The sequence below is a fragment of the Scyliorhinus canicula genome, chromosome 1 (genome assembly GCF_902713615.1).
Source record: "Scyliorhinus canicula chromosome 1, sScyCan1.1, whole genome shotgun sequence".
In the NCBI taxonomy this organism is placed as follows: domain Eukaryota; kingdom Metazoa; phylum Chordata; class Chondrichthyes; order Carcharhiniformes; family Scyliorhinidae; genus Scyliorhinus; species Scyliorhinus canicula.
The window spans coordinates 276,472,591-276,729,463 of NC_052146.1; the positions used below are offsets into that span (position 1 = coordinate 276,472,591).

At 45.6% G+C, this 256,873-nt stretch overlaps 2 protein-coding genes across 3 annotated transcripts; one reads left to right on the forward strand and one right to left on the reverse strand.

Annotated features, from left to right (window-relative positions):
* The first annotated feature begins 16,747 nt into the window (after nucleotides 1-16,747).
* Nucleotides 16,748-38,514, forward strand: msh6 (mutS homolog 6 (E. coli)). Its single transcript, XM_038813718.1, has 10 exons — nucleotides 16,748-17,040; nucleotides 17,857-18,059; nucleotides 23,330-23,499; nucleotides 24,129-26,685; nucleotides 33,995-34,272; nucleotides 34,628-34,745; nucleotides 35,412-35,501; nucleotides 37,345-37,499; nucleotides 37,725-37,924; nucleotides 38,357-38,514. Exons 1-10 carry the CDS (start codon nucleotides 16,760-16,762, stop codon nucleotides 38,436-38,438), a joined length of 4,134 nt encoding a protein of 1,377 aa, XP_038669646.1. The 5' UTR covers nucleotides 16,748-16,759; the 3' UTR covers nucleotides 38,439-38,514.
* A 16-nt stretch (nucleotides 38,515-38,530) lies between these two features.
* Nucleotides 38,531-233,386, reverse strand: LOC119974653 (F-box only protein 11). Of its 2 annotated transcripts, XM_038813727.1 has the most exons (23): nucleotides 232,838-233,386; nucleotides 174,441-174,568; nucleotides 152,369-152,450; nucleotides 136,946-137,090; nucleotides 116,186-116,315; nucleotides 100,977-101,060; nucleotides 100,756-100,888; nucleotides 97,180-97,286; nucleotides 96,967-97,078; nucleotides 94,557-94,663; nucleotides 94,337-94,474; nucleotides 85,348-85,565; nucleotides 85,176-85,261; nucleotides 84,993-85,087; nucleotides 84,143-84,265; nucleotides 83,968-84,053; nucleotides 81,872-81,948; nucleotides 81,616-81,759; nucleotides 48,800-48,910; nucleotides 46,871-46,978; nucleotides 41,482-41,590; nucleotides 41,278-41,376; nucleotides 38,531-39,790 (listed from the first exon to the last, which is right to left on the reverse strand). In XM_038813727.1, the coding sequence occupies exons 1-23, from the start codon at nucleotides 232,917-232,919 to the stop codon at nucleotides 39,661-39,663; spliced, it is 2,634 nt and encodes an 877-aa protein (XP_038669655.1). In that variant the 5' UTR covers nucleotides 232,920-233,386; the 3' UTR covers nucleotides 38,531-39,660. The 2 variants fall into 2 exon arrangements, with proteins under 2 accessions (XP_038669655.1, XP_038669664.1); XM_038813736.1 differs by lacking the exons at nucleotides 94,337-94,474; nucleotides 232,838-233,386.
* Nucleotides 233,387-256,873: the final 23,487 nt, after the last annotated feature.

The following is a 256,873-nucleotide window of genomic DNA, read 5'->3' on the forward strand; positions in this document are numbered from 1 at the left end:
AGCACGCAAAGGGATTTCTGTCATAACCCCCACACGGACCACGGGGAAGCCTTCATTGATCTCCCAAGGGACCCGTGGACTATGGGCTCCCCAGGTAAATGGAGGAGGCCTACCACCAAGGGCTTGTTATGAGCAAAGGTGAAAAGTAGACCCAGATCAGGACCTGTTGAGATAGGTCCTCCCAACTAGGACTGAACTGGGAGTGTGATGCTGCGTTATGCAGACCCTTGTAAATACATTTATATTACATTAACATGGCCTTCTCTGCGTCATTATAATTTCCATCCACCTTTGTTGGTGTTAATGTTGTATTCTTGTCACAATGATGTACACGCTCCAGTTGCAAGTGAGAGCAGCTGTGATGACTAGGGGAAAGGTTAGGGCATTATTCTTAAGTGTATATAAGAAGTGGTTTCCACCGATGTGAGGAAGGAAAAGGGAACCCGTGCCTGTGATTTCTGGGTTTTGTGAGTGAACGTAAGTGAAGAAAAGACTAGCTCCAGATTCCCCCTTTTACTCGCTGAATCGGCACAGTCGGTTCAAAATGTTACGCCGCATCGGTAATTAGCAAAACCTCAAGAAAGTCTTTCTTCGTAACCTGAATTCAGAGGGAAATGCTAGTATGCCAGATCTGCAGCACACGAGAGAAATGTTCAGAGCAACTCCATTCACTTGAAACAACAACTGGCTTGTTTTGGGGGGTACTCCAGAACACACCAGCCCTGTTGTGCAGTCATGTCTCCAAATGTATGTCAGAAAAATGTTCAGCACTTTACCCCAAAAGGTTGGGCATGCCTACACCACAGTCAAACTCAATTCTACATCGCCCTGCCCCTCAGTAAATTGAGAATTCTGTAAAACACAGCACTAAGCCAGGAATCGACGTCCTGAGCGGCATTCACCCTTGGGGAGGCTCCGTTCTCCCATTGATTCCTGGTAAAACCGGCCTTACTCTGTCACTATTGAATCACGGCACGGTCCTTGTAATCTAAGAGAGCTGCTGAATATAGTTGTAGCAATACCGGTGCAGGCTTTCAGAGATTTGCTGATGAATCTCCGAGCGAACTGAACTCGTAAACGCATTTCTTATTGGAAAATGTCACAAACTATGATAAGTCTTACAACACCAGGTTAAAGTCCAACAGGTTTGTTTCAAACACGAGCTTTCGGAGCACGGCTCCTTCTTCAGGTGAATGGAAAGGCTTGTTCCAGAAATGTTTATATAGACACAGTCAGAGATGCCCCGGAATGCGAGCACCTGCAGGCAATCAAATCATCAAAGATGCAGAGAGAGAGGTAACTCCAGGTTAAAGAGGTGTGAATTGTCCCAAGCCAGTTCAGTCGGTAGGCCTCTGCAAGTCCAGGCTTGTTGGTGGGGGCCGAATGTAATGCGACATGAATCCCAGATCCCGGTTGAGTCCGCATTCATGCGTGCGGAACTTAGCTATAAGTTTTTGCTCAGCAATTTTGCGTTGTCGCGTCTCCTGAAGGCCTCCTTGTAGAATGCTGACCCGGAGATCAGAGGCTGAATGTCCTTGACTGCTGAAGTGTTCCCCAACTGGAAGGGAACAGTCCTGCCTGTTGATAGTCGCACGATGCCCGTTTATTCGTTGTCGCAGTGTCTGCATGGTCTCGCCAATGTACCACGCTTCGGGACATCCTTTCCTGCAGCGTATGAGGTAGACTACATTGGTCGAGTCGCACGAGTATGCGCCGCGTACCTGGTGGGTGGTGTTTCCACGTGTAATGGTGGTGTCCATGTCGATGATCTGGCATGTCTTGCAGAGATTACCCTGGCAGGGTTTTGTGGTGTTGTGGTTGCTGTTCTGAAGGCTGGGTAATTTGCTGCAAACAATGGTTTGTTTGAGGTTGCGCGGTTGTTTGAAGGCCAGTAGTGGGGGTGTGGGGATGACCTTGGCAAGATGTCCATCCTCGCTGATGATGTGTTGGAGGCTGCGAAGAAGATGTCGTAGTTTCTCCGCCCCAGGACACGGGACACCACTGACAGAGTACCCTTCGTCGTCCAGTACTTTCCTGGGGCGGAGAAACTACGACATCTTCTTCGCAGCCTCCAATAGTACGTTAGAGCTTGGGAGGGGGGGGGGACGGGTCACCTTTGGGGGCCTTGGAGATCGGGACAGCATTTAAAAATGGCAACCCAATCTCTTGCTACACTGAGGAGTTACAACCAGCGGAGCTTCTCGGTGTACAGAACAGGGCTGTGTTTGAGGCCCCTTATCAATCTCCAGTCGTGCTTTATAGCCTTCTGTTTCTCGCCTCTTCCAGCGCTGGGAAAACGCAACTAAACGTGAGTGAGAGCACAGCGAGGCCGGTGAATAGCGGGAGAGGCCAAAAATGGGAACCGCGCCAGGCACCAAACTGTTTGCAATGCAATCAGCCAGCTCCCGTAGGCGAAATCAGGAACCTGCCGTGGGTCATCACTTAGCTGTATTTCCGTACAATTAGCGAGAGCCACCTCATATCGAACGGCCTCCCATCATTCAGCAGCCTCCCCAGCGAGTGCTCACGCTGGCGCCGATTACTATTCCTTTTGAAAAAGGTGAACGTGGTGGAAGAGAATCATAGATCACTACAGTGCATCGACCCTTTGAAAGAGCACCCCACCTACACTCTGTCCCTCTCCCCGTAACCCAGTAGTCCCACCAAACATTTTGGACACTAAGGGGCAGTTTATCATGGCCAATCCACCAAACCTGCACATCTTTGGACTGTGGGAGGAAAGCGAAGCACCCGGAGGAAACCCACGCAGACACAGGGAGAAAATGCAAACTCCGCACAGACAGTCACCCGAGGCCGGAATTGAACCCGGATCCCTGGCGCTGTGAGGCAGCAGTGCTAGCCACTGTGGAAGGGCTGCTGCAGGGACCCGAGGAGGTGAATGGCCATCACAGGTAATGAGCCCGGGGGCAGTGGGTTTACTGGTTCTGTGCTTGGAGGGGGTGAGGGTGGGGTGGTAACCAGGGGGGTGCAGCCCCGGTTGGAGTGGGCTGCCATGGAGGCTGGGGTATTGCTGGGAGGGGAAATGGGGCAGGGCAACCATGCGCTGCGGGTCCTCCATGCCAACCCCTGGATCGTGTGTTCCAGTTCCGGGGACAACCCTAGTCCCTGCCTGCCTGCCCGCACCGACCACCCATAACTCCTACTGACTTTGGAAGTCTCTGGCCGTGCAGCTGAAGGCTATTGCTAATAGGGAATTGGCAACCATGGTTAAGTGAGCATTTCACACACCCCAAGTGGATTCCTGTGGATGGGCGGGACATGTAGCATGTGGGGCTCATTGCCCAACATCCCAATCACACCCTGGTGCATGGACACTGTGCCAGAACACCGAGGGAGGCAACACCACACACACAGTGACCAGCATCCGAACACCCAGGGGATGGGCCCCAGTCCTGGGCACATGTCCGCGGCTGGGGTTTGCCGACGTTCTGTTCGGGTGTCTGGGGTGCAGGATGTGCAGTCCAGTGAGCAGGACCCCCCCCCCCTCCCCCACCGCTGGGTGTGCATGGGCAGGGCGTGTCGGGTGGGGCTATCACCCCATATCGGGGGGGCGTATGTGGCACAGGATTGGTGTTCGGGCCACATCGTGGAACAAAGAGCCAGAGGATTCATATTGGCTGTGGTGAGGGTATTTTAATGTTTATCGTGCAAGTGTTCACCACTGCTCCACTCTCCCGATTATGCCGCCCCACTATCCCCTCCCTCCCCCTAACCCCCCCCCCCACTGCCCCTCCCCAACCCCCTCCCCCACACCACGCGCACACCCCTCCTTACCCTCGCGGCTCCCCAGTGTCCGCACCATGGTGTTGACGCCCTCGGCAATGCTCCTCAGTGATTAGACCATGCTCCGCAGTGCCTCAGCAATGCCCACCTGCACCTGGGAACATGTCCCACAGCACCTCATCAAGGTCAGCTTGTCACTGGGTCACGTTCCCCAGCAAGGCAGGCAGTCTACCGAAGCCCTCAGCCATGGTTGTCACCGACTACACCACGTCTTGGACACCTTCACTAATGCTGCTAACGTCATGCACCAGGCTTTCCACTGCGGTCGCCACCCTAGCAGTGTTAGCGCATGCATTGTCAGTGACTATCTCCAGTGCCCGTAGTCTCTGGGACTCCTCCAATCGGCTATGGACCTGCTGCTGACATCTCCCTCTGGATGTCCCGGCCTCTCCCTAACGTCTCCATCAGATCCGGGATAGCCTGGTCCAGGAGATTCATCATCTGACTGGGACCCAGTTGGGTCCTGCATCCAGCAGACCTCCGACTGCTGTCTCGCCTGAAGGCTACTGCGAGGTGCGTGTCTCTGCGCTGGTGGAGAGTGGGGATATCAGTTGTGACGCATCGATGTTTGCATCTTCAGAGCTCCCCTTCGAGGTGTTCTCCTGGGGCGGGGGGGAGGGGGGGGGAACAACCGTGGATGAGCCGGCGCCGTCGGCTTGAGGCCCTGTGGGAGAATGGACATGTGGTCAGTGGGAGGGATGGGTCAGTCAGTGTGGCATTTGACAGATCATGCGGGTGGGGCCCCATGGATGCTCATCTCTGCGCCTTACGCCAACCTCGGCATTGGTGACCACACTGTCCTCGGCCACAACAGTCACCTCCAGGGCACGTTCCTTGAGGATTCTTATGTACTGCACCCCGCCACGAGTCTGGGCCCTCTCCTGGTGATTGTGGGAGAGCTTCTCATGCGGAGACATAGCGAGGGCATTGTTAGTCACACGCGTGGTTCACAGTGGTGGTGGGGGGGGAGAGTTTGTGAAGGAGAGGTTAGAGGGATGAAGGGAGGGGGATGAAGGGAGAAGGAGTGAAGGGAGGATTGGGGGAGGCTAATAGAGGGTTGGGGGGGCTGTTCACGTGGGTGGGAAGGTGTCGGTGGGGGGTGGGGGGGTGTCAACTCATCCGTGCTGCCCGGTGTAGGTCATTGACCTTCTTGCGGCACTGGAGGCCATTCCTCCTGGTCACACCGCCTGAGCTAACGGCCACTCCACCTTGTCCCAGGCAGCACTGCCTCGGGCCCTCGGGGGAACAGGAATCCCTCCTGGCCTCCACCGCATCTAGGAGTCTCCCCAGGTCCGCGTCTCCAAATCTGGGGGCTGGTAGTCTCTAGGCCATGGCTGCGAGCTGAGTGGGGTTTGTCATAATATCCACTCATGTATATTAGGAGATGCAGACAGGCAGTGATTGACACACAGGATAACCAATGGACACACACGATACAGACCAACCAATCACCAGACAGGACACCACCACTATAAAGCCCACAGGGCATTAAGGCTCTCCCTCTCTCACAGGACATGGCTCGGGAGATAGTCGCAGTGCACAGGCCAATGAACATCATCACCATGTGATAGAGAGCTAGTCTGGTCAAGCCAGTAGGAGGTTATCAGTTAGGTAAATAGAGTGTCAACCCACAGCAGATTATGTACAGCAATCAGCAAGTTCAATAAAGCAGTGTTGGACCATCTCCTGTGTTGGAAGCCTGTTTCTTGTTTTACTGCATCCAGTTGCAGTCGATGTTAGACCAGCACAGATAACACATCAGGGTTGGCTGTGCAAGAGCTGTTTAAGTGCTGCTCAGCCTTGTGAGAGAGGGGCAGGCAAGCGCAGTCCCGGAAAATCAGCTGACAAGTCTTAATTTGCGGCCAGAAGCCCGTGGGGCCTCGTTAAGTGGGCCAATTAATGTTGTATTGCGTTGCCGGCCTTACCGGGCCGAGGACGGGAAGCTGGTGGCAGTTCCCGCTCGCTACCACACTTCCCAACCCTTTCCGGAGAATCGGGCCCACAGTTCCAGAAGTCTGCCTGCTAGCGGACAAAATAGGAAATGCTGATGAATGAGCTGAAAAAATAATTCTGAACAATTACAGCAGGGAAAGGAGTGAAGTCTCTTGTGAGTCACTCACCTATGATTGCTACAACATCCTGCTGGTGAACAGAGAGCAATTTCCTGAGCCATAGCACCCTCTACAGAAATCTATTAGTAAAGTCAACTCCACTAACAAGAGCATGGCTTTCTTACTTACAAGACAATAATTAGCAATCTGACTTTTGGGGGGTTTTCACAGCCAATTGAATGCTGACTGTGCTTGATTTTGGAAAGGTTAGTGAGATGGTGTATCATTTTAATATCTGAAGTAGCTGCTGTACATGTGTAGCTACACTTCCTCCTTTTATACTCCATCCCCTGATCACTTGCTCTAGCTGCATGTTAACTTTTTGATTCATGTACAGGGTCTCCCAGATCCCTCTGTGATGCAGAATTCTGCAGTCTCTCTACATTTAAATAATATTTTACTTCTCTATTCCTCCGACCGAAGTGGAATCCCATTTTCCTACTTCATACTCCATCTGACAACTTTGTGCCAACGCACTTAACTTATCTCTATCACTTGGGCCTGATTTTCCCACCGCATTGCACCCGGCGCCAATCCCATTACGTTGAGTACATAGTGGGAGGGGCCGAGAATGGGTTTCATGCTGCGTGTCGAAATGCGCGCGATGCACCCGACACGCTACGCCTGATGCATTCTGGATCATGCCCTCACAAGGGCGTGATCCAGGTCAACACATTTAACTGGGTCATTTAAATATGTGCAGCCCATTCGAGGCCGCAGTCTCCCGGCTCCCGATATTCACCGGTCCCGCTGACAAGCCCTCACGCCGGCGCAAATTAGCCCTGGACTCCAAAAATGGAAAACAGATGTGGTGCCCTGACCAGGGGGCCCGGAGGCCATTGGAGCCCCTGGGTGGTCAGGGATAGGGTGGGTGGGACAGTGCCCTGGCAGTGTCAACCTGGCACCCTAGAAGTGCCAAAATGACACCCGGGCAGTGCCAACCTAGCACTGTGGGGATGCCAGATTGGCACTGCCCATGTGCCCAGGGCAAGACCAGGTTGTCACTGCCAGACTGCCAAAGGACTCTGCCAAGGGGCAGGATCTGAGGGGGCCATATCCATGAAATAGAGGGGGAGGGATGGGGATGAGAAGCTGGGCCTGAAAGGGGGGGGGGGGGGTGCCCTCAGTGATGCCACATATGCTCACTTGTACAGAGTGTGAGGCCAGCTTGGACTCAGGTAACATGGACCTTTAGTGCTCGGGAGGAGGTTGCTCCTCTGGGGTTGAGGGTTGGGGGTGTCTGCAGGCAGTCGCAATGTCCATGGATGGGGGTGTGGAGGACCCTCAACCTAACTTTGAGATCTGGGCACCCTTCAAAAATGGCACCCCCGAGGAGCCGGTCTTGCCAGTGGCTTTAGTTCCCCACCCCAGAAATAAATTCTACGGGCGCGATCTAACCAAATGGGAACAGAGTCACATAGCGAGCACGTTAAGCCACATGTTTCCAGTTGCTCACAGTGCTGACAGATAGCCTGCTGTCTAACGCCCATCAGCTAGATACGCGGCCCATATCACCCAATGTCGGAATGGAACCCAGGTCCCACAGTGCTAACCACTGTTTCCCCCCCTCACAAATGCTATTGAACAGCACTTATATAGCAATAGTCTGTACACTGATGCTCCGTTTGTGTTCTGCCAGGGCCACTCAACTGCTGACCTCATTACAGCCTTCGTCCAAACATAGTCAGACAACTGAACTCACAAGGTGAGGGGAGAGTGACTGCCCTTGACATCAAGGCAACGTTTGACCAAATGTGGCATCAAGGCCCCCGAGCAAAACTGGAATCAATGGGAATCGGAGAAAATTCTCCACTAATTGGAGTTGCACCTAGCATTAAGGAAAATGGTTGTGGATTTTGGAGGTCAGTTTTCTCAGACCCTGGGCTGATGACTGCATAATGTTCAGCACCATTCCCAACTCCGCAGCTATTGAAGCAGTCTGTGTCCGTATGCACCAAGACCTGACAACATTTAGGCTTGGGCTAATAAGTGGCAAATAACAATCGTGCCACACAAGTGCTGGGCAATGACTATGTCCAACAAGAGAGAATCTAACTATCACCTTTTGAAGTTCAATGGCATCACCATCGCTGAATCTCCCACCATCAACATCCCAGGGGCCACCATTGATCAGAAACTGAACAGTACTACCCATATAAATATTGTGGCTGCCAGAGCATTTCTGCAGCGAGTAACGCACCTCCTGACTCCCAAAGTCCTGTCCATCATTTACAAAGCGCAAGTCAGGAGTGTGATGGAATACTCTCCTCTTGCCTGGATGAGCGCAGATCCAACAATGCTCAAGAGGTTCAATACCATCTAGGGCAAAGCAACCCGCTTGATTGATACCCGATCTCCCAACTTAAACATTCACTCCCTCCACCATCGATGCACAATGACAGTAGCTTGTGTTCTACATACAAGATGAACTGCAGTAACTCACCAAAACTCCCTCAACAGCACCTTCCAAACCTGCGACCTCTACCACCCAGAAGGACAAGGGCAACAATCACACGGGAACACCACTACCTGGAAGTTCATCCCCAAGTCACACACCAACCTGATTTGAAACTATATCACACGTTTATTTACGGTCACTAGATCACCCCCCCCCCCCCCCCCCCCTTGCACCCACACCCCTCCACTCTACACCCCTTCCCCCTCACCTCCAAAAAGCACAAGAAGCTCATTGAATTAATTGACTTCTCCCCACTCCCACCAAGCCAACCCTGCACTGACATCCCCAACTTAGCACTCGACTTGCATCTCACTCTGGTCTCACTTCCGTCTCCCCCGTGGCTTTACCATCACCAAGCTTATCCCACTCATGAGACCCACCTTCTATTCTCTCAACCCTAGTCCTCCTAAACTGCTGACCATCCAACTTGCTGTCCTGGCCTTGTGCTTGATGACATTGTAAGTGGTTCAGGCAGCTTGTAAAGCACAAGAGCATTGAGCTGACAAATATTAAAGCAAAGGGCATCAATGCAACAAAGCAGGTACAACAGAGGAAGTTGCAATTATAGCAAGGAGGCCTTGTGAATTCCATTAAACTGGGCAGCTGGCTGAGCAGCCAGACAGCATTGTAACTCCCTCAGCTGGGATAGTACTTATGACTCGGCTGGCGTGGAAAATATACACAACACATGTGGTGGAGGTGGGAACACTCACAAAATTTAAGAAGCATATAGATACTTGAAACACCATAGCTTACAAGGCTACAGACCAAATGCTGGAAAATGGGATTAGAATAGATAGGTGCTTGATGGCTGGTACAGATATGATGGGCCTAAGGACCACTTTTTGTGCTCTACTCAAATTCAAATGAAGTGAACATATACAATCACACTTCACACACAAAGCATGTGAACACAAATGTTTCAGACAGTTACAACATGCTCAAATTTCCTGGGTGGCAAACTGCAATAGCTTTGGCAAGGCATACAAATCAAATAAGGAAGCACATAACCAACTCTCCACCACTCAAAGTCACTCCTCGAAGTTATATATGGCAGATCGTTCCTCTCTTCAAGTTCATGCAGGTGTATTCCATTAGGAGATAAATACCAGCATTCCACCACACAAAATACTTCCAATTTGTAGCTGAGCAATGCTGGGTATGTTCCTGGCACCTGATCTCTGTTTCAGCCACTCTCTGAACCTGCAATTCTCTGCATTAAGAAATTGCTTTTAACCTCTCCCCCCACTTTCTTTGTACTTGATGACAATTTAACATTGATAACCCCTCACCACCGATTGCCCAAGCATAGGGAATTACATTTCCCTATTCACCACATCAAAACTTTTTACAAATCCTATTAGCTTTCACTTCTCCAGTGGAAATAGTTCCAGTTTTCCTGCAGCTCCAATAACTGAAATTTCCCATCCGTGATGTAACACTGGTGAATCAACACTTTATATTCCAGGTGGCTTTAATTTCCCTTCTGTGATGTGGCATCCAAAACAGCACAGTATTGGACCTGGGACCTAACCATTGCTTTCTACAAAATTATGATTAACTCTTTAACCTTATGTGCATATTTATATACCTCCAAGGTGGATTTGCACTCGCCCGCTTCTATCCTTACCTATTCAATCATAGCCAGAAAATCACTGACATTGACTTCTCTTCCAGCTCCTAGATTGTTATCTCTAGTGTCCATCAAAAATGTATCTTTGGTCCCTTACTAGTTCTCATCTACGTGCAGCCCATCAGAGACATCATATGAAAACACAATGTGAGTTTCCATCGTGTACATTGACGACACCCATCTCTACCTCACCCCTACTTCTCTGCATCCTTCCAATATCCTGAAATTGACAGATATCCAATGCTGTATTAGAAGAACGGTCTCTCCAATGTTTAGTTAGAGGAAATATCTTCATTCTCTTCAGTCTCCGCCATTAGTTCCATTCCCTATCTCCAGATCACATTCCTCTCCCTGACAACAGTCTGAGGCTTAGCTAGACTGATCACAACCTTGACACCGAGATAAGCTTCGGGCCCCAAGTCTGCACCATTGTTAAGACTGTATACCCCCACTTGTGTAACATTGTTTGACTCCACCCTGCCTCAGCTCATTTGCTGTGGAAATAGCTCTCCAACTTTCAGAGTCTTCAATAGTAGTTCCCATCTTTAAAAAAAATATATTTTAAAATAAATTTAGAGAACCAATTCATTTTTTCCAATTAAGGGGCAATTTAGCGTGTCCAATCCACCTACCCTGCATATCTTTGTGTTGTGGGGGCGAAACCCACGGAAACACGGGGAGAATGCGCAAACTCCACACAGACAGTGACCCAAAGCCGGGATCGAACATGCGACCTCGGCGCCGCGAGACTGCAGTGCTTATTTATTTATTTATTTAGTTAGTTATTTATTTATTTATTTTTTGAGACTGTAGAGCTAACTGTTGGGTTATGTACTCTGGGATTACACAGACTGCAACTCGATGCAGCTTTGACCAAAAGATACTCCAGACTTTGAAGTAAGTTCAATGTGATTTATTGAACCATTAGCACAGTTCTCTATGAGTTCGACTCTCCTGCTAATCTTGCTATAATAACTCAGTCTAACTAACGGGTCTGCTCTAAGGCACGTGGTGGGTGTGATGCTTCTAATCTGTCCCTGTCCTACTCTCTAAGTGTTGCCTGTGGAAAGGGACAGAGCATGTGTCCTTACATATGGGTTGTGTAATGCCCCCTTGTGTTGTGTCACCTCTGGGTGTCTTGACTGCCCATTGGTCGTGTCCTATTCTATGTGTTCATTAGCTGTATGTCTGCATGTCATGGCGTCACTGGTGCTTCCTCTAGTGTTTACTTAGTCATAGTGTATTTACATTAACCCCTTGTGTATTTACAGTGATGCATATCACCACACTAACCACTGCGCCACCATGCTGCCCGAATAGTAGTTAGCATCTTTTTAAAAAACAAATTTAGTGTACCGAATTCATTTATTTCCAATTAAGGGGCAGTTTAGCATGGCCAATCCACCTACCCTGCACATCTTTGGGTTGTGGGGGCGAAACCCACGCAGACACGGGGAGAATGTGCAAACTCCACACGGACAGTGACCCAGAGCCGGGATCGAACCTGGGTCCTCGGCGCCGTGAGGCAGCAGGGCTAACCCACTGCGCCACCGTGCTGCCCCCGTAGTTAGCATCTTGGTGTTGTTCTCAAATCCTGTACCTGGTCTCCTCCCTAAGGTGTTGATATATTTCCTCCTTTGTCACCCTCGTTCTCTGATATCCTCAGTTTTACCAGTAACTTTCAGGTGTTTCCTGGTTTCTCTTTCCAAAGTACATGGCCAAGCAATTGTTATTGTCTCTTGGTGATCATTTCTTCTTGTGTGGCTGCTTCAGCAAAGCTTCCTCATTAATTGTATATTGCCCTACTAATTCTCGATGTGGAGATGCCGGCGTTGGACTGGGGTGGGCACAGTAAGAAGCCTTACAACACCAGGTTAAAATCCAACAGGTTTATTTGGAATCACTAGCTTTCGGAACGTGGCTCCTTCATCGGCTGAGTGAAGAGGTAGGTTACACAAATACAGTATATGTAGACAAAGTCAATGATGTAAGATGATACTTTGAATGTGAGTCTTTGCAGGTAATTAAGTCTTTACAGGTCCAGATGGTGCGGCTGGAGAGAGGGTTATCAGGTTAAAGAGGTGTGAATTGTCTCAAACCAGGACCGTCGGTAGGATTTCGCACGCCCAGGCCAGATGGTGGGGAGTTAAATGTAATGAGACATGAATCCAAGGTCCCGGTTGAGGCCGTACTAATCATCATCATCTATCTCAGAAACTCAGGAACCATCTCTGTTCCCTTTCATTTATCTTCCATTATCTTCTTATATTTCAACTTTCACATTATTTTGTAATGCTGACCAGAAGTAGCATTTTAGTCATCTGTCTCCATGTAAAATGGCCCCCTGCAAAGGACCATGGGAATTGTGGTCAATTTGGGACACAGGGGTACACAGCCTCTGTGTATTGTGCAAAGAAACCAGACTTGGCTGAAACTTGAATCCATTAAGAGTCGATCACCATTTTCCCCAGGGACATAGAATTTCAATCAAGAAGTTGCAACAGTAGCAGACTAACCGGCGCCATAGAGATACAAATCTTGTGTTCTTAATAAACTGAGGGCGGAATTCCCCCCCCCCCCCCCCCCCCCCCCACCCCCACGCCGGGGTGGAGAATCGCGGTCGCAAAAGGTAGGTTTGGGGCCTGTGGGGGGCAGAGAGGGGATCGAGCACCACGGCCGTGCTCGGGAGGGGACTGGTCCGCGATCGGTGCCCACTGATCGTCGGGCCGCCATCGCTAAGAGACACACTCTTTCCCCTCCGCCGCCCCGCAAGATCAAGCCACCACGTCTTGCGGGGCAGCGTAGGGGAAGACGGCAACCGCGCATGCGCGGGTTGGAGCCGGCCAACCTGCGCATGCGCGGCTGACGTCACTTAGACGCTGCCGGCGGCCGAGTTCCCCGCAACGCCGCTCCTAGCCCCCCGGGGGGGGGGGGGTGGGGGGGGGGGGGAGAATAGGGGGCGAGGAGCGGCCTCCGACGCCATCGTGAAACACTCCGGGTTTCACGCCGGCGTCAGCCGTTGCGGAGAATCGCGCCCTTGGTCTCCCGATGGGAGAATTGTGCCCTGGGTTTTTGAGCTAACCTACTGGTTGTGGTCATTTGGGTCAATATAAGAAACAGCTTGTGGTTCACATAAAGGGTAAGAAAAGGCAACACATCTCATTTTGCTTTCCAAAGAGATGCTCTTAATTCTAAAGATGTCTGACATTTAAGTGAAGGTTTGTTATGCAGTCGTATGTGTCTTCTGATGTCTCGATCACTTTTGCCATCAGATGTTGTTCGGCTACCCAGATAAGAAAAATAAATATGACATGTTTTATTTCTTTCGATTCCGCTGTTATTTTACATCTAGCAATCAATTTCTTTGGCATTACAATGAGTACTGTTTTGCAGCAGTTTTATGATAATCCATATCGTTTAGTGTTTGCTTCAATTTTGTTGCATATTCTTTGTAGTTTCCTCTGTGTCTGCCATTATTGCAATGTTACCTCTAGACTTGATTATTCGAACACACTCCTGACTCATGTTCTACCTTCTGTACACTTAAAATCATCCAAAACTCTGCTGCCTTTGTCTTGGCTCACACCAAGTCTTGTTCACGTATCAGCCCTGTGTATGTTGAGCAACCTCAACATACATGTAGGGAGACCTCGCCTCTCCCTAGTTCTGCTGTCTCCTCAAGCCCCACAGTCATAGAATCATAGAATCCCTACAGTGCTGAAGGAGACCATTCGGCCCATCGAGTCCACACCGACCCTTCGAAAGAGCACTCTACCCATGTCCACTCACCCATCCACCCAGCTTTATCCCCATAACCTAACCTGCACAACCCTGGATACTTAGGGGCAACTTAGCATGGCTAATCCACCTAACCCGTACATCTTTGGACTGTGGGAGGAAACCGGAGCACGCGGAGGAAGCCCACGCAGACACGGGGAGAACGTGCACAGTCACCCACGGCTGGAATTGAACCAAGGTCCCTGGAGCTTTTAGCAGCTGTGCTAACCACTGTGCCACCCCAAGTCCTCCAAGATATGTGCATTCTTTCAATTCTGCCCTCTTAAGCATCCTTAATTTTAATCGCTTCACCATTGGTGGCCATGTCTTCAGTTGCCAATGCCCTAAGTTCTGGAATTCTCTGCCTAAACCTCTCCATCTCACTTTTCTCCTTTAAGACACAATATAAAACCTACCACTTTACCAAGCTTTTGGTCAACTGATCCAATAAGCTGCTTTGTGGCTTGGTGTCAAAGCTACCATCGTGCCTGCACAATCAGGCTGGGGTGGCTGTTGGTGGGCATGCGGGGGAACAGGGACCCTCCCATAATTCGTTCGGGCTGGGGGGGGGAGGTCAGTGATCTCTTCAGGGGCATCGTAGATCAAAAGAAAACAGGGCGGCATAGTGGTTAGCACTGCTGCTTCACAGCTCGAGGGTCCTGGGTTCGATTCCTAGCTTGGGTCACTGTCTGTGCGGAGTCTATACGTTCTCCTCGTGTCTGTGTGGGTTTCCTCCGGGTGCTCCGCTTTCCTCCCGCAGACCAAAGACGTGCAGGTTAGGTGATTTGACCATGATAAATTGCCCTTAGTGTTCAAAAAAACAAATGTTTAATGGGGTTATGAGGATAGGGTGGATGTGAGGGCTTGAGTAGGGTGCTCTTTGCAAGGGCTGGTGCAGACTCGATGGGCCGCATGGCCTCCTTCTGCACTGTAAATTCAATGAATGTCCAATAGTCCTCTGAAACACCTCGGCTGTTTTAGAGTATTTTAGATGCTCTTTAAATACAAATTGTTGCTGTTCTTTAACTTAATGAACAATGGAATCCTTTATTTCTTTCTTTGCACTTTCAAAGAATTAATTAATTACACCTTATCTATATTCTTCAGTATTTCCATTAAGTGTATTCTATCATTTCTTCCTTCCAAACTATGCCACTCCATAATTATCCACATTAAATTGGATCTGCCACCTCTCAGCTCTTGTCTATCACAGCCGGCCCCATTGTTTGACAAACCTTCTACTGTTGGGCAACCAGCTCCTCGCAGCCAAGTCCAAATCAACTATACCTTCCGCAATCTGTATGTACCACAAGGAATAGTGTACAGATACTTGTAATGATGTTATTGTGTTGCATAAGGTTCCTTTGGGTTTGTTGAGTTTGGATGTGGCTGTTTGTTTTAAGCACCTTTCACTTGAATTAGACAGCATGCCACATTGAATTTGTATTCTCCCTCAAAAGGGATAGCAGGGTAGCATGGTGGTTAGCATAAATGCTTCACAGCTCCAGGGTCCAGGTTCGATTCCCGGCTGGGTCACTGTCTGTGTGGAGTCTGCACGTCCTCCCCCTGTGTGCGTGGGTTTCCTCCGGGTGCTCCGGTTTCCTCCCACAGTCCAAAGATGTGCGGGTTAGGTGGATTGGCCATGCTAAATTGCCCGTAGTGTCCTAATAAAAGTAAGGTTAAGGGGGGGTTGTTGGGTTACGGGTATAGGGTGGATACGTGGGTTTGAGTAGGGTGATCATGGCTCGGCACAACATTGAGGGCCGAAGGGCCTGTTCTGTGCTGTACTGTTCTATGTTCTATGTTTACAAGTGGTGCTGATTGAGTCAGATGATGCTGGTCAACCCAGTGGCTCAAACTGGTCAAATTAAAATGGGGGAAATCATGGAAGGCATGTCTGGATTCCAACTTCCCTGTGTCAGTGCTTTCAGGAAAGATTATAGCCCCCAGAAATTATATATATATGTTATGAAATGAAATGGCATATGTGCTCTGCCTGGTTCCTGGCTCATTGCCTGGAAATATGTCATCCTCAGCCATTTCCGAAGCAGTTTCTTTGTCTTTGCTGTTTTGCCAGTCTTCCACTCTCAGGAGCAGGTGGGGTGGGCTGACCAACAGTCTCTATTGTATGGCATTGTCCTGTCTCAGAGTCCATTGTCCCATGTCCTAGGCCGCACGGTGCTGCACAATACCAGCTCTCCTCCTGTTTACATGCTCTAACAACCCTGACAGTCATAATGATAATAATCTTTATTAGTGTCACAAGTAGGGTTACAATAACACTGCAGTGAAGTTACTGTGAAAATCCCCTAGTCGCCACACTCCGGCACCTGTTCATCCCTCCATCCCCCATATGGACCCCCATGGCAGCCTTTCCCTTCATTTTCTGGGACAGATGGTCACTCTGGAGTGGGGAGGCAGTTGAACCTGGGCTGTTGGTGTCATTCTGAACCGCATGGTAGCTATCTGGCCAAATGAGTTAACCGCCCCCCCCCCCCCCCCCCCATCCATCCCATATATATCTATATCAAGGCAGCACGTTAGCACATTGGTTAGCACTGCTTCCTCACGGTGCCGAGGTCCCGGTTCGATCCCGGCTCTGGGTCGCTGTTCGTGTGGAGTTTGCACAGTCTCCCCGTGTTTGCGTGGGTTTCGCCCCCAAAGATGTGCAGGGTAGGTGGATTGGCTATGCTAAATTGTCCCCTAATTGGAAAAAACGAATTGGGTACGCTAAATTTATATTTAAAAAATAATATCTGTATGACATATACAACATATAGAATGTATGCAGCTTTGTTCCAGTTTCCAAGTTGTTCCACGGCACAATGACTGCAGCCAATCAGGCTGGACTTTAGCATTAGGCACTGTTACCTTCCTTGGGATTGGAGGAGCGCCCAGGGGCGGGGCCAGGCCCTGGCGGGAATGTGGAGCTGAGCGGCTATTGGCTGAGGCAACATTAGGGATTCCTTCCTGTGGATGCCCAGGTTCCATTTTCCCGCCAGCGCCAAAGCCGGGCCGGCGGGAGGCAGCATGTCCCGGCAGAGAACCCTCTTCACCAAGTCGCCGCCGCTCAGCGCCTCCAAGGCCAAGGCCGGCACTGAAGCCGATGTGCCGCCTGCTAAAAAGGAGAAAGCTTCCCCCCGGGAGAACGAGAGCGGGGCCCGGCCGCCCAAGAGGCCCCAATCTGCCGCCCGTAGCCCGTTCTCCAGCGCGGGGGAGGGGAAGGTGGGCAAGGCCGGGAGGAGCCCCGCGCTGAGGTGAGGGCCGGGGTTAACCGGCTCAGTGTTAATCCCGGGGAGAGGGAGGGAGGGAGGCAGTGGGTGGTTTACACTCTCACCTGGGTCTGAGCTTCCCCTTCACCCACATTCCCAAAAACTCTCTTGGTGCTAGTCCCAATGCCCGGCAACTGGTGAGGGAAAAATAACTGGGGTCAACTTCCCTCCTTTTGTTGGGAGAGTTTTAGTTCGGCATTTTGGGGGAGGAAGCAAAAAAACCCTTTAAAAAAAGTGGTGTGAGGGCAGCACGGTGGCCTAGTGGTTAGCACAACCGCCTCACGGCACTGAGGTCCCAGGTTCGATCCCGGCTCTGGGTCACTGTCCGTGTGGAGTTTGCACATTCTCCCCGTGTCTGCGTGGGTTTCGCCCCCACAACCCAAAAATGTGCAGAGTAGGTGGATTGGCCACGCTAAATTGCCCCTTAATAGAAAAAATAATTGGGTAATCTAAATTTATTTTTAAAAAAAGTGGCGTGGGGGTGATACCTTGTGGATCTTTCCAGAAAATTTTGCACAGCTTAACTGAGCAGTTTGAAATATTGTCTACTTTGGGAGTGTTCAGACTGTTTCCCTCCCCCCCCCCCCTCCCCCCCCCCCTCCCCCCCCCAAACCTGTCTGGTGTGTGAAATTATATTTGGAGATCATTGCAGATGCTGTAGCTTCAGGCAATCATGAGTTTGTTCAAAAGAGCCTTGTGAAAGCCTGCAGGGTGAAAGCATTGGTAACAGCAAACCCTCTGCTAAAGAGTTTGAAATGCTGAGGTAATTGTCTCCTGTTCCGCCATTCTGTTTCCCTACAGTCCGACTTGCGACTTTACTCCGGGAGATGTAGTGTGGGCCAAACTGGAAGGATATCCGTGGTGGCCCAGCCTGGTTTATAATCACCCCACTGCTGATGAGTACCTCCGGGGGAAAGGGAAGTCACTTCGCATGCATGTCCAGTTCTTTGATGATCCTCCGACAAGAGGCTGGGTAAATGTGAAGTACATCAAGATGTACAATGGTAAGGGGTCAGAATATTAAATTCAAATTCCTGTACTAGCTTTAACTTGTACCTAAATGTGATTGACCAGGTCACTGCATAGAGAAAATAACTAGTAACTCACCTGGCTCAGTATAGCACCAACGACAGCAAGAGATGGTCCGTGGAAATTAGTAGCTCAGCCTTTTGTGTATTTGCTATCTCCTCCCTTAGCCACCCCAGATTTTTATTGAATTTTAAGTCTGTGGTACTTGGACTGGCTACAAACTTATGTCAAAACTCTGAAATCATTTCCAAGTTCACATTTCCACTACTGATCTTTGAGTAGCTTCAGCTATCAGGTTTTGACTAGTTCTGAAGTTCATGCCCAGAATAATTTGAAGTTTTTTTACTTGTACAAGCCTATCTCCAAGGGAATTTGCTGCCTGCATCCTACAAACGGGTTGAGTCAGGCTCTTTATTTGAAGGTCAGCAATGCCTTTCTGCAGTTCACATCCTGTAGAACTTTCCCAATATTGGGGAAATCTCTGGCCTGAAAGATGAGTGACTGGTAACTGTACAGATTTGCTTGCAAACTTGGTCCTTTTACCGGCCCCCAGTATTCACCTTCTATCTGGCCCCTCCCACTGGCCTCTTACATGCTCCTGATGTATTCATTAAGATTTGTCAGCATTGGCTGTCTTAATTTCTCTGCTCCTGTCATCCACTCCAACTTGTCTCCTGAACTTGCTGCACTCCGATGGAACCCTGACTTTGTTATCAAACCTGCTGACAAGGATGGGGTTGCTGTTGTGCAGCGTAGTGACCCCTATACTTTGCAGAGGCTGAACACCAACCATCAGTCACTTCTACCTCCCCCGGACCACGAGCAAGCCATTGTTTCCATGACTGTCACTAATCTTGTCTCTTCTGCAGCTTCCAACCTCAGACTCCCTCCATGATACCCTGGTCCGCTCTTCCATCAACCCCAATTCCATGAAATCACAGAAGGTGCAACACCTGTCCCTTTACCTCGCTGTCCAAGGCTCCAAACATTAGGGTGAAGCGGCGTTTCACTTACACCTCCTTCAACTCAATCAACTGTATTCGCTGCTCTCAGTGTGATCTCTACACTGGGGAGACCAAACACAGCCTGGTAACCGCTTTTTGGAATGACATTGCTCGGTGTGGAAGCAATCTTCCTGTCACTTAAAATTTCAATTCACCATCTTGCTCTCGTGCCTACATTCTGTCCTTGGCCTGCTGCAAAGTTCCATTCAAACCCAATGCAAACTGGAGGAACAGTAGCTCATCTCCCAATTAGGCACTTTACAGCCTTCTGGACTTAACCTTGAGTGCAACAACTACAGCATGAACTCTTCCCCATTTCGATCTTTTATCAGGGCCATCTGTAACTTATTTTATGCTTTGCTTTCAGAAGGCTGCCCCTTGTTCTGTTATTCATTCTGCTATCTTACCATCCCGCCATGTCATTAATCTAGGTCTCCACACTCGGAGGTCTCGCATCTTTCCACTGCAGCAAGATCCTCCGCTGAGCTACTAGGGACGCAAAGGCCAAGACATCGGCCTCTTTCGCCTCCTGCACTCCCGGCTCCACCCCAACCCCAAATATCGCAAGTCCCCAACCTGGCTTGACCCTGGATCCCACCACCCTCGACACCGTCCCCGCCACCCCCTTCCACTTCTTTAATCTTTAACACGACCATTAACACACCCGTTGTCCGTGTCACCTTTGGCCAAACCTCTCCTGAGCTCCCACCTATCCCTGACCCAGTTTTGCTCCACCCTGTCCAACGTTACAAAATCCATCACATCTCTAACACTCTTTAGCTCATGATTGTTTCCCACTGTTTGCATTCTCCGTGTGTCTGGGTGGGTTTCACCCCCACAACCCAAAGATGTGCAGGTTAGGTGGATTGGCCACGCTAAATTAGGTGGATTGGCCACGCTAAATTGCCCCTTAATTGGAAAAAAATAAATAATTGGGTACACTCAATTTATCCAAAATACCCACTTGTTTCCACTGCTCCCATTTCCACAGTATTGATGGGTGTTTGTACTTGAACACAGGAATCTGGCTCTTCGTGATACTCGTAAAACATAGTTTATTATGTCTGTTCTCGTTCTGTTTCCTACGGTGTGAAGTTGATGGTATTTAAGGTGACCCCCATGTGTGCTGAAAAGACCACGTGTTCTTGTCCTGCACCGTCCCTTTACAGTCAGTCTCGGGGTGTGGCTAGGTTGCTTTTATTATCTGAGCCTAATTGCCCTGAGATGGTGGTGGGCAATTAGGGACAGATAACCGATAGTAACCAATTGGGTTACTAGATACTTCAACCTCAAGTGAGATTCTACAACTGTTCTCTTTCTCCCTGCCTATATGATCAGGTCATACGGGCGGCATGATAACACAGTGGTTAAGTTTGATTCCCGGCTTGTGTCACCGTCTGTGCAGAGTCTGCACGTTCTCCCCGTGTCTGCGTGGGCTTCCTCCGGGTGCTCCGGTTTCCTCCCACAAGTCCTGAAAGACGTGCTTGTTAGGTGAATTGGACATTCTGAATTCTCCCTCAGTAAACCCGAACAGGTTACTAGGGGCTTTTCACAGTAACTTCATTGCAGTGTTAATGTAAGCCTACTTGTGACTATAATAAAGATTATTATTAAATGAGCCGGAACTGCTTATAGCTCAGCGCTCACAAAGACCAGAAGCCAAAGAAAGCATGCTGTTTGATTTAGTCGCTGATCCTATTCCCACCAAACATAATTTCTGCTGGTGCTGCAAATTCCCCACCCAATCTACTTTCACATCTGGCATTACCACCTCTGCCCTTTGCTGCATACTTTTAAAAAAAAAAAAACTTTTTTATTCTAGTTTTTCACATTTTCTCCCAAATTTGCACCCAACAATAATCAGTAACGAAAGTAATGTCAATCCCCATATCAATAACACGATCCCATCCTCCCTCCCACCAAACCCCAAACATTGGCCCGCATGTTAGCATAAACAAATGACAAAAAGGAATCATCCATAGTCACCATTAACACACACCGTCCCCCAACCACCCCTAATGTTCGATGTGATCCAGTTCTCGAAAGTGCATAATGAATAACGCCCATGAATTGTAGAACCCCTCCATCCTTCCCCTCAGTTCAAATTTGACCTTTTCAAGTGTCAAGAATTCCAGCAGGTCCCCCCGCCAGGGCACAGGGTGGAGAGGTTGATCTCCACCCTAACGGGATCCGCCTTCGGGCGGCCAATAAGGCGAAGGCTACAATATCTCCCTCCACGACCGTTTCCAACCCCGGCTGAACGACACCCCGAAGGCCTGGGTCCAGTTTCACGTGCACCACTTTAGAGGTTACCCTAAAAACCTCCTTCTAGTAATCCTCCAGCTTGGACAGGACCAAAACATACGAACATGGTTCTCCCCCCCCCCCCCCCCCCCCCACACACACACACACACACACACACAACGTTCATACACATCTTTTGCCCCCTCAAAGAGCCGGCTCATCCTCGCCCTTGTAAGGTGCGCTCTATACACCACCTTCAGCTGTATCAGCCCCAACCTCGCACGTGAGGTGGAGGCGTTCACCCTCCGGAGCCCCTCACACCAGAACCCCTCCTCCATACCCTCTCCCTACTCTTCCACTTTGCCTTGATCCCTTCTAGCAGCGCCTTCTCCTCCTCCAAAATAGCCCCGTAAACCGCCAATACTACCCCCTTCTCCAGTGCCCCTGTCATCAGCACCTCCTCCAGCAATGTGGTAGCCGGCTCGACTGGGAAGCTCTGTATCTCCTTTCAGGCAAAGTCTCGAAATATTTCCCCCTGCTCCAGCCCATACTTTGCTCCCAGCTCCTTCAATCCCGTAAAACGGCCCCCAAGAAATAAATATTTTACTGTCCTAATTCCTTTCTCTTCCCCCCCCCCCCCCCATCTGAAAATTTCCATCCCACTTCCCTGGCTCAAATCTATGGTTTCCCCCGAATCGGCATTTCCTTTGCTGCATACTCTGACTCGGGTCCACTCCTCATACCTCATCCCGTTCACCTACCTCTCCAAATTTGCGTTCCTCTGATTACTCCCCAACCTTTTGTACATTGAGTTTCAAATGTTTATCTTCGGATTAGAGATATAATCTCAGTAGAGACCAGTTTCATGTTTATTTTTTAAAATTTGAAAACCCAGCTATTAACCTGGCTTTACCTGAAGCCACAAGGTTCATGGCTTAAAACAAAATAATTTTACTGCACCAATATCAAAGTACATGAATGCTAATAGCTACGTTCTATCTTTAATAGTCAGTTTTGTTAAACCCATTAGCAGTGCAATGAAAAGTAATATACTTGCATCAAATATCTTAACTCAAATTGTTTGTACTCCCATTGACATACCACATCTCTTTTCTCTTCCCCCCCCCCCCCCCCCCCCCCCAAAAAAAAACCAACCCAGATACCTCAAAGGTTGAAAGATTACCACTTGAACGGAGTTACGGTATCCAGGTTGAGATTTACCTGTGTACTTATAAGGTTGTCCCATTAAATGTACAGCCACCCCACGATTGTAGACTCCCCATTATTGGGCATAGCCATGTCGACTCAGATCTCTCCTCGTTTTTGTATTCTTCCGGAGTCTTGCACCTAAAACTGCCTCTGTCCCTCGGCTATCCTTGAAGTTCAATTCATTGTTGGGAGCCCTTCAGTTAATGAGTTTTTAGACTTTCACAGCACATGCTCAATTTCAGCTGAAGTCTAACCAGCTTGTGCTGAGCTTAACCCAAACTGCTTGTGCACAGAACTGCTCCCAGGGACCAGCAATTAACTTTTGGTTGATCCTTTTTCCTGCTGTTTATCTCCCAGGCAGCTTGGTCACATGATCATTAGTGCGAGCAAGGTGTTTTTTTCCAAGATTTCCTTCGGAGAAACTCTGCTCCTAAAGGAACCATCACCCAAACATAAAATACATCACTTTTCCCTCCCAAAAGCAGATGTCATCACATCATTCATGACTTGCTGCTGCTACCTGCCCCCCCACCCCCCCACTGTATACCAGCCTGAACACTCTGCTTTTCCAACTGATTTACTGTGCGTTGCCTCTCTTCTCACATTTATCATACCGAAGTTTCTCTTATTGCTACATCTCTTCCTACTTTTCAAAACCTCCTTAACGCTTGGCTCCTTGACATTCTTCACTCTTCCTTCTTAAACAGCTGTGACTCTGGCAGATGTTACTCCTTTAAAAGCTTGGGGATAAATGCACGTTGTAAGCAGGTGACCATTTAATTTTGTAGGTTCGGAGTGCAAAGAAGCCCAGCGAGGTGGTGTGTACTTCAGTGGGAAGCCTGAAATCCGTAGGGCAATGGAGCTGGCAGATAATGCCATCCCGAAATCAAGAGAAAGGCGTTTGGAATTGGCAGTGTGCTGCGAACCTTCAGAGCCGGAGGAGGAGGAAGAAATGGAGGTAATAGTTTTGATCAAAGTATTTATCAGAATTAAAGTTCCCCAGTCATACAAATGAGGGACAGTCCCAGATTTGATCTCTTTTTCTCTTCTCTCCCCCCCCCCCCCCCCCCCCCCCCCCCCCCCCCCAAAAAATCTACTGCAATAAGTTGATCTGAGCTAGATGTCAGGACCTCAGAACTATAGGTCAGGAGTCCTGTGTCTGCTTGTTAATGTCCTTTGAGATGGACCCCTCCCCAATGTATTTCTCCCCATCTCCAGTAACATGAGTCAGTCACAGATCCTGAAGTTAATGGACCTGTTTAATTGTAGTCCTCTTTGGGGGCTACTTGGGAATATGTAATGTGACTTTAACCCCCTCCATTCCCATGGAACTGTCCTTTTCATCCCTCTGCCTTTGGGGCTGCCAGGTTGTGGAGAATTCTGGCCTGCTTGGGTAACTAAGGATACAGACCCGTTGCTGTCCAGACTCCCTTCATTTTGAGACCCATCCTCCCAGCTGACAGCTTCTATCCCATCAGTCAGGGTTGGTTTTGGGTGTCGGTTTCGGCTACCTCGTTGCAGCGACCTGTTGGGTTGCTGTGAAGGGGAAATGTGAGAATTGAGTGAACTAAAGGTTTTGCTTTGCAGGTGGGTGACCAATCGACAGTGAGCGAGGAAGATAAAGAAAACAACAGCGAGGATGAGAAAGTGAAGAAGGGAGCGTCGAGGGCAACGCGTTCAGCCAGTACCAAGGCCAAAAGGAGGCGGATTGTGGTGGAGTCTGACAGTGACATTGAAAGCTCGGAGGATGAGTTTAAACCTGACCAGGAGGGGAGCAGTGACGAATGCAGCAGTGGCATTGACGAGCAAGATCTCAGCGAGCCCGATACGGAGACTGACCCTGACAGTCCAGTGAAGACACCATTCAAGCGCAAGCGTGGGGTGACTGTTGGCCCAGCTAAAGCAAAGAGTGCTTCCTCTTCCCCTTCGGAAACCCCAAAGAGACCCACAGCGGCAATGTCATCGAGCACAAAGTCCCGACTGTCTGCCTTTTCTGCACCAGAGACCTTTGAGAGCCAGTCTAACGGAGGTGCCTCGGGCAGTGCTTCACCCGTGGCCACGTGGGACCATGAGAAGCTCGAGTGGTTAAAGCCTGGCACGAGGAAGGATGCAAAGAGACGGAAGGAAGGCGACCCTGACTACGACTGTGCCACACTTTATGTGCCCGATGATTTCCTGTACAAGTGTACCCCGGGCATGCGGCGATGGTGGGACCTCAAAACGCAGATGCTTGACACTGTGATTTTCTATAAAGTTGGCAAATTTTACGAGCTTTACCACATGGATGCCGTCACCGCTGTCAATGAGCTGGGACTGTCGTTTATGAGAGGCTGCTGGGCTCACTCTGGTTTCCCCGAGATTGCTTTTGGTCGTTTCTCCGACGTCCTGGTTCAAAAGGGATACAAGGTGGCGAGGGTGGAGCAGACAGAGACCCCCGAGATGATGGAAGCGCGCTGCAAGTCCCTCCCGCACCCCACAAAGTATGACCGGGTTGTCCGCCGCGAGGTCTGTCGCATAATTACAAAGGGCACGCAGACATATAGTGTCTTGAACGGCAGTTCTTTGGAAAGCTGCAACAAGTACCTCCTGTGCGTGAAGGAGAAGGCGAGCACTGATTCTTCGGGCCAGGGTCACTCGTACGGAGTCTGCTTCGTCGACACGTCTGTTGGCAAGTTTTACGTGGGCCAGTTTGCGGATGACCGGCACTGCTCTCGTCTCCGAACTCTGGTGGCACATTATCCGCCGGTGCAGGTGCTGTTCGAAAGAGGCAACCCATCCGGCGAGACTCGGAAGCTGCTGAAGGGCTGCCTCGTCTCTGCCATGCAAGAGGGGCTGCAGGCAGCCTCCCAGTTCTGGGATGCATCCAAAACACTAAAGGTTCTCGCCGAGGACGGCTACTTCAACGAAACAAAGGATGAAGATCTGGGCGTTCCCTTGCCTCCTGTTCTCCAACGAATGGTATCTGAGACGGACTCACTGGGGCTCACCCCTGGCGAGGGCCATGAACTCGCCCTGTCAGCACTTGGGGCCTGTGTGTTTTACCTAAAGAGATGCCTTGTCGACCAAGAGCTCTTGTCCATGGCAAACTTTGAAGAGTACGTTCCTGTGGACATTGACGTTGAGCAAACCAAGGAGTCCAGCGGCTGCTTTGCCCGGAGTCGGCAGCGCCTGGTACTGGATGCCATTACCCTGACCAATCTGGAGATCCTGCGAAATAGCACTAACGGCACAGCTGAGGGCACCCTGCTTGAGCAACTGGACAACTGCTGCACCTACTTTGGCAAGCGCTTACTAAAGCAGTGGCTGTGCGCTCCCCTCTGTAACCCCCTGGCCATTGAGGATCGATTAAACAGCATTGAGGACCTGATGGCCGTTCCTGACAAGGTCACCGAGGTGGTTGAACTGTTGAAGAAAGTTCCAGACCTGGAGCGGCTGCTGAGCCGGATCCACAGCATTGGATCCCCCCTGAAGAGTAAAGACCACCCGGATAGCCGGGCTGTGCTGTACGAGGAGAGCACCTACAGCAAAAAGAAAATCGCCGACTTCCTTTCTGCACTGGAAGGTTTCAAAGTCTTCCAGGAGGTTCTCCAGGTTATTGAGCCTTCGGTCGGTGGCTTTAAGTCCAGGTTACTGAGGGAAGTTCTAAGTTTGAAGGGCAGTACCACGGAAGGCCTATTTCCGGATTTGTCTGCAGAGTTGAAGAGATGGGACAAGGCCTTTGACCATCAGAAAGCCAAAAACACTGGAGTCATTACTCCCAAAGCGGGCTTTGACCCAGATTACGACCAGGCGCTGGCTGACATCAAGGACACTGAACGCAGCCTCCAGGAGTACCTGGAAAGCCAACGCAAAAGGCTGGGCTGCAGGAGTGTGGTTTACTGGGGCTCGGCTCGAAACCGCTACCAACTGGAGATTCCAGAAAGTATCGCCGATCGGCATGTGCCGGAGGAATACGATCTGAAATCGACCAAAAAGGGCTTTAAACGTTACTGGACAAAGTCGATTGAAAGGCTCTTGGATACAATGAACAATGCTGAGGAGAGACGGGATGTGGCTCTTCAAGACTGCATGAGGAGGCTTTTCTACAACTTTGACAAGAACTACAAGAACTGGCAGGCAGCAGTGGATTGCATCGCTGTCCTCGGTAAGTGGTGCGTTGTCTCGATCCCCTGTACTGCCTGGTCCAAGCACATTCTTCAGTTGAATATGGGAGGTTATGGTAATTTATTTTGAATGGATGTAGGCGAGTGTACATTGGGTGTGAATGTTCTCCCCCACCTCACTGCTTGAGCAATAAGTGCTGCAGTTTTCAATTCTGGAATGAAGGAGTTATGTTCCCTAATTTGGTGCCTGTCAATGCAGTTGGTCTGATTGTTACCCTTGAACAAAGCTATCATTGCTATTGAAGCAGGGTTGGCTGCTGCCCTGCTCCACAGGCAGGCAGATTGCAATGTATCTGCACGTTCCTGCCAACCCACTCCTCTCTGGACTGTATCTGGTTCTGGGCACAATACCTGAGGCAGGATATGACAGCATTGGAGAGAGAACAGAGACGAGCAATTCCAGCTGTGAGGGTCGGGTCTGTTTCCCTTAAGAAAAGGCTGGGAGGAGACTTGATGAGAATTATTCAAGATGCTGAGGACTATGGACAGGGTAAAGGGTGAGAAACTTCCCACTTGCGGGTGGTGAGTCTGTGCAACTCTTTGCAGCAGAAGGCTGTGGAGGCCAAATCACAGGAGTGACTTTAAGACGGGTGTAGATAGGTTCTTGATTAGTAAGGGGATCGGGTTATGGGGAGAAGGCAGGAGAATGGAAATGAGAAAAATATCAGCCCTGATTGAATGGTGGAGCAGACTCGATGGGCCGAGCGGCCTAATTCTGCTTCTATGCCTTATGGTCTTGAGCATCTGGAACTAGAGGGAACGGATTGAAAATAATTTGCAGAGTGATGTGAGCAGGAAAAACAATTTCAGCCGGAGTCTGGAACAAACTCCCTGAGAGGCTGGTAGATTCCAGTGTGGCCATTTGTGGGTGGCACAGTAGCACAAGTGGATAGCATTGTGGCTTCACAGTGCCAGGGTCCCAGGTTCGATTCCCGGCTTGGGTCACTGTCTGTGCGGAGTCTGCACGTTCTCCCCATGTCTGCGTGGGTTTCCTCCGGGTGCTCCGGTTTCCTCCCACAGTCCAAAGACGTGCAGGTTAGGTGGATTGGCCATGCTAAATTGCCCTTCGTGACAAAAAAGGTTAGGAGTGGTTATTGGGTTCCAGGGATAGGGTGGAGGTGAGGGCTTAAGTGGGTCGGTGCAGACCCAATGGGCCGAATGGCCTTCTGCACTGTACTACACATTCCTGCTATAGCAGGCGCACTATCCCATAAAGAATGTGGAAGAATTGTGGGGATAAGGCAGGCGGGTGGGACTGGGTAGAATCTCAGTGCCAGTGTAGACTGGATGTCCTGCATTGTAAAGATTCTGTGTAGAAGAAGCTACTTTAAGGGTCTTGTGGTTGGTGACTATGATGGCAGTTTGTGTGGCAGCTGCCCCACCAAATGTGATTCCCCACTGGCCGTGTTTAACATTGGAGCAGCTTTTTTTAACGGCACGTTGTGTAAACCTTCATTTTAATAAATAATCCCGTGAGGGGGCAGAACAATAGGAAAGGAGCACGCAGGCCATGGAGCTGAACCTTTTTGAGCAGCTGACCTCTGTGACTGGTAAGTCTGCGATCACTGCAGCAAGGGCTGTTGGAGGGGGGGGGGGTTTAGCACAACAACATCTCCCCGCTGGTGGATACCCGGTGCTTTCCGAAGACTAAAGATAATTCCCTAAACTGACCACACTTGGGCGATGTTGAGATTCTGTCCGAAGTGAATAATACATTTTAATGTTTGAGACCTGTCAAAAATGTCTCTTAACCATTCAATAATCCGTTGCTCACTAAATGATTAATACAATTAAACTAACTGCAAGAGCTCTGAATAACACGTTCTGTAATTCTGACAAGTGGAGTTAAACATTGTGCTGCTTTCTCATTCAATCATCAAATATCCTCATGAACTGCATCAGTGACTCGATTCTTCCTCTGCTCTGTATTGTGCCCACTTCTCTTCTGGCTGCCAGCCTTGCTCTTGCTGGGCATGGGCATCTACGACAGAGCGGCCAATTAACTATCTTTTGTAAACTATTATAAAATTGCAGATTTCAGCACAGGCCATTTGGTCCATCTTTTTCGTGCTGGCCGACCAGTAGCCATCTTGTCTAATCCCACTGTCCAGCTCTTGGGCGTTCCTGGTACTTTTATTTATTTATTTTTTAATTTTGTGGGTTTCTGCCTCACCACATTCTCAGGCAGGATGTTCCAGATCTCCATTGCCCCTCTGGGTGAAGAAGATTCCGCTTTGATCCCCTCTAACTCCCCCACCCAAAATCTATACTGCCTCCTCCCTGGTTATAGACCCCCTCGACCAGTGGAACCTATCCAGGTTCCTCAACTCTGGAACACTTGCAATAGAGAATTCAAAGAAAACAATCCTAGCCCATCTTCCCAATTAAAATTCTCTCGTCCAGGCAACATCCTTGTAAATCCTTTTCCCCTTTTCAGTACAGTCGCATCTTTCCTAAAGAGTAGTTATAGGCGGCACGGTTACGGGTGCCGGAGTGTGGCAATTAGGGGATTTTCACAATAACTTCCTGGCCGTGTTAATGTAAGCCTACTTGTGACACTAATGAAGATTATTATTAGTTACCAGACCCACATTCAATATGCCAATTGTGGCTTAATTTGTGTGATGTACAGTTTTAGCATACCTCTCTGCGCTTGTAACCTTTGCCTCGGCTAATAAAAGCAAGTTTCCCCTGCCCGTCTTTAACTATCTGTCCGGCTACCTTCAGCAATCAGTGGACATGCACTCCAAGGTCCCTCTCAGTAATTTTCCATTTATTGTTATTCCCTTGGCCATGTTCGCTTCCCCAAATGCCTTCGCTCACTTTCTCCAGGTCCAACTCCATTAACCATTGTCTGCCCTCCCGACTAGTCCATTGATATCTTCCTGCAGTGTGTACAGATTTCTTCATTATCAATGACACAGACAATGTTTCCATCGTCGGCAAGCCCCTTACGCTCACGATCAAAGAAGGCACCTAGCACTGAGTCGCTGGGAACTGCCTTCCAGCTACAAGCCCCCATTGAATGTTATTCCTGCCTCTTGAGCCTCAGTCACATCCAGTTGCCCCCGAGTTTCCTACCTCCGCATGGGTCACGAGTTAAAAGCAGGAAGTGCTGGAAAAACCCAGCTCTGGCTGCATCTGCAGAGAGAGAAACTGAGTTAATGTTTCAAGTCTGTGACTCTTCTGAGTTGAAGAGCGGCAGGAATGTGATGGATTACAGACTGTGAGAGGCGGAGCAAAAGAGAAATTCAGGGATAGGTGGGGACTCAGGAGAGATTTGACAAATGTGTCATGGACACAAGTTAGAGGGAGTGTTAATGGCAGTGGTGAAGACTAAAGAAGGTACTAATAGTGGCATAAAGGTAACATACCAGAACACGTTAATAGCAGAATGAGGGTCAGCGTTCTGTGAAAGCAAAACCGAAGTTACAGGTGGCCCTGTGGGGTTTAAAGGAACACAATGGAGGATAGAGTTCATCGTTGTTGAACTCTACATTCAGCCCAGAAAACTGGAACGCCTCATCGGGAGGTGAGGTGCTGCTCTTCCACGTTTACGTTGGGCTTCACTGGAACGCTGCAGCGGGCCGGAAATGTGGGCCTGAGCAAGATGATGAGTTGAAACGGTGAAAGGCAAGTACGGGATAAGGAGGGCAATACGGTCATAGACCCAGAGGGGGTGAACAAAGTTTTCAGGGCGTTCTACGGTAAGTTGTATAAGTCAGAGCCCCCGTTTTGGGGGGGGGGGGGGGGGGGGGGGGGGGGGGGTGGATGAAGCAATTCGTGGACCAACTGAGGTTTCCAAAGGTGGAAGAGGATCCGATGGAGGGACTGGGGGCCCCGATGGAGGGACTGGGGGCCCCGATAGAGCTGGAGGAGATGTTAAAGAGGCTGGGGAACATGCAGTCGGGCAAGACTCTGGGGCCGGATGGCTACCCTGTAGAATTCTGCAAGAAATTTTCGGAACTACTGTGCCCACTCCCGCTAAGGACCTTTAATGAGGCCAAAGTGAGAGGAACCTTCCTCCCAACAATGTCACAGGTTTCAATTTCACTCCCTCAAACGAGAGAAAGACCCGCTACAAATCCTACAAACTGATATCGCTCCTGAACGTAGACGCCAAATTACTGGCCAAGATCTTGGCTGCTAGAATTGAGGACTGCGTCCCTGGGATGATAGGGGAGGATCAGACAGGCTTTGTCAAGGGCAGGCAATTGAACTCTAATGTAGGGAGGCTCCTAAACATCATCATGATGCCCTCAGAGGGAAGGGAGGCAGAAGTAGTGACGGCGATGGACGCAGAGAAAGCCTTTGACCGGGTGGAATGGGGGTACCTGTGGGAAGCGCTAAGAAGGTTCGGATTCGGTGAGGGGTTCATAGGTTGGGTCCAGCTACTCTACCAGGCCCCCGTGGCAAGTGTGTGCACGAGCTGGTTAAGGTCGGAATACTTTAGGCTCCACCGGGGGACAAGGCAGGGGTGCCCCATCTCCCCGTTATTATTTGCCCTTGCGATAGAGCCGATGGCTATAGCGCTGCAGACTTCAAAGAACTGGCGGGGGCTGGTGCGGGGGGGGGGGGAGAGAGAGAGGAGGAGCACTGGGTCTCGCTCTACGCTGATGATCTGCCCCTGTACATCTCGGACCCTTTTAAAGGGGTGGGGGGGTCTTGCAGATTCTGAGGGACTTTGGCAATTTCTCGGCATACAAACTGAACGAGAAGAAAAGTGAGATGTTTGTGATCCAAGCAAAGGGGCAGGAGAAGGGACTGGGAGAGTTTCCGCTGAAACTGGTCGAGAAGAGCTTTCGGTACCTAGGGATACAGGTGGCTCGAAAGTGGGATGCCCTCCACAAGCTTAATCTATCTGGGCTGGTAGAGCAGATGGAGGGGGACTTCAGAAGGTGGGACATGCTCCCGCTATCTCTGGCGGAGAGAGTGCTGACCCAGATTTCTGTTCGTCTCCCAGTGCCTTCCCATCTTCATCCCCGTCCTTCTTTAAGCGGGTGAACAAGATCATCTCAGGATTCGTATGGGCAAATAAGACCCCGCGAGTAAAGAGACTGTACCTGGAGCGCAGTCCGGGGGGGGGGGGTGCAGGCACTGCCGAACCTTTGCAGCTACTATTGGGCGGCTAACAGCCATGATTAGGAAATGGGTATTGTGGGAGCGGTTAGAGGCGGCCTCATGTAAAGGTACCAGCCCAGGGGCACTTGCAAGGGCACCTCTGCCGTTCTTGCCGGCCCGCTACTCCTCCAGTCCGGTGGTGGCGGCGGCATTAAAGATCGGGGGTCAGTGGAGAAGGCACAGGGGGGGTGGAGGAAGCCTCAGTCGGGACCCCAATACGCAACAATCACAGATTTGTCACGGGCAGGATAGACGGAGGGTTTCAAAGCTGGCATAGGGCAGGCATCAAAAGGATGGGGAACCTGTTTATAGACGGGACCGTTCCCAGCCTGAAAGCGCTGGAGGAGAAATTCAGTTTGCCCCCTGGAAATGCTTTCAGATACCTTCAGGTACGCGCCTTTCTGAAAAAGCAGATGGTATCATTTCTGCTGCTACCCCCACGCAGGATACAGGATAGGATGGTCTCCTCTGGCACCTGGGTAGGGGAGGGGAAGGTGTCGGACATTTACCGGGAACTTCAGGAGGCGGAGGAAACCCCAGTGGAGGAACTTGAGGGCAAATGGGTGGAGGAGCTAGGTGGGGAGCTGGATGCGGGCCTGTGGGCGGACGCCCTAAACAGGGTCAATTCCTCATCGTCATGTGCCAGGCTTAGCTTAATCCAGTTTATGGCGGTCCACCGGGTGCACAGTACGGCAACCATGATGAGCAAGCTCATGTGTTCAGGGCATGCCCGGTTCTTAAGCGATTCTGGAAGGGTTTTGCTGAGGCAATGTCCAAGATCATGGACATGGATGGCGCCAGGTCCAGAGATAGCGATCTTCGGTGTGTCAGACGATCCAGGAGTTCAGGAAGCTAAAGATTCCGACGTATTGGCCTTTGCCTCCCTGGGAGCCCAGAGATGGATCCTTTTAATGTGGAGGGACTTGAAGCCCCCAGAGTGTAGAGACCTGGGTTAGTGACATGGCTGGGTTTCTCAGCCTCGAAAATAAAGTTTGCCTTGAGAGGGTCCATGGCCTTGAGAGGGTCCATGGCGGGGTTCTCTCGGAGGTGGCAGCCGTCCCTCGACTTTCTAGGAGAGCAGTGAAGGTCAGCAGGAGCAGCGTCCTGGGGTGGGAGAGAATCTTTGCGTTGTAGGGGGTGGGGGAATCGTTACGTTGAAGTGTTCCTTTCTTTGTATATATGGTTAACATTTATATTATGTTAATGCTGGCGCACGGTTATGCAAAAGTTGTTTTTGACAAAAATTTTGAATAAAAATAATTTATAAAAAAAAAGAAACTCTGAAAGGCAGCAAGATTTGTGTACTGAGTGAAGGTGTTTCCCAAAGCGGTCGCCCAGTCTGGAGTTAGTCTGTCCAATGTACAGGAGAGCGCACTGTGAGCAGCGAAAACAGTAGATTCAATCGAAGGAGGTTCAAGTGAATTGCTGTTTTGTGAGAGGGACCTTGGACAGGGAGGAAATAAAGGAGCAGGTGTTCTACCTCCTGTGAATACATGGGGAGGTGGCATGGGAAGAAGATGTGGTATTGTGGGTGATGGAGGAGTGCACCAGGGCATCAATGAGGGAACAATCCCTGTGGAAGGCTGACGGGGAGGTGAGGGGAAGATGTGTTTGGTGGTGGTGGTGTTGTGCTGGAGTTGGCAGAAATGGTGGAGGATGATGCTTTGAATGTGGCATCTGGTGGGGTGAAAAGTAAAGACAAGGGGGACCCTATCATGGCTCTGGGAAGGAGGGGAAGAACTGAAGTGTGGGAGAAAGGTGGAACACAGTTGACGGCCCTGTCAACGATATTTGGGGGGGGGGGGGGATTGATATTGGCTCAGGGGAAAAAAAGGAAGACCTGTCACAAGCAAGATACAGGAGTCACTCCTCTTTTGTGTAGCATTCACTGCTTGCAAATGTTAGGATCAAGTGAGGCAGAGAGATTTGATCTCAGGCACTGGCTACACGGTGCTGTGCTTATTGCTCCTTAAGTTGATTCTCCATGTGTTCTTCAAATCATTAGTTCAAACGTCTTCCACCAGCAGCACTTGGGAGGTCAAATAGTCTCTGGAATAATTTAAAGTTTGGGCTCCTCCAAATTTCATTGGACTGACAGGTGCTTATATACAGTTCTTCAAACAATGTGCCCATTAAAAAGTTTTGATCTTAATGGTTTTCCTCTTGCAGATGTTTTGGTGAGTCTAACACACTACAGTCAGAGTGGAGAGGGAGCAATGTGCAGACCTGTTGTCATGCTTGATGAGGGCACCCAGCCCTTCCTGGAGCTACGAAGCTCACGCCACCCGTGTGTTTTGAAGACTTTCTTTGGGGATTTCATCCCTAATGATGTGTTCATTGGCTGCCAGGATGTTGAAGATTTGGAAGATGGTGAGAGGAGTAACCAGGCTTCCTGCCTGCTTGTGACGGGCCCAAATATGGGTGGCAAATCGACACTCATGAGACAGGTGGGAGTGGCACTGTTATCTACCGTGGTTCTGTATATGTTTGATGCAAAGTACTTCTGTTTATGTAGGGGATTAGTGAGCCAATTTGCACAGCAAGCTTCCACGAATAACAACGTGACAAGATCATTGTTCTAGTGTTAGTTGAGGGACAAATATTGGCCACACGAGGGAAAATTCCCCTGCTGTTCTTCAAAAATTGTATTGGATGATAATTGATCACAGATCTAGCTCAATTCATCAGGATAAGTTTTTTGAGTTGATGTTCTGTAGTAGATGTGCGTGAAGTAGTGTTTTCTAGTCTGTACAACAGGAACCTGAATTCTTCTTTCTCTTATACACCCTCCCCCCGGACTAGGTTGGCCTACTAGTCATCCTGGCGCAACTGGGATGCTACGTGCCTGCGGAGAGCTGCAAATTTAACCCAGTGGACAGAGTTTTCACACGTCTAGGAGCATCTGATAGAATCATGTCAGGTATGAAGAGATTTTGAGATCAACTTTGTTCCCTTTAAAAAGGTTTTTTTTTAATGTTCTCCCAAATTGCCACCAAACGCTTGCTGTTCTTCCCGAACTTGTTAAAATGCACAGAAGGTGGTTGTAGCCTGAATTTTAACATGCGTTTACCTTGGCAGAAGCCAAGGACTGGAAAAGATTTTTGCACTTCAATGTATTGGTGACATTAAGGAATAGAAAGTAGAGTTAAAAACTACTTTCAGCAACCTAGACACATCTGCGCTTGGCTACCTAGAGGACATAAATGGACAACATAATAAAAACTCTGTATTCCAATTGTAGGTGTAACCGGGTTATTTCTATGAATTTTCAGCTGCTTGGTAAACTTGTCAATTTACAAGCCGTCAGTGGGGCCAAATGGAATGATGGTGTCCATACAGATCCTAAGCAGGTTACTTGTGCTCAATAACATGAGTAAAAACGACTGCATTTGCATCTGTTAGCTTATTGGTGCAAATAGCTGCTGAGAGGAAGCTGATGAACCAACTTCAGTCCCAAATACATAAGCTGCTGACAAAACTCGTAATTTATTCCTTCCACACCAAGTGAAGTGGCAGCAATCCTATCGGCTGGAATGTGGGTGGTTTGCAATAATGTTTAAAATACTATAACATGTCATTCTTGTAGGTGAAAGCACTTTCTTTGTGGAACTCAGCGAGACGTCCAGTATCTTGCAACATGCAACGCCACATTCCCTGGTGCTTTTGGATGAATTAGGTAATGTTTGAATCCACTTGAAGTACCACACTAGGTTTAAATAGTGTTCTAGCATACTCGAGGTGCACTTTTTGTAGCTGTTTACATGGCATTTCAAACGTTGATTTCCCATTTGCCTCTTGGGGCTGCATGTTACTCAGCAGAGAAATTAAGCAGGTAACCTCAAAAGTGTCACTAGGCATCGTGAAGTTTGTTGAAGGGCATTTGGGGTGGCTGAAATTGGGGAAATGGCTGAGAAACAAACAAAAATGCGTTGAACATCAAGGTTTTCATTTTGTGGTCACTTGTACACATTGATCACCATTCAAACCAAGCTGTCTATGGAAGTTGTTTGGTCATTGAGACTTGTTGCATGAAATCTTGTTTGCTATTATACTGTCCTGAGAGGAAAACACTTCTGATCCACATTTTCTTGTAATTTTTTGTGGGTGGCATTCCTATTGGAATGAGAAAATTATGCTCTTGCCCTGTGATCTATAATCTGCCATTTACCCAACCCAATATTGAAACTCTTTAATCGGTAACTAGCACTGGAACAAAAAATTTGCCCAGCTATTGGGGAGTCGAGCAAATGGATACGTGTTCAGAGAAATCTAGATGCTGGTTGCAAACTTGTCCAAGCTGAAGACTGGCACACGTAACCTGGTGTGTACAAATTGGCTGAGCTGTGTTTTGAGGTGTACTGTCATTATCAAAGGCCATGTTCTTTCCATTGTGTTTTCGATGGTAGTTACGCTAAGATTTGCATTGACTAGTATTGATGGCCATAGGAAATTGTTGTCCATTATTCACTTGCCAGTCTAGACCAGGTTGCAGCTCCTTAAACCATCAGTCAGTGCACGCTACAAAATATCAGCTGTCCTCAATTACAATAGTAAAACATTTTTTTTTAAGAGACAGTTAACTCAAAGAATAAGGTAACACTATTTTTCTGTGGGAATCCAATTTCATGGTTTCAAATGATTTTAATGAAAAATAGCATCGAGCTTGAAATAAAACTAGTCATACTCTTGTACAGTTTGTACTTTAGACAGAATTCTTAAGGCCTCTTCAGTCTGATCCTTGTCTTGGTGGCAGGGGGTGGGGAAGAGAAGGACTGCATACATCCAACTGATCCTCAAGAGGAGATGGGGACCACTGGAAATTGGACCCTTGAACTGCTTCCCCCCCAACCCAAATTTCCATTTGGTAAGAGTAGAAAAACAGCATATTAAATTTGAAAGATTTCAGAATTAGAAGGTCTTGGTACATGAGTTAATGTGCAGATACAGATTTAGAAAAGGAGAATGGAACATGTTTTGCTACAGCTGCACTTTTTGGTTGTCTTATTTAGAAAGGCATTAGAAGCAATGCAGAGAAGGTACACAATAGCTAGGGTGGGGGCATTGTCTGATGAGGAGAGGCTGGACCTGTAACAATTGGAGTTTAGAAAAATGTGGAAGGGACACAATTTTTAAAAAACAGGTTTCCCATTTAAGACCAGAAATTGAGGGTAGTGAGTCGAACTCCAGAGAACAGTGGATGTAGAGTCAACGAATATTTTTAAGGGGGGGTACATTTTTGACCTGTCAATAAGGTTAAATGCTAATTCATTTGGTATCTTACTCCAATTCAATAGGTTGTGGGAAGGTACCATTAGTGTCCTTGTGATCTCCGCTGCTGAGCCTTCTTGCTCTAATGACAACTTCTGATGTTCTAAAATTACCTGAGTGAAATCAAATCACAGTCTTCATCTCATGTATGCACTTCAGGTTGACTTAGTTGAAAGGTAAAGCTGTTTAGTTAAGCAAACCTTTTGCTTTCTGATTTAACTTTCAGTATTGCATTTGAATTATTATTCCAGGCCGTGGTACAGCAACATACGATGGCACAGCAATAGCGAGTGCAGTGGTGAAAGAGCTTGCTGAAAATATCAAATGCCGCACTCTGTTTTCTACACACTACCATTCCCTTGTGGAAGATTTCTCTCACTCCGCTGCAGTCCATTTAGGACATATGGTAAGTGCTTAGCATTCAATAGTTTAAATAACTCCCTTGTAGCAATTTCATACAAGTATGTGCACCTGGTTAGCATCAGTCGATAAGTTTTTTAAAATGCATGCGGAGAAGCGTTCCTGGATGTGGAAGGCACAACAACGTGCTTGCCTAGTACTTTCTCCACGCGTAAGTGATGCTGGGTTAGCAGTTAAGCACATCTTCATAATATCTTCTGTTGTTTTGCAGGCTTGTATGGTTGAGAATGAATGTGAAGATCCAAGCCAGGAAACAATCACATTCCTATATAAATTTATCAAAGGAGCCTGTCCAAAAAGTTATGGATTTAATGCAGCAAGACTTGCAAACATTCCTGAAGAAATTATTCAAAAAGGTCACAAGAAAGCTAAAGAATTTGAGAAGACTACTATTTCCTTTAGACTTTTCAAGTAAGTTGAGAAGACTTATTTGCGAGCCAGGAAAGAAATTGACTTTCAGACTCGATTTATTTTTCCTAATGGTTAATGCAAGCTAGTTATCTCGATCAGTGTTCCAGTTATTTTTCATTGGGGGCAGAAGGTGATGGAATTCAAATTGAGGCAAAATATAGGTTTATTTAAAAGTTAATTGATTCCACACAATCAGCATAACCTGCTAAAGAATAGTTGAAAGGAAGGTAATATTAATAACCTGCAGGGGACATTAGTCCTATCATTTTAAGGAAAGTGGGACATGGTAAGAATCTTTTGAGCAGGGTTATCCCACCAGCTTTGGCACTGAGAAGCAGAAAATTTGCTTGCATGCCATGGGGTGGATAGTAATGTAGGGCATTGGAAATTGTAGTGCGCTATATAGATTACCTTTTTTTTTTGCTTCCGCAGGGAGATGTGCTTTTTGGTTGAAGACCCAAATATTAACTTCCTCAGACTACAGCCAGTACTGCAGAAGATTGCCAAAATCTGAAGAGTATCAAGTGTATGATTTAATTCAGAGACATGATTTTTGAAATTATGTTCTAATAAAGTTTATTTTAAAATGATAAGACTCTCTTCCTAGGAAATTAAACCCTTTTTTATTGTTACCTATCATCTACATAATGGTTATTGAATACTCCACAATATATTAAGTCTAGGATGTTATGGTACATGCATACACTTTCAAGCTGTTGATTTTACCCACTGTCACCAATACGCATTAATGAAAGCTAAAGCTATTAAAGGGAGACTGAGTATATATGTACATATATACTAGCTGCTTCATTACAGGGAGAGAAGCATTACCAAAATGGCACTGTCCAGAAGTTACTTTTGTAACAATATGGTTTAATGAGGTGGCATGTAACTTTTTAAAAACTGGGCAAAATACTGGTACCACTTCAGACGTTTACTTTCCCTTAATCCCTGTACAGTCTCATGGAAAGCACTTATGTTGACTTCTGGAAATAACTTTAAAAAGAACATCTATTATCCATGTTCTGTAATTGAAATCAATAGTTGTGGGGATACAATTGATTAGTGTTATCTTTTCTCTTTCATAGAAAGAATTTAAGATACTGGGACATGAGTATAGTTACAGCAAGTCTCTAGTTCTGCTAACAAAACAGGACACATTCAAGTACAATAAGGTTTTGCTTGAAATTACAAAAAAAAGCTACATGAGAAAAAGCATTAAAATCAGTTGTCTCAGTTGAATAAATGTTTTTTTAAAAATCAAAAATGCAGAAGTGCTAGATCACATTTTCATACATACACTAACCCAATCAGTACCCATTGTCCATAGGTGCTACAGAACACCCCTGTGATGCTGTATCCAACAGCAGAACAGTCCTCCTGCAAGCACCATGTTGCAATGCTACTTGTCCAAAGAAAAATACAGCTTCGCAAGCTGGCATTTGGGGTACAGAACCAGTGTCAGCTTTTTGTCCCTTGTATAAGTCCACTGCTGGCAGCTTAGTCGGTTGTAATGCTATTTATGCCCAGCCTTCTCTTTATCCTGAGTTAGCAGATTACTCCTTTCCTTCACTGTCACAACACCAGAGTTTGGCTCTAGTGTCATCCACGCATGCACAACAGCTGTACAAATTCTGACATCCTTCCTGAAGATTTGGGCAAATTATATTTTTCGCCTAGTTTTTTTTTATACAAATGGAGTTACTGTTGATTAGAATGGCAGGATATACTGAAACTCAATTGTGTTGCAACGTATTGGACTCTATTGGTGGTGCAGAGTCATACAAAGTGTCTGTATCATGCGTGGGTTCTCCAGCTAATGTGCAAGGATTTGAAAGAGTTCCAGCACCACAGTCACAGAAAAATCTGTAATGAAAGGGGAAAAAAGGTAAGTATTATACTTTATATTGTATATTGTAGTGTCCCATTTTGAATACATGACCATGAAAAGGTGCTGCAGAACACACCTGTGTTAAAATGTGCAAGTTCAAATTTGACTTTAAAAAAAATATAATCTTGAGTATTTGTACAACCAACATCCTTACAGATAGTGTTGCCACAACCCAAATGAGTGACAAATTACAGATTGAAACAAAGGACTGCCCCTCAGTGATGAAAACATTAGTTCCCAAACAGAAGTTGCTGAATGAAGAAAATGTAATCAACATGCCCTGAAACATTGGTATGGCTAATAATGGGCATGTGTCGAGTTGATCAGTTTGCACATGTACCAGGGATCACAAGACATAACTTCAAGGTGATCCCAGGGGTGGAAATCAATTACAGAAGATATGGGAACTATTTCCACTGGAGGATTTAAAAAACAAAGGTTGGGTACAGAGTCAATTATGTATGACTGCAGAGTTAGTGACAAGGTCAATTTGAAATTGCCAGAGAGAATGTGGAAAAATAGTTGATCAAAGGCTTTAGGGGCAGCATAGTGGTTAGCACAGTTGCTTCACGGTCCCAGGTTTGATTCCCGGCTTGGGTCACTGCGGAGTCTGCACGTTCTCTTATCTGTGTGGGTTACCTTCCACAGTCCAAAGATGTGCAGGTTAGGTGGTTGTCCATGATAAATTGCCATTAGTGTCCAAAAAAGGTTAGGTGGGGTTACGGGGATAGGGTGGGGGTGCTCTTTTCACGGGCTGGTGCAGACTTGATGTGCCAAATGGTTCAGGCAGAGACCAATGGGGCCAACGATAAATATTTGAAGTTAATGCCAGTGACAAATAGAGGCAAGGTGCATATATGATGAGAAAAAATTGTGTCCTCTACTAAAGCTTGCATGTGCTTTGAGACTAGAGGGTCAATAGGATATGTGTATTGGATATTAATGTAGGATTACCAATATGGTTACACTGCAACTGCTTTGGGGTAATTTAATCCGACTTTCTTACATTAAAGTTGACAAAAGAAAAGTTCCCTCTTCCCACACCTTACAATGGGGGTGAGGTTCAAGCAACCAGCTCTCCACACAGAACAAATTAGAATTAGCTTGGAACAATTAAATGTTTGGTGATGCATAAAGTATAACTTGCCCTCATTGACAATGAAATGCTATCCTTCTGCATCCATTTCTATTCAAATGTAATGTTAGCTTCCCTTCCAAAAGAAAAAACTGGCTCGCAGAACAGGAGTTTCCAACATGTGGGTAACTGTACTAACTTGCAAAAGTCATGTAAACTACTTAAAGGAAAACAACATTGTTGTGACAGAAATTTTCATTTATTGTTTATATATAGAGCAAGATACATAAATCATAACTTGGGAGGACCTCGGAAATCCCAGTTGGAAAATTACGGCTACTAACATTCACCTCTAATTATCCACAATATTTCCTATACAGTACTGACCTATCATGTCTAATGAATTCCACATCATGTCCTTGATGGCACTTCTTAATGCAGTTTACACAGATTGCATTACGATCTGTTGTGTTGCAGGTATGACACCTAGTGATCGGGGAAAAAAAACAAATTGACATTAAAAGTTAATCAAAATAAAGCTGTTTTCCAAGTTTGTTAGAAAAATAGTTGTGCAAGAATCATGAAATTTACCTGTAAAAATCATGCATTGGATAGCTGGTGTAACTTGATATCTTGTATAGGCACTGGCCCCTATTAACAGCCTTTTCAATTGCATCTTGATTGTTCATTATTTTGTTGTCTTAAAGGAAGAAGAAAAATTGCCATCATATGCCAAGTGTCGTGGCAACAAAATAATTCTCGTGACAATATTAGCTCTCCCCGCACAGATGACCTCATCTTGGATCAGAAAGAATTGCCGTTTTTATTTTCTCTTACAACATGTCATGACATTAACTTCAAATCACCATTTAGTTTAGAAACTTCAGAATTGTGCTTCCACCACTGTTCCCAGTTGGATGTCACAGATCACCAACCCTTTTTCCCTACCTCTGACCTTATTCTTTTAATAGTCACAAATTGAAGCCCTCCATTTATTTCCCACTGGTTGATGATCCTTAGTTGGCTGTAGAAATGCAAGTAGGCAAAGGGGTTGGAAAATTGTCAAATAAAATCAGAGCAGAAAACAAGTGAACTAAAAGACTCAGTCAACAATGACAACTAATTAAACAGTGATGACCTGTTTTTATATGGTACCTTCTGCAAATTGCATTATTAACAAAATATGACCAGCGGTTTAGAAAAGGAGATGTTAAGCATCAAGGTAGCAAGTGAGATAAAGGGGTGTAGGGAGAGAATTCCAGAGCTTGGAGCTGAAACAACTGAAGGCACAGCCACCAATGACTGTAATTAAAATCAGGGATGTTTAAGAGGCCAGAATTAGGTAAGCATAGACATTGGACATAGGAAAAGGTGAGGCCACAGGGGAAGGCAGAGAGTAAGATTTAAAAACCAGTATGGGCATTTTAAAATCACTGCTTGACGGGGAGCCAATGTAGGTCAGAGTATCAAGGTGATAAGGGAATTAAACTTGATAAGTGTTTAAAAATGGACAACAAGAGTTTTGGATGACGTCAAGTTTTTTGATGGGTAGAATGTGGGGAAAAAAGCCAGGAGTGCATTGGCATAGTCGAGCTGAGATGGCAAGGGCATGAGTGGGAGTTTCAGCTGAGACAGTCGAAGCCGGAGAAAACCCACGGAGACATGGGGAGAAAGTGCAAACTCCACAGTCACCCAAAGCTGGATTTGAACCGGAATCCCTGAAGCTGTGAGACAGCAGAGCTAACCGTTGTGCCATCATGCTATTGCTGTATGAATAGAGTAGAGGAGTTTAAGATGATGGTTTGTCAATCTTAAGATAATTGGGCAAATATTTGCAGTAGTTTTTTTTTAAATCGACAAACTTTTGTTATTAATTCAAAGCTTTCACCATGTTTATTTAGCTATACGGTGTTTAGATGGCCCACAGACCATTATACCATTTCCAAAGTGATTTTGTTTTAATAATTTTTTTATGGCTATACTCACACTCCACAAACATTTCTGGCATGTACTATTTTGAAACATTAGATGGCAACAGGTTTGTTAAATTGATTTTTGAAGGATGATTTAAATTCCTTTTGGTTCTGCTTAAAACCACAAATTACACATGTTCATCTCCAAATACAGCCACATGTCTGTCCTTGGCCTGCTGCAATGCTTCAGTGATACCCAACACAAACTGGAGGAACAATATTTCCAAAGATGTCCAGGTTAGGTGGATTGGCCATGATAAATAAATACTGGGGCTGTTTAGCTCACTGGGCTAATCGCTGGCTTTGAAGGCAGACCAAGGCAAGCTAGCAGCACGGTTCGATTCCCGTAACAGCCTCCCCGAACAGGCGCTGGAATGTGGAGACTAGGGACATTTCACAGTAACTTCATTTGAAGCCTACTCGTGACAATAAGCGATTGTCATTTCATTTCAATTACCCCTTAGTGTCCAAAAGGTTAGGTGGGATTACGAGGATAGGGGCTCTTTTGGAGAGTCGGTGCAGACTTGATGGGCCGAATGGCCTCCTGCACTTAGGGATTCTATTCTATGAACACCTCATCTTCCATTTTGCCATGTTACATCCTGACTCAACAGGAGTTTAAACTTTCTCCCCATTTTTTCTTTCCTCTATTTGTCCCAATGTAAACAACGAGCTTTTATCCAAATCCAGCCTGATGGACAGGAACTAATCAAAATGATCACAAAGTAGCTGGCTGTGTTGACTCATCAAAATAGTGGGATATATATATATATATATATATTTATGATCTATATATATGCTGTTTAGTCTTTCACCATACTGAACTCTAATCCAAATCATGTTTATTGGTCAAAGATCAGCCAGATACAGGTGGGTATTTTCCACCCAGGACCAAACATGGTGGACATTTAGCATGCTACTTCCAATGTGAAGGGTAAAGGACATTTACTCTTTGTATCAATTTACGGGCACTTATTTTGATCAAAATGCTATTTTCATTCTCACTTTTAAACTTGCAATTGATCTGTAGAAAGTGATCTGCAGAAAGTTGGATGTTTACAATCCATACTTACAGAAATTTCCCTAATATTCTCATTCGAGTCAAGATGGCAAATATACTTGGCGTATATAATTGATAGTGCAGCTTGATAATTTCAGATTCTCGTTTTTATTTTATTGTTCATTAAACCATCAAATGATTACTAAAAGTATAAGAATGCATTTTCATGCATTTATGAATGCATTTCTGAAACAATCAGCTGACGAGAGTTAATGGGGACAATGGAGAAGGATCAGGTTGAGACAGTGTCTTCCCAAGGGCGCGCACACCATTCACCCCAAAGTGACACATTTAAATTTAGAGTACCCAATTCATTTTTTCCAATTAAGGGGCAATTTAGTGTGTTCAATCCACCTACTTGCACATCTTTGGGTTGTGGGGGAAAAACCCACGCAAACACGGGGGGAATGTGCAAACTCCACACGGACAGTGACCCAGAGCCAGGATCGAGCCTGGGACCTCAGACTGCAGTGCTACCACTGCGCCACCCCACTGCCCCTCAAAAGTGACACATTAACCACCCAGACTAGATTGCAAATATGCAGGTTTACAGAGCCAAAGCATGGAGATCCATCCAAATATTCAGTAAATAACTATACTCAAAAACCTTGCAGTTTATCACATTTGTGGTTGGTTTTATCTATCTGTTCACAAAAGACGGTGGAGAGGATTTTGAACACCTCCATCAAATCTTGAGGGGTCTGGACACAGAAGGCAGGGAGAAACTTCCTATTGGTCGAAGGGTCAAAATCCAGAATAAACTGCTTTAAAGTGATTGAAAATGAACCATAAGTAATACGAGGGAAAAATCTTTCTTGCACATTGAGCGGTCAGGATCTGACCACTCAGAATGTGCTGCACACAGATTCAGCCTTGGCTCTCAAAAGCAGGTTGGTTAATTACCTGAAGATTAAAAAATTGTAGGGCAACAGGGAATAATTGGGGGAAACAATACTGAGTTGCTTCTGTAGAGAACCCACATGGACATGGTGGGCGGAATGGCCTCCTTCTGTGCAGTAGCCATTTTGTAATTACGTGTGGCCAATGCCAACAAGGATACATTTGCCTGTTCCTTGTTGCCTTCTTGAAGTAATTTCACACAACAGCCTGGCCTATCAGAACACTGTCAGGAGGCAACGAGTCAATTACAGAGAAAATGGGAGTAACATGTCGGTCAGATCAGAAGAGCTGCAGATTGTCTTCAGGATTAGAATTACTATCAGAGTTTCCAGTCCAGGACCATAATTCACCATGTTGCTAATCTGTAGTTAGTCCCACTAAGGGGCCCCGACCCTTCCGTTGGTTGCAGGATTCTCTGGAGACAAATTAAAAAATTTCTAGCTGACTAGATTAGACCATCTCTCATGCAGTAGTGAATCGGGCTAGCTAACTGCAGACTCGCTTGGTTCATTTATCCAGAGATGCCCCAATAAATCTTTGGCATTCACCAAGCATCTTCAAAATTGTCATTACCAACACACACATCCTGGATCAGCATTTTTCTTTCTCTTTATGACCCTGACTAATAGCGACCTCTAGCAGCTTGCCCAAATAGTCATTCAATTTCAACAAGATATTTGATTGTAGAGGGATAATAGCTGACTGACCACAAATCAATCTTCACCTAAAAGGTCACAAAAACTTGCCAGTCCAGGTCACTGGATAGTTTATCTCAAATATTCTTTCTATCAACCCTCCTCATCCCACCACCGTGAACTATATCAATTGAGTTTAAGGATATACTGGTGGAGGACACGATTGGATGGTTACTTGAGCACATCTAAGGAGATACCTACTGACATGGGGTGCGAGTCAAGCCAGGAGGTATATACTTGCAATTATTTGCTCTGTGGTTTGTTCCTTCACAACTGGCTATCACAAGTATAATACCCCACCTCCATCTCTCTAGCTCAGGGGCACTAAGACTATGCGTAACATGCTCATTCCTGTCCTTGCTGGGATGGGGTAATTCAGCACAGACTAGAGATTAAATTTAGCTTCTCCTGGTCTGGACCAACAAAGTTATTTTAAATGCTGTTGATTCATTGGCTGAAATATCGGAAATCAGAACACCCACTTCCATTAGTATCAGCAACCTGATGGGTAGAAATTATTTGTTTAAAAGTACTGGTTACTCTGTAGTCAATTTTACAACACTCGTGTATTCTGCTGTTGTGTGACCTAAATGCAACACATAATAGCTCCATTCAAGAAAGCACTTATAGTTCTAAACACTGAACATATGGAACACTGCATAAAGCAGAAAACATTTAGCTTTTAGATACCACTGTGCTTGAAGTGGAACTGTGTAGCAACATAACTAAGCATCAGAAAGGCATGTATGGTATCTCATTCAGCCATGTGCTTTCTGCTTCAAAGATTATCTAAAGGCAGTCTGGGGTCAATAAAGTTGTGTAGACTTGCCTTGACTACAATGAAGAAAGTTCAGTGAATTGACATTGTAAACAGGGCTCTCAGCAGGCTATGGGATACTCTGTTCAGCTTGAGGAGTGGAACTAAGTTGCTACAAGTTGTCTACATAAGTGGTTGGTTTCTGGGGTACCTTTAATGATTTACCTTAAGGGTAAAACATGGGACAAAGAATAGGAAGCACTAAATGTATCAATATCTCTCTTTACAATATTCAGAATCAGTGATTCAAATAGCTACATGAGTATGACGAGCAGATAGTGAGACTTTTGAGGGAGTGGATAATTAAGGGGCATTCATGTCGAAGACCAGCAAACATGATTGATCGACTGCATACTCTCCTTCAGTTATGTACTTAGAAATTCAGGCCTTTCTTTCCCTCCGTTTATACGATTTTCCAATACGGAAAATCAGACGTGGATAATAAATATCTAGCCATTTATAGTAGATCCCATTACTCCATCAGTAAGAATATACCATTTTTCCACTAGTAAAGTTGAATAATATGTTTTTATACCTTTCATTGAAACATTCACACCAGATGCCAGAAACAACCCTCCAAACCGGTTGTTGAATATCTGATTGTTTTCTAGAGTAGCTGTAGCATGATTTGTTATCTCAATGCCTATGAAAGAAGGATACAAATTATATAGATTGTAAAGTTAAAAAATCTACTTTGGACCTTTTAGGCCCCCATTTAAACAAGTTCAGGACCTACCATTTTAAACATAAATTCCTTGATCCATCTCCACTTCCATTAGCCATACAGGAGTTAGAGCCTGACCCCATTAGAGTATGAAGGGTCAGATAATTAGCATAAATCAGGAGATCAGATCCCCAAGATAGTATGAGTGCATCTTGATGATGAAAAGGAAATCAGACAAGGAGGAAAATTCAGCACTCAAAAGCCATTTGAAAGAACTTGTGGTTAACTGAAAATGCTAACCATGGAAATGGGTCCCTTCATAAAAGGATCAATTTCACCGCTGACTGCAGTCTTCAGGCATGTTTCAGGCCAGGGCTTCTGTATGCAAATGATCTGGACATAGGCATCCCAGTCAGTCAGGTTAAGGAGGCATAAGAAGTAGGCATTCTAACCATCCAGCTGGCCTGGTTTCATTCTTGACATCTGGCTGCCCATTAGGGAAAATCCAAACTTCTGCCAAGCGCCGCCTCACAAAGGGAAATGTTACATATTGTTTTTTGGGATGCAGACCCAGTGTTTTCTGGCCCGACCCAATTTCCCACATTTGTCAGCCCTCTCCCACCATTTTGTACAAGAATCTTCAGAGGTTCCCACACATTCAGGGCCATAGTATTCAATAAAACAAGCTTTCCACACAAACTCAAGGCTGCAAAACAATCTGGATGCTTACTTTTTCCCCACCCCCATATAAATTCAATTTTAACAATTTTATTCATCACACAGATATCGTGTGTTTAAATTAGGTCAGGGATTCACCACTGAATTCGGCTGGTCCTACATCCAATCAATGATGGGCATGCAATGGTATCTATTACTACATCATATGTTGCCAAGAGAAATAGATATCAATGTGAATACGGTGATGTTGAAGCTATTTGTTTCTGGCATCAATAAAATGCCTTCCTGCTGGAATAACTCAACTCTTTAAAAAAAAGCCAGTTGTAAAAGCAGTACCATTTGATGAGTCCCAAATTAAATTACAAACACTTTACGGTCACTCTCATGTTGACTGTTACAGGTGCCTGTTATCATGAATTGTTGCTTGCACATCAACCCAAATTACTGCTTGTCCAAAGTATATTCTCATTGCTTCTAATCTGCAACAATTACAAGCTAAAGTCTAAATGGACACAAAAATGTCAGAAGTTGATCCATCAGAGCCATACCTTCATTTTTAACTTTATATTTTTGGCATTTAAATATTTATGGAAAAGGTGGTATAGAATGGATAGTACTCTAATGAGAAAGTATTAAAAGATATAATAAAGGTGTGTATAAAACTGGATAAAAACACTAGGTGGAAGACAAGGTAGGCAGATATTTAAAATTTGTAATTAAGTTGTGCACATTTCAACAGATTAGGGTTATTGATGTAAATTTGTTCCCGATATTAGAGTTATCTTACGGCAGTGACACTAAAGTTAGTTCCACATCACAAGTACTTTTCATCAGAACCATACTTCTGACAGTCAGCTGTTGAACAGCTTCTTCATCCCATAAGACTGCCTTGCACTCAAAAGGGGAGCAAATTTCAATATTATGTCTGCAATCAGCAGAGACCAGACATGGTTTTATCAAAATCACTTGTAGTCTTGTACAGAAACCACTTGTATTCCATTTAAGGATAACCATTCAAATACAGTTACATTATGTAATATCATTCAACAGTTGGGAGAAGTTGTTCATGAAAGTTTGATTTTCACAATACTTGCACACAACCTTTGATTAAAGGTTACAGACCTGCTGCAAACCCATCAAATATCCTGTTCTTCCGCAATACTGGATGGCTGTTGGTGCTAATAAGAACACCAGCTTGGGCATTCCTGAAGATATCATTTTCTTCAAGGAGTCCTACAATAAAGAATGAAAAAGAGAATGGCATACAACATATTACAATAGAAAACACCCTAACCAGCAATAAATCTTGTAACAATTCAGCAATATACAATCCCATCTATAAAAGAGAGTTTTCTTCTCAAACATGCAATACAATCAAAATAAATCTTCATACAGGAAGGAAAAAAAGCCCAAGTGATTTAAATGAGCAGTATCATTATTGGAAGTGTATTTTCAATGTCATGTACACGCCCATAAAGTTAACTTGAAAAATATATACCTCCTCCTGATGGGAGGCTTCGACACTTACACAAATTGAAAAACACATAAAATTACGCATTTTAGTTTTGGATCTTTCTTAAATGCAATCGATCAGCATTGACACAGCTCCTTCAAGAAATTAAATGGATGGGATACAATACAGAAAATTCTGCACAAAGTAAACGATAAATTGTGTACAGGAGGGGCAGGATTGACAGGCTAATGAATATTTCTCTTTCCATGCTTTTGGTTTGATTGCAGTTTCAAATTCCAAGCCAAATCTTGCCATTCTGTGGAGCAATTTATTCATATTGGTCAGAAAGCCCACCTATCACACACTCAAGACACCGGTATGTACCCCACAGTGTGCAATAAGTCTACACCTATTTCAGAGAACTGAGGCGTAGCTTCATTCCCATGAGGGAATGTTTTAAAGCAACTTAACTAATCAAAACCCACTCCTTCCAAAAGCATGTACACCCCAACCGCCCAGTTAGATCAGATAAAATTCCAAGTTCTGTCCTCAAGATGTATCTTCATAAATGACCTGATCTAGTGGTCACAAGCATAGTGGCTACATTTGAAGATCACACAAAACTAATGAAACTGGTAGACTGCAAATAAATTCTGAATATACTTGGGAATTGGACACACTTGTGTATGAAATTCAAGATAGAGAGATGCTAAATGAGTGATCCTCAATGTCCTGATTGACAAATTGAAGCTGTTGCAACAATGCCCCGTGGCAGTAGATAAAGTAAATGTTTGGAGGGATTACTGGATCACTATTCAGTCAAAAGAGTGGGGTAATCCTGCCACTTTACAAATAATTGGTGAAAACTTAATCAGACGTTTGCACAGTACAAGGATATTGCAGCTATTGAGTGCATACAGGAGAGGACCCAGAATGATTTAAGTAGATGGGACATTCACATTACAAGCACGTAGGTCATATAAACAATGACAATTGTTCCATTTTTTCCAGATCATCAGGACCAGAGGGCACAACCTGCAACTGAGGGGTGAATTAAAAACTGCTCAAAATATTGGTTGAGAATCTGTTGCCAAAATAACAATGAGTTTAATGGAGTTTGACTTTAATGATGTGTAAATCATCCAGTGACTTGTAGCAAGGAAGAGGTACTACATGAATTGCAAATCTTCATAAGTTTTTGGACGATTTGGGCCACTTCACAGTCAAACTTCAGACACTGCGATGCATCAGGGAGGGGAATGCTTTCCAGGCACATTGTTCAATGAGGTAGTGACACCCCTTAGGTTACGTACTTAAGATTTGGTCCATGGTCAGGGAGAGGAGGGCATGACTACAAGTGAGACAGGTATGAACATCCAGAAGGTAGCATTAACGGAGTCTCAGCCTTGCACTTGTCCAACAGGTACGGGGTTCTTGCAATCTGTGTGGATGAGAGCAAGGAGATGAGCACAGTGACCACAGCACCATATACAGGGGCCATTCAATTTGGGGGGCATAAAAAGGACTGTATTCATTGTAGGGACCATAGAATTAGGGGGAGAAATACAGTTCCCCGCAACTGGGAGCAAGAATCCCAAAGTCGATATTGCCTGCCCAGTGCCAGGGCATCTCTCTTGAGGCCAGAGAGAGATATGGAGTGGAACGGGAAAGATCCTATGGCCATGATCTACATAGATACCAATGACATCGGTAGGGCTAACAAGTTCAGCTGCAAAATGAATGTGCAACTAGAGGTCAAATGTAAAAACAGAACCCCAAAGATAACAACCTTTGTTTACTACCTGAGCCACAGGGATATTAGCATGGAGTCAACAGGATGAGAGAGTTGAATGCATGGCTCAAATATTAGTGTGGCAGAAATGGGTTTCAATTCACGGGGCATTGTCACCAGTACTCGGGAAAGAGCTGTTTTGTAGGGGCAGGCTTCGTTGGGACCCATGTCCCAGCAATGGGGGGAACACGACGAAAGAGTGACAGCAGAGATTTAAAACAAGGAAGAATGTGTCAAAGATAAAAGACAAAATAATAGGGCAGGGTAACAATATGGGTAATCATTACCAGAGTGCAACAAGAAGGGACAGATCGTACAAATAAGGTCAAACCTGGTCTAAAATTAGAAAAAGACACATTAAAGGCTCTTGGCCTAAATGCACAGAGCATTTCTAACAAGACAATGAATCAATGGCATTTCAGAGGTATGGTTGCAGGGTAGCCAATGCTGGAAATGAAATATTCAGGAGTACTTGACATTGGAAGAAGCAGAAAGGAAAGGAGATGCGGGTAGCTCTGCTCATAAAGCATGAGATCATTTTAGCAGTGAGAAATGATCTTTGCTCAGAAGAATAAGGTGCAAAATCAGTTTGGTTGAAAATAATAAATAACAGAGGAAAGAAGTCACTGTTGATAATAGTTGATATGCCCCTGCTAAGCTATACTGTGGGACAGAGCTGAAATCAAGAAATACTGAAGCATGTGAGAAAGGTACTGCAATAAGGGCAGCACGGTAGCACAGTGGCTTCACAGCTCCAGGGACCCAGGTTCGATTCCGACTTGGGTCACTGTGCGGAATCGGCACGTTCTCCCCATCTGCATGGGTTTCCTCCGGGTGCTCCGGTTTCCTCCCACAGTCCAAAGATGTGGTTAGGTGGATTGGCCATGCTAAATTGCCCTTGGTGTCCAAAAAGGTTAGATGGGGTTACTGGGTTATGGGGATAGGGTGGAAGCGTGGGGCTCAGGTAAGGTGCTCTTACCAATGGCTGGTGCAGACTCTATGAGTCAAATGGCTTCATTCTGCACTGTAAATTCTATGAATTATGAATGAGTTTAAGTTGCATATTGATTGACCAATATTGACCAAGCCTTGAATTCATAGAGTTTACGTGGGACTGTTTCTTAGAACAATCTGTTGTAGAACAAAACAGGGAACAGGCTATTTTAAATCTGGGCAATGTGTAATGAGATAGAATTAATTGACAAACTTATAGTAAAAAGATCCTCTCAGGAACAGTTATCATAACATGAATTCCATATTCATTTTGAAGGCGAGACATTTGGGTCATCAGTCATTATAGCACAAGAGGAGGCCACTTGGCCCATCGAATCCATGCTAGTTTACTGAAGAGCAATCCAGTCAGGCCCATTCCCTGCATGATTATTTCTCTAAAGTAGCCATCCAATTTCCTTTTGAAACCACTGATCATTTCCACTTCCATAACCCTCCGACAGTGTTCCTGATCATTACTACTCACTGCATAGAATTAATCTGAAGCTCGTGTCTTAAACTTAAATAAAGACAATTTGAAAGGTAGGAACACAGTCGGCTAACAGACTGGGAAAATAGATTATGACACTAAAATAGGTGGTATTGTAGACAGTGAGGAAGGTTATCATAAATTGCGGCAGGATCTTGATCTGGGAAAGTGAGCCAAGAAATGGCAAATGGAGTTCAATACAGCTAAGTGAGGTGTTGCACTTTGCAAAGTCAAAACAAGATATGACTTTGAAGTTCAGGTGCACTGTTCTCCAAGAGTATTGGGAGTACACACCTGGAACAGTGTTCAGTTTTGGTCACCTTGCTGTAGGAAAGATGTTATTAAACTGGAGAAGGTGCAGAAGAGATTTACAAGGATGTTGCCAGGACTGAGTTATAGGGAGAGGTTGGACTGGCTAGGACTTTTTTCTTTGGAGCGCAGGAGACTGAGGGGTGATGTTATAGAGGTGCATAAGATCATAGGATAAATGCAGTCAGCTTTCTTCCCAGGGTTGGGAAATCGAGAACTAGACGGCATAGGTTTAAATCAAGAAGGGTAAGAATTAATGGGAACCTGAGGAACAACTTGTTTTACACAGGGGGTGGTACGTATGTGGAATGAGCTGCCGGAGGAAGTGGTTGAGGCAGGGACATTGACAACATTTGAAAGGCATTTGGACAGATATCTGGATAGGAAAGGTTTAGAGCAGGGGTGGGCAAACTACGGCCCGCGGGCCGCATGCGGCCCGCCAAAGGTATTTCTGCGGCCCACCAAGTCATTAAAAAAAAAAAAAAAAAAAAAACATTTTTTAAATTTTTTTTTTTTTAAATTTTTTTTTAAGGTTAATGGGGGGGGGGGGGGGGGGGCTGTTGGGTTACTTACTGGTATAGGGTGGATACGTTGACTCGAGTAGGGTGATCATTGCTCGGCACAACGTCGAGGGCCGAAGGGCCTGTTCTGTGCTGTACTGTTCTATATGAGGCGCCCAGAATCATAACCGGGTGAAGTAATTATTTTACTTTTTTTTTTATAAATTTAGAATACCCAATTCATTTTTCCAATTAAGGGGCAATTTAGTGAGGCCAATCCACCTACTCTGCACATCTTTGGGTTGTGGGGGTGAAACCCACGCAAACACGGGGAGAATGTGCAAACTCCACACAGACAGTGACCCAGAGCCGGGATTCGAACCTGGGACCTCGGCGCCGTGAGGCAACAGGGGTAATTATTTTACTTAATATACTATGCGGCCCTTTGTGAATTGTGAATTTCTGAATGTGGCCCTTGCACGGAAAAGTTTGCCCACCCCTGGTTTAGAGGGATACGGACCAAATGCAGGTAAATGGGGTTAGCTTAGATGGGTTTTTGGGTTGGCATGGACCAGTTTGGGTTGAAGGGCCTGTCTCCGTGCCGTAGATTCTATGATTAAAAAGTTAAGATAGTAGATAAGCAAGGCAGATATTTAACTGGTATTGCATAATTTTCAAAAATACATTCCACTGGGAAGGAAAGACGCTACAAGGAGGATGAACCATCCATGGCTAACTAAACTAGTTAACAACAGTATCAAACTGAAAAAGATGGTAAGACCAGAAGATTTGAAAAATTTCATAAACTAAAGGATAACTAGATAAAATATTTTCTGAGAGTAAATAACAAGACAGTGAGAGCATCTGTAAGTATATTTTAAACATTGTAATAACATTTTCATAAAGCGGAAAAAATGTTTTAACACATTTATCTTTGAGGATGCAACAAGCAGAGTTGGTAAAGGGGAACAAGTAGGTCTAGTGTATTTGGGTTTCCAAAAGGGATTGAATAAGATGCCACATAAAAAGTTACCACACCAGATAAGTTGGTGATGGGTGTTATTAGCATGGATAGAGGATTGGCTAACTAACAGAAATCAGGGATAAAATAATTTTAACAGCCAACAAGTTTAATGACTGGTGTGCCACAGGGATCAGTGCTTGGATCTCAACTATTTAAAATCTATATTATTGGCTTGGATGAAACAACCAAAAGTATTCTGGCTCAATTTGGAGACATTACAAAGATAGGTGAGAAAGTAAGTTGTGAGGAGGACACGCAATGTGCAAAACGTGATAGAGGTAGGTTAAGTGAGTGAACAGAAAATTGACGAATGGGAGTATATTGTGGAAAAATGTGAAGTTATCCACTTTGGCAAGAACTGAAAAGAAATAAATGGAAACATCAGAGAATGCTACAGTAAACAGGGAATCTTGATGTTCCAGTACATGAAACACAAGGTTAGCATGCAGGTAATTAGGAAGGCAATCAAATGTCGGTCTGTAATGCACACAGGAGGGGTGCACGGAAGATAAAAATAGGGAAGTCTTGCTGTAGCTGCATATGGTTTGGTGAAACCATATCTCAAGTACCGCATACAGTTTAGTGCTCATTTAATACATTAGAAGTAATTCAGAAAGGTTACTAGATTGATTCCTGGATTTAAGGGGTTGCTTTATGAGTAAATGTTGAGCAGGTTGGCCTGATATTCATTAGAGTTCTGATCTTAATGGAACGTGTAAAATTCTGACAGGGTAGATACGGAGAGGATATTTCCCCTCATTGGGGCATCTAGAACTCGGGTGCACAGTTTCAAAATACATGGTCAGCTAATTAAGACAGGGATGAGGAGGAATTTCTTCCGTGTATCATCAATCTTGGATTTCACTACCTCAGCTGTCGAGACTGTCACTGAATAAATTCAAGGCCGAGTCAGATAGATTCTTGAACTGTGCAGGAGTCGAGAGTTTTGGGGAGCAGGCAGGAAAGTGGAGCTGAGGCTGACCAGCCATGATCTTTCAGAATGGCCATGATGTGGAGATGCCGGCGTTGGACTGGGGTGAGCATAGTAAGAAGTCTTACAATACCAAGTTAAAGCCCAACAGGTTTGTTCCAAATCACTAGCTTTCGGAGCACTGCTCCTGTTGGACCTCCATCTGGTGTTGTAAGACTTCTTTCGGAATGGCAGCTTATTCTTTTCACAAGCTGCAGCTCATACTCAACCTCACCGTGTTTTTCATGAAGTTGCTGCATTTGTGCATTAACTGACAATAGCATTCATTGTCGATAGTTAGAGCTATTACCTAATCGTTCAAATACATTTTTAATGAAATTCATTTTTCCAATCAACTGCTCTAGCCAGGAGAATTTATTTTCCGGACTTTTCCTTTGTCTCTTTTTATCTCTCTCTATCCAATCTTTCTTTTCCTCTCTTTCTTTTCCTCCTGTGCCTGATTTGATCTCAAATTGACCCCCCTTCCTTGATGATTCAACCTGCTCAGTCCTTAAATCTCATGGGTAGTGAGGTACACCGACAATCCCATAATTCACGATGGACCCAAATGTCTGTTCTTGCACTTGCAGAGCAAAAAATACTGAATGATCAGGGGGAAAAAAAATAACTAATGGACATATTCCATCAAACTGAAATCCAATATTCTGGGTGCAAGTGGCAAATGTATAGAACAGACATCTTAGGGAGACAGTCGAAATGGAAGTGTTGATTCCTTCAAATGCAAATTATTTTAGAAATTAATATATTGATGGACAATTTAGGATTCATTTAAAACATAGAAAATAGCGCACACTTGGGAGGAACAAGTGACTTTGGACCCATGGTTCTGAAAGCACTCCACCACTGGTCTTTTTCGTCACTTCATGTCTGATCTGTTGTAAGATGAATCGAGATGGAGTGCCATTAGTCAACAAACCCATCGCCAACAATTCCTTATTATTGTATCATCTAACTGCCTATACAGTATAGATGAAAGAGATAGACCTTAGGAATCGGTAAACAAACATAAAAAAATAACACGAGTTATCTCCAAATCTAATCACCATTTTTCAAATAAGATTTGCATGACTCTGACAGCTTCAGGAATCATAACCCACAAAGAATTCAATTACAATCCCCACCATGTAGCAATGGGCACATTCACAAATACAATTTGCCGCCTGCTACATGCAATGGTTAATTATGTGCTACAATATTCTTGGTTACAAAATGAAATTAGAAGAGTGAGGCAGTCATTAAAGCCGGAACCAGCTGATGTGGGAGCCATGGGAATGGAATTAGAGTACAATGAAATGGATACGGTGTGAACGGCTAATGAATACTTAGAACTACAATATTATATTTCAACTGGAGTCTAATCAATGCAATACAATCTAGAGAGTATCTCCGCTTGCAAAGCAATCCTTAAATTGAAGAAGCCTAGCTCACTACCCGAATTTTGAAATCCCGTCTTTAAAATAGCACCTTTGTATTTCATAGACGGAGAGTGTATATATAAATTCTGTCGGCACTCCAAGCTAAGCTCCAGTCTTGCTGCCTCCTTGTTTTCAGTCCTGTTTCTAGGACTATCACACTAGTAACATTCTGTCTTACCGACAAATTATCTTAAATTCCAAATTCAATTCAACATTGAACGAGGAAGTGCAGGAAGCCTCTCCTATTTAATCAATTAACCATAATTTTAAAAGAGAGCAATTGAATATGGTTTAATAAGAAATTAATAGTGCAGATATGAATGAATGCTTTGAAGCATACAACAGTGGCCCTCCAAGCCGTCGCCGACCATGCGGCCCATCTAACCTAAAACCTTCTTTAATTCCGGGGTCCTCGTGGTAGCACAAGGTAAGCACTGTTGCTTCACAGCGCCAGGTACCCAGGTTCGATTCCCAGCTTGGGCCACTGTCTGTGCGGAGTCTGGGCTTTCTCCCCGTGTCTGCATGGGTTTCAAAGGACAATACAGCACAGGAACAGGCCCTTCGGCCCTCCAAGCCTGTAACAATCATGATACCACCCGTAGCCAAAACCCTCAGCAGTTGAGAGTCCGTATCCCTCTATACTCATCCTATTCTTATATTTGTCAAGGTGCCTTCTGAACGCCATTAATGTATCTGCTTCCACAACCTACCCTGGCAACTCGTTATAGGCACTCAACACTGTAAAAAAAAACCTGCCTCGCACACCTCCTCTAATCTTTGCGCCACAGACCTTAAACCTATCCTGGTGACTGACCCCTCCACCCTGGGAAACAGTACCTGCCCATCTACTCTATCCATGCCCCTCAATCTTGTAGACCTCTTATCAGGTCACCCTCAACCTCCGTTGTTCTAATTCAGCCTCTCCACATAGCTAACACCCACCAGACCAGGCAACATCCTGGTAAACCGCCTCTGCACCCTCTCCAAAGCTTCCACATCCTTCTGGTCATGTGGCGACCAGAATTGTGGGCAATATTCCAAGTGCGGCCGTACCAAGGTTCTATATAATTGTAGCATGACTTGCCAGTTTTTATACTCAATGCCCTGTCCAATGAAGGCAAGCATTCGGTATTCTTTCTTGACTATCTTGTCCACTTGAGTGGCCACTTTCAAAGATCTGTGGACCTGCACGCCCAGATCTCCGAATTTCTATATTCCTAAGAGTTTTGCCATTTACGGTAAATTTCCCATCTATGTTAGATCTACCAAAATGCATTACCTCACACTTGTCTGGATTAAATTCCATTTGTCATTTCTCTACCCAAGACTCCAACCTACTTATATCCTGCACTATCTGCCACTCCACCAACTTTGTGTCATCCGCGAGCTTACTAATCAGACCAGCTACATTTTCCTCCAAATCGTTTCTGTGCACTACAAACAACAGAGGCCCCAGCACAGATCCCTGAGGAACACTAGTCACAATCTTCCATTCAGGAAAACACCTTTCTACTGCTATCCTTTGCCTTCTGTGACTGGGCCAGTTCTGTATCCATCTTGCTTCTCCTCTGATTCCATGTGACTTCACCTTTGGAAAGTCTGCCATGAGGCACCTTGTCAAAGGCTTTACCGAAGTCCATGTAAAAATCCAATGACCTCCCCATATCAAACAATGGAGATGCCAGCGTTGGACTGGGTTGAGCACAGTAAGATGTCTTACAACACCAGGCTAAAGTCCAACAGGTTTGTTTCAAACACTAGCTTTCGGAGCACTGCTCCTTCCTCAGAAGAAAGAAGAGGTATGTTCCCTCTTGATCATGCAAATCTAATTTGAAAAGTGGTGATTAGTTTTGGAATTATCTAGTGTTATTTTTTTGTTTGTTTACCGATTCCTACGGTCTAGCTCGTTCATCTATAAGAGGTACCTCTTCATTCACCTGAGGAAGGAGCAGTGTTCCAAAAGCTAGTGTTTGAAACAAACCTGTTGGACTTTATCCTGGTGTTGTAAGACTTCTGACTGTGCTCCCCATATCAATCAACTTTGTCATCTCCTCAAAAACTCGATCAAGTTAGTGAGCACGACGTCCCCTTCAAAATACCATGCTGTGTATCGCTAATGAGTCCATTTGTTTCCAAATGGATATAAATCCTGTCTCTGAGAATTCTCTCCAATAATTTACCTACTACCGACGTGAGGCTCACCGGCCTAGTTTCCAGGATTATCCCTGCTACCTTTCTTACCCAGCGGTACCACATTAGCTATTTTCCTGTCCTCTGGGATCTCATTTATAGCCAATGAGGATACAAAGATGTCAGTCAAGGCCCCAGCAATTTCCTCCCTTGCTTCCCTCAGTATTCTGGGGTAAATCCCATCCTCCCAGGAGACGTATCTATTATGTCTTTAAAAGATCCAATACCACCTCCTTTTTGATATCAACATGACCTAGGGTCCACACACCCTACCCAAGAATCATCTTCCAGAAAGTCCTTTTCTTTGTTGAACACTGATGCAAAGTACTCATTTAATACCTCGCCATTTCCTCTGGCTCAACATAAGTGGTCCAATCCTTTCCTTGGCCACCCTCTTGCTTTTTACATATGAATGAAAAGCTTTGGGATTCACCTTATTCCTACTTACCAAGGACTTTTCATCATCCCTCCTAATTTTCCGCTTAAGTACCTTCTTACTTTCTTTATACTCAAGAGTTTTGACTGTCCCCATCCTTCTAGACCGTACAAAAGCCTCCCTTTTCTTTTTGACGAGGTTCACAATATCCCTTGATATCCAAGGCTCCCTAAACTTGGCATACTTATCCTTTGTTCTCTCAGGAACGTGACTTTCCTGAATCCTAATCAACTGTCGCTTGAAAGACTCCCAAATTTCTGATGTTAATTTACCCTCCAACCGCCGCACCCAATCCAAATTCTTCAATTCCTGCCTAATGTTATTGTAATTTGCCTTTCCTAAATTTAGCACCTTAATCCTTATCCAAAAGTACCCTAAAACATACAGAATTGTGATCACTTCTCCCAAAATGTTCCCCTACTGATACCTCAACCATTTGTCCCGACTCATTCCCCAACACCAGTTCCAGTACTGCCCCTTCCCTAGTTGGACTATCTACATATTGCCTCAAGAAGCCTTTCTGGAAACACCTTACAAACTCTACCCCATCCAAGCCCCTAGCACTAAGTGAGTCCCGGTCAACATAGGGGAAGTTAAGGTCCCCTACCATAACAACCCTGCTACTTTTGCACCTATCTAAAATCTCTCTACCTATCTGCCCCTCAATCTCTCGCTAGCAGTTGGGGGGGGGAACTGCAATTAAACCCCCAACATTGTGATTGCTCCCTTCCTGTTCCTGAGTATTACCAAGATTGGCTCTTTGTATGAGCCCTCCGAGGTGTCTCCCGCAGTATGGCTACAATATTCTCCTTAACCAATAATGCTATTCCCCCAGCTCTTTTACATCCCCCGCTATCTCTCCTGAAGCATCTATATCCTCCCAACATTTAGCTGACAATCCTGTCTTCCTTTAACCACGTTTCAATAATAGCCACAACATCATAGTCTCTAGTTTCCCTCAGGTGCTCCGGTTTCCTCCCACATGTGCAGGTTAAGTGGATTGGCCATGCTAAATTGTCCCTTTGTGTCCAAAAGTTTAGGTGGGGTTACTGGATTATGGGGATGGAGGTGTGGGCTTAAATAGGGTGCGCTTTCTATGGGCCGGTGCAAACTCGATGGTCCAAATGGTTTCCTTCTGCACTGTAAATTCTATGGTTTCCTTCTGCACTGTAAATTCTATGGTTTCCTTCTGCACTGTAAATTCTATGGTTTCCTTCTGCACTGTAAATTCTATGGTTTCCTTCTGCACTGTAAATTCTATGGTTTCCTTCTGCACTGTAAATTCTATGATTCTATGGTAAATGTCACTCTCGTACCTGCTTCCATCACCTCTTCTGGCAGCCAGATCCAGGCACTCACTACCCTCTGTGTAAAACAATTTCCCTCGCACATCTCCTTTAAACTTTGCCCCTCTCACCGTAAACCTATGTTCCTAGTAATTGACACCTCCAACCTGGGAAAAAGCTACTGACTATGCATTCTGTCCATGTACCTCAATTTTGTAGACCTCTATCAGGTTGCCCCTCAACCTCCGTTGTTCCAATGAAAACAAACCAAATTTATCCAACTTCTCCTCATGGTTAATGCCCTCCATACCAGACATCCTGGTAAACCTCTTCTGTACCCTCTCCAAAGCCTCCACATCCTTCTGATATTGTGGCGACCAGAATTGAACACTATATTCCAAGTATGACAACATGACAACAAAGTTTTGAAGTGGGGCATTGAACTGTGAGAATGAGTTTCCAACAGCTTTCAACTGCAGGAAGCAGTGCAACAACTTCTGAATATTTTCATATTGCCATCGTGACTCTACCTGGTAGGTTACTTGGATCTCTGATCCTCAGCAAAACAAGACCGTGGGCAGCACGGTAGCATGGTGGTTAGCATAAATGCTTCACAGCTCCAGGGTCCCAGGTTCGATTCCCGGCTGGGTCACTGTCTGTGTGGAGTCTGCACGTCCTCCCCGTGTGTGCGTGGGTTTCCTCCGGGTGCTCCGGTTTCCTCCCACAGTCCAAAGATGTGCGGGTTAGGTGGATTGGCCATGCTAAATTGCCCGTAGTGTCCTAATAGTAAGGGGGGGGGAGGAGTTGTTGGGTTACGGGTATAGGGTGGATACGTGGGTTTGAGTAGGGTGATCATTGCTCGGCACAACATCGAGGGCCGAAGGGCCTGTTCTGTGCTGTACTGTTCTATAAGAGCCAAGGCTGCAGAGCATGACTAAGCATTCATCCAAATTCCTATACCAGACAAGACCGGCTCACCGGTGAATGTTACCAAGCCATGGACTAAATTAAATAACCTGAGCACTCAAAAAATCAGAGGAAACATTGCCACCAAAATACCAAGAAAAACATGCTGGAAATACAAATCAATTGCTGCCGCTGACTATGATGACATGACAAAGAGGCCATACCCTGACCAGAAACCCTGAGGTAAGTCAACAGCAAGTTTGCTGAGTATCACACATGAAGTGAAACATGACTTCAGACCATATATCCGCTCCCTCACCAAAGGCTGCTACTTCCACCTCTGTAACATCACCCAAATTCACCTCTGGCTCAACAATCTGCTGTTGAAATCCTTATCTTTGTTTCCTACAGACTTAACTACTCTAATGCTCTCCTGGCCAGCTCCATTAACTGAAATTCATCTGAAATGATAGCCCATATCTTCCAAGCTCAAGGTGTTGTCTGGGGGGTACCCCAAAGATGTGCTGGGGACCCCGTGCCAGAAGTACCCAGGTAAGGATTACACAACAATTACTCTGGGAATCATCTAAAAGTAGAATATAAATCTCAAATTTCAGATGGTGTTACAGTACCCAAGAAATCACTATAGCACTGGCTAACTATAGTACAGACCCCCTGCCCACAGTGTTGGTCGGGAAAGAAGCGGCTTCACTTCGAGGTAACCAAGTAGAAGCAGAGTAGCAATCCAACTCTTAACGCCACTCCACGGATGTTATTGACCCATGTCTGTATCCTAATTGAAACAAAGTCCCATTCATCCATCACCCCCGTACTCACTGACCTACATTGGCTCCTGGTACAGCAATGCCTCCATTTTTAAATTCTCATCCTTCTTTTCAAATCTATCCAAGGTCTCTTCCAGCCCTACAATTCTCCAAGATTTCTACACTTCTCTAATTCTGGGCTCTCGAATATCCAATATTTTAAATATATATTTATTAAAACTTTTCCATATTAAACAAAACCTTCCAAAACAATTAACCAACATTATACAGTAGAAGAAAGACAATGAAACAAAAACACTTATTAACTTAACCCAAAAAACTAAACCCCCAAACAGCCGACAGTGACTAGCTCCTTACAAAAGGAAATGAATGGCTGCCATCTTAGGCAGAACCCTTCTACCGACCCTCTAATGGTGTACTTAAACTTTTCCAAATGTAGGAAAACATGAGATCACCCAACCAAGGTGAGGAACTAGGCAGAGGCAAGGACATCCACCTTCACCCCCGCTGATTCTGAGCCCCAAAATTGGGCACAAGCAGACATGAATCCAAATTAACATCGAGCATCTGAGAAATGGCGTTGAAGAAAGAGGCCCAGAAGCGTACCAACTTGGGACAAGACCAGAACATCTGTGGTTAGCTGTCCCCCCAAGAGCAGCACTCACACTTGTCCTCCACCCAGAGAAAAATCCACTCATCCTCGCTTTAGTCAGATGCGCCCTATGTACCACCTTGACTTGAATCAAACTTAGCTGGAGCACAAGACGACACAATGTTGACCCTGCCAAGGGCCTCACTCCAGACCTCACCATCCAGATTGGGTCCCAATTCACCCTCCCATTTCGCTCTCAATTTAGCCGACTCTTCTGAGAGGATATGGCCATATATGCCCAAAATAGTCCGCGCATCAGACCCGACCAAAGATAAAATTTTCTTCAACGGAGAAGAGGGTTTTGCCAAGGGAAAGGAGGGGAAAGTCTTGCGTGAAAAATCGCGAATCTGAAAGTACTTGAAAAGACTGGAACCAGGCAGTTGGAATTTCTCCACCAGCTCCTTAAAACTGGCAAACCTCCCTCCTCCACAAACAGGTCCCCAAATACTTCCACCTCCCATGACTTAAATGTCAAGTTCAAACACAGTGGTAGAAAAAGGTGGATAATGCAGATGGGGGCTAGCGAAGACAGGGGACAGATCATGGATGCTGCCTGAACGGCTTCCAAATTCTCAGGATGGAGACCACCACTAGATTCAGGGAAAATCTCACCAGAAAGACAACGCTACAGTGACTTTTGCGCCAAGGCTAGAAACAGTGCAGGACCTCACTTCCATTTGTCCCCATTTGGAGCCCTGATCGCTGAACCACAATAATATCTTCTGAATATTGGCTGCCCAATAGTAAAACGATAAGTTGGGTAGAGCCAAACCTCCCCGATTGTCTACCTCTTTGGGGCAAAGCCCCATGGGTCCTCGGAGTCATACCCGCCCATATAAAGGACAACATTAATTTGCTGACTTTGACAAAAAAGGACTTAGGGAGAAAAATTGGGAGAGATTGTAAGGGAAATAAAAAATTTATAGTTTGAACCCTGCATGCCAAGGACAGATGTAGGTTATCCCGCCTCTGCAAATCTGAATTGACACGATCAACCAGGTTTGGTGTAACTTAGTTTATGAAGCGAGACACAATTGTGGGCCACCCGGACCCCCCCGATAACAAAAGCTAGTCTTGGTATGGCGAAAAGATAACATTCCCAGTTAGGCCCTCCTCCCTGAGCGGGGTTGACTGGGAAACATTCACTTGTCCAAGTTAAACTTGTAACTAGAGAAGGAGCCAATAATCCTAAGGAGCTTCATTATCTCGTCCACAGAGGATACTGGACATCAGACAGAGAGTAGTTTCATCCATGTAAAGGGACATCCAATGCTCCACTCCTCCCCAATTTAGCCCATCCCATCTAATAGAAGACCTCAGCGAGCTTTTCTAGTGCAAAAGCAAACAGAATTGGAGACAATGAGCTCCACACGTCTCATGCTCCTATTCAATGGAAAGTAACTAGTGTTCAGGGCATTCATGCAAACACTAGCAGAGCACTACACTAGTCAAATCCAGAAGATAAACTCGTGTCCAAAGCCAAACAGCCCAACAATCTTAGATAGATATTCCCACTCCATATTATCAAATGCCTTTTCAGCATCAGGGAAATAATCATCTCTGGTTCGGGCAGAGGGGAAAAGAACAGCGTTCAGCAGGCGATGAATATTGGCCGACAATTGCCGACCTTTAACGAAGCCCGGCTGATTCTCCGAGATCACCTCTGGCAGGCAGGGTCCAGCCACAGCATTTTGACAAGTAACTTAACATCCTCATTTAAGAGTGAGTTGGGTCGATACGACCCACACGGTTCTGTCTTTCTTGAGAATCACAGGGATAGAGGCCAGTGTGAGGTGTGAGGTCCAGAATTAAAGGCACCAACTTCTCTGCAAACTTCTTCTAAAATTCAAGGTGGGAGCCATCTGGGTCAGGTGCTTTCCCAATGCATTTCATAATTTCCTCTGGGCCCCAACGGGGATTCCTCCTCTCCACCTCTGGGATGGATAATCTGACCAAAACGCCAGTCATGACTGATCCCTCAGCTAGAGGCTCCGATATACAAACACCTCAATAGAACAATTCAAAAGCTGCAATAACCTGAGGAGAGTGGAAACCAGGCTGCCGTTCGAGTCGTGTACCTGTACTATCTCCCGCGAAGCCGCCTGCCCCTTAGGCTGGTGAGCTGAACTGCCATTAGCCTTCTCCCTATATTCATAAAACCTGACTTTTCTGGGCATTTTAATCATATAGAATCCTTATTCCATTAATTCTGTGGGTTTTCAAAAGAAAATACCCCCGAAACAGAGTAAAAAGGCAAAAACGTGCAGTACTGTAGCGGGAGACACCTCGCGTTGGCCTTCCCCCTTTATTCCTCCACCGGAAGTCTCAAATATCCAATTCTAATTCCTCTGTCACTGGTGGCCATGCCTTCAGCTGCCTTGGCCTAAAGATCTGCAATACCCTTCCTCAACTTCAATACCTCCCTTTCCTCCTTGAAGATGCTCCATGAAAATACTTCTTTAATTAAGCTTTTGTTCATTTGTCTTTGGATTTCCTTGTGTATCTGCATGTCAAATTGTATTATTAATGCTCCTGTGAAGTACTTTTGAATGTTTTACAACTTCATTTTGTTGAAATGTGTTACAAAATTACCTCAATATCGGTCTAAGGAATGTCAGATAAACATGATAAATGCAAATGAAGGGGAAAAGTGTTCAGTCTCTCAAAATGAACATTACTGCTTCACTGAAGAATTAAAACATACTGGAAAAAACACTTCCAAGATTTATGTTCCAATTGCTCCGTTTTATATTGTATTCATTGCATGCAATGCGAGTAAGCAAAGCTGTTTCTTCCCAAAGCAAAGAAGCATTGAAGATACTAACAATAACCAGCAGCTTTGAAATTAATGGCAATGCAAACGGTTAATGAATACAGACTTTTGGTCAATATTACAGAATGCTTTTTTTAAAGCTGGATGTTTTCACTAGCGTGGATTACCCTTCTATGTCTGCTTTAGTGCTCAATTCTCTTCCGAACAATCATGAAATTATGCTTCATTATCTTAATTAAAAACTATTTGCCATTTATACAGCACCTACCAACACCTCAGGACATCTCAAAGTGCAGCACAAATTTCTTACTTTTGAAGTGTAACAATCACCCATTTGTAGGCAAATAGAGCAGCCAATATACATAGAGAGCATGGTCCCACAAATAGCAAAACAAAATAAATTAATGGAGAGATAATACCTTCTGGTGATGTTAAGGACAGAACTCCCTGCTTTTTGAAATGCATGCAATTTTTTACATCTACTTCACAGAATCAGAATAATACAGCATAGAAGAGGCCCTTCGGCCCATCCAGTCTGCACCAACGCATGAAAAATACCCAACTGCCACCTGAAAATTATGAAAATCGCTTATTGTCACGAGTAGGCTTCAAATTAAATTACTGTGAAAAGCCCCTAGTCGCCACATTCCAGCGCCTGTTCGGGGAGGCTGTTACGGGAATCGAACCGTGCTGTTGGCTTGCTTTCAAAGCCAGCGATTTAGCCCCTATCCATTTGCCAGCACTTTGCCCATAGTCTTGAATGATTGGCATGCAAAATGCTCATCCAGGTATTTTTTTTTCAAGGCTGTGATGCATGCGGCCTCTACTACCCTCCCAGGTAGTACATTTCTACACTTGAGAAATAAGAGGATGATCAGTGAGTAAGGCCGATCAGGGATAGTGGAGGGAACTTGTGCCTAGAGTCTGAGGAGATAGGGGAGGCCCGAAATGAATATTTTGCTTCAGTATTCACGAGAGAGAAGGACCATGTTGCTCATGAGAACAGCGTGAACCAGGTTAATAGACTCAAACAGGTTGATATTAAGGAGGAGGATGTGCTGGAAATTTTGAAAAGCAAGGATAGATAAGTCCCCTGGGCCTGACGGGATATACCGACGGTTACTACGGGAAGTGAGGAAGGAGGAGATTGCTGCGCCATTGGCGATGATCTTTGTGTCCTCACTCTCCACTGGAGTAGTGCCAGATGATTGGAGGATGGCGAATGTTGTTCCCCTGTTCAAGAAAGGGAACAGGGAAATCCCTGGGAATTACAGACCAGTCAGTTTTACGTCTGTGGTGAGCAAAATATTGGAAAGGATTCGGAGAGATAGAATTTATGATTATTTAGAAAAACATAGTTTGGTTAAAGAAGTCAGCGTGGCTTTGTGAGGGAGAAGTCACGCCTCACAAGCCTCATTGAATTATTTGAGGATGTGACGAGATACATAGATGAAGGCCGGGCAGTGGATGTGGTGTATATGGATTTCAGTAAGGCATTTTAGAAGGTTCCCCATGGTAGGCTCATTCAGAAAGTTAGGGGACATGGGATACTGGGAAATTTGGCTGTCTGGATACAGAATTGGCTGGCCAAAAGGAAAGAGCGACAGACAGGTAGTGGATGGAAAGTATTCCGCTAGGTCGTCGGTGACCAGTGGTCTCCCGCAGAGGTCTGTTCTGGGACCTCTGCTTTTTGTGGTTTCTATAAATGTTTTGGATGAAGAAGTGGAAGGGTGGGTTAGTAAGATTGCCGATCACACAAAGGTTGGTGGAGTTGTAGATAGTGTTGAGAGTTGTTGCAGGTTACAACAGGACATTGACAGGATGCAGAGTTGGGCTGAGAAGTGGCAGATGGAGTTCAACCTAGATAAATGTGAAGTGATTCATTTTGGAAGGTTGAATTTGAATGCTGAATGAAAGGTTAAAGACAAGATTCTTGGAAGTGTGGAGGAACAGAGGGATCTTGGGGTCAACGTACATAGATCCCTCAAAGTTGCCACCCAGGTTGATAGGGTTGTTAAGAAGGCGTATTTTGTGTTGGCTTTCATTAACAGGGGGATTGCGTTTAAGAGCCGTGAGGTTTTGCTGCAGCTTTATAAAACCCTGGTTAGACCATACTTGGAACATTGTGTCCCGTTCTGGTCGCCTCATTATAGGAAGGATGTGGCTGCTTTGGAGAGGGTGCAGAGGAGATTTACCAGGATGCTGCCTGGACTGGAGGGCATGTCTTATTACAAAAGATTGAAGGAGCGAGGGCTTTTCTAACCGGAGCGAAGAAGGAAGATAGGTGACTTGATAGAGGTGTACAAGGTGATGTGAGGCATGGGCAGAGTGGCTAGCCAGAGACTTCCCCCCAGGGCAGAAATAGCTGTCACGAGGGGACATAATTTTAAGGTGACTGGAGGAAGGTATAGGGGAGATGTCAGAGGTAGGTTCTTTACACTGAGTGGTGGGTGCGTGGAATGCACTGTCAGCAGAGGTGGTGGAGTCAGACTGATAAGGGACATTTAAGCGACTCTTGGACAGGCACATGGACAGCAGTAAATTGAAGGGGTGTAGGTTAGGTTGATCTTAGATTAAGATAAATGGTCGGCACAACTTATTGTGGGCCGAAGGGCCTGTACTGTGCTATACTGTTCTATGTTCTACTTCAGACTGTCAGCACCCTCTAGGTAAAAAGATTTTTCCTCAAATCCCCCTTAAACCTCCTGGCCCTCAGCTTGAACTCGTGTCCCCTCATAAATGACCCTTCAACTAAGGGGAACAGTTGCTCCCTATCCACGCCCCTCAATCTTGTACACCTCGCTCAGGTTACCCCTCAATCTTCTCTGCTCCAGCAAAAACAACTTAAGCCTATCCAACGTATCTTCATAACTTCATGTTCCATCCCAGGCAACACCCTGGTGAATCGCCTCTGCAACCCCTCCAGTGCAATCACATCCTTCCTATAATATGGTGACCAAAATTTCTCTCAGTACTCCAGCTGTGGCCTCACCAAAGTTCTACGCAACTCCAACATGACCTCCCTGCTTTTGCAACCTATGCCTCGATTGATAAATACAAGTGTCCTATATGCCTTTTTCACCGCCCCATTAACCTGTCCTTCTGCCTTCAGAGATCTATGGACAAAAAGGCCAAAGTCCCTTTGTTCCTTGAAACTTCCCGGTGTCATGCCATTCATTCAAATATTTCCACGTCACTTTACTCCTTCTAAAGTAGGAAGTCTTACAACACCAGGTTAAAGTCCAACAGGTTTGTTTCAAACACGAGCTTTCAGAGCACTGCTCCTTCCTCAGGTGAGGAAGGAGCAGTGCTCCGAAAGCTCGTGTTTGAAACAAACCTGTTGGACTTTAACCTGGTGTTGTAAGACTTCTTACTGTGCTCACCCCAGTGCAACGCCGGCATTTCCACATCAGTCCTTCCAAAGTGTATCACCTCACTTTTCAGGTTAAATTCCATTTCTGTCGATTGGACCATCCCGTTTATATCTTCCTGAAACCCACGGCACCTGTTGGGTGAATTGGGTAATCTGAATTCTCCCTCATGTACCTGAACAGGCGCCGGAGTGTGGTGACTAGGGAATTTTCATAGTAACTTCACTGCAGTGTTAATGTAAGCCGACATATGACAATAATAATCAACCTCACTGTTAGGGGTGGTACGGTAGTGCAGTGGTTAACACTGGTCCCAGGTTCGATCCCAGCACTGGGTCACTGTCCGTGTGGAGTTTGCACATTCTCCCCGTGTCTACATGGATTTCGCCCCCACAAACTAAAAATGTGCAGTGTGGATGGATTGTCCGTGCTAAATTGTCCCTTAATTGGAAAAATATAAAAACCTGTCAACCACCCGGCCAATCTTTGTGTCATCCGCAAACTTACTGAAGCTACCCCACCCCCCCAAAAAAATAGTCATCTATGTCATTTGTATAAATGAGAAACAATAGGGGACCCAGTCCAGATCCCTGTGTTACACCACTGGACACTGGCTTCCAGTCACTAAAGTTGCCGTCTGTCATCAACCCCGGTCTCCTACAGCTACAACTATTTTGAATCCACCGTATTAAGTTACCCTGTATCCCATGTGCATTTGCCTTCTTTATATGCCTCCCATGTGGGACGCTATCAAAGGCTTTGCTGAAATCTATGTAAACTACATCAACTGCACAACCCTCATTATACACACCTGGTCACATGCTCAAAAATGCAATCCAATTTGTTAGACATGACCTCCCTCTGACAAAACCATCATGCGAACTATTCCTGATCAAACCTTGCCTCTCCAAGTGGAGAAAGATTACCTCCTTCAGAATTTCCTCCAATAGCTTCCCGACCACTGCCGGGAGACTTGATCAGGCAGCTCAAAAGATTACCATCTCATCTAACATCAGCTCACAAAGCTAGGGTTTGAAAGAACGGAAAAAATCCTGATCCAAGCAGTTACTGGCAAATACTTATTTATTTGCAAGCATCAAGTGGAGCCGCTATTTTTCTTTGTAACTTTCTCTCCATTTTTGAAGATGCTGATTCTTGTTGACTGGTACAATTTGATTTTTCTTCATTCATATTCACAGCAAACCACAATTTCTACAAATGATCTACATATCCTACATGGTCCAAAAGTTACACTTAAAGCTCGAGGTGAACTTGTATAGCTAACCACAGTATTAGTGTGGAAATAAATGGAACTCATAGGTGGCAATTCTTAAGAAATCACCCCCTCCCCCCGGGATAGCATGGTGGTTAGCACTGCTGCCTGACGGCACCAAGGACTCTGGTTCAATCCCAGCCCCGACTGTGTGGAGTTTACACATTCTCCATGTCTGCGTGGGTCTCACACCCACAACCCAAAAATGTTCAGAGCAGGTGAATTAGCCATGTTAAATTGTCCCTTAATTGGGGAAAAAAGAATCGGGTACTCTAAATTTTAAAAAAGTCATCTGCCTCCAAGCGATCAGTAAAGCCTTCACAGTTAACAGCTTTTGTCCATTTGCAAACTTGCATAAATTCAGCATTTCAAAGCCAGTATCTGTGAAGTAAGTTACACATACCAACACCAGGAAATTGGCCGAGTCTGAAAACTCCTAGGGAATTTATATAAATCTAGGTCGTACTTAGACACGGTGTTAATTCAGGCTTCAATACCGCATTCCTTTCAGAATGCAACTAAAATGGTTTTATTCCAAACTCATAACACTAGCTAAAAGTATATGAAAAGCTATAATTCAGAAATGTTATCCCATACTGCAGGTTACAAGTCTACTTCTCCCAGTGATGTATGGCTTTATGCTTGCCAACAATCCTTAGGTCCTCACCAAATGGCCAATGCTGAAAGAAACTAGACAGTGTCAGCAAAGACCTCAACTATGAAGTTTTCAAATTTAAACTCAATCTTGCCCTCATCTGGGGAATGAATAATGGGAAGGAGATAACGGATGAATTGAACAGGTATTTTGCATCATACTTCACTATAGAGGATACAAGTAACATCCTAGAAATACTGTAAATTGGGAAACGGAAGGGAGGAAGGAACCTGGAAATTACAATCACCAGAGAAGTGGTATTGAATAGATTTTGGAGTCTGCGGACTGACAAATCCCCGGGTCCGGATGGAGTTCACCACAAGGCCTTGAATAAAGTGGCTATTGAGATACTTGATGCATCGGTTTTAATTTCCCCAAATTCCCTAGATTCGGGGAAGGCTCCCTTAGATTGGAAAATAGCAACTGTAAACACCTTCTTTCAAAAAGCGAAGTGAAGCAGGAAATTACAGGCCAGTCAGCTTAACATCCGGCATAGGAAAAATGTTAGAAGGTATTATTAAAGATGCAATAGCACGGTACTTAGAAACGTTTAGGGCAATCAGGCAGTCAACATGATTTTGTGGAAGGGAAATCATGTTTAACCAATGCATTGCGGATAAAGGCAAGCCAGTGGACGTACTGTACTTGGCTTTCCAGAAGGTATTTGATAAGGTGCTACAAAGGTTATGCGAAAAGTAAACATTCATGGTGTACAGGCAGCATGTTGGTATGTAGAGTAGATTGTAATTGAAAATATGGAAAGATGTGTCATTTGAAACATGGAAGTCTGGTAATATCCGGTCTGAGAGAAACACGAGAGGATACAGGGAATGGTCCCACGAGGGGTTAACAGCAGCTGCAAATAGCAGGATTATAAAATGCAGATTCCTTCTCCCAAACAGGCTTAGCAAAACAAACAGGATTTTTGTATGAAGCTAAAAACAACGGCTCACACCTTCATTGAAATTTACCATCTTAGCAAGCATCTGGAAAAGCATGGATGAGGGTTTCAGTTGAGTTAGGTGATAAATGTAAACTTTTCAAGTTATAACAAGTGGAATTTTAGCATTATGCAAAAAGCAATGATTCACACCTTCATTGAAATAAAATCAGCAGATAGAAAAGAATGACTAGGGGGACAAATATGTAGATGTGAAGCTCTGCTGACATCAGGTAAATTAAAAAACATTGGAGACTATCAGTCTATGAGAAACATAATTTAAAGCCAAAATCAAAGTCAAGGTTATGAGCTGGGGACACAATTGGAAAATAAAACTATAGAAATGACAGGGATCAAAATTCACAAGTCTATTGAAATCAAAGCATTTTTGAACATCACAGAAGACACAATATGAACAGACCTGAGAGGCGAGGTCAACTCAAAATGAATACTCAGTTGTATTAGAATGTTGAGATCAAAGATACTTTTTATAATCCAAGTGAAATAAAGATTACTTTATGATAAAGCCATAAAAACTAAATAACTGTTAGAAAGAGAATATAAACCCAGAGACCAGAGCAGGAACTACCAGAACTCAGAGAGAGAATCTTCCTCGGTGATGGGACAAGCAGCATCTGAAGGCCGAGCAGCCCAGAGAAGCGAGCAGAAGACCAAAAGTTAAAGAAAACTGATTATCAAGAGAGACTTGAAAGTCTGCAACTGGTCCGAACAAGAAAAAATCTTTTTACCTTTCTGTAAAAGTAGTTATTCTCTTTAACTTTAAAATAAAGTCAAGTTCAAATTGATAATCTGAAAAAGTGGTTATTATTTTCTTTAGAAAATTAACTTTACTTAGGAAGCCAGACCCGTGTGTAAACTACGAAGTGGTAAGGAAATAAAATTCTTCTATGACGATACGGGTTATGCCGGGGCATCACTTGAAACATTAGTTTGACCCGAATAGCGCCCGCTTAAGTCTGCATAGGAGTCAGGGAGTTCAAATCCCTGCTCGCCTGTTAGAATATATTGACCCTTTTCTGGTATAGGGGGAAATTCTAAGAGCAGTGGTGAGATAAAAATTACAAGATGGAGTAGCTAACAGGAAAGCGGGGTCTATTTCTGGTTGGTGGGATATAATGACTGGTGTACCACAGGTGCCAACTTTTCACAATTTACATAAATGACTTGGATGAAGGGACAGATGGCATGGTTGCTTACTGTGCCGGCGACACAAAGATAGAGAGGAAAATAACTTGAAAGAGGATGCAAAGAGACTACAAAAGGATATATTTAGGTTAAATGAGTGGGCAAAGGTCTAGCAAATTGAAAATAATGTGAGAAAATGTGAAAATGTTCATTTTGGCAGGAGGAATAAAAGAAAGATTATCCAAATGGTGAAAGATTGGTAAGCTTAGATGGAAATGGGTCTGGGTGTCCTGGTGCATGAATCGCTAAAGTTAGTGTGTAGGCACAGCAAGTAATTAGGAAAGCTAACAATGTTATTGTTCGTGAGGGAAATTAATTACAAAACTAGGGAAGCTATGCTTCAGTCTACAGTGCACTGGTGAGACCACATTTGAAGTACTGTTGTCAGGATTGGTCTTATTTAAGGAAAAAGATTTGAATGCATCAACAATTCGAAGGTCATTTACTGGACCAATACCAGGAATGGGCGGGTTGTCTTAGGAGGAAAGATTGAAGGTTAGACTTGGATCCTCAAGAGTTTAGAAGAGCAAGATGTGACTTGTTTGAAGCCTTTAAGATCCTGAGGTGTCTCAGCAGAGTGGGTGTGGAGAGGATGTTTCCCTCGTGGAGAATGTGGAACTAGGCGTAACGATTAAAAATAATAATAATCTGAAATAATAATCTTTATTGTCACAAGTAGGCTTACGTTAACACTGCAATGAAGTTACTGTGAAAATCCCCTAGTCCCCACCTTTGCGGGTACAGAGGGAGAATTCAGAATGTCCAATTCACCTAACAAATACGCCTTTCAGGACTTGTGGGGAGGAAACCGGAGCACCCGGAGGAAACCCACACAAACACAGGGAGAATGTGCAGGCTCTGCACAGACACAATCGAACCTGGGACCCTGGCGCTGTGAAGCAAGTGCTAACCACTGGGTCGTGGAGGTCACATGATGAGTGCGCAGCAGTGGCTGTTGCTCCACAAGCTCTGGCTCCATTAGTCTTTCTGGTTATTTTATCCTAGTGTACATACAATATTTGCCACTTTTTGGGATATATGTGTTGCACTATGTCTCTGCTTGATCCTGACTGGAGCTTTGCAATGAGGAGCAGAGTTAAATGGTCGAGAATACCCATTTGACCATGGTGGTCAAGAGTGGACTGGAGTGGGGCCCAGCTTGCAGTGGCATTGTTGGTGACTGGGCCTTTGCCTAGGCGGAGCTATGTGCATCGGGATAATGGCAATCAACAACAACAATGTTCTGGATGAGGATCTCGGCTCAGTGGTGCAGGTCTTTAGAGTTCACTGAGGAATTGTGAGGTATCCGTGGGAAGAGTGATGGAGGAGGAGAGAATCCTTATATCCAATAGAGCACTTTCCCTGGTGAGGGACCACCTTAGATTCATTGAGATCCTGCTGAATGGCATAGTCCCACCTGACGGGCTCGGGAGATCAGCGTCGGACAAGGGGAGCGTCCACGAACCCGATCCCTGGTGAGAAGTGGGAGACTGTGCAGGCGACACAAAGATAGAGAGGAAAATAACTTGAAGAGGATGCAAAGAGACTACAAAAGGATACGTTTAGGTTAAGTGAGTGGGCAAATGTCAGCGAGTTCCCCGATTGAGTTTGAAAATTGGTTACCATGCTTTATCTGGTGGTTGGGTGTATCAGGTTTGACAGAGTATCCAGTCTTCGAGGACTGGCATCGGTTGGACCCCCTGACCACTGGCCCTATTATCCAGTTCTCTATGCTGTCAGTGGGGTTGGAGATGGTTGATCGTGTCAAGTCATTCCCCCTAGGGCCCAGGCTGATCATCGCTTGGGTGTTGGAATGGTGGAAGTGAAGGTGCTTGTTTGATAGAGATCCTCGAGAGATCCTGAGTGTTCAATGATCCTCTCAAGGCTTTTCCAGCAATATAGATGATTATTATCCGGCAATTCTTCAATAATCCTGGACGTTACTCTCTTGCGATTTTGTTTATTATCTGTTGGGTGTGTAATGTGTGAACACGAGGGCGAGAGTCGCCCGTTATCCTGTTCTAGCAAAAATCATATTGAGAAGATGTGAAATGTATTATTTCTTCTTTTTTAAAAAAAAAATAGATCACCCAATTTTTTTCCAATTAAGGAGCAATTTAGCCTGGCCAATCCACCTACCCTGCACGTCTTTGGGCTGTGACAGTGAGACCTATGCAGACATGGGGAGAATAAGCAAACTCCACACTGACAGTGATCTGAGGCCAGTGAAATGTATTATTTATTTTATTTTTTTAAATTCATATTTAAATAAAAAAACAGGATGTGGACTTCGCTGGCTGGGCCAGCATTTGATGCCCATCTTTAATTGCCCTTGAGGTGGTGGTGGTGAGCTTCCTTCTTGAACTGCTGCAGTCCATGTGGCATAGATGCATCTACTGTGCTATTAGGGAGGGAGTTCCAGGATTTTGACCTAGCGACAGTGTAGGAACGACAATACATTTTCAAGTCAGGGTGGTGAGTGTCTTGAAGGGGAACCTCCAGGTGGAGTGTCCATGTATCTACTGCCCTTCTCCTTCTAGATGGTAGTAGTCGTGGATTTGAAAGGTGCTGCCGAAGGATTCTTGCTAAGTTCCAGCAGTGCAACTTGAAGAGGGCACACACGGCTACCACTGTTCGTCATTGATGGAGGGAGTGAACGCTTATAGAAGGAGCATCAATCAAGCGGGCTGCTTTGTCCTGGATGGCGCAGAGTTTCTTGAGTGTTATTGGAGCTGAACTCATCTAGGGAAGTGGAGAGTATTCCAATACACTCCTGACTTGTGATTTATAGGTGGCGGACAGACTTCGGGGGAACAGGAGGGGAGCACTCGCCATAGGATTTCCAACGTCTGACCTGCTCTTGGTAAACCCAGTAATAGTTTGTGGTCAATGGTAACTCCTCCAGGATATCGATAGTGGGGGGATTCAGTGATGGCAATGAAATTGAATGTCATGGAGCGATAGTTTGATTTTCTCTTATTGGAGATGGTCATTGCTTGACATTTGTTTGGCACAAATTTTACTTGCTACTTGCTAGCTCACACTTGGATATTGTCCAAGTCTTGCTGCATTTTCACATGGACTGCTTCAGTATCTGAAGAGATGCGAATGGTGAACATTGCATTCAGTGAATATCAACATTTCTGACCTTATATTGGATGGAATGACATTGATGAAGCAGCTGAAGATAGTTGGGCCGAAGACACTACCCTGAGTGACTTCTGCAGTGATGTCCCGGGATTGAGTGACTGACCTCCAACCACCACAACCACTTTCTTTGTACTAAGTATGACTCCAACCAGCGGGGAGGTTTCCTTCCGATTCTCATAGACTCCAATTTTGCTCAGGGTCCTTGATGCCATACACCGAATGCTGCATTGAAGTCAAATACAGTCACTCCTACCTCACCACTGGAGTTCAGCTCTTTTGTCCATGTTGAATCAAGGCTGTAATGAGGTCAGGAGCTGAATGACCCTGACAAAACCCAAAACGGAGCGTTAGGGAGCAGATTATTGGTAAAAGTGCCACTTAGTAGCACTGTTGATGACTCCTTCCATCACTTTATTGACGATTGAGAGTAGACCGATGGGGCAGTAGTTGGCTGGGTTGGATTGGTCCTTTTTGTGTACAGGACATGTCTGAGCAATTTTCCACATTGCCAGGTAGAAGCCAGTATTGTAGCTGTATAGCTTGGCTAGGTGCTCGGCAAGTTGGGAACACAAATCTTCAGTACTATATTGTCAGGGTCCATAGCCTTTGCAGTATCCAGTGCCTTCAGCCCTTTATTGATATCATATGGGGCCAATCGAATTGGCTGAAGATTGGCAACTGTAATTTTGGAAAACTCTGGAGGAGGTCAAGGTGGATCATCCACTCAGCACTTCTGGTTGAAGAATATTGCAAATACTTCAGTCCTATCTTTTGCACTGACGTGCTGGGCTTCTCCATCATTGAGGAAGGGGATATTTGTGGACCTCCTCCTCCAGTGAGTTGTTTAATTGTCCAGCACTATTTACAACTGGATGCGGCAGGACTGGGATTACAGGCCAATGGTAGAATCCTGATCCTTTATTATCCACTGATCCATTGGTTGTGGGATCGCTTAGCTCTGTCTATCACTTGTTGCTTATGTTGTTTGGCATGAAAGCAGTCCCGTGTTGTAGCTTCAGCAGGTTGACGCCTCATTTTTCAGAATGACTTGCACTGCTCATGGCATGCCCTCCTGCACTCTTCAATTAACTAGAGTCGATCCCCTGGCTTGGTGAACATACCCAGGTGATAGAGGGATCTAGGACATTGTCTGTAAGGTATGATTCCGTGAGCATGACTATGTCAGGCTGTTACTCGACTAGTCTGCTAGACAGCGCTCCCAATTTTGACACAAACCCCCATATGTTAGTAAGGAAGACCCTGCAGGGTTGACAGGGCTGGATTTGCCGTTGTAATTTCCATGCCTTGGTCGAAGCTGGCTGGGCCGTCTAGCTTCTTTCCCTTTTATCGACTTTGTAGCAGTTTGATATAACTGAGGCGCTTGCTAGGCCATTTCAGAGTCAACCACATTGCTCTGGATTTGGAGTCACATCAACCAAAGTTGAAGACTCCAGATTTCCTTCCCGAAAATTATATTCCTGAACCAGCTGGGAATTTTTTTTAACGACAATTGTGACGATTGGAAGATGTTAGGAAAATTGGATTCTAAATGTAGGAGCCAATTTAAGGGTTAAAAGCCTGAAGTTAGAATGTGTTTAAAAAGTATTTTGTTTTGCTTCACGGAAACAACAGCAGAAAGTGGCAGGGAATGTGTTCATCAGTCTGGGCTAATGTATAGTGGTTTGCCTGGGAAGTCCCTGGGGGCTAATGATAATGTAGTCTTGGGGAGCTTGCTGTCATTGTTGGGTGAAGCTCAGAAAGGCAGCGAGTGCGTTTGGAGAAGCTTAGAGAGAGAGAGAGAGAGAGAGAGAGAGAGAGAGAGAGAGAGAGAGAGGCGGGGAGTGGAGTTTTGATCTGCCTGACTTGGAGTCCACAATTCTATTTGGAAGCTTAAAAGTGTTGTCCGAAGACACGGAAAAGTTGAAACAACCCAGTACATGCAACTATTTGAAGATATTCAGCCAGAGTATGAATGGCTTCTAACCAGAGGCATTACTCCATGCCCTACTAATTTTTAGATTCAGAGATGTATATTTATTTTTTGTTGTTTAATAGGAAATTGGTTAGTAGTATTAAGTAGTAAGCTGTTCTTTTTGGGTACCAAGTTTAATGCTGTATTGACAATAAAGTTCAGTTTTAGAAATACCATAAGCCCTATTTTTTTTTTCATGCAAATCACTCCTGGAGTGAATCATTCTTTCCGCACTGTCTTAAAATAAACTTAAATATTGGGGTTCCATTCCAGTCTCCTAGCCACTGTTAGGGTTTGGGCTGGTACTGTAATTCGACAATAGTTTTTGTGGTCATCACTGGACTTCTTAATTCCAGATATGATGTGTTGTAATCCTTGTGGTTATGGGAAAGAAGTGTTTTTTTTAAAGACACCCCTCAACTCATTTACAATGGGCCGATTTAGTTCAGTGGGCGAGACAGCTGATTTGTAATGCAGAACAAGGCCAGCTGCATGGGTTCAATTCCTGTACCGGCTTACCCGAACAGGCGCCGGAATGTGGTGATTAGGGGCTTTTCACAGTAACTTCATACTTGTGACAATAAAAGATTATTGTTATTATAATTACTGCAATGAGGATGAATTGCGTGGTTGATTAATGTTGAGTTTTTTTTTGTTCGTCCATGGGATATGAGCATCGCTAGCTAGGCCAACATTTATTGCCCATCCCGGAGGGCATTTAAGAGTCAACCACATTGCTGTGGGTCTGGAGTCACACATAGGCCAAACCAGGTAAGGATGACAGATTTCCTTCCCTAAAGGACATTGGAGAACCAGATGGGTTTTAATGACAATCGGCAATGGTTTCATGATCACTGTTTAGACTTTTAATTCCTGTCTTTTCTTTATTGAATTCACCATCTGCCATGGCGGGATTTGAATCCCGATTCCCAGAGCATGACTCTGGGTCTCTGAATTACTAGTTGAGTGCTGGGCTTAGTCAAATCCTTACAGATCGAGGATAGCCTCCCAGTTAGTCAAATCCTTACAGATTGAGGATAACCTCCAAGCTAAGAATCCGTGCTTGTTGCCGTTGATGGTCCAGACAGAATATGTATCCTGGGGAGGACTGGGTTCCTTCTGAATTTTGAGGTTGTAGTGTTTTCTGGGTCTCTTTTTTTGAGCTACTGGAATAGGAGGAATGGGGTGGCGGCACGCTGAGGTGGGCTGGGCCCATCTTTGACAGATTTATTGGAGGGAGAGAGAGCAAGAGTGTTCGCCATGCCTCTACATTGTTGGAGACCTTCTCTCAAGGTTAGATAGGCCCCTTCTCCAAGTGGTCTTATATGGTGGTTTCCTGAATGTCCTACTTATTGTGGTTGGGATTTATTGGGTGCGTTGGAAATTCTTCTCTTTGGTGGGGTGGGGGTCTCATTGGCTGGGGTTGGCGTACAAAAATGTTTTTGGTGTAGATAGGAGTGGTGCGGTATCCATGGTACGATTAGTGAGTGCAGGATCAGCTGGGGTTTGGTTTTGGGGTGTTCTAGAAGTTCTGGGGTACTGATTCTTGTGTGTCAGAAAGTGATGGGCTAGGCCAGGTCCCGTGCTGTAGTTGTTATCCTGTGGTGCCCTGGAGCTTGGGATGTCCCTTCTTGGGGTTATTATTAGGAATATCCTGAGCGGCTGGGGTTTGCTTCCCCTGTGCGCAGGGGCTTGGGCTTGAGTCATGTCCTTACTTTGGTTGATATCCTGTTGCGCCCCCTAATGGTCAGGATGTTTTCTTGTTTGAATGAGCATTGTTCTCTTCGCCATTAACGGGCAATCTGTGCACCAGGGGATTACGGGCCAATGGTGGGATCCTGATCCTTTAATATCCTGTGATCCACTCTTGGTAGTTCTAGTTCTCCTTCTTGTTTTCTTGGGAGGTGTTGACAGCACTGATGATAATCTGTTCATGTTGTTGCTGGTCCTCTCTGAATAAATGTGTGATGATGTTCTGCACTGGGTCTGAGATTGGGGTTATGTTGACTTGCGTGATATACATGTAACACCCTTTTAGAGCTGAGGTTCTTGTGTTTGTTTGTTAGCTTTTTTCTAAAAAAAAAGGGTGGGTATAAAGAATCCAGGACTGATTCCTGCATGGGTGCAAATCGGTCTGGTATCCGAGGAAAGGTTGCGGTGCGTCATTGGTGCCTCTGATGCTAGAGTAGAGGGACATATATATTGGTACGTGTCTGAACATGACATGAAAATTTTATCCTGAACTCTCGTAGCAATCACGTGCGAAGGTGTGCACCATTTTACCATCTTTTCATTATCTTAGCCTGTTTCTCCCTTCATCTCCAGTTGGTCTTATAGAGGTATCAAGTTGTGTCTAATGATTGAATAGAGCCAGTTATAAGACTAAAAGATATAGGAGCAGAATTAGGCCATTCAGCTCATAATCTGCTCCACCATTCGATCATGCTGATACATTTCTCATCCCCATTCTCCTGCCTTCTCCTCGATAAGACCATAAGATATACTGCTGTTCTCCTGTCCCCCTCTGTATTCATATACGTGGAGTTTTTTTGCTGGCTGTGCTGTATCCTTGTGGTTTTGTTGCATTGTTTGTTAAAACTTTGGCAAAAACCTCAATAAATATATATATAGTTTTTTAAAAGGGCTCGCTCATTTAATACACAGAAGAGGAGAATATTTTTGAGCGTCATGAATCTTTGAAACTCTCTACCTCAAAAGGTAGTAGCTGCATGTCTTTGAATATATTTAAGGCAGAGCTAGATTAGATTCTTTTTTAAAAAATAAATTCAGAGTACCCAATTATTTTTTTCCAATTAAGGGGCAATTTCGCGTAGCCAATTCACCTAACCTGCACATATTTGGGTTGTGGGGGTGTGACCCACAGACACTGGGAGAACGTGCAAACTCCACACAGACAGTGACCCGGGGCCAGGATCGAACCTGGGCGCTCGGTGTTGTGAGGCAGTAGTGCTAACCACTGCGCCACTCCCGAGCTAGATTAGATTCTTGAAGGTTATCAGGAGTAGACAAAAATGTGGGGGTTGAGGTGACAATCAGATTAGCTATGATCTTATTGAGTGGTGGAGCAGTATTGAAGCATCGAGTGGGCCTACTCCTGCTTCGTAGGTTTGTATGAATCCGAAGTACACATACATAAAGTTTACCGACAAGAATCTGATTCCCCCCCCCCCCCTCCTTCTCTGTTTCAAAGCAATAAATGTTGCACCTTTTTATTTGATCAGCTGGCACCACCAGCCAGGGATCAAACCAGGATCATGGTCCTTTTAGTTTCGTACCATACAGACTGTCCAATTCCCCATTTAGCCTTTGGGAAGCTAAACTGTACAAGTTATTTTAATCTTAAGCTATAAATCCTTACCCCTGCCTCCGTTAAATATGCAGATACCCCCGTCTCGGCCATCATGGATTTTGTTCCGTCTGAGTGTGGGATTACTGTCTGTTTTAATCCAAACACCGGCCATTGCATTGTCAAATATTTCATTATCTTCTATAAACCCAAGACCTGTATTAATTGACATCAAGAAATAATTTCACTTGGATCTGAAATTGAGGAAAAAATAAAACAGAACAGAAAAACAATAATGAAAAGACCTGCAGCCACAGTGGACACTTACCAGAATTGTAAACAAGAATTCCACCATTCTGCCCTCCCCATATTTTATTGCGCCGAATCTTAGGGTTGCTTCCAGTTCTGTGGATCACAAATTTTAAACTAGCCTAAGATTAATGTCTTACAATAGTAACAAGTACGTCAGAGAAATAAACTCCCAAATAGTGCTCATTTTCTGATTATTATGCAGGACTTGAATCAATATTAACTTCTCAGCACAAATGAAAAAAAATACAAAGCACTTCAGTGATTTGAAAAATTCAAGTATCAAAGCTTTAGTACAATTTGTACACCATGTAGAGATTGGACACCAACACAGTTTTAATACAGAACCTAAAGAAAAAGCACACCTTTGTTCCTAGCCTGAAAAGCTTGTGGCTTCTCATTCAGTATTTTTGCCATGACACAAAATATAGAAAGACTTTCATCTCTCCGTGAAGCATTGCAACTTGAATTGAGCTACCAGTGTTGCAGAATGTGGAACAAAACTCTGGAAGGTAAACTACGAAAAAATAAAATTTTGTTTTCAACCAATAAGATATTATAAAGTTAAGTAAAGTACATCTCAAACACAGGGGTAGAGTTCATACAAAAGACTAATTGCTTTTACTTGCAAATTACTCTGACTGATCAGCAATGTATGTGAAACTTAAGCAAAATGACGCCAGTCCAAAGTAGCAGTCTACAACGTTTCTTTAATATACAACACTCATTGTTGAACATGGCCTTCAAATCCTCATAAAAATGGCTGAATGATCAATAAAATCAGAAATGTTCTTCCACAAAAACATAACCAGGTCTCTGCCTTGCGATGTTAAAACCAAGACCCCATCTACCCACTCAGTTAGATGCAAAAGATTCTATATACCAATATCCGAAAAGCAGCAGGGAAATTCCTCCAGCATCCTGGCCGATGCGCTACTGTTCTGTCCATTTGCACGGTTTGTCCAACGAGTTTTGTAATTTCGAACATGCCTCCTTCAAATCCCTAAGTTTGGTTTCACCACAATTATTCCCATTTGAATTAAGTTTTGAATCCAAGCCTATGACACAAATTAAATATGGCCCCTCCCACCAATCCTGCAGCATCTCACTTAGAACCTTCCCACTTCAACAATATTACAACATACCTGGAACAGGTATGCAGTTCAATTAATAAAAGTCGACTCAGCAGCAAATGTTGTCCAACAGCTGTGCTGTTCTGAATAGGCCTTCAGCAAATGTGCAAAGCATCCCAAGGATAGTGTCCTGCCCCTCTCTTGCAAGGGATGCATATGAGCCTTCATTCAATATTCTTTCTCCCCATCTCACTTCAATCTTGTTCCTTCTCTAACCTGACTTGATGCTTTCCGTAAAGAAACAGGAAATGCTAGCATCTGAGGAAACATCTTCACCAGTTTAGTTTTCAATAGTGTCCATGTGTACCAGCTACAAGAATTTTTTTTTTTTTTTTAAATTGCAAGGAGAAATTAGGTTAATTTGTAACTGCAAATGGATAATAAAATATCATACATATTGATCCTAAAAGTTTCCTTCTATTCCTTTCATCTCTATTCAACCTGTAGACATTTTACACCTTTAAGAATATTTTATAAATTAATGCACCTTAAATGTGACTGCATTAATCTTAATCCAGCTCATATTTCATTAATTTATTTGACATTCCAGATGACATGAGAAAAAAGAAATTGCAGTTACATTGCAGATGACCAATTCCCAGAACGTTTCAAAGCTCTTCACACAATATTTTTTGAGCGGAGTTGGCAATGGCCTGTAGAAATACTGTGGCCATTAGTAACACATTAAACAACTAAGTATGGATATTACATTGATATTTATCTATTTGTTAGTTTATATAAAAAAGAACCTGTGTTCTTAAGTGTCAAGACTTAATGGCAGATATGTAATCTGCCTCAGTCAACCACATCTGCACGCCAGAAGTAACTCTGAGTAAAGCATTGAGATTTTAAGACTTTGTGATAAGAAATATTTTAATGTAACTAATGCCTGCATTTTATTCTCAACTGCGGCAACAATTTAAGACAGCACCAAGACAAAATCAGATAGCAGTGCCCCAATGAAGGCAAACGTAAAGCTTACCTAATCTGAACCCCTGAATACATATGATTGTAGATATCATTGTCTTCAAGCACTCCATGGCCATTGTCATAGAAGTAAACACCCACCTTGTAAAACAAACACTCTGTCATAAATACTGTTAACACTGCTGGACTATCAGATTTGCTAAAACACTTCTAAATGAATTCATATGTACCTGTTTGCCACTATGTATTCGGTTTCGCCGTAACACTGGTGTACTTCCTGTTGTTACCCAGACACCTGCCAGGGTATTACTGTATACTTCATTTTCTTCAATTACACCTTGCCCCTTTTCGTGCTTAACAATAAACGTTAAAAACATTTAGCATTTTGAATGTAGCTCAACATGGTGCATTTCCTACCATTTTTAACCCTGCAAATATTAAGGTAGGATTTCTCCTCAGTGCTAAAGATAACCTATTTCAACTTGTACAGAATTCTATAAATCTCTTTCTCGTCTTTCTCCTCTAGAAATTTTAGTTTCCCCAAGTGTAATTCTTTGTTGGCTTTTCAGTTTTCATACTCTCTCAACACAACAGCAACAAGCTACTCATTATTTTGTGGTAACGGTGGTTGCAATTACAGAAAAAAACAATACAGTTACGATAATTATTTGGTTGTTTGAAAGACAATGTTACAAGATAATCCAATAATTATATGCAGCTTTTATGGATTGGAAATAAAGAAAAATCCTGAAAATGCACAGATCAGTAAGAATTGGTTCACTGGTTTTACATTGCCAACATTTGGTATTTTTATTTCAGGTTTCTAACTGAGTTTTTCTTTAACTTTCAACAACTTGTATTTCTATATAGTAATATACACGTGTTTTATTTAGCTAAAGAACTCAGGCTAGTTAAGCATTTCTAAATGTAGCTTCCACATTCACCAGAGCCTTTTAAACCAACCAAACAAAATAATGACATCCGTTTCATTTTCTTTCCAAACTTAATACAGCCTTATTTCTCTAACCTCCCTCACCCCAACATACCATACCAAACAGAAAACACAAGCTATAGACTTACCACATAAATACCTCCATGTTGACCATCATGAATTTTGTTATGGCGTACAATTGGACAACTATTTGTTCGAATCTGTATTCCTGCTAATGCATTTCCTAGGGTACAGGATTTTAAAATAATCATGAACATACAAGATTCAAAAAGTAAACGCTTGAATTTAAATGGATACATTCCTTAACCTACCATAAATGTCATTTCCCTCTATAAGGCCCCTGCCATCTCCAAAGATGTAAACGCCACCCTGATTACCATTAAAAATGGCATTCCCCCTAAGGAGGATAACAAAAAAAACTCATTAAATTACCTAGGAGATATATATTTATCTTGATGACTAGAATGATGCCCAAAAGCTTACCTAATTGTTGGATCACTATTTGATGTAATCCACACACCAGCAAAATTGTTTGCATAGATTTTGTTCTCTATGAACTGGCCTCGTCCTTTCTCATGTACATAAATCCCTCCCGTCTGCCCATGGTGAATTTCACATCTCACTACTGTAGGATTCGCATAGGCTTTCACTTCAAAACCAGCTATTCGATTACGATGAATGTTACAGCTTTCAAAGTAACCCTGAAACAAATAAATATCAAAATTCCATGATTATTCATGGCGAATGTTCGAATTTAAAAGTCCATCAAATGGAAATATAATAGCGAACATCCGAAGGTTGTGCTGTGCACATTATAGATGAGAGCAGTATCAAAAAGTTTGAATCACAAAATGTTTTATTTTCTCCCCTTACCTCCAAGAACATTTTAAATTTTCAATTTGGAGGAAACCGCAGAGATTAAACTTTCCATTCCTCCCTCCCATAATGTAAAATGGGTATTTAGAAATCCCCCTCATCCTCCCCACAATGTACTGCACCTATACAATTTGCATAATTCCATTTCCAATTTAAATCTCAAGGAGGTCCATTAAAAGTCCACCAAATGCATCCAACTGGGCCAAGTTTGGGCACTCAAATCCTAGTTGTCTCAGACACAAAGCTTTAGCTTAATCATAATTCAAGCTCGAGGATTACCTCATTCAACTTCAATTTGCATTGTTGCCTGAAGAATTAACTAATTTGATTCAAAACCATCAATACACAATTACACTTGTACTGCAGCATTACCATTAAAATCGCTTCCCAACTGTACATGGAATCAAAGTTTGGAATACAGTTCAGCTTGCATTAGATTTGCTCTCTATTTATGCTAATTCTTACCTAGCATGTAGATATAACTTCAAAGCATTTTCCTTTTCTTCTTGGTTAATTGAACAAATTTTATGGAAGAGGGGCCAACAGAGCCATATTTAAACTATAATCAAATTAAAACTAATTATATTTCACTTATAGAAGTGCCAAAGTCAGTCAACTCAAGTTTGTCAATACAAACTTAATAAATGCAACAAAAAAAGTTACATCAACTCTGCAGTAGGTTAAGAAATCAAAGACTTAGCACTGCTGCCTCACAACGCCGAGGACCCGGGTTCGATCCCGGATCACTGTCAGTGTGGAGTTTGCACATTCTCCCAGTGTCTGCATGGGTCTCGCCTCCACAACCCAAGAGGTAGATGGATTGGCCACACTAAATTGCCCCTTAATTGGAAAAAAAATAAAATAGGCACTTTAAATTCATAAAAGCAATTTAGATCGCTCCTCTATAATTAAACATCTCCTTCAACGTTCCTCCTTAGCCCCCTCTCTCCCCAAATGACACAAGTATTATGCCCCAATGGACTTCATCAAAACTGGATTATTCACTTGTCTGCCTCAGCTTTTCCCTTCAAAGTCCCCCAACATAATCTCTTGCAGCACATCTTTCCATAGCCAACTCCTACCTTCCCAACTGAGACTTAATTCCATCCGAAGACCCAACACTTGTTCTCATGTCCATCTCCTCACCACTCCTCCCACCTTTCCTTGATCCAATACTCATCAACTGCTGACTTGTCGAAGGAATTGTTCACTTCCCTTCTTGAAAGCCTTTACCCATTGCCTTTCAAAAGTTCACCCTTGAATACAACTATCACTCCATGCATTTGTGCACAAAATATAGGTTGACACTTTAGTACAGTACTGAGGGAATGTTGCACTGTCAGGAGTGCCTTTCATAAGAGATATTAAAAGAGGACCCAGTGGGCATCAAACATCAGAAGACACAATTTCAAAGAGAAAGGGAGTCCTGTCCAGTGGCCTGACCAATATTTACCTGTCAACCAAGATCACCAGAACAGATTATTTGGTCATAGGGCGGTGCACGGTGGCACGGCTGCCTCACGGCGCCGAGGACCCGGGTTCGATCCCAACCCCGGGTCAGTGTGTGGAGTTTGCACATTCTCCCCGTGTCTGCGTGGGTCGCACCCTCACAACCCAAAGATGTGCAGGGTAAGTGGATTGGCCACACTAAATTGCACCTTAATTTGAAAAAAGTATTGGGGACTCTAAATTTATTTAAAAAAAACATTTGGCCATTATTGCATTGTTTGTAGGAGCTTGCTGTTCTCATTTCCTACACTGCAAAAGTACACCTGAAGAGTACTTATAATTTAGAGTACCCAATTCATTTTTTCCAATTAAGGAGCAATTTAGCGTGGCCAATCTACCTAGCCTGCACATCTTTGGGTTGTGGGGGTGCGACCCCGCAAACACGGGGAGAATGTGCAAACTCCACACGGACAGTTACCCAGAGCAGGGATCGAACCTAGGAGCTCGGCGCCGTGAGGCAGCAGGGAGAATCCACTGCGCCACCGTGCTGCCCTGAAGAGTACTTAATTATACATCCTACCTGGCTGTATCACAGCTTGGTATGACAACTGCTCAGCCCAAGACAGCAAGAAACGATAGTGTCGAAAACACAGCCCAGTCCATGACACGAACCTGCCTCCCATCCATTGACTCTGTCTACACCCCCTGCTGCCTTGAGAAAGCAAGCAGCATAATCAAAGAGCCCTCCCACCCTGATTATTCTCTCTTCCACCAGGCAGGAGATACAAAAGTCTGAGAACACGCACCAATAGATTCAAAAAAAAGCTTCTTCCCCTGTTACCAGACTCCTGAATGACCCTCTTATGCACCGAACTGATCTCTCGATGCATCTTCTCTACTGAGTAGCACTACACTCCGTATGCTTCATCCGATGTCTATGTCTATGTATTTACATTGTGTATCTATCGTATGTTCTGTTTTTCATGTATCGTATGTCCTGTTTTTCATGTATGGAACTCTGTCTGGACTGTACGCCGAACAATACTTTCCACTATACCTCGGTACACATGACAATAAATCCAAATCGGTTGAGAAGCACTTTGACATCTCCTGAGGTCCAGAAAAATACCATAACATTACAAGTTTATTTTTTTCTTCTCTAACCAACAGCCCATGCTGTAATTTTTATTCGACGGTCAGCGTATCCTATTTTTCACAGTTTGAATGCCTTCCATCCAAGATTTCATAGAATCCCCGACAGTGCAGAAGGATGTCATTTGGTCGGAGTCTGCACTGACCCTCTGAAGGAGCACCCCACCTAGGCCTACGCTCCCCACCCTAACCCATAACTCCAACTAACCTTTTGGCCACTAAGGGGTACATTTAGCATGGCCAATCCACCCAAGCTGCACATCTTCAGATTGTGGGAGGAAACCAGAGCAGCCAGAGGAAACTCACGCAGACACGGGGAGATGGTGCAAACTCCACACAGTCACCCAAGGCTGGAACTGAACCCAGGAGTAGGCCACTTCATCATGTCCACACCAACCCTCCGAAAGAGCATCCCACAAACGCCTACTCCCCCACCTCATACCTAACAACCCCACTCAACCTGTACATCCCTGGACACAAAGGAGTAATTTGATGGGCCAATCCATCTAACCTGCACATTTCTGGGCTGTGGGAATACCCCCATGCATGCACGGGGATAAAATGCAAACTCCAGTCAGTCACCCATGGCCGGAACTGAAATAGGGTATCCGACGCTGTGAGGCACCAGTGCTAACCACTGTGCCACCCTATCCTCAGAAGTGCAGCACAAGAATATTGATGCAACAGCAAATCATTATCTGCTATCCCTCTTCAACATCCCTATAGTCCTCAAGGTGATCGACCACTCCCATCAGATTTCAATTCTTTTATTCCTGATTCCAGTTCAATATACCACAATGTAACTTATATCACCTGTAAAGTTATATCCTACTGTGCCTGTACAATATCACAGTGAACTCCAAGGTTCCATTCCTGACACTGTCCTTGTATTAATCCACAGATTGCTTCCCAGCATCATTATCCTAAAGCATAGGTTCATATTTCTTAGGTTAGCTGGCTCCACCATCATCCTCAATTTCATGATTGCTACTGTGCTGGCCAACCAATTAACACAAGGTATGAATGAGCCAAAAAACTCTTCACCTGGACACTAGCAGGAATAAAACCATCTTAGCCCCCAATTCCATCATTTTTCTCAGCAACTCACCAGACTGAACCAGTTAACTGTGCAATTTTAGTTTCCTGGTCAATCTAGAGTTAACTCCATATTAGCTTCCTTCCCAGAATTATTCATTTTCACATCCATCAGGTCACCACCACTCCTGAAGGTCCTCATCACATTCAGCCTAAATTTCTCCAATGCCACCTCTCTTGTTATATCGAAAATACATCAAAGAAATAAGTTATGTGGCACACTCGGCCTATGTCAATGTTTGAGTCTCTCCAGTTCGCTTTACCCGAGCTCCAGCCTCATTCAGAATCTCCGTTTCTGATCATGACCCCTAGTTTCCATGCCCCCAAAATAATGACTTAAAATTCCAGCCCTTGTCCACAAATCCCAAGAAAACTCTGGCACAACACATTCACCATAATCTACATTACATTTAGTGCACTGCACCATATTTCTCCAATGGCAGTAGAATCTTCCACCATCTAGCTTTTAAACTTAAATTTCCTCCAAAAATATATCTGCCTTCCTACATATTATTCAATTTCAAGAATTTCTCTGAAAAAAACATTCCTGCAATCACATAATAATAATAATCTTTATTATTGTCACAAGTAGGCTTACATTAACACTGCAATGAAGTTACTGTGAAAACCCCCTAGTTGCCACACTCTGGCACCTGTTCAGGTACACAAGAGGGGGAATTCAGAATGTCCAATTCACCTAACAGCACGTCTTTCAGGATGTTGGACATCCTCTCTTGCTATGATGTCATTTTCGATGATAAGAGCATTGTAATCTGGTACTGTAAAAGTCAGCAGCAGCCAAGAAGCACAGGTATCCCCTCTGCCTGCCTGTTTCTCTTAATAATAAAACAAAGTCAGTTTTTAAGTCCACTTACCTGTAATGTGGTTGCTGTACCAAACTGTTTAAATCTGGGGGAATAAAAAGTACAAAAAAGTTTTTTAAAAAGGTGCATGCACAGTTTTTTAAAAAACTTTTTTCCATACTTTTCATTTACCCAGATTTAACTTGATAGGAGCTATGGTCCCTATAACCCAGATTTAAGTCTGCTTCAGTTGTGGCAGAGGGGGCAGAATGGATGTGGCAATCAGGCTTGCTGTGGTTTTGTGGCCACTCTTCTTTACATTCTCTATTGGGGAACTGGCTTGGGCTACAAACATGGGCTTTTACTAACATGAAACAGAAATGACAAGCAACTGGTTTCAGAAGCAAAAAGTACACCATAAATACATAAGGATAAAATTTGATAACTTTAAGCTGATTCATCGGCATAATCACTTGGAGAAGTTATGTACACTTGAGCATTCTTGATTAACCATGGTATTAACTAACGATAATTTGGTTTCTGATATATCAAAAATAGTGAATTACCCTAGCCAGAATTTGGATATCAATAATGGATCTCTCCTCGATATAATTTTAAAAACGGAAACACCTAAAAGTAAGTCATACTAATGTTGAAGTTAATAGTATTCTTTGTAATTGGGATGCGGAATGATATCAAGACTCCTTTGAACAGTAATAAGTCTGTAGGTTGCACTTCTACACACAGAGAAAAAGTGCCCCCATTAAGAGAAAGACAACTTTTTCTCACTTGAACGTATAGCTAACCATTTTTAAAATTCCACGGATGCAAAATCGGTCATCGCAGGAGGAAACGACAATCTGGATAAAATTAACATGACGGTTCCCAAGATTACCATGTTTTGTGCTCATATAGCTCATCACTGAATTCCAGTTAGATTCAACATGTGGCACAGTATTCAACTGCAGCAGAACGAATATTGCCCCATACTGCATGATTTAACGTTACAAAAACACATTAGTTAAGAGCGACATAGGTGAAAACTAAGAGGCAAATGTGCATTTGTTGGGGTCAAGTACTAAAAAGTAGAGAATTAAACAAATTCTTGAAAAACAACTAAGTGTTGCACAAAATAACGAGTAAAAGTTATCAGTCTCTGTTATCAGCATTTTTGCCAGTGTAAATAAATCACAAAGGTAGATCATGAACACAGGAAAAGTACCCAAACAAAATATATCCTAGGAGAGGTAAAGTTGCCATAGTCCCAGATGACCACAGGCATCATTCTCCTTTGAGGAGGAGAGCTGACTGGTGGTGATTTAACCTGAGGATCACCACATCTCAGGCGAGGGGCAAAGTTGAGAAGGTGGGCCTTCGTGAATAGCCTCAGCCGGTACGGGAATTGAACCAATGCCGCTGGTCTCGCTCTGCATCACCAGCCAGCTATTTAGCCAACTGAGTAGGTCCCCACATATCCTGACATCCTAGGTACCATGATGACGATGGGACAGTACATGACAGTGAAATACAGGCAACATTTGTTTCTTGCTTCCATTATCAGGACTTCATGACTGTTGAAGAATGCTAATGAAGCAATTACATGGGCCATAAAAGTGGATGATAAGCCTTCAGAGTGAATTGGTTAATAAACAGATTCATGGGTTCGGATCCCGGCCTTGGGTCACTGTCGGTGAGGAGTTTGCACATTCTCCCCATGTCTGCGTGGGTTTCGCCCCCACAACCCAAAGATGTGCAGGTTAGGTGGATTGGCCACGTTAAATTGCCCCTTAATTGGAAAAAATAATTGGGTACTCTAAATTTATTTTTAAAAATAAACAGATTCAAACTTTTGGCTGTTTACCTCAAGGGCAATGAAGGGTGGGCAATAAATGCTAGTCTTGCCAATGACACCCATATCCCATGAACAAGTAAATAAAATATTAGGATAATGCAAAGAATTGAAAATTCAATCATGAAGTACAATTACAAATTCTGAATAGCCAACTAAACGGGTTAACTCCTTAAAGATGACGCGGAAACTAAATGAACAGCATTTCTTGATCCATGTATTCCGAGCAAAGCTTGCTAGAAAATACTGCCAGTGCTTACACAAGATGTGTTTGCTAAATTGAACGCATCCAGTATATTTCAGCAAAGGCAATTGTATCTTGGAAACTCATACCCGTGTACCTCAATGCATACTTTCCATACCATTCTTTATTCAATGTTTAAACATATAGTTGCAGCTGATACAGCCACAGACAACATTACTGTTTAGGAATCTATTCAGCAGGAACATACCAGACTTGAGCACATGCTAACAGACAAAGAAAGACTTGCATTTCCATGCTGTCTTACCACATCCAAACGAATTCTCAAAAGGTTGCTTATGAAATGCAGTCACTAAAGCAAATCTATGCTGTGAATTCATTCACTTCAGGAGACTACTGGAATCTAACAAGGATATGAAGTCATTTTTAAGCATGTACAATCATTAAGAGGGAAAAGAAAGCTTTAATATAATGGAAAAGTAAATTGTTGAGGTAGGTACATGCCAATCTTCCAGGTCAGTAGCTCAAGAAAGCTATGGTTCCATGGGCAGGAAAAGAATATTGGACATGTTGAAAGGTTAATGTTTATAATAATAATATTTATTAGTGTCACAAGTAGGCCTATATTTACACTGCAATGAAGTTACTGTGAAAATCCCCTAGTCGCCACACTACGGCGCCTGTTCAGAGTACACAGAGGAGAATTCAGAATGTCCACATTACCTAACAGCACACCTTTCGGGACTTGTGGGAGGAAACCGGGGCACCCGGAGGAAACCCACACAGACACAGGGAGAACGTGCAGACTCCGCACAGACAGTGACCCAAGCCGGGAATCGAACCTGGGTCCCTGGCACTGTGAAGCAACAGTGCCAACCAGTGTTATGAATGAAATATTAAAAATATACTTTTTAAGGATATGAAAAATCCTAGACTTTGGGGGATCATAAAGAACTATAAGGGAAAGCACAAACTTATGCTATAATAGGCTAGGTGCTACAGTGCTCCACCAAGGACGGGAAAACAACATCCTATACAGCTGGCTCAAATAATTCACATAACACACATGCCTGGAAAATAGCCAAAACTACTTAAAAGCCACAAAAATAGATAGTTCCAATGAAGAAAATAAAAATATTTCCTGTCAAGCATGGTAGTAACACAACCACTGCCGCAAAGAGAAACTTAGCACGTATGATAGGGGATTTGAAATGACAAATATGAAAATTCTCCAAGGGACTACACAAAATAAATAGCAAACAAAGACTTGAAGGAAGTTTTAAACTGCAATAATTAGCAGTTGAATTCTCAGCCAACAAGTATTAGCTTTCAACACTCAGATTCTACACAACTGATTGTTAAAGAAAATTCACACAGAACATATTAGAATAGAAAACCAGGAAGCTTGAAGCAACACAAACGGAATAAAAGCTTTCTAGTAAAATCTTCATTTACCACCAACAATATGATCAGACCAACCTTAATTCAATTACAAGATCATAACAGAAAGTTGCTTCAGAACTTTAAAACTAAATTAAGCATTTTTGACAGCTGCAGACTATTATTCTAATTATAATGACGCCGATCCTGTTTGACATAATAATCGCTTATTGTCACAAGTAGGCTTCAATGAAGTTACTGTGAAAAGTCCCTAGTCGCCACATTCCGGAAGTCAGTTTTTCAAGCAATTATGTTTTTACTCTCTACAAATGGTGCACCAGAAGGAGACTCCAGAGATTGTAGATATCTGTTCTGGTGGCAAGGAATTTTAAGTCTGCAGAAGAATGGAATTCTGAAGTGTACTATTTCGAACTAGTATACAAAAATCAAACTGTCGCATACAGGAAACGATAGCACAGCATCGCGAGGAAACTTAGCGACAGTGGTAAACATCCCATGCTAACATACCCTGAGGAGAACAGTTCTTCTAGTTAAAGATCTGATGAATTGTCACATCCCAGCCCGAACACTGTATTAAACCATAATGCAGCAATTACCCGCCCATTCATTAACTACCAAATTCTTATTGAAAGTAGTAAGAGTTACCATGCCATGATCAAATGTGAAGACCCCAACATCACGCCCATGGTGAATTTGATTTCTCCTGATGATAGGATTTCCATGGTTTTTTACCCAGATTCCAGCAAGAGCATTGTTTGAAATCTCATTGTCCTCATAAATTCCCTATGAAATAAAAAGATTATACTAAGCTATGGGCAAAAAATAAAATTGTTAAAAGAGTGACTTGAATATTGGATTATCATACCTGTGCATGATCTGTTATATATAACCCAACATTTTCACAATCACTAATGTTGCAGTGTTTGATAGTAGGGGATGCTCCCTGGCCACTGACACACACAGCAGAGCCAACTGTAACAAAGAATTGTACAATAAATCAATTTATACTATTTCAAAAGGAGTGAATGATTTTTGGAACCAATAGAGGCATTAACTTCCGGTACCATATAAAAGTTAAATCCATTCCTTTTTGGTTTTCTGAAAATACATATGTGCTTCATATTCAACAAAGTGCATAGTGCCTTCAACATACAAAAACATCCCAAGATACTTCACAGGGGGTTAAATCAAAACAATGAGCTAAAGGAGGAGATTTTAGATGGGGTAATCAAAAGTTCCAAAAAGATAAATTTTAATGAGGGTTACAAGGAGGAATGAGAGAAATTCTGCAGATAGGGCTTATGCGGGCGAAGGCATGGCGACTAATGGTTTGGAGGTGGGGGGGGGGGTGGAGACAGGGAAGACACAATAGACTAGTCAGAGGATGAAGCCTTGGTAAAGTTGAGACAAGAAGAATATTAGGGTTTAAATTCATAATTAAAATTTTTTAATCTGAGACACTGGGGTCCTGAAGCAAATGTAGGTTAGGTTTGACAGAGGAGAATAGAATACAGGCAGCAGAGTTTTGTGTGAACTTTTAGGGAGGACGAGATTTGGACAAAGCTCGAGGGCATTGGAACACTCAAGTTCATAGTTCAGGGTTTAAATGGGTTGAGTTTAAATGGGGGAAGACGATGAACCGTCTGGATTATCAAATGGGTTCTGTGAAGAAGCCAGCAGATCTGGATTTCCTGAGTACAATACATCAAATTTTAATTAAAATAAAGTCAGCACTAACTTGCAAGAGATAGGCACACTTTCTGAAGTATAGTAACAAAAGAACAAGCTGCAGTGATATCCATGATAGTGTACTCAAAACTAGTGGCCTGGTGAAACAGAGCTTTGATTTAGTCCCCCCCCCCCCTCCCCTCCCACCCAAACGTTACTTTCTTTAAGTAATAAATAGTTAGTAGCTTACAACAGCCCAAACTACAGAATCGCAAATTCTTTGATCTTCACTGCGCCATTAAGGAAAGGCAATAATAAACAGGTCGGTCGGGTGTTTGTTCAGAATGATGGGAAAGGAACAAAAACTCAGGATAGATCACTCAGACCCATCCCCCCCCCCCCCCCCCCCCCCCCCCCCCCCATAAAACATCTTCATGGCACCTATTGCATCCTATTAACTGTGGCTAATCAAGTCTATGCTGAAGGGAGATTTGGCCTGGGGGGGGGGGGGGGCGCAGAGAATGGGAGCATGAGGGAGAGACGGGGGGGGGGGGGGAGGGGGGGAAGGGGGAGAGAACAGAATGAGAGAGGAAATGAAATTATAAAGATAACTATTTCAATTAAATCACCAAACTTCCAAATATTTTGCAGAGCAGGCAATTTAAAAAAAAAAAATAATTTAGGGTACCCAATTATTTTTTTCCAATTAAGGGGCAATTTAGAGTTGCCAATCCACCTATCCTGCACATCTTTTTGGGTTGTAGGGGCGAAACCCACGCAGACACAGGGAGAATGTGCAAACTCCACACGGACAGTCACCCAGGGCCAAGATTCGAACCCGGGTCGTCAGTGCCGTAGGCAACACTGCTAACCACTGTGCCACCGTGCTAGAGCAGGCAATTTAATAGCTCTTCAGATAGCAGAGACCTGAAAGCTTGCCCAGAGAGAATCTGTGAGGAGAGGTGATCACAGAATCACAGGCAACTTCAGACAACTCCATAGTTTCATTAATGTCTTCTTTTCAGAGTCACGGATGCTTGAATTAAAACAGAGGGGAAAAAATGTCTGCCCATTTTTCCTTAGCTAGGATTCTTTCCCTAGCAGAAGACGAAAACAACAATGAATTACATAATAGAGGGGGATAGGAGCCCAAACTTTCCCTGTTCATGCCCCAAGAACACAAAACAGCTAGTTCAGGCTATTTCTCTTCTCCATCACGCCAAACACCATCATCCACCTGAATGAAATGAAAAACAAACAGCAAAACAGGTGCAGGTAATGCAAATTATGCAGAGAAGGGGTAGACACAAAATCAGAATAGGGCAGCAGGAGCATAAAGATGTAAAACAGGCAAGAACCACATCACATCCTCCAGTTTACCATGTGTTATCACATTAAAATTAAAACCAATACGCATCAGTTCAACCATTTTACAACAGTGTGCATTTATTAATAGCATCTTTAACATAGTAAAATGTCCCAAGGTATTTCACATGGGCTAGTCACTAACAAACCAATATAACTTCACACAAAATACCAAGGCTACAATAACTTATCAAGCACGTAGCCTCAGTAGGTTAAACCATGTTACCAAAGGCGACACTTACCTGTGCACGTACTACGAATGATACAATGATCTATTATTGGACTGCAATTTACTGTGATCTCTAAACAGTGGTGTGCATTATGGTGCTGGGCTGATTTATCATCAGGGTTAAACTAGAAGGAAGAAACACAAAAGATATTGCTTACAGATTTCACAGGTTGTTAAAAATAGCTTTGCCAAATGATTGTAAGCTCAAAATGCTAAGAGAACTTACCCGAATTGTCATATATCCAACATAGGCATCCTCAGAACCTTCCATAAATACAAAGGTAGAATCCCTAGTGTTTTCAATGATGACCTTATCTGCAACTTTTCCTGGTGCTGTAAGTGTACATTAAAAATATTTTAAGCAAACCAACTTAGCTCAACATTTCTGATCAATTGTCTTTTAAGTACATAATATGAAGACTTATTTTCCAAATCAAATCATTTCATAAATTATAGTCTCAGTAGAGACCAGTAACATTTTTTTCTGAACACCCAGCTAGTTACCAAAACAATAAATCTGCATGGTTCAAAATTATAAAACTTTCCTCTGTGAAAATCAAAGGACATAACTCTCTCTCCGGCAGTCACTCGCTAACGATTTTGACTATCCACCAAAGAAACTCTGTTACTGGTCATGGGTTCTGGCATGGCTGATGAGCTCGATCCTAGAGCTGCATCTTCGACCGCATATCTGCAGGTGTTTCCGGGAGGTGGGAGCGGTCCTTGAACTCTATAATCGCTTGTATTCCTTTCTCAAGCTCCTTATCCAGGCCTTCTCTTGACATTGGGTATCCTCGAAGAAACGTGCCCCTTCAATCAGGAGGTTCCTCCAATTAGGCCTCCTCTGAGGAAGGATCTCCCAGGCAGACGTCCATGTTGCATTTCTTGAGATAAGCCTTCAGGGTGTCTTTAAAGCCTCCTGTTATTCAGAAGCCTTCCTTGAGCTGGGCAGCCAGGACTCTGACAAGGTAACCCCAGTGGAGTTGGTTTTGGATGATCATGGCCTCGATGCTGGTACTCTTGGCTTCTTCAAGGACACGGATGTTAGTATGCCTGTCCTCCCAGCTGATGCAAAGAATCCCTCTCAAGACAGCGATGTCAGTGACGTTTTCGTCTTGGATTTCAACCAGTTGTATTGAAACGTTTTCAATTTCAACTGGTTGGGGTTGAAAGGCTTTCCATCCATCTTGCAGACTATGTCCACTCCACTGGAAAGCTTGCTCTTCACAAGGTGAAGGACAGTGACGATGACGGGTGGAAGCAGTGACGTATACCCCTGCTTGGTTCCCGTCTTGATCTTGAAGGCGTATGTCTTATTTCCGGTGAGGACTGTCGCTGGCATCTTGTCGTGGAGTCCGAGGATGTTGACAAATTTCTCTGGATAGCCGCCCTTTGACAACGTCCTCCATAGTACTTCCAAATTGACTGAGTTAAAAGCTTTGGTGAGAACAATGAAGGCCATGTAGAGTGGTTGATGTTGCTCCTGGCATTTCTCTTGTTATGAGCATTGAAAATCATGTCTGCTGTTCCAGTTTGGTCGGAAGCCACACTGGCTTTCTGGAAGGACTTCTTCAGAGACTGGACAGCTAACGAGGATTCGGGTGATGATCTTCCCAGCCATGGAGAGTAGGGAGATTCCTTGGTAGTTCCCAGAGTCCGCTTTGTCTCCTTTCTTGATGATGGTGGGAATGACGGTATCTTCTCTGCCCCAGATTGTCAGCAACAGCTGATGGCGATGTCAGCAACAACTGATGGAGATGATAGGTGATCTTCTCCTCCAAGTTTGAACATCTCCACTGGGGTCCTATCTACTCCTGCGGACTTTTCCATTCTTCATGTGTTTAATGGCGGATTCGACTCCATCCACACTTGGTGGGAGTCCACGATCATCACGGTTTAAGAGTTCTTTGAAGTTTTATCACCATCGAAGGCTCATGTTTTCTTGCCACACAAGAGGGTTAAGTCCTCAGGCCCACAGATTTGAGGTCTAAGGATTGGCTCCATATATTGGCATGGTAGCACTGAAGCAACCCACTGTGCCATACTAGTCAGCAAGGAGCTGTAGCTCCTTTGGTTTGTCAGTCCACCATTGGTTCTTGATTTCCTCAGTTCTTTTTCTACCTTTGCCTTGGCTAGGTGATTAACTCTCCTCTTTGTCTTGCTGGTTATGCCGTTTTGCCAGACGTGGCGAGCTTTCATCTTCTTGTCGATGACATCTTGGATGGTGTGGTCGTTCTAGTCAAACCAGTCTTGGTGTTTCCTGGTTTTGCAGCCGGTTTCTTTGCAGCTTGGGATGATAGCTGTCTTCAGCTTTGCCCTGTTTATCTCCACTCCATCAGACTGAACAGTGAAGATTTCGGAGATCTTGTTGAAAATACACTAACATATTTGGCTCTTGAAAACTCTCAATGTTGATCTTTTTCGGAGCTGTTTCTTCATCTGCCACTGCTTCTGGCGAAGTTTGATGAACATGGAAGAATGAATGAGCCGGTGGTCTATCCAGCAGCCACCGGTCACCGCTTTGGTGATGGGAGTGATGTCTTACAGCATTAATTATCCAAAATTAATACGGTTGTATCATGTTAAACTGGATATTGTATGCGGGATCTGTGCACAGTTTCTTTATCCTTTTCGATCCTGGGATGTGGGGGTAGGGGAGAGATGAGCAGAGACAGTAGTGGAGGGTGTGAGTGATAAAGTCAGTTTTGCCCTCGCTATACATATGTTCGATGAAGGTCCCCCTCTAGTCAGATCTAATACTTTTGGTTGTGCTCATTCTTCTTCGGGCTCAGGCGAACTATGTTGAGGACAGTGGTTTATCTTTTTTAGTGCGGAGTTGGTCAGTTGTCCCGAACTGAGTTGTTCTGCTGTCAGAACTTTTATGGAGAGGTTGGGCTTAGAATCCTTGGTTTTTGGTGGTAGGTGATGTGTCTTGTGGGGCTGTCCCTCTTGGGAGGGATGCTTTAGATGCCATGTTTTGCATGGAACTGGATAGGCCTAGCCTCGGGGGAGGGGAATATCCTTTGTGGGCCTTGGTGACACGGACAAAGAGATATCAACTCTGGGGTGGCCAAATATTTTCTTGGTTTTGATAGTTTTAGTGGTCAACGGTCAATAGGGCAGATGTGCTGGGAATTCTTACCCCTAGCTAGAGAGTCTACAACAAGGGTCATAACCCAAGAAAAGGGTCAGTTATGGAGGAATGAGAGGAGGAGGAATTTCTTTACTCAGAGGGTTATGAATCTCTGGAATTCTCTACCCCCAGGGGACTGTAGATGCACAGAGTCTATCTAAGGTTGAGATCAATAGATTTTGAGCCTAAATGGCATCAACAGATGTGAAACAAAGTTGGAAAGCGGACTTGGAGAAGTTAGCCATAATCTTATTCAATGGTAAAGCAGCCTCTATGAACGATAACATCCCTGTATCTGACTCGAGCACAGAAGACTGGAAACAGTTCACCAGCATAACCTCACGACAGAGCTTGACATGCAATAGCTTTCAGGGCGGGAAAAGGAAGGAAATATGAGAACAAGACCAAAAATTAAAACCAGAGAACAAAATCATAATTTCCTCCATAACTTTACTGAGTGGAAGTTCAAAAGTGTTTGTGCATTGAATTACATTGCATGAAACTAATTTATCATATAGTACGGAACGGGGGATTTCAGAAGAGGAATTAACAAAAAATCCTAAATCCTGTAACTCCATAGAATGCTATTTTGCAGGGTTAATGCTCTGCATCGCCAATAGCATGGTTACAAAATTAAATCACAATTTCTTTATTTCAATTTATATTTACCTGCACCAATCATTGTAATAGGGGATTCAATATAAATCCACTCATCAGTGTATGTACCAGAGTGTACAAAGATAAGGCCGTCAAAGTGAGCTTCCTGAACACCTCCCAAGGCATCTTCAATTGTGTCATAATACTGTAGAGAAAATTAGCACAATTTAGTTAACCAAAGATTACAGCACACAATTGTGTAGATTGAATAAAAAGCAAAAGAGAATCCTTACCAACATATTTTCTCTTCCTTTATATCTTGCAGGGCTACTATAAAAGTGTTCTGCAAATCCAGGTTTTACATGTGCTCCTTTGTACTAAAATTGCAAGATAACAGGAAAAAAGTGAAATAATATATGGAAGCATTTCATTTTCTTTTTAAAAAAAAAAACAAACTTGATGAAATCAAATGCTTCAATTTAGTGGAATGTTATCATTGTGAATCACCGATGTGACAATCCTGGCAAAAAGAAGTGCACAACTGAAGGTTTTTAAATATTCAATATTTTGCCTCACAGTGCCGAGGTCCCAGGTTCGATCCTGACACTGGGTCACAGTCTGTGTGGAGTTTGCACATTCTCCCCGTTTTTGCGTGGGTTTCGTTCACACAACCCAAAGGTGTGCAGGGTGAGTGGATTGGCCAGGATAAATTGGTATATTTAAAAAAAAAGAAATAAAGCTGTTCAGTATGTCACTGACCAGCAGAGTTTCTTGGAGATTGGTTTTGATTTTCCTTCTGTGCTTACTATTCATAGAATCATAGCAGAGTACAAGACGACCATTCAGCCCACTCGCTCCTTTAAAAGAGCCAGTCAGTCAACTTCTGGTGGTGACCACGGAGTGAGCGGTCGCACATTTGGTGGCTTCAGCTCAAGGTGGATTTTTTTGGTCTTTTCACCGTTTGAGGGGCTAAACATTTGAAAGCAAGAGGAAGGTTTTGCTCCTCTGGTGTGGCTGGTGGATGGATCCATGGACCAGGAGTAGTGCAAGAAGAAAAGTGCTGATGGAGCAGGAGAGTCTGAAATTCGACCGAGAGCACAGGGCACTGATGATGAGGCCGCAGGCGGGTAAGCCACCGAGGGCAATGATGGTGCACCGCTTTCTGGAGAAGAAGATCCTTCGATGGGTGAGGCAGACCAGGAAATGTACCTGGGAAGGGAAAGAGCTGCGGGTGTACCAGGAATTGGGCAAAGAGGAGGGCCGGGTTTAACCGGGTCAAGGCTGCCCTTTTTAAAAAGGGGGTGAATTTTGAAGTAGAGTACCCGGCCTGTGGGTGACTTTCCAGAAGCGAGTATTATTCAGGCATTCTAGAGGTAGGCATTCCAGAGGAGGAGATGGGTTTGTGAGGGACAACGGACTCGGGAGGAGAGTGAGGTCTTTGGAGCTTTGTGTGTTCTTTATGGTGTGTTTTTTGGAGGGCAGGTTTTGTCATGAGGAAACAACGATGGTGAGTGCATCTTTTGTTACTCTTTAAGGATTCATGGTCAGGTGAAGGGGAAACTGGGACAGGTAGGGCGGTTAGAGGCCTTGAGCAGAGGTGAAGTGGGGTTGCCAAGAGGCAGGTGCACAGGGGAAGATGGTTCTTTGCTTGAGGGTGAGAGTCGGTGACGCGGGTGTGGTTCATGTGGCGCAGTTGGAAGGGGATTTAGGATGATGGACATCAGAGGGCAGGCCTAGAGGGTACGTATATTACGGTTACAGTACCGAGCTTGGACCGATCAAGTCCCAAGTCAGCAGCGGCTAAGGAGCTGAAGGGGTTTATGGAACACGGAAGGGGGGGTGGGGGTGTTTATGGAGGACACGGCGGGGGTGACCCGTGGACGTTTGGGAGACTGGGGGCAAAGGAGTTTTAACACTTCTCCCCTGTGCTCCGGGTGTACTACCAGACTGATCTTTTTTTCTGGTAAATAAGAGGCTCCAGCTGGAGTTTGGGCTAGTGCCTACGGGGAAGGCTATGGGGGAGTTACTGAGGGCCAGATGGGCAGTATACGAGTACAGGAAGAAGGTGAGCAGGATATTGGCCCATTAGTTGAGGAAGCAAGAGGCGGTGAGGGAAATTGGCCGAGTGAGGGATGATAAGAGTATGGTGGTGATGGACCAAGAGGAGGTGAATGGCATGTTTGAGACGTTTTAGAGAAGACTACATGAGTCTGAGCCCTGGCCAGGGGGGTCGGTATGGACGGGCTGGAGTTTCCCCACAGTAGGGGAGGAGCTTGATCAGGGACTGGGGTCCGAATTGGGCTGAGGGGCCGGGGCCAGACGGGTTCCCAGAGGAGTTTTATAAAAGGTTGGGGTTGGGCCTAGGGCCACTGCTGTTGAGGGTGCATAATGAAACAAGGATGCTGGCCCCTGCAAAATCAAGGACTGTGACCTGGGGATGATAGGCGAAGATCAAATGGGTTTTGTGAAGGGGAGGCAGTTGATGGTGAACGTGACGCGACTGTTTGATGTAATCCTCATACCTTTGGAGGGGCAGGAGGTGGAGGTAGTGGTGGCGATGGATGTGGAGAAGACGTTCGATCAGGTGGAATGGAAGGACCTGCTGGAGCAGTTCAGTTTGGGCAGGATTTATAAATTGGGCCCGGTTGCTGTACGAAGTGCCGGTTGCGAGTGAGCAGCAGAGCCGTGTGAGGTCTGGGTACTTCGGGCAACGAGGCTCTCCCCGTTGCTCTTCACCTTGGCGTAGTCGCTGAGAATGGCTCTTAGGGCATCGAGGGACTGAAGAGGGATTGAGCGGTGCGGGGGGCATCGGGCACAGGGTCTCTGTTTCAGACGAAACGTTGCTGTATATTTCAGACCGATTGGGCGATATCGGAGGCATCATGGGAATTTGAGAGGAATTTGGCCGTTTTGTGGGATACAAGTTGAATATGAGTAAGAGCAAGGTGTTCCCGACTGAGACTAGAGGGCAAGAAGGGAGGTTAGGGGATTTCCCATTAAGGGTGGTGGGGGTGAGCTTTAGATACTTGGGTATCCAGGTGACGCAGAGCTAGGCGCAGCTGCGCAAGTTGAACCTGGCTCAGCTAATGGAGCAGCTGAAAATTTCAAGAAGTGAGATGTGCTGCCGTTGTCTGTTCGTGTTCCAGAACCTCCCAATCTTCATCCCCAAGTCGCTTTTTTTTTATAAAGATCAATGCGCTGATCTCTAGATTTGTGGGGAGGGGATACCCTGTCCGTAAGAGGGCTTTCCTGGAGGAGGGGCGGGAGTGCTGGCGCTGCCAAACATGACTTACTACTGGGTGGCAAATATTGCTATGTTTAGGAAATGGGCCATGGGGGAGGGGTACGATGGATATGGCATGGTGTAGGGGAGAATATGTCTGAGGGCTTTGTTCTCGCCGGCAAGTACTCTGATCCCTTGGTGGTGTCAGTGGGCGATATTCGGGGTGTTGGAATATCTAGGAGTCCAGGATATGAGAGAAGCTGAAGTCTTGGTCTTTGCCTTCCTGATAGCCCGGAGATGCAATTTGCTCGGGTGGTGGGACTCGGAGTCGCCGAAAGCGGGGATGTGGGTGAGAAACCTGGTGGAATTCCTGAGGCTGGAGAAAGTCAAGTTAGTCTTGAAGGGGTCAGTGGATGGGTTCACCCCAAGTTGGAAGCCCTTTTGATTTCTTTAAAGAGATTTCAGAGGTCAGGAATAGGGTTTGGGTGGATGGGGTGGGGGGGAAAGAGATGGGAAAGGCGGGAAGCGAGAAAGTGGTGCTATTAGGTGGTGTGGGGGTGGTTATAATGTTTGCTTGTTCTTCTGCTTTGGTTTGTTTCTATGAAAATGCCTTAAATAAAATATTTTAAAAAAAGAGCCAATTCAGTCACACTTCCCTGCTATTTTTTTCTCCTTAAAATATTTATCAAATTCTCTTTTTGAAGGCAACTTATTGAATCTGTTTCCACCACATTATCAGGCAACACATTCCAAATATTAACTGCTCATTTAAAATGATTTTCATGCCACCACTGGTTCGTCTGCCAATCACCTAAAAATTATGCCTTCTTATTTTTGACCCTTCAGCCACTGAAAGTAGCTTCTCTTTATTTAACCGAATTGTACATGATATTAAATACCTGCTAAAGCTTTTCTCGACCTCCTTTGCTGAAAACAACTCTAATGTCTCAATCAATGCATGTAACTCTAACCACTTGCACTGAAGCCAGTCTAATAAATCCTCTGTAACCCTCTGAAATTGGTCAGAGTTGGTCACAACACTCAAGCTGGGCCTAAACTGGTGTTGAATACAAGTTTAGCATAACTTCCTGGCTTTTGTACTCTATGCCTCTACTTATAAAGCCCAGGACACTTAACTGGTTTGGTAACCCATCCTGCAATCTCCAAAGATTTAAGCACCAACCCCTTTCGGTCTCTGTTCTTGCACTCACTATCACAATATGTTAGCATGCATGGTCTCTCTTGATTCTTCCCACTAAAATGTATCACCTCACACTTTTCTCAATTTCGTGTCAAGTGTCCGCCCAGTCCACCAAGCGATATCCTCTTGAAGTCCATTACCATCTTCCCGATTGTTTACTACACTTCCGAGTTTCAGATCATCTGCAAACTTTAAAATTGTACCCTGGGACTTCCGCTGGCAGGAATGTGCCGAGCAGTCACACATCAGGTGGCTCTCCTCCAGAATATAATAAAATAGGAACTTTTGGACGAATTTAGCCTGAAAATTCAGGCTCATTCTACCCATAAACAAGAAAGGAAGAGGAACGGTACAGTAGGCCAGCAAATGGAACCTCACGGGGCCGCAGGGAATGTAGAAGAGGGGAAAAGAGGCAGCAGAGAAGGTAGAAGAGGGGGAAAAGGACAGGAACAGCGAGCGAGTCAGCGGAGTCCCTGGCCACTCCCGACCTGGACGACAACAACAACACCCCCCCCCCCCCCAGGAAAATATTCCTGACTAAGGAATTTACCGCAATGAGGGAGGCAATCAAGTTAGAGATCCAGGTGGCGGTCAAAGTGGCGATGATGGAGGCACTGGTTACCATGCAGAAGGCGATTGGCTGAATGGGGAAGAAGCTGGAAGCTCAAGGCAAGACGATCAAGGAACTTGAAAAGGTTTCAATGGACCAGAGCGACAGGATTGTTTTCCTGGAGGGCAACACAGTGGCACATCACGAGGACACGGGTTCGATCCCGGCCCCAGGTCATTGTCCGTATGAAATTTGCAGATTCCCCCAGTGTCTACGTGGGTTTCACCCCCCACAAGATGTGTAGGGTAGGTGGATTGGTCACACTAAATTGGAAATAAAGAATTGGGTACTCTAAATTTATTTTAAAAAGGGCAAGATAGGGCAGCACGGTGGCCTAGTGGTTAGCACAACCGCCTCACGGCGCTGAGGTCCCAGGTTCAATCCCGGTTCTGGGTCACTGTCCGTGTGGAGTTTGCACGTTCTCCCCGTGTCTGCGTGGGTTTCGCCCCCACAACCCAAAAATGTGCAGAGTAGGTGGATTGGCCACGCTAAATTGCCCCTTAATTGGAAAAAATAATTGGCTAATCTAAAATTAAAAAAAAAAAAAGGGCAAGATCACCACTGAATGGAGCACGGCAGAAGTGGGAGGAAGAACTAGCAACAGAAGTAGTGTGGGGGCTCTTGAGCAAAGCACTTATAGGGGCAATGCCACCTCCTCCTGCGCAAGGCCAAGCCTCATGCAGTTAAGTGATGCACAGAGCACATCCGACAAGAACCCAAAAGAGCAGGTTCTTCCTGGAGATGGAGAACAAATGTGAATGGTGCCAGGGTGACCCGGCCAACATGCTCACAGGTTTTTTTTTTTTATAGAACAGTACAGCACAGAACAGGCCCTTCGGCCCTCGATGTTGTGCCGAGCAATGATCTCCCTACTCAAACCCACGTATCCACCCTATACCCGTAACCCAACAACCCCCCCCTTAACCTTACTTTTTAGGACACTACGGGCAATTTAGCATGGCCAATCCACCTAACCCGCACATCTTTGGACTGTGGGAGGAAACCGGAGCACCCGGAGGAAACCCACGCACACACGGGGAGGACGTGCAGACTCCACACAGACAGTGACCCAGCCGGGAATCGAACCTGGGACCCTGGAGCTGTGAAGCATTTATGCTAACCACCATGCTACCGTGCTGCCTTCTGGGCATGCGCCAGGTTTGTCAGGTTCTGAACAGCCTTCCTCAAGGCGATGTCCAAAGTTGCGGGAATGAGGGTAGAGCGTGCCCGAGAGTGGCAGTCTTTGGGGTAGCAGACCAGCCAGAACTACATTTGGGGAAGAGGGTTGACACCCCTTTGCCTTTCCTCCCTAATTACACGCCAAAGAATCCTGCTCGGCTGGCGATCAGCAGCACCACCCACATCTGCAGACTGGCTGGCAGACCTATTGGAATTTCTCCATCCAAGGGTCAGACAATGGGTTCCACAAAGCGCTGGGTGCAATTCATCAGCCTGTTCCAGGACCTGTTTGAAGCCAACAACTGATAGAAAGGGAGGAGGGGGAGGAGAGACGCATAGGAACCACGAGAGCCACAGAAAGCAGACAGGAAGGGGTGCGCAATGTGGGAGAGACCCAAGGAAACGTCAAGAGGGTACTCAGGAAGACACTGATGCGGGAGCAAAAGTGCCCCCAACAAAACTATAACAACAAAATGAGTGACAAATAAACAATCTTTGGTGGAGGAAAGGGCCTAAGACAGGGCCCGGAAATAGTAGAAAGGGGGAGGTTGCCAAAAAGGAACAGCATGTAAATTGTAAATAACAATTTCAATCATCTCCTGTACAATGTAAAATCATAAACATCAATAAAAACCCATCTGGTTCAAAAACAAATTGTACCCTATACATCCTAAATGAATCCAAATCATTACTCGGAGGAGGGAGTAGGGCCCATTTGGGACCAAAGGGGCAATCTGCGGGTGGAGCCAGAGGACATTGACAGGTTTTGAATAAATACTTCACATCTGTCTTGACTCACGAGAATGAGGAGGTCATTATGGAACTCGGGGAGAGAGCTCGAGGTTCTTGAGCAAATTGTCATAGGGAGTGACAAGGTATTGGAGGGCTTAAAAGTAGACAAACCTCCAGGTCCAGATGAAGTGTGTCGCAGGCTGCTGTGGTAGGGAAGGGAGAAGACTGCTGGGCCTCTGACCCAATTTTTTATTCCATTCTGGCCACAGGAGAGGGGCCAGAGGACTGGAGAACAGCTAATGTGGTCCCACTATTTAAGCAAGGTTGCAGAGACAAGCCAGGGAACTACAGACCAGCGAGTCTCACGTCAGTGGTTGGGAAACTACTGAAGATTCTGAAGGAGAGAATCCATCTCCACTTGGAGAGGTAAGATTTGATCAGGGATAGTCAGCATGGCTTTGTCAGAGGAAGTTCACGCCTAACAAATTTGATTGAACTTTTGGAGCATGTAACCAAGTGCATAAATGAGGGTAGTGCAGTTGATGTGGTGTACATGGATTTCAGCAAAGCCTTTGACAAGGTCCCACATGGGAGAATTATGAAGGTAACCGGACAAGGGATACAGGGTGATTTGATACAGTAGATTCATAATTGGCTTAGCGGTAGGAAACAGAGGGTGATGATAGACGGCTGCTTTAGTGACTGGAAGCCAGTGTCCAGTGGCATACCACAGGGATCTATGCTGGGCCTCCTATTGTTTGTCATTTATATAAATGACACAGATGACTGTGTGGGGGATCAGATCGATAGATTTTGGGGCTGACACAAAGATTAGCCAGGTTATTAACAGTGAGGTTGAGTGTCGTGGGTTACAGGAAGATACAGACGGGATGATCAAATGGGCGGATAAGTTGTAGAGTGAATTTCACCCTGAAAAGTGTGAGGCGATACATTTTGGAAGGAGTAATTTGACAAGGATGTTCACTATGAAAAGTCTGACACTGGGAAGTTCTGAAGAACAAAGGGATCTTGGTGCGTTTGTCCATAGATCTCTGAAGGTAGATGGGGAGATTAATAGGGTGATGAAAAAGGCAAATGGGACACTTGTGTTTATAAATCGGGGCATAGATTATAAAAACGGAGGTCATGGTGGAGCTGTATACAACTTTGGTGATGCTGATGCCACAGCTGGAATTCGGTGTACAATTCTGGTTGCCACATTATAGGAAGGATGTAATTGCACTGGAGAGGGTGCAGAAAAAATTCACCAGAATGTTGCCTGGGATGAAGGACGGCTCGGTAGCATAGTGGTTAGCACCGTTGCTTCACAGCGCCAGGGATACGGTTTCAATTCCCGGCTTGGGTCACTATCTGTCCAGAGTCTGCACGTTCTCCCCGTGTCTGTGTGGGTCTCCCCCGGGAGCTCCGGTTTCCTCCCGCAAGTCCCAAAAGACGTGCTGTTAGGTGAATTAGGCATTCTGAATTCTCCCTCAGTGTACCCGAACAGGCGCCAGAATGTGATGACTAGGGGCTTTTCACAGTAACTTCATTGCAGTGTTAATGTAAACCTACTTATGACGCTAATAAAGATTATTTAAGTTAGAAAGAGAGGTTGGATAGGCTTGGGTTGTTTTCTCTGGAGCAGAGAAGCCCAAGGGGTGACCTGATTGAGGTGTACAAGATTATCAGGGCCATGGAGAGGGTGGGTAGGGAGCAGCTGCTCCCCTTACTCGAAGGGTCAGTTACGAGGGGACATGTGTTCAAAGTAAGGCATGGGATTTGAAGAAAAACTTTTTTACCCTGAGAATGGTGACTGTCTGGAATGCACTGCCTGGGAGCGCGGGTATAGGTGGCATGCCTCACATCCTTTAATCCTTTAAAAAGTACCTGGATGAGTACTTGGCATGCCAGAACATTCAAGGCTATGGGCCAAATGCTGGCAAGTGGAATTAGGTGGATAGGTCAGGCCTTTCATGTGTCGGTGCAGACTCGCTGGGCCAAAGGGCCTCTTTCCTGCTGTAGTATTCTGTGAATTGGAGATCTGTACACAGGGTATTACAAATTCTATTAACAATGCCACGTCACAAATGTAATTAAAGGAAGTTGAAACAGAGATGCAGACCATTTTATCATGATGAACAAAAAAATGGCACAAGTCTTAATGTAGGTAATTAATTGACAATTGCTACTTTTGTTGCAAAATGTGCCATATGTATTCTGAAAAAGTGACACAGCACAAGGGAGGGGGAGAGCAGGGGGAAGCGGCAGCGAGAGAGCGAGAGGGGCAGCGACACGGGCAGGGGCGAGGGGGCAGACAGACAGACAGAGACAGACAGACAGACAGACAGACAGACAGACAGACAGACAGACAGACAGACAGACAGACAGACAGACAGACAGAGAGAGAGAGACACACAGAGACACACAGAGACACACAGAGACACACAGAGACACACAGAGACACACAGAGACACACAGAGACACACAGAGACACACAGAGACACACAGAGACACACAGAGACACACAGAGACACACAGAGACACACAGAGACACACAGAGACACACAGAGACACACAGAGACACACAGAGACAGCGAGAGAGAGCGAGAGAGAGCGAGAGAGAGCGAGAGAGAGCGAGAGAGAGCGAGAGAGAGCGAGAGAGAGCGAGAGAGAGCGAGAGAGAGCGAGAGAGAGCGAGAGAGAGCGAGAGAGAGCGAGAGCGAGCGAGAGCGAGCGAGAGAGAGCGAGAGAGAGCGAGAGAGAGCGAGAGAGAGCGAGAGAGAGCGAGAGAGAGCGAGAGAGAGCGAGAGAGAGCGAGAGCGAGCGAGAGAGAGCGAGAGAGAGCGAGAGAGAGCGAGAGCGAGCGAGAGAGAGCGAGAGAGAGCTAGAGAGAGCGAGAGAGAGCGAGAGCGAGCGAGAGCGAGCGAGAGCGAGCGAGAGAGAGCGAGAGAGAGCGAGAGAGAGAGAGCGAGAGAGAGCGAGAGAGAGCGAGAGAGAGCGAGAGAGAGCGACAGACAGACAGACAGAGAGACACAGAGAGAGAGAGACACAGAGAGAGAGAGACACAGAGAGAGAGAGACACAGAGAGAGAGAGAGAGAGACAGAGAGAGAGAGAGAGAGAGAGACACAGAGAGAGAGACAGACATACAGAGAGAGAGACAGACAGACATACAGAGAGAGAGAGAGACAGACATACAGAGAGAGAGAGAGACAGACAGACATACAGAGAGAGAGAGAGAGAGACAGACAGACATACAGAGAGAGAGACAGAGAGACAGACAGAGAGAGAGAGACAGACAGAGAGAGAGAGACAGACAGAGAGAGAGAGACAGAGAGACAGACAGAGAGAGAGAGACAGAGAGACAGACAGAGAGAGAGAGACAGAGAGACAGACAGAGAGAGAGAGACAGACAGACAGACAGAGCGGGAGAGACAGACAGAGAGAGCGGGAGAGACAGACAGAGAGAGCGGGAGAGACAGACAGAGAGAGCGGGAGAGACAGACAGACAGAGAGCGGGAGACAGACAGAGAGAGCGGGAGAGACAGACAGAGAGAGCGGAGAGACAGACAGAGAGAGCGGGAGAGACAGACAGAGAGAGCGGGAGATACAGACAGAGAGAGCGGGGAGACAGACAGAGAGAGCGGGAGAGACAGACAGAGAGAGCGGGAGAGAGAGACAGAGAGAGCGGAGAGACAGAGAGAGCGGGAGAGACAGACAGAGAGAGCGGGAGACAGAGACAGAGAGAGCGGGAGGCAGAGACAGAGAGAGCGGGAGAGACAGACAGAGAGAGCGGGAGAGACAGACAGAGAGAGCGGGAGAGACAGACAGAGAGAGCGGGAGAGACAGACAGAGAGAGCGGGAGAGACAGACAGAGAGAGCGGGAGAGACAGACAGAGAGAGCGGGAGAGACAGACAGAGAGAGCGGGAGAGACAGACAGAGAGAGCGGGAGAAGACAGACAGAGAGAGCGGGAGAGACAGACAGAGAGAGCGGGAGAGAGACAGACAGAGAGAGCGGGAGAGACCAGACAGAGAGAGCGGGAGAGACAGACAGAGAGAAGCGGGAGAGACAGACAGAGAGAGCGGGAGAGACGACAGAGAGCGGGAGATACAGACAGAGAGAGCGGGAGAGACAGACAGAGAAGAGCGGGAGAGACAGACAGAGAGACGGGAGAGACAGACAGAGAAGCGGGAGAGACAGACAGAGAGAGCGGGAGAGACAGACAGACAGGCGGAGACAGACAGAGAGACGGGAGAGACAGACAGAGAGAGCGGGAGAGACAGACAGAGAGAGCGTGAGAGACAGACAGAGAGAGCGGGCGAGACAGACAGAGAGAGCGGGAGAGACAGACAGAGAGAGCGGGTTAGAGAGAGACAGAGAGAGCGGGAGACAGACAGAGAGAGCGGAGAGACACAGAGAGAGCGGAGAGACAGACAGAGAGCGGGAGAGACAGACAGAGAGAGCGGGAGAGACAGACAGAGAGAGCGGGAGAGACAGACAGAGAGAGCGGGAGAGACGACAGAGTGCGCGAGAGACAGACAGAGTGCGCGGGAGAGCGACAGAGTGCGCGGGAGAGACAGACAGAGAGAGCGGAGAGACAGACAGAGAGAGCGGGAGACAGACAAGAGAGCGGAGAGACAGACAGAGAGAGCGGGAGAGACAGACAGAGAGCGGGAAAAAAAGAGGGTGAGGACAGACAGAGAGAGCGGGAGAGACAGACAGAGAAGAGCGGGAGAGACAGAGCAGACAGAGCAGGAGCGGAGAGGACAGAAGACAGGACAGAGAGGAGGGAGAGACAGACAGGACAGAGGAGGCGGAGAGACAGACAGACAGAGCGGGAGCGAACAGACAGACAGGGGAGCGGGAGAGGACAGACAGACAGAGACGGGAGAGGGACAGACGAACAGATCGGGAGAGAGCAGACAGCAAGAGCGGGAGGGAGACAGACAGGACGAAGCGGGAGAGAGACCGACAGACGGATGAGACAGACAGACAGAGCGGGAGAGACAGACAGGACAGAGCGGGGAGAGACAGACAGAACAGAGCGGGGAGAGACAGACAGGACAGACGGGAGAGACAGACAGACAGGAGCGGGATGAGACAGACAGACAGCGCGGGAGGAGACAGACAGACAGGCAGCGGGAGAGGCAGAACAGACAGCAGCGGGAGGAGACAGACAGACACAGGGGAGACAGACAGACACAGGGGAGAGACAGACAGACACAGCGGGAGAGACAGACAGACAGAGCGGGAGAGACAGACAGACAGAGCGGGAGAGACAGACAGACAGAGCGGGAGAGACAGACAGACAGAGCGGGAGAGGCAGACAGACAGAGCGGGAGAGACAGACAGACAGAGCGGGAGAGACAGACAGACAGAGCGGGAGAGACAGACAGACAGAGGGGCAGGCTGGCTGAGAGACAGACAGACAGAGGGGCAGGCTGGCTGAGAGACAGACAGACAGAGGGAGAGACAGACAGACAGAGGGAGAGACAGACAGACAGAGGGAGAGACAGGCAGACAGAGGGGGAGAGACAGGCAGACAGAGCGGGAGAGACAGGCAGACAGGGGGAGAGACAGGCAGACAGGGGGAGAGACAGGCAGACAGGGGGAGAGACAGGCAGACAGGGGGAGAGACAGGCAGACAGGGGGAGAGACAGGCAGACAGAGCGGGAGAGACAGGCAGACAGAGCGGGAGAGACAGACAGAGAGAGCGGGAGAGACAGACAGAGAGAGCGGGAGAGACAGACAGAGAGAGCGGGAGAGACAGACAGAGAGAGCGGGAGAGACAGACAGAGAGCGGGAGAGACAGACAGAGAGAGCGGGAGAGACAGACAGAGAGAGCGGGAGAGACAGACAGAGAGAGCGGGGAGAGACAGACAGAGAGAGCGGGAGAGACAGACAGAGAGAGCGGGAGAGACAGACAGAGAGAGCGGGAGAGACAGACAGAGAGAGCGGGAGAGACAGACAGAGAGAGCGGGAGAGACAGACGGAGAGAGCGGGAGAGACAGACAGAGAGAGCGGGAGAGACAGACAGAGAGAGCGGGAGAGACAGACAGAGAGAGCGGGAGAGACAGACAGAGAGAGCGGGAGAGACAGACAGAGAGAGCGGGAGAGACAGACAGAGAGAGCGGGAGAGACAGACAGAGAGAGCGGGAGAGACAGACAGAGAGAGCGGGAGAGACAGACAGAGAGAGCGGGAGAGACAGACAGAGAGAGCGGGAGAGACAGACAGAGAGAGCGGGAGAGACAGACAGAGAGAGCGGGAGAGACAGACAGAGAGAGCGGGAGAGACAGACAGAGAGAGCGGGAGAGACAGACAGAGAGAGCGGGAGAGACAGACAGAGAGAGCGGGAGAGACAGACAGAGAGAGCGGGAGAGACAGACAGAGAGAGCGGGAGAGACAGACAGAGAGAGCGGGAGAGACAGACAGAGAGAGCGGGAGAGACAGACAGAGAGAGCGGGAGAGACAGACAGACAGACAGAGCGGGAGAGACAGACAGACAGACAGAGCGGGAGAGACAGACAGACAGAGAGAGCGGGAGAGACAGACAGACAGAGCGGGAGAGACAGACAGACAGAGCGGGAGAGACAGACAGACAGAGCGGGAGAGACAGACAGACAGAGCGGGAGAGACAGACAGACAGAGCGGGGAGAGACAGACAGCAGAGCGGGAGAGGACAGACAGACAGAGCGGGAGAGACAGACAGACAGAACGGGAGAGACAGACAGACAGAGCGGGAGAGACAGACAGACACAGCGGGAGAGACAGACAGACAGAGCGGGAGAGACAGACAGACAGAGCGGGAGAGACAGACAGACAGAGCGGGAGAGACAGACAGACACAGCGGGAGAGACAGACAGACACAGCGGGAGAGACAGACAGACACAGCGGGAGAGACAGACAGACAGAGCGGGAGAGACAGACAGACAGAGCGGGAGAGACAGACAGACAGAGCGGGAGAGACAGACAGACAGAGCGGGAGAGGCAGACAGACAGAGCGGGAGAGGCAGACAGACAGAGCGGGAGAGACAGACAGACAGAGCGGGAGAGACAGACAGACAGAGCGGGAGAGACAGACAGACAGAGCGGGAGAGACAGACAGACAGAGCGGGAGAGACAGGCAGACAGAGCGGGAGAGACAGGCAGACAGAGCGGGAGAGACAGGCAGACAGAGCGGGAGAGACAGGCAGACAGAGCGGGAGAGACAGGCAGACAGAGCGGGAGAGACAGGCAGACAGAGCGGGAGAGACAGGCAGACAGAGCGGGAGAGACAGGCAGACAGAGCAGGAGAGACAGGCAGACAGAGCGGGAGAGACAGGCAGACAGAGCGGGAGAGACAGGCAGACAGAGCGGGAGAGACAGACAGACAGAGCGGGAGAGACAGACAGACAGAGCGGGAGAGACAGACAGACAGAGCGGGAGAGACAGACAGACAGAGCGGGAGAGACAGACAGACAGAGCGCGAGAGAGAGAGACAGACAGAGCGCGAGAGAGAGAGACAGACAGAGAGCGCGAGAGAGAGAGACAGACAGACAGAGCGGGAGAGACAGACTGACAGAGCGAGAGAGACAGACAGACAGAGCGAGAGAGACAGACAGACAGAGAGCGCGAGAGAGAGAGACGGACCAGCGCGAGAGAGAGAGACGGACCAGCGCGAGAGAGAGAGACGGACCAGCGCGAGAGAGAGAGACGGACCAGCGCGAGAGAGAGAGACGGACCAGCGCGAGAGAGAGAGACGGACCAGCGCGAGAGAGAGAGACGGACCAGCGCGAGAGAGAGAGACGGACCAGCGCGAGAGAGAGAGACGGACCAGCGCGAGAGAGAGAGACGGACCAGCGCGAGAGAGAGAGAATGACCAGCGCGAGAGAGAGAGACGGACCAGCGCGAGAGAGAGAGACGGACCAGCGCGAGAGAGAGAGACGGACCAGCGCGAGAGAGACGGACCAGCGCGAGAGAGAGAGACGGACCAGCGCGAGAGAGAGAGGCGGACCGGAGCGAGAGAGAGGGGCGGACCGGAGCGAGAGAGGCGGACCGGAGCGAGAGAGACAGACCGGAGCGAGAGAGACACAGACAGAGAGACAGGGACAGACATGGAAAACAGGGACAGACATGGAAAACAGGGACAGACATGGAGGGATAGAGAAACGCCTGCACTCTCACAGACACATGCAGAGAAAAGAGAGAGAGCACGAGCAAATGATCATATAGCTCAGTTGGCTGCACTGCTGATTCATGATGCAAAGGACATTGGTTAAATTCCCATTGTGGCTGTGGTTACTTATGAAGGGTCTGCCCTCTCAAACGTCCGAGGCGTGGTGACCCTCATGTTAAATCACCAGTTGCACACGTGCGCACCTCTGGGATTGTGGCCATGCTTGGGTCCTCTTTCTCCCCCACATTTCCAAGACACATGTCAAATAAGATTATGGAGCAATCACCTCAGTTTAGTTCTGCCCTTAATTCTCTTTGCCTTCCTCAAAGGAAAGAGCTTCACCTATCAATTAAAGACAGACTCTCATAATTAGATTGCAACAGCAATGTATAATGCCATACCAATTGTTGAAAGCTTTCTTTCCATGGATTTTGATGTTCACAGTCTTCTGGGTTAATCTGATAAAATTTGCCTGGCTCCGGATGCATCATTGGCCGAGTGTACTCAAACACTTCCATATACAATCGTTTCCTGGAAAAATATGTATTCTTCATTTTATATTTCAATTAAGATTCAATCAGCGATGCACTAACACATTACGGTACCAAAGCACACAAACATAATATGCACAGAATTCCAGCAAATTTAAAATTCCCAATTACCTTCATATCCTTTTTCGATAAAACCCAACTTACTTAATTTATCCAACAAACTGCCACTGCAGCCCCACACCTTGTCTCAGGCCTTAATATCGCTCATTTTAAAGAAGGACAAAGACCCGGAAAAGTGTGGATCATACGGGCCAATCTCGCTGTTGAATGTGAATGCAAAGCTGTTGGCGAAGGTGCTAACTACACGGATAAAGGAGTGTGTACCAGGTGTGATGCATGAGGACCGGATGCGGCTTGTGAAGGGGCAAATGTGCGGAGGCTGCTTAATGTTATTGTGACGCCCTCAGAGGACTGGAAAGTGGAGGTGGGAGTGGCAATACATGCGGAGAAGGCGTTTGATCGGGTCGAATTATCTATTAGAGGTGTTTGATTGATTTGGAAGGGGTTTGTGGATAGGGTTTGGCTGCTGTACAAGGCGCCTAAAGCGAACTTCCGGACCAACAAGATCAGCTTGGATTATTTTGGGCTGCACCGGGGGGAAACGCATAGGTGCCCGCTCTCTCTGCTGCTCTTTGCCCTAGCGATTGAGCCATTGGCAATGGCACTTACGGGGTTGAAGGGGTGGAGGAGTCGTCAGCCTGGAGGCGGATGAAGTTGGCCTCATGTAAGCAGACCAATTTGAAGGCATCGGCGCTCCATCCATTCTCGCCGGTTAATACTCCACACGTTCGTGGTGGTATCAGCACTGAGGGTTTGGAACCAGTGCCGGTAGCACTTTGGATTGGAAGGTGGGTTGCTGTGGGCGCCAATTTGTGATAATTACAGGTTTAATCCAGCGGGGTTGGATGGGAGGTTCCAGGGGTGGTGGTAGGTGCGGATAGAATGCCTTGGGGATTTGTTCGTGGGAGGGTCGTTTGCAGATCTGGAAGGGACATACCAGCTACGAAGGGGGGAATAGGTTCAGGTATCTGCAGGTTAGGGTCTTTATTCGGAAGGAGGTGCCTGTGTTTCCAACGCTGCCACCCCTGGTGCTGCAGGATAAGTTCCTGTCTGAGGATGAAATTGGGCAAGGCATGGTTGCAGACATGTATGGGGAGCTGACAAAGTCAGGCTCAAGTGGGTGAAGGAGTTGGGGGCTGAAGTGTGGAGGAAAGCTCTGCGGAGGGTGAATGTGCCCTCATCGTGTGCCAGGCTAAGTCTTATTCAATTTAAGGTGGTGCATGGAGCCCACATGACAGTGTCCAGGATGAGTCAGTTTCTTTCCAGGGGGTGGAGGATGGGTATTTGGGGGGGGGGGGGGGGGGGGGGGGGGGGGGGGGGTCGTCACGAATCATGTACATATATTTTGGGTGTGCCGGAGGTCGAGGGGGTGTTAGAAGGGATTTTCAGACGTGGTGTTAATGATCTGGAAGAAGGAACTGAAGGCACTGTTGCTAAGTTTGCAGATGATACAAAGATCTGTAGAGGGACAGGTAGTCCCTCTGAGGAAGCAAGGGGGCTGCAGAAGGACTTGGACAAGCTAGGAGAGTGGGCAATGAAGTACAATGTGGAAAAGTGAGAGGTTATGCACTTTGGAAGGAGGAATTTCAGCACAGACTATTTTCTAAATGGGGAAATGCTTTGGAAATCAGAACCACAAAGGGACTTGGGAGTCCTTCTTCACAATTCTCTTAAGGTTAATGTGCAGGTTCATTTGGCAGTAAAGGCGGCAAATGCAATGTTAGCATTCATGTCAAGGGGGCTAGAACACAAGACCAGGGAGGTAGGTACTTCTGAGGCTGTATAAGGCTCTGGTCAGATCCCATTTGGAGCATTGTGAGCAGTTTTGGGCCCCGTATCTAAGGAAGGATGTGCTGGCCTTGGAAATGGTCCAGAGGAGGTTCACAAGAACGCTCCCTGGAATGAAGAACTTGTCGTATGAGGAACGGTTGCAGATTCTGGGTCTGTACTCGGAGTTTAGAAGGATGAGAGGGGATCTTATAGAAACTTACAGGATATGGCGGGGTCTGGATAGAGTGGACGTGGACAGGATGTTTCCACTTGTAGGAAAAACTAGAACCAGAGGACACCATCTCAGACTAATGGGACGATCCTTTAAAACAGAGATGAGGAGGAATTTCTTAAGCCAGAGTTTGGTGAATCTGTGGAAGTCTTTGCTGCAGAAGGCTGTGGAGGCCAATTCACTTAGTGTCTTTAAGACAGACATAGATAGGTTCTTGATTAATAAGGGAATCAGGGGTTATGGGGAGAAGGCAGGAGAATGGGGGATAAGAAAATATCAGCCATGATTGAATGGCAGAGCAGACTCGATGGGCCGAGTGGCCTAATTCTGCTCCTAGGTCTTATGGTCGCAAAATTCGGAGTGTCTGAAGATCCGGGAGTACAGGTGGGTGGGTGGGTGGGTGTCGACGCCTTTGCCTTTGCCTCCCTGACATACTCAGGATGGATTTTGTTGCGTTGGCAGGATTCAGCACTGACGAAGGCAGGGGTATCGGTTAGTGATTTGCAGAGTTCCTGCATTTGGAAAAGATCAAGTTCGCCATTCGAGGGGCGAAGGAGGGGTTTAGCCTCGATGTGGAAGCTGTTTATGGAGTTCTTTGTGGGGTATTGAGTTGTCAGCTTCAGGTGGGGGTTGTTTTATCTTTAGTTTGGACTTGGTGGCGGGTTTGGAAAAAGGAGGTGGGTGTTGGATGGGAGTGAGCTAAGTCGGAGGTGTTGGTTGTGGGGAGGTGCAGGGAGGGTGGGGCTTTAACCGTTGCTGCATTTGGTTTTTGTATTTTCCTGTTTACGTACATATTTTAAAAAACTTCAATAAAATGTTTTGTTTTTTTTTTTTAAAAACCACTGCAGAAGATTGGAAGCTTATATTTGCGAAGTAATTATGCTGTAACCGAAGATCGGTCAAATGAAGTAATATCGATAAAAGCAAAATACTGTCAATGCTGGAAATCTGAAATAAAAGGGGCTGCAAAAACGCAGCAGATCTGGCAGCAACTGTGGAGAGAGAAACAGTTGCCATTTTGAGTCTAATATGACTCTTCTTTGCAAATAATCTCTGTATTAGATATGGTCACCAATACTTTTGTTTTATATTGCAATGTCATTTAATGGTAGGTGCAGCCACAAAACAAAAATAGGTAGGACTAGATTTTGCTGTTAGTACACCAGCAAAACTATCAGCATTAGCTTAATTACAACTGCAAAATAAAGAGCAACGCCTTGAGTCTACATGTGCAGTTAAAAGTTGAAAACTAGAAGTTACAACTGGTGATTCACTGTTCTTCCACAGAGCGCGCCATGAAGTCCGTGCAGATGGAAATATTCTGAAATCACTTTTCCATTCTGAACTAGCAGCTTTCTTAATCATAGATATCCTACAGTGCAGGAGGAGGCCATTTGGCCCATCGGGTCTGCACCAACCCTCCGAAAGTGCATCCTACCTGGGCCAAATCCCCAGCCTATCCTCTGTAACCCCTTAACCCCATCGAACCTTTGGACACTTGGGGGCAATTTAGTACGGCCAATCCACTTAGCTTGCAAATCTTTGGGTTGTGGGAGGAAACCCATGCAGACACAGAAAGAATGTGCAAAATTCACAGAGTCAGAGAGATCGGGGTCAAACACGGGTCCCCGGTACTGTGAGGCTCCAGTGCCAACCACTGCCACCATGCCACCCTTCCTGCGATCTGAAAGTTCAGTGGCAAGCACAGAGTGAAATCTGGGCCACCATAAGAGTTCCAGACATACTAGAACAAAGAAAAATTACAGCACTGGAACAGGCCCTTCGGCCCTCCAAGCTTGCGCCGATCCAGATCCTCTATCTAAAACGGTCGCCTATTTTCTAAGGATCTGTATCCCGCTGCTCCCTGCCCATTCATGTATCTGTCTAGATACATCTTCAATGACGTTATCGTCACTTCCGGTTGCGGTGATGCGGAGCTAAGCCGCACGTTCGGTAGCTCCCGCTATTTTTGGACTTTCGGACTCTTTTAAGGGACGCTGGTTCGACTTTTCCCCGGGGGGGGGGAACACAGCCACTGTGCTCAGCTGCCGGTGGATGGGCTTGGCCAGGAGCGGAGCGGTCAGAAAATCGACTTTGAAGCAGAGAAAGGTGCGAGGCAAGGAAAACAAGATGGCGGCGGGCGGGGAACCGGCAGCTTGGCAGCAGTGGGCGCGGGAGCAGCAGGAGCTGCTTCAGCGCTCCTTCAGGGAGCTGAAGGCTGAGATCCTGGAACTGTTTACGGCCTCGCTGGACAAGATCATGACGACTCAGGCTGCAGAGATCCGGCAGCTACAGCTAAAGACCTCGGAGAACGAGGACGAGCTCCTGGGCCTAGCAGTGAAGGTGGAGTCGCACGAGGCGCTTCACAAGAAATGGCTGGCAAGGATGGGGGAGTTGGAGAACCGCTCACATCGGAAGAACCTGCGGATTTTGGGCCTCCCGGAGGAGCTGGAAGGTTTGGATTTGGGGGCCTACGTGGTTGTGATGTTGAACTCGTTAATGAGCGCGGGGTCGTTCCAAGGACCCTTGGAGCTGGAGGGGGCCCACCGAGTGCTGTTGAGGAAGCCCAGGCCGAACGAGCCACCTAGGGCGATGCTGGTCCGCTTTCACCGCTTCGTTGACCGTGAGTGCGTGCTGAGATGGGCAAAGAAGGAAAGGAGCAGCAGGTGGGAGAATGCGGACATTAGGATCTATCAGGACTGGAGCGCGGAGGTGGCGAAGAGAAGGGCTGGCTTCAATCAGGCGAAGGGAGCGCTTCACAGGAAGTTGCTGAAGTTTGGCCCGTTACAGCCGGCTCACCTTTGGGTCACTTACAAGGACCGGCAGCTCCACTTTGACTCTCCGGAGGAGGTCTGGGCTTTTGTCCAGGCAGAGAAATTGGACTCTAACTAAGGAATGATGTACATTGTCCGGAGGGTTTGTCCTCCTTGGTATCCTTTCGTTTTTATTGGCTGTGTTCGATGTTGCTTTCTCGTTGCTGTGCTTTTTCGTTTTTTGGGGCTGTTATTTATTTACTGTGCTTTAGTATGGCGGGGGTAGCAGGAGTCGGCTGACTTACGGAAGTACAATGTTATGGGTTACGCAGCTAGGGGGGGCCCTAGCTTTGGGGGGGGGGGGGGGAAATAAAATTTTTTTTTTTTTTTTTTAAAAGAAATTCTAGTTTGAAAGGCAAGTCTACTTTGGGAGCCAGGGGTACAATTAAGTATTATAAAAGGGCTAAGGCTAATGGAATTTTGTTTTAATTAAGGAGATTTCCCTGTGACGTTAATTAGATTTCAGTTTGGCAAGATGATGTCATTACTGGGTGGAGGTAAGGTATCAGGCATTTTGTAGGAAAAGCAAGTCAGCACAGTTCTGGATGAAGCTATGACCGCAAATCAGATTTTGCTCTCTGCAGTTAGTTAAAAAGAGATTAACAGTCTTTAAAGCAGTGAAGTCTTGCCCGAGCACAAGGGGGAGATGAAACAAGCTGAGGTACAGCTTCGGAAGACATACAGTCAGCCCCTTCTGTATGGGTCTGACAGCAGTCAGATCTGGTCTTTAAAGCAGTGTCAAAACATCTCTATTTCGTAAAGAACATCTTTGTAAAGCAAGTATTCCTGTGTGCCATTGGCAGTTAGTGGATTGAGAGCAGAGATGTCTTTTTTTCTTGTTGTTTAAGTGGGAATAAAGATAGCAAATAAGGATATTGTATTCACTGTATTGAGTAGTACAGTAGTCCCCCATTATACCGCACTCTGCAATACCGCGGTTCGCGATATACGGCGGGGGGCTTATGGACCCCAACTTACTTGACTCATTTTAAATTCTTTTTGAAACAGCACCTTTTTTAGCCGCAATGATTAGCCGCGATGATTAGACCGATTAGCAGCGATGATTACTGTAGAACGATTAGCCGCGATGAGTAGCCGCGACCGATTAGCCCGATTACCCAGCCATAAAAGGGATACCTTTTCCAGTGCAGGTATCTTCGAGTTCAGTTACTGTCGTTCAAAATGTTTAAGCGCAAGTCTTACACAGTGAAGCAAAAGATACATTTGATAGACCGGCTTCGAAACGGGGAAACAAAGGCAAAATTATCCAGAGAGACTGGTGTACCAGAGTCAACCCTCCGTGGGTGGGTGAAAGATGAGCCCAATTTAAGAACATATGTTGGGACAGTTTCTCAGAGTGAAGGGCTTACCAGGAAAAAGGCAAGGAACGCTAGTGACATTAACTTGGAGAAGGCTGTGTTCACCTGGTTTGTCCAGGAACAGTCTGGTGGCACCCCCCTATCTGGACCTAGCATCAGGACTCAGGCTGAGAAGTTCCATCACCAGCTCCACCCCCAGAGGACAGCAATTTCGTAGCCAGCAAGGGTTGGCTCCATCGGTTCCAGAAAAGACATGGGATAGGTGCAGTTACCATCAGTGGTGAACAGAGATCCGCCAACTCAGGAGCAGCAGCAGCCTTTCCCGACATCCTCAAGAACTACATGGTGTAAGAGGAGCTGACCCCAGAGCAACTCTACAATGCAGATGAGTCAGGGCTCTACTGGAAGATGCTGCCTGACAAGACCCTAGCTGTCAAGGATGATGCCCACAAGACTCTGGGGTACAAGCAAGCCAAGAACAGGCTCACCATCCTGTTTGCCAGCAATGCCACGGGAACACACAAGCTGAAGCCATTGATTGTGGGCAAATTCAAGTCTCCTAGATGCTTTCACCACATCAACATGGAGAACCTACCCATTACCTACCGGAACTCTGGCAAAGCCTGGATGACAGCTTCCTTATTTGAGGAGTGGTTCTTCAAGTTCTTCGTACCCAGTGTCAGGGACCACCTTAGTGCCCGCAACTTACCGCAGAAGGCCACACTCCTACTGGACAACTGCTCAGCCCACCCTCAGGGAGATGTTCTCAAGACCAGGGATGGGCAGCCAAGTGCTCTATCTCCCAAAGAACACCACCAGCAAGATCCAGCCATGTGATGCTGGCATCATTCAGACCTTCAAGTCTGTATACAAAAAGGAACTGATCCTGGAAATGATAGACTCTCCTCTCACTGTCCCAGATTACCTGAAAGCCATCACCATCAAGGATGCCTGTTATCTGGCAGGGAAGGCCTGGGGAGAAGTGACGGAGAAGACCATCGCCAACTGCTGGAACAAGGCCCTAGGAGCAGCACTCCCACGACCCCAACATTACCCGGATGAAGAGGACTTCGTAGGCTTTACTGAAGCAGAGATCAGGGCAGCTGAGGAGAGGCTAGAGGACCACCTGGATGAGAACCTAACACTCCAGGATTGGGTGAACAGGTGGGCAGCAGCAGAGGACGACATGGCACCCGCAGAAACATTCACAGAGGAGGAGATCATCGACCAGGTCACCCAAGAGGAGGCAGAAGAAGAAGAACCCCAGCCCACAGTGGCAAAGAGCCACTCGGATGCCATCACGCACCTGAAGTGGCTCATAGCATACACAGAGCAACAGGACTTCGACCCAATATACATCCTACACCTGAAGAACCTCCAGAGGCAAGCACAAGTCAAGATGAGGAAGGGGATGTGCCAGAAGAAACTCAGACTTTTTAAAATGATTTTTAAAAATATGCTTGCAAGTACAATTTTAAGTATATTATTGTATGTATATATTTTAATAAATTTAAAACTTGATTTAAGACTTGAACGAACTTTGATGTTTTTTATTTAAAATGCCCTTCCATTCAGCAATGTTCAGCACAGTCAGCGATGTTTCCTCTCGTTCATTCATTTGGATATCCGCCATCTTGGATATCCGCGGCTCGGATAACGCCGGTGGCTGTCTTGGACCCGAACACCCGCGGTATAACGGGGGACTACTGTATTGTTCAAGGGATAATTGGAAGTTATTTTCTAGTGTAATATTAAAGATATTCCAATGCTGTGTTCATAATAAAGTTTGCTTTCATAACCATATCTCAATTTCTTTGTGCAATCACTCCTGAAGTGAGATATCCTTTCCTCTCAGTCTTACAAAATTAAAATAAAATATTGGGGTTTTTGACCAGTATCCTAGCCACTGCTGGGGCCTGGTCTGGGATCGCAATAGGACCACATTATTTACAATATATATTAAAGACATGGACAAGGGAAATTAATGTATTATTGCCAAGTTTACAGGTGACACAAAAAGGTGGGACGACAAGTGATGAGGAGGATAGTCTACAGAAGGACACAGACAGGTTGAGTGGGCAAAACCTTGCCACATAGAATATAATATAGGAAAATGTGAAGTTATGCACTTGGGGAGGAAAAATAAAGGGGTTGAATATTATTTAAACGGAGAAAGACTGCAGCAGAGAGGGATTTGGGGGTCCTTATGCATAAATCACAAAAAGCTAGCATGCAAGTTCAGCATAGAATAGGGCAAGCAAATTGAATGTTGACTTCAAAGGGAAGGAAGTGTAAAACTAGGGAAATCTTGCTAAAGCCATACACGGTACAAGTTAGACCGCATCTGGAATACTATAAAGAGTTTGGTCCCCTTTTCAAAGGAAATAAATATTGGTATCAGAGGCAGTCCAGTGAAGGTTCAGTAGGTTAAAATCATAGAAAAGTTACAGTTCAGAAGGAGGCCATTCAGCCTATCTTATCCATGCCAGCCCGAAGACTCCCAGGTGCCCTTTCTAATCCCACCCGTTCCATAACCCTGTAGCTTCGAGCTGCAGATCCTGGTACTTTTTAAAAAGAGGTTAGGGTCTCTGCCTCCATCACCAACTCAGCCAGCGAATTCCAGACTCCCACTACTCTCTGCGAGAAAAGTTTATACTCCTGTTCCTCTACACCTTCTGCCATTTGTCTTGAATCTATGCCCCTTGTTCTTGAATTCCCCACCAGCGGAAACACATTTATCCTGTCCACTCTATCTCTTCCACTCAATTAAGTCACCCCTCAGCCTTCTTGTGTTCCAAGGAAAATTACCCCAACCTACCCATTCTCTCCTCAAAACTACAAGTTTCTAACCTTGGCAACATTCTTGTCAACCTCCTCTGTGGTCAGTAACAACGTCCTTCCGGTTGCATGATGACCAGAACTGCACACTATAATCCAGTTGTGGCCTCACCAGTGTTTTACAAAATTCCAACATTATATCCTTACTTTTATATTCTATACTTCTGCCAACGAAGACAAGCATTCTGTATGCTTTCTCAACGACCTCATCTACAACTGTCTGACCTCCCTAAATGCATGACCTCACACTACTCAGTGTTACATTCCATCTGCCACTTGATCGTCCACTCCACCAATCCATCTGTATCATTTTGGAGATTATAGCTATCCTATGCACTGTCCACCACTCGGCCAATCTACGCATCGTCCGCAAACTTCCCAATCGTGCTCCCCTTGTTCACATCCAAATCGTTAATATATTACACAAACAGTAAGGGTCCCAACACCGAGCCCTGTGGATCACCACTTGGAGCAACTTTCCAATTGCAAGGGCAGCCATTAACCATTACCCTTTGTTTCCTCTTATTAAGCCAACTTTTTATCCTGTTTGCCATATTGCCCTGCGTCCCATATGCTTTCACTTTCTTGACCAATCTGCCATGTTGGACTTTGTCAAACACCTTGCTAAAATCCATGTATACCACATCCACTGCACTACCTTCATCAACCCTCCTTGTCACTTCCTCAAAGAATTCGATCAAATTTGTGATGCAAAACCTTCCTTTAACAAATCTATGCTGACTATCCACGACCAGTCCATGCCTTTCTAAGTGAGTTAACCCTATCTCTCAGGAATGAGTCTATTAATTTTCCCACCACTGACACATGACTAACTGGCCTAGAATTGTTTGGCATTTCCTTCAATCCTTTTTCAAACAAAGGAACCGCGTTTGCATTTCTCCAGTCCTCTGGTACCTCCTCTGTATCTAGCGAGGATTGGAAAACCATCCTCAGAGCATTTGCTATCCCCTCCCTAACCTGCTCCTTCAGTAGCCTCCCCAACTGACCCTCACGGCTTTCAAGGATTCCAATCCTTCAAGTACTTCCTCTCTCCCATCCAACATCTTTGTTCCTTCTGGACTACTATATCGGCATTATCCATTTCCTTTGTAAACATGGAGACAAAATATTCATTTAAAACCCTTCCCACTTCCTCTGCAAGTTCCGCTCTTCATCTGATAGGTCCCACTTTTTCCGAACTAGCCTTTTACCATTAATGTACATGTAAAACATCTTTGGGTTTTAAGAACAAAGAACAACACAGCACAGGAACAGGCCCATCGGCCCTCCACGTCTGTACCGTTCATGATACCACCCTTGGCCAAGCCCCTCAGGATTTCCTAGTGCCATATCTCTCGTTACCCATCCTATCCATGTACTGGTCGAGATGCCTTTTGAGTAACCAGTACAGTTGACAAGGGGGAGCCAGTCGATGTGGTATATTTGGACTTTCAGAAGGCGTTTGACAAAGTTCCGCATAAGAGATTATTGTGCAAAATTAAAGCACATGGGATTGGGGGAAATATTGAGGTGGATAGAAAACTGGTTGGCAGAAAGGAAACAAAGAACAGGGATTAATGGGTCCTTTTCAAATTGGCAGGCAGTAACCAGTGGGGTACCACAGGGATTGGTGAAGGGACCCCTGCTATTCACAATATATATTAATCATTTGGATGAAGGAACAAAATGTAACATCTCAAAGTTTGCAGATGATACCAAATTAGGTGGGAGGGTGAATTATGACAAGGATGCAGGGATCCTACAACAAGATTTGGACAGGTTGGGCGAGTGGGCAAATCAATGGCAGATGCAGTATAATTTGGATAAGTATGAGGTTATTCACTGTGAAAGCAAAAACAGGAAGGCAGATTACTACCTGAATGGTTGTAAATTGGGAGAGGGGAATGTGCAGCGGGACCTGGATGTGCTTGTGCACCATTCGCTAAAGGTAAGCATGCAGGTGCAGCAGGCGGTAAAGAAGGCGAATGGTATGTTGGCCTTCATTTCGAGAGGTTTCAAGTATAGAAGCAGGGATGTGTTGCTGCAATTGTACAGGGCCTTGCTGAGGCCACACTTGTGGAGTATTGTGTGTAGTTTTGGTCTCCTTCTCTGAGGAAGGATGTTCTTGCTCTCAAGGGAGTGCAGCGAAGGTTTACCAGACTGATTCAAGGGATGGCGGGACTGTCATACGAGGAGAGATTAACTAGGTTGAGATTGTTCTCGCTGGTGTTCAGAAGCATGAGGGGGGATCTCAGAAACTTATAAAATTCTAACAGGACTAGACAAGGTAGATGCAGGGAAGATATTACCAATGATGGGTGTGTGCAGATCCAGGGATCACAGTCTGAGGATTCAGGGTAAACCATTTCAGACAGAAATAAGGAGACATTTCTTCACACAAAGAGTGGTGAGCCTATGGAATTCATTATCATAGGAAGTAGTTGATGCTAAAACTTTGAATATATTCAAGAGGCGGCTGGATATAGCACTTGGGGAGAATGGGATCAAAGGCAATGGGGAGAAAGCAGGATTAGGCTATTGAGTCGCATGATCAGCCAGGATCGTGATGAATGGCGGAGAAGGCTCGAAGGGCCAAAAGGCCTCCTCCTGCTCCTATCTAAGTATCTTTGTATCTATGAACACCGTAATGTATCTGCTTGCACAACCACTCCTGGCAATGCATTCCAGGCACTCGCCGCCCTCCTTGTAAAAAAAACCTGCCTCGCACATCTCCTCTAACCTTTGCTCCACAAACCTTTAACCAGGGGGCATAAGTTTCTGATCTCTCCACCCCGGAGAGTGCCTGCCCATCCACTCTATCTTTAAATTTACTTGCTAAATCTTTTTTTCATGCCCTCTCTTTGGTTTCTTCATATCCTTTCTAACTTCATACTTGCACTTCCTATACTTGGCTAGGCTATCTGCAGTGTTACGTTCTTTGTGCCTATCGTACGCTTTCTTTTGCCGTTTGATCTTCCTCTAGATCACAGGTTGATCCTGGTTACGGAACAGTTTTCTTTTGAGGTTGAATAGATTGAGCCTGTACTCACTGGAATTTAAAAGAACAAAAAGCAATCTTATTGAGTAAAATAGGATTCTCAGGGGGCTTGAAGAATAGGTGTTGAGAGGTTGTTTCCTGTTATGCAAGAGTCGAGGATCAGAGGACATAATCTCAGATAAAGTGTCACCCATTTAAGACATAGATAAGGAGGCATTTCTTCTCTGTAGAATCCTTTACTGCAGAAGACTGTAGAGGCTGGGCCATGAAGTCTGTTCAAGGCCGAGCAAGACATTTTAAATCAATAAAGGAATCAAGGATTATGGGGATAAGGTGGGAAAGTGGAGTTGAGCATCATCATACAAGTACAGTATTCGAACAAAGAACAAAGGAAAGTACAGCAAGCCTGCGCCAACCATGCTGCCCGTCTAAACTAAAATATTCTACATTTTCGGGATCCATATCCCTCTATTCCCATCCTATTCATGTATTTGTCAAGATGCCCCTTAAACGTCACTATCGCCCCTGCTTCCACCACCTCATCCGGCAGCGTATTCCAGGCACCCACTACTGTCTGTGTAAAAAAACCCTGCCTCGCACATCTCCTCTAAACTCACCGGCCTGTAGTTCCCTGGATTATCATTGTTCCCCTTCTTAAACAAAGGAACAACATTGGCTATCCTCCAGTCCTCCGGGACATCACCTGAAGACAGTGAAGATCCAAAGATTTCTGTCAAGGCCTCAGCAATTTCCTCTCTAGCCTCCTTCCGTATTCTGGGGTAGATCACATCAGGCCCTGGGGACTTATCCAGCTTCATATTTTTCAAGACGCCTAATGCCTCATCTTTTTGGATCTCAATGTGACCCAGGTTATCTACACACCCTTCTCCAGACTCAACATCCACCAATTCCTTTTCTTTGGTGAATACTGATGCAAAGTATTCATTTAGTACCTCGTCCATTTTTTCTGGCTCCACATATAGATTCCCTCCCCTGTCATTCAGTGGTCAACCCTTTCCCTGGCTACCATCTTGCTTTTTATGTACATGTAAAAAGCCGTGGGATTTTCCTTAACCTTATTTGCCAATGATTTTTTGTGATCCCTTTTAGCCCTCCTGACTCCTTGCTTGCGTTCCTTCCTACTTTCCTTATAATCCACACAGGCTTCGTCTGTTCCCAGCCTTTTAGCCCCGACAAATGCCTCCTTTTTCTTTTTGACGAGACCTAGAATATGTCTCGTTATCCAAGATTCCTGAAATTTGCCGTATTTATCCTTCTTCTGCACAGGAACATGCCGGTCCTGAAATCCTTTCAACTGACACTTGAAAGCCTCCCACATGTCAGATATTGATTTACCCCCAAACATCCGCTCCCAATCTAGGTTCTTCAGTTCCCACCTAATATTGTTATAAATTAGCTTTTCCCCAATTTAGCACATTCACCCAAGGACCACTCTTATCCTTGTCCACCGTGTATTTTCTGTTTTTGTTTGAGCATTATCAAACCAGATGAGTCATGATCTCATTGAATGATGGGCTGAATGGCCTACTTCTACTCCTATGTCTTATGATCTAACCTTTTTGTTTATTTATCCAATCGACCACCAGCCCTTCCCTATGTAATTGGCATTAAGTTTTGTGTTTCAATTGGACTTTGTCACTTTCAAACAATTTGGAATCTAATTGCATTCTGATCACCATTTCTCATTGCATATTTTACTGACATTACTAATTAATCCTGCCTCATTACACAATACTAAATAGCTTTATCCCTAGTTGGCTCCACAACATAGTGCTCCAGTAAATGGTCATGAAAGCATTCTAACAAACTAATTTTCCAAACCATCTTGGTCAAGTCTATTTAAAGATCAAGTCCCCTACAACTAGTACATTGCCTTTGTCACAAGCTCCAATAATTTATTGTTTAATGCCCGTACCAGTATATTACTGTTATGGGGCCTAGAAACTATTCCCAGCATTGTCTGACCCTCACCATTCCCAATCTCCAGCGCCACAGATTTCATTTCCTGATTTACTGAGCAAAGATCCTTTCTCACCCATATCCTTATGTCATCCTTTATCATCAGGGTTACACCTCCTCCTTTTCCATTCTATCCGTTTTTTTGTAATGTTGTGTGCCCTGGAATATTTATTTCCCAATCTTAGTCACCTTGTAATCATGCCTCGATAATGGCAATTAGAGGGCAACAAGGTGGCACAGTGGCTAGCAGTGCCGCCTCACGGCGCCCGAGGTCCCAGGTTCAATCCCAGCTCTGGATCACTGTGTGGACTTTGTACATTCTCCCTGTGTTTGCATGGGTTTCGCCCCCTCAACCCAAAAGATGTGCAGGGTAGGTGGATTGGCCACGCTAAATTGCCCCTTAATTGGAAAAAATTAATTGGGTACTCTAAATTTAAAGAAAATAAATAAATAATGGCAATTAGATCTATACCATTTATCTTCATCATCAAATTTACAGTGCAGGAGGCCACTCGGCCCATCGAGTCTGCACCGGCTCTTGGAAAGAGCACCCTACCCGAGGTCAACACCTCCACCCTATCCCCATAACCCAGTAACCCCACCCAACACTAAGGGCAATTTTGGACACCGAGGGCAATTTATCATGGCCAATCCACCTAACGTGCACATCTTTGGACTGTGGGAGGAAACCGGAGCACCCAGAGGAAACCCACGCAGACACGGGGAGGATGTGCAGACTCCACACAGTGACCCAAGCCGGAATCGAACCTGGGACCTTGGAGCTGTGAAGCAATTATGCTATCCACAATGCTACCATGCTGCCCAAAGCGTCAGTAGTTCATGTATCTTTTATATGAATGGGCAGAGCATCCGCAAAGTGACCTCAAATTTTTTTTACTATTCCCTTGAATGGACTTTACTCTCTATTACCATTACCACTATGTCCCTTCCTGTTCACTCATTTTGTCTTTACCCACATTGATAAGTTACTAGAGAGGATTTGGAGGGAAAAGATATACAGACATTTGGAATGACAGGTTTCGATAAGGAGTCAGCACGGCTTTGTGCCCAGGAGATCATGCTTTACAAATTTGTTAAGAGTTCTTTGATGAAGTGACCAGGAAGGTTCATGGTGGCAGGGTAGTAGATGCAGTCTATTATGGACCTCAACAAGGCCTTTGATAAAGTTCCACATTCTAGGCTGCTCTGGAATGTTAGATCACATGGAATCCAGGGAGAGCTGGCAAATTGGATACAATTGGCTTGATGGTAGGAAGCAGAGGGTAATGGTGGGAGAGTGCTTGTCGGACTGGAGGCCTGTGACTAGTGGTGTACCTCGGGTCAGTGCTGGGCCCACTGCTGTTTGTTATCTATATCAATGATTTGGGTGAGAATGTACAAACACAGTGGGCTAAAACAGCTGGCTTGTAATGCAAAACAATGCCAGCAGCGCATATTGAATTCCTGTACCTGCCTCCATGAACAGGCGCCACAATGTGGCAATTAGGGGCTTTTCACAGAACTTCATTGAAGGCTACTTGTGACAATAAGCAATTATTATTATAAGTTTGCAGATGACACGAAAATAGGTGGTATTGTAGACAGCCAGGAAGTTTGTCAAAAATTGCAGCAGGATCATGATCAGCTGGGGAAGTGGGCCGAGAAATGGCAAATGGAGGTCAATACATACAAGTGTGAGGTGTTGCAAAGTCAAATTAAGTAGGCTTTCACGGTGAATGGTAGGAACTTAGAATCGTGGAACAGAGGGAGCTTGGGAGTTCAGGTGCACTGTTCTCTAAAAGGTGGAGTGACAGGTAGAGAGGGCAGTGAAGAAGGCTTTTGGTATGCTGGCCTTCATCAGTCAGGGCACTAAGTATAGAAGTTGGGGAAATATGTTGCAGTTGTACAATACGTTGGTGAAGACGCACCTGGAGTAGAGAGTTCAGTTTTGGTCACCTTGTTTTAGGAAAGATGTTATAAACTGGAGAAAGTGCAGAAGAGATTTACAAGGATGTTGCCAGGACTCAAGGGGCTGAGTTATAGGGAGAGATTGTACACGCTAGCACTTTTTTTCTTTGGCGCATAGGAGACTGGGGGGTGATTTTATAGAAGTGTATAAGATCATGAGAGGCATGGATAGGGTGAACGCACTCTGTCTTTTACCCAGGGTTGGGTAATCGCGAGCTAAAGGGCATAGGTTTAAGTTAAGAGGGGAAAGAATTAATGGGAACCAGAGGACAATTTATTTATTTATTTACACAGGGGCTGGTACGTATATGGAATGAACTGCCGAAGGAAGTGTTTGAAGCAAGGACATTTAAAAGGCATTTGGACAAGATACATGGATGAGAAAGGTTTAGAGGGATATAGGATAATGGGGGCGGCATAGTGGCTAGTACTGCTGACTCACAGCTCCCGGATTCAATTCCAGCCTTCGGTAACTGTCTGTGTGGAGTTTGCACTTTCTCCCAGTATCTGCACGAGTTTCCTCCGGGTGCTCCGGTTTCCTCCCCCAGTCCAAAAATGTGCAACTTGGGTGGATTGGCCATGCTAAATTGCCCCTTAGTGTCAGAAAGGTTAAATGAGGTTACTGGGTTTCAGGGCTAGGGTGGAGTCGTGGATTTAAGTAGGGTGCTCTTTCCAAGGGCCAGTGCAGACTCGATGGGCCAAATGCCGACTCGATGGGCCGAATGCCCTCCTTCTGCACTGTAAATTCTATCAAATACAGGCAAATGGGGTTAGCTTAGGGCTTCTTGCTTGGCATGGACCAGTTTGGGCCGAAGGGCCTGTCTTGGTCCCGGAGATTCTATGTTGAGTGTTTTTCTATTGCCTCAATGAAGTGGCCTAGTGGTATAGTAGTGACTAGTAAGCCAGAGAACCATGGTGTTGCTCTGGAGGCCTGGGTTCAAATCCCAACACAGCAGATGGTGGAATTTGAATTCAATACAAATCTGGAATTAAAAGCCCAATGATAACCACTGTTGTAAAACCCATCTGGTCCACTAATGTCCTTTAAGGAAGGAAATCAAATCTACGTCCTTACTTGGTCTGGCTTACATGCGACTACAGACCCACAGCAATGTGGTTGACTTTTAAATTCCCTCTGAAATGATCAAGCAAGCCACTCCGATGTATTCAACCGCTACAAAGTTTACAAAAAGGAAAGAATCTGGATGGACCACCGGGCATAAACATAGGCACGGGAAACGACAACAGCAAACCAAGGTGTTCGAACTTTCTGAATTCTGCCATCGTTACCCAGTCAGGCCTATTGTGACTTGAGATCCATGGCTGCCCTTTGAAATTATAGAATTGACATCCGGTGGCGACTATGCTGTGAACAGTCGCACGTTTAGCAGCTCCCGCTCTTGGTTTTTAAAAAAAAGATAAACGGCTTTTAAGCTGGATTTTCGCGGAAATTCTTTCTAACATAAGTGGATTAAAGTGAGAGGAGGAGAAGACGACCCCCCTATGCTATGGAACTACGCTCAAAAAGTAATCGCAAAAGAAGGAATCAAAAGCTGGTTGGAAGTGAGGATCTGAGCTTGGTGGTTGCAATGGCAGGCAAGCTAGGTCCAGCCCCTTCGGCTCATTGGTCGATGGATCAGTTGGTTACATACCGGAATGAAAAGTTTGCCCGGCACCGTGAGGAGTGTGCGGAGGACCCGACCAGTGTGGTCAATTAAGGAGGCTGTCGACCAGATGGAGGGGACAGTGACGGCCCAAGGACAGTCGATCCAAAAGCAACAGGAGCAATCAACGGAGCAAGAGGAGCAGTCCACTGGAATAGCACTGCAAATTGACATTTTATAGGATCGGCAAAAGTGGCTGCTGGAAAAGGTGGAAGACCTGGAGAATCCTTCCCGCAGGCAGAACATTCGGATCGTCGATCTGCCAGAGGGAAAGGATCGATCGGATGCTGGTGCGTATGAAAAATGAAAATCGCTTATTGTCACGAGTAGGCTTCAATGAAGTTACTGTGAAAAGCCCCTAGTCGCCACATTCCGGCACCTGTCCGGGGAGGCTGGTACGGGAATCGAACCGTGCTGCTGGCCTGCTTGGTCTGCTTTAAAAGCCAGCGATTTAGCTCGAGAAAATGATGTCCATGATATCCATGAGATATTTTAGGCAGGTTTGGGTTTGGGCAGGGATTTGTGGATTGGGTCCGGCTGTTATATCAGGCCCCGGTGGCAAATGTGACAACCAACCGAACCCGGTCAGAATATTTTAATCTCAGGAGAGGGATAAGGCAGGGATGCCTGCTCTCCTCATTACTGCTTGCCCTGGCCATAGAGCCTTTAGCAATGGCTCTTAGAACATCGAGTGCGTGGTGGGGGAATAGTGAGCCCCGGGGGGCGGCGGCAAAGCAGTCGACCAAATGAAAAGGGATTTCCATAGATGGGACATGCTCCGGCTGACATGAGCGGGAAGGGTCCAGACAGTGAAGATGACAGTCCTCCCAAGACTGCTTTTTTTCAATGCCGTCCCGATTTCTGTCCAAAAGGCTTTTTTTTTAATAAAAAAAAGAAAAATGCACGTGGCGATTACAGATAGTGTGTGGGTGGGGAAAACTCCGAGAGTAAAGAGGGCATTCCTGGAGCGGGGTCGTGGAGGGGAGATCCTGGTCCTCCCGAGCTTTATTATTACTGGGTGGCCAACATATCGATAGTCAGGAAGTGGGTGGTGGGGGAGGGGTCGGCCTGGGAGCAAGTGGAAATGGCATACTGCAAGGGTACGGGTTTGGAGGCTTTACTAACATTGCCCCTGCCGATCTCGCCGGCTCGGTACTCTACAAACCCAGTGGTGGTGGTAGTCCTAAGGATGTGGGGGCAGTGGAGGCAGCACATGGGATTGGATGGGGCGTCCGATTTGTAACAATCACCAGTTTGCCCCGGGGAGGCTGGATGGGGGCTTCAGGAAGTGACTGCAGGCAGGTATCGAGAGATTTGGGATTTATTTATCCAGGAGGGTTTTCCGATCTTGAAGGTACGAGAGGAGGATTTTGAGCTATCGGGTGGGAATGGGTTTTGATATCTTCAGGTCCAGGACTTCGTCCGGAGACAGGTTCCAAGCTCCCCTCGCCTCCCCCCCCCGAGGGGACTACAGGATATGTCAAAAACTGCGGTTGGAGAGGAGGATTTCAGAGATAAACAAGGCGTTGATGGAGTGGAAGGGGACGCCGATCAGGGGGGTGAAGCGGAAGTGGGAAGAGGAGCTGGGAAGAGAGCTGGAAATGGAAAAGGCCTTGGAGAGTCAATTCATCTTCGCCCTGTGCCAAACTTAGCCTGATCCAGTTCAAAGTGGTACACAGGGCCTACATGACGGTAGCCCAGGTGAGCAGGTTCTTTTGAGGAGGTGGAGGATAGATGTGGGTGGTGTGGGGTAGCCCTTCTAACCACGTGCATATGTTCTGGCATGTCCAACGTTGAGGGGATTCTGGCAGGGATTTTCAGACGTAATGTCAGAAGTCCTGTAAGGGAGGGTGTGGTCAGCGATATGGCAGGGTTTCTCAGTCTGGAAAAAAATCAAGTTCGCCTTGAGATGATCAACTCAGGGGTTCACCCAGAGATGGGAGCCGTACGTCGACTTCTTCAAAGAAAATTGAACGCCAGCAGTAGAATGGGAGGGTTTAGGTTTTTTGCGTGCGCCGACCCACACGGGTTTTTTTTCTTTTCAGAAATGTTAATGTGTTAAACTGTGAAAATTACAAATGCTTCAGTAAAATATTTTCTAAACAAAAAGAAATCATAGAATTTACAGTGCAGAAGGATTCGGCCCATCGAGTCTACACTGGTCCTGAATGGGCACCCTACCTAAGCCCACACCTCAACCCTATCCCAGAAACCCAACCCAACACTTGGACACTACAGGACAATTTAGCATGACCAATCCACCTAACCTGCAAAGCTTTGGACAGGGAGGAAACCGGAACACCCGGAGGAAACCCTCTCAGACATGGGGGGAGAACGCACACAGAGTGACCCAAGCCAGGAATCGAACCCGGGTCCCTGGTACTATGAAGTAACAGTACTAACCACTGTGCTGCCGTTCCGCCGCAATGGGCTAACAAGCCCATTTGTTTCAACAACTACAAGGTCAGTGACAAGAGTATGGCTTTCAGTTTCTGCCAATAAAAATAAGTCCTGTTCACAATCGGGGGAACCAATTCCATTCTCTCAATATATACAGACCTTAATATTAATCTTTCACAGTTCAGGTTGAATGATCACCAGTAAGTTCCAACAAAGTTAAAAAATTCCAAACATCGCATTTCTATGGATGCGAACAACAAACAAATTTTTTTTCCTTCGAGATAAGTTCAACAGAAAATTTTAACATGACAGAAGTCTGAAAATCGCCATATTTGCATGCCAACTTGCTTTTCTTTTAAAACTGGTACACTAGGCTTGGATTAGTTATCACGTAATATATTATCCATGAAAGACGGCATCATTTATGAGGTTTTACCTGCTAGAAAAATACAATAAATGTCCGAATTAATTTAAACTGGAAATGTAGATAGGATAGTTGTTTAAAAAGTTACAGACCGGGTTAATGGCAAATTGGAGAATGACTGCAAAAAGATTGAAGCTTACTTACCATAAAATTGGATCGTTAGCTAGTTCACTGAAGCGTTTACACACACAAGCTGCTCTGCAAAGATCCTGTTCAAGCAGATATGAAAAGATCTTCATAACTACCTCGTCTGGTAGTTTTACTTGAAGATATTGTTCTGCTGGTGATGCTATTAAAAGGTGAAATGCAGAAAACTTATTTGGATGACATTTTATATCTAAAGAACTTGTACCAGATCAGTAGCAGACTATTTTTTAATAATTTTTTTTATATAGATCATCTTCATTTTGCACAATTCTGATACTGGGATAACCAAGTCCAAATGTCTTGCCTACACAGTCAGCATTTTGCTATGGTGTTAAAAATTATTCCACAGATTATTCAAAAAGGACATTTATCAGGTGGATACTTAGTAGCCTTCAGTCCAAATACTTCCCCATTTCCTATCTTTGAACCATCTTTTTTAAAATCAACTAAATTTAACATAAGCAATTACAAAGTGAATGCAGAGTCACTAATTTATTAAATGCACTTATGCCACATTCTCTAAAATACTGTTAATCAAGTTAATTGTTGGAGAGCAAGGTTTGTGCAACAAATTCGGAATTAGTCCAATGCGAAAAGAAACCACCACCCCCTATCCAATTCTTCAATCCTACAGAATAAGAGGGACAGTTTCTCTCAATGGAACGATTCCAGCAGAAAAAGCAACCAGAATATTTTAGAGCAAGACCATAAGACATAGGAGTGGAAGTAAGGCCATTCGGCCCATCGAGTCCACTCCGCCATTCAATCATGGCTGATGGGCATTTCAACTCCACCTACCAGCATTCTCCCCGTAGCCCTTAATTCCTCGCGACATCAAGAATTTATCTATCTCTGCCTTGAAGCCATTTAGCGTCCCGGCCTCCACTGCACTCCGCGGCAATGAATTCCACAGGCCCACCACTCTCTGGCTGAAGAAATGTCTCCGCATTTCTGTTCTGAATTTACCCCCTCTAATTCTAAGGCTGTGCCCACGGGTCCTCGTCTCCTCGCCTAACGGAAACAGTTTCTTTGCGTCCACCCTTTCTAAGCCATGTATTATCTTGTAAGTTTCTATTAGATCTCCCCTTAACCTTCTAAACTCCAATGAATACAATCCCAGGATCCTCAGCCGTTCATCATATGTTAGACCCGCCATTCCAGGGATGATCCGTGTGAATCTCCGCTGGACACGCTCCAGTGCCAGTATGTCCTTCCTGAGATGTGGGGCCCAAAACTGGACACAGTACTCCAAATGGGGCCTAACCAGAGCCTTATAAAGGCTCAGTAGCACATCGCTGCTTTTATATTCCAACCCTCTTGAGATAAATGACAACATTGCATTCGCTTTCTTAATCACAGATTCAACCTGCATGTTTACCTTTAGGGAATCCTCGACTAGCACTCCCAGATCCCTTTGTACTTTGGCATTATGAATTTTCTCACCGTTTAGAAAGTAGTCTATGCTTGGATTCTTTTTTCCCAAAGTGCAAGACCTCACATTTTCTCACGTTGAATTGCATCAGGCATTTCCTGCACCACTCTCCCAAACTGTCTAGATCCTTCTGCAGCCTCCCCACTTCCTCAGCATTACCTGCCTGACCACCTAACTTTGTATCATCGGCAAACTTCGCTAGAATGCCCCCAGTCCCTTCATCCAGATCATTAATATATATGGTGAACAGCTGCGGCCCCAACACTGAACCCTGTGGGACACCGCTGGTCACCGGCTGCCATTCCGAAAAAGAACCTTTTATCCCAACTCTCTGCCTTCTGTCAGACAGCCAATCCTCAACCCATGCCAGTAGCTCACCTCGAACACCATGGGCCCTCACCTTACTCAGCAGCCTCCTGTGTGGCACCTTATCAAAGGCCTTTTGGAAATCCAGATAGACCACATCCACTGGGTTTCCCTGGTCTAACCTACTTGTCACCTCCTCAAAGAATTCTAACAGGTTCGTCAGGCACGACCTCCCCTTACTAAATCCATGTTGACTTGTTCTAATCCGACCCTGCTCTTCCAAGAATTTAGAAATCTCATCCTTAACGATCGATTCTAGAATTTTACCAACAACCGAGGTAGATAGAGCTGAACGTTGGCAGGAAAGGGCAAAAAGAATGAGAAATGTCAAGGCGTACAGCAGAGCAGTGATTTGGGTAGAAGTAAGCAGAGTGGATCAGGATGGGATACAGTGCTTTACGATAATAGGACATCAGGGAAAAGTAAGTTTAAGTTAAGGCACCATATCAGAATGTATGAAGCATTCAGAAAAGACAATAAATTAATGGCACAACAGAGATTAATGGAGTTGATCCACGCGTAATTCTCAAGATGCGATTGCAGAGTGAACCAGGTCAAGAATTAACTTTTAGAAGAGGCAAAATGGAAACGTGCCGTAGATGGAGAGGAGACAGCCATTCGCAGCTCATTCAACACATATCAGAAGAAGAGAGATTGTCCCGATAGGAACTTGGAAAATCAGATGTTTGAGTGAAGCTAAGAAATAAAATAGAACAGAAAACATTGGTTTAGGTAGTGGTTTATGGGCTCCATATAAATAGTTGTGTTGGGCAGTGTACAAATTAAATGTGCATGCAACAAGGGTGTTACAAATGTGAAGTTTTGGGGCTGTCTTGTTAATTTGGGGCAAGATGAAGGAATGAAGAGGGTCATGTGATTTAGAATTCTGTTGAAAAGCGAGCGTGGCTTGGTTAAATGGGGGCCAGGTTGTTTTACTTACTGGGAAGGTGGCAAGAGATAATCTCAGCTATAAAAAATGTTCAGGGCAGCTCACTGACATCAAATAAACGGCCAGCCTCCAAGTAACAGGGAGGCGTTAAGAATGTGAGCCTTGGTAAAATTTATTTTAGACTCTATTTAATTTCAAGGTAGACATGGATACAAGGCCTATGCACTTCATCGTTGTCATGGAGGTGAACGTCAAGAGGGGTAAAGGTCACACAAAATCATTGCAGTGTGACCTAGGGTGTTTGTTAAGATATCCTGAACCTCACAGGCATGTCAGTCTGCAAGAATCTGAGAGAAATAGAGTGGAGAGAAACATAAACAGCCGGTCTTGCACCTTAAGCAGAGAGAATACTGGCCCTGTCGGTTACCATATGAAACACAGATGCAAGCTCACGTGCAGATTGCAGAGACTGAGTTTGTGAAGATTTAAACGGGACAAAGATTTACTTAGCTTGGCTAGAGGGAAGCATCTCCAATTCATCCCTCACCGTAAAAGTCAGTTCTGGGATTAGGAGTCACCCAGCTAGCAAAGGAAAAGAAAGGACACAAGCCCTCTGGAACTGAGAATCACCTTTGTACTGGTTCCCGAAGAATGAAGAGTCCAATAAAGAGACAGAGTAAATAATAACTGTGGGAACTTTTTGGTTGCTTTAAAAGTTAATGGGAAGCCTTTCTGTAGTTTAGAGTAAAAGTTACCTCCAAAAATTGTGTTTGGCCAACATAGTTTTCAGTTCATTTGTTACAGTAAAAGTCTTGAAATGTGAATTCTTGCCACGTGATCTTTTCAGTCATTCACTGGGAGTTTGATTTTTTTTTTTTTTTAAACTGCAGGGATTGTAACACCGGTAATTTTGGGGGAGGAGAGATCTTAATCCTGAGGCTGGGAAACTCAAAGTTGTAGAAACAGTATGGAGGACTAATCTATGGAATGCATTCAAGGTATTTTCCAGATCATTACATCAAGGAACTAACTAGGGAACAGTCTATTTTGAATAATGGGACGGGCTTAATTAGTAACCTTGCAACAAAGGAGTCTCTGGGGGAAAGAGTGATCATTGTTTGATTAATTTTATATGGAGTTTGAGAATGATTTAGTCAAGCATGAAACTAGAGTTTTAAATCTCAACCAAACAAACCACGTAGATAAAACATTATGTTGGCTACAGTGGATTGGGAAATAGATTCAAAGATATAATGGTAGATGGCATAATTAAAAGAATTAATTTAGAACTTGCAACAAATATTTATGCCAGAAAAGCACAAAACCGCCAGGAAAAGTGGACCAACTGTGGCTAAAGAGAAGTTAAAGATAGTATTAGATTAAACAAAAGAGTGAAAAATGTTTTCAAAATAGCACACCTGAGGATTGGATGGATTTAAATATTCAGCAACAGATAACCAAGAAATAGGGAAAATAGAATACTAGGGCTACTAGTAACGAAAGAATAACATTTTCTAAAAGCTTGGTTGGATGTTCATTAATGTGAATTAATGGAATAGTATTGAAAGTAAATGTGGGTCCATTACAGGCAGCAGAAATTATAATCAAGAATAAAGGAAATAGGAGAGATTAAACAAATAAGTCATATCAGTCTTTGGGAACTGAAAATACGGTGAAAATGAGGGCCTCAAGGAAATGAGTGGTCGGAAATAGTACTGGAAATGTTAATGGGCCAAAAAGACAACAAATCTCATGGGCCTGATGGTCACCTGCCTAGAGTTTTTAAAATTAGTGGAAACAGTAAGTGTATTCCTTTGATTCTAGGATGGGCCTCGTGGATTGGAAGGTAGCAAAGCACTATTCAAGAATAGAGAGAAGGTCAGATAAAAGAGTTTGGAACATGGTAGCCAGGTACTCAGAAAATCATATGATTGAATGGGATAAACATGGATTTATGAAGGGGAATCCATCATGTTTTTTTAAGGACTAACTAATAGGGTAAATAAGGGGGAAACCAGTGGACGTAGTATATTTAGATATTAAGTATTCACTAATGTGTCACAAAAGAGGTTATTGCACAAAATTAGGGCTCAAGGGATGGGGGTGGGTGGAGTAATATCAAATAATAATATTTATAGTCGCAAGTCGGCTTACATTAACACTGCAATGAAGTTAAAGTGAAAAGCCCCTAGTCGCCACATTCCGGCACCTGTCACGGGGGAAGAATTCAGAATGTCCAAATAATCTAACAGCACGTCTTTCGGGACTTGTGGGGGGAAACCGGAACACCCAGAGGAAACCCATGCAGACACAGGGAGAACATGCAAACTCGCACTGACAGTGACCCAAGCCGGGAATCGAACCTGGGACTCTGGCGCTGTGAAGCAACAGCCACCCTAATAAGAAACAACATCAAAGGGTTCATCCAGGATTTGAAACTGGGACCTCTCACAGATTTGCAGAGTACAATCACCAAAGCGAGAATCTTACCACTAGACCAACAACCCAGTTATTAGTATATTAGCATGACATGAGAAATGGCTAACAGACAAAACTGCAGGGATAAATGGTTCATTCTTGGATTGGTAGCCTATAACTAATGGGGTACCGCAAGGATCAGTGATTGGGCCGTAGCTATTTACCATCTATGTCAATGACTTAGGAGGGGTCAGAGTACAATATACCCAGTTTCGTACCAAAGTTAGTGGGAATGTAAGCTGTGAGAAGGGCACAAAGAGGCTGCAAAAGGGTACAAGTGAGTGGGAAAGAATGCAGCAGTTTAATGTAACGTGGAGAAATGCAAAGCCACCTATTTTGGAAGGAAAAGTAAAAAAAACAAAGTATTTTTTAAATGGAGACCAAGAAATGCCTATGTTCAGGGAGACCTGGGAATGCATGTACTGTATAAATTCGATAACATGTAGACACAGCAAGCAATTAACAAAACAAATGGTATGTTCGCCTTTAATATAAAATATTTGGAGTACAAGAGTAAACTAGTCTTACTGCAATTGTATAGGGTCTTGGTGAGATCACACCTGGAGGATTGTGTAAGGTTTTGCTCGCTCTACCTAAGGAAGGATATACTTGCCTTAGATAGGGTGTAACAAATTTCAATTGACTGATGCTTGGGGTGAGGGGATTATCATAAGGAAAGATTGCATAGACTGGGCCTGCATTTCCTGGAGCTTAGAAGAATGAGAAGTGATCTAATTGAAACACGGAAAATTATTCAGGGACTTAACAGGGATTTGGGGAGAATTTTTTCCCTGCCCAGGGAATAGAACTAGTGTTAGGCCCACGGCAAGGGACCGGCCATTTAGATCAGGGTTGAGGGTGTGAATCTTAGCAATTCTCTATCCCAGAGAGCTGTGGATGCTTAGTCGTTGAGGGTATTCTAGTCAGACACAGATATGGGGATATTGCGGGTAGGTGTTGTGGAATTCGAAGACCAGCTAGGAGCCTACTCAATGGCACATGCTGTTGTTCTCCTGTTTTGTTATTTTCGAACTGAAGCAAATTCAGGGGATTCTGACCGTACATTCCAAATACATAATATCTTAGCAAAAGCCCAAAGCAATTGAAAATATTCAACCCATAGTTACTCATTAGTTCACAACAAATGGTTCACATGGATCCAATTTAGAATCAGAGTTCCTGGAAGGATCTCAGTGATATCTGTGCACAAAGTTTAGGTCCCAATTATAAGACATGACTAGTTTATGCCAATTTATGCCAAAAACTACTGCAGCTTGTAGTTTCACATTTTACAGTAGCGAATGGGGGTAACAGTTTGGCTGATTTTCAATCACTATTCTTCAGTACCAGCACAAGCATTTATAGAAAATGTAATGTTGGCCAAGTGCAATCAGTAAAACAGTACTTCCAATTGGCAACAGTAAAATACATTTTCAGCGTTCCATGGCTAACCCGTTTGGTTTATAGTTTTAATCAATAGTTATACCAAGCGGTTTTGTTGCATTACCCATCTTAACTCAACCCAGTTCCTTTTCAAGTGTCTATCTTTTCTGTCAGAGATCGAAATGACAGATTTACACCGTAGCACTATGTCCACCTGTGACAAGATGTCCTCCAATCAATCCTTTCAGATTTGGGAGAAATTAAGCAAAGATTGAGCCATCGAGATTCCAAAGCCAAATACTGGCAGAAGTGAATCAAAAGGCACAGTAACTCCAACAAGAGCCATCTAATGCAGTCATTTTCAAACTCAGGAGGGGGCATGAGGTCCTGCAGCAGGAGTTGAGGGAGCTAGGCAGAAAGCTAAAAGACAGGACCTCTAGGGTTGTAATCTCGGGATTACTCCCTGTGCCACGTGCCAGTGAGGCTAGAAATAGGAAGATAGAGCAGATAAACACGTGGCTAAACAGCTGGTGTAGGAGGGAGGGTTTCCGTTATCTGGACCACTAGGAGCTCTTCCGGGGCAGGTGTGACCTGTACAAGGAGGACAGGTTGCATCTATACAGTAATCCCGAGATTACAACCCTAGAGGTCCTGTCTTTTAACTTTCTGTCTAGCTCCCTCAACTCCTGCTGCAGGACCTCATGCCCCTTCCTGCTTATGTCGTTAGTACCAATATGTACAACGACCTCTGCCTTTTTGCCCTCCCCCTTCAGGATGCCCGCTACCAGTTCTGAGGCATTCTGGACCCTGGCACCAGGGAGGTAACATACCATCCTGGCCACGAGGTTTGCTAGTGTCACACGGGAGGGTTTCAACTAGTATGGCAGGGGGGTGGGTACCGGAGCAATAGGTCAGAAGGTGAAAGCATTGAGGGAGAACTAAGGAATAGGGCCAGTATGGGTCTGAGGAAGAGCAGACAGGGAGATGTTGCTGAAAACAGCAGGTCTGGTGGCCTGAAGTGCAAATGTTTCAATGCTACTATTACGGGTAAGGCAGATGAACTTAGAGCTTGGATTAGTACTTGGACCCATGATGTTGTTGCCATTAGAGGCCTGGTTGAGGTAAGGACAGGATTGGCAGCTGAATGTTCCAGGATTTAGATCTTTCAGGCAGGATAGAGGGGGATGTAAAAGGGGTGGCGGAGTTGCACTACTGGCTAGGGCGAATATCACAGCTGTACTACGGGAGGACACCTCAGAGGGCAGTGAGGCAATATGGGTGGAGATCAGGAATAAGAAGGGTGCAGTCACACTGTTGGGGGTTTACTACAGGCCTCCCAACAGCCAGCGGGAGATAGAGGAGCAGATAGGTAGACAGATTTTGGAAACTAGTAAAAACAACAGGGTTGTTCTGATGGGAGACTTCAACTTCCCCAATATTGACTGGGACTCACTTAGTGCTAGGGGCCTGGACGGGGCAGAGTTTGTCAGGAGCATTCAGGAGGGCTTCTTAAAACAATATGTAGACAGTTCAACTAGGGAAGGGGCTGTACTGGACTTGGTATTGGGGAATTAACCTGGCCAGGTGGTAGAAGTTTCAGTAGGGGAGCATTTTGGGAACAGTGACCACAATTCAGTAAGTTTTAAAGTGCTGGTGGGCAAGGATAAGAGTGGTCCGAGGATGAATGTGCTAAATTGGGGGAAGGCTAATTATAACAATATTAGGCGGGAACTGAAGAACCTAGATTGGAGGAGGATGTGAGGGTAAATCAACATCTGACATGTGGGAGGCTTTATCAGTTGAAAGGAATTCAGGACCAAGCATGTTCCTATGCAGAAGAAGGATAAATACGGCAAATTTCGGGAACCTTGGATAACGAGAGATATTGTAGGCCTCGCCAAAAAGAAAAAGGAGGCATTTGTCAGGGATGGAAGGCTGGGAACAGACGAAGCCTGTGTGAAATATAAGGAAAGTAGGAAGGAAGTAGGTAGGAAGGAATAGCAAGGAGTCAGGAGGGCTAGAAGAGGTCACGAATAGTCATTGGCAAATAGGGTTAAGGAAAATCCCAAGGCTTTTTACACGTACATAAAAAGCAAGAGGGTAGCCAGGGAAAGGGTTGGCCCACTGAAGGATAGGCAAGGGAATCTATGTGTGGAGCCAGAGGAAATGGGCGAGGTACTAAATGAATACTTTGGATCAGTATTCACCAAAGAAAAGGAATTGGTGGATGTTGAGTCTGGAGAAGGGTGTGCAGATAGCTCGGGTCACATTGAGATCCAAAAAGACGAGGTGTTGGGCGTCTTGAAAAATATTACGGTAGATAAGTCCCTAGGGCCGGATGGGATCTACCCCAGAATACTGAAGGAGGCTAGAGAGGAAATTGCTGAGGCCTTGACAGAAATCTTTGGATCCTCACTGTCTTCAGGTGATGTCCTGGAGGATTGGAGAATAGCCAATGTTGTTCCTTTGTTTAAGATGGGTAGCAAGGATAATCCAGGGAACGACAGGCTGGTGGGCCTTACGTCAGTGGTAGGGAAATTACTGGAGAGAATTCTTCGAGACAAGATCGACTCCCATTTGGAAGCAAATGGCCGTATTAGTGAGAGGCAGCATGGTTTTGTGAAGGGGAGGTCGTGTCTGACTAACTTGCTAGAGTTTTTCGAAGAGGTCACAAAGATGATTGATGCTGGTAGGGCAGTGGATGTTGTCTATATGGACTTCAGTAAGGCCTTTGATAAGGTCCCTCATGGTAGACTGGTACAAAAGGTGAAGTCACACGGGATCAGGGGTGAGCTGGCAAGGTGGATACAGAACTGGCTAGGTCATAGAACGCAGAGTAGCAAGGGAAGGGTGCTTTTCTAATTGGTGGGCTGTGACTAGTGGTGTTCCGCAGGGATCAGTGCTGGGACCTTTGCTGTTCGTAGCATATATAAATGATTTGGAGGAAAATGTAACTGGTCTGATTAGCAAGTTTGCAGATGACACAAAGGTAGGTGGAATTGGGGATAGCGATGAGGACTGTCAGAGGATTCAGCAAATGTGAGGTAATGCATTTTGGAAGGTCTAATGCAGGTAGGGAATATACAGTGAATGGTAGAACCCTCAATAATGTAAGTCAGAGAGATCTAGGTGTACAGGTCCACAGGTCACTGAAAGGGGCAACACAGGTGGAGAAGGTAGTCAAGAAGGCATACGGCATGCTTGCCTTCATTGGCCGGGGCATTGAGTATAAGAATTTGCAAATCATGTTGCAGCTCTATAGAACCTTAGTTAGGCCACACTTGGAGTATAGTGTTCAATTCTGGTCGCCACACTACCAGAAGGATGTGGAGGCTTTGGAGAGGGTGCAGAAGAGATTTACCAGGATGTTGCCTGGTATGGAGGGCATTAGCTACGAGGAGCGGTTGAATAAACTCGGTTTGTTCTCACTGGAACGACGGAGATTGAGGGGCGACCTGATAGAGATCTACTAAATTATATGGGGCATAGACAGAGTGTATAGTCAGAGGCTTTTCCCCATGGTAGAGGGGTCAATTACTAGGGGGCATAGGTTTACGGTGCGAGGGGCAAGGTTTAGAGGAGATGTAAGAGGCAAGTTTTTTTTACACAGAGGGTAGTGGGTGCCTGGAACTCACTGCCAGATGAGGTGGTGGAAGCAGGGATGATAGTGACATTTAAGGGGCATCTTGACAAATACATGAATAGGATGAGAATAGAGGGATACGGACCCAGGAACTGTAGAAGATTTTAGTTTAGACGGGCAGCTTGGACGGCACGGGCTTGGAGGGCCGAAGGATCTGTTCCTGTGCTGTACTTTTCTTTGTTCTTTGTATGGAGACAAAAGACTTCCAAAATTGGTGAATATGTGGGAAATGAGATTCAATATGGTAAAATAGTAGGTGGTTCAATCCGGTAGGGCAGGAAAACTACTCATTCCTTGAAAAGGTAAGAAACTAAATGACAGAAGAACAAAGAGATCTGGAAAGACCTACATAAATCAGTAAAGATAGCTACGCAAGTTGATTTGACCATTAATACCACTAATAACATACTGGATTTCTGGAGCAACTGCTTGCAAAAAAAAGTTGGCTTATAGTTAGACCACACCAGGACTCCAATCCTGGGGTGTAGTCTAACTACATTTAAACTCCCTGTTTTTACAATCAGTTGCTCCAGAACTGTATACTGTTCTGGTGTCTATACTTCAAAAAGGATGCTGAAGCAGTTGAGAAAATGCAGAAAAGATTTTCAATGGGCTGGATTTTGCAGTCAGCTTATTGAGCTGACAATAACTCCAACTCTCACTATTAGCCTGTAAAAATCCTTTATAAAGTTACACTGTGTTGAATAATAACTGTTTTTAAATGTCCAGTAAAGTTCATAATTACTGCAATGGAATTCGCCACAGAGCCAAAGAAAGCAGCCTACACAAAAATCTAGCAATCTATGGAGAAATTGTCCTTTTCAGATCCGAGTTTGAATCTGGCACAAAGTCAAGGAAATCTCAAAGTGTCCAGTGGCCAAGGTGGCAACAAGCAGGGAAAGTCACCAATCACACTGAAGTATTCTCACATACAGGAAACTAGGGAGTAAAAACCAAAGAATCTTTTCACTTAAAATTTTTAATTTTATAGTTAATTTTGTGAATAATTAAGACATGGGGATTAAGATAAAAGTTAAAGTGTCCAACATTAAAAGAAAATTAAATCTGTATTTTGCTTAAGCTTTCACGAGAGATCATGCAAGTGACACCCCAGGAGCAGCTATGAAGCAGGAAATGGAAGGGAGGGAGGAAAATTATAGTCAGAGAAGTGGCATCGAGTAAATTGAATTTCAGAAGGCATTTGACAAAGTGCCACATCAACATTTATTGTGGGAAATAAAAGCTCATCTTAGGCTGGTCAACATGAAGCAGAGTGTAGGAAATGTTTTTTTCCGGGTTGGCAAGATGTAACCAGTGGCATACTACAGGGATCAGTGCTCGAAACTCAACTGTTTGAAGGTGTGGTTGCCAAATTTGCTGATGACACAAAGTAGGGAAAGTAAGTTGTGAAGAGCACATAAGGAGCTATAAACAGAGAGAGAGGTTAAGCAAGTGGGCGAAGATCTGGCAAATAGAGTATAATGTGGGAAACTGTGAAAGTGTCCATTTTGGCAGGAAGAATAAAAAAGATTATCCAAACGGTGAGAGGGTTTTTCAGAGCTCTGAGGTGCATGGATTTGGGTGTCCTACTGCATTCACAGAAGGCCAGAATGCAGGTACAGCAATTAATTAAGAAAGCTAATGTTAACATTTATTGCAAGGGGAATGTAAGGGGAAAAGGGAGGTTATGCTTCAGTTGTACAGGGCACGTGAGAGACCGCATCTGGCATACTGTGTACAGTAGGTTATTCATAAAGGCCTGCCTTCACATCCTTGCCCCTTGCCCAAGGTGTGGTGATCCTCAGGTTAAATCACTACCTGTAGGTTCTACCCAAAGGGGAAAGTAGCCTATGGCAACTTTACCTTTACTGGTCACCTTATTTAAGGAAGGATATAAATGCATTGGAAGCAGCTTAGGGAAGGTTTACCAGATGAAAACCTGAAATGTGTGGGTTGCCTTGTGAAGGAAGGTTAGACAGGCTAGGCACATATTTGCTGTAGTTTAGAAGAGTAAGAGGTGAATCAATTGGAACAAATAAGATCCTGAGGGTTTCTTGACAGGGTGGATGGAGAGAGGGTGTTTCCTCTTGTGGGGGAAACTAGAACTAGGGATCATTGCTTAAAAATAAGAGGTCACCCATTTAAAATGGAGATGAGGCAACATTTTGTGAGGACTGCGAGTCGTTGGAATCTCTTCCTGAAAAGGTGGTGGAAGCTAGATCCTTGAATACTTTTAAAGGCAGAGGTGGATAAATTCTTTGTAAGCAAGGCAGTGATAGGTTATCGCAGGGATGCAGATTTGAGGTGACTATCAGATCAGCTATGATCTTATGAAATGATGAGCAGGCTCGAGGGGTTGGAAAGGCCTCTCCCTGCTCCTTGTTGGCATGTATGTTTGTTCATGTGTATGTTCGTAATTTCTTTTAACGGACTAATTTGTGATTCAACAAATATCAACTTACTCCTGTAATGTTCAACCATAATTACGAGCTTATAGCCGGTCAAAAGCCCGAGCATTTTTGGAGTGAAACCAGTCCTATAAGAGTGAAGGGTCTCATCAGTTCAATAATTTCTAATTAATTACATACTGAAGAGGGAAAAGGCTGGGGAGAACCCCATTCATTAGGCAAGTCTCTGCATAAGCAACAGCACTCTCAGACCAGAGTCCGGCGGCACAGTGGTTAGCACTATCGCTTCACAGCACCACAGACTTGGGGATTCAATTCCCGCCTTGGGTGTCTGTCTGTGTGAAGTTTGCAAGTTCTCCCAGTGTCTACTTGGGTTTCCTCCGGGTTCTCGGTTTCCTCCCACAGCCCAAAGGACGTGTGGGTTAGGTGGATTGACCATGCAAAATTACCCCTTAAGTGTCCAACAATGTGCAGATTGGTTGAGGTTGCAACAATGTGGGGGTGATGGTTGCAGGAATGGAGGGGGGGGTAAGCCTAGATAGGATGCTCCTTTGGAGTCTCATCCAATGAGTTCAATGGCCTCATTCTGCACTGTAGGGATTCTATGACAGTCAGCACAAAAGCTTTCATAATCAGCGTGCTGGGCTAACTGGAGCAAATGCTTGCTTAACAGCTAAATTTTCAATTCGCTGGTATGAATTTCAGGTGAATTGTAAACTTGACCCTTCCTTCACAGTCAGATGTAACATCAGTTTTGGGAAAATGGAAGGAGGCCATTTAGAACATAGAAAAATACAGCACAGAACAGGCCCTTCGGCCCACGATGTTGTGTCGAACTTTGGTCCTAGACTAAGAACAAATTAATCTACCGTAATCCATGTACCTATCCAATAGCCGCTTGAAGGTCCCTAATGTTTCCAGCTCAACTACTTCCACAGGCAGTGCATTCCATGCCCCCACTACTCTCTCGTAAAGAACCTACCTCTGACATCCCCCCTATATCTTCCACCATTCACCTTAAATTTATGTCCCCTTGTAATGGTTTGTTCCACCCGGGGAAAAAGTCTCTGACTGTCTACTCTATTACCCTGATCATCTAATAAACCTCGATCAAGTCGCCCCTCATCCTTCTCCGTTCTAATGAGAAAAAGCCGAGCACCCTCAACCTTTCCTTGTAAGACGTACTCGCCATTCCAGGCAACATCCTGGTAAATCTCCTTTGCACCTTTTCCAAAGCTTCCACATCCTTCCTAAAATGAGACGACCAGAACTGCACACAGTACTCCAAATGTGGTCTTACCAAGGTTTTGTACAGCTGCATCATCACCTCACGGCTCTTAAATTCAATCCCTCTGCTAATGAACACGAGCAGACCATAGACCTTTTTCACAGCTCTATCCACTTGAGTGGCAACTTTCAAAGATCTATGAACACTGATCCCTGCGGTACGCCACTGGTAACTGGGCTCCAGGCTGAATATTTGCCATCCACCACCACTCTCTGACTTCTCAGTTGGCCAGTTCGTTATCCAACAGGCCAAATTTCCCACTATCCCATGCCTCCTTACTTTCTGCATAAACCTTATCAAATGCCTTACTAAAATCCATGTACACTACATTCACTGCTTTACCTTCATCCATATGCTTGGTCACCTCCTCAAAGAATGCAATAAGACTTGTGAGGCAAGACCTACCCCTCACAAATCCGTGCTGACTATCCCTAATCAAGCATGTGTTTCCAGACGCTCATGGCATTGACCTGATGATCTGGGAGCACACCATAACACTGTACTTTTTACACAACTTTATAGAATGTACTGACATTGGAATAATGTAATATTGGTAGGCTCTTCAATTTAATCGACCTGTGAAACTGACCTCTGTTGAAAAACTATCACACAAAAATTCATAAATATTAAATTAGATAACCATTCCAACTTTCTACCCTAACTGCTCTAACAGGGACTACAATTCCATTGCCAATGTGACAACCCTCAAAAGTAACAATTTGAATCAGCCTACTTTTTCTTATCTTTGACTTTTATAATTGTTTGGGTTTTTCAGTTACTATGTCCTATTTGATTAAGTAAGAAGAAAGGAGATGACAAGCAGCATCACGCGAATCAATCCAGTCTTCCTGCAACTTTCCAGCAATGATAGCTGGACAACAACGCTGAATTTCCCCCCTAATTGCTCCCAATTCTGGCCAAGAGACAAAACCAAATAACCATAGTACCACTCCAGCACCAACAGTAATCAGCATAGTTTAGCAATTTAATCCTTAAGAATCTAGATGACCTCGAACAATACCACACAAAGCTTTATTATGCTTTTTCCTTCCCTCTAGTTTCTGCAGACCAAAGGGTCAAATTAACTTCGTGGTCACATAAAAGCTCACTCCAGGAATGGTAAAAAGGGCTAACATGACTCTCAAGGTTACATCAAGAACAAGAGGTCACAGATTCATTAATGGGCGAAAGGAGTAGAAGTGATGGGAGGAAAAATATTTTCACCCAGAAGGCGGTTGGTCTGGAATGAACTTCCTGGGATGGTGTTGGAGGCTAGTGCAATCGAGTTATTTAAAAGGGAATTCGATTGCTATCTGAAAAGAAACAAGGTGCAAGGTTATGGCTATAAGGCAGGGGAGTGGGATTAGGTAGAGTGATCTTTCAGAGAGCAAGTGTAGTTGACTCAATGGGCTGAATGGCCTCCTCCTTCTGCACTGTAAAGATTCTGTGAAAATAAAGGAACCATGCAAAATTTTTAAATTATTTTGTAAAATCTAAAAATACATATTTGCTCACAATACAAAATTTGCTTACCCGGAAGGTCTTGTAACTTTCCCGACACCCTTGCGCGCTTAGCTCTATGACCAAAATTTTCTGACGTTGAAGTGGAAGCACCCTAGGAGACAGCAAAAGGCAATAACTCAGTTAACAACAACAATTACATAACAACAATTACATAAAACTTAAGGACAATTTCCAATTTAAATATATTTTCGACTCCAAGAAGTGAGAATAGTATGCTGTGTTATTTTACAGTAAACCTGTTCTCCCTCCATTTTTACCTATAAAATTCTCCATGCTGCATTAGATTTTGTGGATGGAAGAGCTAGCAGATACTGGAAGATGTTTTGGTGTTTTTAACTTTCAACTTTTTCCATGATGTCAAGAGTTTTGCGAGTTTGGATGAGAAAAGAAAAAGCCACAAACTTCACTCAACTTGGTAAAAGAAAATCACTAATCCTTGCAGTAACTTGCAAAAGGAGATATGTAACTCAGTGGTACTAAAACAGGGGTCTTCAGAGACTTCCTGGAGGTCCGCAAAATAAACAGATATGGGACGTCCAAAGATATTGCATGGCGATTGGATGAAGAACGTGCCAGTCATGAGCATTGGGTTCATAGTCCAATGCTTTACTGCTGATCTTTTTTATTTTATTTTTTGTTATACAGAACAAAGGTAGTAATAAAAGTACATCAAAAACAATATACACATAGGTTGTCTTTTGTTATTTACACTGGTTGTTTTTCATTATTTACAATGGTTGCAGCTTCTTGTTTTGCGTTCGCCACTGGGCGCTAACTTCTAGCCGGGTCACCAACCAACCTCTCTCCACCTTTTCTTACTGACCCCCCTCCCAATCTAGTCATCTGGATTCCCGCTTCCCTCTTCAGATCTTGTATCTTGTTCCTGTTTAGTTGATGTGACGGCATGTATTTAGATATTTGCTGAGCATGGTCGGGTTCCATGCTTCTTTGAACCCTCTCCCTCCCCCGTTCATTTGAGTTTGTTTTTGCGCCTTGGCTTTCAACTCCCTCTGGCTTACTTGCTATTGGCTGCAAACAGGTCTTGGAACAACTGGCTGAATGGCTCCCACATTTTGTGGAAACCTTCTTCCAATCCCCGGAGGGCAAATTAAATTTTCTCCATCTGGAGAAAATCCGACAGGTCGAACAGCCAGTCTGCAGCTTTGGGTGGTGATCACCAGCCAAGCAGGTTTCTCCTTTGCAATTAGGGAGGTAACGGCAAGGGTGTTGGCCCTCCTCCCCATCAAGAGATCTGGCTGTTCTGATACCCCAAAGACCGCCATTCTCGGGCAAGGCTCCACCTCTCATCCCCACCACCTTGGACAATGTCTCAAAGCCAGCTGTCCAGAACCCGACAAATGTGACGTGGTTGGCTGGGCCTCCTTGGCATTAGCCCTCCACCTCCGGGAAGAACCTACTCATGCGGGTTCTAGTTAAGTGAGCTCGTGTACCATACTGTTGATAATCTCAGCGAAACAGTAACTTGCCCATCACACCCACAACTGCCTCCTCACTCCTTAATACTCACAACTTGCTAATAACTGATGTGATCCCTATCCACCTCCATGATATCTGTAAATAAAATTGTTTTATTAATTTACCGGTTGTTGTCTCAATGAGTATTTTAGTGTATTCTGAACTTCAATGGGGTGGTTCATGATTACTAATCTATTTATAAGACGGTCCTTCAACCAGATACGTTAGTGAACCACTGTTCTAAGTCGGGCATCGTTAAACTCAGGGGCGCAACCCGCAGGTGGGTGTCGGGAGGGTCTCAGAGCCGTCCGCCGCAGTGCTCCCGATCATGTAAATCCGTGCGCAACAGCTGCAGCAACCGGCTTTTAGCATGCCGACTGCAAGCGGCCTTCAAAATGGCCACGAAGATGTAAAACAATGTGGCCACACTACGGATGCTTGCCAGATCGGCACGCGTGTGCGGTGCGCCCGTTTTTTTTTTTCTTTTGAAACGGTTGCAGCTTTTTTTTACAAGTTCGGGGGGGTCCTACTCATTTTATTTTTATTTTTTTACAAGTTCGGGGGGATTTTAATTGATTAAATATTATCGGGGAAAAATGCAGAACTTTGGACAGATGGGGACTCCATATTTTCCGACACCGGAAGGCTTCACTTTCATCCAACAGGTTCCATTGGAGGAGTGTGTACGAGGGCCAAAGGAACCCAAAACCATTTCCTCCATTTTTTGTCAGCAGCAAACAAGGCAAGTGAAAATGGTGGGCCGCGTAGGCCGGCCGGCGTGGGCCGTGATGTTCGGCCGGCATGGGTCGTGAAGGCTGGCCGGTTGGTAAAAATGGACCGCGGAAAAAAGTTTGAAAAATACTGGTCTAACTGATGGCCCATCAGTATGTCTGCTCTACAGAGACAGCATGAAGTGACCTCAAAGTAACATTTCCACCTTGACAATATTTTGGCTCACCTCACTATTTTACAAAGATTAAAACCTTCACATCATATCTGAAGCATATGAAATTTAAGAAGCAAAGAGCAACAAGACATTTGATTAGTGTAATGTTGATGCTAGCCAGATTTGGCGTACCCACTTTTTCGATCTAGATTTATATCAGGATTTTATTGATAGTTAACCAAATTGGAATAGTTTTCTCTTTCAATAAATCATGCTTGACAGCAATCAAATATCTATCCTTACTTGTTCCATTATGTAAATGCATTTTCAAAGAAATTTTCAATTGAAAAGTGAAGATGACCAGATGATGCCTGTTGAACATATTGAAAACTTCACTAACAGCCTACACCAAGGATCAATTTACATAAAGGTTGAAAATCTACTAAGTTTGTCGTGAACACCTTCAAATTAACCAACTCACTAGAAGGAAGGATGCAGAGAAATGTCAAAACATTACATATGCAGCTTCAATCTGCACTGATCATCCCATAAACCATTTACAAAGACAAAGCTCAATGTGCAACCACTTTCCTCACAATGCATTCATATTAACCTTGTTTAATAAATGAATTGTTACTGCTCATTGATACGTCTCAGAGATTTAAATCGGAGGATCTGTTATTTCAGCAATTAGCCGATAAGGCGGTGATCACTTATTGCTGTGGTTATCTCCAGTACAAAGTTTTGATCGAGTCCAGTCCCTTGCTACACTGCAGAGGGAGATGATTAGTGTTGCAACTTAGAGCAGTATTATTAAGCTGGTAGGATTGATACAGAAGGTTCAGTCAAGAAAAATACAAGCAGAAGAGCTGAGGTAGTGAGAAATCAGAACACATGTAGAAAGGTCCGAAGATGTATAAAGGAAATGCTTCTACATACAAATGATGGTAGAATTTTTGGAACACTTATTAACTTTAAATCTGAAACTGATTGATTTTGATTAACCAGAGGCGATAAAAGAGTTATGAAGCAAAGACAGTTATATAGATAGAGCTACATCACTGTTAAGCCATGATCTCACAGAACACACTCAAGAGTTCAAATAGTCTCCTCCTGCGGTCCTATATCATCAAAAACTGAACAATTCTACCTCAGTTATTGCCCCGAGGTCGATTTATGATAAAACTCTGTACAACAGAAACAGAACATAAAAACAGAAGTAGGCCATTTGACCCCTCAAGCCTGCTCTGCCATTCGACAAGGCTGGTCTGACCTTCTCACGGTATAGGTCCAGCCTCCTCAAGCTATCCTTGTAAGACAATCCCTCTACCCCAGGAATCAATCTAATGAACCTTCCCTGAAAGGCCTCCACTGCGAGTATATCTCTCCATACGAATGGAGCCCAAAACCTATGTACTTCTCACCAATGCCATGAACAGTTGCAGCAAGATTTACCAATTTTTATTACTACTGGGGTCGAGATTGACTGGAAAACTACTAATCACTGAACAGTACAATATTAATGGACGATCTTTCCCATCCCAAGGTAGACAGGTTGGCATAAATGTAATAATTGTGGTCAAAGTGGGGTTTGCATTTCAGGATGCATGCAAAGAGGAGTTTGCGGGATTCTCCGTCCCGCTGCACGCGCCGGCAACGGGATTCTTCGTCTTGGCAGCCGGTCAATGGGGTTTCCCATTGTGGGCATCCCCACGCCGTCAGGAAATCCGTGAGTGCGCTGCCGGCGAAACAGAGGATCCCGCCAGTGGAGAATCCAGCTATGTTTCACAGCTAACAAGGAAAGAAATTTCACAATATAGTTCCAGAAAGTGAAGTGGGGCAAATGACTTTGTAGAACAAGTGGGAACCAGCAACCACAACATAGTTAGTTTCAATGTAAAAATGTAAGAGAGTGACGAAAGGACAAAAGACTAAGATAGGGCAGAAACTTGCACAAATTTACTACGTAGATCATTTAACAGGATGACAGACAGCATGTCTGGGACTGTGGCACAGTGCGTAGCACTGCTGCCTCACAGCTCCAGAGTCCCGGGTTAGGCCTTGGGTGACTTTGTAGAGTTTGCACTTTCTCCTGGTCAGCGTGGGTTTCCTCCGGGTGCTCCGGTTTCATCTCACAGTCCAAAGATGTGCAGGGTAGGTGGATTGGCCATGCCAAATTGGCCCTTAAGTGTCCAAAAGGTTAGATGGGGTTACTGGTTTACGGGGATAGGGTGGAGGCATGGGCTTAAGTGTGGTGCTCTTTCCAAGGGCCAGTGCAGACTCGGTGGGCTGAATGGCCTCCTTCTGCACTGTAAATTCTATGGTTCTATGTGGGGTGAGGGTTGTGAAATCTTCAAATAGTCCACACATAGTTACTGAATTAAGTAGATATCCATGAAATAAAAGCAAGACAAAAGATTTCTGAAAAGTTATGTTTAGCACTACAAAAGAAAATCATAAATACAGAATGTTCAATTTGTCAGTAATAAATGAGATTATTTAAAAGGCTGATAAGAGGAAGCAAAGAATTTTCACCTACACATCGAAAATATAAAGAGGGTAGTTGGAGCTGAGGGCTGAAGAGGGAAATGTTTGGAGGATGAACATGGTACAGTGGAGTTGTTATATAAATATTTTGCAACAGTTTTTACAAATGCGTGTGCCACACGTACCACCCAGCCTTTACAGATATTACAGACAGACCAAGAGCAGGAGTAGGCCACTTGGCCCCTCAAACCTGCTCCGTCATTCTATTCGACCATGGCTAATCTGACTGCAATCTCAACCTACCCAGATAATCTTTCAGCCCCTTCAAGAATCTAACTACCTCTGCATTAAAAACTTAGCTTCCAGTTGCCACATTTCTGCCCATTTTTTCAGATTTCTTTTGGTCCTCAGAATTAATTAAGATGTCTACAAATTTATACACTAATTCCTCTAGCCCAAAGGTGTCCAACCTTTTGATGGAAGGGGCCACAGTTCACATTTCAAAGTTTTTTCTCACTCATGGGGCTGGTGAGCAAATTTCAGAAACATAAGGCATGAGAAATTTATCTAGCTGTTAACCAAAACAAATGATGTTTTATGAAACCTCAAATAAGGAGATTATTACCTTATCTTCTGGTCATTATATTGATACTGATTTAGTGAGATTTCTGGCATTGAGTATTTGTGCAAGCACAAACAATGTCTGCCCACACACGATGTAGCAATGCAGAGTATTCTTAATAGATGCCCATCTGTCAGGAGTGATATTGATTTTTCATGTTTTTCATTCTTGAAAAAAGCTGCTCACAGCAATATGTGCTGGCAAACAGTCCAATGAATCGAAGGACATGTTTTGGTAGATTTGGAGGAGTCTCTCAGGGAACATATTGACTACAAATGCAAGCCTTGGTTTTGGTGGAAGTCAAAACAGTGCTCCCACGTTAGCTACAAGGGAAAAAATACTGCATCGACTACTGCTGATGGTTGTTCAGCAATTTTAGCGGCAACTTTTGAGTGAGCATCATGCGAGTTTAATTCCAAATGTATTTATAAAGAAGGCTTTTACAATCTCAATACGCCCAAACACTTGGAAGAAATCTCCCCTAATAAGAGAGCTGTGTTGATGGCTCCTACAATTAAATAACCTCCCAATCAATAAAACTAAAGAGCCTCTTGCATACCTCTGTCCAATTCTACCTTCCACAAGCCATCGCTCACAGTGGAGAGGTGGTAAGGGTAGACTCAAGAGAAATACAAATGAAAAGTAACATAAAATTAACCTTTAGTGCAGTGTAAAATTTTGTTTTACGCAATTTCCAAACTTACCTTTCATATTCAAGTACAATAAATACAAAATAGGACAAACCCTGCATTTGTTATACATATCTTATCTGAAAAAGGTACTTGCAAAAGGTTCCTTTTTCGTCAGGATGATGAAGCATTGACTGTGTAAAGTTGATTGTTAAACTTCAAGTGAAGGATATCGGTGATGAATTTGAAAGTGCAAGCTCCAGATTGCCTAACCCTCACCAGTCCCTTCTCAAGACTGTCAACTTGTATAGACTTGCACTCGCCTGACAAAGAACTACTTTCCTGTATTCTGGGGTGGGACAGCAACCTAAACAAAATTAACTCTTTTATCCTCACACACTTGCAGCCTTCAGATTTGAATATGCAGTGTTTGAAGAATTGCAAGATAGTTGCATTGGCACACCTGGCATCTTCTGTCAATATTTTTTTCCCCAGCAGATGTGGAACTCAAAAAACAGAATTTGTTGTCAGTGGTGTGTGCGTTACATACTGGATTCCAGCAACAGTACATCATGGAGTGTGGAGCCACAAAGCTTTTTCCTTTTATTTTGTTCTTCGTTCCTTCTTCCCTTTCACTCACTTTGTCCATCAAACCTTTATCAGATTTTGTTTGTGCACTGAACCTCCACTTGATGCAATCCTCCCTGTCTTGGTTCTCATTTCATTTCAAATTGGAGCGGTAGAGGTCTGCAAAAATACTTTTATGATATGTAACTAGATTTTACTGATAACATTTTAATTATACAACAGTAAATGTTAATGGACAGTGTATTACATAGCACACTACCCAATTTTTGTTATTGGGTTTACAATGTTATGGGGCTGACTACAGCAATGCTTTCCTAAATCCAGGATCCGCTCGCCTGGGAGGAGCTGCTTAATATCAAATTATACTTTCAACGCTGCCAGGAAGCTGATTTTCTAAGGATCTCAGCTGCTCCACCTGAGCCAGAGAAATTCAGGGCAAGGACCTCTAATTATCCACTGTATGAGTGGAGCATCACAGCATTTGGAAAAGCAGCAAATTAATTTAGAGTAAAAGGACTGAGATTGTTTGAACTGAATGAATGCTACATTAAGAATGTACTGTCATAGAATATCTTTCTTTTTCTATCCACTTTTTTTAAAACTAAGCCTTATTTGAATGTAGTTCAACTTCTAATAGGTAACGAATGGGCACTACTGCAAAATTACAGGGCCCTTTAAGTAGCAAATGATCATAGATTCATAGAAACCCTACAGTGCAGAAGGCCATCCTCAGTTCAGACAAATTACATGTCACATGAATGGCTTTGTGATGTAATCATAATTCCATTCCTGAGAAGGCAGCAACACCATGAAAAAGACGATGGACTAACATTTAAAGTTAGAGACATTAGAGGAAAAAAAACTTTACAGGGAAATTCAATTCAATTCAAAGAATTAAAGACATAACAAATGAGGTACAATTAATTCTCCTTTTATGATCAAGAGAGCCAAATGGCATGCTCCTAAAATTTCACGTTCAATTAGTTCATGTGCTAAGTAGCATTCCAGTGTCCAAATCTTTAAAAGATTGAAGGAAACATCTGTTTCCAGTCAACCAGTCGGAACTGTCAGAGCACTGAAGTTTCAAGACAATAACAATTATCCTGCTACTCGCAAGCTAATCTATTTCGCAAGATGGTTTAAAGTATGAGGAACGCTCAGATTGTGTCAAAATGACAAACCTTCATCTCCTGTCTCCTAAAGCAAGGTTCCCAAAATCCCGTCATAATCACCTAAACCAACACCGTTCTCTTGTTCACTCTGATCTCCCCTCATGCCTTCTCTAAGCTACAGAATCCTGCCCCCTCAATCCCATTTCCACAAAATAAAATCACCCACCTTTCCTCCTTGTCCTCATGCTAACTGACATTGTGAACTTCTCCCTCTCCTCAGACACTATATCACTCCTTTTCAAATTAATCACCATTACCCCCTTGCAAAAAAACTAACTTGGACGCTTGCTATCCTTGCAAAAAACCCCATTCCAATACAAAATCCCCAAATGTGTGAAATCCAAGCCCATTTTGTGGGATCTCCAGCCCTGCCACAATACTTAAAACGCCCCAAAATCTAAATAGCATCCTCATACCTCCTCACCTTTCTCCATCTCTTTGTAGCCTTTGTGCTGGTTGAACAGATCATCCTCCTCATACCCTCTCCTCCATTATCAAGTTGTATGACTGCCCTCGTCCTTTTCTATTCCTGCTTAACCAGTCATTGCTCAAGACTCTGCTTCCTGTCAACGCAGTTACTTCTGAATCCATCCTTTGCCATCTATTTCACAACTATTTGCAGTCCTTCTACAATGTCAGATTCCATACTGGCACCGTGGTACAGTAGTTAGCACTGTTGCTTCAAAGCACCAGGGTCCCAGATTCAATTCCTGGCTTGGGTCACTGTCTGTGCGGAGTCTGCACATTCTCCCAGTGCCTGCTGAGTTTCCACCGGGTGCTCCAGTTTCCTCCCGCAAGTCCCAAAAGACGTGCTTGTTAGGTGGATTGGACATTCTGCATTCTCCCTCAGTGTACCCGAACAGGCCAGAGTGTGGCGACTCAGGGATTTTCACAGTAATCTCATTGCAGTGTTAATGTAAGCCTACTTGTGACAAAAAACGGTTATTTAAGATGGCAACACCAAGCTCCATCTCTCTCAACAACTATTACCTGGGCTGGTTCACCCGGAGGTGGCAACCGTTCGTCGACTTCTTCGCAGAAAATTAATCGTCAGCAGAAGGGGGGGGGGGGGTTTAGCTTAGAGTAGGGGGTTAATAAAGGTGGGACCTGTAAGGGAGGGAGACGGCTTTTGCACTATGCTTATAGTTTCATGTACATTGTTTATTTTTTTGTTGTTATTATAACACCAAAAATGCCTCAATAAAATGTTTATTAAAAAAAACTATTATCTGGGCCGTCAAACCTTTTCTTCAACGTCCAACGCTGGATGAGCCATAAATTCCTCGAATAAAGATTGGATATACCAACGCCATTATTTGTTAACGATTCCCCCCTCCCAAAAGCAAGTTACGTTGGCTATCCACCCACCAATGCTTCAAAAACTTAAGTCATCCTTGTGTTCAATTCCTTCTACAGCCTCACCAGGTGCTCCACGGGACCGGTGTTAGACAAATGTGACACGGAGTTATATGGCATAGTAATAAAAACTCTTCTGCACTTGTCTAATGCTGTCCTCATGCACAGCTCCAATTTGCATCACTCCACTGGCTGTCATGCCTTTAACTGCCTTGGCTCTAAACTCTGCAATTCTGCCCTTTAATATCTTGGCCTCTCTATCTCTTTCTGCTCCTTTAAGACATTCGTCATTCAATCCTACATCTCAAGCCTCTTCTGACATTTCTTTGTGGCTTTTTGGCCAAATTTTTGGTCACCATTCCTGACATCTGTAACTAGCTCTGGAATTGTGTTTGGCAACACTACTGTCAAGTACTCCGGGGTGTTTATTACATTGAAGTAAAAAATTCAAGTTGTTGGTGTACAATTCAACATTGAAGAATAACAAGCACCAATCGTGGCTTTTGCTCAATGGACAAGGTTGCTGCAATGCATCTTTCTGAAGTGGGGAGTGGCACTGAGTGATGTACATGTCGACTGCAACAGTAACCTATAATGAAGTGAAATCTCTAGGACAGTGGTACACAAACAAAACAGAATACGGTTACAGTATGCATCGACCATTAGTCTTCTATTGAATAGAATGAAGGAGAAGCACGCTATTTTAGCAGCCTAAACTATGAAAGTTATAGAATAATAGGAGACCACTCGTCTCATGATGTCTGTGCTGGCGCTTTACAAGATCTATCCAATGAGGATCACTCCCCTGCTTCTTCCCCACAGCTTTGTAAACATTCCCCTTATTTATTCAGTTCCAGTTTTAAAATTATTAAATCTGATTCCACCTGCCTTACTGGCAGTGCATTTCAGCTAACAGCTCTGCTTTAACATGGTTTCCTCTTCACCTCTTGCTTCTTTCGCCAATCACTTTCATAGAATTCCTACAGTGCAGGAGGCCACTCAGCCCATCAAGTCTGCACTGACCCTTGGAAAGAGCAACCTACCTGGGTCCAAGCCCTCCAAGCCCCAACCCGATCCCCATAAGCTTTTAGGGCACTAAGAAGCAATTTAGCAGGGTCAACCCACCTAACCTGCACATCTTTGGATTGTGGGAAGAAACCGGAGCACCTGGAGGAAACCTACGCAGACAAGGGGATTCTATGATTCCATCAAACAGGATCTTCCGGTGGCGACATGTAGGTGGAGGTCACACTTTGGGTGTCTCCTGCTGGAGCTTTTCGCTTTTGGCCTTTTCACCAAGACTTGGGGGCAAAATTTCATATGATTGATCACCAGACAAGTTGTGGTAACTAAAGGATATCGAAATCCCAACAGAAAAATACAGGACGAAAAGAAGCAAGCGATAGTCCAGCTGAGAGCTTGAGTTTGGTCCAGAATTCTGTTGGTGGAAAAATGGCGGGAGCAAGCTCGCCGGATGGGACTGCACCCATTACGGTGGACACGCTGGCTGATGTGATGGCAGCGGAGCTGCAGTTCACCAAGCATTTTGAGCAGCATGGGAAGGAAATGATGACCTCGCTCAAACAGCTGGTGGACGATATACTGGCCCCGATAAAGGCAGCTCTTGGAAAGACGTCAACAGCGGTGCGGGAGTAAGGAGAGGCTTTGATGGGGGCGGAGGCGGCATTGTCGCGGTACAGTTCACATTGATAGAAGAGCTGAAGAGGGTGGAGGAAAACAACAACGGGCTGAGAACTCAAGTGGAGGACTTGGAGAACAGGTCATGGCGGCAGAATCTCCAGGTCGTGGGACTGCCCGAATGGCTGGTGGGCCAGAAGCCGACAGTATTTTTCAGGATGTTCACCAAGTTGTTGGGGATGGAGGAGGGTGACGCATCCCTCTTTGAGATGGATTGGGGTCACAAGTCACTCCAGCCGAAGCAAAAGGCAAATGAACCATCAAGAGCTGTGATAGTCTTTTCTTAGCTACTACATGAAGGTGCTGAAATGGGTGAAACAATCGAGAGGGGAGATGGAAAGCCAGTGGAATTCGTACATGCCAAGAACTCTCAGTGGGACTTCAGGTGGCGGCGATGTCCGAGTGAGTCGCACATTCGGCGGGCTCTCACTCCGGCGGGCGTTTAGGGGCTGATTCCCCACGATAGCGGGACCACGGACCTGAAGGAAGGCGGCAGCGAAAGTGCTGAGGAGCGGGCTGCGGCACATGGAACAGCGGGAGTCCAGGAGGCAGAAGAAAAGAGAGAAAAAGGGACAGAGGCAAGGACCTGAAGAAACTTACCTAGAACCTAAGATGGCGGACACACGGACCCCGGACTCAGCAATCCAGCAGGAGCTGGATAACAAGTCCAGTTTTGAAGCGCTGAAGCGGGACAGCTTGGCGCTAGAAGTTGACGGGCTGAAGGAGCGGCAGAGAAGACTGCTGGACAGAGTGGAAGGGCTGGAGAATAGAGCCCGCAGGAACAACCTGAGGATGGTCGGCCTCCCGGAGGGGGCTGAGGGAGCAGAGGCCGCAGCGTTTGTAGCAGACCTATTGATGCAGCTGATGGGGGCCAAAGCCTTTCCGCGACCGCCGGAGCTGGAGGGGGCATACAGAGTGCAGGCGAGGCAGGGGCGGGACCCCCCCCCCCCCCCCCCCCCCCCCCCCAGCCCAATGGTGATAAGGTTCCACAGGTTCGTGGACAAGGAGCGGGTGCTGCGGTGGGCAAAGAGCGCCAGGAGCAGCGCGTGGAACAACAGTGTCCGCTGCATTTACCAGGACCTAAGCCAGGAGGTGGCTCGGCGGCGAGCAGCCTTTAAAAATGTCAAGGGGGTGCTGTTCAAGAAGCACGTGAAGTTTGGTCTGCTGATCCCGGCTCGTCTATGGGTCACGCACCAGGGTCAACACCACTACTTCTCCGAGCCTGAAGAAGCGATGGACTTTGCGAGGGATCAGGGGCTGGTCCCGAAAAGAGGCCCCACGGACACGAATTAGACCCGAGGACTACCGTAGGAAGGTACGCCGAATGGGCCTGGACTGCTGTTCAACGGTTTGCTGGGTCAAAGATGCCAAGCGGAACATTTGGGACTCTTTCCTTTGTTCATGGACATTGGTTTGGGGGTTTTTTTTTATTGTTTGTTTTTTCTCTTATGTTTTTGTTTTTTCCTCTTTTTTCTGTTTTTTCCTTTTTGGGCGGATTTGTACTTTTTGTGCCGCTCACGGAGGACACTGGAGCCGGCACGGTAACGAAGGGGGGCCGGTCAGCAAGGGGGGCCAAGGACGTGGGTTTTGGGGGGGGGGGGGGTTTTTTGTTTTATTGATGTCCATGCCTTCCTGTGCCAGTGAGTTTGCTCCAGTGGGTTGGAGAGGGGGATAGGGCGCCAGGGAGTGGGGAGGAGGACCGGGAAACAATGGGAATGAGACAGGAAGGCGCCGGAGTGTTGAGTTACCGGGCTAGTAGCCAGTGGATGGCAGGGGTGGGGGTATCGGGGGATGTTGTTGGGGGGGGGGGGGCTGTTTTGCTGAGGGAGGGACTTGAAATAGGCACTGGAAAGGAGGTCATGGGTGGAAGCAGCCAACAGGCGGGCCAGGAATGGCGCGACGCATGGGCCAGGGGCCGGCCCAAGAAAGGCTATGGCTGACCAGCGTGGTGGGGGGGTGGGTTGTGCCCCCGACCAGGCTGATCACCTGGAACGTCAGGGGACTGAATGGGCCGGTTAAGAGGGTGCGAGTGTTCGCGCACTTGCGGGCTCTGAGGGCGGACATAATTATGTTGCAGGAGACACATCTGAAAGTGTCTGACCAGACCAGGCTAAGGAAGGGCTGGATTAGCCAGGTCTTCCACTCGGACTTGGACTCGAAGTCCAGGGGGGTGGCAATCATGATCAACAAGAGGGGGGGGGGGGGGGGGGGGGAGAGAGAGAGAACGACTTTAACATGGTCCTTGACCCGGCTTTGGATCGGCCGTGTCCCAGAAGGGGTAGACTCCCAGCAATGGCAAGGGAGCTGAAAGGGTTTATGGAGCAAATGGGAGCAGTGGACTCCTGGAGAGCCAGACAGCCGACAGGAAGGGGCTACTCGTTTTACTCACGTCCATAAAGTATATTCTAGGATACATTTCTTCGTACTAAGCAGGGATTGTATAGGGGAGGTAAAGAACACGGAATATTCGGCAATTACTATCTCAGACCATGCCCCGCACTGGGTAGACATGCAGATCGGAGGGGCGAGCTACCAACGCCTGCAATGGAGGCTAGATGTGGGACTGCTGTCGGAGGAGGGGATCTGTGAGAGGCTTCGGAGGTGTATGCGAAATTACCTGCAGGTGAATGACACGGGGGAGGTCTCAGCGGCGACCCTGTGGGAGGCGAAAAAGGCAGTAGTGCGGGGGGGAGCTGATTTCAATTGGGGCCCACAGAGCCATGGCAGACAGGGCAGAGATGGATAGATTGGTCAGGGAAATGGGTCAGATAGATGTAGAGCATGCGGAGTCCCCGGGGGAGGTTTTACTCAGGGAGAGGCAGAGACTACAGGCGGAACTGGGGGCACTATCCACGAGTAGGGCCGTGGAACAGCTTAGGAAGGTGAGGGGCGTGGTGTACGAGCATGGGGAAAAGGCTAGCAGACTGTTAGCGCAGCAACTCAGGAGGAGGGAGGCGGCCAGGGAAATAGGTAGAGTGATGGATGAGGAGGGGCGCAAAGCGGAGGACCCGGCAGGATTGAATAAGGTATTCCGGGACTTCTATCGCAAGCTGTATACTTCGGAGCCGCCGGAAGAACCGGAGGAGATGAAAAGGTTTCTGGACGGGTTAACATTCCCAACAGTAGGTGGGGGATGAGTGGATGAGCTGGGGGCCCCGTTTAGAGTGGAGGAGGTATTGGGGGGCCTAAAGGCCATGCAGTCGGGGAAAGCCCCGGGGCCGGATGGATACCCAGTAGAGTACTATAGGAAGTTTTCTGAGCTGGTGGGCCGGGTCTTGGCAAGGGTTTTCAATGAGGCAAGGGACAGAGGGACCCTGCCACCGACAATGTCACAAGCCACTATAGCACTGATATTGAAGCAGGGTAAAGACCCGGAGGCGTGCGGGTCCTACAGGCCAATCTCCCTGATTAATGTTGACGCCAAGCTCCTGGCGGTTAGAATGGAGGACTGCGTACCGGAGGTGACTGGGGAGGACCAAACTTGGTTCGTGAAAGGTAGGCAGCTGGTGGCCAACCTGAGAAGGTTACTTAATGTGATAATGATGCCCCCGGCGGGCAGGGAGGTGGAGGTAGTGGTGGCGATGGACGCCGAGAAGGCCTTTGGAGTGGAGTGGGACTATCTATGGGAGGTGCTCGGACGGTTTGGGTTCGGGGAGGGACTGGATCAAATTATTATATCAGGCCCCGAAGGCCAGCGTCAGAACTAACAGAGAAGTGTCGGAGTACTTTAGGCTGTACCGAGGGACCAGACAGGGCTGCCCACTCTCCCCGCTGCTATTTGTGCTGGCCATAGAGCCGGTGGTGATTGCACTGAGAGCCGCAGAAGGATGGAAGGGGATGGTGAGGGGCGGGGTAGAACATGGGCTCTCTCTTTACGCAGACGACCTGCTCCTGTACGTGTCCGACCCAGTGGCCGGGATGGGAAGTATACTGGGAATGTTGAGGAAGTTCGGCCAGTTTCCAGGATACAAATTAAATACGGCCAAGAGTGAAATGTTTGTGGTACAGGCAAGGAGCCAGGAGAACAGATTGAGAGTACTACCGTTTAGGCTGGTTGAGGAAAATCTCCGGTATTTGGGAATCCAGGTGGCACGAGACTGGGGCAGGCTGCACAAGTTAAATTTGGCCAGGGTGGTGGAGCAAATGAAGGGAGAGTTTCGGAGATGGGATGCACTCCCGCTGTCGCTGGCAGGGAGGGTGCAGACTGTAAAGATGACAATCCTCCCTAGATTTCTGTTTGTTTTTCAGTGCCTCCCGATCTTTGTCCCACAGTCCTTCTTCAAAAGAGTTAACAGGATGATCATGAGCTTTGTCTGGCCGGGAAAATCCCCACGGGTGAAGAAGGCGATGCTGGAGAGGAACCGCAGCGAGGGAGGGCTGGCTTTGCCGAGTCTGATTAATTATTACTGGGCGACCAACATCGCTATGATAAGGAAGTGGATGGTGGGTCGGGGTCTATCTGGGAGCGGGTGGAGGCGGCTTCGTGCAGGGGCTCCAGCCTGGTCACGGCTCCTCTACCGCTGCCGCCGGCCAGATACTCCACCAGCCCGGTAGTGGTGGCGAACCTGCGGATATGGGGCCAGTGGAGGAGGCATATAGGGGAGACGGGGGCGTCGGTTTGGGCGCCAATCTGCGACAACCATCGGTTTGCCCCCGGGAGTATGGATGGGGGGTTTCGAGCATGGTGGCGGGCGGGGGTGGGCGATATGTTCCTGGAAGGGAGCTTTGCGAGTTTGAGGAGCTTGGAGGAGAAATTTGGGCTGGTAAGGGGAAATTATTTTAGGTACCTACAGTTGCGGGACTTTGTTCGTAGACAGGTCCCATCTTTCCCACGCCTCCCGCCAATGGGGATCCAAGACAGAATAGTCTCTAGGGGGGAAGAAAGGGAGGGTAGAGTCTCTGATATTTATAAGGTGCTCATGAGGGAGGAAGGGTCTGAAGACAGAGGAACTGAAACTTAAATGGGAGGAGGAGCTAGGCGGGGAAATGGAGGACGGGCTGTGGGCAGAGGCCCCGAGTAGGGTAAATTCGACCGCGACATGTGCCAGGCTCGGGCTGATTCAATTTAAGGTCGTTCACCGGGCCCACATGACGGCGGCTCGGATGAGCAAATTCTTTGGGATAGAGGACAAATGCGCCAAGGGGGTACTGGGAGTAAGCTTAGGGGGTACTGGGAGGGATTTGCGGGCGTCATGTCCCGGGTGCTAAAAACCAGGGTGGCGATGGGTCCAGGGGTGGCAATTTTTGGGGTTTTGGAAGACCCGGGAGTCCAGGGGGAGAGAGAGGCCGATGTTTTGACCTTTGCTTCCCTGATAGCTCGGCGACGAATACTATTGGCGTGGAGGGACTCAAAGCCCCCGAAGACGGAGTTGCGACTTGCGGACATGTCGAGTTTCCTGGGTATGGAAAAAATTAAGTTCGCCTTGAGGGGATCTGTACAGGGGTTCCCCCGGAGGTGGCAACCATTTATTGACTTCTTTGCGGGAGAGTGAGCGTCAGCAGGGGGTGGGGTAAGAGTAGAGTAGAGTAGAGTAGGAAGGATAAAATGGCGGGTAGTATCGGTGGGAGGAGCAGGCTTGTGCAGTATGTTACGATTGAAATATTGAATGTACGTGGATGTTTACACATTTTTGCCTTTTTTGCTTTCTTTCTGTTGATGTCTGTAACTGTTTACAAAGCCAAAAACTACCTCAATAAAATTGTTTATTAAAAAAAAGAACTCTCAGTGGAGCTGCCAAGCCGTCGGCAGCCTTTAACAGGGCAAAGACAGTGTTATACAAGAATAATGTGTGGTTTGGGGCAGTCTACACAGCTAAGTTGAGAGTTATGCATAACTCCAGGAACTATTACTTGCAGACGGCGGAGGAATTCATGAAGGACTGGGACTGAACTGAGTTTGGACTTCATTTTTTTCTTATGTTGTGGTGGGAGGGGATGGCTCTGGGACGTTGGGGTAATATGTTGGGGTTTTTTCCCTTTGGGGGTCGATGATGTTGGGTTGTTTGGAAGGTCAGCACGGTAGCACAGTGGTCAACACAGTTGCTTCACAGCTCCAGGGTCCCAGGTTTCATTCCCGGCTTGGGTCACTGTCTGTGCGGAGTCTGCATGTTCTCGCGGAATCCGCACGTTCTCCCCGTGTCTGCAGGGGTTTCCTCCAGGTGCTCCGGTTTCCTCCCACAGTCCAAAGACATGCAGGTTAGGTGGAGTGGCTATGCTAAATTGCCCTTGGTGTTCAAAAAAGGTTAGGTGGAGTTATGGGGATTGAGTGGAGGTGTGGGTATATGGTGGAGGTATGGGCTTAGGTAGGGTGCTCTTTCCAAGGGACAGTGTAGACTTGATGGACCGAACAGCCTCCTCCTGCACTGTAAATTCTATGATTCTATGACTGGGTGTGGGGGGGCTTTCCTGTTTTTTTTGTATTGAGCATGTGGGGGGAGGTGGCTCTGGCCGGAGCCACCTCGCTCGCAAACGCGAGTTAGCTAGTGAATGGGAGGAGGGCCTGTGGCTGTGGGAGCCTGTGTGGATAGGTTTTGATGGGCCTGGGAGGTGTGAACAGTGGGTGGGGAGTATGCAGAGAGAAGTGGTTTTGAGAGGAAGTGACTCAGGGGCTTCTGGGAGGAAGCGGAAGGGTAGCTGGTTGACAGTGACTAAGGGCAGGGTTGAGTCTTGCTTACTGGGTGGGGCCGGGGAACATGACTAACATGACTGAGGAGCGATCCCCGGTCTGAATGGTAACATGCGGTGGTTGAGTGGACCGGTGAAGCGAGTGAGAATCTTCTTACATTTGAAGAATTTGAGAGCCGACGTAGTGCTGTGGCAGGAGACCAATGAGGGTGAAGGACCAGGTGAGGCTTCGGAAGGGCTGTGTGTCAGGTGTTTCATTCGGGCTTCGATAGCAGAGCCCCGGGAGGGGGGTAGCGATACAAAAAAGAGTGAGGTTTCAGAACGAGATGGTGGTGGCAGACCAGGGGGGCAGGTGCATTATAGTAACAGGTGCTTTAGAGAGTAGAGGTCGGTGGTGTTGGTCAACGTGTATGCCCCGAATTGGGATCATGTCGGATTAATGAAAAAGATGGTGGATGCCATACCGAATTTGGATACGCATCAGTTAAGTGCAGCGTTTAATCGAAAGGCAGATAGATTTAAGCTGCACTCGTCTGCGTTGGAGACGGGGAGTGGATCCACGGCAGTTTTTGCATCCAGGCAGTAGGGAGTCTTCCTTCTTTTAGCTGGTGCATACTGTGTACTCAAGGTTGACTTCTTTATTATGGGGTAAGTCATTGTTGTGAGGAAAGCTGAATATTCGGTGATTCTTATTTCGGATCATGCTCCATACTTGGTATAAGTGGGTTCTGGAGAAGGGGCCTGCAGAGGCCGGCGTGGAGGTTGGATATGGGGCTGCTGGTGGATCCGAATGGGTGTGCAAAGATGGAGACGGTGATTGATGACTATGTGGGTTTCAATAGGAATGGGTGAGGTCTCACTGGTGGTTTGGGAGAGGCTGAAGGCAATGGTAAGGGGCGAGATCATCTTGTTTAAGGCTCAGGTGGATAGGGAAGCAAGAAAGCAGCATCAGGTAGGGGAAATCTTGAAGTGGATGGGAAGAATGCAGAGGATCCTACTCGGAACTTCTGTTGAGTAGAAAGGAATTACTGGCAGGGTTTGACATTTTGTCTACTGGGAAAGTGGTAAAGCAGTTGAGACGGCAAGGGGGTAGTATTAGGAGTATGGGGAGAAGACCATTCGCTTGTTGGCAGGCTAGCTTCACCGACAGGCGGCCGGGCAAGAGATTGTGCGGGCCCGGGATGGGGCAGGGGAGCTGGTGGTGGCTATGCGGAGGTGAACAAGGCATTTGAGGCGTTTTATAAAATGTTGTACAGGTCTCACAGGCCGGCGCAAAATCGAGGGCCGAAGGGCCCGTACTGCGCTGTAGTGTTCTATGTTCTATGTTGTACAGGTCGGAGCTTCCGGGGGACGAGTTGGATATAAGGGGTTTGGCATGTCCTAGAGTAGGAGAGGAGTGGGTTGGAGGAGCAGGCTGGAGCAGCCGGTGGGGACTGAGGAGGTTCAAGTGGCGATAAGAAAGATGCAAACGGGTACAGCACCGGGGCTGACTGGGTTCCCAGTGGAGTTATTATAAAATGTTTTTGGACAGGCTGCCGCCTCTGTTGGTGGAGATGTTTGAGGATGTGGTGGCTAAGGGGGCACGCCTGGTGTCAATGGGACTAGCATCCATTTCGCTGTTGCTAAAAAAAAAAGATAAGGACCTGGTGGAGTGTGGATCATATAGGCCAATATCTCTGCTAAATGTGGATGCCAAGATTCTTGCCACGGTGTTGGCGCTTAAGTTGGAAGAGTGCCTCCCTTAGGTGATTGGGGAAGATCAGACAGGGTTCGTAAAGGGTAGGCAGTTGCCTCTGAATGTGCAGCATTTGTTAACCGTTATGCCCTCGTCGTCAGAAGGGAGGGAGCCGGAGGTGATGGTGGCGCTGGACACGAAGAAGGCATTTGACCAAGTAGCGTGCAGCTACTTGTTTGTGTTGTTGGAGAGGTTTGATTTGGGCCTAAGTTTGTGGCATGGGTTAAATTCTTATATAGGGAACCGAAGGAGAGAGTGCGCACGAATGAGGTGAATTCGGGGTATTTTCAGTTACGCAGGGGATCAAGGCAGAGGTGCCCCAAATCCTCCTTCCTGTTTGCACTGGCAATAGAGCCCTTGGCCATTCGCTGAGGTGCCCAGTTAAGTGGAGGGGGATAGTGAGGGGGGTGTGGAGCATGGGGTGTCTTTGTATGCCGATGATTTGTTGTTGCACATCTCCAACCAGGTTCCATGGTGGAGGATATAATTGGGCTGCTCAGGAGATTCGTAACTTTTTTCACGTTTTAAGCTGAATCTGGAAAAGGTGGATTGGGTTTTGGTGTCTTCTCCGGGGCGGGAGCTGTCTTGGGGATGTTGCCGTTTCGGGTGGCGACTACTCAATGCGGGTACTTGGGGATGCAAGCGGCTCGGGACTGGGCCCAGCTTCATAAATTGAATTTCACATGCCTGGTGGATAGAGTCAAGGCAGATTTGTGGAGGTGGGACAGCCTGCCACGATCATTGGCAGGCTAGGTGCAGATGTCTTACCACAATTTTTATTTCAGTGCCTACCTGTCTTTTTGCCGATAGCATTCTATGTGGTTGGAACAATTGATTTTGTAGTTTGCCTAGGCAGGCATGGAAGCAAAGATTTGGAGGATGGTGCTTCAGAAAGGGCGGTAGTCCCGGGGGGGGGGGGGGGGGGGGGGGGGGGTCAGGCCCTCCCAAACCTATTGTAATATTGGGCGGCGAATACTAACTGAGGGTTTAGAGTAGGGAGCCGGATTTCTAGAAGGGCGGTTAACAGGTCATGTCAGCGATCCTGCATGTGCATTTGGAACCCAGTCCCCTGTGGGCCTTATTTGGGGTGTCGGACTTGCCAGGGCTGCAGACGGGAGCGGGACTATGTTCTGGCCTTTGCCTCGCTGATTGCTTGCAGGCGGGTCCTGTTGGAATGGAGGTCAGCCTCTGTGTGTGTGTCTGTGTGTGTGTCTGTGTCTGTGTGTGTCAGTGCGCGTGCGCGCGTCTGTCTGCGCGCGTCTGTTGTTTTGATGTACTTGGGTGTCGTAGGATGGAGGTTGGGGTTTATTTTTATACATTTAAAATATTAAAAATCAAATTTAAAACAATTTTTAAAAAATAATTAACGAAACAAAATTAATAAGTTCATGAGAAGACATGTATTTTAGGGGCAGGGAATTACAGACAAGGGTTGAAACAGACAAATTAGTCACGTTTGAAGTGAATTTTAGATGTCCCTTAGAAATATTAAAGATCTCATGAAACACAACGCCACCCACATCCCTCATATGCAGAGTTTTAAACTACCACAGCATCCAACATTGTCTTCACAAAAAGCTGAATATTTTCAAGGTGTAGCCTACAGTGTATGCACAATATAATCACTAACAGAATAGTTTCCATCCACTTGATGCACACATTTGCAACTTTAATTCCAGCCTTTGAAATTCATAGGAGGAATACGGTGCTTCAGGCATCAAAGTATTTTATGCAAAATCCTCAGTCCACAAAACGGAATTTATCAAGTCAGAAAATAGGAGAAATAGCAGCAGGAGTAGACTATACGGCCCACCAAGCCTGCCCCACCATTCAATACAAATGAGCTAATCTTCAGTTTCAACTTTGCCTTCCCACCCACTTCTCATATCCCTTGATTTCAGAGACCACAACAACAATCCATTTATTCCAGCCTTAAATATAATCAATGATGGGAGCGCCCACAACCCTCTGGGGTACAGAAAGTTCTTACAGAGCTGCAGATGGGAGATTTGAATCGACACAAGCCGAAATTGCAACTTTCCAAATAGATTGCTGCTGTAATTCCAAAATATATACTTTACAAACGCACTGATTTTTTTCCCCAGATGGTATCTTGCATCAGAATTATTTCCAAAGCAGCTAAAGTTCTATTAGATCAAAATCTAATTGGGCGGCACAGTGGCTAGCAGTACTGCCTCATGGCGCTGAGAACCCAGGTTCGATCCCAGCCCTCGGTTACTGTGGAGTTTGCAAATTCTCACCGTGTTTGTGGGGGTCTCACTCCCACAACCCAAAGATGTGCAGGGGTCACGCTAAATTGCACCTTCATTGGAACAAAAAAATTGGGAACGTTAAATTTATTTTAAGTGATCAAAATCTAATCCACTTATTTGGAGTCTGTTAATTTGGTAAATTTGATTCATTAGATCTATTCTTTTCAAAAACTATGTAAAGGAATAGTATATGCTGCTGAAATTAAATAGTAATGGCATGATTATTTTCCTATCAACAAAACATACTGCTTTAAATCTAATGACTGCACGTATCAACATCCAATGCTCAAGTCAGCAAACCTCCATTGCGAAGGCATTAATTCCCTCATACAAAATTTACCCAAATAGATGGTACACAAGACAAACAATGTCCATCTCACCCTACAAGAACAACTCCATTACCTGGTCAGTAACAAAATGGGAACTGTTAATACAGTCATTGCATTGGCCATGCTTCTACAGAAAAAAAGGCATATATACTTTTCATGATGGAATGGACGTTAAAACATTTTCTTAAAGCTGTGACGTTACTCACCTCCATACTATTCTTTGTAGGGTAAGCTGCCCGTTTCGACAGTAATGACTTTCTCCGCAGCTGATAGGGGCTGTTTTGTGCACCAGGTCCTGATTCTTCTGCAATCATGTCTGCAGGGACATCCTCATCTATGAATGAAGAGAAAAAAAATAATTGAGTCTTACAGAAAGCATGCAAGATGGGGTTTTACGTCCAAAGAACTTCATAAGATATCAATCAGTTCCATTATACAATTCACTAAAACAAAGATTCTGCAAACATTTTAATCTCTCCTACCAAACAGAAAAAGGAGAAAATTCCCCAGTAAACCAGGAGTTTAAGCCCAGGTGAAGTAAGGCGTCCAATTCTGGACACCACTCTGGACATGAAGACTTGGGAAAGAGAACAGAAGTGATGAGGGATTACAGTTACATGGGTAGGCTGAAGATAGGATAGAAATTTAGTGGGCTGTTTAAAATCATGAAAGGTTTTCTTTGGGGGTAGAAGATAGGTGTTCTTTGGGGGTAGAAGATAGGTGTTCTTTAGGGTAGAAGATAGGTGCACAAGGTGTGCGGAAGGACCAGTGAACAACATCCATATGTTCTTGGCATGCACGAAGCTTAGGAGATTCTGGCAGGGATTTGCGGATGTCATGTCCACAGTGTTAAAAACAAGGGTTGCACCGAGTCCAGAGGTGGCGATTTTCGGAGTGTTGGAAGACCCGGGAATCCAGGAGGAGAAAGAGACAGACGTTCTGGCCTTTGCTTCCCTGGTAGCCTGGAGACGGATATTACTAGCTTGGAGGGACTCAAAGCCCCCAAAGTGAGAGACCTGGCTAACTGACATGGCTAGATTTCTCGGTCTGAAGAAAATCAAGTTCACCCTGAGAAGGTCAATGTTAGGGTTTGTCCTGAGGTGACAGCCAGAGGGCACAAATTCAAGGTGACTGGCAAAATAACTGGAGGGTGACATGTGTTCGGATTTGGAATGAGCCGCCTGATCGGGGATGGAAACATTCAGTGGTAGCTTTCAAAGAGAATTAGATGAATACTTGAATGAGTAAATAATTGCAGGGCAATGGGAAAAAGAGCCAAGCTTCATCAGAAAGGTTGGTACAGACTCAAATGGGTAGAATTCTACCTTGAACTGTTCGATTTGATGAATGCAATTCAATCTTACCACCTGCATTATTGATTCTTGAATAGTAGCCTTCCTTAACAAATCAAGAAAGAAAGATCGTCATACATAGAAATATTAATAGGGATAACGGGAAGCTTGGTCTGAAGTAGAATTCAAAAAAGGCAAAGATGGAAAGAAAGATGCAGAGGATGGGGCCACCCAATGGTGGGGGTGACATGTTGCACTAAAGGACAGGAGGAAGACAGAAAAGTGGAGGTCTGCTTCAAAGAAAGCAGCAATGGGAGTCTTGATAAATCTTTCTGATAATGTTGAACGGTAGCAGAGGATAGCTGCATGCTTACTCAAGAAGGATTCAAACCAATGATGGCAGGAGAATAGAACAGTGAAGGAGTAGTGATGATTTGAGTTATGGAAAGATGGGGGGGGGGGGGGGGGGAAAGAGAGAGAGAGAGAGAGAAAGAGAACAGAGTGTATCTGAGACAGGAGAGGAGAAGGTCAAAAAGAAAACCTGGGTGTAATAATAGACCCTCCGAGAATAATTGGTGCAGCATATTATGATTTTAGCATTTCAACCACAGTACAGAGGATAGGAAAGATAGAGAATAGGATTAGGCCCTCCGAGCCTGCTCTGCCATTCAATATGATCGTGACAGATCCTCAAAGCCATAATCCTGCACTCTCCCCTCGATGCTTTAGAGTATAAAAATCTATTTCCTTGTTAAATATATTCAGTGACTTGGCCGCCAGAGTCTTGTAAAACACCCACAGCTTCACCACAAAATGAAGAGGTTTCTCCTCATATCCTTCCAAATGGTCTACCCCAGGCATTTTCAAAGTCTGGGCCGCGGGCAAGTGTCGGGCGGGGGGGGGGGAATTGAGGAGCCGTCCATCGCAGCGCTCCCGATTGAGCAAATTTGGGCGCAATAGCCGCAGCGGCCAGCTTTCAACAATGCCGGCTGCAAGCGGCCTTCAAAAAGGTCACAACCATATTTTTAAAATGCACACTGTACGTGTGCCCGCTCATCGGTACACATCCGCAGAGTTTTGCGCATGCGCATTGATGAGCGGATACGCATGTGCAGTGCAGCTGTATTTTTTTTATACGATCGCGGCCTTTTTGACGGCCACTCGCAGCCGGCTGCGGCTGTCGCGCCCGAATTTGCACAATCGTAGACGCAGAAATTTTTTTCTTAAATTCTATCTAATCGTCCTGCCTGAAGGGAGGCAGAGAGCAGGTCAGGGCCCCCAAACACCAATATCACGTGCTTTGGACACAAATGAGATTCCTCCTTTTTGTCAGCAGCAAACAAGGTAGAAAATGGTGGGCCCCGAAGGCCGGCCAGCGTGGGCCCCGAAGGCCGGCCGGCGTGGGCCCCGAAGGCCGGCCGGCGTGGGCCCCGAAGGCCGGCCGGCGTGGGCCCCGAAGGCCGGCCGGCGTGGGCCCCGAAGGCCGGCCGGTAGGTAAAAATGGGTTCCAGCAGCATGGTGGCACAGTGGTTAGCATTGCTGCCTACGGCACTGAGGACCCAGGTTCGAATCCCAGCCCTGGGTTACTGTCTGTGGGGAGTTTGCACATTCTCCCCGTGTCTGCGTGGGTTTCACCCCCACAACCCAAAGATGTGCAGGCTAGGTGGATTGGCCACGTTAAATTGCCCCTTAATTGGAAAAAATGGATTGGATATTCTAAAATTTATTTTAAAAAATAAGAAAATGGGTTCCCAGAACAAAAATTTGAAAAACACTGGTCTACCCTCTACCTTGAGAATGTGACCCCTTGTTCCAGAACACCGCACAAGCCAGAGGAAACAACACCCCTGTACAGCCTGTCCTGCCCTGTCTGAATTTTATACATTACAATAAGATCCTCGCGCTTTCTAAATTCCAGTGAATACAGACATGGTCGACCCAATCTCTCTTCATGCAACAATCCTGAGCATTGGAAAATGTGAAAAAACCAGCTTCTATTTATATAGCACATTTAATGCAGTGAAACATCCCAGAGTAGAAGCAAAATTTGACACTGAGACACAGACATTTTTTGGACATGTGATCAAAATGGTGAATTTTAAAGAACAACTTAAATGAGAGAAAAGGGGAAAAACAGAAGCTGAGAAATTTAGGGGTGAAATTCCAGAGAGGAGGGCAGAAGGCACAGCCAACAACAATGGAGCGATTAAAAGTGGGATTGCACAAGAATTAGAGGAATGCTAACATGAGAGCTGTGGAGCTCAAGGCCAATTCTCACAAGGGTGAGTGTTTTAAATAAGGTATTGCCAGCCCAGGAGCTAATGCACAGCCGCGAGCACAGGGGTGATTGGTGAATGGAGACGTGGTGTGACCTAGGAGACAGGCAGCAAAGCTTTCAATGAGTTCACATTTGTGGAGGAAAAAGCATGGAAGGCTGGCCAGGTGAACATTAGAATAATGATTCATGATTGACAAAAATATCAGCCATGATTCAAAATCATTGGGTATGTTATTTTCAGCTGAAAACAAAATGTGCATTGCTGGTAATGGATATACAAAAATCAAAAATAAAACAAAGCTATGAAAAGGCCAAAATTCAGACACTGGATTTTAAAAGAGTTTTTAGTTACAATTAATTTTAACTCAAAAAAACAAAATCTGCCTTTCTTAAATTTGGAACTTCCCCATAATTCAAAAATAACACTCCCAAAATACCCACTTGCTTAAATTACCACAAGTTAAATTCCAGGGAGAGGTCTCCCCCAACAAATTGCATCTTCCCAGGTACATCTACACAATAATTCTGAAGAACTTGGGGTCATCAAGCTATTACCAAATTTGAAAATGGCACATCCTTCTTCCAAATGCAAGCTTTTTCTTGGCAATAGCCAAGCTCACTGATACTCGTACACTGAAATTGTCCAACAGAGATTGCCACTGGGACACAGTTGCTGTCCAGCAGCAGAGGTATGCTATATGTCAGTTCAGTCAAGTTTTATCAAAAAGGTGCCTGGAGTGGCAGTCTTGGGACTGATGTACTTAAAGCATGAAGTGCCATGAACTGGATAGAGACTCTTGGAAGAAAATATGATTGGCAGATAAAACATAGGCAAACTTCAAAATAGTTTTAAGTCCTCATTTGACAGCTACCCTAATCAAATGGCAAGTTAGGTTGGTTGCATCACTGGAACATGAGGTCTCTTCAAATGCCTAATGTAGAAACAGAAGATTTCTGATACTGGTCAAGCAAGCAAGAGTAAAAATGCTCAAGTCTGGAGTTCTTGTGGAGATCAAATTTTTTCATCAAATTTCATATTTTATTTCCTACATCTGCTGATTTTACCTTTTATTTTGCTACCTTCATCTTTGGGTAGTGAACAACATATTTTACAAGGTAAGAAATAGGGCCCCTGGAAGACAGTTTTTTCAGAGCTCCAGTAAAAAACATGCCAATCACAGAGATGTTTCTTGTGTCCCCAGACTAGGAACAGTCCTTGTGGAATTCTATTGCTGATCCATACTTAATGACTAACAGAAAATAAATTCCACATTTCTGATCAAAGTCATTTGATCTACACAAACTTCTAACCCACAACATGTTGATTTCAAAATCCTTGGCTTTGTTTAGAAATCCCTCCATTGCTTTGCTCCTACACAAGCCCCCTCCAAATTAGAGCCTTTAACAATCTCACTCCCACATTGCAATTTTCCTCCTTAAATTCAAGGGAATCAAGGGTTATGGGGCTACGGCGAGGAAGTGGATTTGAGGATTATCATCAGATCAGTCATGATCTCACTGAATGGTGGAGCAGACTCAATGGGCCAAATGACCTACTTCTGCACCCGCACCTTATGGTGGTATTCCTCTAAATTGCTACATTCCATCCATCATTTTCAAATGTCTCCTTGAAATTTACATCTTTTTTCACACCTTTTGCAACCATTTCTAAGTCTTCTAATACCCGTGTAGCCAACTCCCAATTTTGTGAAACATCTTAAAAAAGCACTTTGTTACTTTAAATGTTCTAAGTGAAAGTTAAGAGTTTTTGGGCTTTGCAAAAATATAGATTAGGTCAACTTTGCAAATTTAAATATTTCTTTTTGAAATGCACATGGCTTCCATTGAAGTGTTAGCACCAATGACTTAGTCATTATATAAAGTCATTATAACAGGATTATTGTTTGGCTGACTGAATTGGGGGCATCTTTAAATTCTTCTGCAATTGCTACAGAGTAGGTAAACAAGTTAATGGTGCACAACAGTTCAATAGATCTTTTTCTTATAAATTATTACAGTTTTTATGCAGCACCTCTGACACTTAACAACCAAGTTTTTTGCAATCTGGAGAAACGTGGTAACTGATTCCATAGCAAATATATTCAGTAAGCCAAAGCTGTGCAATACAGTTTCAGCATTACCAGTTAATCTAGTCTTTCAATGAGACACAATTTGAATGTCCAATTTAATAAAATCCAGAACCGGTTTTGCAAACTAACCTCATTTGTAAAGTCCTGGGCAATAAACAATAGAATGCAAAGAAAGCTACAGGTATCTTAGTTTCTTCTACTTTTCACAAAGTATGCAGTGTTTTTACTCCAATTTGCAAACAAAAATTAGGAAATCAAACACGAAAGTATATGCAGACCAGAAGCAAGACTGGTTTTCTTGAACGAGAGGAAGGAAACAAGAAAAGGACAAGTTTGTTTTGGGATGCTAGAAGGGGCAACTGGTGGAGTTATTTTTTTTCCCACAGCTATCAATTTACAAAACAAAGCCATTTGACCAGCAGTCACATGACAAATTCAATGCACAATGGCAAGACAAGCCTGTTAAAATCCCAGAGTCTCCAAAAAACTGGATACTAGTCTTGAATCCAACTCAACTCCTTGAAATTTTTGGTAATTGATATGACTGCTCCTAGCGTTAAAAACTCTTACTGTTGGGGACTTCCGTTGACGGCGGGCGGAAGGCAGCCACACATTGGAGGGCTCCCGTCCGGAATGGCATTTTCGGGGTTTTAACGCCCGGTCCCAAGGGCAACAGAGGCGGCAAAAGCAGGGAAAAGGCACAGTGAAGGGAAATGTCGAAAATAAGTAAAAAGCGGCCATTAAAAAAGCAGCGAAAGTCCGTCGGGGAGTGGAAAGGTCACCGCGGGGACGGCAAGAAAAGTGGAGGCTGGGGCACCAGGGGAGGCCGCACTGCCCACGCCTGAAGAAATGACGACGGTGATGGCCGCGGAACTCGAAAGGCAGTTCACAAAACACATGGAGGTGATGTGGAAGGAGATGGGGCGGTATTGAAAGTGCTGGTGGAGGAGGCGATTGTCCCGGTGAGGTCAGCGGTATTGAGCGCAGTGGCAGAGGTGCTGGAGCAAGGCGCGGCGCTGAAGGAAGTGGAAGAGACATTATTGCAGCACAGTGATCAACTTACGTCGATGGGGAAGGAGATGCGGGTGATCTGCGAGCCAAAATGGACGACTTGGAAAACAGATCCAGGCGACAGAATCTGAGGATTGTGGGTCTGCCCGAAGGAGCGGAAGGCCCGAGGCCGGCTGAGTATTTTGCCACCATGTTGGCGAAGCTATTGGGGGACGAGGATGATCCCTCCCGATATGAACTGGGTCGGGCTCATTGGTTGTGGAGGCCTGCACCAATGGAGAGTGAGCCGCCAAGAGTAGTGACTCTGTATTTTCGTAGGTACAGTGTAACGGAGAAGGTCCTGTGCTGGGCGAAGCAGAAGCAGATGGTGCAGTGGGCTGGAGCTGGTATACGCATATATCAGGACTATACGGTGCAGCTGGCGAGGAGGCGGGCTGCCTTCAGCCGGGTGAAAAAGGCACTGTACATCAGTACGGTGCAGTGCGGCATGGTATACCCAGCTAAGTTCAGGGTGACGTACAAATCCAAGGACTTTTATTTTGGGACGGCAGAAGCAGCGGAGGAGTTTGCGAAGGCAGAAGGACCCGTGGCTGAATTGAGAAATGGTCATGTACCGATGTAGCCTCATGTAACTGTATTTTTTCACTGCGTGCTGGTGTATGTGCTAAATGAGCCATCGTTGGAGATACTTGGAGAAGGGAAGAGATGGAACTTTCACTTGCAATGATGGTTCTTTGGGGCTTGGGTGTGTATGCGGGGTTTGTGTGCTAAAGGAGATTTCTTGGTTTTCCTGGGACCGGGCAAGGGGGAAAAGAGACCCAGGTGGGGGCCTCAACGCTGGCCGGTTTAAGCCGGCCAGTGAACGGGAGTTTGGGGGGGGGGCTGCAGCCACTGGAGCCCGGCAGGTCAGGTTCTGATGAGTCTAGCCGGGGTGGAGAGTTGGGGGATGGAACGGAGGTTGGGGGGGAGGAGTTTTGTAAGAGGAAGTAGAAGGGAGGAGTCCGGGGGGGGGGGGGGGGGGGGGGGGGTTACAATTCATGGGTGTCATTTACGGTACTCTTTCAGCGATTGGATGGCTGAATGTTAGGAGGGTTTGTTTTATTTGATGCTCATGTTGTCAGGTGGGCCGTTGTTTGGGGTGGTGGGAGGATGGGATCATTGTTGTTGATAAGGGGATCGACTTTGTATTTGTTACTGTATACTGCTTGTTGGTGAGGTGTAAATTCTGAAGAAAATGTGAAAATGAAGAATAAAAATATTTTACAGCAAAAAACTCTTACTGTTACAGGTTTTGGCTACAGTTTCAAGAGGAAACATTAGCACAATTATACTCCCAGCTAAGTAGCAGACTTTTCTCTCGTGCTCCACGTTCACCCCCAAACAAAGCTCAGTTTCAAAATCTGAATCAAAACGTCATCTAAAAGTACAATAAAAATGTATTGGCTGTAGGATAACTGAGCCAATATCTAAAAATTATTCACATCTCTTTAATACACTGTGCATCCAAATGGGGTTATGTGCAATTGGTAAAATACAATCACCACCATTTATTTAAAGAGAATAAGTACGGGACTCAATAGTTAGCTTTCAAATGGCCAAAGTCACAATCTGCTCACTCATCTGCATTTTGAAATTTGATAATACAGTATTTTTAAGCAAACTCCTTCGCCAACACTATTCATTTTATTTCTAGTTTGCAGTTGTGATGAATGAAACATTTGAGATTATTGCTCCATTCTCACATCTGACAATGTGCATGCAATAAGGATAATTGGACCAGATCGTCAGCAGTGCTTATATTGTTTTCAAGATGTCATTTGACAAGTAAATCAACACACAAAATCATATTATCTGATCATGACACAACAAAACGCCAGCCTTTATCAAGGGTCGTGCTTGGTCCACTTTTGTTTCAACAGTGCATACTGACAACTAGGACTTGGGCACAAGAACCATAATCATGATGTGGTAATATGGCCAACGGCCTGAATCTTAGATCCAACACAGAATTGGACACTTGGGGAATGGTAGCACAATGGTTAGCACTGCTGCCTCACAGCGCCAGGGACTCGGGTTCAATTCCAGCCTTGGGTGACTATGTGGAGTTTGCACGTTCACCCCATCTCTGGGTGGGTTTACTCCTGGTGCTCCAATTTCCTCCCACAGCCAAGAAATGTGCAGGTGCGTGGATTGGCCGTGCTAAATTATCCCTTAGTGTCCAAAAGGTGAGGCGGGGTTATTGGGATAGAATGGGGGCATGGGTCCAGGCAGGGTACTCTTACCAAGGGCCGATGCAGACTCAATGGGATGTATGGCCTCCTTCTGCACTGTAGGGATTCTATTCTAAATTAAACCACAGTCAGAACCACAGACATGTCTGATGAGACTTCAAACAGCCAAGTTCAAATACATTGGTCAGAGACTGGCAAGTCTGGACTTGTCCTGTAACCAGGAGATTGGAGGTAATCAGCCCTATTCAGATAGGTTGATCGATTGTTGTGGATTTCCCAGATTTAGCCAGGCTTTCCGGTACCTTGAATGGATCCCTGATTGGTTGGGGTGGGGAAGAGAAAGAGTGTCCTGCAGAGCTGGTATCAGCAACTCCCATCAGGTGTTGCAACTCTCGTCCAGTCACCTCATTTACAGCAGGCTGCATACGCCACATATTTCACTGTGTTATACATCAGCAATGGCTTCTGGTCGATTTCCCAAGACCAGCAATGCCAAGACAAGTTTGCATTCACCTTTCAGGGGCAGTTTTCTTGGACATGCCTAACACAGGCGTAACTCATCCTCCACATTTCACCAGAGACTCGCCAGGGACCTGGAAGGCTTTTCAAACCCGACTGTTTAGTGCAGTATGTGGATGGCCTCCTCCTCCAGATCGAAAACCAGGGGGGGGGGGGGGGGGGGGGACGACATTGTTTCACAGCGCCAGGGTCCCAGGTTCGATCCCCACTTGGGTCACTGTCTGTGCGGAGTCTGCATGTTCTCAGTGTCTGTGGATTTCCTCCGAATGCTCCGGTTTTCTCCCACAAGTCCTGAAAGATGTGCTTGGTAGGTGAATTGGACATTCTGAATTCTCCCTCAGTGTATCCGAGCAGGCGCCAGAGTGCGGCAACTAGGGGTTTTCACAGTAACATCATTGTCGTGTTAATGTAAGCCTACTTGTGACAATAATGACTATTTATTATTAAAACGGATAATGGAATTGCTCCTCCTCACTACACTAGATCTAAAAATCAACCCCAAGAACGCCCAGATTATGATACCACAGGTTTCATACTTGGGGACAGTAGTGATCAAGGGAAAGCACAAAATAGAAAGAAAGCGAATCAGGTCAGTAACAAGTCTTCCCCTCCGAAGGACAGGAGCTCCTCACTCTCCTTTATAGGCTTGGTGGGGTAATGCCAAAACCACATTGTGGGTTTCACCACCAAAGCCACCACCCGCCCTCCCCGTCCCTCCACCCCAAAGAAAAATATCCTGTGTCAGTGGACCAAGCCCCACACATGGCTGTCTCAGAGTTAAAACAGACCCCAGCACTGCAAGTACCTGACCCAGATCGCCCTATTGCATTAAAAGTAGCGCCCATGGAGAGTATACTTGCAGCCATACTTCTGCAAGAGCGTTATGGGAGACTTGGACCGCCTCCCGGCTCAGTCAAACCAGGATTCTCAGTGTGCGTAAAGCACCCTTTTGCAGTTTTCTGGGCAGTACGTTTCAGTTATATCTTTGGCCTAAATCCATTAACCATTTTTAAGGAGCACATCCCCATACAGTTAATGTTGGACGACCGGATTAAAGACGGAATGTTCAGTCAAAACCATATAGCGCATTGAGGTGTTAGATTGTATAAATACAGAAATTAGGCAAGTGTACAAAAGGCAGAGTAGTATTAATGGGGGGATTTTAACTTACACATAGATTGGGAGAGGCAGACAAGCATCTGTCAGAAGCGTAGTGAATTTCTGGAATATGTCTGGGATAGTTTCTTGCAGCAATATGTTTTGAATATAATACGGGCAATTTTAGATATAGTTATGAGCCAAATTTAATTAGGTGCTTAACTTGCGCATGAGCATTTATCAAAGTGATCACATGATCGAATTCAATGTAGTGTTCGAAAGTGAAAAGCTTGATTCAGTTACTAGAATTTTAGACTGCGAAAAGGCTGACTTCATAATACTAATAATCTTAAATTTTAAAAATAAATTTGGAGCACCCAATTAATTTTTACCAATTACGGGGCAATTTAGCATGGCCACTCCACCTAGCCTGCACATTTTTGATTTGTGGGGACGAAGCCCACGCAAACACGAGGAGAATGTGTAAACTCCACACGGACAGTGACCCAGAACCGGAATCGAACCTGGGACCTTAGCGCCGTGAGGCCACAGTGCCAACCCACTGTGCCACCATGCTGCCCATAATAATCTTTATTGCCACAAGTAAGCTTACATTAACACTGCAATGAAGTTACTGTGAAAAGCCCCTAGTTGCCACATTCCAGTGCCTGTTCGGGTACACAGAATTCTGAATGTCCAAATTATCTTTAACGGAATGAGACAGAGACTGTCCACGGTAAACTGGAAAGATTTGTTAATGGGTCAAACGACTGAAAAACAGTGGAGAATATTTAAAGAAACATTTCATGAAATACAGAGTGATATATACCCAAGAGGAAAAGGCTCCATTTCACAGAAAAACAACCATGGCCAATAAAGTGTTTAGGGACAGCATAAAATTAAAAGGGCTTATAAAAATACAAAACACAGCACAGATTTGGACGAATGGAACAGACACAAAAAGACGAGCAAAAGGGTCACAAAGCAGCTTGTAAGAGCAACTAAAAGGGACATGAGAAGTTTTATAGTTATATAAAAGGAAAGCAGATGGCCAGGAGCAATATAGGCACACTAAAAGGAGAAAATGGAAATAGTGTCATTGACAACGGGGAAATGGCAGACACGTTGAACAATTACTTTGCCTTAGTATTTACAGATGAATAGGAGGACAATTTGCTGCAAGTCCCAAAAAATGTAATAGTGGATAGAGGACAGGGACTTAATACAATTAAGTACAGCATCAGTAACTAGGATATTAATGGAACTGATGAGTGACAAATCCCCAGGAGCCGACAGTTTCCATCCGACTAAGTGGAAGAGTACATCGTAGATGCCCCAACTATAATTTTTCAGAGTTCCCTAGATTCAGGAGTAGCCCTTCTGGATGGAAAATTGCACCTGTCACTCCATTTTTTAAGACAGATGCAAGGGGAAAACCAGGGAATTACAGACCAGTTAACCGAACATCTGTCGTGGGGAAATTGCTGGAATCTATAATCAGGGATGGGGTAACTGAACACCTCGCAAAATTTTGGTCGATCAGGGAAAGCCAGCATGGATTTATGAAGGGAAGGTCACGCCTGACAAATCTCATCGAATTTTCTGAAGAGGTGAATACGGTAGTGGACAGGGGAATGTCTATGGATGTCATTTATATGGACTTCCAGAAGGCATTAGATAAAGTCCCACTTGAAACTTAACTAAAATGGATGCCCACCAGTTGGGGGCAAATTTATAGTTAGGAAATTGATTGAGTGGCAGGCAACAAGAATGGGGATAATGGGCAAGTATTCTAATTGACAGGATGTGACTAGTGGTATACCAGAGGGATTGGTGTTGGGGCTTCAATATTCATTAATGACTTGGATGAAAGTGTATAAATCCATATCTCCAAATTTACTGATGATATAAAGTTAGGCGGCATTATAGAGTCTAGACAAGAGCATAAAATTGATATTGACAGACATGGTGAATGAGTAAAATTGTGGCAAATGGAATTCAATGTAAGCAAGTGAGAGGTTATCCATTTTGGACCAAAAAAGGATAGAGCAGAATACTTTCTAAGTGGGAAGAGGTTACATACAGTAGATGTCCAAAGAGATATGTTCAGGTGCAGAGATCCTTCAAATGGCACAAACAAGTGCAGAAAATAATCAAAATGGCTAATGGAATGCTAGCCTTTATATCTAGGATTGGAGTATAAAGACACAGGAGTTATTCTGCGGCTATACAAAACCCTGATTAGATCCTGAAGTACTGTGAGCAGTTTTGGGAAATATATCTTAGGAACGATATATTGGCCTTGATGGGAGTGTAACATAGGTTTACAAAAATGATAACAGGGGTTGGGGTTAAGTTATGAGGAGAGGTTACACAAATTAGACCCATTTTCACTAGAATTTATATAGTTATGCAGTGATCTGACCAAAGTATTAAAGATATTAACAGGGAAAGGCAGGGTAGATAAATATCAACCACTGGTTGGAGATTCTAAAACTAGGGGCATAGTCTAAAAACTAGAGCCAGGCCATTCAGGAGAGGTGTTAAGAAGCACTTCTTCAACTCAAAGGGTGGTACAGGTTTGGAACTCCAACCCACAAACAGCAGTTGAAGGTAGAACAGTTGTTCATTTTAAATCTCAAGATAGATGGATTTTTCTTAAGCAAAAATATTACAGGATATGGACCAATGGCAGGTATATGGAGTTAGGCCATAGATCAGCCAGAATCTCATTAAATGGCGGGACAAGTTCGAGGGGCTGAATGGCCTACTCCTGTTCCTATGTTCCCAAAATTCAAATTAGCTCATCAAGGAAGCATCTGTCTTATTGGCTACAAAAAGGTATTATCAAGCAGGATTCTCAAATTTGTTTGCGGCTTCCCTGCTGCACTATAAAAATTCCACAGGACTCTCTAACATCAGGAGCACTTTTGTACAAAATGTTTGTTTTACTTACTTGAATGCTATCCTCCTAGTCTTTCGCCTTCTTGGACTAACATCTTTTTTCTTCACACTGACTAACTACAGATATTGTGCATAATTATCCTTGCAGTCAGCCAGTTCTTTGTGCCTAAACAAACTTTCTTTTAATGCACATTGGTATGAATATGGTCCTGAACACAAATCGAATTTACAACGGTACAGCAGACCGTCACTCAATGTCGGGGTGGAACACTGAAATCACATGCCAAGCGTAACTCTGGAGAAGCCAGAAGTTCAAAAATGCAAAAACAGAATTTTGTCTACTAATTTGATTCACTGGGGAACTAGATTTAAAGATTGACGTCATTGCCTTTCTCTCTTGTTCACTGTGTAATGAATCATAGGATCATTGAAACAGGTATAGGATGCATACTCCCTACAGCCTGTCCCACCAGTCAATGAAATCATATGGCTGATTTGTGACTTAACTTAACCGCTTTCTCGCTTATTCCTTCAGGTGTTTAGTGAACAAAATTTTAAACTGAGATCATGAATTGCAAAGTTGATCTAGCATCTGTTGTCATTGTGGAGAGTTCCAAACTTCAACTGCCCCTTTTGTCTTATAGGTATATATACACACACTTCCAACTAACACCTGCAAAATAGGGATCCCAGCTATTTCACTCATATTGGGCAGCATGCCTTGAAGGCACCTTGACCACCCTTTGTCTCAACTCCAAAATTTGATTTGTCTGTCATCTCCTACAGAGAGAAACCTTGAAAACGTCCAGCAGAACTCCAGTTAAGGATGCCTGCCGCAGACCAAAGTGCCATTTTTCTTGTATGTCAAATTCCAACAGCAGATATCTACGTGCAATATTTGTTTGTTGCCTGACAACGGAGGATCAACCACAGCAAACAAATGTACAGAAAAGCCCTTTGCTGCCAAAAACTACAATTATAACGTGGTACTTGTGTCCGGGCCTCCGCCCATAATTAAAACATGGACAAAATAGTGGTCTATCTGCCAATAAGACTAGTTATCGTACATACATGTGCACTGACACCTATTGGTATAAATCTGGTATGTTTCTGAAAGTGTAATTTATTTTTATGATAATTCAAAAGTACTAAAACAGAAACTAAATCAAGGGTACAGCTGTGCACTGATTATACTACTGATTTACTAATTCAGAGATCTGAAATAATCCGAGAAATCCAATCAGTTGCTGAAATCTACATATAATCTGCCATCAGTAACTGACCATAAACTGTCAAATGGCTGTAAAAAAAAAACAAATTCACTATTGTTCTGGCCTGTGATTCAGTCTCATGCTGATGTGGTTGATTCTTTACTACCATCAGAAAGAGTGCAGAAAGCCACTAAATTGTATCAAATCATTAAAGATAAGCAAGATTGCACTGTAGCAGCTCAAAAACATAACACCCTAGTATAGGCAACAAGGGATTTAGATTTTTAGATTAAGATTTATTGTCACATGTAGCTAGATAGTGAAAAGTATTGATCTGCATACAGTCCAGACAGATCGTTCCATACATGAAAAACATGGGACATACATAGAACGATACAGCGCAGTACAGGCCCTTCGGCCCACGATGTTGCACCGACATGGGAAGTCAAAAACTAAAGGCCATCTAACCTACACTATGCCATTATCATCCATATGCTTATCCAATAAACTTTTAAATGCCCTCAATGTTGGCGACGATAAATACACCATGTAAATACGTAAACAGAGATATCGGGTGAAGCACATGGAGGGAGTATAGTGTTACAACAGTACAGAGGATGTGTGGAGATCAGTTGTCCATAAGGTGGCCATTCAAGAATCTGGTAACAGCAGGAAAGAAATTTTTGAATCTGTTAGTGAGTATTCTCAGACTTTTGTATCTTATGCCCGACGGAAGAGGTTGGAAGAGATAATAATCTGTGTGGGAGGGTCTTTGCCAAGGCAGCGGGAGGCGGAGACAGAGTCAATAGACAGGAGATGGGTTCACATGATGGACTGAGCTGTGTACACGACTGTTTCTTACGGTCTTGAACTAATCAGTTGCCATACCCGGCAGTGATGCAGCCAGATAGGATGCTTTCTATGGTGCATCTTTAAGAATTGGTATGAGTCAATGTGGACATGCCAAATTTTCTTAGTTTCCTGAGGAATTATAGGTGCTGTTGTGCTTTCTTGGCGTCAACATGGGTGGACCAGGACAGATTGTTGCTGATGTCTACACCTAGGAATTTGAAGCTGTCAACCATCTCCACCTCAACACCACTGATGCAGATATGGGCATTAATGACATGACACTTCACATCCTGAAATCGATGACCAGCTCCTTAATTTTGTTGTCCTTGAAAAGGACAGATAGTTGCTGTTGCACCATGTTACTAGGTTCTCTATCTCCCCCCTGTACTTTGTAATCATTATTTGTAATCCGGCCCACTACGGTCGAGTCATCAGCAAACTTGTAGAATTGAGGTGAAACTTTACCCCACGGCCATGTGTACAAGTATAGTAGGGGGCCAAGTACGCAGCCTTTCGTGGTCCCGGTATTGAGGACTTTCGTGGAGGTGTCGTTGTTTATCCTTACTGATTGTGGTGTATGAATTAGGAAGTCGAAGATCCAGTTGCAGATCGAGGAGCCAATTCCTAGATTTGGAGTTTGGATATGAGCTTGGCTAGGATTATGATGTTGAAGGCGGAGGTGTAGCCAATGAATAGGAGTCTGACGTAGGAGTCCTTGTTGTCGAAATGCTCCAGGGATGAGTGTACAGCATGGGAAATGGCATCTGCTGTGGACCAGTTGCAAGGGAAATGGCATCTGCTGTGGGCCAGTTGCAGCGGAAATGGCATCTGCTGTGGACCGGATTGCAGTAGATCAGGGCATTCTGACCAGGGACTCGGTGAGGATCCATTGCTTTCCGTGGGTTCACTTTTAAGAATGCTGATCTGACTTCTGAGGCTGTGACGGTAGGTCTGGGCAATAGTAGCATGGGCAATAGAACTACCGATTTTATGCGGGAACAAATTTTAAGTGCTGTGGTTTTGAAATTGATCTTGAACCAGACAATTAGATGTTTATATTTCAAAAGTTTGTTTCAATTTTATTTTTTGAATTGCCACATTAGGGGTATCCATGCAAAAGACATGAAGAACTGAGACTGGAAGCGCAACCTCAGTCAGCCACAAATAAAGGCATCAATGAGGGAAGGAGAGGAAATCACAGATATTAATCATAAGCTTCCACCTGTACCAAAAAACAGCTCAAAATGGGCTCAAACACACCTTGCCTTGCAAAATTTCAAATTCCAGCTTATTTCAGTGAGACAAAATCCAAGAGGTGCAGTCAGACTGCACATTCTGATGACTATCACCAATCCCTCCGAATGGAGGCCCTGAAGGGGCCCTGATGAATGTTTTCAATTTTTCCCCTTCCCCCAACTCTGCCATATGCATACTTGGTCTGTTGCCTAGTAGCAAAGCACAGTCTATTGTGAGCATGCTCAGACCGTGGGCAGCACAAGTGATTAACACTGTGGCTTCACAGCTCTAGGGTCTCAGGTTCGATTCCCTGCTGGGTCACTGTCTGTGCGGAGTCTGCATGTTCTCCCTGTGCCTGCGTGGGTTTCCTCCAGGTGCTCCGGTTTCCTCCCAGTCCAAAGATGTGCAGATTAGGTGGATTGGCCATGATAAATTGCCCTTAGTGACCAAAAAAACGTTAGGAGGGGTTAGTGGGTTACCAGGATAGGGTGGGCGAGGGCTTAAGTGGGTCGGTGCAGACTCGATGGGCCGAATGGCCTCCTTCTGCACTGTATGTTCTATGTTTTTCCCAATTTACAGTGAACCAAAATGTATGCATAAACTTTGACGCAGCACACACTAGGAGGGCACAGATAAAAAAGCTCTGGGTACAGTCAGTCAACAGGCTATCCCCATGGACAACATCTGAACTGGCAAGTTGTCAAATCATCTCCACTCCTTTCCTGTATATTCACCATTTAATTTTTTTTTTAAATTTCCAATTAAGGGGCAATTTAAGTTTGGCTAATCCACCTACCCTGAACATCTTTGGAGCATGGGGGTGAGACCCACGCAGACACGAGGAGAATGCGCAAACTCTACACGGACAGTGACCCTGGGCCAGGATCGAACCCGGGCACTCTGTGCCTTGAGGCAGCAGTGCTAACCATTGCACCATGCCCCGCCCAACAGGAATTTGGCAAATTCCTAATTACACTCCCGATTCCCACACTAAAAACCACTGATACCACTATCTTCTTCCAGAGCCTTTAGTGCGTGTAAAATGGTATCATATCCAATTGTACCTGCAAGCTAGCAGGAATGACATAATTGCACTATTTAAAAAAAATTAATTTTACATTATGCTAGTTTAGAAAAATGTGAACCGTATATAGTTGCTAAATTCAACTTGGCCTCTTCAATTGTTTAGAGGAAACACTAGTTAGTATCCAGAACATCTACAATCGACAGGAAAGGATGCTCAAACAAGCTGATTACCAAGCTCCTTGGTCTGTCAAAACATTTAATGGCCTTGCCTATTGCCAAGGTTAGTCTTTTATAGCAGTGCAAGTCCTTGCACAACAAATGTTTCCATGCATTAAGCACAGTCCATTGAACAGTGTAAGCAGTATCAGAACATAGGCACAGTCAATAAAAAAGAATAAGAAAATTGTCAAAAATATTTAAGCAAAATTAAGACTTCTCAACATAGATCAACATATACATGCATGATTGACCACTAATCAATCAGTTAGCCTAGCTTTTAATTAGTTCATCCGCAAATAAACTAACAGATGCAATACATTTATGTCCAAACCACAAGATGTTTTTAGTTCAACCAATTCCTCCAGGAAACTAATCTGGCAACTGAATTCCTTGTGCCTAATTGAACACCCTCCCCACAGCAATTTGTTAACTAAAAATGCATAGAGTCCCCAAAATGTCACCTATGCTTAAACCGTGTCATTTCTGAAAGATTGTGTAAAAATAAATGTGTAATGGATCTCAACAGCTGTTGAGCCACAGAAAGTTTAATTTGTAGCTTTGAAACCACAATATATTTCAAAGCTGCTGAGCTGAATGTTTCACAAAGTAGCGTTATGAAATAAAAACACTATGCAAGCAAGATCTTGCAATTATACAACACCTCAGTTAAGTCCACAAGACATCCCAAAGTACTTTGCAACCAATTGTTGACGTCCAGTCAATTACATTAGTCAGTACAGCAACCACATTGCACACAAAGTGCTACATACAGCTAATTAAATAAACCCAGTTCTGATTTTGTTGCCATTGGTTGGAGGATGACTGTTAACCAGAAATACTGGAGAACTCCTTGCTGCTTTCTTCAAAGTACATCACAAGGTCCTTTAGTAACTTAACCCCTTAACAGCTGAATGACTAGCTCCTTAAAAAAGGAAATGAATGGCTGCCATCTTGTGTGGATCCCTTCTACCAGCCTTCCAATGGTGTACCTAACCTTCTCCAAATGTAAGACATGAGGTCACCCAACCAAGCCAACGTACTAGGTGGAGTAGGAGACCTCCACCCAAGCAGAACACGTCTTCGGGCTATCAACGAAGCGAAGGGAAGGACATCTGAAGCACCGGGGCCTCTGATGCCCCAAAAATGGCCACCAGCAGACACAGATCCAAATCAACATAGAGTATCTCCGACATGATATTGAAGAAAGAGGCTCAAAAGCTTACAAACATTGGACAAGACCAGAGCATACATGTGTGGTTAGCGTTTCCCACCCCCACCCTCCACACCCCTCGAGAGCAACACTCACACTTGCCCTCCACCCGAGAAATAAATCCACTCATCCTTGCCAGTAAGTCCTGTGCACCACCTTAAAATGAACTTAGCCGAGCACATTAAGACATATTGACCCTGCAAAGAGCCTCACTCCATGCCTCATCTGCCAGAATGGGACCCAACTCATCCCCCCATTTATGTAGAGTCCAAACCCACTAGCAAGAAAAGGTGGTTATTGCAGGTGGGGGCTAGCGAGAACAGGGAACAGAGCTTAAAATGCTCGCTGAACTGCTTCCAGGTTCTCAGGGTAGACACCACCACTGGATTCATGGACAACTGTACCGAGAGAAAGGTAACAATGCACCAAAGCTAGAAACTGTGCATGAGCTCACTTCTATTTGTCCCCATATGGAACCAGGATCACTGAACACAATATCTCCTGAATATTGGCTGCCCAATCATAAAAAAAATTCGGCAGAGCCAAGCTCCCAGATTGTCCTTGTTTTGGAGCAAAACACCACAGATCCTAGGAGTCTTACCTGTCCAAATGAAGGAGGATATTAATTTATTGACTTTGACAAAAAACCAGACCGGTGCAATTTACTTCATGAAGCAAGACCCAATTGTGGTCCACTTAGACAATAAAAAGCGAATCTTAGCACGGCAAAACAGCAGTGTCCCCAGTTGGGCTCTCCTCCCCAGTGGGGGTTGACCGGGACGCATTCACTCTTGTCCAATTTCAACTTGTACCCCAGAGAAGGAGCCAAAACTCCCAAGCAGCTTCATTATCTCGTCTATAGAGGGTACTGGGTCCGTAATGCAGAGAAATCGGTCATCTGGATAAAAGGACACATGATGCTCCACCCCTCTATAATTTATCCCCCTCCACTTGAGGGGACCTCAACGCCATCTCAAATGGTTCTATTGCCAAAGCAAACAGGAGCAGAGACAGTGGACACCAATGTCTTGTGCCCCTGCAGTAGCAAGATTTAAGAGCATTCATATGAACACTAGCAGTGGACTTAGCTGAGCACACATGTAATTGACCCTGCGAAGAGCCTGACCCTGCGAAGAGCCTGACTCCATACCTCACCTTCCAGAATGGAACACAACTCTCCCTTCCATTTCGCCCTCACCTCACTCAACGGAGATGACTCCGCTGAGAGGATACGGTCATATATGGCCCTAAAAGACTCACCCACCAAACCCGGCCAAAGACAAAATCCTGTTCAACAGGAAAAAGGGTGGTACCAAGGGAAAGGAGGGAAAAGCCTTGCGTGAAAAATCTGAAAGTATCTGAAAAGACTCCGTAAATCGAGGAGATAAACTTGTATCCAAATGCGAACATCCTAAGAATCTCAAACAGATATTCCCACTGCTCTCTATCAATTGCCTTTTCGACATCAAGGGAAACAATCACACTGGTTCGGGCAGAGGGTAAGAAAAGGACAACGTTTAGCAGGCGACATATATTGCCTGACAAGCGCCAACCCTTACTGAAGCTTGTCTGATTCTCTGAGATCACCTCTGGGAGGCAAGGCTCTAGCCGCATCACCAGCACTTTGGCAAGTAACTTAACATCCGCATTTAACATCCTCGACACGACCCACATTCTATTGGGTCTTTTTTAAGAATCAAGGAGATATAGGCCCATGTGAGAGTAGAGGGCAATTAACCCAAGATAAATCCAAAATTAAAGCTACTAACTGCTCCGCACACTTCTTATAAAATTCAATTGGGAAGCCACCTAGAACAGACTAGCCTGCATCAACCCAATGCATTTCATGATTTGCTCTGGGCCCAACGGAGATTCCAACTCCTCACTCTTCTCCCCCCTCCACAGCTGGGATGGATCCGCTGTCCAAAAAGTCAGTCATGAAATGAAAATCGCTTATTGTCACGAGTAGGCTTCAATGAAGTTACTGTGAAAAGCCCCTAGTCGCCACATTCCGGCGCCTGTCCGGGGAGGCTGGTACGGGAATCGAACCGTGCTGCTGGCCTGCTTGGTCTGCTTTAAAAGCCAGCGATTTAGCCTGGTGAGCTAAACCAGCCTCATGACCGAATCCTCAGCCAGAAAGACCCTGATATAACAATTCAAAAGCCGCATTAACCTGAGGGGTGGAAACCAGGCTGTGGTTCAAATTACATACCTGAACAATCTCCCAGAAATCCACCGATCGCTTCAGCTAGTGAGCCAAGAGGCTAATGGCCCTCTTCCCGTATTCATAAAACACACCCCTCAAGCATCCCAACTGGCCCACTGTTCTTGGTTGACAATAACTCAAATTGTGTCTGCAGCTTATTCCTCACATGCCAACAACTCTGGGATTGGGGCAAGTGAACGAGTACTGGTCAGTCCACTTCAAGAATGGAGTCCACCAGCCTCTGCCACTCCGCTCTCGCTGTCTTCGCCATGTACATTTTGTCGGAGGTGATTCCTCCCCCCCCCCCCCCCCCCTCGGACCACCTTAAATTCTTACCACAGTGTAGACGGTGAGATTGACTCACTTTTATTATATTTTATATATTCCCCAATGGCAGTGGGCATGCATTCACAGAATTTCTTGTCCGCTAATAACGTCATGTTCAACCTCCATGGCAGGTGCTGGGAGACCCGATTCATGCCAAATCAATAATGTGCGGGGCATGGTCTGAAATTAAATTGCTGTGTAACCAGCCACCACTATCTGCAAGTATACCTGATGCACTTGTGGGAAATGTAAAAATCTTTCTCCACCCCGCCCCTGCCTGGTCCAGACGAGGGTTCAGAACACAAGTCCCCACCCAAAAGAAACTGACCCGAATCCAAATCAGGGAAGGAGGCCAGCAGATTAGTAAAATTTATTTTGTTCCAGCTTGGAGCATAGATATTAACTAGAACCACCAGAGTGTCCACCAGATAGCCACAGTCAATAACATGGCTGCCATTGAGGTCAGCCAGTCATAACGGCAGAAAACTGAACCTTTTATTCATAGTGCCGCCACCCCCCCCCCCCCCCCCCCCCCCCCCCCCAGGCCGCAAGCCTGAAAATACTTGTCCCACCCATCATTCCCACAGCATTGTCTGGTCTCTAACCCACAAATCGGTCTCTTGCAAAAATACCACATCCGAGTTTAAACACTTACGGTGAGTAAATGCGCTCTGCCTTTTAGGTGAGCAATTCAACCAGACATTCCACGTGACATCGGGGGTCTCCCACCCACATCCCTCCTCCCCAACCCCCAATCTTGAGTCAGGCATTTCCACCAGGAAAGATTGGCCAATGGATACATAACAGGTACAGCAACCAGGCCCACCTAAGATGGCCACCAAACTAAAGCATAAGACGAAATCACAAGACTAAAGAGAGAAATCTGCAGGTACCACTACCCCCACCCCTCTGGACCTCACCCTCTGATACTACCACACCCAAATATGCATACAAATAGAGGCAAGGCGAACACAAAAAACTAAAATCAACTTCTAACAAACCTAAACCAGAACTCTGAGCTCAATATCTTTTAAAAAACTACAATGAGCTGCAGTCAACCCTTCAACATTGATGTGTTGTCGGGGGACCTCCAGAAATTGATGGACGCGGCCTTCGCCCCCATCTGAGTGGCTCTGGAAAAGACCAACAAAACCGTGAAAGCCCGTGGAGCTGCGATAAAAGACATGGAAGTGGCCCCTTTGAGACACAGTGATCAGATTGTCTCACTGGAAGCAGAGATGTCACTGGCGGCTGAAGAGAATAAATTGCTGACGGCCAAGGTAAATGATTTCCATCAAATGTTTGAATTGTGGGGCTGCCAGCCCACGGAGTTAAAATCTATGCTTCAGTGTTAGCTAACTCATAGTTAACAGGAAGGCTTCCAACTAGAGTTGAAAAATTGTTACAAATAACTATACCAAAACCCCATAAACCATCGCACTCCATCAGGGAGCTATATATTTTCAGAACCATCAGAATAGAACCCTACATAAAACTAAACACCAAACCGAAGCCCAAACTGTAACGCTGCCAAGAACAGAAAAATGCAAAAATAAACATGGAGCCCCAATAACGCAACATGCCCAGCCAGCCCCAACACCCAAAAAAACTCAATTACACCACGCCCAACCTGTGTTTCTTAACAAAGGAGCCCCCTACTCTCAGCACATCAAATAAATAGTCCTTTCCCTCAAAAGTCACTCTTAGCCATGCCAGGTACACACATCAGACTCGCACTTCTGTACAGGGCGGCTTGGCTTTGTTGAACGCAGCCCTCTTCTTCACCAGTTCCGCTGGTAAAACCTGATGACATATCCTTCCAGTTTGAAGTCACAATGCTCCCTCACCCATTTCAGAACCCGCTCTTTCTCTTTGAAGCTATGGAATTTTACTATTACCACATGTGGTGAATCTGCAGGACGGGGCTTTTGCCAGAATGTACAGTAGGTTTGGTCCAACTCAGGAGGGACCCGTGCCCCTACCACCTTCCCGAACATCTCTGCAAAGTACTCAGTGGACGTTGGCCCTTCCATCCCCTCTGGCAGGGCAGCTCCACAATTCGAACGTTTTGCATCTTTGACACAAATCATTTACCTTGGCCTTAGCGATTTACTTGCTTCGGCCACCAGAGATATCTCTGCTTCCAGTGAGGTAATCTGGTCACTATGTCTCAAAAGGGCCACTTCCGTGTATTTTATCGTGGCTCCATGGGTTTACTTTAAGTCCTAATTGTGGAGAGGCATGGTTTTGTTGATCTTTTCCAGAGAAACTCGGATGGGGGCCCAAGGCACCTTCATCAATTCCCAGAGGTCCCAGACACAACACACCAGTGTTTATCAATTGTTTTTGCCACTGTACCTCAGTAGAGTGGCCAGAGCCTCAGAGGCTGCCTTCATCATTTTATCTGCCTACGAGCTCGGAGAGGCCTGTTTCCATCGATGAACTTCTATTTTCCCTGACATTTCTGGGCATTTCACCTTTATAGGATCCTTAGCCCACTAATTATATCAGTTTTCAAAAGAAAATACCCCGAAAACTAAGAGAAATGGGCAAAAAGTGCAGTACTCTAACAGGAGCCACCTCATGTGGGTCCTCTCCTACATAATGCCATAAGTCTCAAGTCATGAGATCCTTGATGCTCACTTGATTCGATATATGACAAAATATGACAAAAATCTTTGGATCCTGTAGCCATCTAAGATGGCCACTGGTAACACAAAATGGAAGACTGCAAAGAATGCAGGGAAAAACAGACATAGTAAAGAGCAAACAGCTTGCAGAAGCTTTCAGCATTGAGACACTTGCAAAAACCGGTTTCCCGACAGCTGCAGAGTTCAGGCAGCGCTGTAAATGGGAAAACAGTTTACATATTAATGAGGTGATACCGGGACAGTCCCGGGCACAATAGATACACTCAAGTATCAATCGATACTTTCAATAGCGAAGCAGACACGATGGAGCCAGCGAAGCCAGGACAATGAGTCCTAAGAACCACCCCAGCCATCAAGGAACGGCCCTAGGATAGGGGGGTTCAAATCATATCGATTGGGAAAAGGCCCAATCGATCCCCAGCAGGTGAGGAAGCCCGCCCCAAGGGGCACGGACCCCTTGGGACCTATAAAAGAGAGGTTCCGCACATGGTTCAGTCTCCTGTCTCCGGCCTCCGACTCCAGCCTCCTGTCTTTTACACCAGCCGTCGAGCAGCAGCCATCGATAAGTAAGTGCCAAACGACGATCGCTACTTGACCCAGGCATTACTTATACCCTTGCCGACCGATAGTAACCCGAAGTTGCAGACCAGAACGGAACGAAGGCCTTGTTCCCTGACCTTGCCTGTTCCTTCTTAGATAAGTATTAGTCATTTAATGGTAGAAGTAAGTTAGTCTTTAGCGTGTGCATGAGTGTTATTATAATTGTTTTATAATAAACTCTAACTGTTTTGGACTTACTAATTGGTGTACAGCTTTATTGCTTTGAACTTGACCTTGATATTTGTGACGGTGTCTTTTACGGCACCTGGCGACTCCAGAGCATAGAGAGAGAAACAGAGCCCAGCGAGTGTTAAGCACACTTACTCAAAACGAGCAACAATCTTCACTGTCTTCAGGTGATGTCCTGGAGGACTGGAGAATAGCCAATGTTGTTCCTTTGTTTAAGAAGCGTAGCAAGGATAATCCAGGGAACTACAGGCCGGTGAGCCTTACATCAGTGGTAGAGAAATTACTGGAGAGAATTCTTCAAGACAGGATCTACTCCCATTTGTAAGCAAATGGACGTATTAGTGAGAGGCAGCATGGTTTTGTGAAGGGGAGGTAGCGTCTCACTAACTTGGTAGAAGTTTTTCGAAGAGGTCACAAAGATGATTGATGCAGGTAGGGCAGTGGATGTTGTCTATATGGGCTTCAGCAAGACCTTTGACAAGGTCCCTCATGGTAGACTGGTACAAAAGGTGAAGTCACACGGGATCAGGGGTGAGCTGGCACGGTGGATACAGAATTGGCTAGGTCATAGAAGGCAGAGAGTAGCAATGGAAGGGTGCTTTTCTAATTGGAGGGCTGTGACTAGTGGTGTTCCACAGGGATCAGTGCTGGGATCTTTGCTGTTCGTAGTAAGTATATATAATATATATATATATATATATATATATATATTGGTAAGTTTGCAGATGACACAAAGGTTGGTGGAATTGGGGATAGCGATGAGGACTGTCAGATGATACAGCAGGATCTAGATTGTTTGGAGACTTGGGCGGAGAGATGGCAGATAGAGTTTAATCTGGACAAATGTGAGGTAATGCATTTTGGAAGGTCTAATGCAGGTAGGGAATATACAGTTAATGGTAGAACCCTCAATAATGTAAGTCAGAGAGATCTAGGTGTACAGGTCCACAGGTCACTGAAAGGGGCAACACAGGTGGAGAAGGTAGTCAAGGCGGCTTACGGCATGCTTGCATTCATTGGACGGGGCATTGAGTATAAGAATTTGCAAGTCATGTTGCAGCTGTATAGAACCTGTATAGGGGCTGTATAGGGGCTGGTTTAGCTCACAGGGGCTGGTTTAGCTCACCAGGCTAAATCGCTGGCTTTTAAAGCAGACCAGCAGCACGGTTCGATTCCCGTACCAGCCTCCCCGGACAGTCGCCGGAATGTGGCGACTAGGGGCTTTTCACAGTAACTTCATTGAAGCCTACTCGTGACAATAAGCGATTTTCATTTCATTTTCACCTTAGTTAGGCCACATTTGGGGGTATAGTGTTCAATTCTGGTCGCCACATTACCAGAAGGATGTGGAGGCTTTAGAGAGAGTGCAGAAGAGATTTACCAGGATGTTGCCTGGTAAGGAGGGCACTAGCTACGAGGAGCGGTTGAATAAACTCGGTTTGGTCTCACTGGAACGACGGAGGTTGAGGGGCGACCTGATAGAGGTCTACAAAATTATGAGGGGCATAGACAGAGTGGATCATCAGAGGAGTTTCCCCAGGGTAGAGCGGTCAATTACTAGGGGGCATAGGTTTAAGGTGCAAGGGGCAAGATTTAGAGTAGATGTACGAGGCGAGTTTTTTTTTTTTTTAAACAGAGGGTAGTGGGTGCCTGGAACTCGCTGCCGGAGGAGGTGGTGGAAGCAGGGACGATAGTGACATTTAAGGGGCATCTTGACAAATACATGAATAGGATGGGAGTAGAGGGATACGGACCTTGGAAGTGTAGAAAATTGTAGTTTAGTCGGGCAGCATGGCCGGCATGGGCTTGGAGGGCCGAAGGGCCTGTTCTTGTGCTGTACTTTTCTTTGTTCTATGTAATCTGTGCCGAATCTCATTTCAAAAACACAAACACTTAGTACTGCACTTACAAAAACTAAGGAAAAATATACTATAGCAATCAAGTTTACCTTACAGTGTCAAAAATAGCAACCACAATACGGAGGACATTATTGCAAATTTACTAGGGACTGGTTGCAATACACTAGACTGCACCGGTGATGGCCAGATCTCAAACACAGGAGATGGGAAAAGAGGATAAACTTGAAATACACATGGCTTTTTATAGTTCTTCGATTGCGGCCTTCAGCAGACTTGCTGCTCAACGTGCCTTGCTCATGCCTCACCTCATTGTGGTATATTGTCAAGTGGAAATTTGAGTTGTTTCTTTTTTCTGACAAGAGAATGCTATTAAGAAACGAGGCAGAATTTGCACTCGGCAGATGAAAAGGTCTTGACAGTCATTTATTACAGTATTAGTTTTATTTTCCTAACTGTAGGAAAGTGTTAGACCTCAACTTGATAACAGCTCACATAAAATCACCATTATCCCTGGCCAGAATGGAGATGAGTAATTCTGTCAATTACTGCTGGTTAAGTACCAACACTGATTTTACTCCACTCTTATCCTTTGTATGCAATACCCTCTAATCACTACATTTTGCTGGAGAAATCATCCTTTTATTTGGTAGTGTCCCAGTGGTTCATAGAGACGCAAGAAAGGCTTTGTTAGCTGTTTGCTCTCGAGATTTCTATCTAGACTGCTGCTTAAATCAGTGTTTTTCAAACTTTTTTGACTGGGACCCATTTTTACCACCTAGCCATTCTTCAAGACCTAAGCTGGCCGACCTTTGCGACACCCACCATTTTCACTTACTATTAATGCGGCAGATGAGCCGCTTGGTCCTCACAATCTCACTTGCTTTGTTATTCAATGTTACATTTCTGATAATTACTTCAACAGATGATTTAAGATTTCATTGCGTCCGTTGAAAAAAATAAAGAGGTTTGTCCTTGAGCTCGCCATGCTTAGTCTTCTCATGTCTTTTGAGTTTTGAGGGTTTTAAATTTCCATTTGCCAGTGCTTCCCTGCATATAACATGAAATTGGAATCCGGATTTGCAGTGGCACAATTAATAACGAATACCTCAAGTAACAATCTCTATGCTGCTTTGTTCCTGTTTTCAGCTTCTTCTTCATGGGTTGCTCATCAGAGGCCCTGAAGTTCACACCAGCACTGCTGGTAGATGCAAAATGGAGGAATCACTCTCGCGCACCCACAGCATGGGACTTCAGTGTTCGGGCACGTGACCTGCTCTCTGCCACTACTCCAGGCAGGAAGACTCCAGCGATTTAAGAATAAAAATCTGCTCCTGAGTCAGCACACTGATGTCAGGAGGAGGTGGTTGCTGCATTGGACTCCAGGCCTGCGAATTACTAAGGGGCACGCACGCGCGTAACGGCCAGCATTCCGAATGCCTGGCATTTTTAAAAGCCGGTCGCACTACTTCCTGCGATCGGGAACACCGTTACGCATGGCCCCGCAACTGTCCCACGACCCACCTGCGGGCCATGACCTTGGGTTTGAAAATGATTGGATAAATAGATTCTGCAGTACAAATGTACTGTTTTCTGAGAGTCTTGCAGTCGGTCCTACCTCATCTCTAACCACAACCATCTTCCTTTGTTCTAGGTCCAAGTCCAACCAGTGGAGAGAAAGAGTCCCACCCTCCAACACCATCCTAATTCAGCCCTCCCTCCCCACCACCCTGATTCCAACTGACTTCAATTTTACTAGGGCTCCTTCACACAGACCAATAAGCGCCATCACTCTCACCTCAGATTTCAGATCTTTTGTTCACTTTTGGACCATGGTTATAATGAGGTTTGGAACCGAGTGATTCTGAAGATAACTTTCTGGCAAAAGCAGAATTTACAATATACGTGCCTGATCAAGAAAACCGATTTACGTTATCTCATTTCTTTACACGACGATAAATCCTTCTGATAACAATGAGAAAGTCATCAGCTATTATGAAACTCTCCGGACGCTTAATTCCACAATGATAATTCTCTATTAATGACCGCATATCCACAGGCTGACTAATTGATGGAAGTCTTAAAATCTGTTCAATATGCGCTGGATAAAGTTAAATAAATCACTTCTAAGCTCCCAACAATCCCGCTGAACATTTAGTTACTAATGGAAATATTGCCACAGGAATGCAAAATTAGGAACTTACTCGCAGATGCAAACTGTTGGTATGTCTTTACCTTAATAGCAATCTCTACATAAACTTTCATATATACAACTTTCATATGTAGTTTCCAAATGAAGCATAAAATATTAATTGCTCTACTCAAAACTATGTTATTGCACTGTTTGTTGAAAGTAATTCAAAAGGAGATATTATCTTCTGCAAATTTTGTTTTACATCAAGGTTAAAAGGCATGCCTCGACAACATTAGAGTAGTGAAGCAGAGAATCAGACATGGGTGTAAATAGCAATTTGCAGTTGACTACATCAATCCCACCCACCCATTGTCTACTGCAACAAATCAAGGTTGTTTACTGGTTAACTTAGTCAAGTATGACGCTTAATTGATTTTTCTTTTCCTTCCACTTTCTTGCCTCATGCAAGAATTATCACATGTACTACCAATAGACTATCAAGAAAGGAAGAATGCCTCAGAAAAAAAAACAAAATAGCCATCTGCACACCAAGAATTAAAAAAACTAATGTTGAGAATTCTCCTATACACAGTTAATTGACTGTGCCGTCTAACTTACTAAACCGCAAATTTGGAAAATCCTTTATCTAAGCCTTGAATATATATCATGGAAAAACTGTCCCCAGCAGTTCCCTGCCAAACACGAGTCACTTCCCAGAGTACATACCCGGTATCTTAATTTGCTCCAATCTCACTACCAATTACCAACCCATGGCTCCATTTAGAATTTTCACATTCAGCTATCTGCTAAGCCTACCGGTCTTTCAGAAAGCTGCAAAACTGCTCAACTCTTTTTGCACACTGGAAGAACAGCTGAACCGTATAACTGACAAATGCCAATTCGCTGAGGAGATTGCAGTCAGGGAACTGGTCTGCAAACAGCAACTACGATATACCAGCAGAAATGCTTAACCATCGTTTCAGTCAGCCTTAAGGCTCAGCTGTTCTTCGTACAGGCAAATAAGAGCTTAATCTCAACTCATGACTTGCTACCATCCAACGCCAATTTTTGCACCTTACTACCATTGCACGTAATGCCACCAGTAATCTTCCTTTCTAATCACTTGCAGCATTTGACTGCTCAAAGCAGGTCAACAGAAATCAGCACCCAATCAGTTGCCATCATAAAGTGTGCTTGACATTCAACCCTTTAGTAACTTTAATAGTTTAATTTTCTCATCTTAAAGTATATATTATCTCAGCATAAAGGATGGACTTCACCCTTTTGAAAACATGTCTCAGGCACCTATTTATCAATTGCAATATGCAAGATACTCTCCTTCAGATCAGGGAAGATTTCTGCTCGACTGGACATCAAGTATGTAGCTCTCCTTTTCCACTGTCTTATACTATGTAACTGTTTTAATTTTCATTCTTGCCGCCTATGCAAAATCTTTCTTTTAAATTCACTAATCCCAAATGTAACCTGGCATTAAATACTCATTGGAAATGGCAAATACAGGGTTCATGGATGCTTAACCTTTATAGTACTTTTGTTTTGTAGATGAGAACCTGCCAATTACAGTTCAAAACAAATCTCATTCTTTTGAAGATACATTTGTGTCACTTGCCAATTTTGAGAACGTGCCCGATGCACACAAGCAAGTCTTCAATACATATCAAAGACAGCAAGGGGTTCCCAACACCGACTCCTAGGGAACCTCACTTTATATCTTCTTCTAGCTCAGAAAAACCAGCCACGGTGGGCTGGGGAATTTTCTGAGAGGGTTAATTGGTTTCCTGATGACATCATTCAGGTCCACGAAATGCCCATGTGACCAGAGGTTACCATTGGGATGAACAGCTATGAGGGAGAAGCAATGAATAAATAGCAAGGTGATAGCGATATGGGTTGGGTTAGCCAGTGTTTGGTAGTTCAAAATACAATGCGCTTGAAGAGAAAACAAACAAGGTTCTCTCCAAAGAGAAGAGTTTTCTTTTTTTTTAAATAAACATTTTATTGAAGTATTTTTGGGTTTACAACAACAAAACAAACAATGTACATGAGTCCATAAACATAGTGCAAAAAGCCTGCTTCCTCCCTTACAGGTCCCACCTTTATTAACCCCTTACTCTAAGCTAAACTAACCCCCCCCCCCCCCCCTCCCTTCTGCTGTTGATTAATTTTACGTAAAGAAGTTGACGAACAGTTGCCACCTCCAGGCGAATCCTAACAATGACCCTCTCAAGGCGAACTTGATTTTCTCCAAAAAGAGAAAACTAGCCATGTCCGATAGCCAGGTCTCCGACTTCGGTGGCTTTGAGATCCTCCAAGCTAATAATATCTGTCTCCGGGCTACCTGGGAAGCAAAGGCCAGAATGTCTGCCTCTTTCTCCTCCTGGATACCCGGATCTTCTCTCACCCCGAAAATCATCACCTCCGGATTTGGTGCCACCCTTGTTTTTCACACCATGGACATGACATCTGCAAACCCCTGCCAGAATCCCCTGAGCTTTGGGCATGTCCAAAACATGTGGACATGGTTTGCTGGCCCTCCCGCACACCTTGCACACCTATCTTCTACCCCAAAGAACCTCTCATCCGGGCCACTGTCATGTGAGCCTGGTGAATTACCTTAAACTGCATCAGGCTGAGCCTGGCACATGTTGTGGACGCATTGAACCTACTCAACGCATCCACCCAGAGACCATCCTCTATCTCTCCTCCTAACTTCTCTTCCCACTTGCGCTTCAGCTCCTAGTATGCGTATCCTCTAGACCCACGAGTTCCTTATAGATGTCAGAGACCTTCCCTTCTCCCACCCACACTCTGGAAACTACCCTATCCTGTATCCCCCTTGGTGGTAGGAGCGGGACGGTTGAGACCTGACTACGTAGGAAGTCCCGCACCTGCAGGTACCTAAATTAATTTCCCCTCGCCAATCCAAATTCCTCCGCTCCACATGCTTCCTCCATTGCCCCCAGGCTCTCAGGGCCACCACCACCACGGGGCTGGTGGAGTATCGTGCCAGCGGGAACGGCAGAGTCGCCGTTATCAATGCCAACAAGCTAGTGCCCTTACATGAAGCCGCCTCCATACTTTCCCATGCCGACCCTCCCCCACTACCCACTTCCTAATCATGGCTATATTCACCGCCCAATGCTGGTTACTAAGTTTGGCAGCGCCAGCCAGCCCTCTCCCCGGCTCCGTTCAAGCATCTCCCTTTTTACTGGTGGGGTCTTGCCCGCCCATACAAAGCCAGCCATCACTTTGTTAACCCTTATAAAAAAGGACCACGGAATAAAAATGGGGAGACACTGGAACACAAACCAGAATCTCGGAAGGACTGTCATCTTCACCGTCTGGACCCTCCCAGCTAATGACAACAAGAGCGTGTCCCACCTTCGGAAATCGTCCTTCATTTGGTCTACTAGTCGGGCCAGATTAAGTTTGTGCAACCGTTCCCATTCTCGCACCACTTGGATGCCTAGATACCTAAAGCTTCCCCCTACCACTCTAAACAGCAGATCCCCCAGTCGCCTTTTGTCCCTTTGCCTGGATCGCAAACATCTCACTTTTCCCCATATTTAGTTTGTACCCCGAAAACCGGTCAAATTCCCCCAGAACCATCACGATTTCTTCCATCCCCTCTGCTGGGTCCGATACAGACATGCAGGTCGTCTGCGTAAAGCGAGATTCTGTGTTCCACTCTTCCCTCAGCCCAGCCCTTGAAGCTCTCAGTGCAATTGCCAACGGCTCTACAGCAAACGCGAACAACAGTGGGGAGAGGGGGCATCCCTGTCTCGTCCCCGATGCAGTCTGAAAGTCCAATGTTGTCCTATTCGTCCGTGCGCTCGCCACAGGAGCCTGATACAGCAACCTGACCCAGTCAATAAAGCCCCACTCAAATCTGAACCGCCCTAGTACCTCCCACAGATATTCCCATTCTACTCGATCAAAAGCCTTCTCTGCGTCCATTGCGACCACTACCTCCACCTCCCTACCTTCTGGGGGCATCATGATCACATTTAACAATCTTCTTACATTGGCCACCAACTGCCTTCCCTTAACAAACCTGGTCCTCCCCAATCACATCCGGAACACAAACTTCAATCCCAGAGGACAAAATTTTGGCCAGCAGTTTGGTGTCCACATTCAATAGGGATATCGGCCTGTAGGACCCACACAGCTCCGGGTCCTTGTCCCGCTTCAGGATCAGCTAGATCATGGCCTGTGACATCGTCGGGGGCAACACCCCTCTTTCCCTTGCCTCATTTAACAGCCCCATCAACACCAACCCCAATATCCTTGAGAACGTTTTATAAAACTCCACCGGGTACCCATCCGGCCCCAGGGCTTTACCCGACTGCATGGCCTTCAGCCCCTCCGCTATCTCTTCGATCCCGATCGGGGCACCCTTCTACCAGCTCCCCGTCCACCTTTGGGAAATTCAGCCCCTCCAAGTGCTTCATTCCCTCTGGCCCCGTCGAGGATTCTGACCTGTACAGCCTACTGTAGAAATCCCAGATGCCTTATTCACCCCTGCTGAATCTCCAACCAGGTTCCCATCTCCATCCTTTACTTTCCCTATCCCCCTGGCTGCCTCCCTCTTTCTAAGCTGCTGTGCAAGCATTCTGCTGGCCTTCTCTCCATGCTCATAAATTGCCCCCCTTGCCTTTCTGCTGCTCTACCGCCTTTCCTGTGGTTAACAAGCCGAACTCCGCCTGTAGCCTCCGCCGTTCCCTTAAAAGCCCTGCCTCTGGGATCTCCACATACCTCCTGTCGACCTGAAGTATCTCCTTTGCCAATCGATCCGTCTCTGGCCCGTCTACCTTCTCCCTATGGACCCATATTGAGATCAGCTCGCCTCTAACCTCTGGCACCACCCCATAACTAAGGCGGATTGGAAGATTATGGCCAGTGCCACCTCAATTTCCACCCCTGCTTCCCTCAATATCCTAGTCTCGAAAACTTGTCAACTTTACTGCCAGCCCATTTAATAGATCTAGCAATTTTTCTCCAATCCAGATCAAATATCTTTTGTTTCATTTCTGTAAAGCAAAACTTGCATTTAGATAACACCTGGCATCGCAATGTGCTTTAGAGCTGTAGTTTAGTCCATGTTGTAATATATAGCGATGTGTTCACAGAGCAAGCTCCAACAAATAACAATATAACAACCAGATAGTATGGTGTTTGGTGATGCTAATTGTGAGATATATATTGGCATGATACCATGGATAACTCCCTTCCCCCCCCCCCCCCCTTCAACATAGTGCCATGGCATCTTTTCCATCCACCCAAAAGAGCAGACAGTTTAATGCCTCATCTGAAAGATGGCACTGTCAACTGTACAGCATTCCCTCAGCACTGCAGGAGTGTCAACCTAGATCTTTGTTCTCATGTCTTTTGATGTAACATCTAAGAGATAAAAGTTTAAAAGAGCAGTAAAATAAAGATAGGCAACCGTAAGTGACACACATGCTTCAAAGTACTGTACTTGGAATTGTGTTGTTCTAAGTCTCAGCAAGATTTCAATGACAAACACCTACTGCTTTACTCAATGCAGCCACAAAAACAACTAGCACTAGAAAATGGTCCCTTAAAGATGATTAATATCCAGATGGCAAAACATTGGGTGTATCAGAATATTATTACCAATGCTTTTATAAATTTCACCACTTCAGCTGTGCCAAATACTGGAAATACGGTTCCATATAACAAGCAGCAAATCATGAATTATAAAATATGAGTTCTCAAAAATAAGTGCTAGGCGTACACGGTTCCATACTTGTTTGCATGCATTTCAAAATGAGCAGGGAATTTTAATGATTGATGTACAATTTATGTAACATCTGACAAAAATCAACACTTTCAGTGCCAAGTTCTCATCATGCATTCAGGCCTCTTTTGCTTTGCTAAATGTCAACTGAAACGTCTACCGTAATTTAGTCCAGTTTCTTCAACATTATAACCAAATCAAATAGTCTCTTGATACACAAAAAAATGAACTGAATTCAATCTACGTTGGTCAGACATTAATCAAGGTGAGAAGCCCAATTTGGCCCATCAATCCAGAAAGACCGTAAAGGCACCAATGTCGGAATCCAACCATATAAATGATCTGTGGGGCCTGAGAAGAAAAATATTCTAATTTTGGCCAAACTTTCCTCTTTCTTGTCACTGAGAATGGGCACAAAACTGAATGAGAAGAGCACTGGGTAGGGATTCAAAAATAGTTCAGAATGAGTCCTCAGACAAGCAATGCAGATAAGTGTTTTGGGGGGAAAAACTTCTGAACGGAGGTAAAATAAACAAAATCAAGTTATCTTGGGTGTCTTTTAAGTGAGACAAAACAAACCATCAGTCTGGACTGCTTTTGCTCATTTCCCCAGATGTTTTGATTAAGTACCATTGTGCAGATGTGAAAAACTAACTATGCATCTCTCTTGGTAGATTCTTCATTGTTAGAATATGTCCAAGCTGTAAAAAACGTAATTGTCTTCTGTGGGTCCTCTAGTTCGATGTGAGATTGGCATGGATGCTCAAGAACTGGCAGCTCATATTATTGTTATTGGTATTTGAGGGAACTGCTGCAGTTGCACCATCTCTGGCCTTCCTCTTGGCATGTCCATTGTTGTGAATTTGACACTAATGGACCTTAACACATGTTACGCCAAATTTCAGAACATGCCTCCACATGACCCAATCAGCTGCTATGTTTTTCAAGAGAGGTAGCCTGCAATGCAAAAGTTTGTATGGTTCCTTTTTTTAAAGCGTGCCCTGACATTGTTTGTACTGACTACTGTTAAGAGTCCTTCCTTTTGATTTCCCTTTGTTCCCATTTCTTTTGTCTTATTTTTATTATTTTTGGTCTGTGGACTCATAAATCGGATGTGCCTTTAAGCAGTGGACTTCAGCTGTGGCAGCCTGCCAGTCAAGACCGTGTATTCCAGGTTTTGTATTTTGGAAAGGAAAAAACTCTTTGGCGCCGAGGGAATCTTAAGGACCAGCTTTGGAGGAAGATGGGGGTTCAATTGGCTGACTGGCAATTTGATTGGCTAGGGACAGAGTTCTGGGTGACAACAGTCAGTGATTGGTGCCTGTGGGGTGCTCCTGAAAGAACTGGACAGAAGTGATTAGACCTTGAATGAAGAAACTCCTCTCTCTCTCTGCTGAAGTAAAGGACTGCTTCATTGTTCGAAAACCAGTGAGTGCCTAGCACATGTTTACTATATAGCTGAAATGATCTTGAATGTACATAGAAAGTAGCCTCGTCATAGAAAACCCACTCAAGTTTAACAGAGGCATCGAAGCAAAAGTTTGAACTCCTCAAAGACTAACTGAAAACCATCAACGTGCATAGAGATCTTTTACCCTCCCATAATTTTTCTTTCAGCTCTACCACCCTTTCCCTCCATGCTGTCTGCCCGTGTATATGGGGCAAGTTGGAAAGGGGGTATTAGGTAATTACTGTAAAATAATAAAAGGTTATTTGTTTTAAATTTACAAACCCGGTGACTGCAGTTTATTGGGCTCAGCCAAGGTCCTCAGCTTTTTTAAAATAACATCTAATTTCACCTGTGTTGGGACTCCGGGTCAGGTGGGGCTGGAATTGACCACGCACTAACCTAGGGTGTACCAACACTACCTTGACGTCATTTACATCAAGACATCAAAACAGTTTCCCATAGAAGCTCTGCTTGGGATTCTGTAGTTATCTATGTCAGAGACATGGCCTGCCCACCCAACTTGTCGACGGTCTCCATGCTGTTGTGCCCAGCACAATAGGAGAAACTCATTGGTTGCAGTTTGCCATCAAATTCTCATGATGGACCTCATGTGTCTTTGGTGGAATTATTGAAGTTTTGATGTGATGCATATAGTAGATCAAGGATTCTGTGCATATAGCAGGGTGGTAAAGACAATGGCCTGAACAGTTTGAATTTCGTTTTGGATACTTGCATGGATACCTTCCAATAGTGGAAATCCTGAAGAGCACACTATCAAAGTGTGAAAACTTTTCTACAACCTTGCAACCGGTGCCACCAATGTTCAAGCTGAAACATAACCCTGGTCTTGGGAGAACTGATTGAGACACTCTTCAGATTTTGCCACTACAAAAACTACAACATGGGAGGGCAGTGAGGTTCATAAGGTGAAATCTGAACAGTCAGTTCTTAAAGCTGAACCTGCAACTTCAAGTGAACAGCAAAGAAAAATTTCCTTCTGCACATCGAACTTCAGATTATAATGGTTTGGGAAAACTTGCTGAAAACACAGCAAAAAGTTACATTTTACATTTTAAAATGGACAGTAATTTTTAGACATCAAATTCAGCAGTTTGCTATTATCAAGGTGGATTTGTAGGCAATGGGGGGGGGGGGGGGGGAGAGAAAGAGTATTATTGCATGTAATGCATGTGGGTAAGACAGTCAAGATATAGAACATATTGAAAGTTGCAATATTTTAACTAGGATAATGAAAACACATCAAGGGGTGAAACATTTTCATTTCCTTCTTGCAGCAAGTGCTGCTAATGCCCAATTTAATTTTCTTTCTGAAGGGTGGAGTTACAAATATCTAGCTCATAATTCATACATTTTAGAATAACTTTTAGTTTTAGAAAAACAGCTTGCTTCCTGTCCCTGATCATGTGGCCAAGCAGCCAACCTGACAACCCCATAGTGAAGAAGAATCAAACAGAAGTTAATTATAGGGCGGGTAGATTCCTTGATGTGTTTCAGACAATTTAATTTAAAATAAACAGAATGCAGGATGCATCTCTCAAGCAGAATTCGGTTGAAATTTTGTGTTGGCTAAAAGCATTTACAACACGTGATAACTAGATGGCTGTATTAACAGTAAGCTGGACTAGTGGGATAGCCAAGCTGAGAAGAAAGCGAGTTTGGAGATGCAAGACTGCAGAGTTAGAGAATATTTTATCCAGGAGAGTTCGAGAATGAGGTGGCTATGCTCAAGATGCTAGCAATGCCTGTATAGAACGGAGAGTCTACAACCGTGGCACAGTTGAAGGATATCTGAACGGATAACCTTCCCAAAGTGAAAACACTAGAAATCTCAACCCTTATTTGAAACTCAGAAATATACCGAGACCAAGAGGTTAATTGCCAAATTTCGCATTCTGGCCTTTGCGTCCCTAGTAGCCTGGCGGAGGATTCTTCTTCAGTGGAAGGATGCGAGGCCCCCAAGCGTGGAGGCCTGGGTCAACGATATGGCGGGGTTTATTAAATTGGAGGGTGAAATTTGCCCTAAGGAGATCAGTGCAGGGGTTCTTCAGGAGGTGGCAACCATTCCTAGATTTCCAGGCAGAACAGTAGAAAAAGGCAAGCAGCAGCAGCAACCCGGGGGGGGGGGGGGGGGGGGGGGGGTCTCTTTGTTTTGGGCTGAAGGGACATGTATACAAAAGAAAGAAGAAATAATATACATGGGGGGGGGGGTTGTTCTTTCTGTTCTTAGTATTTTCTGTTATTGATATTTTGTGAAAATGTGAATAAAAATTATTTTAATAAAAAATTGTCAAATTTCTGACAAGGAGGATTTGGGTTTTTGGGGATGCAAGTCAAACGTGTAGACAGAACTTTGAGTTAGGAAGTTGCACCAGTGCTCACTGCACTTTTAATATCTTCAACTTAATTGACTAAGAAATATCACTTTCATGTTCTTTGATTTTTGTGCAGTTTCATTATTTTGTTTTAAATGTGAACCTCGGCTTCATTCTTCTCGGGGTTTTCAAATTTTCAAAAAATAATAAAAATATTGCTGGTCTCCCAAGAGATCATAACATAAAATATAGGACACAATTCTGAAATATGCAAATGACACCAAACTTGGAAATGTAGTAAATATGTTGACGATATAATAGACTTCAAGGCTGGTGGAATAATGGGCACAAGATAGATGGAATTCAACCCAGAAAAGCTTGAGGGGATACATTTTGGGAGAGATGAATTCAAGATAATGGTAAAACTTTGAAGGGATTACAGGAAGAGAGATTTTTTAAGGGATAATTTAGCATGGCCAATTCACCTACCCTGCACATCTTTGGGTTTTGGGGATGCGACCCATGCAGACACGGGGAGAATATGCAAACTTCACATGGACAGTGACCCGGGATCGAACCCGAGTCCTCGGTGCCATGAGGCAGCAGTTTTAAGCACTGCACCACCATGTCGCCCTATGCAGGAAACGAGATAACTGGGGTTGCCTTTGCATAAATCTTGGAATGTTAAAGAACAAGAAGTATTAATGATCCTGAGGTTTATAAATAGAAAAAAAGAAGTTATCCTAAACCTTTTAAAACACCAGGAATTTATCCTAACCCAACATAAAACACCAGTTTGGCCCTAGCTGAAGTATTGAGACCAATTCTGGGCATCACATTTTAGGAAGGGTGTGAAGGCTTTGTAGAGGGCACAAAAAAATACTAGAATGATTTCATGATGAGGGATTACAGTTACGGGGATAGACTAGAGAAGCTGGCGTTGTTCTCTTCAGAGCAGAGATATCAACGATGAAATTCGCTAGATGTTTAAAATCATGAAGGGTTTATATGGCGTAAAGAGACACTGTTTCCAATAGCTAACAGGTCAATACAAGAGAGCACTCATTTTAGGCAACTGGCAAAAAACTAGGGACAACCTGAGAAAAAACAATTATGCAAAAATTTGTTAGGATTTGGAATGCAATACCTGATATAGTGGTAGATACTGCAAGGAAACTGGTGAACATTTGAATGAGATATAAAGTTGCAGGCTAATAACAATTACAGACATAACAATTTAAACTTGGACATTTGACATGATAATCATTCCTCTCTCTCCCCATCCCCCAATTTGATAAAGAATTACCACCAATTATATTTTCTGCACACCACATTACATTTCAATGTCAAAATCAGAACAAAAGTTGGTTTTGTGCTCATGGCTATTATGTAGAACCAACTTCAAAGAGTTTAGTTCTTCTGTTCATTTGATGGCAGCGTGGTTGCTAAGGGAATGTTTGTTGTTTAACACCATTCTCTCCAGTGGCCAGATGAAAGTAAAGCTAATAGTATAAAATGCTGAATGTTCTAAGTCCATACTCGTAAGGAGTTTAAACCATTCTTTAAAAATCTCAACTCGTGAACAAAAGCCCGCAGAAAAAAATGCATCACACCACTATGTCACCCAGATGTAATTTTTTAAAAAACAGATGCAAACTCCAACTGTGCCCATTTTCAACAGGGACCAAGAGAATGCCGTCACTGGGCTTTGATGCGTCAGGACCAAAAATCACTTCTTATTGTTCTTCCGATTTGTGTGTCATGCGTTTAAGTCACCAACTGCTCTGAGCACTGCAGCAAGCAATACCGTACTCCACTAATATATAGCTCAAAATGCCCTCTCGCGATAACTCAAAAACCTACAATTTTATTTCAGACGTTTGTACTTCAAATGAATAGTGCACGCAAGTATCACATCCATTGTCGCTTACATGCACCCAAGCAACAAATTATCTGAATGAAGAATAAGAGGGTACTTATGAAGCTTATTTATAAGCATTTGTTGTACTTCCATATTATTCATGCAGAAAACTGTTAGTTTGGAATATCTCAGCCAACAAATTGCATAATACATTGTTTAAAATATAAAAACATCCGAAGCACAGTAACGGAAAAATAGCTAAACACAAGAGCTTTTGCAAGGCAAGTTTGGAGAATCAAAATTTGATAAATTACCTTCAGTCCCAAATGATTTTGGACAATTAAGCAACCAAGGATTAACAATAAAGAGGAGACTTCATCAACATCCCCAGCCTCAATTATGGTGTAATCCAAAACACACGGGCAAAAGGCAAGGCTGAAGCATTCATAATAGTTTTCAGCCAAGTGGTGCCAGTTGGATATTCCTTCTTTGTATCCTCAGAGGTCTTCACTTTCATAGATGCCAGTCTTCAGTCAGTGTGTGAGATATCAGGTGGCTGCGTTCACTCTCTGGCAGAGTCATCCAACTGATCCCACTTCTCATGGCCCCATAAAGATTTTCCCTTTTGAGTATTTATTCAATTCCGCTTTAAAACGTATTACTGCATCTGCTTCTACTGCCCTTTCTGGCAGTACATTATAGATCATGACAGCTCATTATTTTCTTTACAATTCACAGGAATCTGTCGCGGTTATGATCTATCAGCAAGTTTTCCTTACTTACATTATCAAAACTATTAATAATTCTGAACACCTCAATCAATTCTCCATCTAACCTACTCTACTCCAAGGAGAACAAGCCCAGTTTCTCCACAAAACTGAAATTCCCCCATCCCTGGTTCCGTGCTTGTAAAAATGAAAACAAAAAATGGAAAATGCTGGCAACAGTCAATCTGGCAGCATCTTCAGAGGGAAAATTAACATTTCAGGTCTGTGGCCTTACATCGGACCTTTCATCACTTCAATTCTAGTAAATCTCTTCTGTACCCAGAAAAGCCATAACATCCTTCCTGAAATGTGGCAACAGGAATTTAATGCAATACTTCAGTTGGTCTACAAAGTAATAAGACCATAAGACTTAGAAGCAGAAGTAGGTCATTCGGCCCATCAAGTCTGCTCCGCCATTCAATGAGATCATGACTGATCTGGTCATAATCCTCAACTCGACTTTATCCCCCAAATCCTGGATTCCTTAACTGATTAAAATCTGTATCTCAGCCTTGAACAGATTTAATATACCAGCCTCTGCAGCTGTCTGCAGTGAAGAATTCCAGATTCGCTACCCTGAGAGAAGAAATTATTCATCACGGTCTTAAAACACCCCTTACCCTGAGATTATGTCCTCTGGTTCCAGACTCTTCCACAAGGGGAAACAACCTCTATCCAGTGTTGAGCCCCCTGAGAATTCTATATGCCTGAATAAGGTCTCTCATTTTTCTAAACTCCAAGGAGGAAAAGGGCAGCGTGTGCATGAGAATTCAAACACTTCCCAAGTTACACACCATCCCAATTTGGCGATATGTTCACAAATTCTTCAGCAGGACAAAATTCCAGAACTTTTACCTAACAGCGCTTTCGGAGCACTTCTGCCACTGGGATGCAACAATTCAGGAGGCTAATCAATGCCTTCTATATATAAATTAGGAAGTTATTTGTTGCCTCAAGCTTGCTCCATTTGTAAAGATCACAGCTAACTAGATTGTGGCCTTAAGTCCATTTTCCTAGCTACTCCCTAGTCAATCCTATCTTAGCCTTAAATATGTTCAATGCCCTTGTCACCACTGCGCTCTGACACAGACAGTTCCACAAACTAACAACCTTCCAGAGGAAAAAAATTCTCATCGCAGAGTCTTAACAGGAGACCCCTTCTTTTAAACTGTCACCCACTCTAATTTCTCCGACAAGAGGAACAAGAACAACTAGGTATGCACAATACATGCTGGCATTGTCAGTAAATGAATTATTAACAATGAATTTGAAAAAGGTGCTTGGGTAGAAGAAAGGAAATAGCAGATTTGAGGGTAACAAGGTGCAAAGATTGGGATGACTGCTCATGGTCGAAGCAAAGCAAAAGGCAATCCCACCAAAAGGTGTGCGAGGGAGCACTCTTGTGATCCCAGGAGGATTTGGGGGATGGGGTGGTCATGGAAGTTTACCAGGATAAATGTATAGATGATTATTAGTGTATGAAATGAAAGGATTAAATAATCTTAGAATCAACATATATTTAAGAAAAATCCTAACAATTTACTAAAATTTCTGATAACGGTTTCAATTTAACAGTACGATTAAGACCTTGTTCATTCATTTATGATTTGTAACCTTATGACTTAAACATGCAGCTCCATAAATGATTACAGACTAGACAGCTAATCTTTTAAAAGCGTATGATTTAAGGCATTTAATGACTATTAAGTAATTCTAAGAAACTATTTTGGTATAATAAAAGATTTATTTTTTTTTAAAAGAGCTTTTCTTTTTGAATGAGTCTAGGGTAAAGCTTAAATTTGGCCAATAGCATTTAGAGAGAAGACAAAAGACAATGTTGACAATGTCTCTTCAAATCTAACATGAATTATTCAGAGCTGCAATATTTTGTTACTGTCCAAAATTAACTCTGTCAGAAGTATGTTTATATATAGTCAGCCTAAGCAATCAGCAATAGAATTACTACTTGAACAGAGCAACTCATTGTTCCATAGATGACACAGACACAGTGGCTAGCACTGTTGTCTTACAGCACATGGGGCTATGGTTCAATTCCATCCATGGGTGACTGTCTGTGTGGAGTTTGACTTTCTCTCCCATATCCCCATGGGTTTCGTTCCCCAGTCCCGTTAGGTGGATTGGCCATGATAAAATTGCCCCTTAATGGTTAGGTGGGGATAGGGTGGGGGAGCTGGCTTGGGTAGGGTGGCTCGGTCGAAGGGTCTCCTTCTGTACTGTAGGGATTCTATGAAATCTGGGGCAGCACAGTAGCACAATGGGTAGTACTGTTGCTTCACTGCTCCAGGGTCCCAGGTTCAATTCCCGGTTTGGGTCACTGTCTGTGCGGAGGAGTCTGCACATTCTCCCATGTCTGCGTGGGTTTCCTCCAGGTGCTCAGGTTCCTCCCACAAGTCCCGAAAAGCATGCTGATAGGTAATTTGGACATTCTGAATTCTCCCTCTATGTACCCAAACAAGCGCCGGAATGTGGCAACTAGGGGCTTTTCACAGTAACTTCATTGCAATGTTAAATGTAAGCCTATTTGTGACAATAAAGATTATGAAAAAAATATAACATGTTCGGTATTTTGATTTCAATAGACAAAATACAGCAATTCGTTGCTAAATGGCCCAGTGGAGAAGGCATCATTTAATGCGTTAGTGAAACCTCACAAAATAGAATGGCCTCAAGTGTGAACTGATCTCAACTTTGGGCAACTCACCCAAAGAGGATGGAGAGAGAAAAAGAAAACCTGAACTCTGGTATACAAGGAACTGTACCTGTATAGTTGCAGTGGTCGCACCTCTAGCCTCACAGCCAAATTAATAACCATTTACACTGAAGTACCATATCTGCAAACGTCCACAGTACTCAATGCCAGAGAAACACAAACTGCGCACAGGGGTGAAGCACCAGAACAACTTGTGTAGTAAAGACACTTCACAGGGCTATCAAATATTATTTGTCATTAAGTTACTTAAAGGAATGTCATGTTAGATGTTCAAAACCAGAATTAAAGAGAGATTTTTCAAAGTTTCATAAAGAAAGAGGAGGGTTAGGGGTGTTTTAGAGCACAAATAACAGAGCTGCAGGAGATTTCAGAGTAGCGAGGATCGGTGCCATGGAGATATTTGAAAAGCAGCATGATCATTTTAAAATCAAGGGATTGCTTGCTGAACAGGAACCACAGGTCAGTAAACATAGGGGTAAAGGGTGAATGGGACTTGGTGTGATTTAAAATACACGCAGAGCTCAGGATAAGCATAATTTACAGAACACTGGATAGCCAAGTTGAGGTAATATAGGCACGGGCAAGGGCTTCAGTGGAAGATGAGCCGAGGCAAGGTATTGTTACTGACGTGTAAATAATAATAATCTTTATTATTGTCACAAGTAGGCATATATTAACACTGCAATGAAGTTACTGTGAAAATCCCTTAGTCGCCACACTCCGGCGCCTGTTCGGGTACACGGAGGGAGAATTCAGAATGTCCAAATTACTTAACAGCACGTCTTTCGGGACTTGTGGAAGGAAACCGGAGCACCCGGAGAAAACCCACGCAGACACAGGGCGAATGTGCAGACTCCACACGGACAGTGACCAGAGTGGGCATCGAACCCGGGACCCTGGCACCGTGAAGCAACAGTGCTAACCACTGTGCTACCGTGCCGATCTGCGTGTTATCCTTTGACAAGCACAACAAAATGAGTGCAGTATTAATAACATTTTGCGAAAAGTAGATGAAAGTTGGTCACTTCTCTGACAAACAGTTCCCATAATAGCAAATGTCTTGAGCTTGAACAGAAACTAAGATAGCTTGGGGAAAATAAATGCTCTGGTAATATCGTGTTCACAATGAATTCTCATTCAAAGGCCGCAAGGCTGAACCATCATTATGAAGACCGCTAAATATGACGAGATTACACATCATGTCACGCAAGGAAAGAACAGGAGTAGAGGGAGAGTGAGTGCGAGAGTTGGAAAAGCATTTCAAGAGGCATGAGCAAGTCGAAGCTTCAATTTGTCAAAGTATAATCCTACTTCTCCCATCGCTGGCCAAATTCAACCCAGGTCTCGGTATCCTGGCCCATGGACCCAGTGTTCAAAATGCCAGTAAGTGAAATCAAAGATTTGCAAGGAGTTGCTTCTGTGATCGATCAGCAGCAAATACAGAAGAGAAACCGTCTGATTATTAGCACGGGGGTGGGGGGAATAGAACATAAGAGCTGGGCACACAAACGCTCACTTTCTCACTCCCTAATGGTCATTTTAATTAATTATATTGCGGCTCTGAGGACCCGGGTTAGAATCCCAGCCCTGGGTCACTGTCCTTGTGGAATTTGCACATTCTCCCCATGTCTGCGTGGGTTTCACCCCCCACAACCCAAATATGTGCAGGGTAGGTGGATTGGCCATGCTAAATTGCCCCTTAATTGGAAAAAAATAATTGGGTACTCTAAATTTAAAAAAAATATTTTTAAATTAATTATTCATTATTTTGAATTCTAAATATATTGCTCGGATTGCTTTATTTTAATTCCTTTCTTCATACCTCGACTATTTTTTCAAAATTTATGTTTAATGTTGAAATTCTTCGCAAATTTTGCTCATCCGCCCCACAACAAAACTTCACCACTCGTGCAATGTTCAGACAAGGCTGTTACACATCTGTCGCCCACCTCACAACCAATCCAAGCAACAAGGTTGCATTGTGCTTTTATTTTCTGCTAATAATCTCATGCAAAACCGTAATAAATGCTTTCTGGAACTTCATGTAGGTGATATCCATTGAAAACTTATGTTAATAACTTTTTCAAAATAAATTCGATTGGATCAGTCAAATTAAGTTTCTGATCAGCTCATACATGTAAACGTGCTTGGTCGGTGCATCCATGATGATAAGGAATTTCCCATACGGATGCAGGCCTGTAACTACCTGCTTTTTCAATAATTGAGTGACATTTGCAATTTCCAATCTAAGTTTTCTAAATCCAAAAAGCTTTGAAAAATTAATACACCTACGATTTCTTCACCCATTTCTTACATTGCAGTGGAAATGGTCAGATGCTGAAGACCACATTTTCTGCAGTAATATTTATTTTAAAACATGAAATGCACCAGGTTCTACACCTGGACTTATTTTTTTGGTTTTTATGTATCGCTGCTATTTATCCTTTCTCCACCAAGAACAAATGTTCATTTACAAGTGCTTTTTCTTTATTTTTTATGTTAACCTGCTTTGTACCTACATTTTAACGGGCTCACAAAGCCTTTTATCACTGGCCTAATTCTGTTTCTATATCTTATGAACCACTTATCCTTATTTTAGTTTTTTTATAGACGATGTTTACCTTTGATATCCCTTGCAAATTTTTTCAGCCTCCCTTTTTCTATTTCTTGTTACTTCCTTTGTATCCCTTTACTCCTTTTATAGCTGTCAGTCAGCAAGAATTGCAATTTCCTTTTTATTTTTGTAAGCCTCTTAGTTTCTTATATCCTTTGTAGGCCATAGTTGCTTAACTCTACAAGTCGAGTCTATGCTTTTTAAGGATATGTTCTGGTTTTGTATGTTCTGGTTTTGTATTGTATCAATTTTTTTTAAATACTACCCACTGTTTGTAGGTTTGTCCATTTGCAGTTCAGCTCAGCTTACTGTGATCAATTTATTTCACATAAATTTACCTTAAATTTAATACTTTAGTTTACAACTCTTCCCTTGCCCATCTCAGTCCCAGGATATCCCTGTAGGAGTTCCTCAGGCCTGTGTCCTAGGCCCAATCATCTTCAGCTCCTTATCAATGATCTTCCTTCATCATCAGGTCAGAAGTACAAACATTCGCTGATGTTTGCACAATGTTCAGCATAATTTGTGACTCCTCAGCTACTGAAGCAGTCTGTATCCATATGCAGCAAAACCTGGACAATATTCCGGTTTGGGTTTATAAGTGCTAAGTAACATTTGCGCACTAAGTGCCAGGTAATGACCATCTTCACCGAGAGAATCTAACCATCTCCCCATGACATTCAATGGCATTACCATCACTGAACCCCCACATTAACAGCATCCTGATGCTGACCATGGAGCAGAATCAGATTTGGAGGAGCCATATAAATACAATGGCTACAAGAGGTCAGAGGTTACGCATTCTGCAGCAAGTAACTCACCTCCTGACTTCCGAAAGCTTGTCCACTGTCGACAAGGCGTAAGTCACTAGTGTGATGGAATATTCTCCATTTGCCTGAATGAGTGCAGCTCCAATAACGCAAGAAATTTAATCCCATCCAGGTCAAAGAAACCAGTTTGATTGGCACCCAATCCACCACGATAAATGTTCACTTCCTCCACCAACGCATAATGGCAACAGTGTACACCATTTACAAGATACACTGAATTAACTCACCAAGGCTGCTCTGACAGCACCTTCCAAAGCCACAACCTCTACCACCTGGAATGCCAAGGGCAGCAGATGCATGGGATCACCATACACCATCTTGACTTTGAACTATATCACCGATCCTTTATTGTTACCGTGTCAAAAGACTCTCTTCTGAACGGTGTTGTGTTAACGGTCTAACAGCAGTAAAGGTGTTCCTACATGTGGATTGCAGCAGTTCGCCTTCTCAAGGGCAATTAGAGATGGTCAATAAATGCTCTGATCCAACAATCCCCATAGCTCATGATCAAATATATAAATGGTCTATTTGCAAGATGTTCCCTCACCACCACGTTGCTAACTAATTCAGTTTTGTTGCAGCACTCGCTAAAACTACTACGGTCTGTTACCTTGTCACATCTTAAACACTGTTGCAGAAAATTCTCAAACACATGGAACAAATTTGTTGCCTTTAGCACTTCAATTGCCTGCTTCTCCCAATACATATGAAAACTAAAATTTCCGATAATTATTGCAATGTTTATCCATCATTACAATCTGGAACATGGATGGTCTGGCAAGTACCCCTTTTAAGGGGTCTTGCATACTTTGTTGTTTCAAACTCTACCCATTGTGTTTTCACTGCCTTACTGAAAGAACAGATTCTGTTCAACACACTAGTATCATGTATATTGCTATGCAACATTTGACAGATATCGCTATCACACTTCTGGAAAAATATCAAATTTAAAAGTGGCTGATAAGTTTACACAATGTACCAAGCATGAAACCTTACAGGATCATGTTTCATTCATCCAATCAGCTATTGTTATTAAAAAGGTTACAGGGAAAACTATCCTTGTTTAAGTTACACAAAATTTGCACAATTACTATAAGCATTTTCAGAAGACGATTACACTGACTTCCCACTATATTCAAATACTCCACATCTACACTTCCCAATGAACAAAATTTGATGAATCCATAACAACAGGGTAAGAATATTGTTTGATATGACCATGTATTCAAATTGTACATGAAATTACACTTGGCACATCCACCAGAACATTTGGTGGAATATGCCATCAGCACAAGTTACTACCAACATCCTCGAACAAGTTCTCAAATTCTCTCAGATCTACAAGCTTTACATGTAACTAGCTTTTCCACTTCTTTGGTGTAGCACTATAATACGCGTGACGGTAGAGGGCTTTTTGTCAGGTCAAACTAACAAGTAAGAAATTCAAGATCAGTTTGTCTAATAAATAATTACACCATTATAATGACAAAGAACACACAAAAACCAAATATTGAAGTTATTCTCATTCATTTTTCATGTTTGAATGTACTTCAGTAAAGCACTGAATTGCCAATATGAAATTGTATGCATTAGGCAAAAAATATTAAGGTTTGCTTCCATACATCATCTTGTATATAAACTCAAGAGTTTCAAACCAGTTTTTCCAAAGTTAAATGACTCACAGGTTTGTAATTAATGCAAGCATATTTTGAAACATGCACTTATTACATCAATGGTAAAGACATCATAATGGTGCAGTGGTTAGCACTGCTGCCTCACGGCATCGAGGACCCAGGTTCGATCTCTGTTTTGGGTCATTGTCCGTGTGGGGTTTGCACATGCTCCTCGGGTCTACGTGGGTCTCACCCCCACATCCCAATAAGATGTGCAAGTAGGTGGATTGGCCACACTAAATTATCCCTCAATTGGAAAAAGAACTGGCTCTAAATTTATATTTTTAAAATTACATCAATGGCAGTCACCAATTCGATATTGCTCAGTTGACTAGTTATTCTTAGCTTTATGTAAATTGTGTGGTGTTCTGATACTTATGAGTAGCAACTGGCAATAGATTTTTAAGCTTAAAGTCTGTCTTCCCTTACAATCATGAGGGGACCCAATCATTTCCATCTTCATGCGTGTAGTGTAGTCAGTTGCATTTACACACCAGGGCTCCAAAACAACTCGAGTCCATAGGACTACAGAAGTGAAGAGATAACTTATACTCTGCCAAGTTGTGATAGACACTGGTGTACTGCACCTAGACCAAAGAGAAAGAAAAGGGGAAGAGAAAATAATATATTTTGTTGCGAAAATGCCACGTCTCCAAGTCATATGAGGAGCAGTTGAGGACTCTGGGTCTGTCCCATTGGGAGTTTAGGGATAAAGGGGCCGGGGAGGTGGACCTTACTGAAGCTTACAGAAAACTGAGGGGCCAAGATAGAGGTGGATAGAATGTTTCCACTAGTAGGAAAAACTAGAACCCGAGGGCACAGCCTCAGACTGAAGGGACTATTCTTTAAAATGGAAGTGAGGAGTTTCTTCAGCCAGAGTGGTGAATCTGTGGAAGGAGCTCTTTGCCGCAGAAGGTTGCAGAGGCTATGTCACTGAGTGTCATTAAGACAGAGATTGAAAGTTTCTTGATTAATAAGAGGATCAGGGTCATGGGGAGAAGGCAGGAGAATGGGGATGAGAAACATATCAGCCATGTTTGAATGGTGAAGCAGACTCGATGGGCCAAATGGCCTCATGCTGCTCCTCTGAAACAAGGAATTTCCCTGGACATAAGACCATAAGACCATAAGACATAGGAGTGGAAGTAAGGCCATTCGGCCCATCGAGTCCACTCCACCATTCAATCATGGTTGATTTCAACTCCATTTACCCGCTCTCTCCCCATAGCCCTTAATTCCTCGAGAAATCAAGAATTTATCAATTTCTGTCTTAAAGACACTCAATGTCCCGGCCTCCACCGCCCTCTGTGGCAATGAATTCCACAGACCTACCACTCTCTGGCTGAAGAAATTTCTCCTCATCTCTGTTCTAAAGTGACTCCCTTTTATTCTAAGGCTGTGCCCCCGCGTCCTAGTCTCCCCTGCTAATGGAAACAACTTCCCTACGTCCATCCTATCCAAGCCATTCATTATCTTGTACGTTTCTATTAGATCTCCCCTCAACCTCCTAAACTCCAATGAATATAATCCCACGATCCTCAGACGTTCATCGTATGTTAGGCCTACCATTCCTGGGATCATCCGTGTGAATCTCCGCTGGACCCGCTCCAGTGCCAGTATGTCCTTCCTGAGGTATGGGGCCCAAAATTGCTCACAGTATTCTAAATGGGGCCTAACTAGTGCTTTATAAAGCCTCAGAAGTACATCCCTGCTTTTATATTCCAAGCCTCTTGAGATAAATGACAACATTACATTTGCTTTCTTAATTACGGACTCAACCTGCAAGTTTACCTTTAGAGAATCCTGGACTAGGACTCCCAAGTCCCTTTGCACTTTAGCATTATGAATTTTGTCACCGTTTAGAAAATAGTCCATGACATAATCAATGTGTTTTGCACATGTTCAACTCCTGCACAATTGTTCTAAAATAATGACTATTCCAGCCACAGGGACACATCAAAAGTGGTTTATTACCATGAAATGCTACAATAATATTTTTTCTTAAATAAATTTACAGTACCCAACTTATTTTTCCAAATAAGGGGCAATTTCGCGTGGCCAATCCATCTACCATGCACATCTTTGGGTTGTGGGGGCAAAACCCACGCAAACACGGGAAGAATGTGCAAACTCCATATGGACAGTGACCCAGAGCCGGGTTCGAACCTGGGACCTCGGCGCTCTGCGGCATCAGTGCTAACCACTGCACCACCATGCTGCCCTACTACAGTAATAATATTAAGAATAAATACAGACCATCATTTCACCCAGTCAACCTGAATTTCCCTGTATATTTACAATTCAAACTTGATTTTTTTTTCTATTTTATCAAACTAATTTTTCCTAATTGATTCTCTCCTTCAAAAAATATTAAATTCTAAATATTTTCTTTGACTCAGTTCACATATTGCAATTGGTTTTAGAGAAATAAAAACATTTATTTTCTAATGTTGGTATTAAAGCAGTTTGAGCCAATTAGCAATCTACATATTGGTCTTGACATCCATTTCACTCATTAAAGAATTTGTGGGCAAGTGCCAAAAGGAGCAATTTATGCACTACGCAGCAAGATTTAACAGTATACAGTGCATCCCAAATTTACAGAATGGATTGAACACAATAATGCAACTGATCAGCTTGCATGGAGGGGGGGGGGGGGGTTTCAAGTGATCAGGTTTATGATTTAAACCTCCTGCCCTCCCTAAACCTCTGCCTCCATAAAAACACTCCTGCACATAAAAACTTTCCGACACCTATGCATTGCCACCCTTCACCTTGGCATCTCATGACCTCTCTACAACCATGTCCTTGATCAGATGAGGCCACTTCCTCTATAATTCGCCACCGCATCCGTATTTTCCTCCTTCAACCCCACTTATTGGAATCAGTGCAGGTAGCCATTGGGGGCATCACACTTACTCTGTGAATGAACTATCCAATTAGCCCCACTGTCCTTGCACTTTTGCCCATTTGCAACCTTTTCCTTTAAGCAGTTATTTTGTGTTCTTGGGACAGCCTTCCACCACTGCCATCAGCCAAGGCCTTTAAGTGAGCAAATTAACAGCATTAATGGGATGAAAGAGAGAGCTGTAGCCTGGTGAGATGAGGCCCGAGTGGGAGGCTGACTGGAAACTCAAAATTTGAATTGGGCATGTGAGTCACTCCTTGGAGCCAGAGAAGAGAGAGGGCCCTTTCCTCCTACTCCAAGGGGCCACTTCCTCAGCGCCACAGGTCCAACCGGAGTCGCCCGGAGCCCTCATGTGGTTCGGGAGGCCTCACTCATTGACCAGTGACTACACGTTTTCTGGTCTGGTTTAGAACGGAGTGATGGGCTAATTGAGCACCAATTTATCACGTTATTTTGAGGGGGTGGGTTAGAAGTTATTTCGGGGAGATTTAGCGCTGCGAGGACAATTTTTTTTGGAGGGGAAGAAAAAGAGAAGTCGATAGCTCTGTGAGTGATTTATCTGATGGGAACTAATTGGGCTTTGTTTGGGGGGGGAATTCAGTGACGTGGTGCGTGATTTGGGGGGGGGAAAAAGAGTGTTGTTCAGGAAAGGACGGGGTGTGATTTAAAGTATTTTATTCATGAGTTTTATATTGGGGGATTCTGAGCTGCGGTGGGGACTTTTTGGACAGTTTTAACGCTGTGCTGGCTGCTTACTGAGCTGGTTTAATACTGAGGTGCAGATTTTACTGATCTTGTGGAGGGGTTTAATTTAATTTGCCGGGATGCCTGCCGTACCAAGGGGATTAACAGCTCGGCTAAGTTATAGCAGCAGGTACCTAGAAGGCCGGAGGGAGGGGGGGGTGACCATCATGAGGGGGACAAGAGAAAAGCACACTGGAAGTTAGGATCAGAAGTTAGGTCTGTGGCGATTTGGGTCCTGATTGTCAGTCTCTTTCAACATTAACAACGTTAAGAGTTAGCGGCTAAGGGAGTAAATATCTGGAGTGGGGTTCCATTAGGCAATTGGTGTTTCCACCTTCCAGCAACCAACAATGCCCCAGACATATAGGCTTTGATATTTCCTCTAGATTCCAGGTGACAAGGTGATACAAATGCTTAACATGACCCATGGATGCAAGACAGCCTTGTTTGACCGTGATTGATGTTATCACTCTACAAGAAACTAGATTAGCCAACAGCTGCACTATTTTGGAGGCTAAATATACCCTCCATTGGCACGGAATGAAGACCACCAACAGCAGGGTATAGACTTTTCAGTGCAAAATCGGCTGACAATTAAAAAAGTCACAGTGGCTAGCACTGCTGCCTCACTGGGTCAGGGACCCGGGTTCAATTCAGGCCTTGGGTGACTGTGTGGAGTTTGTACATTCTAGCCGTGTCTGCACGGGTTTCCTCCGGTGCTCTGGTTTCCTCCCAGTCCAAAAAGGTGCAGGTTAGGTGGATTGGCCAATGAACAATGCGCTGAGTTACAGGGATAGCGTGCTGGAGAGGGCCTAGGAAGAGCATTCATTCAAAGGGGCAATGCAGACAAATGGCCTCCTTCTGCACTGTAGGGATTTCTATGGATTCACCAGTAGCAACCTCGGAGCCCTTCAGCTATCTGATGGAGATGCAGTCAAGATAATACACGCCTACACATCAACTACATATAAGCATCTCATACAAAGAGCATTCCTGCATCTCCCTAGGTGACATTCTGAGCAACATTACAAATAGAAAGGGGGTATTCATCCTGGGTGACTTCGAAGGCATATGCTATGGGCAGCACGGTGGTGCAGTAGTTAGCACTGCTGCCTATGGCACTGAGAGTTCGATTCTGGCCCTGGGTCACTGTCCGTGTGGAGTTTGCACATCCTGTGTCTGCGTGGGTTTCACCCCCACAACCCAAAGATCTGCATGTTAGGTGGATTGGCCATGCTAAATTGCCCCTTAATTGGGAAAAAAAATTGGGATACGTTTTTAAAAAATTTTAAAACACATATGTTGGGGTAGACAATGATTCATGCCCATCATTGCTTTGGCATCATGGGGTGGGCAAAAATCAGCTATGATCAAGTTTTGTGTCCCGAATGAATGATCATCATCACCTTATTTCAGAGCAGACATCGCCACAGGGTATGGTGTCACCCAAGGTCTGACACACTGCACCAACTAGACCTGGTCATTATGAGAATGTGAACTGGGACAGTGTTCTTCTCACCCACTCTTAGCACAGATTGCAACACTGACCACTCCTGCCTGCAGGAGCACAGAGATGCACTTCTGAAAGTTTTTCCATCTTCCTATCTTTTCCAAAGATGGCCTGCCAGACATCAACATTCCTCTCATGTGTAGCAACAAATACCAGTACCTCCCACAACCACAATAATGACTGCAAGGTTAACCAGAAAGTGCTGAGGCTGGTACTGATGAAACTTGGAAGACAACTTCATCTATGAAGCAGCATTGTGAAGGCAGAACCCACAAGCGCTGTTGAGACCTATTTAGCTATGACATCTGTCATTGACACAAAGAAAAAAAAACCTACCCGATGCACATGAAAGCCAACAGTTATGTGACCTGGAAGTAGCCAAGTCATGCAAAAGATAGGGAGACAGACTGCGAATAAATATATACTTGATCAACTGGTCAAGAAATCCAAACTGACCATGACAATAGAAATCTATGAGCTATGAAGGGAGCAAGAGGGTCTAACCACCAAAGTTTCCACGCTGAAGTCAGCAGATGGAAAGTACTCACCAACAGAAATAAACAGGTGTCCCATTGATCTAAACAAACGGTGAGCTGTACTCCCGAGGGGTGGGTATCTCCCAGCGAGGCTTCACACTGGCCCACAGCTTCCTTTCATGGTTGAGTTAAATGAAGAACCCTCATCACAAGCTCGAGAAGATTGCTTAGCAAGAAGGCACATAGCAAGGAGGGAATCCTGGCCAAACTGCTCAAGCAGGGGAAGTCCTATTTCTTGCCCCACCTATGTGACCTTCTGCACCAGAAAGTAGGCTCCATTCCAAATCATGGGACGCAATATCATGCTGGACAAACACAAAGGCAACAGACTGCAACTACAGGGGAATCTCACTTACGCCTGACGGTTTCAGAGTGAAGAATGGGATGAAAGAAGGCTGTGCCCTAGCCCCACTCCATTTGGCATCTTCTTCATGTTCCTGACCCTTGTCTGTGCTACCTGCATAATAGGTCAAAAGCACATTGCATCCACATCAGCGAATTCCTCTGCAAAAATGCTGCGCTGGTCGCCAATACGGAAATTCAGCTGCAAAGACACATGCATGGACTGTCTTTCCTATGTCCGTAACTTGTTCTCCCTGACTAAAGAGTCAAGAAAACCATGGTCATTGCACAAGGTATTACATTTCCACCCTCAATCACACTAACCCACCACTGGAAATGATTCACAAATTTTGCTCCCTCAAGTCCACAGTGACAAACAATCTGGCCCTTGATGCAGAACTCAGTGTATGCATTGGAAAACAGTCACCACCTTTTGAGCAATTCACAAAGCACAGAATATCAAGTTGAGCCTTAGGACCACGCTGATGGGTTAAGGCCCGTGTTCTCAGCACGTTGCTGCACAACATGGATGACTTGCAGTTATCAAAAGAAGCTCATCTTCACTGTCAGTAGCATTAGTATCACAAATTCATCAGTCCCCACAAAGGCAAAGCTCCCAAGTTTGTGAGCACTCCAAAGCAACTTCACTGGCTCGGCTACATCCGCATGATGGAAGACAGCCATATGTCCAAAGACTTTCTATATAGTCAAGTAGCTGGAGCCAGACGATCAGTACGATGCCAAAGGCTGTTTCAAGGATGCTTGCAAGTATTACATGAAAGCCCTAAACATTGATTATTGCACCTGGGAGTCACTAGTTACCACAGAAAGATGACGACACTTCCTGTGGGTTTGCATGCATCATCATGACAACCTGTAGCTACAGCAACTTGGCAACAGACACCAACATTGAAAACAACAATCCACAATGCTACCTGGTAGCTTCTCGTGTGGCATTTACGGCAGAACTGCCTCTCGAGGATTGGCCTTCTCAGCCAAAAGCACATAGTATAGAATACCAAGGTGATCCTTAGGACAAAGCTGATTGTTTAGTCTGTGTTCTCAGCACCCTACAGCTGTGAAACATCTATCATAAGTACACCATATGAAGACATCCCACCTGAAATGGATTGTTTGCTGTGTATCCATCATCTTTCATAGAGGGATGCTAATGAATTTAAAGTGAGTTCTCAGTGTCAGCAGCCAGACATGCACACATCAGATCCAAGCCAATTCCTAGTGTATCATAGTGAATCACAAGAACATTTATAAACCTTTTGCTTAACTTATCATTTACTTGTGTGGAAAACATGATGCATCAAAATAGTTACAGCAGAGGAGGCCTTTCACATCTTGAAGCTTGTGCCAGCTCTAGAACATACAGTGCAGGAGGCCATTCGGCCCATCGAGTTTGCACCGACCCACATAAGCCCCCACTTCCACCCTATCCCCCTAACCCAATAACCTCTCCTAACCTTTTTTGGAAACTAAAGGCAATTTAGCATGGCCAATCCACCTAACCTGCACGTCTTTGGACTGTGGGAGGAAACCGGAGCACCCGGAGGAAACCCACGTAGACACGGGGAGAACGTGCAGACTCCGCACCATCAGTGACCCAGTGGGGAATCGAACCTGGGATCCTGGCACTGTGAAGCCACGGTGCTATCCACTTGTGCTTCCGTGCTAACCTCTCTGCAAGAATAATTTAGCAAGTCACATTCCTCCACCCTCCTTCTCTGTAGCCCTGTCATTTATTTCCACTCCCCCTCTTTCAGATACTTATCCAATCCCCTTTTTGAATCTACCTTCACCAAACTCTCAAGACAGTGCATTCCAGATCTTTACATCTGACTGTGCAAGAAAGCTTTTCCTCATGTCACTTTTGATTCTATAAAATTGTGTCCTCTGGTTCTTGATCCTTCCAAGTTTCTCTCGTGATTCTGCCTGGACCCCTTACGATTGAGCATCACTATCAAGTCTTTTCTCAACTTTCGCTTGTCCAAAGACAACCTCAGTTTCACTCTATCCACGTAACTGAACAGTCCTCAATAATGGTAGGACATTGCTGGGACAAAAGTTCAATAAAGTTTTACTGTTTATGTTAACTGTGTTTGAGCAGCACTGGCTTCCAATAAAACTCTTGAAATTTGAGCACGGCAGATGCACATACCAAAATCGAGTTAGTGCTCAACAGTCACTTTGAAATTAAATTGTACAAATTAGTTCATTCTACAAAATCATTCAGTAGCTGTACAAATGAAGTATTTGGGCACTTCCAACATGCTGTACATTAATTGGTGTCGTTCATTTTATACCTATATGTTGCAACATCCCACCTGACACCATTTTGCAATCTGATGAGCAACACCATATGATCAGCACTGAGGCCATTACAGCAGTTATTCAGCGGACAATTCTGATTAAGGTGCCTGTAGTTCCCCAGCACTACAACACAAGTGTTACACGCCAAACACAATAAGGGACCAGGCAAAATATTATAACAATTAGATCAGCATGCTGAAATCATTTTGGAAGATACTGACACGCTTGGCTGAAAATGTTAATTTTCGGTGTTATATATAAACACATTCCGCCTAAATAACATGCAGAGATTAAAAAGTAGCACGCGTGTACAAAACCCTCGAGTTCAATGACGAAACACCAGTAGTCTGTGTTTAGTTTGCCCAAAAGGCCTTGTCAGAAAAGCAAAACGGAGCAACTTTTGCGGAAGAAAACTTCAGGGCAGCTGTCTTTTTTTTAAAACTTGACGAAATGAAAGAAATCCACTTCAATGGCCAACAGAGAGGAAGAGTAACAAGGGGAGGTTTGGAGCTGATGTTGGGCGCGTATCTCCGACACGTTTCCAGCCCCAGCTACGCAGCAAACATTCAGGGCACCGGCAAGACCGTTTGAAGAGAAAGGGGCAACAAGAAGACCAAAGGGAGGAAAAGGGGTGTAAAAAAAGAGAAAATACTCCCAACTCGTTGGGGGGGGGGGGGCTGCATAAACTGATGTACGATTTTCAGCCTTCAAATATTCAGTTCAAGGCCATTTTAAATAGTGAGCCTCAAATGTACATAAATATTCACACTCCCCTCTCAGGGTAAGGTGCTGATCCGGCAGGATCCATTTTATATCAAATTTACACAGCAGCAGGGGGAGGAGGTGGAAAGAGCAAACATGCTCCCAGCACAGGATTATGCCAAAGCACAAACAAAGCGCGGCCTGAGCTGGAGGGGGAAGCCTCGGTCTCTGCATTGGCTGTGTGCAGCGGTGGGGATGATAATGGAGTGAGGGGATAGAAGGGGAGGGGGGGGTCACAATCTCTGAAACATTACCCCCCCACCCCCCAAAGCCCTGCCCCCGGCTCTCGCCTCCTTACCCGCGGCGTTGTTTCTCTCCTGTACGGGGCGCGGCCTGGACACTCGCCTCGGTCGCCTGTTGGCTGCCCTGACCGAGTTCATCCTGCGGAAGGCGGTTTGGAGGCTCCGGGGAGGAGGGGGGAGGGGAGGGGAGGAACTGGAGAGGGGGGGGTGGTTGCTGCCGGTTGGGTTTATTTTTTTAATGATTTTTCCAAAAGAAAATTTCCGGCCGCCCCTCCCTCCTCCTCCCTCCTGCCGGGACGTGGAGAAATATTTATTGTTGGATGTGTTTAGTTTGAAGCGCCCGCCGGCACCGCGCTCTTCCCCCAATAACAAGGTGCCTCCGTCGGGCCGCAGCCCCAGCGGTTAATCCGGATTTCCCCGCCGCCGCGATCGGACGCCGTTGTCTTCGTCTTTTTTCCCCGTCCTCGACTGCTCCAAGCCCCTCCGAATCTCACAGCAGCCCCGCACGGCCGCCCTGGCACCCGGCTGCTGCCATTCTCCTCCCTCCGCCTCCGGAGCCCAGGCAGCCGCCAGAGCCAGGGCACGGAAACGAGGCTCGGGCATCACCCCCTCTCAGCCAACCACCGACCCCCATACTAAGCCGTCCCTTCCCCCCGCGCCCAATAGAAACACGCCTCTCAACCTTCTCCTCCCACCCCGGCTGTGGACAACAGGGGGCACCATTGAGAGAGAAAGTGACGCGTTGGACGCTCACAACTCCGCCTCTGGTGACAAGACGTACTGCATTACACCGCGGGTTATTGATCCGGTGCCCTCTTTTAGTGGGTTCTCTTGATTCAAGACATTTTCGAATTGCTTCCCCAGCCGCTTATTCGCTAGTATTAAAATGTTTCTCAGCATGGGATGCCTTTGGAGGTTGTTTGGGGTAGCACAGTGGGTAGCACTGTTGCTTCACAGCTCTAGGGTCCCAGGTTCGATTCCCGGCTTGGGTCACTGTCTCTGCGGAATCTGCACGTTCTCCCCGTGTCTGCGTGGGTTTCCTCTGGGTGCGCCAGTTTCCTTCCACAAGTCCCGAAAGACGTACTGTTCAGTAATTTGGACATTCTGAATTCTCCCTCACTGTACCCGAACAAGCACAGGAATGTGGCAACTAGGGGATTTTCACAGTAACTTCATTGCAGTGTTAATGGAAGCCGACTTGTGATAATAAAGATTATTACTATTATTGTGAAGGAGTTTATGACTCTTAAAAGAATCATAAATTCTACAAAAAACTACAAGTGTGACAACTCCATCATCACTTCATGCATCACTTGGAAAAGTATATCAATAGATAATGCAAGCTGAATGTTTTATGGCCCAGTTGAAAATGTACAACTGATTCTGTTAAGAAGCACACACAAAAGTTTCTGAGGTGGGAGGGTTAGAAGGTAAATCTGCAAATGGCAGATTAGAAGAATTTGGGGGCTGCATATGATATTTTGTTCCAGTCTCTGAGGGCATCTTGGACTTTTGAGCAACCAGCCAGCAACATGCATTGGGTCAGGAGGATAACTCTCAGATAATGCAAAATTTATGCAATGGCTGTGTCTTATTTCATTTTTGACCACAGGTGGGAACTACATTTCCCTGTTATTTTAAATTACCATAAATTTCAATGTACCAGATTTTACCCTTCCTAACACCAGCCCATTGTCATTAATGTACAAGCATTCAATAACTTTGTAGTTCCATGGTACGCTGAGTCATACAGTACGGGTAATAGAACATGCAGCAGATGTTAATTGACAGGATGTTTAACATTGCAAAAGCTAACACAGCTTCACCTATATACATAACTACAAGATCCAAATGTTGAAACTTTTGCAACTGATTTTGCAATATACAAACCCTATATGTTTTACAAAAGAATATTACAAATTATAGCCTTTTAATGTGTAATAGATATATGGGGCAGCATGGTAGCAAAGTGATTAGCACTGTGGCTTCACTGTGCCAGGGTCCCAGGTTCGATTCCCTGCTCGGTCACTATCTGTGCGGAGTCTGCACTTTCTCCCTGTGTCTGCGTGGGTTTTCTCCGGGTGCTCCAGTTTCCTCCCACAGTCCAAAGACATGTAGATTAGGTGGATTGGCCGTGATAAATTGCCCTTAGTGACCAAAAAACGTTAGGAGGGGTTATTGGGTTACGGGGCGAGGGTGGAAGTGAGGGCTTATGTGGGTCGGTGCAAAATCGATGGGCCGAATGGCATCCTTCTGCACTGTATGTTCTATGTCATTTTCAATGACAGGAGTGAGAGTAACAGGGTAGTTGTTATGGGGGACTTTAACTTTCCAAATATTGACTGGAAATACTATAGTTCGAGTACTATAGATGGGTCAGTTTTTGTGCAGTGTGTGCAGGAGGGTTTTCTGACACAGTATGTAGACAGGCCAACAAGGGGCGAGGCCACATTGGATTTGGTACTGGGTAATGAACCCGGCCAGGTGTTAGATTTAGATGTAGGTGAGTACTTTGGTGATAGTGATCACAATTCGGTTATGTTTACTTTAGCAATTGGCAGGGATAGGTATATACCGCCAGCGCTGGCCCTAGGGTTGCTGGCGCCCCGGGCAAGCTGAACTTCGGCGCCCTTGGGGGGGGAGGGGGGGCCGAGAGGGGGGAGGGGCGGGGCCGAGAGGGGGGGGGGCCGAGAGGGCGAGGGGGGGCCGAGAGGGGGGCGGGGCCGAGGGGGGCGGCCGAGAGGGGGGCGGGGCTGAGAGGGGGCGGGGCCAAGAGGGGGGCGGACCCGGGGGGGGACCCGAGGGGGGGCGGGGGGGGACCCGCGGGGGGGGCGGACCCGAGGGGGGCGGGGGGGGACCGAGGGGGGGGGCGGACCGAGGGGGGGGGGCGGGGGGAGCGGACGGACCGAGGGGGCGGACCGGGGGGGGAGAGGGCAGCCACCCTGGGGGAGGGCGGCCACCGCGCATGCGCTGGTTGGCCCCGGCCCAACTGCGCATGCGCGGGACCCGAGTCTCTGGCGCCCCCTAGCACATGGCGCCTCGGGCGACTGCCCGAGTTGCCGGTGCCTTGAGCCGGCCCTGTATACCGCAAGGCAAGAATTATAGCTGGGGGAAAGGCAATTATGATGCTATTCGGCAAGATTTAGGATGTATAGGATGGGGAAGGAAACTGCAGGGGATGGGTACAATCGAAATGTGGAGCTTGTTCGAGTAACAGCTACTGCGTGTCCTTGATAAGTATGTACCTGTCAGGCAGGGAGGAAGTTGTCGAGCAAGGGAACCGTGGTTTACTAAGGAAGTTGATACACTTGTCAAGAGGAAGAAGAAGGCTTATGTTAGGATGAGACATGAAGGCTCAGTTAGGGCACTTGAGAGTTACAAGTTAGCCAGGAAGGACCTAAAGGGAGAGTTAAGAAGAGCAAGGAGAGGACACGAAAAGTCGTTGGCGGATAGGATCAAGGAAAACCCTAAGGCTTTCTATAGGTATATCAGGAACAAAAGAATGACTAGAGTAAGATTAGGGCCAATCAAGGATAGTAGTGGAAAGTTGTGTGTGGAATCAGAGGAGATAGGGGAAGCGTTAAATGGATATTTTTCGTCAGTGTTTACACTGGAGAAAGACAATGTTGTCGAGAATACTCAGGTTCAGTCAACCAGGCTAGATGGAATTGAGGTTCACAAGGAGGAGGTGTTAGCAAATTTGGAAAGTGTGAAAATAGATAAGTCCCCTGGGCCAGATGGGATTTATCCTAGGATTCTCTGGAAGCCAGGGAGGAGATTGCAGAGCCTTTGACCTTGATCTTTATGTCGTCTTTGTTGACAGGAATAGTGCCGGAAGACTGGAGGATAGCAAATGTTGTCCCTTTGTTCAAGAAGGGGAGTAGAGACAACCCTGGTAATTATAGACCTGTGAGCCTTACTTCGGTTGTGGGTAAAATGTTGGAAAAGGTTATAAGAGATAGGGTTTATAATCATCTTGAAAAGAACAAGTTGATTAGCGATAGTCAACACGGTTTTGTGAAGGGTAGGTCATGCCTCACAAACCTTATTGAGTTTTTTGAGAAGGTGACCAAACAGGTGGATGAGGGTTAAGTGGTTGATGTGGTGTATATGGATTTCAGTAAGGCGTTTGATAAGGTTCCCCACGGTAGGCTATTGCAGAAAATAAGGAAGTATGGGATTGAAGGTGATTTAGCGGTTTGGATCAGTAATTGGCTAGCTGAAAGAAGACAGAGGGTGGTGGTTGATGGCAAATGTTCATCCTGGAGTTCAGTTACTAGTGGTGTACCGCAAGGATCTGTTTTGGGGCCACTGCTATTTGTCATTTTTATAAATGACCTGGAAGAGGGTGTAGAAGGATGGGTTAGTAAATTTGCAGATGACACGAAGGTCGGTGGAGTTGTGGATAGTGCTGAAGGATGTTCTAGGATACAGAGGGACATAGATAAGCTGCAGATCTGGGCTGAGAGGTGGCAGATGGAGTTTAATGTGGAAAAGTGTGAGGTGGTTCACTTTGGAAGGAGTAACAGGAATGCAGAGTACTGGGCTAATGGCAAGATTCTTGGTAGTGTAGATGAGATCTCGGCATCCAGGTACACAAATCCCTGAACGTTGCCACCAAGGTTAATAGGGCTGTTAAGAAGGCATATGGTGTGCTAGCCTTTATCAGTAGGGGGATTGAGTTTCGGAGCCACAAGGTCATGCTGCAGCTGTACATAACTCTGGTGCGGCCGCTCAGAGTTATGGATGCAGTTCTGGTCACCACATTATAGGAAGGATGTGGAAGCTTTGGAAAGGGTTCAGAGTAGATTTACTAGGATGTTGCCTGGTATGGAGGGAAGGTCTTACGAGGAAAGGCTTAGGGACTTGAGGTTGTTTTCGTTAGAGAGGAGAAGGCTGAGAGGTGACTTAATAGAGACATATAAGATAGTCAGAGGGTTAGATAGGGTGGACAGTGAGAGTCTCTTTCCTCGGATGGTGATGACCAACACGAGGGGACATAGCTTTAAATTGAGGGATGGTAGATATAGGACAGATGTCAGAGGCAGTTTCTTTACTCAGAGAGTAGTAGGGGTGTGGAACGCTCTGCCTGCAACAGTAGTAGACTCGCCAAATTTAAGGGCATTTAAGTGGTCACTGGATAGACATATGGATGAAAATGGAATAGTGTAGGTCAGATAGGCTTCAAATGGTTTCATAGGTCGGCGCAACATCGAGGGCCGAAGGGCCCGTACTGCGCTGTAATGTTCTATGTTCTATAATTACATTCATAAATTGTTACCATGTAATATATTGCAATTTAGGAGTTCTATCAAGAAAGTACAAAGAACAAAGAAAATTACAGCACGGGAATCAGGCCTTCGGCCCTCCCAGCCTGCGCCGATCCAGATCCTTTATCTAAACCTGTCGCCTATTTTCCAAGGATCTACTTCCCTCTGTTCCCCGCCCGTTCATATATCTGTCTAGATGCATCTTAAATGATGCTATTGTACCCGCCTCTACCACCTCCGCTGGCAAAGCATTCCAGGCACCTACCACCCTCTGCGTAAAAAACTTTCCACTCACATCTCCCTTAAACTTTCCCCCTCTCACCTTGAAATCGTGACCCCTTGTAATTGACACCCCCACTCTTGGAAAAAGCTTGCTGCTATCCACCCTGTCCATATCTCTCATAATTTTGTAGACCTCAATCAGGTCCCCCCTCAACCTCCGTCTTTCCAACGAAAACAATCCTAATCTACTCAACCTTTCTTCATAGCTAGCACCCTCCATGCCAGGCAACATCCTGGTGAATCTCCTCTGCACCCTCTCCAAAGCATCCACATCCTTCTGGTAATGTGGCAACCAGAACTGCACGCAGCATTCCAAATGTGGACTAACCAAAGTCCTATACAACTGTAACATGACCTGCCAACTCTTGTACTCAATACCCCGTCCGATGAAGGCAAGCATGCTGTATGCCTTCTTGACAACTCTCTCGTCCTGCGTTGCCACCTTCAGGGTACAATGGACCTGAACTCCCAGATCTCCCTGTACATCAGTTTTCCCCAGGACTCTTCCATTGACCGTATAGTGAAAATGAAATGAAAATCGCTTATTGTCACAAGTAGGCTTCAATGAAGTTATTGTGAAAAGCCCCTAGTCGCCACATTCCGGCGCCTGTTCGTGGAGGCTGGTACGGGAATTGAACCGTGCTGCTGGCCTGCCTTGGTCTGTTTTAAAAGCCAGCGATTTAGCCCAGTGTGCTAAACCAGCCCCTTTAGTCCGCTCTTGAATTGGATCTTCCAAAATGCATCACCTCGCATTTGCCTGGATTGAACTCCATCTGCCATTTCTCTGTCCAACTCTCCAATCTATCTATATTTTGGTGTATTCTCTGATTTCCCCCTCGCTATCTGCATCTCCACCAATCTTAGTATCATCTACAAACTTGCTAATCAGACCACCTGTACCTTCGTCCAGATCATTTATGTATATCACAAACAATAGTGGTCTGAGCACGGATCCCTGTGGAACACCACTAGTCACCTTTCTCCATTTTGAGACACACCCACCACTATTCTGTCTCCTGTTGCCCAGCCAGTTCTTTATCCATCTAGCTAGTACATCCTGAACCTCATGCAACTTCATTTTTCCCATCAACCTGCCATGGGAAACTTTATCAAATGCCTTACTGAAGTCCATGTATATGACATCTACAGCCCTTCCCTCATCAATTAACTTTGTCACTTCCTCAAAGAATTCTATTAGGTTTGTAAGACATGACCGTCCCTGCACAAAACCATGCTGCCTATCACTGGTAAGTGTATTTTCTTCCAAATGTGAATAGATCCTATCCCTCAGTATCTTCTCCAACAGTTTGCCTATCACTGATGTCAAGCTCACAGGTCTATAATTCCCTAGATCATCCCTGCTACCCTTATTAAACAAAGGGACAACAATAGCAATTCTCCAGTCCTCCCCAACCTCACCCTTGCTCAAGGATGTTGCACAGATATCTGTTAAGGCCCAGCTATTTTGTCCCTTGCTTCCCTCAGTAACCTGGGATAGATCCCATCCGGACCTGGGGACTTGTCCACCTTAATGCCTTTTAGAATACCCAAAACTTCCCCCTTCCTTACGCCAACTTGATCTAGAGTATTTAAACATCCATCCCTAACCTCAACATCCATCATGTCCCTCTCCTTGGTGAATACCGATGCAAAGTACTCATTAAGAATCTCACCCATTTCCTCTGACTCCACACATAAATTCCCTCTTTTGTCTTTGAGTGGGCCAATCCTTTCTCCAGTTACCCTCTTGCTCCTTAAATACGAACAAAAGGCTTTGGGATTTTCCTTAACCCTGTTAGTCAAAGATATTTCATGACCCCTTTTAGCCCTCTTTATTGCGCATTTGAGATTTGTCCTACTTTCCCAATATTCCTCCAAAGCTTCATCAGTTTTAAGTTGCCTAGATCTTATGGATGCTTCCTTTTTCATCTTAGCTAGTCTCACAATTCCACCCGTCATCCATGGTTCCCTAATCTTGCCATTTCTATCCCTCATTTGCACAGGGACATGTCTGTCCTGCACTCTAATCGACCGTTCCTGAAAAGACTCCCACATTTAAAATGTGGATTTATCCTGAAACAGCTGCTCCCAATCCACATTCCCTAGCTCCTGCCGAATTTTGTTATACTTGGCCTTTCCCCAATTTAGCACTCTTCCTTTAGGACCACTCTCGTCTTTGTCCATGAGTATTCTAAAACTTACGGAATTCTGATCGCTATTCCCAAAGTAATCACCGACTGAAACTTCAACCACCTAGCCGGGATCATTCCCCAATACCAGGTCCAGTATGGCCCCTTCCCGAGTTGGACTATTTACATACTGCTCTAAAAAACTCTCCTGGATGCTCTTTACAAATTCTGCTCCATCTACGCCTCCAACACTACATGAGTCCCATTCAATTTTGAGGAAGTTAAAATCTCCCATCACGACCACATTTTTCTATAATCTGTCTACATATTTGTACCTCTACTTCACGCTTGCTTTTGGAGGCCTGTAGTAAAGTCCCAACAATGTTACTGCACCCTTCCTATTTCTTAGCACTACACATATTGCCTCAGTGCTCGAATCATCCATCGTGCCCTCCTTAATCACAGCTGTGATATCATCTCTGACCAGTAATGCAACTCCTCCACACCTTTTACCTCCCTCTCTATCCCTCCTGAAGCATCTATACCCTGGGATATTTAGTTGCCAATCTTGCCCTTCCCTCAACCAAGTCTCAGTAATACCAATAACATCATATTCACAGGTACTAATCCAAGCCCTAAGATCATCTGCCTTACCTGCTACACTTCTCGCATTAAAACAAATGCACCTCAGACCACCTGTCCCTTTGCATTCATCATCTCTTCCCTGTCTATTCTTCCCCTTAGACACAATGAGTTTGTTATCTAGTACCTTACTGGCATTAGTTGCTGCCTCTTTACTGACCTCTAATTTCCTAATCTGGTTCCCATTAGTTTAAAACCGCCCCAACAGTGTTAGCAAAGGCACCCCCTAGGACATTGGTTCCAGTCCTGCCCAGGTGTAGACCATCCAATTTGTAATGGTCCCACCATCCCCAGAACCGGTTCCAATGTCCCAAAAATCTGAACACCTCCCTCCTGCACCATCTCTCAAGCCACGTATTCATTCTGACTATTCTTGAATTTCTACTCTGATTGTCTCCTGGCACTGGTAGCAATCCTGAGATTACTACCTTTGAGGTCCTACTTGTTAACTTATCTCCTAACTCCCTAAATTCTGATTGTAGGACCTCATCCCGTTTTTAAAAAAAAATTTAGTGTACCCAATTAATTTTTTTTCCAATTAAGGGGCAATTTAGTGCGCTCAATCCACCTACCTTGCACATGTTTGGGTTGTGGGGGCGAAACCCACGCAAACACGGGGAGAATGTGCAAACTCCACACAGACCGTGACCCAGAGTCGGGATGGAACTTGGGACCACGGCGCCATGAGGCAGCAGGGCTAACCCACAGCGCCACCGTGCTGCCCTTTCATCACGTTTTTTACCTATTTTGTTGGTGCCTATATGCACCACGACAACTGGCTGTTCACCCTCCCCCTTAAGTATGTCCTGTGAGGGCAGCACGGTGGCCTAGTGGTTAGCACAACCGCCTCACGGCGCTGAGGTCCCAGGTTCGATCCCGGCTCTGGGTCACTGTCCGTGTGGAGTTTGCACATTCTCCCCGTGTCTGCATGGGTTTCGCCCCTACAACCCAAAAATGTGCAGAGTAGGTGGATTGGCCACGCTAAATTGCCCCTTAATTGGAAAAAATAATTGGGTAATCTAAATTTATAAAAAAAAAAGTATGTCCTGTAGCCGATCTGAGACATCCCTGACCCATGCACCCGGGAGGCAACATACCATTCGGGAGTCTCGTTTTCGACCACAGAAATACCTGTCTACTCCCCTTACGATTGAATCCCCTATGACTATAGCCCTGCCAGTCTTTTTCCCGCCCTTCTGTGCAGCAGAGACAGCCATGGTGCCATAATGGTGAGTATTACAGGGATTATAGGGTTTGAGTTACAAGGAGAGATTACAATCTTGTTTTCGCTAGAATTTAGAAGGCTATGGGATGATCTGATTGAAGTACTCAAGATATTAACAGGGAAATACAGGGTAGATAAAGATAAATTATGTCCACTGGTTGGAGATTCTAAAACTAGGGGGCATAGTCTAAAAACTAGGGCTAGACCGTTCAGGAGAAATGTTAGGAAGCATTTCCTCACTCAAAGAGTGGTAGAGATTTGGAAATCTCTCCCACAAACAGCAGTTGAAGATAGAACAGTTGGGACTTCCGGTTGCGCCTATGACCAGCTAAGTCGCACGTTTGGCTGCTCCTGCTACAAAGGTGTTTTCGGGCCGATTGGAGGGCCCCAACGGCGCTGTAAGGACAAATCCCGGTGGGGGAAGGCTCCCTGAAGAGAACCAGACCAACTTTATGGTCGGTACCCGGAGTGGGGTGGTAAAGAAAGCAACAGCAGCTCCCAAAAAAAAGCGGGGGAAGAAGACCAAAATGGCGGCCGGTGGTGCATCCGAGGAATGGAGGAAATGGGCGGAGGAGCAGCAGGCCGCTCTCCTGCGCTTCTTTACGGAGCTGAAAATGGAGCTCTTGGAGTCAATGAATGCGACGACCACCAGGCTGATGGGAGCCCAGGCGACCCAAGAGGCGTCGATTCGGGAGCTGCAACAGGAGATGACTGCGAGGGAGGAGGAGGCCACGGTCCTCGTGGGAAAGGTAGAGGTGCACGAGGCACTCCACCTGAAATGGCAGAGCCGTTTTGAGGAGCTGGATACCCGAATGAGGCGGAAGAACCTGAGGATCTTGGGCCTGGCAGAAGGCCTGGAGGGGTCAGACCTCCCGGGATATGTAGCAGAAATGCTGAGCTCCCTGATGGGGGCAGGGGCCGTCCCTTCGCCCCTGGAGCTGGAAGAGGCCTACAGGGTCATGGCTAGGAGGCCAAGAGCAAATGAGCCCCCGAGGGCGGTGCTGGTGCGGTTCCAGCGACTCAGCGACCGTGAAAGAGTGCTGGAGTGGGCCAAGAGGGAAAGGAGCAGCAAGTGGGAGAATTCGACGGTGAGGGTCTACCAGGACTGGAGTGCGGAGGTGGCAAAGCGGCGGGCCCGGTACAACCGGACGAAGGCGGTGCTACATGCAAAACGGATCAGGTTCGGAATGCTGCAGCCAGCGCGCTTGTGGGTCACCTACAGGAACCAACACCACTATTTTGAGTCCCCAGAGGAGGCGTGGGCCTTTGTACAGGAAGAGAAACTGGACTCGAATTAGACCCAGGGGATACTTGGCGGCCGTAGCCGCTCGGGTACTTTCAGCTGAATTCTTTGTTTGGATTTTGAACTCTTGCTGTGGTTTTTCTTCTGATGTTTTTTCCCCCTTTGCCAACTTCCCTTAGTTATTGTTATTGTGGTTATTCATGGTTATTTATGGTTATTTATGCTGTTTGGTAGAGGGCGACTGTTAAGTACAATGTTATTTGTTATTTATCTGTTATTTATAATGTTAAGTTGGGGAGGCGGGACGGGGGGGAGAGCAGATCGGGGATATGGGCCCCTAGGGGGGGTTCTTTACAGGCATGGACGGGGACGGGGGTGGAACTGAAGATGGCGGGGTGGGGTGTGGCAGGGCGAAAGCGCGGGCTTTCCTCTGTTTTCCCGCGCGCGGGGCAGAGGAGGGGGGAGGGGAGGAGTGCGGGGCGTGGCTAGCAATGGCGACCTTTCCCGCGCTGGAGCGTGGCCAGGGAGGAATGGCAAGGGGGGGGAGGCCCCCCCCCCCGAGCCGGGGGGAGTCGGAGTGTGGCAGGAGCAGCCGGGTCAGCGTGAACCAGCTGACTTACGGGAGTACGATGGAGGGTACATCGCGGCTAGGAGGGGTCCTAGCCTGGGGGGGGGGGGGGGGGGGGGGGGGGGGGGGGGTTAGGGAGGGACACCGGGTTGCTGCTGAAAAGACCAGAAACGGGAAGTGGAGGACTGGAGAGGTGGGGGGAGGGGGACATCGCCATGGGGAGCGGGTCAGAAGGGGAGGGTCGACCCGGGGCGAGCAGGGAACAGGACATGGCTAATCGGCAGGGGAGGGGGGCGGGTCGTCCCGCGACCCGGCTGATCACTTGGAACGTGAGGGGGTTGAATGGGCCGGTCAAGAGATCAAGGGTATTCTCACACCTGAAGGGACTAAAGGCTGATGTAGCAATGTTACAGGAGACCCATTTGAAGGTAGTGGACCAGGTTCGCCTGAGAAAGGGGTGGGTGGGACAGGTGTTCCATTCTGGATTGGACGCAAAGAACCGGGGGGTGGCGATTCTGGTGGGAAAGAGGGTGTCGTTCGTGGCGGAGGAGGTGGTGGCGGATAAGGAGGGTAGGTATGTGATGGTGAAGGGTAAGCTGCAGGGGGAGAAAGTGGTGATGGTCAACGTATATGCCCCGAACTGGGATGACGCGGGTTTTATGAGGCGCCTATTGGGCCTCATTCCGAGACTGGAGGCAGGGGGCTTGATCATGGGGGGGGGACTTTAACACAGTGCTGGACCCCGGGCTAGACAGATCGAGCTCAAGGACCAATAGGAGGCCGGCAGCGGCAGAAGTGCTGAGGGGGTACATGGAGCAGATGGGAGAAGTAGACCCATGGAGGTTTGGTAGGCCGAGGGCGAGGGAGTATTCCTTTTTCTCCCACGTCCATAGAGTGTACTCCAGAATCGATTTCTTCGTGTTGAGCAGGGGGCTGATCCCGAGGGTACGGGAAGCTGAGTACTCGGCCATTGCGATCTCTGATCATGCACCACATTGGGTGGATGTGGAAATGGGGGAGGCGCGGGACCAGCGCCCGCTGTGGCGGCTGGATGTGGGGCTGTTAGCGGACGACGAGGTGTGTAAAAGGGTCCGGAAGAGCATTGAGAGCTATCTGGACTTGAATGACACGGGTGAGGTGCAGGTGGGGATGGTCTGGGAGGCCCTGAAGGCAGTGATCAGGGGAGAGCTGATCTCCATAAGGGCGCACAGAGAAAGAAAGGAGAGGCAGGAGAGGGAGAGGCTGGTGGGGGAGCTATTGGAAGTGGATAGGAGATATGCGGAGGCACCAGAGGAGGGGCTGCTGGGAGAACGGCGCAGCCTGCAGGTCAAGTTCGACCTGCTGACCACCAGGAAGGCAGAGACGCAGTGGAGAAGGGCACAGGGCGCGGTCTATGAGTATGGGGAAAAGGCGAGCAGGATGCTGGCACACCAGCTTCGCAAACGAGATGCGGCTAGGGAGATTGGGGGAGTGAAGGAGAGGGGCGGGAAGGTAGTGCAGAAGGGGCAAGAAGTGAACGGGGTCTTCAGGGATTTTTACAAGGAGTTGTATCGGTCTGAGCCGCCGACGAGGAGAGGGGGAATGGAGGACTTCCTAAACAAATTGAGGTTCCCAAGGGTCCAGGAGGGGCTGGTAGAAGGGCTGGGGGCGCCAATAGGGCTAGAGGAGCTAGTCAAGGGAATAGGTCAGATGCAAGCGGGGAAGGCGCCGGGGCCAGATGGGTTCCCGGTGGAATTCTATAAGAAAAATGTGGACTTGGTGGGACCGGTACTGGTACGAGCCTTTAATGAGGCGCGAGAGGGGGGGGTTCTGCCCCCGACAATGTCGCAGGCTCTGATCTCCCTGATATTGAAGCGGGATAAAGACCCCGTGCAGTGCGGGTCCTACAGGCCTATCTCGCTTCTGAACGTGGATGCCAAGTTGCTGGCAAAGATCCTGGCAGCTAGAATAGAGGATTGTGTGCCAGGGGTAATCCATGAGGACCAGACGGGGTTCGTGAAGGGGCGGCAGCTCAACACGAACGTGCGGAGATTGCTGAATGTAATTATGATGCCGGCAGTGGAGGGGGAGGCTGAGATAGTGGTAGCGCTGGACGCAGAGAAGGCATTCGATAGGGTGGAGTGGGAGTACCTGTGGGAGACGTTGGAACGGTTTGGGTTTGGGGAAGGGTTTATTAAGTGGGTGAAGTTGCTCTACTCAGCCCCGACGGCGAGTGTAGTGACAAACGGGAGGAGGTCGGAGTATTTCGGGCTCCACCGAGGGACCAGGCAGGGATGTCCCCTATCCCCCCTACTTTTCGCACTGGCGATTGAACCGTTGGCGATGGCACTGAGGGGTTCAGGGGGGTGGAGAGGACTGACTAGGGGAGGGGAGGAACATCGAGTATCGCTGTATGCGGATGATCTACTGCTGTACGTGGCAGACCCAGAAGGGGGAATGCCGGAGATAATGGAACTATTAGCAGAGTTTGGGGACTTTTCGGGGTACAAACTAAATTTGGGCAAAAGCGAGGTTTTTGTGATACACCCGGGGGACCAGGGAGAGGGTATTGGGAGACTCCCCTTCAAGCGAGCAGGAAAGAGCTTTAGGTACTTAGGGGTGCAGGTGGCAAGGAACTGGGGGACCCTCCACAAGTTGAACTTTTCCAGGCTGGTAAAACAGATGGAGGAGGAATTTAAGAGGTGGGACATGGTACCGTTGTCGCTGGCGGGGAGGGTGCAGTCAATCAAAATGACGGTCCTCCCAAGGTTCTTGTTTTTATTTCAGCGCTTGCCCATCTTCCTCACTAGGGCCTTCTTCAAAAAGGTGACGAGTAGCATCATGAGCTACGTGTGGGCGCATGGCACCCCAAGGGTGAGGAGGGTCTTTTTGGAGCGGAGTAGGGACAGTGGAGGGCTGGCACTACCCAATCTTTCGGGGTACTACTGGGCGGCAAATGTGTCAATGGTGCGCAAGTGGATGATGGAAGGGGAGGGGGCAGCTTGGAAACGAATGGAGAGGGCGTCCTGTGGCAACACAAGCCTGGGGGCCCTAGTAACGGCACCATGGCCGCTCCCCCCCACGAGGTACACCACGAGCCCGGTGGTGGCGGCCACCCCCAAGATATGGGGGCAGTGGAGGCGACATAGGGGGGAAATGGGAGGTCTGTTGGCGGCGCCAATAAGAGGGAACCATAGATTCATCCCGGGGAACATCGACGGGGGATTTCAGAGCTGGTACAGGGTGGGCATACGGCAGCTGAAGGACCTGTTTATAGAGGGGAGGTTTGCGAGCCTGGGAGGGCTGGAGGAGAAGTTTGAGCTCCCCCCGGGAAACATGTTCAGATATTTACAAGTGAAGGCATTTGCTAGGCGGCAGGTGGAGGGGTTTCCCCTGCTCCCCAGTAAGGGGGCGAGTGATAGGGTGCTCTCGGGGGTCTGGGTCGGAGGGGGGAAGATATCAGACATCTACAAGATAATGCAGGAGGCGGAAGAAGCATCAGGGGAGGAGCTGAAAGCCAAGTGGGAAGGGGAGCTGGGAGAGCAGATAGAAGACGGGACGTGGGCGGATGCACTGGAGAAGGTCAATTCTTCCTCCTCGTGTGCGAGGCTGAGCCTCATTCAATTTAAGGTGCTGCATAGAGCTCACATGACGGGGACAAGGATGAGCCGGTTCTTTGGGGGTGAGGACAGGTGTGTCAGATGTCTGGGAAGCCCAGCGAACCATGTGCATATGTTCTGGGCATGTCCGGTGCTGGAAGGGTTCTGGAAGGGGGTGGCAAGGACGGTGTCGAAGGTGGTGGGGTCCAGGGTCAAACCAGGATGGGGGCTTGCGATCTTTGGGGTCGGGGTAGAACCGGGGGTACAGGAGGCTAGGGAGGCCGGAATACTGGCCTTTGCGTCCCTAGTGGCTCGACGAAGGATATTAATTCAATGGAAGGACGCGAGGCCTCCAAGCGTTGAAACTTGGATTAACGATATGGCTAGCTATATTCAGCTAGAAAGGATCAAATTTGCCCTGAGAGGGTCGGTACAGGGATTCTCCAGGCGGGGTGGCAACCTTTCCTTGACTTTTTAGATCAGAGATAGATGTTCGGGGTCGTGGCAGCAGCAACCCGGGGGGGGGGGAGGGGGGGGAGGGAGGGGGGGGGGGGAGGGGAGGGGGGGGGCAGCAAGGGTCGTGGGGGGACATGCACGACTGTAACGCGGGCAAGTCTGCTCGCTGCTCATGTCTGAAACTGTAGGCTGCCTTGTTTGTTAAGGTTGCCTGGGGGGGGGGGGGGGGGAGGACTGGTGCGCGCGAGAGGGCGGGCGAGGGAGGGACATTTGCCTAGAGGGATTGTGTTGTAAATAATTTAAAAATTAGTAGGGGTAAATGTTTGTATGGAAAAACTCTTTCAATAAAAATTATTTAAAAAAAAAAAGAAGATAGAACAGTTGTTAATTTTTAATCTGAGATGATGGAGGAGTCCGGTAGGGGCCCAGCTTAAGGGTCATGGAGATGGCTCCACAGCCACTCACTCCGGGGATGTACACGGGGAGCCCGGTGGTACAGTCGACGGTCAGGGTGTGGAACCAGCTGAGGAGGCATTTTAACTTGGAGAGGATATTGGTGCTGACACCACTCTGTGGGAACCATAGGTTTAGCCGGGGGAGATGGATGGGATGTAGGGGACATGGAGGGCGATGGGACTGGAGAGGGTGCAGGACTTGTATCTGGAAGGGCAGTTTGCGGGTCTGGATGAGTTGCGGGGGAGTTTTGAGTTGCCAAGAGGGAGGGAATTCAGATATATGCAGTTGCAGGACTCTGCAAGAAAGAAGTGGAGGGTGCTTCCCAGGTTGCCGGGGTATACCCTATTGGACAAACTGCTGCTCCCAAACAAGTCGGGAGAGGGTAGGATTGGGAACATATATGGGTGGTTGGTGGCGCATGTGGTAAGGATTAACAGCAAATGTGAGGAGGAGTTCGGGGGGGGGGGGGATAGACAGGGGTCCGTGGTGTGAAGCGATGCGAAAGGTGAATTCAACCTCCTTTTGCACGAGGATGAGCTTGATTCGGTCCAAGGTAGTGCATAGGGTACCTATGACCCGGGCGAGGCTGAGTTGGGTTCTTCCAAAGGGTGGCGAGAAGTGTGGGCGAGGGCTGGTGAATCATCTGCACGTGTTCTGGGGTTGCTAGAAGCTGGTGAGGTGCAGGAAGTGTTATTTTGGATGTTGTCTAAAATTGTGGGGGTGGAGGTCAGGCCAGACTCAATGGTGGCGATATTTGGAGTATTGGAATTGCCGGAGCTAGAGGAGGGGAAGGGGGCCGATGCCGTGGCCTACGCCTCTCTAATTTCCGACGTAGGATCTTGCTGAATTGGAGGTTGGATATACTTCCGGGGGTGACGGCCTGGCTGGGGGACCTGAATGTCTGGTTGGAAAAGATCAAATTTGAGTTGAGGGGTTTGGAGAAGGGCGATGAAACAAGGTGGGGGTTGTTCATGGCAATGTTTGAGGAATTGTTCGGCGCAGGGGGTTGGGGAGGGGGAACATTGTACAAACTGGATGGTGAGGTTGTGCAATGTGTTGGTGTATATGTTATTGCTTTTACATGGGTACATAGATACATAGAACATACAGTGCATAAGGAGGCCATCCGGCCCATCGAGTCTGCACCGACCCACTTAAGCCCTCACTTCCACCCTATCCCCATAACCCAATAACCCCTCCTAACCTTTTTGGACACCAAGGGCAATTTATCATGGCCAATCCACCTAACCTGCACGTCTTTGGACTGTGGGAGGATACCGGAGCACCCGGAGGAAACCCACACAGACACAGGAAGAATGTCCAGACTCCGCACAGACAGCGACCCCACAGGGAATCGAACACGGGACCCTGGCGCCGCGAAGCCACAGTGCCTGCCAGGTGCGCTATCGTGCTGCACACATCTTTGTAATAAGATACATTTTTTAAAATCTTAGATAGGATTTTTGTTAAGCAAAGATGTTAAGCAATATGGGTATAAGAAGCTAGGTCACAGATCAACCATGATCCCATTGAATGGCAGGACAGGTTCAAAGGGCTGAATGGCCTACTCTCGTTCTTTCGTTCCTAGAGTCAGATCTCATTATCAGGATTGAAGAGTGTTAAGGCCGAAGGCAAGGAATTCACACGAGGCCAGGTAGGCAGGATACAACTCAGTTTATTTATTATTTACAACAATTACTCTACTCCTCTCCCCACAGGGTCACCCACCCTGACCTGCTCCTAGGTCAGGGTTTACATCCTGTGGGGTTCCTCCAATTAAGGGGAGGCTCCGCCCCCCTCAATCACCTGGGAGCTCCTACTCCAAGGTGTAGGATTAGAACTATGTACAATGTAGGCTTTGGCCCCTATGGGGTCGGAACACCCCTCCCCCCAGGTCTGGTGAAACATCTACGTCTTCTGGAGGTGGATCCCTCAATCTCTTTGGAAATGGACTGAGGTCCCGAGGCGGTACAGTGGGTCTGGGAGGCACTAGCGCACCAGTGACCATCATTTCCCTGAAGAATGCCAAAGTGGGAGTGGCTCGGCCGGCAAAGGCATCGGCACTAACGGCGCTGAAATACAGTCGCCTGGCGGGCCGGTGTCTATCATAGAATCATAGAATTTACAGTGCAGACAAAGGCTATTCAACCCCATTGAGTCCGCACCGACCCCTGGAAAGAGCACACACCAGCCCACACTTCCACCCCATCCCCGTAACCCAGTAACCCCACCCAACCGTTTTTCTGGACACTCAGGGCAACTTAGAACGGTCAGTCTAGCTAACCTGCACATCTTTGGACTGTGGATGGAAAACTGGAGCACCCGGAGGAAACCCACGCAGACACAGGGAGAACGTGCAGACTCCCCACAGGCAGTGACCCAAGCGGGAATCAAACCTGGGACCCTGGTGCTGTGAAGCAACAGTGCTAACCATTGTGCTACCGTGCCGCCTATATCGCCTTCGTCGCTGTTGTCGCTGCTGTCGTCATTGCCGTGCAGCCTGTGGGTGCAACGGGTACTTTAGCTTCCTGACACCCAACAGGCAGCGGTGATAGAGAGCAGTGGTCCGGCTTTAGCAGAGCCTCAGGCTTCTTCCTAGATCGCAAGGAGGTTTGTGGCCCGGGCCCTGAGCATGGCATCCTGACTCAGTTCCAGCAGCTCTTGTGTGCGTCGACGAATATGGTCCAGGTGGTGGTTTGCCTCATTGCCTTCAATCTGGATCGGGTAAGTGTAATAAGTCTACAGAGGCAGAAGTCCCTTCACCAGAATCCCTTTGATTAACAAAACCAATAGCAGTACGGCCATGTGTATTCAGCTTGCTGTCTACACTAGGGAGTGCAGAGGATCTGACCCTCCGTTATATACAAAGAAGAGGTTCACTGATTGACCCACTAATCAGGGAACTCGTATTCCAGTTGGCCAATCTCAAAGGCCTGGTCTAAGTCATTACACCCCTCCCTCCCAAAGTCCGAGGAGCCCCCTCGTGACTCATGGGTCTCCTTCTTCGTTTCAGCGCCGGGTCCGGACCCTCCATTTCACCCTCCAATGTAGGGGGCTATAACGGTTGGCGCCCTTCTTTTCCGACGAGAATGCCTGAGGGGAAGTTCACCCCCTTCCTCCGGCAGCAGGGGGACAGCCGTGGCATCATCCATGGTGTCGATAGCAGAATCCGATATCCTCACCAGTGGTGCCGGAGGGGCGTGAATAGTTTGTCAGGGCGGACTCTCCAATGTCCTGGTCTGAGTCAGCTCCGGGGGAGGAAACGAATCTGAGGCCCGCACCTGGTCCAGGTGTTTTTTTACTACTGTTCTCCCACATGTATCTCATACGGCACAGGTCCTGTCCTGGCCTTGACCATTCCTGCAACCCATGTGGGGCCATTCGCAGAATTTCTGACCCATACCGTTTCACCCGCATTGAACTGCTTTTCTCGGAGAGTGTTGTCATGGTCCCTGCATTGGGCCTCTTGGTGTCGTTCTACTCTTCCACCTAAATTTGGGAACAGTAGGCTCAGCCTGGTTTGGAGTCATCTGCCCATGAGTAGATCCGCTGGTGCTATTCTCATTGTGGCTTGTGGGATTGTCCGATAGTCAAATAGCCAGCGCGACAGTTTATTGTTTACTGAAGGTGCTGACTGTTTTTTCAACCCCATTTTTAAGGTCTGGATGGCTCTCTCCGCCAACCCATTCGATGCCGGGTGGTATGGTGCCGTCCTTATGTGCCGAATGCCGTTTGTCTTCATGAATTTTGTGAAGTCCCGGCAGGTGAAAACCGATCCATTATCCGAAACTAACACCTCCGGGATACCATGTGTTGCAAAACGAGGTGCAAAGTTTTTCGATGGTTGCTGTTGTATTTGCCGAGTTCATTTTGTAGACATTCAGCCATTTGGAATGGGTGCCTACTATCACGAAAAACATTGAACCCATAAACGGGCCTGCAAAATCAACATGAAGTCGCGACCATGGTCTACCTGGCCATTCCCATGGGTGCAGCGGGGCTGTCAGTGGCACCTTCTGCCCTTGTTGGCATTCTTGGCACCAACCTACCAATGCCTGTCTGTATTCAGGCCCGACCACCAGACATAGCTTCTGGCCAGTATCTTCATTTTTGAGACTCGAGAGTGCCCATGATGTAGTTCAGCCAGTATGGCTCGACGGCCTTGACTTGGAACTATTACTCGAGCCCCCCATAGCAGGATCCCGTCTTCCACAGTTCCACAGCTCTCTTCAGCTCCAGTAAGGGTGAAATTCCGCCTGGACTGGTCTTTCCATCTCCCCCGTTAACACCATGTGTTTTCTTTTTGCTAAAACTTGTAACAGACTGGTTCGTCAGTCTGAGTAGCTATAGAAGGATTAACAGTAGAGTTGAATCCAAGTAGGAGAATTGTTAATAGTTCGATAAACGTGTTGAAGCTATCTCCACGTCTGAACCTTCCTTTGTCAGAGTGCACATCAAAGAAGCAGCTTATGCTAAGTCAAGAGCATAACAAGACACAAGGTTGGCAAGTCAGGGCTGCACTCTTTGTGTCCACAAATGAATGTTTTGTACAGCTACCGGAAGGGTGTCCAGGAAATGTAATGTCATCACCATTTCCTCTATTCTGGGTACCAATAGTAGGCAGGGCCGGCTCAAGGCACCGGCAACTCGGGCTGTCGCCCGGGGCGCGATGTGCTCGGGGGCGCCAGAGACTCGGGTCCCGCGCATGCGCAGTTGGGCCGATGCCAACCAGCGCATGCGCGGTGGCCGCCCGCCCCCATGGCGGCCCCCCGGCTCGGTCCGCCCCCCCGCCCCGCCCTCGGGTCCGCCCCCCCGCCCTGCCCTCGGGTCCACCCCACCGCCCCGCCCTCGGGTCCGCCCCCCGCCCCGCCCTCGGGTCCGCCCCCCCCCCGCATCCGCCCCCCCCGCGGGTCCGCCCCTCCTCGGCCCCGCCCCCCCTCGGGTCCGCCCCTCCTCGGGCCCCCCCCCCCGCCCCGCCCCCCCCGCCCCCCCGCCCCCCCCCCCCGGCCCCGCCCCCCCCCACCCCGGCCCCCCCCCCCCCCCCAAGGGCGCCGAAGTTCAGCTTGCCCGGGGCGCCAGCAACCCTAGAGCCGGCGCTGATAGTAGGGTGTCCGGTAATGGCAGCCTGCTTAGTGTGTTGACGTTTGCCACCTAGGTTCCCGGCCGGTGCTCCAATTGATATTAGTTTGCTGCCAGTAGCAGGGCCCAGCGTTGGATCTGGGCCGAAGCTATTGGTGGCACCGCTTTGTCTTCTTCCAGCAAGCCCAACAATGGCTTGTGGTCTGTGATTATCGTGAATTTCCGCTCATACAGTACTGGTGAAATTTCTTCACCGCGAAGATCACGGCCAGTCCTTCCTTTTCGATTTGGGCGTACTTTCGCTCTGCTATTGCTAAAGTCCTGGAAGCAAACGCTACAGGCCATTCCTGTCCGTTTTGTCCTCTGTGTGTCAGAACTGCCCCAACACCAAATGGAGACTCGTCGCAAGTGAGCACCAACTCTTTCCTGGGGTCATAGTGTTTTCTGAGGCGAGCTGTTGTTTGATCTTCTTGAAAGCGAACCATTCCCAGGCTTGCCCCTTTTTTAGCAATTGGTGTAGGGGGTCCAAGATGGAAACTCTGTTCTATATGAACTTTCCATAATATGTCACCAGTCCTAAAAAAAGCTCTTAACTCCTGGATTGTGGTGGGGGCCGGGGCATCTTTTATCGCCCTTACCCGACCCTCCAAAGGGTGCAGCCCTGACTTGCCAACCTTGTGTCTTGTTATGCTCTTGACTTAGCATAAGCTGCTTCTTTGATGTGCACTCTGACAAAGGAAGGTTCAGACGTGGAGATAGCTTCAACACGTTTATCGAACTATTAACAATTCTCCTACTTGGATTCAACTCTACTGTTAATCCTTCTATAGCTACTCAGACTGACGAACCAGTCTGCTACAACCCACTTGGTGGGTGTGATGTTGAATCAACCCTGTGTCTGTACTCACTGAGTGTCTCCACTGGAACGAGGAAGATCATGTGTGCTGTGTCCTTATATATGGGTTGGTGTAATGCCCTCCTGTGGTAGTGTCACCTCTGTGTGTATCGTGAATGCCCATTGGTCGTGTCCTAGCTTACTGACCTATTGGTTGAGTGTCAGTGTGTCATGTCTCTGGTGCTCCCTCTAGTGTCTATCTAGTCTACGTGTATTTACATTAACCGCTTGTGTATTTACAGTGATGCATATCACCACACCTTGTACCCCAGATAAGTTACTTGAGGTGATAGAAAAACTAATTTCTCCTTCTTTAGGCGCACACCTGCTGCTGAAAACCTCCTAAGGACTTCTTGCAGGTTTTGCAGGTGTTCTGCCTTTGTTTTGAGGACATCATCCAGGTAAATGGCGACTTGTGGTAGCCCTTGCAATATATTCTCCATTGTCCTCTGGAATATTGCACAAGCTGACGATACCCCGAAGGGTAATCTTGTATACTGAAAAAGGCCCTTCAGGGTGTTTATCATTGAGAATTTTTGGGACTCTTCATCCAGCTTCAGCTGTAGATACGCGTGGCTCATATCCAGCTTTGAGAATAGGAGTCCTCCAGCCAGCTTTGCACACAAATCCTCAATCCGGGGAATTGGGTATTTGTCCAGTTGTGAGTGGCGATTAATCGTTTGTTTGAAATCTCCACAAAGGTGAACCAAGCCACCGGCTTAAGGATAGGCACCCATGCCACCCGTTCTGCAAACTGGACCGGTTTTATTATTCCTTCACACTCCAATATTTTGATTTCCATATCGACTTTCTGCCTTAATGCGAAAGGTACTGGTGGGGCTTTGTAGAATTTTGGGACTGCCTCTGGATCTACGTGTAATGTCCCCTTTGCTCCCTTTATTGTTCCGAGCCCTTCTCGGAAAACCTCTGGGTATTTGCACAGGAATTCACTCAGGCGGCCATTTTCCAGCTGGAAAATGTTTATCTAATCCAGTTGGATCTCTTTTAGCCAGTTTTGTCCCAATTAGCTTGGCCCCACACCTATCACTACCATTAAAGGCAGCCTAACCAGTTGTTCTCCTTAAGCCACAGTTACATGCGTTATGCCCAACACTCAGTTTTGCCGAGGTCCTGGTTAGGGATAAGGTTTGGAGTCCAGTGTGAATTTTATTAAATACTGTTTTCCCCTATCGTTGATACGGCTGCTCCCGTGTTGACTTCCATTAATGTGGGATGTCCTTATGGTTAATTTAATGGGTTTTGATTTCACCATCGTTACACAATTTAGTTGTTCCTCGTTGGAGGTAGGTGGGGCTTCTAGGGTATGCATTCTCCTGTACCCCGGCCTGCGTGTCCTTCTCAAAATGTTGGTTTTGGGCTTCTATTTCTCCTTTCTGCCTCCGATCTCTGGCAACAACTACAATATTTTGCCGGGCGAAAGGCTGCAGGGGCTGTTGACTGTCTGGTCCTAATTTACCCGTGCTTGGGAGGGCTTCTGTGAGAGGACCTGGGTTCCTTAGTATCCGAGTCATTCCTGAGGGTGGCTATACAGTTGCCTATCCCCAACGGTAGTTCCTTAACTCAGTTTCACTGATATGGGAGTCTACCTCCATATGAGTACCTGGTAACACACGTGCTCCACTTGCCACTTTTTCTAAGGACAAAGCCAGCTAAAATGCTTGTTTGCAATCCAGCTCTGCCTCTGCTAACAGACGTTTCTGTGTTGCTAAATTATTTATTCCGCACACCAACCGGTCTCGGAGCATCTCATTTAGCGGCAGGCCAAATTCGCAAGCCTCTGCTAATCGCCTTAATCTTTTAAAAAAATTAATGGGGGCAGCACGGTGGCGCAGTGGAGAGCACTGCTGCCTCACGGCGCCGAGTTCCCAGGTTCAGTCCTGGCTCTGGGTCACTGTCCGTGTGGAGTTTGCACATTCTCCCCGTGTTTGCGTGGGTTTCGCCCCCGCAACCCAAAGATGTGCAGGGTAGGTGGATTGGCCACGCTAAATTGCCCCTTAATTGGAAAAAATGAATTGGGTACGCTAAATTTTTTTGAAAATTAGTGACTGACTTCCCCGTGCCTCGGAATGCTGCGTTAAACAGTACCTTTTCAGGATCAGAGGTGGCTTAGGGCCATAGAACTCTTTTACTAAATCCCACAATTCCTGGAAAGTTTGTGTCTGGTGCCTCCGGAAAAGTGAGACTGCGCATAATGGCAAAAGCTGCCGGCCCACACGCGGTCAGCAGAATGACCCATTGCTTTTCATCC

Excerpts from the sequence above, each read along its gene's own strand:
- LOC119974653 (XM_038813727.1), bottom strand. The coding sequence starts at position 232,919 with ATGAACTCGGTCAGGGCAGCCAACAGGCGACCGAGGCGAGTGTCCAGG. Across the intron at positions 97,287-100,755 it reads TATTACAATGATTGGTGCAG|CACCAGGAAAAGTTGCAGAT; the intron begins GTAAATATAAAT and ends GTACACTTACAG. Across the intron at positions 94,475-94,556 it reads ATATAACAGATCATGCACAG|GGAATTTATGAGGACAATGA; the intron begins GTATGATAATCC and ends TTTATTTCATAG.
- msh6 (XM_038813718.1), top strand. The coding sequence starts at position 16,760 with ATGCCCAGGTTCCATTTTCCCGCCAGCGCCAAAGCCGGGCCGGCGGGA. Across the intron at positions 17,041-17,856 it reads GGGAGGAGCCCCGCGCTGAG|TCCGACTTGCGACTTTACTC; the intron begins GTGAGGGCCGGG and ends GTTTCCCTACAG. Across the intron at positions 34,273-34,627 it reads AATCGACACTCATGAGACAG|GTTGGCCTACTAGTCATCCT; the intron begins GTGGGAGTGGCA and ends CCCCCGGACTAG.